This window comes from Leiobunum rupestre, chromosome 8, assembly GCF_980474605.1.
Source record: "Leiobunum rupestre chromosome 8, qqLeiRupe1.1.hap1, whole genome shotgun sequence".
NCBI lineage: Eukaryota > Metazoa > Arthropoda > Arachnida > Opiliones > Sclerosomatidae > Leiobunum > Leiobunum rupestre.
Genome location: NC_143391.1, coordinates 17,497,368 through 17,753,725, shown reverse-complemented (window position 1 = coordinate 17,753,725; position 256,358 = coordinate 17,497,368). Strand labels below are relative to the sequence as shown.

The 256,358-nt window shown below is 38.0% G+C and overlaps 1 protein-coding gene across 2 annotated transcripts; it reads right to left on the bottom strand.

Moving 5' to 3' along the window:
- Positions 1–56,100: 56,100 nt before the first annotated feature.
- LOC149932542 (neural cell adhesion molecule 2-like) lies at positions 56,101–229,895 on the bottom strand. 2 transcript variants are annotated; one of them, XM_090156138.1, is made up of 13 exons: positions 229,236–229,895; positions 126,516–126,854; positions 123,483–123,593; positions 122,791–122,994; positions 107,854–108,150; positions 94,354–94,644; positions 93,052–93,642; positions 92,850–92,987; positions 91,583–91,610; positions 86,895–86,980; positions 59,608–59,769; positions 59,238–59,539; positions 56,101–56,642 (listed from the first exon to the last, which is right to left on the bottom strand). In XM_090156138.1, exons 1-12 carry the CDS (start codon positions 229,393–229,395, stop codon positions 59,247–59,249), a joined length of 2,700 nt encoding a protein of 899 aa, XP_090012264.1. In that variant the 5' UTR covers positions 229,396–229,895; the 3' UTR covers positions 56,101–56,642; positions 59,238–59,246. The 2 variants fall into 2 exon arrangements, with proteins under 2 accessions (XP_090012264.1, XP_090012263.1); XM_090156137.1 differs by having other exon boundaries at positions 59,612–59,769.
- Between the last annotated feature and the right edge of the window lie 26,463 nt (positions 229,896–256,358).

Genomic DNA, 256,358 nt, shown 5'->3' with positions numbered 1-256,358 from the left:
AAGAGCATACGCTACTTTCGAAAGAAATTCGAAATATGAGACCTAGAGTGCTATTACATTAGACCGAATCAATGTTGAACAGTTTCTTATAATTTTTTAACCTTCTTTCTCTAATTTGGGTTTGACCTTTAACGGGAAAGTGGCGTATATCCGAGGGGTAAGACACTCTGCGAACTTGGTGTACACTGCCGTGCCTTTGACAGTGCTAAATGGAACTCGCGAACTCTTGAAAATATGTACCTTTAACAGTGCTAAATGCACGAACTCGGTGTACAGATTAGCTGATACTGTCTTACCCCTCGCGTATAACTAAGTAAATTCTCCATTATTACATATAAATAGGCCCACACTTTTCTCTAGTGCTTTAAATAGTGAATTTAGTTGAGTAGTTAATTGTGATGACTTGAGGATACAGCTTTTTAGGTTTAATAATTGACAACAAACCAACTTTTGAATTTATTGAAGTTATTAGTTAAATTTAATTAAACATGTTTCAAAATATATTAAACACCAGAGGAGAGTGCGCTCTATGTGAAAATTATTTGTTTGCAAAAAAAAAGAGTTCCACTCAAGCTAGAACTCAAGAAGACTTCTACTTGAAATGGAATACGCGTATAAAGGCATATTGAAACAAGCGATTTGGGTACATTTGTTCGAATTTCATTCGTCCGAACGGTGGTACAAATGTCCGGATGATCTTTTGTCCGAATGCCGGAAAATAGGATCGTATGTCCGAAAACGTATTTCATTTGCCCGAAAAATTTATCACCACTTTTGTTGGTGATTTAGTCGTTCATTTTATGTTAACTTTACTGGCGAATTTCATTTGTTCGAATAATCGTTTGTCCGTTTTTTCGAACATTAGGAATTGGTTGGTTTTTTTTAAATATTGTTAATATAAGAAAATAGCAATATTAACGTGAACCTAACCTAACCTAACCTAAAATATCCACAAAATTGATTGATATTAATACGAATATGAAGTAAAATATACAATATATAGATATAGCAGCAATTAAGAAAAAACAACTTGAACAAACAACGATATTTACAATGTAGTTTTTTATTTTTTATTCTTGCACTAAAAAAATCCGGACAAAAAAAAACAGCAATAAGAAATACTAATTTAGCGACAGAATTCGGACAAGTGATGCTACCGATTCGGACGAATGAAACAAACAAGTTGTCCAATTCGAACAATTGAAACATTTGTTATTTAGGCGGTTCGGACGAATGAAATTCGAACATTTGTTCCACCGTCCGGACGATTGAAATTCGAACAAATGTACCTACCCCAAACAAGCAAAGGATTTAAAAGTCGATACGAATGAGATTTAAGCTGCAAACTACGTTCTATAGTTCCCTGTTGGTTTTTAAATTTTTAAAGGGAGTGTAAAGTATTTGGAAAATTATGGACAATAATTGTGGTTGAAGTAACTTAATTTTACACTCCACTATTCGTGACCGAAAATTATCGCTACGCCCCTTTGGGTTCACCGTAAGAAGCTAGATAGGTAGCGCCTAAAGTAGACGCTATTAGTTTTTCTTCATCGTTATTCGTAAATTTGACTTAATAAATAATGAGTCTTACTTAATTCTTATATTTCGATAAGTTAATTTAAGTAAAAACGTTCTGATGACTTTTTAATTTGTATGCTAGATCATAGGCGCTACCTCGGAGAAGCTAGCGCCCTTACGCCACCTAGACTCGTTTCGGTCGCGAATAGGCTATACAATAAAGTAAATTTGGTTCGTCGATAATTCTATTGGTTGTTAAATTGAATGATGCGAGTCACGCGACCTTTGCACCACGTAACCCACGTTCATTTTTGGAAAAGGTCGTTTTTAACCGCCTATTTCGCGATTTTTCGAAGTTCAAAACGCTGCTGCCGTTTGGTAAGTTCATTTATTTTTCTAAACTACAAGTAGTTATAAAAATTTAACCTTATAATGTTAGCGTCAGTTGTTATTTTACGTTATAAAGTATAAAGTAAATGTAATTAGTCTCTTAATTTGAAGGAAGAGGGTTATGTATTGGTATTTAAGAGATAAACCAGGGTGCACGAAGAGGAAACAAAAAGTGAATGGACGATACTACAGCAATGGTTAAAATGCCGTAGGACACAAGTTAATGGTTTAAAGCTGCAATTTCATAAATTTATTATCGTGTATTCTACCTTTTCTAAAAATCGTGTGAACGGATTTAAATAAACCAGCAGTCATACCGTTTTCAATTGCTATTATTGAATCTAGGAGGATGGAAATACTGAAGGGGAAATATGGGATTCATAGGCCTGGCAATGTGGGGAATTCGGAAATAAGATACTAGAGACACCTAGCGGACACCGTAGTCAAAATTTCGTCCGCGTGTTCGTTGGGACTTGGTTAGAAATGCGTGCCGGTTTTAAAATCGTGTTAAAGATTTATTTATTTTGTCTTCAAATTAAATAAACATCTCCAAAATTAGTTTCGTAGAATCCAGGTAGAATATTCGTGTTTCAACTTGTACAAAAAAATCCTTGTGAATAGAATGAAAAGTAGGCCAAATTTATAGAGATAAAAAATTCCGCCTATTTTTACGATGGCGCTACGCTCGTATGTCCGAAATTGTATAGCTCTCGCGTTGCCGAAGCTAAAACAGCGAGTCTGTTATGGGGGAATACAAATTTCTGTTCCAGGGACGCAGTATTATATTCCTAGATTGAATGGGGTAATCGGGGTTCAGCAAATAATACTTACGAGGAGTGTACCCGAGGTGTAAATCACCGATTTTGATGAAACTCGGGGGGTATGTAGACCTTGGGATAACATGAATTTTCACCGAGGGAAAAGTTACGCTGGGCTTCCGTTTTGCTATAGCAACCGAAAACGTTTTTGACAACATAAAATGAAAAAATCTACATTTAAAAAAACATGGGATTTTCTCGGTTTCACAGGGGGGCTACTTGATGGATTTTACCCAAAATTGTTAAAATTTAGCATTTTAGTTGAAATTTTAATTTTAATTTTAATTTTGGGTTTTCAAAAATTTTCCCATGCTTTTTTAAATGTAGATTTTTTCATTTTAAGTTGTCAAAAACATTTTCGGTTGCCATAGCAAAACGGAAGCCCAGCGTAACTTTTCCCTTGGTAAAAGTTCCTGTTACCCCGAGGTCTACATACCCCCCGAGTTTCATCAAAATCGGTGATTTACACCTCGGGTACACTCCTCGTTAGTATTTAAATAAAAAATACATTTTCCGGCTTCTAAAATTGGAAGAGAATGATGGTAAGCTGTCCATTTTCTAGGAGGATGCTTGTTAAAAAGCATTGATGCTTATGTATAGGCACATAAAGTCCCCTTTACTCAAAAAACCACTACCAAAACAACATGCAGCCATTTATTTTGTAATGAGTCGTAATATTTTTTGTATTGTGGCATAAAATTGGTGTTGGGTCGATGACTCAAAAGGAGTGAACCCCCTAATATTTATTCCGAGCCCTAGTCCTAAACGAATTGTTTAGGTAAGAAGAGCCCGAGACGAGCCCAAATTTGTTAACTTAAGAAAATTGAGCTCGAGAAGAGACGAGGAAAAAAATTAAAAACAAATGAGACCGAGGTGAGTCCACATGAAATATAAAACTTAACACGAGTCCGGGACGAGCCATTTCAAACCCCGTCGTTTTAACTGAGTCTAGCTGAGCCTGTACAATATGTTTCCTTACATTGACCCAGAGACTAGCAATTAAACGTTTAGGTAAAAATTTGAGATGAGCCCGAGTCCAACTTGGGCCGTGCAGCTAGGAGTGGATCACAAATGAGTTTGACTCGCTAGCTTTCACTGTACTCTAGCAGCGGGCTCTTGTGAGGTATCTAAAATTTAAAAAAATCTTCGAGTTTGCACTAAATACTTAAGCCAATAAAATAGATGGAATCTGTAACTAGGGATGCTGGGATATCAATAGAATCCTCCCTGTAAAAAATGCAAACTTCGTCTGCTTATAAATGTCGAGGCTTATAGAAATTCAATGTAGTTTCTTTCATTTTAAATAAATATAGAATATTTTTAATTTATTTTGACAAAGAATTTCAAAAAGAAAGGCCAGGTGAATCGCGACTTATATGTATTGAAACTTTTCACCAATTATTACGGAATTTGTTCTTGATTTATATCGTAATTTGAAGCAAGTAGAAAATGATATTATTAAAAATGAGCTTCCTAAACAGAAAAGCACCCAAAATAAAGCGAGCTCTGATCTTGGAGTCAAGTTAATAAAGGTGACAGCTGACCATGTCTTTAACCAATTTGATGATCTTCTTGACTTATATGAAGAGGTGATATTTAAGGAAAGTATCAAGGTTGTTAGTGAGGATATTTATCATATTTTCTTTAAAATATGGCTAAGAAAATGGTGAGAGTTTGTTAGTAGTTTCTTCAAATGCGAAAGAATAAGAAAACTGATATAGGAATACGAGATAATTTGTTGGCCCTTATAACTCAGCAAAGTAAATCAAAGAAGAACGCTGCGAGCAAAAGACATCCAAAACAAACCAGGAAGAGTAAGGCACCAAAAAGAGACGAAATTTTCAAAATCTCTAGTTTAACTGATAAGCAGAGTATTTCTAGTTCAGATGAATATCATGATAACCCAAATCAATTTAGTCACAAAGTTGGGAAACGTGGAACAGGTCAGAGTAGAGGAAAGTTACCTAAGAGAGTCCTTTTAAAAGAATTTTAGTACAAATTTAAAAATATTGTCAGGGTTGTTAGTTTTTCAGAGATATTTTATCAAGTATCTGGGCCTTGTGATATTGCTAGTATTATGATTATCTACTAATTTTGTTTAACGTTTCATATTGTTCCTATTTTTTATATGATTGAAGAAAAATAGTAAAGCAGTTTATATCAAAATAAATTTCTCAATTTATTCCAAATATAATAAAACGCTTCTTGAAATTGTTTTTCCACTCAATTAGAGAAAATAAAATAAAAACCGTAATGAAAATTTTCAGTTCAAAGGAAGTTTTACAAATCCCGTGTTCTAATATACAAACGATTGGATTAACATAACTCTAGTAGGCACAGCCTCGTGAAAGTGTACTTGCAGTTGTGTATTTAAATTGGGAAAATAAGCTTTATACTGCACCTCCATTTATTCGGTAAGGAGACAAAAAATTACCAGGATTTCTAAACAGAAAATCTGACGCCAAACCTTCCAAGCCAAAGACCACAATTCTAGTTAGGTCCCACGTTCCCTTCCATAAACTGCAACCTTGTACCTCTTCGTGGTGGAAGGGAGTAACAGGTGGAGGGGAAACCCTTCATGCTGGCCAACTAAGGCTCTGCTTCTTCCTTAAGCTAAGGTGTGAGGTATCGTGCGGAGGGCTGGGTGGTACCGGGGAAGCGTAAATACGGTATCGTGAACGATCCCCTCGGGGCACCAGGCGACACCCCGTTGTATTTTAGCCTTCCGCCCGGACAGAGGATTCAGGCCGGCGACTTTTTACTTTCCTCTTTTCTCGTGGGACCAAAATGGAAACACAAAAAAAACAAACAAAAAAAACAAAAACCGGGCAAGGGTTCGAAAGAACCCGGCCTTAAGCAAGGGGAGGGTTCGGAAGGACCCAACCCAAAGCAAGGGGAGGGTTCGAAAGAACCCGACCCAAAGCAAGGGGCGGGTTCATCTTCGGATGTTACCCCCCTGTTTCTAACCTGGAGGGGTGACTTTCCCCTACAAGAACCCGGCCTAGCCTTCAAGGGTCTGCCTCTGGCAAGACCCAGTCGGTGAAGCAAGGGTTCAAGGGGGAGAAACCCCTCAGTAAAACTCAAAAGCGGAATCGATGCCGCAGGGAAAGATTGATGCAGGAGGAGGTCTCTGGTAAGGACGACCCCCCGCCATCACTTTCAAAACGTTCTAGGGAAAATGACTCCCCCGATTCCCAGTCTCAGGTTTCCAAAAAGGTGAAGTCTCACGACCAAACCTATAGCGAAACCTTAAGCTCCACAAAGATGGCCATCGTTAAAGAAGGCTATCCTGTGAAAACCATCTCCGCAGAGGAAATGGGCACCATCCAGCGTGAGGTCCTGAAGCGGATAGATGGGTCACCTTCGGGAGACCCTCTACCTCGTTTTGGGAACTTTCAGCTGGTTGGGGGCGCCATTCACTACCTCTGTAAGGATGCATTTACAGCGGATTGGTTGGTGGGAGGATTTAACCAGAAGGAATTGGTCTGCGGGGGGTCACGGCTTTCAGTAATGAAGGCCGTCGACCTACCGAAACCTTTCAAGGTAGCCTTCCGCACCAAGGACGTCTACACCAAGGATGGCAATGTCCTCCTTCGTAGACCTACAAAAACGCGCTAAATACGCAATGTTGGAAGGTCGTAAATAAAGCCGATGAGCCGACTGCCATCCGCTGGATCTTCCAGGTGGATGGAGAGTCGGTTAAGGCTATCAAGGAGGCAGGACACCGAGCCTTAACGGGTCTGGACAGTGGTATCTTTAAGATACTTCATGAACCTGACCCGACAGCTCCGGTGGATCCTGTAAAGGAGGGTGGTTCAGTCGAACCCTCTGCCTTGGAGATCTCAAGGATGGAAGATGAGGCTCTGGCTGGCGGGGACTCCGGAGAGGACATTCCAATGGAAGATAATCTCGTGGAGGAGCTAAAGGCCTTTGCTTTGTCGGACACCGTCGAGATCAAAGAGGTTGTACCACTGGAGGGTGCAACAGGGGGGCAGGCTAGGGATGTAAGTCAGACCGGTGGGTGTGTTGGGGTTTCCACAAACACAACCACCACTGTGTCTGAATAGACATCTAAGGCCTGCAACCGAGCTCACCTTAAACCAAGATGAGTGTAAAGGTGCTGCAAATTGATTTGCACCACTGCAAGGCAGCCACTGCAGTTCTCTGCAGGAGGTTCACAAAGGAGAGCTTCGACGTCGCTCTCATACAGGAGCCATGGACTGCCAATGGAAAGATACTTGGTCTCCAAAATGCAGGTAATATATTCTATGATTATAACTCTGCTACACCGAGGGCTTGTGCACTGACACGCAAGGGCATTCATGCCCTTCCGCTCTCAGTGCACACCTCCAGGGATATTGCCACGGTAAAGCTCATCACGGAAGGTGGGGAGGTTACTATGGCATCGGCATACCTACCATACGACGATGCTCTCCCCCTCCCTCGCAGGGGGTGACCAGATTGGTCAGCTACTGTGAGGGTTCGGGGAGGAGGCTAGTCATCGGTTGCGATGCTAATGCGCACCACGAAATCTGGGGCAGCTCAGACTGCAACCAGCGCGGTAACGACTTAATGGAATATCTGGTTAGTACCAGACTTCACATTTTGAATAAGAACAATGTACCAACTTTTGTTACTTCTAACAGAAGTGAGGTCATTGATCTCACACTGTGTACAGTAAATGTCGCAGATAAAATCAAGAACTGGCATGTGTCTAACGAACCGTCTTTGTCGGATCACAGACACATTTGCTTCAATATTCTGGTCAAACCTGTATGGGCTTGTACCACTATTCGTAACCCTAGGGGCACAGATTGGTCCGGTTACAGGGAAGACTTAAATTTCTTCCTAAAGGGTGATAAGCCACGGCTGTCATCGGTGTTGGATTTTGATTTGGCTGTTGAACGCGTTCAACAGTCCATTATCGACTCCTATCACCGCAACTGTCCGGCAAAGCCTGCCAACCGGCCAAGGCTAGTGCCTTGGTGGAACAACGAGATTGGGAGGCTGCGCAAGGAAACTCGTAGGCTCTTTAATAGGGCAAATAAGGGGGGTGATTGGGATGCCTATAAACGCACCCTCACCACCTACCACAAGTCTATCCGCGATGCAAAGAAGGCTTCATGGAGAGACTTCTGTGAGAACATAGCGGATGTTCCCAGTACGGCCAAATTAATGAAAATTTTGGCACACGATAATACTAAGCATCTTGACACCATTAAGTTGAAATATGGTAGTTTTTCCACGTCCTGTAAGGACACTCTGACACATATGTTAGATGTACACTTTCCGGACTCTAAGCTCACTAGCAATGGTAACACTGACAATCGCCCTTTGAGGATCAATCGAACCAAAAGGGAAGATTGGGCAGTGGCGAATAAGGTCGCCACGCATTCCAGACTTATATGGGCTGTAAAGTCATTTAAACCCTATAAGTCCCCGGGACCGGATGGGATTTTTCCTATCTTCTTACAGGAGGGCATTGATATTCTATGCCCTATGCTGCTGAGAATCTACAGGGCTTGTATTGCTCTAGGGCATTTACCTAGCACCTGGAAGCTTTCTCAAGCGATCTTCATACCTAAGCCTGGTAAATCTGATTACCTGGAAGCTAAGGCATTTAGGCCAATTAGTCTTACCTCTTTTCTCCTAAAGATTCTGGAGAAAATGGTGGACAACTTCATTAGGGAGGAGGTTCTTTGCAACTCTCCTCTGTCGACTGCGCAGCATGCTTACCAGAAGGGCAGGTCTATTGAGACCGCCCTGCATGGTATCAGCAGCTGCCTGGAAAAAGCAATTGAGCACAAGGAAATTGCGTTAGCAGTTTTTCTTGATATTGAGGGAGCCTTTGATAAGGTCTCCAGCGCAGTTATACTTAAGGCTGCGAAAAGGTTTGGTATCAATGACACATTGTGCCTTTGGATCAAATCTATGTTAACTGACCGAAAAGTGGTATCCTCCTTGCTGGGTGACTCCCTAATGGTCTCCACCAGTCGTGGTTGCCCACAGGGGGGCGTTCTTTCTCCCCTTCTGTGGTGCCTGGTGGTGGATGAACTCGTTCGGAGGTTGAACAGGGGAGGATGCCGCTGTTTCGGTTACGCCGATGATATTGCTATCATAATTACTGGGAAATTCCCGGCAACAGTGAAGGACGTAATGAGGAGGGCCCTAGCATCAGTTGAGAGCTGGTGCAGGGAGGTCAACCTCATGGTTAATCCTAATAAAACTGTCTTGGTTCCTTTTACTCGTAGAAGGATAAAAGGTATTTTTGAGGGTATTTCCTTATTTGGAAAGGACCTAGTGGAGAGCACCGAGGTGAAGTACCTCGGGGTCATCCTGGATAGCAAACTAACATGGAAACCACACCTTGACTACATAGTCAAGAGGGGCAAAATGTTATTTTGGAGAACTAGAAGTGCAGTTAGCAAGACCTGGGGCTTAAGCCCCAGGACTGTGTACTGGCTGTACACCATGATCATCAGACCTATCCTGTCTTATGCAGCTCTATTCTGGTGGCCAAGGGTTACTTTAAGGACTGTGCAGTTTGATCTGCGCGCTCTGCAAAGGCTGGCTTGTGTCGGCATTACAGGAGCCATGAGAACAGCCCCAAGCGCTTCTCTGGAAATACTCCTGAATATGCTTCCTCTCCACCTTTTTATTGAGGAAGCTGCCCTTTTAGGTGCCTATAGGCTTAACCAAAATGGCTGGTGGAAGGATAATAATTGGGAGCATAGCCACACCAAGCTCTTCCGAGATATGTCCAATCAGATGCCGATTTTAACAATGGGCTCTGATCTGATGGTTACTAAACTCCACTTTAGTAAACCTTTTGAGGTCAACTTCCCTAGCCCTGCGGAGTGGAGTCACTTGACCCTCGGTACCAGAGGAGAGATCGTCTGGTTCACTGATGGGTCTAAGACACACTATGGCACTGGTGCGGGGATGTATTGCCTTACTAATAATTTTGGCTTTTATGAAAGTCTAGGGATACACACTAGTGTATTCCAGGCTGAAATTTTTGCCATTTGTTCCTGTGTTGCTCACTGTTTACATCAGGGGTATCATGGGAAGGTTATCCAGATTTATTCAGATAGCCAGGCTGCTCTTAGAGCTCTCAGCCAGTATAGTATTCTTTCTAAACTGGTTTTTAGCTGCTTAGATCTCCTCGGCACTCTTGGGTTGCACAATAAAGTTCAACTTTGTTGGGTACCTGGGCATAAGGGGCATCTTGGGAACAAAAGGGCCGACGCCTTGGCCAAGGAAGGTGCGAGGGCTGGGTTCATTGGTCCAGAACCTGCTCTCCCCATCTCCCGAGGACTGGTACGCGGCTTAATCTCCAAGTTTATGTCGGATCGTCAACTCAGACAATGGTCTGAAATTGAGGGTCAAAGGCAGGCCAAAGAGTTCACTCTTGGCCCTTCTAGGGAGAGAGCTAGAGAATTACTCTCGCTCTCTAGGTCCAGTATTAGGATTGTTACTGGCCTACTAACAGGTCACTGCCATCTTAACAGACATTTAACGTTTATTGGGGTCAGTGATGACCCGATTTGCAGATCTTGTCTAGCTGAGGAGGAAACTGCCTCACATGTACTCTGTAGCTGCGATTACTATGCAGCCCAGAGGTTTGAGCATTTGGGTATGCATCGGTTGGAGACGTATGACGTCTCTAATATCACGGCCGGGCAGATTTTAAGCTTTATGTCGGCAATAGGACTTATTTAAGTCAACCAGTTTGGGGATGCACAATGGACCTTAGGTCGAAGTGTTTGGCTTGCCACCCCACTCAATAATAATAATAGGTCCCACGTTTGCCACGAAATAAATTCAGTTTGGGTCGATTTGTTCGGTTGATATTTAGGGTTTCCAATCAACAGTTCAAATAGCCAGACTTTGAAAAACTATAACTTTCCCTTATTAATTTATTTATCAATTTTACTCTTGTTAAGAAATCCATTTTCATATAATTGATTGCAAGCATTTAAATAAAGGTAGCATTCTAAAGAGCTTCAGACTGCCGGTCAGTGGCGTAGACAATGGGGGGGTTTCCAGGTCAGAACCCTCCCCCTGGGGCCTAACTTTGACTGTACTAAATTTACACCCCCTTCTCGATCCCCTCTTAACATTCACGTACTTCAACGAATTTCTGGCTACGCCACTGCTTCCGGTTGTTGCATGATCTTCGATGGTCTCATGTTTTATTTCGTCAAATTGTCCCAGTTTATGTAGCTTTTAAAGAGACGAGGTACAAACCTCATTTTTACAGCTTTAACTTTCTCTTAAGTTGTTTCTATCCAAATTCTACTCCTTTTCGGATAAAACTCTTCGGCTCATCAACTCTAGAGGCGAATAGTTGTCCAATGTGGATCTTACAGTCATACGTTGGACATGTAATCCATCCCGGATAAATTTAATTTTGAATTTGGGTATGATAGTAAAGTCATAAATATCTCCCAATTTGTTATAACGAAATGCCCCTTTACAGCCCATGGCTAACTTGATAAGATAAAGGTTGGAAGCCGCTCCCAGTTACTCTGAAATGAAACTTTTCAAATACCCGAAGACATACTGAAAACAATATTAATAGAATGGCTTGAAGTGTAGTATGGGCCAATTAGGTCAAAGTCTGAAGTCATATCTAGAAGTCGGTGATGGTTAACTTTTATTCAATAGATAATGCTCTCAAAATTATTCGTAAAATGTTTTGACAAGAATGTATTTATTTATACTCAGGGAGAATGAATATGTCGAGACTATCGACGGACACGTTGAGCCCCTAACCCCGTCACGCTAAGGGGGGGGGGGAAAGGAGGCGGTCTTATTTTTTGCGTCCTCGCTGCAGCGTTAATCACGTCGAAAAATGTAATTTTTAAGAACCAATGAGATTGCAGTATTATTTGATTTTATTAAAGCGGAGGAGCATACCGGGGGGCCCAACGGGTGGAATTGGAGAAACGCTAAAAATAATCTAGACATATTCATTCTCCCTGAGTATAAATAAATACATTCTTGGTTTTGATCAAGTAATTTATATTTCTGTATTATCCGATTAATTTTGTAAAATTAATCAGAAAAACTACGTTTTTTTCGATAAAAAGCTAAAATTTTACGAATAATACATGTTTTTTAAACATTTTCCGAAATGTTAACCGGTGAATTTCTTTGTTTACATTTTTTTTCCCGAAAAAAATCAATTTAAACATGGATAATGATTAACCGTTCCCGACCTCTACTCATATCACGCCATAAAAATTGCGTAACATATTGGGCCGGTGTTGGAGTTTCCTTATTTGCATTGGAAAAAACATCACGTAAACTATATATGATATTTTTCCTCGATCATAGATAATCCCATGAATTTTGACTTTGAATTCCACATTACCTGATCGATAACCTTTACTTCATCAAACACAAGAATTCCCTCCTCGATTGGGTGTTTATCTCCCTTAGATTTATTTTCCTCTTTAAAAGCTTGACATTTTTTAGCTTGGTCTTTCATATATTCGTAGTCAATACCTGGATCACAATCATATTCCTTGGCTTTTTGTCTTAAAGTTGGCTTCCAGGCTGGGAAGATGTAGAATATTAAAATTGCGAATAGCCTCAAATAAATGACCAAAGCTATTCCATATCTAATAATATTCCATCGGTTTTGTATGGATCCAGTTCTGCAGTTGATTTGATCTTCAAAACATTTCTTTGAATATTGACGCCGCTGTCTTTCAGAATCTCGCTCCCAAATCTTCTTCAAAACATCCCCACCAGATGGTAATCCATTACATGTTTCGTTTATTATTTCATCCAATTTTTCTGTATTTATAGAATCTACTAGGGGTTTCAATTTAGACGAGTGTTCTTCGCTCAGAGTAACATATTTTTCTTTAATAGCGGCCTCCAATTTTCTAACTTTATCTTGCAAAAACCTTCGGATACTTTGAATCTTTTTCAATCTTTCACTTCTACTTCTCGGTGTTAATTTTGAAATTGGAAAGTGGCTACTAATTCGCATACGCTTCCAGGTCGTTGTTGGTCATTCTTCTTATTTTCCCGCTTTAGAACGCGATAAATATTTATTTGTAAATATTGACAGTTTTCACACTTGGCCAAATAATCACCTTTAATTGCAGTTGGTTCTTTAAAAACAACTGGATATACAACAGATTGATATCTTAACGTAGGGGTGGTTATTTTGAGAATTTTGGGACTATTCAAATTAGTTAAATGGGGTTAATTAATTGCAGCTTTTAAGCCGGAAAAAATACTATATTATTGACTCCATATTTAAAAAGTAAAAGGTCTAAAAACTCAATCTTTTTCTTCATCAATAACTCCACAATTTACAATGATATATGATGCTCCTTATACAACACGGAGACGCAAACCCTTCCACTCCCGCTAATTGTGAAGCTCACTGGATCCCTCTCATCATCATATATCAATGTCGAATTCACCTCTTAAAGGTTTTTTTACCTGAAACCAAAACTTTAATTACCAAAATGTGTTTTTTTAAAGTAAATGTGCATTTACCTTTAATTTTAACTTTGATTATTATGAAGTCGTAAGGATTTCAAAAACTTTGGAGAAAGTTTGAACGGTACGATCACAATATTTGGATCTGGGGTGTACAGTCCTGATCAAAAGCTTCTGGCCGTTTTTGTTTGGCAGTCAATTTGTTTCTATTTTAGGTAGAGAGCCGAGTGAGGGCTTCACGGAAAGAATACCCTCACGAACATATTATGCCGGTTACGATAATGCGCTACCACTAGTAGGGCACAACCCATACCGGAAATAGTAAAACCCCTCCGAAATGGCGTCACGAAAAAATTAGTATAATTTGTCCTATTTAAAAACCAAATCTGGGTTCACTTTTCTAATCGGAATTGTGGTTGAAAAGTTATTGAAGAAATAGTGACGACGTAAAACACGAAAATTAACCCTAATTTGGTTTTCAAGTGAAACAAAAGCAAACGTGAAAGTAGTAATATTTGAAATAATATCGCGCGAGACCATTTATTAAAATTTATAATTATAATTTATTCTTTATTTATTCTTTCCGTGAAGCCCTCACTCGGCTCTCTACCTAAAATAGAAACAAATTGACTGCCAAACAAAAACGGCCAGAAACTTTTGATCAGGACTGTACAAGTTTGGATGAAGTCAGAACATTTTTTTTTCTATATTTGGTTTAGTTATTGCTAGTAGTGTTAAGTTACACGGAGAGTTTATAGAATGTGTTTCGACTCGAAGAGTTTATTTTAATGGCAAAATATAGCATTGAGTTTTTTGCATCTTTAACTTTGTTAATATGGTCAGATGACATCACTCGGGGTTAATAAAGAGTTACTGTTAACTTAAGAAATAGTTGTAAATAATGGTGGTTTAAAATTATACGTGGTTAACTTATCTTTCTTTTGTACTGTAATTTTACGAGGGGTCGGACATTCAAAGAAATCCGCTATGAAACCCGAAATCCCGCCAGGATTTCTTCAAAATCCGGAGCTTTTTTGAAATGTCAAAATCCGGCAAGAAATCCAGAAATTTGACCCGAAATCTCAAAATCCGCCAAGAAAACCAGAAATTTGACCCGAAATCCCAAACTCCGCCAAGAAAACCAGAAATTTGACCCGAAATCTCAAAATCCGAAAAGAAATCCAGAAATTTGACCCGAAATCTCAAAAACCGGCAAGAAATCCAGAAATTTGACCCGAAATCTCAAAATCCGCCAAGAAATCCAGAAATTTGACCCGAAATCTCAAAAACCGCCAAGAAATCCAGAAATTTGACCCGAAATCTCGAAATCCGGCAAGAAATCCAGAAATTTGACCCGAAATCTCGAAATCCGGCAAGAAATCCAGAAATTTGACCCGAAATCTCAAAATCCGGCAAGAAATCCAGAAATTTGACCCGAAATCTCAAAATCCGCCAAGAAAACCAGAAATTTGACCCGAAATCTCAAAATCCGGCAAGAAATCCAGAAATTTGACGCGAAATCTCGAAATCCGACGATAAATCCCAAAATCCGACGATAAATCGTGAAATCCAACGAGAAATCTCGAAACCCGAGGAGAAATACCGGATTTCAAAACCCCTTACACATTTTTGGTGAATGTCTGACCCCTCGAATTTGAAGGTACAAATTGCATTGAGTTATCTTATGACGAAGGAAACCCATCGCACCATTTTAGCAATTTCCCAGCATGCCTTAGGAATCATTGGGGGAAAAATACCCCCTCTAATTCACACTCACTCTTCTTTTCGTCGATAGATGGCGCTAGTTAGTTCTCGAAAGCCGTGACGTCACAAGAGCCCGCTACCCGCAGTACAGCGAAAGCTAGCGAGAGAGACTCTTTTGCTGGGCGGCTTCGATCCCAGCTTCTGACACTGGGTGAAAACTCGGAACAAGTCCTTCTGCTTATAATTTCCAAGGTACTCCCTTCCGGTTTTAGATATTTAAAGGCAAAACCGGCAAATAGATTAAAGGTATTTTTCTAGATGACGTCACCGTTTTAACCTAAATTATCTGACAATAGATGGATACATTTCGGTTGTTCTGGGATTTCTTGTAACCCATAAGGGCGGTGGCGCACTGGGAGATGTTAGCTCTGATCAAACTGTATAGAATATCTATAGTATAAATTCGAATTTTATTAGAGTTCTTATAGCTTTATTTATAGAATTAAATTGGATAATTGGAGTGTGTTAGAGAATTCTTTGAATATTATAATATACTTTTACTATTAACAGCTTGCAGAGGAGCTCAGATTGACTTGGGGTAGATGCCACAACAAATAACATCCAAATGAACCTAATTAAGAGTATTTAGAACACTGATACTACACTTTGGTCTTAACCAAAAGGCCGAGAAGCTAACGTTGAGTTCGAGATATAAATATTCATAACAAATGATTCAATTTATGCAAACGGTAAAATGCAAAAGAAATCAAAAATTACAACAGATGTGGCGAACCGTGGCATCCACATTTCATACGAAATGCTAGGCCTGAACAATCTCCTTCGCCGGCTTGATTTTTAAGAAGATCCAAAGTCTATTAGTAATCGTAACGGTTTCAAATATTAAATTAAATTTCACTTAGAAAAACAATTATTGAAAAACCGGTCTTTCAGTTAAGACGAAAGACCGGAGACGTGTTACCAAAACAAAATGGAAATTATATATCAGAAACCGTCAGAAGATGATCTTCCTGGCGACCAGATTTTCCGGCAGAGACCTGCAGAACAGAAATTCCATCGGAGACTTGGAGACGAGACCTACCGACGTAGACCTAGTGGCCAGACCTTCCGACGGAGATCTGAATACCCGGAGATAAGATCTTTCGGCAAAGACCTGGAGAGTAGTTCTTCCGGCGGCGATTTGGAGACCCAAGTGACCCAATCTTCCGACGGAGACCTTGAGACCATATATTCCGAATGAGACCTTGAGACTTGGATATCATATCTTTCGGTAGAGACCGAAAACTTGTATTCAAAGACTATTTATACGCTATAACCGGTAACACTGTGCATAGTCAATTAAATGCACCTTATTTCTGATACACGACAAGCTGCTTAATTACGTAAAGTTGAGGGTATTTTCTTGAAAAGCATCACACTGTCTGCAACATAATAAGTCCCAGGTCTTTGCTATTAATTATCGTTTCTTCCGTTTGTTGTGATACATGTAAATAGGCGAATAATGTGTTTAAAGGATGATGCTCATACAGTTTATGCGATGTATATTTCAACAAGCCAAATCTGGAACCCGCTACCCGGTTACTTATGCTGTTTTCTAAAAAAAAAACAATTGGTAAATCGTGTAGAAATTCCACTAAATTTAAAATGAATAATTGTTGTTTAAAAAAACGGTTAATTCCAGTATATACCAGTGAAAAACTGGTGTTTTAACAACAAAAAACACAATAAATTCTATAGAAATTGACTAAAATTACCAGTGAAGTTTTTTCAAAACATTTGGTAAATCTATATAAATAACTTTAATAAAAGGTTCAGAAATTAACTCAAGTATCGAAATAAAATCTACTAAAAAGTCAAAGATAAACCATTAAAATAACCTAGGAAAAGTATTAAAAACCAAGGAAAACTATAGAGATAAAACTCGGGTTTTCAATAGATATATTTTTGTAAGGGCTTGATGGGATAGCTCGAAAACCTATAGAGTACTTTGGGAATATCTATAGACATTTGAAGTTTTTAAAACCATAAACATTTCCCAAAAAAAAGTTAGTGGTATTTTCTTCGAAAATTGTATAGAAAAAGATATTCCTATGGTGTCCCATAGCCTTTCTATAAACCTCTATATATTTCTATAGATATTCTATACACGATTTTTGAACGGGTGTGCCGGGTTACTTGGGCTGCTGTGTGCTCGTCGTTCTCCTTTAGGAGCTCTCTCCAAAGGGTTTGACTTTTTACCTCCGTAGGTAGGGTGTCGGCTGGAGTTGCTATAGCATCCAGTCTTAATCCCACTGCTGTGTGCGAAGTGGGGATTGGTCCACCCATTGCTACACCTTCTGCTGGGTTGAGTGGCTTGCGTTGACGGTGCGACCATCAGTAGTAGGGTACTACTACCCATGCTGGATTTGTCACCTGTCCGGGCTAGGTGGACGCTGGCGTAGGGCACTATGATGATAGGCCTCCGGTGGTATGGTCTCTGTTACTAGGTACACCGGGCTATAAATTCTGACACACTGGTTGTTCTGGGATGACGTTATTTTACTCCGATTCTAGTGGTGCTGAATGGGATTATGGATAAGCAGACGATTTGATCAGTTTTCTATCTTTTCTCCTGCTTTTGAGGAGGAGTAAAAAGTGTAGCCTAATACTCTGGCCTTATATTATTTCACGGTGTAGAGTAATTCTCTCCCCCAGAGCAAGCTAATAGTTTAATTTAGCGCAAAGGTGTACACCTCAGTTGGCTAGGCTAGGGTTATACCCAAGGCACCACCTTAGGCCTAAGTCATCAAGCGTCTTTAAAGCCATTAATTCAGGTGGCTGGGTTACAGAGAAGCGAAAAGTATCCAAGTAAAAGTGTAATTTCGTTGCATTAGCCAACCCAATTGGAAGCAGCGGACGAATTTAAATAGCACACTACTATTCTGACCAATCACTTTTTACACACAATCCAAGGGATTTGTGTGTATTGGTTTTACGTATAGCGTAATGTTCATTTAAAAGGAACCTCCTACACAGAAAAAACAATGTTTAAATTCTAGACGTTTTTCTAAACGGGAAAATGCAACGCTCTCACAGACATATACTATACGAACACGCGTTGAGTAGAAGAAACGTTAATGATTGTTTTATGCGTGTTGAGGTCTTGAAGTGCTTAAAATGTAAACTCGTCTATTTGACGAAACGTTTAATTTTCAAACGCGTCGAGTTCTTGAAACGTGTAAGATTCAAACGCGTCGAGTTCTCCAATCATTTAAGTTTCAAACGCGTCGAAATCTGGAAGCGTTTAAGTTTCAAACGCGTCGAAATCTGGAAGCGTTTAAGTTTCAAACGCGTCGAGTAGTCGCAACGTTTAAGTTTCAAACGCGTCGAGTTGTCGAATCGTTTAAGATTCAAACGCGTTGAGTTCTTGAAACGTGTAAGATTCAAACGCGTCGAGTTGTCGAATCGTTTAAGATTCAAACGCGTCGAGTTCTTGAAACGTTTAAGATTCAAACGCGTCGAGTTCTTGAAACGTTTAAGATTCAAACGCGTCGAGTTCTTGAAACGTTTAAGATTCAAACGCGTCGAGTTCTTGAAACGTTTAAGATTCAAACGGGTCGAGTTCTTGAAACGTTTAAGATTCAAACGGGTCGAGTTCTTGAAACGTTTAAGATTCAAACGCGTCGAGTTCTTGAAACGTTTAAGATTCAAACGCGGCAAGTTCCCGCAACATTAGAATTCCAAACGTATCGAGTTCTTGAGACGTTTCGGATTATTCAAAGAGAAAATTGATTCTAAATAAAATTTTTATTTGCAAAAAAATATTTTATTGATTATCAAACATTTTATGTCAATATGATGTTCTTCCACAAATTTTAAATATTTGGTGGTTTTAACAAATGACGATTTTGGGGACCGATTATCTCATCTCGAGCTCACAAATATACGCTGTATTAAAATAGCTTCAGTTCGAGCACACAAAAATACGCTAAAATATAAAGGTCTCATCTCGGGCTCAAATTAAATGACCACAACGTTTTGGTCTCTACTCGGGCTCGTATCATTCTCATAAAAAGGCTGAGCTTAGCTTCAAATCGAGCTCGGGCTCTTGTTGTGAGACGAGCCCGTTCCGCTATGTTCTTTCCTAAAACTGAATTTTTTGCCTTTACTCAAATTTGCAATTATTACAATATTTCTTCCTCTCTAAGGGAAGTCAACGAAATAAAAATACATGTTCGAAAAAATTGAGATACCCTGTATATTATTTTTGTAAATAGAAATAGCAACAAGTTGTAATGTGTTTGACTATTGGCCAAGCTCATGAATAAACTAAGGCAAAGGAAAAAGTGGAACATAGCAAGCTATCGGTTTTTGCATCATTTAAATTTTTCGCTTTCACGGTGATAGAAATATCAAATGGTAGATTTTCTGGTCCCTCAGTTACCGTCACTAGTATTTGTACCGCGAAGGATTGATATTTTCTATCGATTGACGTTTCACTTACTTCTCGTGCGGGAAAGCCCCCTAATGTTGTGTAACGCCACTCGAAATATATTTCTATGTGAAACTAATAAGTCAGCCTAGCCGTATATAAGTTTCACATCGAATATCTTTCGCTCATTCGGCTGTCAATATAAAAATATTCAGTTATTAAAAAATATTTTTTGGAACATCGCGCTACGGAGTATCAAAGAATTTCATTAATAAAAGACTTATTATTTTCACTCATCAAAAATATTCTAAAAAATTAAAAAATCAATAAAATTCGTTCGTATTAAAATTACTTAAATCGAAACCTTTAATTGTAAAATATAACTTAGCCCGGTGTTAATTTTAAACTTTTTATTAAAACAAAAATTAAAAGTAAAAAATACTGCTAAAGAATTCGTATTAAAGGTAACAGGGGGTGTGTTACCTTTAACCTGTTACATCACATGTTCAATAATTTCAGGTGTTCTTGTTTTTCTCATCAGTTTCTAAATATGATAAAACAAGAAATGTAATTCAGCAATTTTAGGGTTTATAGTGCAATTGCATTTGTTACGTAATTTATGTGGTGGAGTATTACTAATAGTTCTTTTTATGATATAACCTTGGCCATCTTGTTGAAATGCTGCCTCCCCGCTTCAGCTGTGGATCCGTTTTCTCTCCCACTAAAGAGTTTATGAACTCATTATTAGGCATTGGCTGAACTATTCCAGCGCAACATCTCAACAAGTTGAGCAAGCGTAAAGAATCACTAAAGACATTTTATAAAATCAACTATTCTAGATCTTTGTTATGGTGGGGAGGGGGAAATTTAAAGCGACTTTTTTTGCGCTAATTAATTTTTGAAATCAAGATTACACCATTTTGAAAACATTAAAGGTTTAATCTTTCTTGAATTTATTTCCACTTATTTCAATTAAAAGGACATTTATTTATTTATTACTTTCATTCATTTTGAACGTTACTACTCATTAAATATTCATCTATAATCTCAATCTAGTCTAAAAATTGATTTCTATTTTCAAAAGACCAATTTGGAAATACTAATTAAAAACATTAATCAATAATTTACGATATTTGAAATAAACTCATTTTCATTTTCATCTCTAACTGTGCGACGGACTGCCCATTATTAATTTCTAGCCCCCCCCCCCCCCGATTGCTCAAATCGATATAACGAAAGCGAGTGTTCGATATCCCCAATCGATTTATGTATCATTTTCCTTTCTATCACAAATTAAATGCAATGCTGCCAGACAACATCGCCGTTGATTGGAGTTTTAACACTTAATTGGTACTAAATTCAATCTATGGCAATCCTATACGGTGCGGCAAATTAAACAAAAACTTTAAAATTTCATATTTTTGGTGCAACTATAAACGTAGTTAAAATATAATTTTAAATCAATTCGAAATTAGTTTCGGAAATTCGGTTAGAATTTTAGGCCAATATGGCCAAAAACCCAAATATGGGCCAGTGACTCACTTTCGGGTCGCCAAAATTAATATTAGCATAATGAGGACATGTTATAGTCGATAGCTACGCCGCAAAATTTTCGTTTTGATAACGAACACATTTGAGAGAGTTGGCCGTTTTCTGTCTATCGAAATCTGGCAGCCTTGCCTGCCTTCCGGCCTGTATCTCCATACCGAAAATGGCCGACGATTACGCCGCCGAAAATATTTTACTAAACTGATCGGCAGCGTTTTTGGCCGTTATTTTGAATTATCGACTAAGACTATTACCTATAGAGTAGTAGCACTCCTAGAGATCGGCGTTTGAATAAGAAATTATCCAATTATTTATTTTTATTCATAACTGACAATTATCCAAAAATATCAGAAAAAAACCGATTATTTTTGCATGTTAAATCGTTGTTTATTCGTATAAAATGTTCGCAAATAAACTGTTAATCAAAGTTTTTATGATTAATCGAAATTTTCCCGGTTAATTTATTTGTTCCGTCGATCCCTAAGCACTCCGTAGCTTTGGCCATGGCAGCCATTTTCGTCTCAAATGATTTATCTATAGAAAAGAGCATGGGTGACGTACTAGCACGTCACAGTGCCATTACTTTGTCAATTAATGTTTCATTTCTCCTTTTAAATCTAAATGTTGAAGAGTTATGTACAATACGGTGGAATGAAAATAGTACATACATTATATCTAGACATTTGTTATAAAAACGGTTAGTCGTTTATCCCAAAGGAGTATATCACAAATGAATGGTGGGAAATTATGCCCGCGCCCGCCGGTTGAAGGGCTAAACCAGTAAGCCCAAACGGTATTGGAAATATTTGGAAGTTGGGAACAGAAGACACGGCGTTACCTAGTCACCTAGCTTGATAGTAGTTATTAAGAACCACCTATATACTGCATTGCAAAGATAAATAAAATACGCGTATAGGTAGAATAGTTTATAATAAAAAGGGACAAGTAAGCTAAGCCCTATAAGCAAATAGAAGAAATTAAAATACTTACAAATAACTCGTACAAATAGATCTTCGCGAGTTTTTCGGGTTACCTGGTTTTGGAAATAAGGTAGCGAAACGCTAAAACGTTAATTTAAATTAATTTTAAGACTAACAGAATTTTTCTGGTTACCTGGTTTTGGAAATAAGGTAGCGAAACGCGAAAACGTTCATTTAAATTAATTTTAAGACTAACCGAATTTTTCTGGTTACCTGGTTTTGGAAATAAGGTAGCGAAACGCGAAAACGTACCTTTAAATTAATTTTAAGACTAACCGAATTTTTCTGGTTACCTGGTTTTGTAAATAACGTAACCAGGTTTTGGTAGTTAGATGCCTGTATCAATTGGTACAAATATCACAATAGTGTGTACGTGGGCTATGAGGTCCCGCGAATTGGCCATAAATCTCACTTCAAATTAAAATTTCTTAATGAAAACGTTCAGAAATGATCTGTACTAACTAAAAATATAATTTTCAACCAAGTCAGTCTTAATTTAAGAAAAGTATGTAGATTTATTGTCAAAAAACCACTTAAATGTGAAAATGATTAACTTCTTGGGCTCAGATTTAAAAAAATTGTTTTGGGATACCGAGGCGTCGAACTAGATATCGTTTAAATTTATAACCCTAACTGGCAAAGAGTTATGTACCACACGGCGGCATCGGCGGCATCGGCTACGCTATACGTAAATGATGAGAAAATTAGCGAATAAGTAGATTATTATCCCTTTTCATAATGGGCTAATCTACACAGAAAAAACAACGTTTAGCTTTTCAACATTTGAATTGCAATTTAACGCGTTATAAATGTAAATGGCTACTTTTGCCGTTGATTCACTAAACACCAAAATGTTTAAATCAAAAATGGCAAAACAACTAAACACGAGGAGCAAGCGAAAATCTATAAAAACGCGTAAAAAACCTAGGCGTTTAACAAAATCTACATAAATCTAAACATCTGTGTTTTAAAGTGTTCAAAACGGATCCACTCAGAAAAAACCACGTTTAGCTTTTGAACACTTGAATTGCAATGTAACGCGTTATAGATGTAAACGGACCAAATGGCTAAACAACTAAACACGAGAAGGAATCGAAAATCTATAGAAACACGTTTGAAACCTAGACGATTAACAAAATAAGCATAAACCTAAACACCTGTGTTTTAAAGTGTTCAAAATGGTTCCTCTGGGATATAGATTTGAAACGGCTTCTGTTATAAAAGCCAAAGTTTCCGCTAATAACGCGTTAGATCCGACTGCGCCGATGTAACCGTTTATTTTGCTTCTTTCAAATTCTAATGTTCCTCACAGATTTAGTTATAATTCGTAAACGAGTTATCCTACGGATTTGCGGTCGGTGAAATTCGGCACTAAACAATACGTAACATCCGAAAGTATGGTTGCTCTTGTCTAATATTTAGTGAAATTTACAGCAAACACGTTTTTGAGTGTACTTTTGGTCATAACTCGGAAACTATTAGTACTAGCAACCCGCGTTAACACATACTACAGAACGATACCCAACTCGACCAGTTCTAAATTTAAAAGGTTTTTTCATATCAGAGAAAAACGACCACGTAATTCAGTACAAATTACTCGGAAACAGTTCATCATACAGACCTGTGGTTGGTCTCATTCGACTCAGCGTGAAAATTATCATCGGGCACAACACCAAACGCGGTCCAATTCGTTGAACGCAAATTTCGGGGCCAACTGCCCCCTATTGCCTCCTTTGCCCCCCCCCCCCAAACTAAGTTCTCCACCCCGCATCGCTGCGGACTCATCATCCCTAAAGTAGGCCAAATTGCAAGTTGGGGCGAATTTAGCCGTTGAGCTTGTGATGCCAATCCGCTAGGACGGAGGGGATGAAAATTTGGTTTTACTGAATTTCTAAAGGTCCTATCGAGTGGGATCGTATATCGTAGTAACGCGTATTGAAATCGAAACGGATTTATTTTAAAACAATAACTTTAATAAACAGGAGGGCAATACTTACAAAATTACAATAATCTTACTAAATTTCGCCGCGACTGGTAACATAAATGTACTATTTATTCTCCAAAATCGCGGGAAGGAAAATTGGGCGCGTGTGACCCGTTGGAAGTGAGAAAAAGATCTATTTTTACTTTACTAAACAAAAAAGAAGGTAGTGGCCGAGAACGACCGTTACAAAGGATGTAAAAAATGGGGGGGGGGGGCTGGTTAGGTTTTCCAAGAACGGATTGACCAGCGAAAGCGGGCTAAAGTGCATAAGACGGTGGGAAAAAATGGGGTTACATTCCACCATCTAGGGAGTGAGAAAATTCCTACAATGACAAAGTAAAACGACCTTGGAGAATATTGGCGATAAAAAGAACGGAAAATATACAAGGTGTTTGAAATATTGCCGTACAAGAAAACGAATTGAATTAAATGTTTAAACAAAAAAAAACCCAAATTAATTACACATTAATATTAAATTAATATGTAAGGGGAACTGTTGTGATTTAACAGAGCTATAGGGACGGTTTGCAGCCGTATATTTTATTATACCTCTCTTGAAAAACGTTCGTTTACAAGCCACCACCGCGTCTCCCGGCTTGTAATTTGGTGATTTAATTCGGAAACTACTTTCCTGTATATCATTCCAATGACTTAAATTAGTAAATATCACTAGATTATCATCGCTGTCATGTATTTTAAATAGTTTAATTAACTTCAATATTCCAATGGCCAAGGTCTTAGGCCAAGGAATAAAAATCAACCTATCTGAAAAACTAATTCCTTCATCATCACAAGGTGCTCTTTTTTAATATTCCCTACATTTACAAAATTGAATTAATGGGTGCGGCTCTGATGTCTGCATGGCTCCTGATTATTATAGTTGCTAGCAGACTTGGAAACAGCGGTAGTCCTGGGGCCAATGGCCCTTAAATAAATCAGGAGCCCCTTAAAATAAATCAATTGAACGGGGGTAGCGGGCCACCAGGGCCCTCATATTAAATTAAAAAATATTTTATAAGCTGTTTCTGAAACGCTGTCTTCCTACCCTAGATGAGAGCGAAATCTAGCGTTACTGATAGTCTGATGTGTTACAAATTTTACTACTTAAGCCCAGTTCACACTATACAATTAATTGGGCCACTTAATTGTATCCAACTAATTGTAAGCAAGAACATTGTACAGTGTGAACTGAAAAAGTGGTGACATATAGTGTAAACAGAAAAAGTGGGGACAATTCTTACAATTATTCGGTTCACACTATACAATTTTCTTGCTTACAATTAGTTGGATACAATTAAGTGGCCAATTAAATGTATAGTGTGAACTGGGCTTTAGTTACGTTTAATATGTTTTGAACATCTGGCAACGCTGTTCCTTGGAAATATTCGCATAGTTGCGTTATTTGTGATTGACTTCCATTTCAAGACGATTCCGCGCGGCTCACGTTTTTCTTTGAAAGTAAGTCTACGTGAGAGATGATTTTATTTCTTATTAACAATTACTTGCAAAATAGAAGAGTTGCTTCTTCTTGTATATTAATGTAATTTCAAATATCTGCGTAACGAAAATTTAGGCCTAAGTTAAGCTTGGATGTAGTATTGTACTATTATCATGAATACCAGTGCTAGTCTGCCTAATGAAATCTATAGCCAAACGATTATTAAATATAAACTTAAACATTTTAGTTCTAAGCTAACTATTAATTCGATCAAAAAGTTAATATTAAATTCAACAATGTTATTACAATTTAGGGAAGACATTAATTATAAATGCTGGAGGTAAAGTTAAACTAGCGAAGAGGTTAAAAGTAGGAAGGGGTTAGCCTAGACATTAAGCTTAGAATATAATTATTGGCAAATTGATATTATTGAAGTGAAGTAGAACTCATGAATGCCATGCAATGTGGTTTAGACAAAATTCTTATTAACTTGACCCCCTGACTCCTATTGTCGAAAAACACATGGTGGTAATAAATAAAGTCAGTACCATTGCGGAGGGGGCGGTTCGATCTGGGCTTCATTTTTAACGTGAGGCAATTTCATTTTCAACGTATTTTGCGTTGGTACAGGACCGTTCTTAGAGCGCTCGTGGCCCCGGGTGAAATGCATGGGCGAAACTGAGTGTAGAGGCCCTCCGGTATATACATCCCTATGGTAAAATTTTAGAGGCCCTGGGCGACCGTCCTGCTCGCCCCCCCCCCTTAAGAACGGCCCTGTATGTTACACCTTGATGGTGGGGGGCTTAAGGGAATTGTTTGACGTGCGGGCTATGCTGGGTTAAGGTCTCCTATACCAGATTGGTCGTGCTTAGATTCCTAACCGATAGTAACCACCCTCTGTCGAGGTTTCAGGTCCTGACTATGGCCTGTTTAAAACTAGTCCCATCTGTTTGCCGTGGACGGCGACCTGTAAGCCATGCGATGGGAGTCCTGGAGGTTGAGTTTGTTGACATACTGCGGTTAGTTTTCAGACAACACGCCTCTTCGGTCCTTGAGTGTAGTTAGACAGGAGGTCTACGCTAGTCCGACGTAGATCAATCGGCTCCTATACGGGGATTGTAGTCCCCGGTAGGGAGGACTAACTGGGCATCGTGATACTGCTAGTTATCCGTGCCTGGGTATATCTCTCTCATATCACTTATCTTGCTTGCAAGATACCCATGTTGGGCTCCGTGGTGGGCGGTGAGTGGGGTAGATGAAATGTTTTGTTTTTCTTTATGGCTACCGAAAACAACTACCTTGAAACTGGATTCCTCGAGTTTCAAGAAATTTCCGATTCGGAAGACACTGTCTTCCAGAGGTCCAAGCGACCTCGAAATGACTTTCCAGAGGTAGAAGAGGCGGTTAAAGAGAGTGTCGAAACTACACTCGCTAGGGAATTCCTCGCCCTAGATAGAGTCCTTTGCAACAAGGACAATAAAGTGCAAATGGCAGTTGCACAGAAGATCAGGACGGTCTTCAAAGCGGTGGAGACCATGGTATACACCAGTCACCTGGAACTTGCTAGGGTGCAGGGTGCTTTTGAACAACTTAATGAGACTGTGAAAGATCTCAGAAAGCAGAAAATGAGCTTCGCTACTGTTGCAGCCAGTAATGTAAGTTCAAAGGTTCCTGAAATTACCAAGGGCAGGAAAAAGTCCACCGTTAAGAAAGGGGGACCGAAGGTTCCGCCAAGGGGAAAAAATGTGGTACTGCTCTATCCCACAGAGCAAGGTGAGACTTCTAATTCTCTCAAGAAGAGATTAGAGAAGGAGGTTGATCCCTCCAAACTGCAAATAAGTGTTCAGAGTGTCCGGTCCTGTAGGAATGAGGTTCTGGTGGTACAGGTCAAAACCGCTGAGGATATGGAGAAGCTGAAGAGGGGAATCAGCGATTGTGCTGCCTTGGCAGACAAAGTTAGTGTTAGAGCTCCAAAGCTCAATAACCCTAGGGTTATCCTTTACGGTGTTGATGAGGACATCGTAAAGGAAGAAATTGTTGCTAAGCTTATAAGCAACAATAAGCTCTCCTGCAAGGAGACGGATATTGTCCCTAAGTTCTCGCTGAGGAACAGGAAGGGTGGTGTTAACTGGGTGCTGGAGGGGCCTCCAGCCCTGCTTAATTCGTGGAAGGCGAAAAAGAAGCTCAATTTGGGCTACTCTGTGGTTGGAGTCAAAAGTTATGTGTATCTTCCAAGATGCTTTAAGTGCATGAAGATTGGACACATAGAAGGTGGGTGCATTGAGAATAGAAGGTATTGTTCCCTATGCTCAGAGGATCACAGCTACAAGGATTGTAAGAGTGATCTTAAAACTTGCAGAAACTGTGCCCTGAGTAATAGGGACAAGAATACCAAACACAACACTGCGCATTCAGCCCTGGATGGCCAGTGTCCTGTGTATAAGAAGGAGTTGGAGTTTCTAAAGAGTAGAACCAACTATGGAGGTGAGTAGGAAGCTAAGCTGTCTGCAGGTCAACTTAGGCAAGGGCAAAACTGCAACCTCTGCGCTTAGGCAGTCTTGCCAGGAAGGCTCTATAGACATTGCCTTACTACAGGAACCATATGCAATTAACGGTCGGGTAATAGGTTTACCCATGGGAACAAGGATCGTATGTTCCCAGGACAATCCAAAGGCAGCTGTAGCTGTCTTCAACCCTCAGGCACAAGTGATCGTGCTCTACGAAGACTCTCACATGGTTGTGGTGGACGTGCTTTTGGGGAATCTAAGCTTATGCCTGTTCTCCATTTACATACCACCAAATGATGACATTGAATTCCATATCGATAAGATTGCGAATCAATTGGAAGTACAGAGTGGAAAAAAGGTTATCTTGTGTGGTGACTTTAACGCGCCCATCACGCGCTTTGGGGATAAAAGCATCACGATGAGAGGGGTAGGTTGTTAATCGACTTGTTCAACTCGTTTGATTTGAATGTCGAGAACGATCCGGGTAGTGGCCCGACGTTCTGGACCGTTAATGGTAAGAGTTGGGTGGATCTTACGGTATCCAGTATGGCAATTGCGAGTAGAGTAATTGAATGGCGTGTCAGCAACGAGGAAACATGCAGTGATCACAAATACATTTTCTTTGAAATTGGTGATCTTGTCCTGGAGAATGATTCGAATGCAATTCGTGTCAAGGATATCGATCTTGAAAGGTTACAAGATATTATCGTGCCTGACTTGGAGAGGTTGATGGAGTCTCCACTCAACAATGAGGTTGAGGTCGAGGCATGCGCGGTGGAGATTAATAATCTCATTATTGAGCGTTCAAAAGAATGTTCAAGGTTGCGTAAGAATAAGGGGCACAAGTCCACTCCCTGGTGGACGAGCGAACTCAGTGAGAAGAGGAAGGAGTTACGAACGCTCAGGAGGAGGTTCCAAAGAACCAGGGACCATGCAGCCCGGGAGGCGCTAAAGGTTGAGTACCGTCGTGAGTCAAAAAGCTATAAAGCACTTATAGCGGACTCAAAGCTTAAGTCCTGGCAGGATTTCTGCACTAGGGTTTCAAGGGAGGATCCTTTCTCCCTACCCTACAAGTTGGCCACAAAGAAGGTCAAATGTAAGAATTCATTAAATTGCATCAAGAAACCGAATGGTTCTTTGACCTCAGGTATTGAGGAGACGTGGTCTACTCTGATGGATACTCTTTTTAAAGAGGACTCCTTAAATGATGATGAGGAGGTTCATACGACAATAAGGGAGTCATTGCACGAAGACTTCATGAGTCAGAATGATGAGCCATTTACGAGTGATGAGGTCTTGGAGACTATCAACTCTTTTAAGAAGGGCAAGGCTCCTGGTGAGGATGGTATCACCATCGAGCTCTTCAAGATCTTTTTCTTAGCTTGCCCAGCGTTGTTTGTCAGGCTTTTCAACACTTGCCTCAGTATGGGATACTTCCCAAAACTTTGGAAGGTTGCTAAGTTAGTTTTTCTTTATAAAGAAGGCAGAGACAGGCAGGACGCTAAGGCCTACAGGCCAATCTCGCTTCTTCCGGTGGTAGGGAAGGTGCTTGATAAGCTGTTGTCAAGAAGGTTGTATTACTTTCTCCACAGCAACAAATTGCTTAGCGATAAGCAATTTGGGTTTAGACATAGTCGATCCACGACTCACTGTCTAACCAATATGGTGAACCAAATCAGGGATAACAAAGAAAATAATTGTCACACCAGTCTGATATCTCTAGATATCGAGGGTGCTTTTGACAATGTGTGGATTCCAGGAATCCTACACGGTTTAAGGAACTTTAAGTGTCCGAAGAACATATATGAGACATATGTTAACTATCTGAAGGATAGAGTTGCAGTGGTGAGGGCAGGTAGTACCTGTGTACGGAGAGTACTGACCCGCGGCTGCCCTCAGGGTTCATGCAGTGGACCTCTGCTATTCAATGTGGTTATGGATAGCGCACTGAGGATTGAGTATCCAGAGGATTCTCTAATCCAAGCCTTCGCGGATGACTTGCAGTCATTATTTTGGGGCACGTCCAGGCGTGCTCTCGAAACCACGGGTAAGGTGATCGTGGATAAATTGACTAAGTGGAGCCAAGTCTATAAGCTGAGTTTTTCCATTAAAAAGTCGGCGGCTATCACCTTCGCCGCAAAATCCATAATGAAAAGGCTCCCAATCTATAAGATGGGAGCCGTCAACATTGCAAATGTTGACAAGTTGAAAGTTGTCGGTGTCACCATCGACAGCAAGCTTTCCTTTCTTCCTCATCTCGAGGAAGTAAGTGTCCGGGTGACGAAGCTGGTGCAAAGCATTGCTTGTTTTGCAAAGGTTGAGTGGGGCCTCGACCATAAAGCGTTAAGGACTATCTACAATGGGTGTATTGTGAGAGTAGTGGCTTACGCTTGCGGTGCTTGGTGGAAGAGCACGCAAAATAGTGTGATGGTGAGGAAGTTGAGCTCAATTCAGAGAATTGCGGCCCTTCGTATTACTTGTGCTTACCGGACTGTCTCGAGCGATGCGCTGCGGATCCTTGCTGGTATTCAACCGTTAGACCTGGTGGTGAGTCAGGAAGCTGCTGTGTTCAGGTCCTTTTCTTTTAGGGAAGACAGTAAGCATTGTGGGGTGGAGTTACGTGGTGGTAACTACCTCTACCCAGGCGACCCATGGGAGGACCACCCAGCGGTCAGTAGCAGTATAAACATCACAGAGCAACTACCCAATGGCAATGGGATAGAGGTGTTTACTGACGGTTCGTTATCCGGTCGGGGTGCCGGAGTGGCATTTGCTGTGTACAGAGATGGTGTGGAAGTGTACAATGAGGTCACTCGCATTAATGGTAAGGTGGATGCGTTTTCTCTTGAGCTGTTAGCAATACACGAGGGTATTTGCTGGTTAAGGACGCATGGTCAACGTCCTGGTGATGGTGCAACGGTTTTTACAGATTGTCTTTTTGCTATTAACGCATTAAGCAATCATAAAAACAATCATGGTTTATGCCATGATATCCGTAAGGTGTTAAAACGGATGGAGACTCAAGTCAACTTTACTTGGATAAAGTCGCACACTGGGTGTGTAGGGAATGAAAGGGCTGACTTTCTTGCAAAATCAGCAACCGATCTTCCCGAGGAGAAGGAGATGAAGCCAACTAAGTTGGTGATTAAAAGGTGGCTCAATGAGGTGACGACTCAAAGGTGGCAGGAGTCATGGGATGAGAGTGAGAAGGGAAAGGTAACTAAGAGGTACTTTCCTAAGGTCAATGGTAGCTTCAACACGAATTACTATTTGACGCAAATCCTAAGTGGACATGGTAAGTTCCCACTCTACCTGTTCAACTTGGGTCATATTGCATCGCCCAAATGCATATGCGGTGCTCTGGAAGCAGACTCAGAGCACTATGTTCGTAATTGTCCTAGAACGAACCATTTGTTAAGGAGACCAATCCGCGAGAATGGTCTCCACAATCTGGATAACGAAACGATCAACGATCTTGAACGCGTAATGCGTTATATCGTTGTGAATTTTGACGAACTCACGAGTGAGTCGTGAGTAGGAGATGCAGGTATACGGGTGTATACCGTTGTGTGTATGTGATTTAGGAAGCATTTCCTATCTTTGTATACAGGTCGACGGCTCGGCCGGGACAGATGATGAGTAACCCCTGTAATGCTTTGGCGGTGCACGGGGTATATAAATACAACAATCTGATGTATGTTGGTATTATAACTGCCGGCCAAATTAAATGTTAGACCAGGGCGCCAAAACCTCTATTTACGTCACAGAACTAAATCTTATACTTGGCGCTACGAATCTATAGTGTTATATGTAAACACGCAAATTTATCGTATAAATGATTCTTGGGCATCTTTCGTTGTCGACACTCAACTTACTAAATATTGTCCACGCAGCTCAAAATCTTCTTTATCAGCTCTACTTCACTTCACTTCAGTTTGGTTGGGTCTCGCATACTGCTTTTGTGACCTCACAAGCCCGTAACCAGCCACCAAAACTCGAGGGCCCTCAAATTGTTTTGGGGGTGGCCAATGCGTTGATCACAAAAAATTTTAATTTTAACTCCCATTCCTAAAATTAGTAAATATACCGAAACTGGTTTTATTTTGTTATTTTTTAAATTATGATTTTAAAAATATACAGGATAACCGATGTTATATGTTATTAGTTGGTAGATTAGCAATCCATTTCTTTTGGGTCGGTTGGGTTGGGGATGCTCAAGTATTCATTTGGGGGCGCTGAGCATCCCCTGGCGGCCCCTCCCTCCATATAAGGGCCTGTAACGTTTTAGGTTTTGCCAGGCTTAGAATGGATTTACTTAGATTTTTGTTTTAATTTACGTAAATATTACTTATCGGTAATTTCCTTTAAGATGTTTCATTTAACTGCCTATTACGTTATCTGAGCGGGTATTCACGCGTAACCTGGTCATCTTTTACGCTCTGGCGTTGGTTGAATTCCGGCGTTTCGTTTAATGTACCAGAAATTGTTTCAGCGAGAGATTTCGATATAGAACTTCCCGGATGAATTTCAAAGGCCATATAATAATAATAATAAAGAACTAATTTGAGTGTTAAAAAAATCTTGCTTTCATCATTTTACATTGAGACTAGAACTAAGAAGTGGAATCCTCGGCGCGATATCTCGGTTACCAGTATGTGGGGTGACGAAGTGGTTAGCTCGAGTGGTGATCGAGCCCAGCTTGTGGTAATGGATAAAAACTCCGAACATCTCCTTCCGCGTTGAGTTTGCAATTTATCTTCCCGCTGGTTTAAAGGTTCTTCGGTTTCTCCTTTCCATAAAAACTTGCTTTGGTTAAAGGTAATAGTAAGTGTAGGGAGCTGTTGGCTCGCGTGGCATGAAGGGCTTGCCACCACCCTCATACACATTCTAACCCTGCCACTAGTAATTGACTTTACAAGTCGCTATAGTTGACTTCGGCCTATGGTGATGACTTGGCTATTAACTTACCTGAATATTACTATTATTATTATTATCATATAATATGACAACTTCCGACGAGGCGATTGAAACGAACACCAATGACGATTTCCTGGGCCCCCTCCTGCGCAGGGGGGAATCTAGACCACGGTATCCACGCATTCTCTCGACATAGTCATTATAACTAAGTATAATTAAATATCTTTTTGATGTGACCAAAATTACATTGCGCTGAAAACCTTCCCCAGGTGGGGTCAAGATTCAGACAGCGAAAGGCATAAAAGCGTCAGTGCCGGTGGGAGTTAAAAAATGGTTTTCCTGAATTGTTTGAGAGGGTTTTTTTAATTTATGATCGATCGAAGTTGAAATGTTTTCTTGAAATTTTTCAAGAAGGATGTTTCAGAATTACACCGAAACTTCTACTAGATTTGGCTTTGGCGATTCTACTTGTAAATATCGCTCGCTTGCCCAGATTCCGATATGTAGTCATAATAATAATAATCAGCTAGGCTAATACCCTAGGCACCACCAAGGTCATCTAACGACTTTTAATGCCATTTATTCAGGTTACATAAATGTAAGACTTAATAAAATTTCGTATTTTAATTTTAAGTATATTCAAGGACATATCCGATAAATAAGTCAGAAAATCATTCTGATAATTATAGTTAAAATGGAAACTCAATGAAGTCTCTCTATTGCAAGTTATTTGAGATATTTTTGTTGATAAATCCCCAACGTTTTTCATCTGCTATTAGGTGGCACATGTTTAAAACTTGTTGATATTTACATACTACAATTGTACGTTGGTATTAGTCTTAAATATGAGTAATATTTTGATGTTTCAAAAATGTATGTTTATTTCCACCTAATCTAATCCTTAATTGTCCTCGTTCCATTCTTAAATAGGATTCCTTTTTCGGTAAAGACTAAGCTCAATTTTTAAACTGAATTCCAGACTCATTTCAATATGCATTTTAAGGATATATATATTTTTAAATATTTTACTGTCTTAAATTAATATTTTTTACACTTGATCCAAACGGAATTGTAGCTGAAAATTTCATCCATATTTTGGAGCTAATTAAGTCTTATTTGAGCGTCAAATTTACTCCAAAAAGCTGTATTGTCAATATTATTTTTAGACTATATGGAAATTAAAATGAGATTATTTAACACTGCGTTTTTTAATTTCATCTAGGTTAGATTGGTGTTGGTCCATTTGATCTAAAAATATGTGATCGACAGTCGATCATTATACGTTGCAATTGATCGAAATTCCATTTGATCGAATCCCATTTGTCATTTGTTTCATAAGATCGAAGTCAACTGACAATTGTAAAGGTAAGGGCGGCAAAATGTGAACAGCCTACTTTTGGGAAATGTGTAAATCCGCCACTGGATCGAACCTTCAAATGATCGAATACTATTTGATCGAATTCAAAAGAATTTATAGTACCAGTTGGTATGTTTTTATTTTACCGAATGTCAATATGAAGTGCAGAAGGAATAATGATGGAATAATTCATTGCTTAAGTGCAGAAAAAATAATGATGGAATAATTCATTGCTTTAACTGTATTAAGCCACAAAGATGAAGAGATTTTTACTTTATACACTATATGGTGGAATTTTTTATGACATCGACGATAACGGCCCGTTGTTTTTGATATATATAAATAGGGTCAGGTTAGGTTAGGTTAGGTTAGGTTAGGTTAGGTTGATGTACGCTTGCCGTAGGCGCGTATGCACCGTTGCCTTTTCGATTTACTCCCAAAAACTAGTAGTTTTACCCTACAGTAGCTTTCGATCAAATTTCGTTCGATCAAATGCCATTCGATCAAATGCAATTCGATCAAATGGAAATTCGATCAAATGGGACCCGTTCTATCATTTGGGAATTGATCAAATAGACTCAAACCGTTACATTTGCTGCATTTTACTATCGATTTAAAGTCGTTTTTGGATCTTATCTTTAAAGGTATATTTTATCCTAAAGTATTCCTATTATGCTTATGCAAATCTTATTTTGAACTTGATCTAGACGTAAATGTAGCTGCCACGAGTAAGAGATAATTAAGTACTATCCGAGTGTTAAGTTTAGTCCTTACACTTACTATTACTGGTAACGTCTACAAGTTTTTATGGAAAGGGGAACAGAAGAAGGAGTGGTTCTCAGTATTTACTAGGGCTGTGCGAGTCCTCTTTTTTGGATTTCGAGTCGAGTCCGAGTCCCAAAAAATTGGACTCACCAATTTGCGAGTCCCACTTTCGAGTACTCATTCGAGTCTTCGAGTCCCTAAGAATTAGCCACGAGCAATATTCGAGTCTTAAATTTCCGAACGAGTCCAGTATGAGCATTAAATTTATTCCGAATCCAATTCGAGTCTTAAATTTATTCGCGAGTCCAATTCGAGTCATAAATTAATTCAGAGTCCCCAATTTGCAGTTGAGCCCTATCTAAGCCTTATATTGCTAAAAAGTCAGAATCATCCTAAAAATTAAATCAGTAATTAATATTTAAAATACTTAATTTACTTATCTACAATTTTTATAATAAGAAGTAATTTTACTAATTTACTAATTTAAGTAATTAAAATTTTCTTCAAAAATGTTTTAATATCTGGAATCTGGATTTTTTTGGTTACTAAAACTTACTACAAGAACTATTCACCATGTGAGTCATGTGACCTCTGACTAAACAAACTGCGTTAACGCTACCGCAGCGCCAATACGGGACTTTTAGCGGTTGCGTATGGGGAAACCAAAAATCCACCAAACAGCTTCGATTGAACTAATGTAACGACCCATTTGGTACCGTTCGACTTCATCCAAGATCCCAAATTTTGGACCAAATTAAAAAAAGGTCTGTTGCAAATAATATTTACATTTTTGTTATAAGGAAATAATGGAGAGTGACGCAGCCGAGGGGTCGGACATTTACCAAAATCCCGTACACTTTGTCTAAAATCGCAAAATCTTTTAACTCTCTCTATTGTAAATTAACATTGAAATCCCAAAATCACTTCAAAAAGTAATGATAAAATCATCAAAATCTCAACGAAATCCCGAAATACCGTACAAAATAATGGCAAGTGTCCGACCCCTCGGACGCAGCACCAAAAGATTTTAGCTGCGACCCCTAGCGGCGAAGTTACTTTCTCTGAAGGAACATAGGGGTTTCGTTGGTGTCATTCGATAGATCGTATCGAAATTAGATCGTGGAAAAAAATTCACAGTCAAAACTTATTTCAAACAATATTTGCAACTAGTTTAAGGCTTGGAAAAGGCCACGCTATTTTTTCCGAAAGACACGCGTGGATAACTAAAATTTTTCAAACGTTTATTAGTAAACGTTACAATTAGTCCATTTCATAATTTTTATAAGTATTCCTTCGCTAGCTTTGGAGAAAGTTGGGTTCTAAAATTTGGATAATATTATCGAAAAACTAGGCTGAAACCGCCAAATTTGGCTATTAAGAATGGCCGGTAGGCCATTCTTATTTAAGGGGTCAGCGCGATTTCCTATGGCTCAAATTAATTCAGCCAAGCGCAGGAGAATAAATAGTCGGGTCGCTAAAAATTTTAAGACTTTATTTTAAGCGATTTTCAGGCCCAAAATTCACTATTGTGGATGTCTAGCGGCATTATTCTTACTGTCACCAATTATTGTCTGGCAGTACTACAATTAATATAAATGTATCAGCGTTGGTGTACAGTGCAGAGATACCCTTACGGATTTGTTGCTACTGGAAACTTCAGCGAGACACGTATTAGAATCCCGTCATTTAACGAAAGTTAGTCGACTGTAGATAAGAAGCTTCGTATGGTTATGAGTTAGTGTACCATTTTTGACATGGAAGGCCAACTGATCAGCTCGTAGCCAGTTTCCCGGAAAAATGCAAAAATCAAATTTTGTCCGTCTTTGAGTTAACGTTGATTTTCCCACTTTACTCAAGAAATAATAATCATTTTCTTATGGGAACTTTATTTAAATCTCAATATTTATACGTAATTAAGTATTTTTTAAGTAAAAATTATCATTATCGTAATTAATTTAATTGCAGTTTAATAGTACTTAACATTTAACCGTTAAGCCTTTGCTTCGTAGAGAAAATTAGCCTGTAGGAGTAGAACCCGATCATATATTCTAGGTTAAAAATAACGTATTTAGTAGTACCAGAAAGAATTTTGTGGAAAGTGAAATTTAGTTTGAAGTTAATTTTGTTTTATCTCTTCCATAATTTTCTTTACCCAGCTGATTTTTTACAGAGTTAAAAAAATGAATAATTTAATTTTGATTTAGGTGTATCCATTTAGCATTGTGAAAATAATTTTGAGAATTTAAATACAGTAATGAAGTATGGTAAATATTTGAATAATTTTTCATAACAATAAACGTTTTGGGCATTCAAACTTAATCATCGATGTAAAGGCGTCTTAATTATTCAAAAGCTTAAAGAGTGAGTAGACTGAAATTATTGTTATTTGAGGATCAGTAGTGTACGAGCCATACCGTTGTGAGGTAGTACAGCCAGAATAGGGCTGGAGACCCACCATTCAAGTACTGTTGATAAATGTGCTTACTTACACTAAGAGCGTTAGAATTGTTTTTAGTTTTTTAATATAACATTTTTTCATATTAATTGCCTTTGTGACTATATTCATTTACAATGTCTGTGTTCTGTACCCCATTCTATTTATATTGCCTTGTGGCTATAAATTACATGATGCCTTCGTGAATATAAATTACACATGGTTGGTTTTTTATTTGAAAGCTCGGCAGAGTTAGGAAACTCTTGATACATAATTGAGATAAAAGTAAATGATTAAAAGCTCTTCACAAATCATGCTATGCTACCCATAAACACTATCTCATCCTAGGTCTGTTTTTGATTGAAAGTTTTACCAAAATTAGCATATTTTACATGCTTACTAGAACCAGTTATACACCTATTATCTTGTTATCTAAGTCTTAATGGCAAATTAAAACTCAAATTGACATAAACAATTATCATCTTTATTTCCCAATGTTAAGTATAATATGTAAAATAATATTCAATATTTTAAATTACATTCAATAATATTAAAATGACTGTACAAAATATTTTTAAAAATAAAACCTTTTTAATTTCTAACTTATGGATTTTATTTTAAATCATAAATTTTAGCCAAAATATGCCCTGTGAGGCAGAGCAAAGGGACAGTTATTAAATAAAAAATGCCTTTATCAAAGCAGTTGGAAGGTTGATTTAAGTGGTAGTTGGGATCTATATTGGAAATGTTTTAGAATTAAAGAGTTATTTTTTGGAATTATTTTAAAAAGCAAAATATATTTCTAAAATAATTTCAATCAATTTTTCCTCACCTTTTATATATTTTAAAACCCTTTCCTTAAATTTGAGAATTGAAACAGTAACAGTAAACTGATAAAATTTTAAATTGTAAAGGATTACATGTAAAATTACATCATTTAAATTGCTGAAACTCGTTTTAGAAAATAAACTAGTAAAAAAGTCATCAATAAAAGAGATTTGCAATCAATTTAATCAAGAAAGTTATTAAAGTTAAAAGAATAGGTGCAGTTATAGTCTATTTTCACAATAATAGCCGCCTAGAGTTAAATCTAGGCGGCTATGTCACAATCAACAGATGATATTCTCTACCTATAGAGAGAGCCTGCAAGTGCAAGGAGAACAATGCGTCATGTCCTTTAGCTTAGAAAAGATAAGGCATGAATTTTCTTTTATTAAAGAGACTTTCAAGAGACCTAGCTCTAATTAATTTAAAATACGTAATTCAGTTGCCGTAAATTGTGAACCCAAAGTTACGACTGAATGACTTATTTCAATTCGACTAGGTCTTTCTTGAAATTCCCTTTAACAATTCAAACATGCTACTGCAGTGTAACTGCACACATTTCATCAGGCCTTTCTAGAAAGAAATGTGGTCATTTTAATGTAACTCTAATGTCACTCTTTTTTACTACCAGCGGGTACTTGACTTGTGAGGATCTTCAGTTTTTCATGATGCATGCCAAATTTAAATACTGATGTATAATTCTACTTTAAACCAGAAGTTTAAAATAATAAGTGCAGACTTGAATAGATAGAATTTAGTACATGTCTGTTTTATAAATTCATTAAATTCATTAAGAGAATTAGCTTACATGGAAAGTTGCAAACTCCTTTGACCGTTTAATTTCATATGTATTTATACAAAATTTTAATTTAACATATAAAACAGCATATTAATTAAGGTTATAATATTTTGCGAGTAGTAGTTTGAAACAAAACTGCAGAATCCAGTTACGACAGCAAAGCAGACGTCTATACAGGGCTTCCACATTTGATACCTAAAATTTTGCTCTTACGATAATTTCATTAAATGAAAAATCCCGTTTTTCGCGTTTTTGACTTAGAAATTTCCATTTTGTATCCCTCACTCTTAATACTAATTTATATAGATATTCAGATTAATTCTGAAAATGGATCCAAATTTAAGGTTTTATTTATTACAAAATTACTTACATTTGAATAATTTTACATAAACATATCCTCAAAAGTTGCTTTAGATATTTAGATCGTGACTTTCATTAATTTTATTATGACCTTTTATTAAAGTTCCATTGTTTTCCCCGTTTTCCCTCTTAAATTACATTATTCCCTTTTAGCGTTTTTAAAGGTTGAAAGTTCCGGAAAAAGGAAAAATTCCCCGCATATGGAAGCACTGCGTCTATAGCATTGAAAATCAATGCCAGAAATAAGCGTTTCAAAAATATGGTGCCTTATCAAGCAACATAATTCAGCTCGTAGTATAAGTCTTTTTCTTTCGAATTTTTTATCCCACAGCCCTATTTTATATCCATGGCGGCCGATTTTAAAATTCATTTTAAATATTTCCATTAGAATATACATAATTCTGAACTAAACACGCGTACTCCTTTACAATTAAAAATTTTCTCAGGTTACTGTTACAGTTTCAAGGCTCAAATTTAAGGAAAGGGTTTTAATATATATAAAATGTGAGGAAAAATTGATTGAAATTATGTTAGAAATATATTTTGCTTTTTAAAATAATTCCAAAAAATAACTCTTTAATTCTAAAACATTTCCAATATCTGTGCCTTTATAGATCCGAACTACCCCTTAAATCAACCTTCCAACTGCTTTGATAAAAGCATTTTTTATTTATAAATTTTAGTAGCCGGCAATGAAAGGTATGTTTAATAAATGAGGCGAAACTAATTTACGTATGTGAATTGAAAGTTAATAAAGTCGTTTGAAAGTAAAAAAGATAATTTTTTGGGAAAAAGGTTTAAATATTTTTAAACGTACTTAATCTTCTTAACGGATGACTTCTTAGAGAAGAGGGATGAGATAAAAGAATTTAACTTAATCTTAAATGTCATAAATTTATTTTTGCTTAGAGATATTGATTTTTGTTCGAATGGTTGTAAGCGTTTGAATTTTACTGGTTTGCTGAGCGAGCTCCCGAAAAATACTAGAATATGATTAGCCGGTCCTGCTATTACGTGGTACAGAAGGTGGTGGAGCTGCTTTACCTAGATTTTTCAAACGCCGCGCCGGTGGGGCCCTTTAATAAAAGGACGAAATTTTCGTTAATATCTGAGCCTAAGGAATGTTTTAATATAGTATCAGTATTTATCTGATAATTAAAATTATTAATAATAAATAGTTATGGCGATAAATAATAAGCAAATATATTATTTTAACTAGTAAATCATTTTTTACTATAAAGTGCTTTTTTCGAAGAAAAGTTAAGAAAGCGAGATTTAATGGGTTTACAACATTGAAGTACCGAAATTTAATTTTTTTAAATAAAAATAATAAGAAAAATCTATGAAAAAAAGGGGGGGGGGGAAGCTAAACCCTTTTTTGGCACTTTCTATAATTAACTTTTCACCATTTCGTTTTTAGTGTTCTTTGAACTTCAATCCATTAAAAAAACAATAAAAACAATAGAACGTTTAAAATTTAATGCGAATTCTTTATTCACAGCTTGCAATCTCAAACATTGAGAGATCATTCAAGAAAAACGTTGTTCAAGTTGTTCTCATTCATTGATAACCCTTGGTCTACTACCAGTACATCTCAGACAACCAACGAAAATGTAGAAAGATGACCAACTTTGGAGCTCCTGTGTCTAAAAGGGAAGTATTCCCAATTTTCCAGTTAAACAAAAACCTCGTTGACTGCATTTCAGCTGTCAGAAGCTTACTTGGCAATCGAATAAAGAGAAATATTTCCCCATTTCAAATGCAAATTTAAGAAGAGCTATAGAGATCGAAAGGAAAACGTTTAACCGTTGGTGGAAACAAGCTTGTAGACACATGGCAAACTTTGAGAGGAAGCACCGTGTCTTGCTCCAGCCAGTTTGTACCATTCCTGAATCTCTGATAAACCATTCTGAACCAAATATATTAGTAGAAGGTCCTGATGCAGGATGGCCAATGATAGATTTTTCAATGGCAACGAGTCGAACACAACGATCCCACGTGAATAATTTAGCGTCATTGGAAGGTGATCCAGCTAAGAAAATTATAAAACCAACGGCAGTAGCGGTTAATCGAAAAGGATCAAGTGAATTATCCGTGGTACTACAAGAACTGATGAACAGTCCGAATAGTGCATCAGCTATACGCGAAAGAATTTCTAAGGATGTACCAATATGTTGTACAGAAACTGAAGCTTTTACTTTGAGTTTAGATGGCAATTTATCAGTTAGCGCTTACAATACGTTAAGGCAAACTGCTCCGAGGGGCTAACCACTCCCTTAAATTCTGTACACCGATTACAGCGAGTACAGCCTTTGGTAGTGCTAAATCTGTAATCGATTACGTAATCACTTTAGTACAGTTAAAGCTACGGGCTTGTACACCTATTACGGATAGTCGTCAGCCCCTCTGTCTCATGGCTCTTCCATCTTCCCATCGTACCATAAATAAGTACTTCAGGCTAAGCTACTCTGCAGGCCGGCGGTTGCGAATGTATCTGAAACCGTAGCATTTGTTTATCTTCAAAGTCATTTAGAGTCAAGGAGAGTATTTTCTTAGATATTTCAATACCGTTAATCAAGAAAACGTACGATTTACTCTTTCAGTTTCTTGGGGTTTATCGCAGTATAAACCAAGTTTCGGCTGCTCTATCGATTCCGGTGACTCAGCCCTTTTGGTAAACACAATAATTCCTTTAATCTTAAATCAGAAAATGGCCATTTTAACTGGACTAAACTGACCCCGTAATCAGTCCACTGCACGGTTGGATGCGGTTTTGAGAGTTTTGTTTACATTTAGGGTACCGCAACGTGAATGGATTAAAGACCTGTAAAATTAAGTTGGTAGCTAAGAATCCAACGTTTATTAGAAACAAGACCGATATTCAACGTTTGATGTGGAAAAAACTATATTTAAGAGACGTTTTTCCAAATTCTGGTGGGTCTGGAACGAGCAACGATGGAAACACGGCCATTAACCAATAAGGGTCTTCATTTCGTATAATTTCGTCTGCTCTAATTTCTTCAGCTTCATTCCTAGGGTAATAGTCACAATGGCCGTGACTCAGTATTATTATAACACATAATGCGTTTCTGACAAAACGCATTATGTCAAATTATTCTGAGATTTACTTAATTTTGGCGATAGTCGTTGTCATATTTAGATTGCGGACTAAAAGAAACCCCGAACAACTAGTTTTCAGTTACCTAAATACTGTAGTATTGTTATTTTTCATAAGAATTACAAAAGTCCATTTATCTCGAAATGCCATTTTTGGAGATAATGTGTTTCTGAAACGTAGGGCAGTATAATTTCGACACTTTCTCTGAGTAAGAGGATGAAAAATCCAAATAAATTTCCGCTTCCGAGAGCCATAATTGGCTTACTGAAGGAGTCAAATTAGCAGTATTATTCCATTGCTAGCAATAGTCTGGAAGATAGGGAGGAATTGTATCGCGAAAATAACAATTATGTTCTAGACGATTTGAATTTAATGTTCAACAATTTTAAATTTCAATTGAGTTAAAATAATATATGAAAATATATTTGAATATTATATGTATGTACAAATTAGAGTACCTTAATATTGTTTCTAACATAATTAAAGGGTTATCAATGAATGTTACTGATGGAAGATAATTAGATCCGGAAGGGCTGTCCTTGAGAACAACTTGATTAAGGTTTATCTTGAGTGATCTCTCTTTATTTGAGAATAAAATTTATTTCTTAGGAAAACTAAAGCTGTTAATAAAGAATTCGAAACAACGAAATGGTGAAAAGTTCATTATAGAAAGTGCCAAAAAAAAGGGTTTAGAGTATCGTTTGTTATTATTATTATTTAAATTTCAATGTTTTAAACATAGTAAATTTCGCTTTTTTAAGGGTTTAGCTTCCCCCCCCCCCTTATTTCATAGATTTCTCTAGAGTATCGTTTCTTATTATTATTATTTAAAAAATAAAATTTCGGTACCTCAAAATTGTAAACCCATTAAATCTCGATCGCTTTCTTAACGTTTTTTCGAAAAAAAGCACTTTATAGTAAAAAATAATTTACTAGTTAAAATGATTTATTTGTTTATTATTTATCAGTATAATTATTTATTATTAATAATTTTAATTATCAGATAAATACTGATACTGTATTAAAATATATTTCCTTAGGCACAGATATTAATGAAAATACCGTCCTTTTATTAAAGGGGCCCCACCGGCAGAGTTGGGCAGCTCTCGTGAGCGGCTTAGTTATTTTGGGCGGAGATGAGCGGTTAAATGTCTTTTTTACATTAGCGATCAAATACCGCTAAAAAATGCCCATGTATGCCCACCGGTGTTTGAAAAATCTGGGTGAAACTCGAGCAGCTCCACCTCTACTGTACCACGTGAAAGCAGGAACGGCTAATCATAATCTAGTATTTTCGGGAGCTCGTTCAGCAAACCAGTAAAATTCAAACGCCAGCTTATAACCTTGCGAACAAAAACCAATATCTCTAAGGAAAGATGACATTTAAGATTCCTCATCTCTCTTTTCTAAGAAGTCATTCGTTGAGAAGATTAAATACGTTTAAAAATATTTAAACCTTTTTCCCAAAAAAATTATCTTTTTTACTTTCAAACGACTTTATTAACTTTCAATTCATATACGTAAATTAGTTTCACCCCATTTATTAAACATACCTTTCATTGCCGGCTACTAAAATGTATAGCCAAATATGGCGGTTTCAGCCTAGTTTTTCGATAATATTCTCCAAATTTTAGAACCCAACTTTCTCCAAAGGTTGCGAAGGAAAACTTATAAAGATTATGAAATGAACTAATTTTTACGTTTACTAATAAACGTTTGAATAATTAAAGTTATCCACGCGCGTCTTTTGGAATAAATCCCCCGAGCTCTTCGGTTTCCCCTTCCATAAAAAAACTTGTCGAGGTTAACGGTAATAGTTAGTGTAGGGAGCTGTTGGCTCGATCTCGTGGCATGCAGGGCTTGCCACCACCCTCCTACGCATTGTAACCCGGCCACCTGTATTAATGGCTTCAAAAGTCGCTTGATGACTTAGGCCTAAGGTGGTGCCTTGGGTATTAGCCTAGCTGATTATTATTATTATTTATTATTATTATGCTCCAAAATGGCCTTTATCCAACCCTTAAACTAGACAAGTTGTAACTATTGTTTGAAATAACTTATGACTGTGTTCCTTCAGGGAAAGTAACTTCGCCGCTAGGGGTCACAGCTAAAAACGTTTGGTACTGCGTCACTCTCCATTATTTCCTTATTTCAAAAATTTAAATATAATTTGTAACGAACCATTTCTTTTAATTTTGGCCAAAATGTTGGCTCTTTGAAATCCTGTGCAAATGAGTCCCCTTCAAAGAAACCCCCAAGACAAGCAGTCAGAAGAAAACCAACACCCACAAAGTTATATGAAAAGATGCAAAGTTCACAAATAAATATCCCTTAAAGATCGTGTCGCTGTGTGATCCCCAACATATTCAGATAAAGTACGTGTCTATTTTGTGAAGAACTTTGATCAAGCTCTACTCACCAAAAGTGCCTCAATCCTAGTTCCATCCTTTGTTTGCAGAGTCAAAGTCGTCTAAGGTCACTTCTAGCATCATGGTATCCAGAAAGAATCCCAAGAACACCAGAGATAATCCGAAGTCAAACCGTAACGTACAAAACCTTTCCTAAACCTCGCCAAGATTAAAACTAGCCGTAGCCGAAATAAATCAAATGCATATTGATTTTCTCCCCTAGTGACATTGTTAAAAAAATTGCGTCCCTCTATTGATTGTTCAAAGGTCTCCCTTATTTTAAGAAACCGTACATGAAAAAACCTATAGATCACCCATAATATTACAAACCCCTAAAAGAAAACTACCAATAAAACGAAACGTTACGTATCCAATTTTATATTTTGCGCCCATCATTCCCCATCATTTTAAACCCCGTAAAGATTCTAATCTTATACACTCTCGATATTCGAGCTACTGTGGCCAGTTTAGTGTGTTTTATATTTAATGCTTTTGTGTCAATAAAGAGTTGTTTATATCATGTTTCCATTCAGAATTATATTCATCGTCAATCAACCCTTTTCTCAAAATCCTGACATCCCCTTGCTTTGACTAAGGTTATGCGTGATCGTTTTAGTTTTTGACTAAAGGTAAATATTTTCAGGGTTTGTTTTATCCAACGCAAAATCTAAACAAAAACACAAAACACACCAATAAACCTTCAAAATATCTTATAATTATTAACGTATTTAGATGACTGAGAATCTAGGAGTCTACATTCCAACTATCTATTCCTTTAAGGATAGATCTTGAACGGGAAATATCGTGCAAATTTTAGACTTATGATTCTATTGCTGTGTTTAAATGGTACAAGGGCAACGAAATATTATCATCACCTTTTTGGCGAACTTGCTCTTTAAAAGTATTACGACATTTTCAGGGAATTTTTTCAGTAGGAAACTATCTAATTGGAAAATTTCAAAGAAATTGAAAACAATTTCACCGTTTTGAACTTTTTTCACTGGAAGGTGATACTCAAAACATTTCAATAAGAATCTTGTAAGGCAAACTGATAAAAGAAAAACAAATTCGAACTGGGTGGCCAAACCATTTTATGAGAATTGCCGAGAAAATGTTTTTGCTTATTTTTCAACATTAACTAACACATTATACTAGTTCGATGGTTCATAGATTTTTAAACCTAATTTTTATTCGATAATGCAAATCTGTTAGCGATAAATAACTACGAAAAGAACATTCTACCATGTCGGGAGTTACAAGACTGTAAGCTTCAGTTATTATCTAGTATAAATCGTCTAGGATCATTACAAGCGACAGGTTAACGGCTTCTGTGATGAAGCCCTAAATGAAAAGGTCAAGCGGTGTCAAGTCTGGGGATCTCGGAGGCTACTGAACTAGATCGTTCCTTCCAATCCATGGTTGAGGGAACTCTTGATTTGTTGGCGCGCCGTCATGTTGAAACTAAGGACGTCTTTAACAGACCAAAAGAATGTCGTCTAGCTCATTCGTTGTTACTTCGATTTGAAGAATCTTATGTAATTCTGCCAATCAACCAACCGAATTTGGAAAAAAAATGGACCAATAAGACGCTTAGACCAAGTGGCACTTGGTGTTGATGAGGGTATCCAAAGTGCGGAATGGCGTCGTTCATCTGAAACTTAGAGAACACGTTGGAAATCCGGATTTTTGGTCAGCTATGTTAATTAGCCAGTTACAAAAGTCATAACGCCGTGATTCTTCTCAATCATGAAGTGCAAGGTGTAGTGTTGCACGGTTATGAATGTTTAGGGCTATCCAGACAAACCTAGGACTTCTAATATTGTTAAAGTCGCGAAGAACAGTGGTGTGACGTGGTCTTGTACAGATCGGAGAACGCTTTGTAAACATCTGACTAACACGAGTTGTATTTTGATTAAATTCACCTATATACAGGCTCTATAGCATAATTAATCACAATGGTTGCTAATGAGGTAAGTGTTGCGACGTAAAATTTTATGATAACTGCATAACTAAAATATTGGGCTTAAATAAAATCACAAAGCCATTGAATTTTTTGCAAATAACATAAAACATAAGCACATAAACACATTTTAAACATTTTCTCGACAAGTGTCTTAAAATAAAGGTATTGCCACCTAGTACGAACTTCTTATTTTAATAACCTCATAGCTTTACAAAATAGACTATTTTCTACCAAACAATTTCATTGGACATTTTTCAGCATGCCCTACAACTTTCTCATTGAAAGATTTTGTCTACCAGTGTTGGGCATTTTCGTCAAAGAGCCGCTCACGCTCACGTCTTTTTGAGCGGTAAACTTTTCGCTCCTCTCTTTCCGCTCTTTTTTGAGCGGTATAATTTTTCGCTCCTCTCTTTCCGCTCTTTTTTCAACGGTATAATTTTCGCTCCTCTCTTTCCGCTCTTTTTTGAGCGGTATAATTTTCGCTCCTCTCTTTCCGCTCTTTTTTTGAGCGGTATAATTTTTCGCTCCTCTCTTTCCGCTCTTTTTTCAGCGGTATAATTTTCGCTCCTCTCTTTCCGCTCTTTTTTTGAGCGGTAAAGTTTTCGCTCCTCTCTTTCCGCTCTTTTTGAGCGGTATAATTTTCGCTCCTCTCTTTCCGCTCTTTTTTGAGCGGTATAATTTTCGCTCCTCTCTTTCCGCTCTTTTTTTTGAGCGATATAATTTTGGCTCCTCTCTTTCCGCTCTTTTTTGAGCGGTATAGTTTTCGCTCCTCTCCTTCCGCTCTTTTTTGAGCGGTATAATTTTCGCTCCTCTCTTTCCGCTCTTTTTTGAGCGGTATAGTTTTCGCTCCTCTCTTTCCGCTCTTTTTTGAGCGGTATAATTTTCGCTCCTCTCTTTCCGCTCTTTTTTGAGCGGTATAATTTTTGCTCCTCTCTTTCAGGTATTTTTTGAGCGGTAAAGTTTTCGCTCCTCTCTTTCCGCTCTTTTTTGAGCGGTAAAACTTTCGCTCCTCTCCTTTCGCTCTTTTTTTGAGCGGTAAAATTGGCGCTCCTCTCCTTTCGCTCTTTTTTTTGAGCGGTAAAATTGGCGCTCCTCTCCTTTCGCTCTTTTTTTGAGCGGTAAAATTGGCGCTCCTCTCTTTCCGCTCTTTTTTCAACGGTATAATTTTCGCTCCTCTCTTTCCGCTCTTTTTTGAGCGGTATAATTTTCGCTCCTCTCTTTCCGCTCTTTTTTTGAGCGGTATAATTTTTCGCTCCTCTCTTTCCGCTCTTTTTTCAGCGGTATAATTTTCGCTCCTCTCTTTCCGCTCTTTTTTTGAGCGGTAAAGTTTTCGCTCCTCTCTTTCCGCTCTTTTTGAGCGGTATAATTTTCGCTCCTCTCTTTCCGCTCTTTTTTGAGCGGTATAATTTTCGCTCCTCTCTTTCCGCTCTTTTTTTTGAGCGATATAATTTTGGCTCCTCTCTTTCCGCTCTTTTTTGAGCGGTATAGTTTTCGCTCCTCTCCTTCCGCTCTTTTTTGAGCGGTATAATTTTCGCTCCTCTCTTTCCGCTCTTTTTTGAGCGGTATAGTTTTCGCTCCTCTCTTTCCGCTCTTTTTTGAGCGGTATAATTTTCGCTCCTCTCTTTCCGCTCTTTTTTGAGCGGTATAATTTTTGCTCCTCTCTTTCAGGTATTTTTTGAGCGGTAAAGTTTTCGCTCCTCTCTTTCCGCTCTTTTTTGAGCGGTAAAACTTTCGCTCCTCTCCTTTCGCTCTTTTTTTGAGCGGTAAAATTTGCGCTCCTCTCCTTTCGCTCTTTTTTTTGAGCGGTAAAATTGGCGCTCCTCTCATTTTTGTTTTGCACTCTTTTAAAAAGATATTTTACCGCTTGTTTTCGCTCATAATAACAAATTGGCTCAAAATGAGATGAGCGGTGGCCAACACTGTTGTCTACCACCTACCTGAAAAGTAATATATTTTCCAAAACTATTGAAAATATGTAAATTTCTTAATTATAGATAAGATACTTGTTGATAAAAATAGCCCTCTTCGAATTAGTAAAAAATATTATTTTGGATATTTTTTACGAGGGGCTATATCCACTTCCTTAAATTCTGTTCACCGATTACAGCGAGTACAGCCTTTGGTAATGCTAAATCTGTAATCGATTACGTAATCACTTTAGTACAGTCAAAGCTAGAGGTTTGTACACTGATTATTACGTTTAACGGGGGCGCTAAATTCAATATTCAAACTGTACCCCCCTTAATCGAAAACGTTCCTACGCGGCTGTCTCTATAACTAATTATTGTCCGGTATTGTTCAGTGTCAAGCTCAGCACACCTACAATCACGAATGCATTTATTTCAACAATGAATATCGAACTGTATTATTTTCTTGGATTGGATTAAAAGCTTTAGTGTGAAATTTGTAAAATTTGAATATACTTTTCATGTGAACGAAAAGATGTAAAAATATGAACGACAATTCCTTTATTTATGATTATCAACTAATTTTTTACAGATATTTTTTTAAGAATAACAAGTAATTTTCTTGTCAGGTTAAAACTCGCTTTCCCATCAAACGTCTTTCTCCTGATGGATTAAGTGATTACGTAAAAAGGCACCACCTATCATAGCCCCAGATAGTAGAAAGAGAGATATAGTTCAATGTCGAAGGTTGTCGTTACAATAAAAGTTTGATTAAGGGGCTGTTAATAAATTACGTAATACCGCTAAGGTGAGGGGTTTGTTTCCAAATGTTACAGGGGTAGAGGGGGTTCAGTAAAATGTAACGTAACAAATTTTATTTTAAATATGAAACAACTTTCGGAAACCGACAAACAGTCGCGATTATAAGAATAATACGTAATTACGTTGGCTTTCCCACGTTTTCGAGAATTTCATGTTACAATTCATTCATTCATTTACAATTTCGCCTATTTTCTCACGCTCAGGATCGATGAAGGTTAGAAAACGATCAATCTGAGAGTCTCACGGCTAAAGTTATTTTTAAAGTCGCGAATTTTTACTCCAACTCGCAATGATTGACAATTTAAATTGTATAAGTTAAAAACCAGAAAATTTAATACCTGATTCTTATTTGGTATTTTTTCATTATATTTAATATCATTTAATACGCTTTTTTATAAAAAGTCATAATATTAATAAGTCTTACGGCACTAATATATTTAAAGGAGGGTGGAGAATTCTTGACGTAATTTAGGGGGGTCTGTAAGTTTGTAACTTTTTGTTGAAAAACGCGATTTTTAACGTTACGTAATTTGTGAACAGCCCTTAAATTGTATTATTGTGACTACGTTGACTTAACCTGTTTGGTGACGGAATGCTAAAGGGAGACGGCCGTATTCACATTTGTTTCGTATTAAAGACTCAAGCTCTTTTGTCGTTAGGGTTTGGAGTTTCAGAAATTGATGTTACTCTTGGATAAATGAACTATATCGAATTTTAATAGTATATTTCTCTTGGGGAAATAAATTACTGTATCTATAATAGGTGAAAAAATTATTAACTAAAATCTATAATAGTCAATATTTATCGAAATGCTTACGAAAATAACTGTACAAGGCAATTTAATAAAGAGTTTGGTTTCACTCATCTCTTTATCTTATGATAAAATAATAATAATTCATAAGAATAATAGTTAGCTAGGCTAATACCAGAAGTAAATGTACCGAAGTTATCGAAATAGCGCTCAGAATGGGAGGACGTTTTACTTATGAAAATGATGAGAAAATCGAGTCAAATAAAAGCTAATTTCCATCCCCGTCTTTTAACGCGATAAATTAAACTTGGGAATTGTGGGGATAGCTATTTATATGTATAAAAAATGGTTTTATAAAAACAAAAACTTTTCTTTTGGCGTAGGAGCGCGCAAAATTTCAAATTCGAGGTCAAAATGTAACTTCATAAGGAAAACGCCTCCAACATGGGGAGTATAGCAGTCTTATAACTTTGGTTCATTTACTTTTGGTAATATACAAGGCACCACTTTTAATGCCAATAATTTAGGTGGCAAGGTTATAAGGCAAGCCCTTCAGGTCACGCGGGCCATCAGCTCCCTACACTTACTATAACCGTTATAAATAAAAATAAAAATTAAAATTAAATTTTTATGGAAGGGGAAACCGAAGAACTCGGGGAAAAACACCTTAAAGAAAGGGGCGGCTCTATAAAAAAAAGTTTACAAAAATGCTTCTAAAAGCGCTTCTAGGTGGCAGCACCTTCCGGGTACTTAAAGCCAAGGCGAGTTGTCGGCGATCTATTGGCTTCCCGAAACGACGTTTTTAATATGATAATAATCACGTGATTCCGAAAAGCCAATCAACGCTAGAAGCTCCCAATTTGCCACACCCTTTAGACACGATTTTTATGCTTAATAAACTTGTTTTGATTCATACGCTAACGACATCTAGTGCGAGAGAATTCAACTGCACAGGAGCCGCCACTTGCTTTAAGCCAGTAGGGTGAGATCTTGCAAACTCAACGAAGGAGTATATTCGAGTTTTCACCCACATCTTCCATAATTCCGCAAGTCTGTTATTCTATCTCACTACAGTTTTCTACAACCTTTGCCTTAGAACGAAAAAAAACTTTGCAAGATTGTTATCAACGTGGGAAGTAAGCAGTGTTGGGCATTTTCGTCAAAGAGCCGCTCAGATCACTCACCGCTCGCATTTTTGAGCGGTAAAATAAGCGCTCCTCTATTTTTGCTCTTTTATGAGCGCTGAAATAAGCGCTCCTCTCTTTTCGCTCTTTTATGAGCGCTGAAATTGGTGCTCCTCTCATTTTCGTTTCGGGTTGTTTTAAAAATAAACATTTTGCCGATCAATTTCGCTCAGAATAACAAAAGCGCTCACAACGAAAGGAGCGGTGCCCATCACTGGAAGTGAGATAATCATTTTATTAACGTGTACTCTCCCAACCTGTGATCCACGCAGAAGTTGTCACATATTTTCACGTATTGTTTTTCTTAGGGGAAGAGTGTGTTACCTTACCTATAGCTAGGCGCTTTTCAATTTGTATAAAAGGGTTTAATATAATATTTCCATTGAAAAAAATTCAATGAGACCTTGTTTCACGCGGAACATACATTGAGCGGACCCAAAAATGCAAAAATGCTTATAATCCTTGCGCTATTGAAAAGGTTACCATGGAAATGAAATCACGTGATCGCGAGTGACGAGCTAAACTTGACATGGGCAAAGCCAGAAACGCGGGAGGAATTCTCACTAACTTCCGTTTCCCATCAGTAAAGTTGATGACGCGTATTTCGTCACGGAGTTGTAAGTGATGCAATTTATGTCATATCCCGTGAACAAGGTTTCATTAGCGAAAATGCTGTTATGGCATACTTATGAGTGATTATGTTACATATGACTGTACACATAGCTAGAGGGGGCTTATGAGAAATTATGACACAAGCGTTGAAAGAATATAATTATTTTCCGTTGGACCTGTCCCAGCCTGGAATTTTAGATACCCACACACCCATGACGGTGTATGTTATAACAGTGCTGTGAGGTTATATTAAACTATTGTATATATGCATTTATCTTATCTAGGATGTATATGGAAATGGAGTTTGTAAATCAAAGTATGATATTTAATTTATAAAAAATAAGTTTCATTAAATGTTTTTTATTTCTTCATTTTTTCAATTAATTAGATTTGATGTTCGCATCAAATTACTGAAACAGCGAAGTGTTTAATCCAAACGACAACCTTAAATGAGCTACAATAAAATTAAAATGATGTTATTGATTAGTATGATCAAAACGAAGCCGAGTTCCCTCGCCGTTGTCCTAAGACGAAAATCAGAGTACTGATCGTGTCGGTCACTGAACTTTCATTTTTGTTTGCACTTTCGTGAAAATCCTTGGTGCTCCAATAAATTCCTTTCCAAAGGAAGTGCTTCTCCTCCGAGAATTCACATCTAAAACGAAAAAATTCAAACGAATAAATTAATTATTTATTTCAAATTGAAAATGTATGGCAACTCTTTTTAAATAGAGTCTGCTTCACCATCTTCCACACGAAAGGTTCCGGAAAACGCCGCTTGAGGGAAATATGAATAACGCCCATTAGTATGATCCCACAACCATCGTACACATTATTGTGATATTTGAATTTAGTACCAATTGAGTATTAAGCAATTGTACAAATACCTCAAAATACAGATTAGTACAGGCCCTCGATATCCCAATATAAATTTCGGCGATCGGTGTTGGTCATTTGCCGATTTTAGTGGTTTTTCGGGATTTTCGATCCATCACTCGATAATTGATATCGTGTCTTCGCTGTCATTGTATACATTGGGCATGGGGTGTCCCTGGCTAGGTATAGAAACAAAAATGATACATCAATTGAGAAGTGATATTGTGCCCTCGCTGGCGCTATATCAAGGACCCGTATGTTGGGCACTATCCTGGTTAATTATGTTACACACATACCTAACCCATTGGGGGTATGAGTACCCAAATGTCCCTGATAGACAAAGAATAATACAGAACTCTGTATCCGATGGACAGTTTTGTAGCAAATAGATTATCTACTTCCGGCAACTGTCCTCTAAAAAATTGGTCTCCATAAGTTTATGTAGGGTGCTATCTATAGTTGGTAACTATGGAGCCAATTTTTCGGAGTTCCAACAGGAAGTAGGTAAACGCCATTGATTACGTGCGAGGCAGTGAATTATAATCTAGTGTAGGAGGTCTATATTATCTTTGGTATAATTACCCAGAATTTGAAGACCGGATACACTTTTGTCATTCGAAATTAACACCAAAATGCTAAAAGGACGAACGATTTAAGTTGCTCGATCAGATCTTGTAACGAAATTGTAAGGTGGCTACTACGACTGCGTTATTTTGTGTCTTACCTTTGCAGCTTCCCCCCTCAGAAATCGTTTCCATTATTCTACCACTACTCAACTATAACTGACGTCTTGTGGATATATAATTTAGTATTCAGTTAGGGAAATAAGAGCGAACTTGATTTGTCATCCCAGAGTCCATATTCAATTTGACCATTACGGTGTAATAATAAACACACTACAACAACAACAACCAATAACACGCACACTATCTTAACGTGCAAAACTATTAATAAAACACGCACACTAATAATAACGACAACATGCACACTACTGATTCCCCACCAAAACCCCTACCTACATATTTACAACTATTAAACCTATTCGTTAATTCGCCAGGTACTTATCACAGTCTACTATATGGGTCTAAAGCCAGGGTCACACTAGAGCTTAAAAACCAGTTTAGGTTGGTTTGAATGCCAGTTTTGACCACCGACGATAATTCTTGGTTCACACTTGCGAAATCGCTTTACCCCGGTTCACTTATAGCCAAGGCTTAAAGTCATTGCAAATTATGAACATAATTTTGAAAATAATAAAATGTATCCCAAAACAATTAGTTAATATTATTTGACATTATTTAGAATTTTATTCCCTTTTATTTTTGAAAATATGAGCAATTTTACTTCCCCGCCTGGTCGTTTTGAAAGCGATTCTAAGCGAACCGACTTGGACGAGTTGCTTCCCGAACCAACACGGAGCAATTTCTCACGCTGGTTTGAAAACTATTTATCTAAAACGAAGCGATTTTAGGGGTAAGTGTGAACCTGGCTTAAGTCCATCGAGTTGGGGCCCAAGTCCGCCAACCAACTATTGAGAACTGCTTGAACAACGAAGTGACGGCGCTCATGTTGACAAGAAGTCTTGTCATTAATATTGACGAGGCCGAACCGAACGACTATGTTTTTCTTCGCGTTTCCGCACTTTTCTTTCAGAACTCAGTCTTCCCTTGTTTTAAAAAATTCAAAAACTCTGGTTTTGGTGGGGACATCTATGTGACCCGTGATAATCAATTTTTTATCGCCCGTGATTGGCTATAGTATTTCGAAGGTTCCAAAGGTCGCCACTACACACTGGTAGCGCTGATCAGGCATATGGCTAATTGCCTAAATCACTCATCTTCTTACTGGGACAAGCAAAGAAACCCCTTAACCTTTAAGACCCTTCTCGTTAAGTTTTCAAAGAAAATATTAAGACTTGCTGACTCTGCTAACGGATATTCCATTGATCTTTATTGTCTGGAATTTGAATAAGCGTTGTGTAAATGGTGTGGCTTATATCATTTTCCGTGGTATTCCTTGGTGTGGAATTTATGTCAACGAAAAGTTTAAGGTTTTAATTGTGTGGGTGGACCTTGCGACCGATTTCCAGGGACGCGGAGTAGTTATAGAAGAGCGGTTGCTAGACGTTTTGGGGTCACCAGCAAAATATTTTCTTGCGCCCCTGTCAGTTGCGATTTTATTTCCCATCACAAGCGTCATAGGAGTCTGAAAAGCACTGAAACACAGGCAATTTATTTTATCGCCAGAGCCAGTATTAAAATTAAATCACTTCAATGTTAGAAAATAGTAAAATGTGAAATAATTTTGCCGGATTCGCTTGTGTCGAATGATCAAAACTGAAATACATTTTGGCCTAAGGTGGTGCCTTGGGTATTAGCCTAGCTGATTATAATTATTATTACTATTATTATTATTATTACTATTATTATTATTATTATTATTATTATTATTATTATTATTGAAGACGCTCTCGGTTTTAAAATCCATCGCCGAGGGAACTCTGTGGTTAGATGTACTACAAGATTACAATGTTGATGTGCTGGTGTACCGTCATGCTGAAACCGATCGTCTGTAATAGGCCTCGTCTGTAATAGGCCCAAGGAATGTCATTGACCTCGTTCGCTACTTTGATTTGAAGAAAGTGTAAGTAATTCGGGCCAATAAAAATGGGTCTTTAATATTATCCCCAATCCTATCTGTCCTACATTTGGTCTAATTTGTATTTGGTGATGATGATAGTTATCTCCAGTGTAAATTTACATCGCTCCACATCTGGTTGCTTAGCCCCTCTCTCGGTATAGAACGAGACACTAAGAGTAGACGCAGAAAATCCGGATATTATTGAACCAGTTACAAAATTTATTTTGAGGTTGCATATCTCCATCGTAATTCAAGGCTATAAACATTTTGGGAAAAAAACGAAATAATCGAGAAATTTGAAATACATTAAAATTTATCCCAGATTTTTTAAACCATTTTTTATAACTTTATATTAATTAAAATAGATCTTTTCTTGATTCTTTATTTTGGTGGTTGTATTTTGACTAGATATTCAGAGAACGATGGAGTAAATTCGATTTTTATATTAATTTTAATTGAAATAGAAGAAACGCGTAAAATAAAGACGTCTACAAAGGAATAAAGATCATGCGTAATTATAATAGTAAGCTTTTTCGTAATAGAAGGTTTTATTTCAAAATGTTTAATTTACAACCGATCAATGACACAATCTGATTTTTTTTAAATGACAATGCCTCGAGAAAAGCCGCGCGCCTTATTTACAATTTATTTTGTCGTCACGGAAAAAAATTAATTATTATCTTTTCAAATCTTCTCAGGCACCGTTTTGTTTTATTACTTCGAAGTCCGAAGTGTTCAATTCTTTGTAAACGCTCAATCACACGCAGGCCGTAACAGTTCAATTTCTTCTTCGTGGTACTTTACAGTTCACTTTTGGGACAGATCGCGCTTCAAACTGCCAAAAAAGTGTTTCTCGCTGCTCTCGCTTCTCCTCTGATAATTCGCGATTAAAATAACGAAATAGAGCTTCGGAGGCGGCGAAGGGAATTCCCCGACGCGTAGTCGTATTTTGGTCGAAGAAAATATTAACTTAATGACGTATATATAGTTCGCGGTTCAGTTCAAAGCCGCGGTCCATTCGGCAGTTACTTAATTCGCTGAACTATTTACGGATAAGGTCTTGGCACTATCGCCTTCGGTTCGCGACTGGAAATTACTCTCAGACCGGATTGATTGTTGAGCTGAAATAAAAATGGTGAAAAAGAGAGGAGTTGGATACGGTTATCCCGCGTACAGTCGCCCGTGAGCCATCTCGGAGGGGCGCTGGTCTTTGGGGAACGCTATAAAGTGATCCAGCCCTTAGCCGGCAGCCTGTTAAAATATTTGAAAGCGACATCGGAAAGGCAACCCTATCACGGACACAAAAAGATGGTTTTGGTAAACAGGGATTTCCTTTCTAACTGCGGACTGGATAAAACGACTACTTCGTAATCGGTTAAAAACCATTTCGGTGTTTACTCCCGCAGCGGCGGAGAGGGTCTATAGCGACAAGCCGACCCACTCTAACAATAAACAGTGAAAGTGTTTTAGCTAATCTATCGACTCAACTTTTACGGGGAACTCTCTTAAGCCATCTTTTCTTTCATCCCTTTAGCGCGCCGCTTTTTCGAGGGATGCGCCGTTCTTCCATCTAAGAACAGGTTGATTTCATCCCTTTAAAACCTTATTTGGACGCCGTAAAATCGACTGCGAGTGCCCCAGCTTTATGTCATTCCGTATATGGGTGCGAGTCTAAGAGAGCACGTAAGTTGACCACACGGATCAAACTTTATTCGAGTCTTTCTTTATAATTAAAGTATTTTGAAAAGTTTAAACCTAGGGATTCAAAATTTAGAATAACGGTTTATTAAAAATTAGAAAATTGGGGTTTTTTATATTATTTTAAGAAGACAATACTCAATCAAAGCTTCCACACAATCGGGAAAGGGTTAAGTTGTTTTTAGTATCTTTATTTATGTCACTCTTAATTAAATACAACTTTATTGCGTGCCTGGTCGCAGGAGTCCTCATAGTCAGGGGCGTAGGAACGTTCTAGAAGTTGGAGGGGGCAAAGATAAACGAAAAGGGGTCTGGAGAATGGTTTTTAATTTTTAATGGAGTGTAGCTTCTCCGAATGCGTGTGTACTTGTTACTACTATGTAAATTGGCGGGAAAAGACTGAAATTTAAACACAGTTGAGGTTCTATAAACTGTATATGCTTTTAAAATGATAATTTGAGCCTTTTGAAGATTTCAACTGACCAAAGGTTGGAGGGGCAATAACATTAGTTGCCCCTCCCAGCAAAATTCTAGGGAGGGGCATTGCCCCCCCTGCCCCTCCCGGTTCCTACGCCCCTGCTCATAGTCAGTGGCGGATAAACGACCCGCAGGTGGGCCCCTAAGCTTGAGTTCTATAAAGTTCCTACTGATTTTAATACTTCCTATCCTCGGCCTTTGAACTAGTTCGGGGACACTAGACTTACGCCTACTTAGCCTATTGGCTAACCTCCACTGATCTTAGTAATGAAAAGGCTGACACTCTAGCTATGAAGGGTGTGGAGGCTGGGTTCTATAATACTGAACCACTATTCCCGCCCCCAATGGAGTTATCTGCATGACTGATGGTCAAAGGCAAGTCAACAAATTTATCCTTGATCCTCCAAGAGGCTACCGAGTTATTATAGCTCTCTAAGAACACGCATTGTGAAGGTAACTAGCCTTATTTTGGGATTGAATAATTGGCTGAACTTCTGAACTGTTTGAACCTCTGAATTTACTATCTGGGTGAATTACTGAATTGCTGAATAAAACATTTTAAGTGACCTTCGGACATTCATTAACTTCGTAAGTGGGCTAAATTCTAAATTGTTAGACTTACAAGGAGAGTACCCGATGTGTTTATTGCCGATTTTGTTCAAAGTCGGGCGTAATGTATAGACCTATATGAGATATGAAATTTCCCAAATGGAGACGTTGCACTATCGATTCGATTTGCCATGCCAAACGAAAATGTTTTTGACCACTTAAAACAAAAAAATCTCCATTTAAAAAAGCATGGGATTTTCTCGGTTTTACAGGGTCCTATAGCTACGAAAATTTAAAAAATATTAAAATCACGAAATGGGTAATTTGCACCGTATTTAGGTAAATGTTCTCAAGTTTGGTTAAATGGAACATTTTTAGGTAAAATTGTAACAATTATTTGGATTAAATAAGGAAAAAATCTTATTTTTGTTTTAAGTGGTGAAAAACATTTTCGGTTACCATGGCAAATCGAATGGATAGTGCAACTTCTCCTTTTGGGAAATTTCATATCTCATATAGGTCTACTTTACGCCCGACTTTGAACAAAATCGGCAATAAACACTCTCCTTGTTAGTGACTTAAATGCCTTTCTGAACCTTTTCACGAGTAAAATTAAGGCATACTTGTTTATCGAAATAAAACCATTTTGAAAATTTAAAAGCTATTTTAACAACAAGCCTTTCTCAAATACAACAACGCAGTGTATTACAATTATGGTTCCATCTACTTTATACAATATGTCTTTTGGAATTTTCAAATAAGAAATTCAGTTAATTCAGCAAAATAATTAAACAATTCTCAGACGGTTCAGAAATTTAATAAAATAGTTTAAAAAGGTTCAGAAGAGCACTTTAAAAAGTCTTAACGTTAACTTTGAAATATTTGTTTAAAAGTAATCAAACAGTAAGATTTTAGGGAGGTTCATCCTAAATTCCGAAATTAGTTAAACCCTATTTTTAAAATATTTTTAATAAGAGGAAAAACAGTATTACCATCAAACTTCAGTTTGCAAATTTTCGACTTCTCTGTGCGGTGGGCTCGCTGGAAGCAAACTTAGAGGACTGTTTCTCGTGGTCAGACTGTCCGTTAACCTCGTGACGGGTTTCAGAGTCGACGTGGGAGTTTGAAAGGTGGAATGAAGCGTCAGTCCGCCGGCGGCGTCCGGACTGTATTGAGACTTGAGGTGGTGAGGCGGCGGAGGCGACGCCTGGATCGCCGCGTGCTGCGCGAAACTGGCGCCGCCATCCTTGTCCGCGCCACCCGGAGAATAAAAGTCGTTTATTTTCATTGAGCACTGCGTAGAATGTCAAATAGATTCTATCAGCGTCTAGAGCTACAAATCCCGCGGTCAAACATTAGCACCTACTATATTAGTTTTTTCGGGCGACTGCCGACTGTAGCAGACGCTGTTAAGAGCTACTCGAGGTTCGGTGGGTCCGTACTTGCCGGAGGTCTTCCATAGCGCCGGATCCGTTTCCGTCGATTTCAAATGATCAGAGCTGCCTGACATGTGAGTATTCGCCTCTGGTGTCAGTCGGAGAGAGAAAAACAAACGAACAAAAATTGAGAATCTTACATTCCGAGGCGACCTAGTAGAAATATTCCCTACAAAGTTTCCCAAAAGTTTCGCTATATAGGCTTGCAAATTTAATTCAACTATTAGCGTTTATAAAAGCTCGACTAAGCTACGTCAAAGGAGACACATCCTGATGAGGACTTCCGTTTTAAAGAAAAGGGTTTCGCTACAAACCTACTCCCCCGAGGTCTACAACGACAGACTGCATTTTGCGGAATAAAATATATCGAACAAGGCTTTACCTCGACTTTAATACAACATTTGTTTCAGTTTATAGTTTAAGATACTTTGAACGCAAATATTTTATTTCTTTAAAATATACCAACTTTCGAGAAGAAAACGTTTTTGACAACTAAAATATTATATTTCTCTATGTAAATTAACATAGGAAAATCGAAGATTCTAAGGGTCCCCCGTTATGAAATTATTAAAATTTTTTTTTAAACCAATTTGGTTAATTTTGGTTATATATCAAATTTGATATTTACCCACAATTAACCACCTTTGTTCAAAAACAATTGTATAATTTAGGAATCTTCAATTTTCCTATGTTAATTTACATGGAATATTTTAGTTGTCAAAAATGTTTTCGGTTGCCATGGTAAAACTAAAGCCCATCGCATTTTTTCCCTTTGGGATTTTTTAAGTTACGTGAAGGTCTACTTAATCCCTGAATTTAAAGAAAATCGGTGAGTTACACCTCGGGAAGTCTCCTTGTGAGTTAGCGTGCTTAAAGGCTAGCTGCGTTTGTTGCTCCTAGTTTTAAAGGACTAAAAAATGGCGAATCAAAACTAAACGCCATAAATCTTCACCATCAACAGCCTACCATTTAAATACGTTACCTTTTAGTTCTTCTCGCTAACCGAATAAAAATGAAGATTCGAGGAACATACTGGGGAAAGAGGCCAATGTTTACCATTATTTCGTACAGGGTTAGGCGCTGAGAAATGAGAAGACCCCGCTTGTTTACATTGGCGTCAGCGCGGATAGTGATTACGTACGATGCCTGGGTATATAAATATATTATACACACACTCAAATAAGAACTAAAGAGAAATAACGAGATTCGGGAGCGAGAAATTGGGTTAGAAAGAAAGATAGAATAACTCGGGGAATCACGGTTGTCCGAGACTTTTGTTTTTTAGCGCCGTTTCGTTTCCTTTTTCTTCCGCCGCTAAGATTATTTTCGGCGATGGCCCCGAGACAAAGAAAAAGAAGTTCTTAGAATAACAGTTGGGATTAATATACACAAATGTAAACGGCCGGGACTACCCGATGAAAACGTAGTTAACCCAACAATCAGTACCGACCGAAGATCAGATTTACTACATCCAGCCCGAATACGTTGAATAAATCCTACCATGAAAAACGGAATAAGGTCAATGGGTTGCGGAAAAGAATCAATGGTCTACTTATAACCAACAATTTATTCAATTCTACCATGAATATCAGCCACTTATCAGGGTGACCACTGAAAACCCCCAAAACATTTATAGGCATATAGGAATTTCAACAGTCGATTTATAGGAGAATATAGGAGTCTTATCTTTGATAATATAGGAACATATGGGAAAATTAGCATAAATAAAATTTAAATTTGATTTAATATAAAAGGAACTTCTTTTAAGCAGATGACGATATTATTAATTCCGTTCAGTGCAGTTCTTTGGAGAAGTAGTTTACATTTTAACAAAGGGATTTAGTACATTGAGCGCCATCTGTATTACGAAAAACGAATTAGGCACGCGGGAAATTCGAAAAAACCGCGCGAAATACAAAATAATATCTAATTATAGGAAAATATAGGAAAAATGGTTAAATTATAGGAAAATAAAGGAAAGCATCGAAATATAGGAAAAATTATAAAATAAAGGAAGAATGGTCACCCTGACTTATAAATAAGCGAGTTTCAATTGTATCTGGCAATCGCGCAGTTAGGCGAAATGGATGATATACTATGACGTCATACCTAAGCGTAACCTCGATTAACTATGACGTCAGTTTAGGGCTCCCTTTATTGTGGAAAGTACCATTTTAATAGTTTTTTTTAAAGACCCTAGATGGCGTGGCGGTTATTCAAACTCACTTATGATTTTTGATGGGCAACGTTTTGTGACTTGGCCATTTTTAATGCCAAGGCCTAATTTCGTAAAGTTTTAACGCGCATCTTTTCCGCCAATATCAGGGGGTTGGCGAAAAAACCGGGTGGAAAAAACTAGGTTAATATAGATAGAATATTAACAATAAATACCTTTATTTACGATAATCAACAGATTTTGTAGTAATACTTTTCAAAAGAATGTTAATTTAAACCATTGAATTGGGAATAATACTGCTAGAATTACAATTACGATTTCGGTTTCCATGGTTACGCGGGACCTGTTCTGAAAAGACTGTACGAAATTCATCTTTATAATTTATATAAAATTATATAAATTATAATATATTTTGTAGAGTTATATGGCTAAAAATAAATAATTATTAGCTAACTCACCGTAACTTGAGTTAAAAAGGATCATGTTGACAGAATAAAATTATTTTTAAACAACTTCAAAGGTTTTTTTGTTACGAGAAATCATACATTTCAATTTCGCATCAGATTCGCGAAAAAATTCAATTGCAATATAGTTGCCGCCTTTAGAGACAGATGCCGCCACGGTAGAACGATAAAGTTGATAAAGTCTCCTTATTGAACGAAATTGGTCCCGCGCCAGCCAGATTTAGTTGTACCTCTATTTATTCCCATTTCAATGATTTAAACTGTGAATATCGAACCTTTTCTACTATCAAGGGCTGGGATGGGTGGTGCCTTTCTGCGCTTTATGTCATCACTTGAGCCAATCAGGAAACTGGCGTATGTCGTTGACTCGATTCACGGAACGTTTTGGAATTGAGCGTTTTAACCGGCCAAGGAAATTAATTCTTAAAATCAGTTGATAATCATAAATAAAGGAATTTGCTCTTAATATTTTTAGATCTTTTCGTTCAATCGAAAAAACGTATATTTAAACTTTATAAATTAAATTTCGTTCTAAGCCTTGGCAATGGAAAGTAGCCAAGGTTAAAAACGTTGCCTATGTAAACAATATTTGAGCTGCGGTGAATCATATTCAATCAATATTAATAATTATATTAATATTATTATTATTAATATTATATTAATTAATACCAATATAAATATTAATATTAATATTATATTAATTAATATCAATATAAATATTAATATCAATATTCATGGTTTAAATGAACGCATTGATGGTAAAACGCAAAAGGCACCACCCATCTTAACCCCAGACGATAGAAAGGGTAATGATTTACCGGGCCCTGTTCACAGATTTTCAGGCCTTAGAAAAACCCTATTAATAGCCCCCTTAAAGCCGGTTTACCCTTGGGGAAAACTCTACGACAGAATAAAATCCTAGTTAGGCCTAATATACTTTTTTTTACGTCAACGCTCATCGTCGTGGCGTTTTTCTCCGATTGAAAAGCAGCTCTTATACTATTTTAAACAATGTACAGGGTGTCCACAGTTTTTTCAGATTCAAATTCCCTGCTTTTTCCAGGTTATCCGTGACCATCTCCGCAGAGTTTCCCTACCTCATTTTGGGCCAAAAATTTGCATTTTTTAGTCTGTAATTTAGTAACGGTTTCCTATTTGCAACTGAAATTAAATTCCCTGACATGTACCTGATTTTCAAAGTAATTTTTGAAATTCCCAAACTTTTCCCTGACTTTTAAACCCATATTCAAATTACTTGACATTTCGTAAAAAAATAGGTAATTATCTTCAAACAAGGTAATCGAGATCCAGATTACGCGATCTTGATGATCCAGTAGAAATTTATGCAAGACAACGTGTCTATATCTTAAAATAGTGTTGCAAGTCGGAAAATTTTCCGTATTTTACCGGAAAAAAAAAGTTTTCATTCCATGATTAGTCTAATATATTGTTTGAAAATTTAAATAAAGCGGCATTTTCGCCTAATTTTTTCGAATCTAAAAGTAAAACTAAACCTCTATACTAGTTTAAACTGATTAGACATTTTATATCAATAAAAAGTTAAACACATTAAAAAGTAATTTAAGTTTCAATTTTTTATTTTTCAGATTTGCGGAAAATTTTCCGCATTTTATTTTTCCGGAAACTTAACAACATTATCTTAAAATAGAGTTAAATAGAATTTGATAAAGAGCGTATACGTATTTTCAAGCATGATAATTTTATTCCGGGTCCAGATATATCCGTAGTTTGCATTAAAGGACAAAATAGGGGACCGAGACGAATGCATTTCCCATTAGAATCCGCGATGGTTTATTTAATTAAAAAGCCTAAAGGAGCGGAATTAAGAAGGAAGCGCGAGACTGAGAATACGTTATAGGAATTATATATACACTAGGTACCCTTTGAAGCGATCGATCCGACCCTCCTCTGGAAAGTCCGTAGGGCGAAAACCCGTGACTTCAGATCTTTTCCGAGTTCTGGATAATTAGTTTCTAGGGAAAGGGTTTCGTCAACTATATCTCCCCCACCCTCTGCCTTCAATTTCCGCATCTCCACGCCCACCTTCTAATTCATAAAATCGAATTAAACTCCCGATATAAGCAAAATTCCAACTGCCGAAACGAACGAAACGTACCAGCTAATGATGGCATTAAAAGACCGAAATATCTTACCTCTCACGCGGTTGTTTTTCTTTAGACAGAATTAAATTACAACGAATATTATTATTAAAACTAATTTATATCATTTTACTTTAATTGATTTAAAGTATAAGTAACGTAATAACAATAAGTATGCCAACAAGCCAAAATTATCATCGAATTGATTTTCAGAGTTATTGCTCCATCAATGTTTAGTTCGGCACTGAGGCCCTAATGTCTAAACATGTCCCAAGTAAAATATACTACTACCAATAAGGATAACGTACTACTACCAACGACGATATCTAAATACTTCCAACGTCGATATCTAACTACTACCAACGACGATATCTATCTACTACCAACGACGATATCTAAGTACTACCAAAGACGATATCTTACAACTACCAACGAAAATATCTTACTACTACCAACGAAAATATCTTACTACTACCAAGGACGATATCTTACAACTACCAACGTCGATATCTTACAACTACCAACGTCGATATCTAACTACTACCAACGAAAATATCTAACTACTTCCAACGTCGATATCTAACTACTTCCAACGTCGATATCTAACTACTACCAACGTCGATATCTTACTACTACCAAGGACGATATCTTACAACTACCAAGATCAATATCTTACTACTACCAAGGTCAATAATTTACTACTACCAAGGTCGATAATGTACTACTCAGTCGGAGCTGGGAAAGAGTATCAGAGTCGGAAAATGTTCGGTAAGTAAATTAGCGTTAAAACCATAAGAAATGTCATACTTATTACGTTACTTACGTTTAAAGTGGTAAAGATAAAAAATATATTTGTTATAAAGATAAGATTAGATATTTTATTGAGTTATAATAACTATTTTAGACTGACCCGTTAGATAACCTACAAGGTTGGCCAAGAAATTATTAACGGGGAATGATGGATGCGGTTGTTTCGGCGCAATTTTATATCTAATATCTGGGCCAATCACCGTATTCGATCGGGCGCGTTCGTTTTAGCGGGAAGGCTTCTCCTTCCATTCGAGACTGGCGCCTATATCAATGTCAGATATCTGGTAGGAAAAGGCGACTCACGTCCACATTCTCCAATGACAACTATATCTTCTTCCATCAAGAACGAAGTATATTACTAAACGCGTCAATATCATCCGCGTAATACATTGGTGACCCATATTCAACCGCGATAGACGTCGAAGTTGTCTGTCAGTGTAATTAAAAGGGATCAAATTGGCCCGTTATGGAAGAAGATCAAAGAATAAGGTTTAAAGACAGAATTCCTAGAGTTGAGATCGAGGGGCGGGTCACTTCCATTTTGGGTGCGTCTTAAACATAGTAAAATGATTAAATCAGGATAATCGTGATTAAATCAGGATAATCGTGATTAAATCAGGATAATCGTGATTAAATCAGGATAATCAAGATTAAAAAATATAATTAAGATTAGAAAATCTAATCACGATTTAAACGAGATTTAATTATTCTAATCATGATCTAATCTTTTTAATCAGGATTTAATCAGTTTATTCAGATTTAAACATTTTAATCAGATTTAAATATTTTAAATGTATTTAATCATTTTAAATGTATTTAATCATTTTAAATGTATTTAATTATTTTAAATGTATTTAATCATTTTAAATGTATTTAATCATTTTAAATGTATTTAATTATTTTAAATGTATTTAATTATTTTAAATGTATTTAATCATTTTAAATGTATTTAATTATTTTAAATGTATTTAATCATTTTAAATGTATTTAATCATTTTAAATGTATTTAATCATTTTAAATGTATTTAATCATTTTAATCACGATTTAATAAATAAAATAGGTCGAATCGAGATTTTATCGAGCGCGGTAAATACGAAATAATAATTCGAATATCGTTCTAATTTCTAATCGCGATTTAATAAATAAAATAGGTCGAATCGAAATTTTATCGAGCGCGGTAAATACGAAATAATAATTCGAATATCGTTCTAATTTCTAATCGCGATTTAATCATACTAATCACGATTTAAACGTTTCAATCAGGATTTAATCATACTAATCACGATTTAAACGTTTCAATCAGGATTTAATCATACTAATCACGATTTAAACGTTTCAATCAGGATTTAATCATACTAATCACGATTTAAACGTTTCAATCAGGATTTAATAATACTAATCACGATTTAAACGTTTCAATCAGGATTTAATCATACTAATCACGATTTAAACGTTTCAATCAGGATTTAATCATACTAATCACGATTTAAACGTTTCAATCAGGATTTAATCATACTAATCACGATTTAAACGTTTCAATCAGGATTTAATCATACTAATCACGATTTAATCATTGTAATCAGATTCAATCATTTAATCATGATTAAATCAGATTTTATCATTTATTCATGATTAAGTCAGATTAAGTCAGATTCAATCATTTAATCATGATTAAATCAGATTCAATAATTTAATCATGATTTAATCAGATTCAATAATTTAATCATGATTAAATCAGATTCAAACATTATAATTATTGATTAAATCAGATTCAAACATTATAATTATTGATTAAACGTGATTTAATCAACATAATGGTGATTAAATTGAATTAAATCAAAGTAATCACGATGAAATCGGATTTAATCTTTCGAGGGGTGCGTCGTTAATCAAGGAAGTGACCTGCCCCTCGATTGAGATTTAACTCGATGGCCATCAACGTGGGTAAACACCAAGACGGACGGGAACAAGTTTTTGAGAAGACGCGAGAGCGATAAACGGCGGAGGAAATCTAGATGTAGTTTTGGAATTATAGTCGTAGAATTCCGTCTTTTATTGGCTAATGCGAAGAATCTCGTAAGAGGACGTGGAAGGAAAGTAACGAGCCGTGGTCAGTATTACTAACATTCCCGGCCCGCGGGGATACGGCGCGCAGTCACGCGTTTATTACTATCCCGGTACTATAGGAAGGCATCTAAATCCTGGTTGGCCCACTCGTTCTCCATTCGAGGAATGGCCGTCATATAAACCTATAATAATAATATAAGGCGCGTTCTCGTTCTTCGTCTCTGGTGGTACGCGCGATATAACTCCCCTAACAGCGGCCCGGAGTAAGAAAACTATTTCTATTCTGGCGAACATTTCCGAAGAGGAATGAAGCGAAATTGAGCGGCCTATTACGAGCGGACAAGGTCTAACTTAGAATCCGCTGTCCGACGCAGCCGACTCCTCTATTTGACACTATTAAGCGCTCTATTATTAGCTTATAAACGGAATATACTTGTCAAGACGCGTTTACTTTCCGAACTTTCCTAAACTGGAACGAATAGAAAACGACCCCCGAATTCAGGACGGAAGAGATCGCGATTGTACCGTATTAAGGGGAAGCAAAAACGTCATCGACGCGCGCTCCTATCGCGTCATAAGACGTCATTTTTAGGAAACCAATGAGATATCGACTTGATTTCATTCTTTTAGGAAGAAGGACTTAGTGTTCGGAATTGTTTATTCATTATCCACAAATTTTCCGATTTATTTAGAAAACGTTGGTAAAAAGAATATCATTTTAACTTATTTAATTATGTTTTTTACGCAACCAAGCCTTTATTTGAAAAAAATGGTATTTATTTATATAATTGTTTGTTTTATTTAAATAATAGGCTTATTCACTTTCGATTATTTAAACATTTTACAAGTTTTATTCAACTATTGGTTATTTAAATAAATATTTTTTAAATATCACCGAGCTTATTTTATTCATGGATAAAAATTAATCGAATGCCGAACACTAGTTTCAAAAGGGGTTTGTAAAAACAAAAGGTAAATCATTTCAACAAAGTCATTATCTCTAGGTATCAATGACTATCTTGAAACAATCGAAGGGTCAGGGCCTTCCTTTTCTTTCAGGCGCCCTGTTTAATACGGCCGGATCTTTATTAAATACTTTACAATTAAATTATAAAATATATGAAGGACCAGGTGCCCTAGGGCTTAGCCCTACCTAGCCCAATGGTAGATATGGAGGGTATTTTAGTGGTCGAATTTTGCCCCGGAACGAGTGGTTTTAGGAACTAATGAGTGAGAAAGCTATTCTCGATTAATATAAATAAAAATATTTTTGCAAAAACAGAATACATGAATAGATTAAACAACTGGCGGTTAACGCTTATATATACATCCGGGTATTAAGGTTGGAAATAGGCCAAATTCGTAAAAGTATAACAAAAGCTTAAAAATACAAAAAGAAAAATAACTGGCGTCTAGCCACTAAACGCTACATAAAACTCGGCAAATTAAACGCAAATTTGTTGCTAATCCGGGCTCATAGTCCCAGCCTATTTAAATCGAAGGCGCTTTCGAGCGAGTTTCCCTCCCATAAAATTGTCGGATAAAGAGGGTCTTAAGAATCACCCGTTTCCTCCATTCTCCGCCATCCAAAATATATTTCCTTGTGGGAATGGCAATTTCCTACCAACCATGGAAGAAAGCCCGTTATACAAGTACAAACCGACGTGTGCCGTACGGGGAAAAAAATAACGCTTTTTGACGCGGTAGAAGAGATTAACCTAGATAGGGCTAAAGTGATTATAACGCGAGGCGGGAAGATTGTAAATCAGAGTTAATGGAGCTTAATATTCCTGAAATATTTACGCCTTCAACTCGCTTTCATTCGTTCAGCAAAAACCTTCCGCACGCGCTTATTGATAATAAAAGTAACAACCACTCGACTAGTGACCTTACATTTTTAGGAGGCCTTATTTCGACCACTTCCTAGCACATACCCCAGTATCAACTAACGTTTGTCCGAGGGGTACCGCAAAAAAGGCCACTTAAGTTCTTGTACTGTACGTTAAACCGCGTATAATATAAGGGAGAAAATTATTACTATTAGCCCTAATAGCTTTTCTCACCCGCTACTAATATTAACGAGAAAGAAAGTTGTTGAGTATATTTAATAAGCCTCGGTCCCTCCTTAATAAGAAAAACTACAAAAAAAATAGACGTTAGATATACTTTCTCGTGGAGAAAAATTTTCAACTATAATGGTTCGGAAGAGATAAGAATCAGGAAGTGGCTACTTTTGGACGCCTCTTCGCTTCTACTTAACAAAAGTAGTTTCACCGGACAATTCTGCTTTTCACTTTCTTTTCTTTCGCGAGATGGTTTGCCAAAATATAACTTTAGGAAAAAAGAAGCGTCCAGGGTAGGCTGTAATACTTTCCTATTTTACGTTTAGACTAACTCGTTTACCGGGTTTAAATTATACTAGTATTTGTATTGTTAGAAAAATGGTGAAGATGAAAATATTATTTTTTCACTACGCGTGTTGCTTTTTTGGTCGTTGGAATTTACAAAAAAAAAGTCAGTTTTAAACGTACGTAGCTTCTCATGGTTTGTTTTTTTTTCTTTTCTTTTTTTGTTTTTTTTTGTTTTTTTTTTCAAATGGGCCCCGTGGAGAGAAAAAACCGAATAAAATTGAGCTTGGGTAGGAAAAAATACCCATTAAATTTAATATAAATGGATCATTGCGTAGAATTTCAAATTCTTTAGTCGTGTAAAACAAAAATTAAAAATTAAGACATTCCGATACAATTACAGTTTCCATGTATGCGGAGACGATATTTAGGGAATCATGAGACGACTACTTATTATACAGGGTGTTCCAAAAGGTTATGCAAAAATTTGAGGGAGTTGTTGGGGGTGAGTTGAAAAGAATGCCTGTTTTTTCCCCATTTTCCTACGATGAGTGAAAAGAGCGCCAAGTGTGGCTTACAGCCCCTGGAAGTAGGCTGCAACAAGCGCAAAACCAAGCAGCAGGGAAATGCAAACATTAAGGTTTGGGTTCGTGTGATAGGGTAAACAAATCGAGGTAACCAGCGTAAAAAAGTAAACTTAAGCAGTTTTTAAAGTCTCTGCTGCTTGGTTTTGCGCTTGTTGCAGCCTACTTCCAGGGGCTAGTAGGTCACACTTCGAAGCTCTCTGGCGCTCTTTTCACTCATCGTAGGCAAATGGGAAAAAACAGGCATACTTCTCAACTCACCCCCTACAACTCCTTAAAATTTTTGCTAAACTATTTGAAACACCCTGTATATTAAACTGAATAAATTCTATAATGAGAAAAAATTGAACATTGTTAAATTTGAATATCTTAATTATCAACACTTAATTTTGTTAATGTTACTCACGCGGAACAAACTGCCCAGCTAAAACACGGGGAATTTAATAACAATAAATAGGTATGCTTTTCTCTGGCTCAAGTTTCAACACCCGAATTAAATACGGCGGTAAGGTGATAAAGACTAACAGTTGATGACAGCCAGAAAATGAAGATTTATAAAAGCGGGGGCCCGACTAACACTGAAACACGAACCTTAGCAGCCAAGACGAATTCTATTAAGCACGAAATGTGTCATAAACCCGACCCTCCCTAATTATTGAATTTCGACCCCCCATCCCCCAAAAAAGCCGCCTTAATCCCCCAAAGACTGTTCCCTACAACAACGCTACGAGGGTGTCACGTTAAACCGACGCGAACCACAAACAGAAAGGTGAAGTTTGCGGTGAATTTTAGCGCGAGGTACTTTTCAGGTGTAACCACGCATTACGATACGTCGTCGCCTAGGATAGTTTCGTCTCCGAGCGTGGTCATTTTTCAGAAGAGCCCGAGAGCCATAGCGAGAGAGAAGGCAAGATGAAGAGGCTGACTTTTTGGTTCTCTTTTTGGTTGGCTAAATGAGAAGGAATTATCCGCGCTGGAAAGCGACTCATCAGGGGAATTGGCCCAACAGCGCCGTCTTCGAAGAAAGGAACTCTCTTTCTTAAAGAAAAGGAATTGCCACCGGCCGAAGTTAACCGAGGGAAAAAAGAGGGAAGCTTACGGAGGTGAACGCTAATAAAAAGTGACGTCATTTAGGCCCCGAATAAGAAGAGCAAATCCTACACTCTTATTTATGGAAGCCATTAGAAACCGGCCATCCTTCTCTAAAGAGCCCAGAATTAAAGCTTTTCCAATATATAACAGTTTTCTAAATTCATCTCTGGCGTTGACCAAAAATCAATAGCTCGGGATATCACTCTGTTCTTAAAAGTCAATTACAACTAATTTTCTCAATAAACGGATCCCGCCAACAATAGATTTCGTAGGCCCACTACCGCCATCTTTACGCTGGTTGTTGAACCACTATTTAAAAAATTAAATAAAAAAGGGTGATAGATATCAATTGCAATATGGCTTTCAAGGGGTCCGACATTTGCAAATTATTCGTTCGGATTTTTAAATCTCCAAGTTATTTCAGAAATCAGAAACTGATTTTGAGATTTCAGAGCGCAATTTTCATGTTGATTTCTGGTTTTTAAGTTGATTTCAAGATTTATAAAATCATTTTTCTCTAGAGTGTATTGGATTTGTGCGAATGTTGGACCCATCGATGGCTATTGTATTTTGGAAATTTTTTAATTGGTTTTCACTATGTAAGAGATAATGTATTTATTTATATTTAGATATAATGACTATGTTGAAATGATTGTACACTCTTAAAATGGTTGGGTTAAAAAAATATAGTTAAAATATATTTAACCCATCATTAGTAAAAAATAACTTTGGGTTTTGCCGATTAGATATTTTAAAATGGGTAAACATTTTGGGTCAAGATATACGACCCAACTCTTAGTTAAAATTTAAAACACAATTTTAGTCACTTTTAAGTATATTTGGGTTATTTAAAACATTCAACCCAATCCCGGGTTTCTTAAAAGATTCACGTGATCTTCTACGTATAAGACGACCGGCTCGACAGCGCTGTCTCATTTCTAGAAAGTTCAAAGCAGCCATTTTAACGGTTGGATTTTTTCGGCCGTTTGTACTTTATTTAAAGTTGCAAAATTGACATTTGTCATCTTTGAAGGACTATAACCTAGAAAATTCCATAAAAAATTGTTGAGGTTAACGGTAATAGTGAGTGTAGGGAGCTGTTGGCTCAATCTCGTGGCATGCAGGGCTTGCCACCACCCTCCTACGCATTGTAACCCGGCCACCTGAATTAATGGCTTCAAAAGTCGCTTGATGACTTAGGCCTAAGGTGGTGCCTTGGGTATTAGCCTAGCTGATTATTATTATTATTTATTATTATTAAATGACATAGAAAAGGTACGAACTGTCTTTAATTTTTTTTAGATTATAAATTTCATGCATCACATTTTGTTCTTTTAAAATAGGTTAGACCTTGGATTGTTGCTTAGCAAATTCTACAGGGTATTTTAAAACTCGTTATTGTAAATTTATAGATACATTTGTTTTTGGTTTGTTATTTGTCAATGATTAGAGTAATGCAAGAAGTTTTAACCGCAGTTTATAATTTAGAAAGAAATGATAAAATTGTTACTTGCCACCAATTTTTACCACGGAAAAAAACGACATATTTCGAGTTTTTTGTACGTGTTGGATGAGGTAGGACTGATGACGAAATAGATTTAACGGCAAGACACTACTAAAATTAATATAAGAAAAATTAAGTAAAAGAGAACCAAAAGACCGCAAAACAACACAACCCTAATTAAATTTGGACAAGGTAAAGTAACGGAAAGCAAAAGTAAAACATCATCTATCTTTCTTAAACAAATATACAACCGATAAGCAAGATCCAAATACCAAATACCACTGTGAGCAATTCGGTTAGAGCTATGCGCCAAATTTTTCACAGAAATGTTTAATTTTTATTTGTAACGACTACCCAAACGGTATTAAAATGAGCTTGCCTTATTTCATTTGCTATTTCTTTAATTTTAAAATATTTAACAAAATAACATTATTTTAAGGTTGTAATCCCTTAATGTATTTCTAATGTTTATAAGAAAGGTTAAGTCTATAACCTGTAAATTGAGTAGATAATTAACCTATAATAAAGTGTTAAGATGCCTGGCTGATTGATCCAAAATTAGTTAGTTTCTCCAACCCAATATGGGCTAAAATAGAAGGTTAAGTAAAATATGGTTGAATTTTAACTTAAGTTATGGTTACATTTTAACTAAAGTTTGGTTTTAAATTCGACCCATATTTGATTAGAGCCAAATAATGGATTGTAATAAATGACACATATTGGGTTATAATTTAAACAACCCAATAACTATATTTTAGTTGAGACTGAACCCAATATTGGTATGTAATAAATGACTCAAATTGGGTTATAATATAAACAACCCAATAACTATATTTTAGTTGACACTGAACCCAATATTTGATTGTTATAAATGACACAAATTGGGTTATAATTTAAACAACCCAATAATGGTTTGAAATAAGTGACACAAATTGGGTTGAAATTCAAACAACCCAATTTTTAGTTGGTTGCATACGGACCCAAAAATGGGTTTCCAAAACAACCCAATGTAAGTTAAAAACAACCCAACCATTTTAAGAGTGTAGACCATTGGACCGAAATCCCATTCGTCCGAATGTACCATTCAACCAAATTCCAATCACCCGAAAACCGCGTTTTGCGCGATTTTCATTCAATATACCGTTAGTGATACATATTTATATATCGTAGGTTACGTGACGATAGTATATCTAATTTGGACTAAACTATGTCTTAAATATTTATTATTTCGTACCGACGTGTATTTTTAGACCTTTTGCCCTTGAAATTTTATATTTTCCGGGTTTAATTTTGGAAAATAACCTTGATAAGACCCAACGTGAAATAGGTGCCTACCATATCTAACCTAACCCAACCTAACCTAACCTAACCTAACCTAACCTAACCCAACCCGAACTAACCTAACCTAACCTAACCCAACCCAACCTAACCTAACCCAACCCGAACTAACCTAACCCAACCTGAACTAACCTACCCGAAGTTAAAACGAACCAGATTTAAATTTCCCATTCAACTGAATCCCGCCATGTTGGGCTATAAACGAAAATACTTTTCGGTTCAATGGGATTCGGTCAAACGGGATTCGGTCCAATAGTATACAACCTGTTGAAATGATCTCCGGCATCATTATCGAATTTCGCCCCTGGAGGAGAGGGCCTAGCAGAAGCGTACCGTACCGACCCGGGTTTTAAAGGGGGTTAATATTTAACCAAGCTGGCTATCATGTAGGGGGGCGCCAAAACACTCCTATCTTTAATGTCCAATTGTTCCTTCAAACAGTAATAATTCTGATTCTTAGTTCAATAGAATTTTAATAATACTATAAAGGAGGCGCCATTTTGAAACTTCTTAACCGGGCACCACAAACCCTCGGTACGCCACTTCAGAGGGGTCAAAAACGTCACAGGCGTGGGCTTCAATGGCGTAGGAAAACGTCAGGTTTAGGAAATAAATGATGTAACAGGCTTATTTGATTTTTTTAGGGAATGGAACTTTTAATTCGGTAATTTAATGTATATTTCCTCAACGACATCCAAACCGAATATATGAACCACGATTCTACTTCAATCGTCAGTGGGTTAACGAAATAAAATTTTCGTTAGCTGTATTTGTATTACACTAGCCAAATATTTACGACCAGTCGTTAACCATAAAAAGTAAAATTGGGTCGTCTGGAGGTTAGTTTTTCTAACATTAGGCTATAAATAAATTGACTAGTAACCGTCGTTAAGGGTGAGGTTTTCTACAAGAAATTTATTACCGCGTTACTAATTATATTTTGAAGTTTCTAAGACACTGCCTTAGGTTAGTTAAGAAAATACGCGTATACAGCCCCACCTACCGTACACGGATCAAATTCCGCCCGGGTTATAAACGATGCTAAGTCACGTCAAACGTAAACTTCACCGGCGGCCCATCTTACAGGCGTACCTGGCAAAAAGTATATATAACAGCGATATAAAAAGGGGTAAATACAAAAAATATATCGTATAGGTAGTGGTGGGGAAAGCGGTTTTTGACAAGCTCTTCCCAGGCGCCCCCCCCCCCTCGCCTGGCGAAGGTGTGTTCTTGAAAAATGACCAGAGGTCCGCCCCACCCTCGGACGGCTTGGCTCCTCGCAAAACGAGCGGAGGGGTCGGGGTATCGAAAGAGATTGTCTATGGCCGCTTTTAATGCCATCAGGGGAGTCGTTGAAAACCGAGAATTGATCTCGAAGGACGAAGACAACCTTCCTTATAGCGTAGCTTTCCACGAGGCTAGATACGGTGGAGGCCTCCTAGATACAGTGGAGGAGAGATATTCTCTACTGGCGCAAAAATAAGACACCACCGAAAACTTTCCCGCTTAAGTGTCTTTCCCCGGCGTGAAAGCAACACCGAAATAGAAAATAGAAAAGGAACAATTTCGCGGAAAGCCACTTTCGGGACCTCTAGCTCGCCTCACCGAAAATCCGGACAATAAAAATACCCGCACCAGTTGGAAGAGTTCAAATTGCTCCGTTAAAAAACTGCATCTCTCTTCGTTCAACGTCATTTGAAAAATTGCCGCGTTTTGAAATTTTATAAAAGCTACTTTGTTACCGGAAAATATTTCCACCTACGAATGACAAGATACTTTTTGCCACGTAAAATATCTTTCAAATACGTTCAACTTATTAAAACCAAGAATTTATTTATTTATAATTTTATATTTAGGGTTAATGACTATATTGAAATGATAAAGTCTACTCTGGTAAAAGGATTTTACTCTCATTATCATTGAACTAACAAGGAGAGTACCCGAGGTGTTTATTGCCGATTTGGTTCAAAGTAGGGCGTATTGTAGACCTATAGGAGATATGAAATTTCCCAAAAGGAGACGTTGCACTACGCATTCGATTTGCCATGGCAACCGAAAATGGTTTTGACCACTTAAAACAAAAATCAGATTTTTTCCTTATTTTACCCAAAAATTCTTACAATTTTACCCCAAAAATTTCCAATTTTCCCAAACTTGATGAAATGTACCTAAATGTCCAAATTAACCATTTCGTGATTTTCAAAGTTTTTAAAAAAATTCGTAGAAAATCACATGCTTTCTTAAATGGAGATTTTTTGTTATAAGTGGTCAAAAACATTTTCAGTTGTCATGGCAAATCGAATGGGTAGTGCAACGTCTCCTTTTGGGAAATTTAATATCTCATATAGGTCTACATTACGCCCGATTTTGAACAAAATCGGCAATAAACACCTCGGGTACTTTCCTCGTTAGTTTTATGTTAAAGTGCCACAGAATCATTTAAAAAAGTCTGTCCGAATTTCAGCTAGCTACTCCCCTTTCTTGATTTGACCTATCAAAATTTTGGCATTTTTCGAGACCTTTTCCCGAAATTCAATCGAGTGTATATGGCCCTTTAAATGATATTCGTAATCTGACAGCGTTGTTTTTACAATCAAAACTAAATATTAAAAATTAAAAATTATAAAGTATATAATAAAATAAAGGAATAATAGATTAGAGGATTTAGCGCCGTTTTTAACCTCGATATTGATTACTCGCATGTCTACCATCGCGTACCGAGCGAGAGGTTTCAAAATATCACAACTCTAAAAAAGAGGGTTAACGTTCGGCAAAGTTTATCTTCTCGGTTCCGGGCTTAACCGATCATAAAGGAAGATTCGCTCAGTGACTCTCAATAATTCGGTGGCTCCCGAGAACGAGTTCCATCAGGTGTCTTCTCCCGAAACAAATCTCGTAAAAGATGGAAGGGCCGGCAAAAAGCTCCGGCTCTTCGGCACCGAAGGGAAAAAGTTTTAAGAGATACGCTTTATTGAGGAATGGCTAGAAAACAAAGCGCGAGTAAGAAGCGCCAACGAGCCAACTTCGATTCGCCCAACAAAAAAAGCCAAAGAAACGCGAGCGGGCTTAAAGAGATAAAAGCTGGGAATCTGAAACCCCGAAAAATATTTCCCCCAAACTTTGTACCACGTTTTTACGGCCCGAAATACCGCCGGGATTTGACTAAAGGTGAAAGATTTATAAAAAGCGTGTTTTTTATATATTGACGAGTTAAAAGTATCCGAAATTTAAAAACAAATATCCCTCTACTAAAACTTTTAAATTGACTGGTATTACGGGAATATAATAAAAAAATGGTAAATTTTAGACTACTAAAAGACAATACCGTAAGAAAATCACGGATAAACGTCAAAGCCGATTGGCTAGGCCTCATTTCCATACAGCTTAGTCCCGCTAAAAGAATGGCTGATTTATTTATTTTTAATAAATAGACATAACTAAAGATTAACGATGGAAAAAGGGTGTCTAGGAGGGGTCTAAGCCCTTTTCATAAATTAAGCCGTAAAATCTTCTCCGTTCTTTCTTCTCGCCTCTCTTTAAATGAATTAATCAAAGTTCGCCCTGTGATTTTTTTGGGATCTTAGAGGACCCCCTCCTCGCTTACTAAGACGCCTAGTTTTATACTAATGAAGTTTTTTGGGTTCCATGATAAAAATTAAGCGCCTTATAAATATATAAAAGTAAAAAAAAAAGACTGTTGGGGAAGAATTGTGATGGGTGAGGCAAAGAAAAAAGTACGAGGAGTTAGGACACGGGTTTCGTATACGTGTACTAGAAGCGGACTAAGAAAAAACTTCTTAATCTATCCGCAGCGGGTCGACTCCCATGGTAATTATTTCCCTTCGCTTAAAACAGCGGGATACCCGGCTTTCTCATTAGTACGGAAGCGAAGAAGCCCCCCACCCCCTTCGGCGTGTCAAACTTGTGCCCCGAAAAATATCGCGAACCAGAAAGTTTGCGCGAGTTTCGGAGCGCGCGTTTCGCGAAGGGCTTCATGAATAATAATAATAAAAGTGGCGGCTAGATTTTGTCCGTCGCCTTGGAACAAAAGAGGTCGCTTTAAAGACGGGTTTTCAGCCAAATAAAGGAAAGAGGGCCTGAAACTAGGATTTAAAGAGTTGCGGAGAAGTTTCCAAACAGGCGACGTGTTGCCCGTAAGAGCTTTTTTTTTAATGTTCAGGAAGTATAGACCAGCGCGGTGTCGAGTTTGTTTAGTTGACGACAGGAGGCGAAAGAGTAGCCGAATTAGCGTGTTTTACCCCCCCCCCCTTCCCGGCTAAGCTTGTAATTTAATTTCAAATTCGATGAATTAAAAAAACGTAACTGACTTCTCGCGTGTACTCGGGTTTTTGGTAAAAGTTGAATGAATTATTTTGTAAATTGTAATCGTAAAAAGGAGGTTCACTTTTAGCAAATTTTAAACTCTCATTTTGAGTGCTAAAAGATCTTTTTAAAGACCGATGTGAGAGCGAAAATCGCGCTGCTTAAAAAGAGCGAAATGAAACGAGCTAAAATTTTACAGCTCAAAAAAATCGAAAAGAGATGAGCTAAAATTTAACAGCTCAAAAAAGTCGAAAAGAGATGAGCTAAAATTTAACAGCTCAAAAAAATCGAAAAGAGATGAGCTAAAATTTAACAGCTCAAAAAAATCGAAAAGAGATGAGCTAAAATTTAACAGCTCAAAAAACTCGAAAAGAGATGAGCTAAAATTTAACAGCTCAAAAAAATCGAAAAGAGATGAGCTAAAATTTTACAGCTCAAAAAACTCGAAAAGAGATGAGCTAAAATTTAACAGCTCAAAAAAATCGAAAAGAGATGAGCTAAAATTTTACAGCTCAAAAAAATCGAAAAGAGATGAGCTAAAATTTAACAGCTCAAAAAACTCGAAAAGAGATGAGCTAAAATTTAACAGCTCAAAAAATTCGTAAAAGGTGGAGCAAAAAATTAAAAAAAAAAACAAAAAAGAAAGTAGGAGCTCAAATTTAACCGCTCAAAAAAATCGAAAAGAGATGAGCTAAAATTTAACAGCTCAAAAAAATCGAAAAGAGATGAGCTAAAATTTAACAGCTCAAAAAAATCGAAAAGAGATGAGCTAAAATTTAACAGCTCAAAAAAAATCGAAAAGAGATGAGCTAAAATTTAACAGCTCAAAAAAATCGAAAAGAGATGAGCTAAAATTTAACAGCTCAAAAAAATCGAAAAGAGATGAGCTAAAATTTAACAGCTCAAAAAACTCGAAAAGAGATGAGCTAAAATTTAACAGCTCAAAAAATTCGTAAAAGGTGGAGCAAAAAATTAAAAAAAAAAAACAAAAAAGAAAGTAGGAGCTCAAATTTAACCGCTCAAAAAAATCGAAAAGAGATGAGCTAAAATTTAACAGCTCAAAAAAATCTAAAAGAGATGAGCTAAAATTTAACAGCTTAAAAAAATCGAAAATAGATGAGCTAAAATTTAACAGCTCAAAACAATCGAAAAGAGATGAACTAAAATTTAACAGCTCAAAAAAAAATCGTAAAGGGTGGAGCAAAAAATTGAAAAAACAAAAAAGAAAGAAAATAGGAGCTAAAATTTTACAGCTAAAAATAGTAAAGAGAGGAGCTAAAATTTTACAGCTAAAACAAATCGTAAAAATAGGAGCTAAAATTTTACAGCTCAAAAATCGAAAAGAGAGGAGCTAAAATTTTACAGCTCAAACAAAATCGTAAAGGGTGGAGCAAAAAATAAAAAAAAACGAAAATAGGAGCTAAAATTTAACAGCTAAAAATATCGTAAAGAGAGGAGCTAAAATTTAACAGCTAAAAATATGGTAAAGAGAGGAGCTAAAATTTTACAGTAAAAAAAATCGTAAAAAGACGAGCTAAAATTTTACACCAAACCAATTCGTAAAGGGTGGAGCTAAAATTTAACAGCTCAAATAATCGTAAAGAAAGAAGCTAAAATTTTACAGCTAAAAATAGTGCCCACCACTGATTTTAAGAGGCATTTGGGATGTACTTCGTCCACCGTGATGATCCTTTTCGCTCTCTTTCTCCCCCCCCCCCCGTGTGATGCGCAAAGAATATTTTCGTGATTTCGCTTACATTAAACTCGGTCGTAGCCTTATTTCTAGAAATTCTTGTTTCTAGAAAATAAATCGCTACGCTTTCTAGGAAAAAGCAAATTAATTGAAATTTGTCCCGGAAAGATATTCCAATAACGTTCTCTTTATCCAATATCATTTCGGAAAGTGTCATTTTTACACTATAGAATAAAGTCGTCTTAGAGGCGTCAATTTCCGGGGGGGGGGGAGAAATTGTCCCTTCGACGCGGCGGGAGACGAAGAAGGCAAAATCGGCAAAGATTATATAAGTCACGTTCTAAAATGTAATCCCCGACAAAGCCGAGGCAAGACTATCTTTAATATTATCAAATCCATTATCAACCAAGTTGACAAGAATTTCGCGAGAAGGGGGGGGGGGGGATCCAGCCAAATACATTTCTCGAGACGCGAAAGATAACGTAAAAAACCCGGAGACAAAACACTATTAATATACCACTCGCGTAATCCCCCGGAACGCGAAGAGAGTGAGAACCTCAAAAATCGATTGTTTCTTTTTTCATACACCCGAGGAAAAATATTTTGCCGGAAAGCGGACAATGGAGGTGCTGATGGGGAACTGAATCGGCCAATTCGAGCGAAGCGTTCCGAAGGGGTGCGGTTTGCCACGTTTGAGCCGTCGTCGAACTATCAGTTAATAAAGAAAGGGGGAGTTCGGAAGGGAAAGCGTATTCATGGGGCCCTTTGGTGACGCGCGCCGTTAACCTCTATTCTAGCTAGTCGTTGTCATTGAAGCGGTTTACACTCTTGTCGCTACATACGGCCGGCTCGCCTAAAGAAATCTTTCCACGGCCTCGCGCGCTCCCCACCAGCATTACCAAAGGGAATGGTGTTTAATATTTATGGAGAGCGCGCGACAAATTCGGAGGAAAACTGGTCGGAGGACGTGGATGGCTTTTCAAAACGGCGTCTTATACTTCCTCCAGCCGGAAGCTCCGCTCTACGCTAGACCAGGACTCGTACGACACTCTGGATCACCCTGGAATGAGGTGAAATCTGCGTTTTCTTCCGCGTTCTAAGCCTCGGCCTCGACTCGGGCGAGAGTGGAATGAGCGAAAGATGGAAAGCGAGGAGAGAGGAGTGATCCCGGAGAAGCATTTCACGCCCGAAAGTTTCCCGGGAATTTTGCGGTCAAAGATCGCGTCCATATATTACCGAGGTTTCGTCGCGCACCGGCGACTCCCCGGACGCCTACCTCGAGTCCTATTTCCATCGCATCATTTTTGCGTCACCCCGAAACGAGTCGTACGTCCGTCCGTCGCTTTGCCCGAAGACGATCGAAATTCGAGTCACAGAAATTCCTTTCGTCCCACTTTTCCGCTGAACAGCGCCGCCAATAAATAAAATCTAACACTGCTAGAGATTCTATACCATTCTCATTTCACATTTTACCGGATATACAACGACTTACGTACGTTTCCTTCCAAGATAAATCCAGCGTTTTGCAACAAGCGTACGGATTGTTTAGGCCTAACGAATTTTGAACCCGGTTTAAAGCAAATGGCGACTCTATCAAATAAAGTTAAAAAAAAGTGCTTCTAAAAGCGCTTCTAGGTGGCAGCTAGGAGCAACAAACACAGAAACCCACCCAATTATAACGCAACCCGCCAAAGGTCGTACAGTTTTCATTGGTTAGACCCATTAGTCTCTGCTGCTGTTGGAAGAGGAAAATTCAGAAATTGTCTTCCCCCTTTCCGTAAAACGTTCGGCGTAAAGGCTCGTCCAATTAAATTTGTACACAACACTGCGTTAGCATGTTTAAAGGCTAGCTGCGTTCTCCTTGTGTTTGTTGCTCCTAGGTGGCAGCACCTTCCGGGGACATAAAACAAAGGCGAGTTGTCGGCGATCTATCGGCTTCCCGAAACCACGTTTTTAATATGATAATAATCACGTAATTCTGAAAAGCCAATCAACGCGAGAAGCTCCCAATTGGCCACACCTTTTACATTAGATTTTGATGCTTATTCAACTTGTTTTTATTAATACACTAATGACCTCTAGTGCGAGCGAATGCAACTAGATAGGAGCCGCCACTTGCTTTAAATCATATAACATAATCACTCGTAAGTATGCCATAAAAGTATTTTCGATAATGAAACCTTGTTCACGGGGTATGACGTAAATTACGTCACTTCCAACTCCGTGACGAAAAACGCGTCACCAACTTTATAGATGGGAAACGGATGTTACTGAAGCTTATTTGTAAAATGCGCGGAATTGCTAGCTTTAACAATCAATAAGGATGATAAAATTAGCGAATAAGTAGATTAGTCCATTATGAAAAGGGATAAAAAAGCTAAACCCTATAACCAAATTTAACAATCAATCTACTTAGTGGCCCCAGATCACGAGATTTTGTTTCGTTGACCAGTAAGATATGAAATAACGCGAGGATTATTAGAATTTTCCACTTTTCGGTCCCCGTACGTTTCGTGTGAAACAAGGTAAATGTTATACAGAGGCATACTTACGTGTGATTGCGTTACATATGTATAAAGTATAGGAAAGTTTTATGTAAAACATAATTACTCTTAGAGTCAAGTTTTAAACACTATTCTAAATAAAGTTCTAACGTTGACGAAGAAATAATGGGAATAACCAGTGCGTGTTTAAAAACCGTTTACGTTACAAAATACAACGACAATTACTATTTGGCGACGTGAAAAATACGATAATTTCTTTTTAAGTATACAATAACGAAGTATATTTACTTCTATCCCCCCTACAAACACCATTCGTCATTACGGGCGACACGGAAGAAAGTTATTCAAGCAAATCGCTTTCTAGAGGAGTTTGGAGGGGGCTGAGAAAACGCAATCATTTCGAAAATAATTGCTAGCTAATCCGGCAACGAACAAGGAGGGGAAATACGTGAGTCACGTTCAATGGCGACAATTTGGAAAAGCAAAGGCGTTGGCCAGAAAGGACAATAACATTATCCGCCAAATATTCAAAAATTTATCAACGCGAATAGAGTTGGCGAGAGCAATCATCGTCATTACGGCAGTCAATAGAAGCCGCCATAGCGCTCCATAGTCTCGAGGCTTAGCGCCGAAAAGGTAGAGTCCTTGTCTCAGGGACTTAATCGACGGGGGAATCAGACCGGAAATGGCATTCGCGAAAGCTCGACTCGCGAGAAAGCCCGACTCTTTTCCACCCCGTAAAGATGAATCATTTTTCGGGGTCGCGTAATGAGAAGGCGTGATTGGAGCGGGGGATCCCCATGACCGTACCTGGCGGACAAACAGCTGGAGTCTACGCGCCAAATTTGGGTGCCAATGCGGGGCAACGCGAGAGGGTCACCGCGGGAAGTACCATTGTTTCGCCGTGGACTTCCCAAAATACGCTTGTTATCCGCCCCAGCACGTGGCGCTTTTGATGGATCTACCGGACATACCGGCGCGTTGAAGTCGCCGAATTAAGTTCTTGGACATTATATTTCGGTAATGGGTGAAACCCCTGTTACTAACTACTATAATAACTCGGGGGAAGAGGAGCGTTAGAATAACTATCGTTAGGTCTGATTAGTCGTACTCGTAACGTCATTCGGTTCGAGGAGGAGAGTGTTGGAAGAATGAGAGGCTCGTATTTTTGGCGTAGCGGGATGGCAAAGAGTCACACGGAGAAACAAAAACGAGTGTCGACGCTATCTGAAGACGTTAGAGTGCGGAGAAAGAGAGAAACTGGGGTGCGTATTACGTTTCCGACGCGCTCAGGAAGTCAAAAGCAATATCCGGAGTTGGGCGGCCCAAAAGAGCAAAAAGCAAAAAGAAAAGTAGACCCCAAAACGGCGGTTTTCCCTTCACTACACCGCTTCCCTCTCCCCCTCCGTATATTAGGGACGCTGCGATATATAAGAAATAAAAACTACCCCCCTTTAGGCAAGTTTTCCGGAAGAGCTTGCTTCTGCATAGAATATACATATTCGGCAAAAATGCCTTCGCTCCAACGCTCCCCCGCACCTTGCCCCCCCCCCACCACCCTCAGAAGGAACGTTTCTTACTATTTGTCCCACCCTCGGCCGGCTTTCCTTTAGCCTCGTAACCGCCTTTGCGGATCTGCTGGAAGTAAAAATCGCCACCGTAAGCGTCTGAAAAGCAAACAGCGACGCCTTTATGTTCAAATATTGAAAAATGGATATTGCGTACTAAAGAGAGACCGCCCGACCGACCGCCCGACCGAGATCAAATCTGCGGAAGCAAAAAAGGAGAACCCAGAAAGAGAGATATAGGCTTTCTCTCTCTCTCTGGCTGGAAGCGAAAATTCCTATTTGAAAGCGATTGAGGCACCTTTTCATAATGGGCAAATCCGCCATTCGCGCTATTTGCCAGCCACAATTACGGCGGAAATATTTCCCAACGATCGACGCTATTGGAAAATGCTTTCAGAGGGCTTCAAAGACTACATTATTTATTGGTAAGTTTTGCTTTATAAATTTACGACCTTAGATTCAACGCGGGAAATGTTTGTCGACTACAAAGCTGATAAAATTGAGGTTTGACGTAATGGTATAAATCTATAATTACGTTCAATAAGTGTGTCTGTTAATCGAAATAATTAACTTTTTCAATTTATATAGAGCCGCGTAGCGGTCAACGCGAGAACCTCGACTTATAAATAGGGGTATAGTTCCGGGGCTCTATTGCCGCGGCATTTCTAAATAGATCACCAGGACCCCAAATTTAAATGAGAACTATTTATATGATTATTATAAATATATTTTATATATAACATCTAATTTTTATATTCCGTTCTTTCAATTATTTCTCAATTTCTCACTATTTGCAAGTCTGGCTCAAACTGCTGGATGTTCGTTTGCCAAATCGTCTTTACCAAAATAAAGCAGATTAGAAACTTCACGCGTTGGCCACTACGTCACTTTACCTAAACTGAAATGGTTAATTACTGATGGTTAGGTGTGTATTTACGTGACATTGACGTCATACATAAAACTGGCGAGAAAAATACGCTTAGGCCTAATGATTTAGTTGGGAATTCAACAAAAATGTGTGATCATTTTCAAAATATTTCTCAGTAAATATTTATTACGCGAAAGATAGGTAACTGGCCCAAGTATGTGAAACATAAATAAAAACTTATTATTATTTAATCTAAATTAGTGACGTTCCCTAGATGGTGGTAGGACCGAGCGTCTACGGGTTCTACAGATTATTTTAAGACGGAAATGTTCTATGCCATATTTCCGATTTAGGCCACCATTTCGAAGTTACGAAACGATAGATCTTATTATAAAGTAACGTGGCCGTCTTGTTTAAATGTCTTACGTCACAGTCTCTTACTTTTACAAGGCTACGAGCGCGCGCTACACTCGCCAGATGAATATAGCTTTTTCTAGCGCGCGTGCAAATCGCTCGTGCGAAGAATACACTAATAAAGCTGTGACGTAAGAGCAGCATTTTAACAAGTTGGGCAAGACCACTTTTTATTTTAAGAAATCAACTATGGAAGACCCCTTACCTAGGAAAAACAAACACAACACCCCACACAAGGAGAACGCAACCCGTCAAAAGTCGTGGATTTTCTTGTGTACGTTTTTCATTGGCTAGACGCTTTAGCGCCTGCTGCCGTCGGAAGGGGAAAATTCGGAAATTGTCTTCCCCCCGCCCGTAAAACGTTCAGCGTAAAGGCTCGTGACGCTCGTCCAATGAAATTCGTACACAACCCTTCGTTAGCGTGTTTAAAGGCTAGCTGCGTTCTCCTTGTGTTTGTTGCTCCTAGCTTTAACATACAATTTTAATACTTTAACGTAAGTTAGCGGTTTCATTCATAGACATCGGCACGCGCCGAAATAAAAAAAATCTTTCTCGGCGAAAGTAAGTTTTTACGAATGAATAAAATATTCACGCGCTCATTACAAAATCGTTTTGTTGGGACGCGAACGCGCTATTTTTTCGTTACCATGGCGATTATTTCTTTCTTTTAGGAACTAAGTGAAAATAAACTTTACTAAACCTGTTAAAAAATTAAATCAGATAATCGCCTTGGTAACGAAAAAATAGCGCATTCGAGTCCCAACAAAATGATTTTGAAGTGATAATTTTTTTATTTCGGCCGCGTGCTGATGTCTATGAACAGCTAATCTGCACTAAGGTTTTAAAATGTTATGTTAAATTAAGGGGTCGTCCATATAGAGTGTTGTCGTCTGAAACCCTGCAACGTCACCATTGTAATTTGCCTATTGATAAAAAACGGTAACTGTCATGGCGACCACTATTAACACTACAACTGTGACGTTACAAGTTTTCAAAATCGTATCAGACGACAACACTCTATATTAATTGTTTCGTTTTTTTTCATTTTAGCCTAATATTCCGCCTATCTATCGGAAACAAGATATTTTGGCTTAGCGGAAGTCTCACATATTTTAGACACTAGAGGGCTCTGTGCTGAGAAAACATCTTGATTACGTAATAACTATGAAAATAAGTTTGGTTGTAAATCTCGTTATTTGTCATACTTATGGTTATTACGTTACTTATGGTTAAACGCCAATACTTTCTCGAACTTAAATTTCAGCGTAATAATAAAGCTATATAAAAATATATGATAATACGAAATAGGAAATATATGATAATCCAAATTGCAACATACCGGGAATGATATCCGGGCACTTCTCCTCCTGCATGGTATACGTGAATATCTTGTCCATGGCATCTTTCGGCATACTCGATTGCTTCCTGGACAGAATCAAAACAAATGGAAAGAAATTTAAATTTCAAATACGAGCATACGTTCGCTTTCGAGAGTGGTGGCGCATCGAAAAGAAACCGAAACGTTATGAAACTAGCGAACCATCTGCACCGTATACGCGGTGTGTCAATTTAGGTACCGTATTTCGAAATAAACCTCTCTTGGCTTTGATCTCTTTTTCTATCGTTGAACTTTACGATACGCTCTCCAAAATCTACAAAGTTACATTGATCGAAAAGATCGTGTATTTTAGAGGAAAAGAAACTAAAATCGACTCGGTCTCATCCACTAACTAAAAAATTCCACTATTTATATAGGTTTAAAGCGCTACGATAGGATTAGTTTTATTTTAAGGATATTCTTTTTTTTTACCCGGCACTCCGGCCAAAGAGCTAGCCGATATGGGAGGGTCCATCCATCATGTTACGCATAATAGCTCCAGCCAAATTCAATTGAGGCAAGAAGAGTCTCTCTCTCTTTACAGCCCCCTCCACCCCCCGTTCATTGCGAGGTCTATCGGGGCTATCGCACCCCCCGCCCATAAACGAGTATACTACGTGAAATTGATTTTTTTGGGGAAGAAGTTAAGAATTCGGAATCCAATCTGAGCATGGAAATCTAAATCCTCCGGAAAACGCAAATCAATATAAATGAGGCCTCCATTTCCGATACCGCTAGATTCTAAATTCATCCCAATCTCCCCTTCTAACTCTTTTCATTTTATGCCAAAATAAAAGCCCGTTTAGGAGGAAAAAATTGGACTTAAGAAGGGCTTCTATTTTTCGAGTACAAAATTGGTTTTGTTAAAACGGTATATTTCAGATTGCTACAACGTTGCGAACTGAATATATTAATCAAATTTAATACGTAATAGAAGACGTATCAAATGGCAGTCAGCACACCAGATGTCCCCGTATCAAAATATCTATAAAGTTAAGTAGTAACGCTATTCGAACCCGGGATAAATCTAAGATAATACTAGTCAAGGAACAGGACACGATATAACATTTCGTAAACAATTTTAAAAAAAGGCTTGGCTTCGACTGCCGAGTCTCTAAAGACGGATCCAATATACTTTAGAAACTTCTGACAGGAATGCGCGGTGAACCACCCCACGCTACCCTTCCAAACGCAGTTTAAGCCTATAAACTAAAGACAGGGACGCGGGCGGTTGGCTTAAAGTTCAATCCGATCTCGGAGGAGCCGCTTACATCCCCGAGATCCTTGTTTAATGGGCCGTATCCTTTAAAGAGACTTAGGTCAGTGAGTTCCTTCATATTTTAAACCCGTAATAAGTAACTACCACAGTAATGGAATTAACCTTATTTTTATACCGTACCCAAGGAAAATATAGGGATTATTTTTCGTCATATTCAGATTGAACAAAACAAAATCGCGCTAACGGAATTAAGATTCATCATATTTCATTTTTGTCTCCGGTTAGGTGGTTTTAGGGCTAAGCTTTTAAAGTTAGACCGGATAATGTTTATTGCGAGGAAACAACTAGAATAAGATATAGATAAATTTGGCCAAGCTTACATTAATCCTAGTCTAACGAATTGCTTAGTGGACTACATTTTGGTCCCCCAAATATAAAAACCGAATCGGGATTTCGGAGAAAGAAGAGAAACAAAAAAAGAACGGAGGGTTGAGACTAATAAATTAACTCCGCTTTTCCGCGTCAGAGTAGTAGGCGCGATTTTCATGGCAGAGAAATATCGCGAAGAGCGCCCAGGGTTTAGAAATATAATAAAAGTAGCGGCGATGAAAAATGAGATTTTGAAAGATATATATTTTTAGGCCTATCGCGAAAAGCTTTTTCTCTTAATACGTCCCTCGGCTCGATACCGCGAAGGCGCGTATACAAGCGTTGCGAAACTTAAAAAGAGAGCGCACTCAACGTTTTCTCCGGAATAGAGCTTTCGGTCTCGCAGGAAAGTGACGCTGCTGGAAAGGTACAACTCAAACGAAAACATGTTTTAAAAACGAAGAGTCCTTTGTTCGGGAGCGGGGCTTTTAATACTAAGAACGTTTTTAGACCACTTTCGAGGAAGCGAAACACACAGAATAACGTAGCCACTGCGCAAAGATGGAAAATACAGCTTCGCAATTGAGAACTGCCGTTGAATTCCTAAAAATAGCTTTTGAGATAATTTATATTCTAAAGATTATACGATCTCCTGCAAATTAACAATTTCAACTGTAAGATTTACTATAGAGTATTCACAAACAGTTTTGGACATTAGAAAAAGAATTATTCTGAGCTCGCAAGTCGCTCGTGCTTATTTTGAAAAATTCAAGCTCACGCGCTCGCATATCTGCTCATTTCGCTTACAAAAGTATAGGGCTCTAGAGATCTTTAACTCATTTTTTAGTAGTGAGTGTTCAACACACTTTGCTAATTTTATCATTTTCATTTAGGTCTTTAAAAAATAAGTGAGAAAAGTAACAAAATAAAACTAAAATTTTGTACCAATAAACAAATGAAAGGATAATAATAAATAATAATAAATAGCTAGGCTAATACCCAAGGCACCACCTTAGGCCTAAGTCATCGAGCGACTTTTAAAGCCTTTAATTCAGGTGGCCGGGTTACATTGCGTAGGAGGGTGGTGGCAAGCCCTTCATGCCACGCGAGCCAACAGCTCCCTACACTTACTATTACCGTTAACCTCTACAAGTTTTTACGGAAGGGGAAACCGAAGAGCTCGGGGGGAACCCCTTAAACCAGCGGGGAGAGAACTTGCGAACTCAACGCGGAAGGAGTATTTCCGAGTTTTCACCCAGTGCCACAAGCTGGGATCGAACCCAGCTCCTCTTGCTGCGAGGCGAAAGTGCTAACCACTCCACCACCCCAAAATCCTGAACAACACGCACAAAGAGACATTCCGAGGTGCTTCTCCCCGAATTTTTTCAAACTCGGGGGTTAAGTAGACCTTTATGTACCTTGAAAGCTCCTAAAGGCACAAGTTTCAATGGCCATTAGTTTTGCCATGGAAACCAAAAATGTTCTTCACAACTCAAATTTAAACATTATCTACGTAAAATAGCATGGGAAAATCACAGATTGTATTGAAAAATTTAATTTTGGCAAAACAATTGGGTAAAATCGATACTATCGATAATATTGGGTTACATCAATTAAATACAATCCATGCTTATTTTACGTAGATAAAGTTTAAATTTGAGTTGGGAAAAACATTTTTGGAAAAATAAATGGCCATTGAAACTTTTCCATTTGAGCTTTCAAGGTACATGAAGGTCTACTCAGCCCCTGAGTTTGCTAAAAACTCGGGATGTCTCCTTGTCAGTGGCGGAGCCAGGAGTTTTGGGTTAGGCAGGCTATTAAAGGAGGGGGACCAAATTTAAATTTATGTACCCTTAGAACAAAAAGTTACATTTGATGCTAACTGTAATGATTCTCGGTAAAACTTAAAAATAAATCATAAGTTAAGCCCCAATAGGTTTCGATTATTTTTATTTATTTTTGTCCCGTTGGTTTTTGAATATTACCATAATTAGCTTATTTGTATAATTTAAATACAGTAGGTCAAAAATAGATCATCCGCCTGTAGAAGTGTTCAACACGTCGAACACCACTGCTCAGAGTGAAGCCACCCACCAGGCAACGGTATTTTATTTTTTCCCGGCCAAACTAGCACGCGGACAAGCCGGTTAAAGAAGCTTAAAATAACGTTCGAGAAAAGGAAAGAAAGGTTTTTTCGGTTTTCGAGAAAGAATTAAGCGGAGGCGGTATCGATTTATGCCAATTATAAAAATACGTGACTTTCGAAGGCGGGTCAGAACGAGTGGGCGGAATAGCGAAGTTAGAAATAGGGTGGCTGGAAACAAGATACCGCTGCTCTTTCGGCTCGCAGGAATTTAAGTACGGCGCGAGGTGGAATTAGACTTCAAACGTTAAGTTTTCGAACTACTTTTAAGAACTATATAACCAAATGTATCTAGAGTTTTCGCTCCGTACCAACTCGAGAGCGTCTCTGGGGAGCTTTATCCTTAGGAACTCGGTAAGCCTCGGCCACGATGTATACGCTAGCTATCTCCGCGAAATTCGAAAGCCGAGAACTAGATCCTTCTCTAGACTCTATAATAGGGATAGAGTGCTATTATATTTCAGCCGATCTTCGACGGTATAGCTCGCCGCTCTCTTCAGTAATGACGATAATGAAACCAAAGTTTTAAAACGCCCCCAAGTTCCATATTTCCCAAACTTATGAAATAATATTCGCACTATTTACCCAATTTCGTAAAATTCAACGCTGATTGACGATTATATATATTTATATATATCTCGAATTAAAATTCGTAACCATAACAATCTCTACATATATAATTAGGAAGACAGATTTGGTAAAGAGTAAACTTCCAACGAGGTACTAAATGTCTAAATTATCTAGATAGATTTGAATAGGAGTACTGGGTTTTATTATAGTAATATTCTAATATATGACAAGATGAAAATTGAGGCTAGAGTGTGTTAAATATATACGGCCCTTTTGAATCACTTAAATTAATTAGTCGTTTTATGGAATATTTTGGGCGAGTTACAACGAAATTAAAATGGCACTTACTTTAGATTGTCGTACGTTAAGGGTTCCGCTGTAAAAATGTGAAGTTTGAATAAGTATCTTGGTAATTTAATAACTATAAATTTTGCGATTTCAACCAAAAAAAATCAAGTCAGTCTGACTTCTGAGCGGAACAAAATTTTAGATATTATCAAGAATCTATTTATTTTAAGGGAAAATGCCAACATTGTCGAAATAGCTTCATTCTCCCTAAATATAAATAAATATATCCTCGATACTATACTTTGAACTTACACTTGTTAGTCGAGGCACAGACCACCTACCCCAAGAAGGACTCGCATCAACCTCGAAAAAAAAGGTGTCTCAAAAGTGATGCGGCTTTTAATAATTAAAAAAATAATAAAAATCAGCTAGGCTAATACCTATGGCACCACCTTTGGCCAACGCCATTCAGCGACTTTTACAGCAAATACAAAAAAGGCAAGTGAAAATTCTTTATTTTACGAAAATAAAATAGAAATGTCATGCGCGAGCCAACTTCTACAATACATTTTTTATTATCGCACGTGCTGGTTTTTATACCTTAAAAACTACCTCTACTTGCCGTGAGATGGGGCGCTCTTAAAAAATCCGCAACACATTCGAGACATAAAAAAAATTAAATTTCCACGAGCGATACATGTCTGTCTTGGGGTAGGTGGTCGAGGGGCATGGAAGCTACAACACCGTTATATTAAGTAAGATTTCGACTGTTCTTCATACCCCACATAACCCTCGGTATGTATTTACTTACGTAACGGGGGTATATATCTTTAGAGTGTATGTTCTTCATACGATGACAAGAAATAAAATAAAAAGGTAAAACATAAATGATATTCTACTTTCTTTCTTAATTCATACAAAAATCTTGCTACTTCAACGACAAAGACTCGAAACTTATTCCTTAACCATCCATGTATATTATTACGATTACTTTTCGACAAAAGCTTACGAAAAATAAATCTTTCAATATTAAAAATAACATTCCTTTATCAAAATAATGATGGAAAACAAATAAGATTTTTTTAATAAATATATATTGAGATTCAAGCGGCTTTTAAGAACTTTAAAAAGCATAAATTATACGTGTAATTATTTCTGAATCAAACTATAAAATAAAGCATTATTGCAACGCTTATTGTCATGAGACAATAATATACCTAGCGCTTTCAGCAGGTAAGAGGGAAGTCTGAACACAAAATAGCGGAGGGCGGGCGGAAATATATCGGCGAATTTAAACGTCGTTCTATTTACTTTTGGTTGAACTTACGCGTTTCTCCGTTAGTTTTCCCCCTCCTGTGTTTCTCCTTCATGACAGCGACAATCAGAATGGCCAGAAGGACCAAGAGTAGCACCACGCCAATCAACACCAGTAATATGGGACTCATATTGAACTGCCATATCGCTTCTAAATGTGTGGTACGTAAGGAGATTTAGGGCAATGAACGTATTCGAGGGTTAATTGGAATTACCTCCTTGCGTTCTTCTGACAGGCGCCGGCATGGTGGAAGCCCGGAGGATGACGGACTGGCTGCGTCCTTTGACGTTGACCGAGTAGACGACCAGGACGAAACTAGTGCCGGCGGGAAGACCGATGGCGGACAGGATGGGGACGTCGGTGGAGACATTGGCCCGGATGCGATGCTGCCCGGAATCGTGGACTTCCATGACGAAGAATTGAGGAAGGCCGCCATCGTAGCCTTCGACGCACTCCAACACCAGCGACGTTTCCGTCTTGTTGCTGAAGGTGCAGTTCTCGGGCGGATCCGGAGGACCCGCCGGGATGATGGAGTACACGCACGGCTCCTGTTGAAGTCCCACCGCGTTCTTGGCCCAACACAACAGGGTCCCGTAATCGTTCTCCGAACGAGGTACGTAAGTCGCGGTACTCTGTCGACCATCCGTCTCGGTGGTCACTACGTCCATGGACTCCATCGAATTGTTAAATTCCCACCTAAAACTGGACAGTTCCGGATCGGCGTCTACTTCGCAATACACCTTGACCGATTCGTGCCTCGCGACACCGTACACAAATTTCTGGTTGCTTTTACAAACTGGCGTGTCTGAATTTCAAAATAGAAAACCTTTGATTTAGATAATGTCATTTTAATTTAAAGGCTTAGCTATAATTTGATGGGATTAAAATCCGGAACGACAATCTGTCGTTCCATTAACGAGGACTAGAAATTAGTGGACTTCGAGGAAAAGAAAAAGGCTAGCCACGAGGGAGTTATATTTGGCAAAATAGACTCGCTTATTGGCGAGGACTTGTCATTTCAACTAATTAGGTGGCACCGAATCCCGAGAGACGAGTATAAAATACGAAACAATTCAATTAAAGTTAAAATCCGCTTTTAGAAATGTCACCGAGTAGAAGGATTATTTGTACAATAGATTCCATTTGAAAAAAACATTCGAGGCTAAGCTTCCGCGTCATAAAAAACCACAACATGGCGTAGATAGAAAGAATCCGGATTATAGCAAATGGAAAAGACAGAGATAGCGATTTCTGACTGAGAGTTTTAATTTTTTACTTCTCGTCCCCGAGGAGTTGCCTGAGCTCTGTTTTTTATTTCCGATATGATTAATTACAACTTCCCGAGTCAAAGTTTGCTATATCTTCCTTTGAGAAAAGGAAATTGTTGGTTCCCGAAAAAAGGCGCTTCTATAAGACGCGGATTTGACTCTTACCGCCGTTTCTTCACCAATCGCGACGTTCGTTAACGGAAAAAATCTTCTAACGGTATCGTAGGCTTATGATAAATGACACCTACATTGTACTCTGAGGAAGACTCGGTTGCTCTCGCCTTGACCTTCGGAGTTGGTCCCGGTACAGGTATAATAGCCTCTGTGACCTCGATTAACCTTCTGGAGAACTAGCGACTGATTGCTGACGATGACCCCGTAAGAGACGTTGGTCAAGATCTCCTTGTGGCCGAACTTCCAGCCGATCTCGCTGACCCAGGGATTGGCCCGAATATTACACTCGAAATACACGTCGTTATTCTCTTGAATCGAATCCAAGTTCAACTTGCTACCCAATCGTAAAGTCAGCTGAGGAACGTCTACGCCAAAGAACAAAGAAGTCATTAGTACCGGAAAATTTTCCCAAGTATTCTCGAAGTATTAGTATTATTAATTTTTTTATTTTTTTGGAAAACCAAGCGTGCTCAAAAGAGAATTAGCAAATTTCTCGTGGTTGAATAAATGGACAAAATGAATGAAATAAATAAAAATGGAAGCCACTTCAATTACAACCGAAGCAAAAGACGAAAAAAAAAACTGATTGTGACAAATATTTCGAGTTAAAAAGAAGGGTGGAAAACGGGGAAAGGACGATTCCCCATCTACCGAAACTTTACAACTCATCGAGTTGTCCTTTTTAAGCTCCAATAATACGTTGTCGGTTCGAAGTTGCGTACGCGGATGGGGCTGAAAAACCGCAAATTCAACTTTGCTCGTAATTAGTTCGCGGGTTTTAGAAACAAAAATTCCAAAAATTCGTCCGGATTCTTTGTCGGCCAGAGCTGGCGCGAGGTCTTAGTAGCAATTCTATCTTCGTAGCGCCAATTCGTCGATAAGGACGTCTCTCCGGGGCATCGTAGAGGGTCGAGGCCACCGGGTTAAATTAAAAGATCGGGATGACGATGAGGCGAGCGGGGGATTCGGAGGAGAGGCGAAGGTGGGGACGGCTCGCGTCCATTAATCACGTCAAGCTAGTGTCACGAAAAGCTTTAATTAACGCCGCGAGTGACTATTTATCTTTAGGCGAAAAACAAAAGAGAACGAGAAAAACAAGCGAGACATTCGTTTCCCCAATAGGCCTCGCAAAACCGACCAAACACGCTCCGAGAATCCACACGGACGCTCGCTTCTGACCAACAACCGACGTTTCTCTCGCCTAATGAGCGATCTCCGATGAGACCGCGCGCCCTGATGTATTCATCCGCGACTTTCATTTGCTTTTTTCGACTGTTCATTTGCATGCTGGTGGGAGTCGGTGATTTGAGGTGTGAAAAAGACTATTTTATCCCAAACCTAGATTGTTATTGCGCGCGAATCTACCTTCATTTAACGCGTCTGTCGTCTATAACTATTTTCTAACTAATAAGGAATGAAATAGCGTAATTTTGCTAATATTAATGAGTATTATCATAAGTAATGTAATATCGATAAGTATGGCATTGAACGGGGTCCGTTAACCATATAGTCTGTCGCGAAGTGATTGCGTGATAGGAAAATTCGGAAGTGGAAACTCTTTACACCCGATTCTCTTCGTTGTCAAAATTACGGTCTGGTTAGTGTCATAGCGATAAAGTAGCGCAAATATGCAGTTAAATATAAAATTCGAAAATAAAGAGTTTTAATTTAATATTAATATTATAATTATAATTTTTATATTAATATTATAATTATAATTTTTATATTAATATTATAATTATAATTTTTATATTAATATTATAATTTTAATATTATAATTTTAGTTTTAATATTATAATTTTAATTTTAGTATTATAATTTTAATTTTAGTATTATAATTTTAATTTTAATATTATAATTTTAATTTTAATATTATAATTTTAATTTTAATATTATAATTTTAATTTTAATATTATAATTTTAATTTTAATATTATAATTTTAATTTTAATATAATAATTTTAATTTTAATATTATAATTTTAATTTTAATATTATAATTTTAATTAAAAAATCGTTATTTTAGAATTTGACAGTAGCCAAACAGACGAATGAAACGAACAAACGATCATACACAACTTTGATAATTAAAAAAGTTCAAAATATATTAATTATCTCTCAAATGAAATTTGATTAATTTATATATAATGTATTAATATAACAATATAATATTAAAAAGTAGGGTCAGTTACTTCAAGCCGATATTTGAAATGAAGTTATCAATAATAAATATGGAGCATCTCGAACGTGATCTTAGAATGCGCGTATTTATCCTGGTGGAGCGGTTTCATTTGCACGAAACCGATTACAGTTGAAACGGCCTACGATCCTTTCGACAACGACGATACACTCGTTTACGTCTAAAAAAATATATCTCAAATATCTAAAAAAAAAAAGACTGAGAAGTGAAACCGCTTTCGCCATAATTTCCTCATTGATCGAAAAGGAGGACATTCCCGTTTTTTTAATTACTTTTTTTCAGTCGAAACGTAAATCATCTCCGCCACCCCTTCCTGGGAGTAAGAAAAGGGGAATACCAAAAATGTCGATTCAACCCACTCAACCCAATAAAGCCCCCCATCGAATAATCCTGCACATTTTTAACCTTGTTATAACCGATTTTTTTTTTCTCGGTGACTCTTTTTTTATATGGAACTTCATCATATCGATATCTCGCCGCCATGTTCAGTATGGAAAGAAGGAGAGGAAAAAACGAGGTCCGGGGGTTCTGGGGCTAAAAGTGCCTGTAGCGAAACGATAACTTCCAAAGAGCAATCAATTTTTGCGTTCTCTCTTCTCTATACGGCCTCCTCAAAATTCAGGTCGAAAGCTATCGGCGCCCAGTTACGTAACGGCCCAGCCAGCGTTGGAAAATTTATTGCAATTTCCCAGAATTCTGTTTTCTCAGAATTTGGGGAATTATCTACGCTTACGCGACCCGTAATTTGTAAGGCTTTAGTCGGATATTTAAAATAATATTCTAGTCGGATTTTATAGCTCCGAACCATTTCTTCAAATATAGGGTAAAGAGTATAGGTAATTTTAGTCAGGGGTGACTGTATAATAATAAATGTATATAAAAAAGGTCAGAAGAGTTTGGGAGTTACGCACGCAACAGGGTCAAGTAGACGCGCAGCGTTTTGTATCCACTATATCGTCTCGTCCAGGAAAAATGGAAAATCGAAATGTAATTATTTTCTAGATAGTTCCGTTTTTAATTACTTCTGAAGCACGAGAATAACACTCGCGTTTGTAATCGAAACGGGAGAAAGAGAACGGAATAAATTGCAATTAGCACTTGTACCGGAATAAATTAAACGAAACGAATGAGAAAAAGTTATTCGAAGCGATCTGATGTACGGAGGAAAGTCACTTTTCAAAGAGATACTCCAGCAAAAGATCTCGACGGACCTACTTCCAAAATAATCATAAATTTAATTATCCGCAGGGAATAAATTTTATCGGAACTTATAAGCGAGGGCCGCGGTACATCATATATCTCTTAGAAGAAGCTATCACAATATTCGCTTGAATCATCAATATTATAATTATTATAGCTAGTTTCTAAAAGTATTTACTTGGAGAAAATTGGCTTTACAAATAAGGGAATGTAAACTAGTAATGGACTTTGAAAATTTTTAGTGGTATAATACGGTTTATGTTTCCTAGAAATTAGATCACATTGGTACTGTTTCATTATTATAGATTAGCTAGCTGCATCTCTCAAAACGGTATATTAAATTATATTCTGTTAAAATTAATTACGATGAATTATGGGAGATGCATACCTTTGAAGCGAAAGACTTTAGAATTCATTTTATTTGATCATTTTGTATTCAATTTGAATCAGCTAACACGTCCCTGAACTTTTTTAAGGACAGATTTATTTTATAATTTATTGTGGAACTGGAGCCTTACTATACCATAAATATTTTTATAAATACACAAATTCGAATATAACTTATGTTTTTAAATAGACAAGTTACAGAAAATGTGTGACTTGAGCAAGACTAAACAAGATCACAAAATCTCCCCGAATTTATTAAATATATTTTAAATATTAAATTTAAACTTGAACAAATTTTCATTTATATTGTACAATAGCTTAATAAACCCAAGAAGAATTTTATCGAAAATGAATTTTTCAAGTTACCTGGTTTTGGAAATAAGGAAGCAAAACACGAACACCTTTTTCAAATTAATTTTTAAAACCGAAATTTTTGAGTTACCTGGTTTTCGGAATAAGGTAGCGAAAGGCGAACGCGCGAATTTAAATTAATGTTTAGATAAAACTGAATATTTCGAGTTACGTGGGTTTGGAAAAAAGGTAGCGAAACGCTAACACTTAAATTTAAATTAATTTTTATACAAACTGAATTTTTCGAGTTACCTAACTTTGGAAATAATATAGCTTAAGTTTTTGGGAGTTAGATGGCGCTTGTATCAATTGGTACGAAATTCAAATATCACAATAATGCGTAATTAAAATGTCTTAATGCAACAGAAAACGTAGTTCAGAAATGATCAGTACAAACTACTAATATAATTTTCAACCAAGTCGGTCTTAATTTAAAAAAGTATGTTGATTTAAAGTCAAATATCGCCAAAACTGACTAAAATGGGCAAATTACCAACTTGAAGAATTACGTGGGTTTCCACTGTACGAAATTTCCCAGCAATTTAATCGCATGAAAAACAATGACTTAAATTTTATGAATTAGATTTTATAATATAAAAAATGTATTTGATATAATTTTACTAAACTGACTTTCCCCTTGCTTGGTTGAATGGTTGGTTATATAATATTTTATTTTATTCAATTTCAATTACCGATCTAATTACAGATAAAGCTTTCTTATAATTACCGATCTATATAAAGCTATTATTCTAAATTTATTTTGAATGATTAATAATGCTTTACAGAATTATCCAACTTCTATGCAAAAGAAAGTTCCAATATCTCATTTAACAACAAACTCTTTACAATTATATAATATAATCATAAATTTTAAATTTATTATCAGCCATGGAAATTAATATATAGAAATTAATTTCAATTGAAAGACAAGTCATTTCATGGCTAAAATCTTTTATTAAGTAAATAAATATATAATAAGTTATTCAACTTCACATAACGAAAATTTACAAATAAAATGTTTATTTTGTATTTTATGAAGCCATAAGTTAACTTAATATGACCTTGCTTTCTAGGAAATAATCCGTATTACTCAACAAGGGAGTGTAAATATGCAAATTAATTTAACTTAATAAAAATAACAATTTTACATAAGCAATCGAATATATAATTTTGAAAATATTAATATTATTAAAGTTGGTTTAAAGTTAAAGCTTAAAATTATAAAATGACCCAGTTATAGGTTAAGACGAACTGTGATTGATTAATTCAATTTGAGGAAAAAAATATCACGAAAATGTAGAATAAGGTCCGAATTAAGCAAAAAAAAAAGCTGAAAATATTTTCGAAATAGGCGAAACCATAAAGTTGATGGAGGGGATACATGTTAGCTCGTTAAAAAGTTGTTCACTAAAATACGGTGATTATCTTATAATTTTTTATTTCTGGGAGCGCGTTTTTTTCTGTCTCAATTTTAATAGGTAGAGCGAGACCAAAAGATCATTATATAAGGTGTGTCTATAAAATAAAACAATAAAAAAATTAAAAGTATAAAATGTTTTTCTCCGAGTCACGAGCTTAGCTTTTTAGTACTTTATTGGCACGCAAGTTTCGCACCTGGACTTCAAATTTCAAAGAGTTTATCGACTCCAGTGCGTGCTCTCAATCTCCAATAACTACTGACGTAGAAAAAACATTTACAAGTGACCTATCGTATTTTATAGAAACAAAATTTTTATAAATTCATGTGTTTTTCGTTCAGTGGAAAACAAGTGCTTGAAATACGAAAAATTCAAGCTTGCACGGATGCTCTACAAAATCCCCATAGACCAAATTCATTGAACCACCCATAGATATATGAAATAGTATAGATCAGCGTGGGAAATAAGGCGGTGGCAGTGGGCAAATGACCAGTTTAAAAATTGCCCGGACCAGTTTATTAATTAAATCGGAGGGGGGTTAGTGGTCCACTAGACCACTTAATTAATTCAAGGTGTTTTATTTTTATTTAGTGGCTCTGCTTGAATATTTTGCAATTGGTAGTTCCAAATGTTATACTATTAGTCTTTGGATTTAGAGGTCTAGGTAACGGCGGCTGCGGCCTTGAAAAATGCCCGCTTGTAAGTGAACCGCGATTCCGCATTAAAAGTCGAGAGAGGGTGTCTGGCAGCTCTAGCTTCTGGAAGCTTCGCCCGGTCCGCCAGTCCCTTTGGCCAGTCTATCACTCAAGTCCTTAAATATAACGTTTTCATACCATATTTCCTAAACGTAATAAATTTTCATATACATTTTTTGTAAGCTCATAAATAGGCAATAAAATACTAATTAGTTATAAACGATATTTTACGTGCAGTTTAGTTAGTTTGTACACTCCAATTTGAATTTACCCTACTAAAAACGGATAAAAGTTAACATAGTACAAGCAAAGATAATTTAAACTCGTACCCTAGATTTGAAATCACTCTCTCGCGCCTTGCCGATAGCGTTTACCCCCTTCCCGGTGAAACTCAGAAAAAAATTCGCTCCATGGTTTGCGCCTTACCGCAACCGATGGAGCCCGATTTTTCTGAGGTCACATGCCGGAAAAGGGTAAACGCTTCGTAACAAAACCGTCAATGGGAAAGCTCTAAGTATTCGAATCTAGGGTACGAGTTTAAGTTATCTTTGGTACAAGTACATACGCTATTCCAATGTAGCAGACGATCTGCACTGGTCATGGACCAGTTTATTTATTTTAGGCTAGGGGGGGGTCACTGGTCAAATGTCCACTTTAAAAAAAATCCTTATTTCCCAGCCCACTGATACGGAAGCGACAACTAGCAGACGACGATAATTTTCTGGATAGCGCCATTATTCCACCAAAAGCAAAACAATTAACACGTGACTCTAGGACTATCAACTAGTGCTCGGAATTGTTTATTCATTATCCACAAATTTGCCGATTTATATAAAAAACGTTGGTAAAAAGAATATCATTTTAACTTATTAAATTATGTTTTTTACGCAACCAAGCCTTTATTTGAATAAAAGTGGTATTTATTTAAATAATTGTTTGTTTTATTTAAATAATAGGCTTATTCACTTTCGATTATTTAAACATTTTACAATTTTTATTCAACTATTGGTTATTTAAATATCGCCGAGCTTATTTTATTCATGGATAAAAATTAATCGAATGCCGAGCACTACTATCAACATTATTAGGCCTAATCTACTGCGTTCTTTTTTTCCAAATATTAATTTGGTTCACTATTACGTAGCACATCCAGAAAATATAGCCGCGTTCACACTAGACACTTTGGAATCGTTTTTAAAAAGTTTCGAAAGATAAAATTGAACATTTTCGGTGTGAACTGTATTATTAGCCATACGATAAATACATTCGACAGCAAAGTTTTACAATTAGATCTTTCGAAACCGTTTTAAAACGGTGTTCTTCCCACGGACCCGTGTACAGCGTAAGGTATCTACGCTATTTCATATATCTATGGAACCACCCAAGCTCCTTTGGAAACCCAGCTTCAATTATCTAACTTAAAGGGGAACGGCCAAGCTTTTCCAAATATGGTTTTATTTCCTTATCAAAAGATTAACAAGACGTTCAATATACTAACACGTACCTTTTTTTGTCTTGAAAAAATAGCTTTTGGCCCAAAACGTTGAAACGAAAAATAACGCCAGGTGTTTGGGTTTGAATTTTCGCCGCCATCTTTGGGGCTGCCGCCAGCGCCCCTAACCCCGTATGAGCGATTTGCGAACTATCCTAACATTTAAAATCGCTCAATTTAGGCTTAGGTCTCTTATAACTGGAACGCGCCACGCGTGCGAAACAAATTTTTCGCGTCTTCAGCAGCGCGCGCTTTTACGTTGTTTTTCTGTCTCACCGACTTCTCGCCAGGTGTCGCGGCGTACGCGCGCTTTTCGATTTCCCGAAATTTCTTTATTTTATTAAAAATTAACCACTCAATATTTTTTGATGCGGTTTTCGCCATAAATTTTAGTTTTTAATCGGCTATAGGGCTATCTAACTGGTTAAAGCTTGACCGTTCCCCTTTAAAAAATTCCGTTAAAGGCCAAATTTGGACCAATCGCCATAATTATTTTAATTAGCCAAATAAAGAAGGTCCTTTGGTTATTTTCCTTCATTAAACTCGAATAGCGGATCGGCAAGTGGGCAATGAAAAGAGCGGCAATATATTAATAGGCGCGGGGCACGCGCCAAAAAGGAGAACGAGAGTAGGTAGTCATTTGGACATCCGAAAAATCCCCAGTTCTCACTATTCGCATACAAATAAGCTCGAGTAATTAATTACTCGGCGTGGGCTTCCGGTGGCGCGCGAAATAGGTCTCCCGATGAAACTACAGTCCGGGTTTTATATCTGCCACGCGCGCGTAAAAAAAAAGAAGTTGGTAAAAGCAATTTAAGGGTCCCCGCTCGCGCGACATAAACGCAAAGAGCCCCGCTGCAATTTCCTTTTCAGAAAAGCGTCCGCGAATAGTTGGCTGGATTATTTCCTCGCTTCGTGAGCCGGACAAAGGGACAACTTCGAACAAGTGACAGGATCGCAATAATGAACTCGCGGAGGCCACCCCAGTTTGGCTCTTTTGGGCCAAGAAGGCCTCCCGCTTCTTCGTAGGAGGCGCCACGTACCGACAGAGAAAGAGAGCGAGTGACGGAATGATCCATTGAAATTCAGCGAACCGAAACTGTTTGGACTTCCGACAAAGAAGGAAGTCCAGCATCATTTGACGCGCTTTGACGTCATTATGACCATTTAACACTCGTTACCCCCGAAACTTCAATGGCCTTCGTCTAAATCACCGCCAGGAAAGCCTACGCCCCTCCCCGAGAAGTTTCTTCAAAACCATATTCATCTCGAGATTAAAGCGCGCTTCCTGGTTGTTTCCAATTGGACCGAATCCCGTTCGACCGAATCTCGTTGAACCGAAAAGTATTTTCGTTTTTAGCCCAATATGGTGGGATTCGGTTGAATAGGAAATTTAAATTTGGTTCGTTTTTTGATTTGTAGATTTTGATGTATAGTAGGGTACGTTTAAAGGCCTAGGTTTTTTTCTGCCTGTCCCCCTTTAAATTAACTTACGAGGAGACTACCCGAGGTGTTACACACCGATTTTGTTCAAACTCGAGGGATTGGTAGACCTTCATGTAACTTGAAAAATCTTAAAGGAATTTTATTCAATGGGCAACGGTTTTGCCATGGCAACGAATAATAATAATAATCAGCTAGGCTAATACCCAAGGCACCAAATTAGGCCTAAGTCGTCAAGCGACTTTTGAAGCCATTAATTCAGGTGGCCGGGTTACAATGCGTAGGAGGGTGGTGGCAAGCCCTGCATGTTTTTGACAACTTAAAATGAAAATTTTCCTATTGAAAATAACATGGGATTTTGACCGATTCCAAGTGGGTCCCCCTTGTGAAACATTTTACAAACTTGAAAAAAAATTAAAATACCAAAATTATAAAAAAATTGATAAAATTTGACGAAAAAAACCAAAATTGGTCACATTTTTATCAATTTTTTAAAATTTTTTCACAGGGAAATCGGTCAAAATCCCATGTTATTTTATGATGTCAAAAACATTTTTCGTTACCATGGCAAACCCGTTGCCCATTGAATAAAACCCTTTAGGATTTTTCAAAGTTAAGGCCTTTTCACACGAACCAACTTTTTGATCCAACTAGATGAGTCAACTTGAGTTGAGTCAAATAGTTGGTTCGTGTGAATAAAAGTTCGAAGAGTTGATCCACCAAAAATGTACGTGAGAAAAAAATGGATCACTGATCCATTTTTGCTGACTCAGCATTTTGATTTAAAAAGTTGGCTCGTGTGAAAATTTCTTAACATGAAGGTCTACCAATTCCCCGAGTTTGAACAAAATCGGTGTGTAACACCTCGGGTAGTCTCCTTGTTAGTGGAGCACAAATACCCTGGTGGTAGGCCAACCCCTGAACATGTTGGCCTAATTTAAAGGGGGACAGGCAGAAGAAAACCTAGGCCTTTAAGGAGGCTATTTGAAATTCAATATTAGACCATTTCCATTTGCTTCGGACGCCATTATGTTTAAACAAAGTTTCTCGACATATTTTTAAGCTTAATTATATAAATGCAGGATTTATGTCTGCCCAATTTAGGTTAGGTTATGTTAGGTAAGGTAAGGTGAGGTGAGGTAAGGTGGGGTGGGGTTTCTGTGGTTAAATAAAACTAACAAACACCATTGAGTTGGGAATATAGTGCTTCTAGAGCCACAATTTGTAACTGCTGTGGCTGGGGCTCGAGGAACACTTTCTTGAAATAATGTATCGACGCTCGCATTTATCAATAGTCGGTGGCGTCACCTATCTTTCAAAGAAGATATATGTTTTAAATATCGTCTGTTCACGCTAGTTGTAGATAGCGCCACTAGCTTAATTTATGACGTCACCGCTGGTAACTGTTTCGATTCGTACGTCATTTCAAGAAAGTGCCCCCAAGCCATAAAATACAAATTGTGGCTCTAGAAGTACTATATTCCCAACTCAATGATAAACACGTCACTATTTTACTCAGTGTTTAGCGCATGCGCGTAGGGGAGGAAAGAAAAATAGAGTGGCATTTATTGCAGCGCCATTTTAATAAGAAAACTTTTCTCTTATAATTTTAATAGGTGTTTCTATAAAATACGGGAGGTCATGTGACAATGTTTTATCTACGTCACTTAGCTGTAGTGTTTAGACGCTTTAGTCCTATTCGACCGAAATCCCATTCGACCGAAGGCAGGTTTTAAGGTGTCCCATTCAACCGAATTCCGCCGAAACGTGCGGTTTTTATGTGTCCCATTCGACCGAACGCTTTTATGTGTCCCATTCGACCGAACGCTGCTATATAAATTGGCTTTTGGAATGAGCATGAATTATATTTTTATCTTCACCTAGTCAAGAAAAGTAACTGAACCAAAACTGAAATAGTAAACTTAACCAACTCTAACCTAACCTAAACTTGGATCTTCGATAGTACATACCTTATAAATAAAATACCAAATCACCCCGCCAATTGGGCTACATTTTAAAATTCTTTCGGTCGAATGGGATTTCGGTCGAATGGGAATAAACGGTTTAGACACCATCTAACCATCACTTTTAGTATGTTTTTTAAGCAGGAGACAATGGCTCTCCCGACGATAGCACGAGCTTTCTTACCGATAGATAGCGCCTTATAAGGATAGCCTGCAGATATTACGCGTTTCTGCTAGCTGTCACCTCCGTATTCAGTAGTAGTATCTAGACCTTTATATACGTTTCCTATATCTATGGCTGAAGGTAGAGAGCACGCGCTGAAGTCGGAATTTAAAACCCGCGTGCAAAACGCGCGTGCCAATAAAGCACTAAAAAGCTTAAGCTCGTAACGCAGATAAAAACATTTTATACTTTTAATTTTTTATTGTTTTATTTTTTGTAAACACCTATTTAGAGATATATTAAATTTACGGTAGTTGTTTCGGAGAATAGCGATATTTAATGCAAATAAATAATTTACAATTAATATTAATATGTCTGTTTATTTATGAAACCATGTAATAATTCTAATGTACGCAATAAAGAATAATAATAATAATAATAATAATTAATATTACTAGCTTCAGTACAAGATGGTGGTGTATGAAGCCGATTGCGGGCTTTCGCACCGGTCAATATTGTTCGTCGTTAAAACAAAATATTTACGTTCGATAGATAAGAAACATTGAATTTTAAAGAAATATATATTTTTGAATAACTTTGATTAAATTTAACGATAATAACATGTACGCAAGGTCAAACGTAGCCTCCTTTATCGAAACTTTACAAAATTGAAGCCTTTTTGGGATTAATTTCATTTGGGCGAAATATAACGGCAAAATGTTCTTTTTCGAACGAGAATACCCGCAAAATATCAAACTATACGACTTTTTGAATGTTAACCCGAAAGTCTTTCGGTGTTTTAGTTGTCGGGGCAGATCGTAAAGTCTAATTACGCCGCGCCCAATAGCGGAGGGTGTAAGTGACCCCTTTAACGCCGTCTTTCGGTCGTTGCTGTAAGAGCGGCTCACCGCGCTCGTTGGCGGCCATTAACGGGACGATTAATTAGTATTAGGTTTCGTTTTATATACTCGACTAGTTGATGGAGCCAAGATCGACTTCCGAGTTCCGAATGTATATATACGAGCTCTTAAAAAGAAAGAAATTGGTTTGGACTATTAAAGAAGCGAATCGGATTTTTTTTAATGCCCCCTACCCCCAAAAATTGCGGGGAAAGAAGAGGTTAAAGAAGTAGGTCATCCCGAAGGATGGAGAAGAAACTTTTGGTCAAAAACTTCGTTCCGCGGTACCTTACCTTACATCGAAAGAGCGTCACCTGACAATTCGTGAAGACTTTGATAGCTTAGGAAAAGTCAATTCGGACTAAAACTACCGATACCTTCGGGCGATATATTAGATCACCCATGAAAGAAAAAAACCCTCCATCTTTTAGATTTTTCCATGGCGCGAGGATAGCGGTGGCTTCGACCATTGGCTCATCTTCTCGGACCAAATTACAATATCGGTTCAAAGTAAAAGAGCGATTTTTCTCGATTTCTTCGAGGATAAAAAATCAATAGTTGCTTATAACCGTCCAACGGCGCTTTTTTAAAAGCCCTTCTTCATCCGGAAATCGATTTGGCGTTCGCGAAAGAGCCACCCACAAAAGACACCGATATTAATACCTAAAGGCCGAGCGCTCCTTTCAGCTCGCGTTTGCCGCTCGTGTTAGGCTAGGCGCCCACTGGCTCTCCGTTTCGTATTCGTCCTGCCTTCCACAAGGCATTGTCTCCGTTACGAAGCAAAGGCTTGTGGAAGGTAGGACGGAGACGTTACGAAGAGCAGTGAGCGTCTAAATTAGCATTTTTACTTGTTTTTAATATTAAGTTAGAAATTTGCTAAATCGGTTTTAATTTGAACAATTAATCAAATAATTGGAATGGAGGTAATGGGAGAATGCATTAGTTTCCACCGGTACAAAGTGGCAACTTGATTAGATCGCGACAGGTACAGCCGTATATTCAATTAACCGCGAATTTCCATCAATTAAATGCAAATAAGCCAATTGATACTAATAATATTTGAGAGGTTTACGTCAAATAGCGCTAAATAAATAATACGATCGTGAATCCCATTTAGATCGATGCCACGATCTATAGACGGTATTTACCCAACTTGATGTTTGATCTTTCGGACACCTCGTCTTTTAAGGGAATATGACTGGTTTGTAATGTTTACCTCAAAGACATGAAGCGAGCCGTAAATATTTACAACGACTCCTCTCTCTCTATCTCGGACGAGCTACATTTTCCAAAACAGTTTCAATTTATATTACCTCGAACTCGCGACGAGTTGAATAATAAATATAAAAATATTCCGAACTTACAGTGAACCTCCAACTTCCATCCGTCCTCCTTGGCGCTTTTAGGGATGAGGGGGTTTTCCGCTCGACAGACCAAGTATTTGCCGCTGTCCTCGCTACTGGGCGTGAAAGTCAAGATACTGGTCGTGACGTATCCGTCGATCGAAATGCGATCTTTGGTCCTGGTCATCTTGGTGCTGCCCTTCCACCACGAGAGCAAAGCCGGAGGACGAGACCCGGTGGCCCGACAAATCAGGTCGACGGGTTTTCGGGCCGACATCGGTTTACGGTCGTTAACAATTTGAACGTCCTTGGGTCGAACTTGAGAAAGAAAAATGTCGTATTTAATTAAATTTTAAGAAAAAAAATAATGAAAATCCGCGTGAATTCCATTCTATACTCGGCTCTATCGCAAATATTTCAAATATAATATTGAAACCTCGTTGTAAATATTTTTACGAAATAAAACAAAAACATTCCATACCAAATATATTTTATTGCATTTTTTATTTGCTTATTTTGTAAAAAAAAAAAAAACTGCCCTGTTAATACTTTCGGGCAAGTCAAATTGAGGGAAAGGTACTCCCATGTTACTCTAGGCTTATGCTAGATAACCTTTCTCCGAGGTTTGGTTTATTAATTTATCGGTAAAAGTTTTAAACACATCTTTGTACATGGTGAAATAACGATATCTTATTGAATGTAACAATATTCCTGGCTAGAGATTTAGAAAATACTAAATTACAGGTGGTAGGTGCAAAGAAAATACAATGTCTACTAAAAAAAACCATTATAGGATAGTGTTCTCGGTCCTGGTTTGTTCAAAATGGAGTTAAAATCAATTTGAAGTAAAGAAGACAACAGGGCAGCCTGGAGTATCCTAGATTCCATTTCAGGTACGGTTTAAATTATTCACCCCAGCCTTTTTAGATCCGAAGGCCCCTCAATCGATGGGCGGTTGAAGCCGTAAAATACTTCCGTTAATTTAAGAAATAAAAAACTTAATTCAAGTGTTCATTCCCTTAAGCGTTAACAAAATTACTTTACGTACTTTAGAAATAAATGTTTTTATCTCGTAATTCGTTTTCAATAAAGAATCCGCTTTGTTTAGAAAAACGCTTTGAAGACCTAGCCACTAACTTACCATACTATGAAAAAATAACTATTGTAATAGTAAAGAATATAAATAAAAAATATTGATGCACCGATATATCGGCCTATTTTTTTAATATCGGTATCGGCTAATATCGGCTTAAGTTAAACCGATATTGGCCCATACCGGTATAACTAAAATATTTTCAGGAAAAACTTTAAAATAAGAAAATTATCGATGAACTAACTAATGATAATATTTTATTTGATTGACTAGATCATACCTTTTTTTTCAGACAGTGGGTTACGAGTGTAAACAAATAAAAAAACAATGATATACAATTTGTGATAGAAAATATGTATCGCCATAAGCCTATCATGAGGTCCCCCTAAGTAAAGGTCTAGCATAGGTCTCCGTGTTAACAGCATTGTCCTTGCGAGAAGAAAATGAACGTACGACGATAGGGTAGTAGCGCCATCTTCGTTTTCCAAATTTCAGCATCTAACATATTATCTTACTTGGTAGAGCAGCCACGCTCGCATTGATAAATGCTACACAAAACCGAGGGGCAGGTCACTTCCTTGATTAACGACGCACCCCTCAAAAGATTAAATCCGATTTAATCGTGATTATTTTGATTAAATTCAATTTAATCACGATTAAGTTGATTAAATCACGTTTAATCATGATTAGAATGTTTAAATCTGATTTAATCATGATTAAATGATTTAATAATGATTAAATGATTTAATAATGATTAAATGATTTAATAATGATTAAATGATTAAATCTGATTAAAATGATTAAATCGAACTTTAGTTTTGATTTTAATAATAAATTTTCGATCCGACCGATTATATTGATTAAATCGTGATTAGAATGATTAAATCTAATTAAAATGATTAAATATGATTAAAATGATTAAATATGATTAAAATTATTAAATCTAATTAAAATGGTTAAATCTAATTAAAATGATTAAATCTAATTAAAAAGATTAGATTATGATTAGAATTATTAAATATCGTTTAAATGATTAAATCCTGATTAAAAAGATTAGATCATGATTAAAATGATTAAATCTCGTTTAAATCATGATTAGATTTTCTAATCTTGATTAGATTTTTAATCTTGATTACCCTGATTTAATAACGATTACTCTGATTTAATCACGATTACCCTGATTTAATCATTTTACTATGATTAAGACGCACCCAAAATGGAAGTGACCTGCCCCTCGCACAAAACGCGTCTAAATCTCGCATTTTAAAAACAAATTCCATCAGAAACACAACTCATATTTCTAATAGCTATGTTTACGTTCCGATGAATAAGTTTTAATTTTAACTTTGAAAGCAGTAAAATGTTCATCGTGCAACGCGCAAAATTAATTTGGGGAAATGACTAGTTGAGAACATAACCACTAGGAGATGCAGATTTTGAATACCTTAATAACGGGTGATCGTAAAAAATTTGGCCTAGACCTTTGCTTATGGGAACCTTATTAAAGCCTTAGGTATCACGTCAAATGAAAAGAAACATATTCGGATATGTTCTTGCAAACATTTTTAATGAAAAATTAGAATAAAATGGTATGACAGTGCACTGAACCGTCTTTTACATCATGTACAAAACTGTTATTACAGATAACTTTATTAATATCGGTCGATATATCGGCTGATTATCGACCACGAATAGCCGATATATCGGTGCATCCCTAATAAAAACTAAAAGCGTAAACAGACATCGTAATCGTGTCCATAAAAACACTATCTTAAAGGGGAACAGCCAAGATTTTCCAAATATGGCCTTATTTCCGTATCAAAAGATTAACAAGACGTTCAATATACTAACACGTACTTTTTTTTGTCTTGAAAAAATAGGTTTTGTCCCAAAAAGTTGAAACGAAAAATAAAGCCAGTTGTTTGGGTTTGAATTTTCGCCACTATCTTAGGGACTGCCGCCAGCGCCCCTAACCCCGTATGAGCGATTTGCGAACTATCCTAACTTTTAAAATCGCGCAATTTAGGCTTAGGTCTCTTATAATTACTGGAACGCGCCGCGCGTGCAAAACATATTTTTCGCGTCTTCAGCAGCGCGCGCTTTTACGTTGTTTTTCTGTCTCACCGACTTCTCACCAATTGTCGCGGCGGACGCGCGCTTTTCGATTTCCCGAAATGTCTTTATTTTATTAAAAATTAACCACTCGATATTTTTTGATGCGGTTTTCACCATAAATTTTAGTTTTTAATGGGCTATAGGGCTATCTAACTGGTTAAAGCTTGACCGTTCCCCTTTAACAACTTCTTACAACTATTTCTAAAATACACGGATTCCCCAACTTCATCAGCACAATGAACGAAACGAAGGTCTAACAAGTATATGAAGGAAACATCGTTTTTAGTCAAACGTACCGGAACAAAAAAAATCAGAAACCTTTTTAGTTTACTCTTATACTGGCGCACTACGGTCGGTCGTTAATCTAGAAGTTCTGACAGTAATAGCCACTATCCTATTCATAAATTCTACGAGAAGCTAATCATTTTCTGCCCACATATACATATACCATCATACGTATACTTCAAAGCTATTTCATATAGAAACGAGTTAAAAAAAGGTCCGAAGGAGAAAAAACCTTGAAGGGGCTATTTTTCAAAAATTCACAATGTTTGCTAATGGATTGCCAAAACGAGTCCGACAGATTCCCGTATAGTTCATAGCGCGGGGATAAATATTTTACGGTTCAAGTTCCCACAGTCACCCCAAAAAAGCTAGCAAAAAGCAGCAAATGGCAAAGGGTTATAAGGGCGCCTTTTATTTTTATCCCGATTTTCGGTAAACCCCGCAAATACATTATTGAAATATTATAGCCAGGATTTTCAGTTCGCTTTCGACTCGGTTCAAAGCGAAGAAAGTCCGAATCGAACTCGAACCAAAGTCACTGAACTCGAGAAAACTAGCTAAGCCTGGGATTTCAGTCTTGGTGGGGAAAAAAACGCGTCTTTTGGACGTGGAAAAATGTCGCGTCCAACGTCAAAAAATCGCCGTAATGAGTTTGTGCTGAATGTTTTATTTCCTTTCGGTCTTTTACTGGGCTTGACACGCTGGCGAAGGGGACTTATACGAGCGGCTCGCGTCGGGTAATACCAAACGAGGATTTGCTATAAATAACAAGGACAAGTGACGTCCCTGGTCAAAGCTAAAGGCTAGTTTTCTTGACCGAGCGACTGGCGCACACGCGACCGCTACCCAGAGAGAGAGGGGGCGATATCGCGTCTCTGCCTTCTCGCCGCCGGAGGAACATTAATCAGTTGGCTCCGGACTAGAAACTTTCAGTCCAGATTTACTAAATCATAGCTGACATTCGCGTAGAGGAATCTTAGTTATAGCAACCCTTTTCAATTCTTCCGCCCTCGCGACCACGAATACCACAAGCTGGACTTCTTACGGATACTACCAGTACACCCGACGAAAGAAAAACGCTGTAGCGAAAAATAATGGTCCGACTAAGGTACGGAGCGAACGAGGTAAGGGACAACGAACCGCAACAGGACTTGGGAGAGAACGGTGCTCAAAAAAGTTTGATAAATTCAAAAAACCGTACTAGTGAAAAGGAGATTTTTTTGCCGTAACGTTTTTCCCTCTGCAGAGAAAAAAAATCTTCTTTCTTTAGTACGGCAATTTTCACGAAAAAGAGTACATTTTTCTCCCTTATTCCTAAACCCGTACGTATAGGGAGTTTCGAAAAGAAATTGCTGGATGATTTAAAAATGCGCCCCAAAGGAGTGCGAAAGTTTAATTTTCTCGAGGCCCTACATAGCGCCACCACTGACTAAAAACAGGAGCTAGGAGATGAACCATCGCGTTCGGAGCTAAAACGAGAGGTAAAATCTGCGTCTTGTACGATAATTCCCAACTACTGACCAGGCTTAGCACTCAAATAAAAGAGAATGAGGAACGGCGGGAGACGTCGGTAAGAAATCGTAAAGAAAAAAATAAAATCGAAAACGTAATTTAAGGCTGATGGAATTTGGTCATAAAGAACCAATAATAACGAAGCTTCGGATAGCCGCAAAAAAGTTATTAAAAGCGGAAAACGTTTTCCACGAAAATTATTTTCTGTCGATAACCGCCGCGGGATTTCATTTTCTTATAACCTTCGGTGAAAATAGTTTCTCTAGAATCTAATTTGAGATCTACGATATCGGATGATATTTTTTATTATTATTTAAAATTAAAGAGGTTCTCTTCCTATTACTTAAAAACGTGACAAAAAACGACATCAATTTTAGACGAAGACTACGAGTCAAAAAAAAGTGGGATACCCAATGAAAAACGATATCTGGAAGTCTCCGGCGACTGGCCGGATAGAACACTATGATTAACGTCAAAGAGAGGAAAAACGACTGGGAATTGCAGTTGTAAATGAAATTCGAAAATGATAGGTCTGCAGACGACTTTTTTATCCGTTTTCCGGAAAAAGGCACCCTAGGGGGGGGGGGGCGTGGGTAGCGGGAATTGAGGGGTTGTGTTAAAGGGGTTGGGTGGGCCTATCCGGGAGACACTTTCTTATTACAAAAAGATTTCCTTTTTTCCGAATGTTTGCATACGCATTAAAGAATCATTTCGAAAAACAATTTAATCCGGAGAGTTCCGAGACAAGCATTGATTTTCTCCGAAAATAAAAATCTTAAAAGAGTCTTATCGAACCGAGGCTTAGATGACTGTTTTGTTTTTAAGGGTGAAGAAAGTTACGGCTCTGGATAATTTAATATTTAACAAGGCTGACTATTCATAGAAGAGAGACTAAACAGTTTTGACGGGTTTTTAATATAAGTCTTATAGTCTTAAGATAGCGGCTACGTATTTCCGGAAATTACACTTTTACGTTGTTTTTCGTGTATTCTTCTCATTTTTGTTTATAATATTACCCGAGACAATGCAGTACGTGATGAAAATATAAATTAAGCTTTTTATTTACTTCCGCGGTTACGTATTTATGAGTGGATCACTGACTTTCACGTTTCTGCCAAGTTAATGAGAACCATGGCTATGGGCCAGTGCCGGATTTAGACTACTGGGGGCCTGTGCTTAAAATGATTATGGAGTCACCCCCATAAGGGTTTAAGTTATAAATCATCAACGGCGTTAAAGCAAGTCGCGGCTTATAGAAGGTGTTTCAATAATATATGTTAGAAACTTGTAATTTTGAGGTAAATTTAAACAATACACAGAAACAACTACGTTTAGATTTTCAACATCAAAAAATAAATAAACATGTTTAAAACTTAAACACTAAAATTTTGCGTTTAAATTGTAAACGCCAAAGTGTTGAATTTCTAAACGGATGGATGCTAAACGTAGAATCGCTTGTCACCGTTGCTAAAAACACGTGTAAAGCTTGTTTTCCACTTGCGCGCGCAACGACGCGTTTCTCAGCTTTGAAACGTTCAAACATTTTTACGCGCGTAAAGAAAATAACATTATGACGCGCGCTAGTGGAAAACAAGCTTTAAAACTACACACTACCTAAGATAAACGCCAGCTAAACGCCTCTTAAACATTAATAAAACCTACGTGTTTAGAAATGACAAAAAAACAATAAACTTCCTCCAGGGGTTTAGATATTAAACGTGTTACACCAGTCACTAAAGCCGAAAGCAAGTTGAGGTCATTTTTCAACAATAGCCGACGCAGACAGAACAGCCGCGATTAATCGACGTGTTAACGTTGAGAATTGAAATCTGGTTAGTTTACAGTTTTCTTATTATTTCATTATTGTAAGTCGACTTATTCAAATCTTATTAACAAAAGCGATAAAACTTTAGTATAATAAAAATTCCAATCTCAAGTTCAGTGTTTAAACCTTGTTTCCCTTTAATTGTTCAGCTAATGCAACAATTATTCTTATTCATTATAGATTTTTTTTAATGACGTTTGAGTATTTTTTAAATCCTAAAGCGATTTTACAATTTAACTACTTTACATTGACCACGTATTGACATATGTGGAAACTAAAATTTCAGACTTAAATTTAAAAAAAGTTAATGCAATGAAAAATTTAACTTGCTACCACACTCAGAGGGTGCACACAGACTAATGAAGATAATTTTCAACTATATATAGTTAGACCAGCTCGATAATGTTACTAACTATTGTTTTTTTTTTCGTCTTGGTCACCAATTGTGAAATTTCTGCACCCGCCAGCTAGTCCAGTAAGGAGAGTGGTACGCTTTTCCACTTCGGAACCCACGGACCAAGCAGTAACAAGGTGTAGAGCCCGTAGCCGTCGTCACCATCATCGAGATTTCCAAGGACGATGTTTCAAATGCGGACATGATAAGCTCAAACAGGGATTACTTTAGTTAACGAAAAAATAAGTGTTTATTATTATAAAAATATGTTCTTTTACTAGTTTCGAAAATAAAACGCTCGCTGCAAATAAACTTGTCTGGTTTGTCCACTGGCTTGTGTACAGTAGAAAGACAGATACACATGAAATTACACACGATATACAAGCGCGTAAATGCGTTTATCACATAAACGCATTTATAACATACACGCATGGCGACTAAACGAATTTACAACATAAACGCTTGGCAGCTAAACGCGTTATCATACAAACGCTTCGCGGTTCAACGCGTTTATCATACAAACGTTTGGCGGCAAAACGCGTTTATCATATAAACGCTTGGCGGCTAAACGCGTTTGTCGTTTAAACGCTTGGCGGCTAAACACGTTTATTGTATAAACGCTTGCGGCTAAACGCGTATGTCACATAAACGCTTAGTGACTAAACGCATTTACCTTATAAACACTTGATGTCTAAACGCGTTTAGGTTTATTACGTGCTTAAAAAAGCGTTACAAGATGGCGTTTAGGAAAATGTTTAGATTCTAAACGTTGTTTTTTCTGTGTACTAAAACAGGCATTATTTACTCGTATTTAAATTCTAATAACTGTGCATGTAAATTAGGAGCAAGTTAACAAACACAGCACCCCACACAAGGAGAACGCAGCCAGCCTTTAAACACGCTAAAGCCGTGTTGTGTACAACTTTCATTGGACGAACCTTTAAGCTGAGCGTTTCATGGAAAGGGGGAAGACAATTTCCGAATTTTCCCCTTCCGACGGAAGCAGGCGCTAAAGCGTCTAACCTAGGAGCAACAAACACAAGAAGAACGCAGCTAGCCTTTAAACACGCTAAAGCCGTGTTGTGTACAACTTTCATTGGACGAGCCTTTAAGCTGAGCGTTTCACGGAAAGGGGGAAGACATTTTCCGAATTTTCCCCTTCCGACGGCAGCAGGTGCATGCTAAAGCGTTTATTCCCATTCGACCGAAATCCCATTCGACCGAAAGAATTTTAAAATGTAGCCCAATTGGCGGGGTGATTTGGTATTTTATTTATAAGGTATGTACTATCGAAGATCCATGTTTAGGTTAGGTTAGGTTAGGTTAGGTTAGAGTTGGTTAAGTTTACTATTTCAGTTTTGGTTCAGTTACTTTTCTTGACTAGGTGAAGATAAAAATATAATTAATGCTCATTCCATTTTATTTTCAAATAAATGCATAGTACAAAGATATTAAAATGGCTTATTATTGATGTATAAATACCCTCCTTTATTAGCTATCCGCTCCATTGCAAACGACTTCAGTAACTAAATTGAAAACATAGCAAAAGCCAATTTATATAGCAGCGTTCGGTCGAATGGGACACAAAAACCGCACGTTTCGGCGGAATTCGGTCGAATGGGACACCTCAAAAACCGCCTTCGGTCGAATGGGACTAAAGCTGCTAAAGCGTCTAACCTAGGAGCAACAAACACAAGGAGAACGCAGTGTTGTGTACAAATTTCAATGGACGAGCCTTTACGCTGAACGTCTCTAAAGCTTCTAACCAATGAAAAATGTACACAAGAAAATGCACGATTTTGACGGGTTGTGTTCTCCTTGTGTAGGGTGCTGTGTTTGTTGCTCCTAGGTGTAACGATGTTTTTAGGATCTAAATACTAACATACGTTTATGGTAATAATATTTAAAAAAACATCATTTATATAAAAGGTAGAGACATACGTTATAAAACGTGTGTACTGTACTTCGGTGGCTACTTTCGCTACGCCAATTTATGGGAGAAGACGTCGTTGCTTAAAATTAAGTACCGATTATTTAAATAATAATTATTTGTTTAAAAAAATAATTATAATTATTTAAAAAATAAACTTTATAGCTTTGGTATCAAATAAGCAGTTTCGGGGGAATCAGTTATTTATTATTTGAACACAGCTACATTGCGCTAAGCCTAAAACGCCTAAAACGTAGGATACCGCACGAACACATGAACCCAAATTAGGAAAACCGATTTTAGGGGTGGTATGAAAATTTTACTCTACAAAGTATGAAACAGAAAATCGTGTGCGAAACTAATAAAACTAATGTTTCCTGAAACACCCTGTACATTATAACAATTTAGTATCGTCCACCTTAACAACGCGAGGTAGAATTAATTGGAACAACTAACTATGTTATTTATAAAAATGATTGATACAGAGAGACCAATGACCACAAAAATGTTTAAATAGACATTAAAATTTTGATTTTATCATTTTTTAAAATTGTTATTTTGATGATTTAAATAATTAAATTTATTTGAATCGTGGCCGTGCGGCGAGCATAGTTTTGAACAGCACCGTCACTCGCTTTAAATTGTAAGTGGGGTCATTGAATTATGAATAAAGTAAAACAAAGGTATTCGAATCGTTAATTTTAATAAGCAAAACTTCAGAAGAGTATGGCTTCGAGGCTGTTACAAAATTAAGAATAATTAATTGAAGGATTTTAAAAGGTTTTAATAACCGCACTAAAATGGTTAATACATTAAAACACAAAATAAATGGACAAAAGGGGAATAGGTGTTTACATAAAACAAAAAAATTAAAAGCATAAAATGTTTTTATCCGCGTCATGAGCTTGCGCTTTTAAGAACTTTATTGGCTCGCGCGGTTCCAATTCCAAAATCTTTATCGACTGCAGTGCGTACTCTCTCTATCCATGAACCAAGAATCTACGGGGACTCACTGTTCCCGATATTTTGACAAGGTAGGCGTGGCCTAAATCGGAAGGCTTACTGAGGTACGCCAGCGCCGCTTTGAAGCGCCTCAAAAATTGTGTTCAACTATCACTACGAGAGGCTTAGTCGGGGCTTAGGCGGCAGTACGTGCGAGAAAGTTAGGCTTAGTTCATTATATTTTGAAAGTTTAGAAATGAAATGGTTTCCGGTGAATTTGATTAAAAAAAAACCTCAGCCATATGCGGCTTACTGGTTATTTTTACTTAATTACCATTACTTAAACTTTCAAAAAACCAATTTAAAACTTACTAAGCCTAATCATTTAACCGATAATAAGGGCACCATTTTGTCAAAATAGTTCTTTTTATAAACTAACGTGGCCTTCTTGTTGAAATGTTGCTCTTACGTCACAGTCTCTTACTTTGACAAGCCTACGAGCGCGCGCTACAGTCGCGAGGAATATAGCTTTTTCTAGAGCGCGTGCAAATCGCTCGTGCGAAGAATACACAAATAAAGCTGGGTCTTGTGACGTAAGAGCAACATTTTAACAAGTTGGCCAAGACCACTTTTTATTTTATAAAATCAACTATTGAACGTGAACGCTCCAGCTTCTCTACGCCGGAAATCGACTACAGTGACGCCAAGTTTGTCCACATCGAACTAAAATTACCCGTGATTTTCCTAATCCCAGTATTAACGCGTTCTTTTTAAGGCCTGAAAAGTCAGTCGCCTTAGATTCTTGGTCCATGCTCTATCTTAAATAGCTATACCTTGTGAAGTGGAAAAAACCTCCCGCATTTTATAGAAACACTTGTCATAAACAAAACCGGCGAAAACAAAATTTATAAAATGAAAATACAGAACTATTACATAATATAGCGTATATAGTGTGAACACGATTAAAATGGCGAGTAACGTGATACTTGTCTAGGCGACGGCCAGTTTCCACCATAGATATATGAAATAGCATAGATACATTACGCTGTACACGGGCCCGTGGGAAGAACACGGAAGAGAGAGCTAGCAGAAGAACCATATTTTCTGGATGCGCTACGTAATAGTGCCATCTATCGGTGACCAAAATTAGTATTTGGAAAAAAGAATGCGATAAATTAGGCTTAATAATGTTGATAGCCCTAGAGTAACGTGGAGTTGAAGTCACGTGTCATTTCTTTTGCTTTTGGTGGGAAGATGGCGCTATAACGTAGCGCATCCAGAAAATACGCGTTGTCTGCTAGCTGTCATTTCCGTATCAGTCCCTCGGAGAATTGTGGATCTATACTATTTCCAAAAACGTATATATGTATAAGAACGTTGAACAAAAGGCATCGCTTGGGCGCGCGCGCTTAAACTAGAAACGGTTTTAACCTTTAGCGCGCACTGCACGCGGTTTTTTGGGCGGAGTTATTTTGTAACCGATTGCATCATGGCACCAGGAGCCAATTTGATCGTTCAACGTTCTTATACATATATACGTTCTTGCTATTTTATATATCTATGGTTTCCACAATATAGTCTATTCCGAAAAAAAAGCGTAATTATGCAAAAATTTGAAGGAGTTGTAGGGGGTGAATTGAGAAGTATGCCTGTTTTTTTCCCATTTTCCTACGATGAGCGAAAAGAGAGCCAGAGAGCTTCAAAGTGTGGCCTACTAGCCCCTGGAAGTAGGTTGCAACAAGCGCAAAACCAAGCAGCAGGGAAATGCGAACATTAAGGTTTGGGTTCGTGTGATAGGGTAAACAAATCGAGGTAACCAGCGTAAAAAAGAAAACTTAAACAGTTTTTAAAGTCCCTGCTGCTTGGTTTTGCGCTTGTTGCAGCCTACTTCCAAGGGCTAGTAGGCCACACTTCGAAGCTCTCTGGCATACTTCTCAACTCACCACCTACAACTAATTCAACCTAGCCCCTGGAACCTGCAGCCTACTTCCAGGGGCTAGAAAAACCACCGATAAATAAATGAAGCCGCGTTTCAACCAATTTAAAACCCCATTCTCAGCACCGATTGCGGCGTGTATACAACCGTTTAGAACGCGGTGAGATAACGCGAATTCAATACAAATCTAACGAAGCAAATAACGTTAACCATGATACAAAAGAACGTTTTACTTCATTCTCGGGGGAAGGAGGCTCTAAAAAAGTGCGGGGTTTCTCAAATGACCGATTCGAGTGAAATTAAGGAAAACGCGACCCAAAACCCTGCAGAATAAAATGGAAGTCAAGCAGATCTAGAGGCATCTGCAATCTCAAAAGAAAGAATCGCCAGGAAGAAGAGCGGCTGGAAAAGAAGACGCCAAAGCTCCGGAAACGGATCTTCCTCGTCTTTAATCCTTTAGAGACTCGGGATCTCCGATTTTTCCAACATATAAGTAGCGGGGGATGAGAAGCCTTTCAACGGAGCCCCGAAAGGGGAGAACTTAAAAAGATTCGCGACGAGGCTACGTGGATATACTGGGAGCTACCGTCCGCTTAAAAGCGTTCCGGAAGGCGAGGGGACCTTCTCCTTTGATTCGACTAACATTCGTAACCCCTCGGTTAAGCGATAGGAACCTCCGGGGTGAGTCGTCGGAGTCGCTTCCCATTCTCGCGTCCAATCGACGATCGAGCGATAGGAGCCGTAAGGAGAAGTCCATCGGACGACAGCTTAAGTATACGAAAGAGCGAACGGGCTTAAAGTATCGCTTTCGGGGTTGGATCTAGTGGAAATCAATGTCCTTTAGCGGCCGAAGCGCGCGCGCGATCTCCGAAGAAACTTATCTCGCGGACAAGACGGTCCGCGCCGTTCTCTTCCGAGAGGTCCGAAGTTGGTCCCCTCAGACTCGCGGACGCGGAAAGAGAAAAGGTCATCCTTGCCGCGCGGAAGCGGGATCTTATCAGCTCGATTCCAACCCCCCCCTTATTTTGTAAGACGCGTTTGGATGATCGAAGCCTCCATCCCCCCGCGTCTCTCTTTCTCTCTTAGGATATTTCGGATTCTCCTCTTCCGCGTCCGACATTCATCGCGTTTAGTATTCTTCCACTCTCGAGACGACGTTACTGGAAAGTTATATCTAGCCATCACAGCGATGTATCGAAAGCGTTTTTGATACGATACGAGCATAAACGCGTCTTATCAAAACGACAGGCCCAAAACATATTTCCGACCGTCGCGTGGATAAGACGCAAAATTTATCCTCGGTTCGAGAAATTACTCACATTTAGCGCGGCATCTTTTTGAAAGTTTAATCTTTGGTAAAATTTTGGTGGGCGTTTATTTTTGGGGGTAAAGAGAGACCGATTAAAAAGTAAACCTTATCTTTCCAAATATTACACACGATTTATTACTAATGAAAATATCCGAATCCCCATCGCGAATTATACCTTAGTTCGTAGGAGTCTATTATATTTGGAACCTAAGATATTTATAACTCATTTAAAATTAAATTGATAAAATATATTAAGGCCAGTGAAATTAACATTTAAGTTATATCTAATATGTGTTTATATTAACCTTATCATAAGTGTATAATATTGTTACATAAGTGTGACACTTCCTATTTTTCACGTACAAAGGTTTTACTGAGAGCTATTCACAAGACATACTGCATTACGGACTTTTTCGCCGTTTTGCGTCCGCTTGCTAACGCGTCACACGTAGCCTTTGTCAGCGCCTCGCTAGGGGGAGATTTTTTCTGGTGATGACGTCACTCCGTTACTAGCTCTCAGTAAAATATTCACTGAAGTGACAAACTTATGGAAAATATTCTAGACTTATGATCTTATTAATTATTTTTGTATCTTCAGGGTGTTTCAAAAGGTTACGCAAAAATTTGAAGCAGTTGTAGGGGGTGGTTTGTAAAGTATGCACCTTTTGGGTGTTCCCATTTTCCTACGATGAGGGAAAAGAGCGCCAGAGAGCTTCAAAGTGTGGCCTACTAGCCCTTAGAAGTAGGCTGCAACAAGCGCAAAACCAAAGTAGCAGGGACTTTAAATACTATTTCAGTTTACTTTTTAACCTCAATTGGTTTACAAAGTTCTTTTTTACCTATCACACGAACCCCAACCTTAATGTTCGCATTTCCCTGCTGCTTAGTTTTGTTGCAGCCTACTTCCAGGGGCTAGTAGGCCACAATTTGAAGCTCTCTGGCGCTCTTTTAACTCATCGTAGGGAAATGGGGGAAAAAGGCGTACATACTTCTCATCTCACCCCCGACAACTCCTTCAAATTTGCATAACGTTTGAAACACCCTGTATTGCTACTAAAAAATGCATATTGTGTATTAAAAATTTTAAAATATTTAAATGTATGTTGATTTGCACAAAATAAATAAACAAACAAACAAATAATTAAAAATAAAACTACGTTGGAGGAAGACAAACTGTTTCTCGACATCTCTGAACAAAAAAAATGCAAATTATCATCGTAACACCTAGCGGGGTGGTGAAGAACATAGGTAATCGATGGTGGAGTGCTCATTTTGGAGCTTAGCTAATTCCCATTCTTGTCAAGCGGGGAGAAAACTCCGACTGGATATACGAATATATGATAATTACGAATCCATTATTCGCGTAAGTGGGGGAAATTTGCTCAGTTGAAAACTAAGTAGCTTACGAAGGGAGCTTTTTTCCGGTGGCCTTTTTTGGGTGGAGTCGCCCGCAAATTGGGCTTTCCCTCACCCGATTCCGTTTCCGCCACAACGGAATCAAATACAACCCGAAAAATCACAATTACGACCCCGACATTTTTGTACGCTAGGCACGATGGTAAATCAAAATAGAGGTATAAAACTAGATGGAGAAAATAAACGGGAATGTCAACTTACAGTTCATGTCGACGGTGACCGCTGAAGAAGAAGGCACGGAAATATTGTTATTGGCAGCCTGGCAAGTCAAAACGGCCATCAGGTCGTGTCGATTCAGCTCGTGAATGACCAGGACGTTCTTGACCACTGCGAGCGACGTCGTCTCGAACGTATCGTCCAAAAGTACCGATTCTCTCCACCAGGTAACGCTAGGAGCCGGTTTACCTGTCACGGCGATACGGATAATAGATACCTTATTATTAAAGTCATCCCCCCCTCCCCCATTGACGTGATGATTGTAGAAGATATTTGCGAAATGAGAGCCACTATCAAGATAGCTATATATATAGCATAGCGTATTAACGGACGTTAAATTTCAAGGCTTTGTTTAATGCGGGGGTCATCGCTCCCAATTCCTTAGAGTTACGATTCTCCCACCCCCCACGACTCCTACTTGGAACAATATACAACGGTGTGGAACTATGCAAGAGCGAAATTCGGAACATAAGGGATAAGTTTTCGAGTGGCCAAGATATTTCGAAAGATACGAAATTCAAGTCTCGGAGGGGAGGGGAGTGCTTTAAAAGTTGGAAAAGGCGAAACGGATCCGGACTATCGAAAGGAGGGAGGTCGAAACTCGCGCTTAACGAGCGAATAAATTCTTTGATTAAATAGGGAAAGAGGCCGCCCCAAAATTAATAAAGACAACGCACCTCCTTCCGCTTCGCAGTTCAAAAACAATCGCTCCCCCTCGTTAAATGGTCCAATTAAACTCTGAAGTATCTCGCCATTTTGATCCATGATAATCGGCTTCTTCGGAGGAACTGGAAAGAAGAAAAACAAATTCAATGCTTGTAATTAAAATTTCTCTCATCCATTAAAAAAAATCTCGCAATTCGCTTTAAGCTTGTCCTTACGATCGAAATGCGCAAAAATAAGTTCTTGGAAACTTTTCGAATTGTTTTTTCGGGATAAATTGGGAATCCAGTTTAAAATCTGGCATTTTAAATTCTACACAAAGCTCAATTATGAAGTGGATGAATGGTACAAACTGACCGATTTTAGGAATAAACAAAGATAAGTTAATTATGAAATTGCTACAACAAGATCAGATGCTAGTAAAACAGAACTGGTCAAATTCGTCACCCTAATCTAACGAGTTACGCCAAACCTAAGCATAGTCGAGGTGAAACCAAAATCCTAGTCAAGGGAAACCAAAAAACAAGTCAAGGGAAACTAAAAACCTAGTCAAGACAGACTAAAAACCTAGTCGTGGGAAACTAAAAACCTAGTCAAGGGAAACTAAAAACCTAGTCAAGGGAACCCAAAACCAAATCAAGACAAACCAAAAACCTAGTCAAGGGAAACCAAAAACCTAGTCCAGGGAACCCAAAACCAAATCAAGACAAACCAAAAACCTAGTCCAGGGAACCCAAAACCAAATCAAGACAAACCAAAAACTAAATCAAGACAAACCAAAAACCTAGTCAAGGGAAACCAAAAACCTAGTCTAGGGAAACTAAAAACCTAGTCAAGGGAACAAAAAACCAAATCAAGACAAACTAAAAACCTAGTCAAGGGAAACCAAAAACCTAGTCCAGGGAAACTAAAAACCTAGTCAAGGAAACCCAAAACCAAATCAAGAAAAACCAAAAATCTAGTCAAGGGAAACCAAAAACCTAGTCCTGGGAAACCAAAAACCTAGTCCAGGGAACCCGAAACCAAATCAAGACAAACCAAAAACCTAGTCAAGGGAAACCCAAAACATTTTCAATGGAAACCAAAAAACCTAGTCAAGACAAACCAACGAAGTTACTAAACTCAAACCAAAAATCTAGTCAATACAAACCAAAAATCTTAATCAACGCAAACGAAAAAACCTAGTCAAGACAATTAAATCGAAGAAGTTTTTAAACTCAAACCAAAATCCTAGTCAAGACAAACCAAAAACTTAGTCCAGGCAAACCTAAATCCTAAGCTAAAAACCAGCCCCTTTAAATTACTTAAATCTAGGAGCAACAAACACAAGGAGCCTTTAAACACGCTTACGCAGTTTTGTAGCAGGCGCTAAAGCGTCTAACCAATGAAAACAGTATGCAAGCAAATGCACGACTTTGGACGGGTGCTGTGTTTGTTGCTCCTAGTTTAAAGCAATTGCTGGATCTTAAAATTCATTTTGCGGGTGAAAGTACGCCACCATGTTAGAGTATAAAAGCGGGTAAATAAGCCCGTTATACGTCATAATATAAAGGTACTGTCACGCGCAAAATTGTAATTTTTAAATCGGTCAATACAATTTGCATTTGATAGCGCGAATGACATCATTGAGGATTTAGGTCGAGTGAGCACGCGCATTTGCCGAAAACCATTTTAAATACCAAATTGAATTGAAAGCTTTATCGGTGCTTCGAAAGTAACGATTATAGGATAAAAATAAACCGTATAGAGAAGCCGAGTCCTTGATTCTTCAGTCTTGAGCCCTCGAAAAGCGAATCAATGAAATTTATCAAGGGCAAATTTGGGATTAATAGAGCTTTAATGTCTTAAGATATAGTAGCGGGGGTCTATCAAGAAGCAAAGGCTCGAGTGATCTCGATAGTTTGTCCGGCGAGATGTCACTGCAGTAAGGCGATACAAATAGCTCAGATTAGTTTCGGAGGAAGAAACGGAAGGCTGCCTTAAGATCTAGCGATTACAATGGCCTTTAAACTTGATCGGAATGGTCGGGAAATAAGCTCGTAATTTATACGTGCACTCGAAACGGAAACAGAAGGAGAGAGTCACCAACGGAGCACAAAGAGAGACAGAGGCTGCTGTAGCTCCGGCAAGCAGTTGGCCGAGTAAGTAAGGCACATCTCGAAATTTAAGGAACAAAGCAGTTTCTAATTACACACGGCTCATTAACCGGTAAGTCGAGCTCCGCCAAAATGCCCGAGCTTGTTTGTCAGTCCAAGCTGCTATGGCCAACGTTGACTTCTCCCCGGTACAAGAATTAAAGGGTCCTTGATTCTCTTCGCTTCTCCGCCGTCGAGGTTCGTCTTACTATTACGTCCAAGGCGGAGAGACGGAGTACGGTCTACGTTGAAATCCGTTTCCGAGTTACAGCCTCCGGTATCGACTGACGCCTGAGCCAGATTATACGCGGACGCCATCGATCGATGTCGGGAGTTCGTACTGGGGAGAACGAACTGGCGCAGACCCGTACACGCGGGGCTAAACTTGTTGTAGACTACGTGGGAAACCATCGCGAATACGCTACGCTAGACACGCGGAAATTAAGAAACCGTAATTTCTCGCCTACTGTTCTTGGCTGTACTCCTTCGGCCTTACATTTTATACTAAAATCCAGAAGGCGGAAAACGGGGAAGGAGGCGAGAAAAACGACGAAAATAGGAAGAGTGCGCGCGAAAGGGGATCTAGGCCGTAGCATATTTACGAGATTTCTCCGACAAATAACTTCGAAGGTCTTTTCCAACCACCCTCTTTCTAGCAAATAAACTTAAAAGTAAGTATACCGTCTTGAATTAAAACCAGACACGCAACCCGGCCTGCCACTTCCCAATTTAGAATAATTGTTCTTTAGAAGCTAAACCGTGTCCTTTATAATTCTCTTACATCTAGATTTCATAAGTTTTCATTCGAGAGAGGAGAAAATTCCATCGTACGTGGTCGTCATTAAGTTGAGAAAATTTGGGGATCATTATAATTTTCTTTATAACTAGTTTAGATTGGACTCAAATACTCACCAATTATACTAAGAATGATGTCGGAGTTTCTCGTGCGAGCCTTCTTGAAGTCGACCCGGCAGCGGTAGATGCCCTCGTCCTTCTCGAGCAGGTCTTCAATCTGCAGGATGGCCGGATGGACGGCGGTGTCCAGGAAGGCCCTCTCCCTCAGGCTCTCAGCCACGAATCGGTGGGCGCGGTGGATGCTGCTCCGTCGACCGTCGATGCTGTACAGCGGAGACTTGGACTCGTCTTTGTACCACAGAATCAACGCCACGTCGTCGTCCTGGTTGGGCGGAGTGATGTTGCACGGCAACAGAACCTTGCCTCCAGCCACAGCCGTCATCGTGATTGCCATCTCTGCTCGTCAAAACACAAAACAAAACGGAACTTTTTCAGCGTTTCTTTCCGGATCGAAGGTCGCGAGGTTAAAAGAAAAACATTTAAGGGGATCTCATCTGAGAAAGAGCGTGAAAATGGATAAATTTACCCCGCGTCTTTCGGAGGCTGTTCGGGTTGACAAGCGACGTTCGAATGTCATCGCGTAAAAATGTTCCCAGGCGGTGTCAACTGTCAGCCGAATAAAAGGGACGAAAGATAAAACTCAAAATATATTTATATCCCGCGTTTTCCTCGATTTATTTTCAAACCATTGAAAAACCCGGTCGTCCTTTCTTCGTATAAAGATACCGGAATATTGCTCTTTGGAATTCCAAGAATTTGACATTTTCAACGAATTTATTCGCGGGGTTTCTGGCGGTTGAGCTCATTAATAGGAGGCTAGGCGTGAAGCGTCGCTTTCATTTCACGTTCGAAATAGGCCCGTAACGAATAGGGCTTCTAAAAAGGGCGACGGACTAAAATAGCCGAAGTTAAGTCATTATATTGGAAACTCGTGTTTTGGCGTAGAAATTATTTCAAACTTTAAGCCGGAGGTATCGGGAGAGAAGGCTGGAATTAAATGAAAGGCGTAATTCAAGATTTGTTTCGAGGAGGAGGAGGAGGAGGAGGAGGAGGAGGAGTGGCTTGAAAAGAGTGAGACGAGAGAGAAATCGCTAGAGAGGTTCTGATTTATAGCGGCTGTAAGCGGAAAGCAGCCAAGCCGCGGTAATTCGAAAGTGATGAATTCTGGGCCTGATTACCAGCCAGTTATTAACGAGCGCGGAGACGCTAAGAGCGAGCGTTTTCTCTCTTAGAAACGAGCCGTTTACTACCCTTTAGTTCAAACAAGCTTTTAACCTTCGAACCCTTTTAATAAGTTTTCAAAATTTAGATTATACGGCGCATTTTGGACGTTTCGAAACTACGAATGAAAACGCTCGAACCGACCAAATACGCGATTCCTCAAATTTACGATTAAAAAAAAATCAAGAGTAATATTAGATTGAAGGTGATAAATACCCGGTTACGCGTTATATAAATCCCAAAAGCCATTCCCATTGAACGTTGTCGAAACAGTTATCCGACTCAAACGGCGTTTTCTTGGTCGGCGAAAATATGATCAAATCGCGACCCATTTCCCAGATGAGTAGCGCGCCAAATCTTAAATTGGCCAAATACATTCGAAAACTCTAGAGACACGAGAGTAAATGAGAAAATTAATATCAAACTCTTCGAATTAGGAGAAGCCAGTCTACGGGGCGTAAGATGAAAGGGAATTATTCAAAATTGGTCTTAGAAAAGCGGCCCCTTCTCGAGTTCCTTCCCCCGTTTCTAACTATATTAGGAAAATTTTCGCTAACAATGTCCGCGCGTATTTAATTCGAGTGGCTTCGTCGGAATTATAATTCAAAATCGGAATTTGAATAAAGGCGAGAACGCGGTTTCTCCCGGGCCCGATTTGCGAAATGAAAGCGAAACTCTTGTTGTATCGGAAAATCGAACTTTGCTACGGCCTCGCTTCTTGAGCCTCTCAAATTCGAGCCGAAAGTATAATTTTGCTTTGAAGCCAATTGGAGAGGCGTTTAATTGTTCGGACTCGAATTCGCGCTTTCAAATTTAGCGAAACGACCGAAGAGGATTAACACTTATTAGCGACTGGCCACCTTTTCCCTTTTGCGGAAATGATTAAATCGCGAACGCAAACCTATAAGCTTAAGTGTTTTGTTACTCTAGTCGTAGAGTTACGCTATATAATAAAATTGATTTATCCTACCAAGAATGTATTTATTTATACCTAGGGAGAATGTCTATGTCGAGACGGTTTTTAGCCTTTCTCTCAATCCACCCGTTGGTCCCCCCAGTACGCTCCTCCGCTTAAAATAAAACGACTAGTCCCGGTATTTCATTGGCTGCTTAAAATTTACGTCACCTAACGCGATGGTAATCAAACGCCGGTGACGTTTTGTCTTCCCCCCCGCGCGAGACGGGGGAAAGGCGTTCAACGTGCCCGGCGATTGTCGCAACATAATCATTCTTCCTAAATGTAAATAAATACATTCTGGATCCTACGTATTACAATGAGGGACTATAGGTATTAAGTACGCTACTAGGTGGTTTCTTTTAGCTTGTTCCGGGATTTCGGAGTAGGGTAAGAAGGGTAAGGCTATGACGTCATTTTACTCCGATTTTGTGGTGGCGAATAGTTCGATTCGGAGTAAAAACGTTTTTCTAAAATGGCTGCTTGTGATAAATTCTGGCTATAAAAAAAAATAGCAGAAGATAAAATCTGATTTACCGTATTTTTCCGCAAAAAATAAAAAAGGTTTTAATTCCATGATTAGTCTAATATATTGTTTCGCAAATTGAAATGAAGCGGCATTTTCGCCTCATTTTTTCGAATCTAAAAGTAAAACTAAACCTCTAGACTAGTTTAAACTGAATAACAACGTAACACTATTAATGTTTTGTAGTATGTTTACTGTTATTAGACATTTTATATCGATAAAATTTAAAACATTTAAAACCCTTAAAAAGTAATTTATGTTTCAATTTTTTATTTTTCCGATTTGCGGAAATTTTCTGCATTTTATTTTTTCAGAAAATTAACAACACTAATAATAATAATAAAAATAATAAACACTTAGGCTAATATCCAAGGTACCACCTTAGGCCCAAGTTATCTAGTGACTTTTAATGCCATTAATTCAAGTGGCCAGGTTACAATGCGTAGGAGGGTGGTGGAAAGCCCTTCGTGCTAGAGATCGGCGGAACAAATAAATTAACCGGCAAAATTTCAATTAATCATAAAAATTTTGGTTAACTGTTTATTTATGAACATTTTATACGAATAAACAACGATTTAACATGCAAAAATAATCGGGTTTTTTTCTGATATTTTTTTTGGATAATTGTCGGTTATGAATAAAAATAAATAATTGAATAATTTCTTATTCAAACGCTGATCTCTACTTCGGGCCAACAGCGCCCTACATTTACTATTACCGTTAACTGCACCAAATGTTTAACCAGTAGGGAGATACCTTGCGAACTAAACGCGGAACGATTTGCTCAGTTTCACAAGCTGAGATCTAGCCCGGCTCCTCTTGCTGCGAAGCAGAAGTGCTAACCACTCCGAAATTCAAACGATTCTGTGGTGTTTGAACTGGGATCTCCAACTCATTTATGAGGTCATGAAGGTGACCTCGTAAAAGAAACGCCAAGACTTTTCCTTACCTGACTTAAAATAAATAGTTTTATACTCCGCGATTTCCATCTGTTGTTTCCGAGCATCTAGAAACTCTTCTCGGAAAGTCTATTTTTAGCGAGTGGAAATACATTGCTCAATGACATTTCTATTCCCTTAATCCACCAGCGAACTATAGGCTCTTCTCCCATTTATTTATTTATTTATTTATTTATTTATTACAACGATATATCCAAGTCAGCGAAAACAAACAAAAACTCGGCAAAATAATATCTTTGGAATGTCGGATAACTAAACCTCCTATTTACGAAAGAATAAAATTGTACGGAGTCGCTGTATAAAGATAATAAAGAAAATAATTTTAATTTAGGGCTGCAGACGGATAGGAAAGAATAAAAAAAATTAAATTACAGCAACGACAAAACACAAACCACCTACCCCAAGAAGGACTCGCATCAACCTCGGAAAAAAAAGATGTTTGTTTACAGCAAACAGAAAATAGCACGTAAAAATTCTTTATTTTACGAAATTAAAAAAATAAATAATCATAATAACTAGTATTTTTAATTATACAACTCGCGACCAAAAACTATCGTTCGTTGAAACCTAAATAGGTAGCGGCTACAGCAGACGCTATTAGTTTCAACTAATCGCTATTCGTAAACTTGACTTTGTAAATAATGATACTTTAATTTTAATATAATTTTTGCATATTTTGCTTGCTTATATTTTGACACGTTTATTTTAGAAAAGACGTTCTTATGACTTTTTAATTTGTCAATAGCAGACGCTAGATCATAGGCGCTACTTCGGAGAAGCTAGCGCCGTTTTAGGAGAACTGTCACCAAAACCAAAATTTACGAGGTTTGTTTACAGAAAGATAGAAAATATATTAATAATTATGTCCCTGAAATTTTATAGTGATTGGAAAAGTATTTTAAAAGTTACGCTACTTTTTCCGCAACCTACATCAAACAGCTTCAAATATTTCATAAATCGCGGTTAAACCTACGTGCAGCGCCAAAAGAATGAAGCGGCAAAAATTTGAGAAAGGGCGCGTGTAATGCGTATTAAAAACACGATTAACTACAATCTACCAATATAACTAGGTTAAAAAGCCAAGGAGAATGTCGTAGCAGACGGCAGTTCCGACCGAAAAACGATAAAACCGGGGAAAAAATATTTCGTTCACGAGATGGCGCTGCAGGTAGGTTCAACCAATCGGTTCTGAGATTCTCGAGTCGGGGGGGATAAAACACGAAATTTGGTTGCTTATAATAAATCAAATACTGGAAATATTAACATGAATTTTTTTGTATAACCATTTTCGGACGTCCTCTATCCATTTTAATAGTTTTTAACCAATTTTAGGGTGGTGACAGTTCTCCTTTAAGCCACCTAGACTCGGTTTGGTCGCCAATAGTGAGAAGCTAAGTCAGAGCAAAGACCACTTACTCCAAAAAGGACTCGCATCTGCCTCGAAAAAAGGTGTCTCAATAGTAACGCGGCTTTTTTTCCCTTTATTTAACTAGAGATAAAAAATTAAGCGTGCTAATAATTAATTTACCGACAATTTAAAGTGAATATTGAGCGCTCTTAGTCTGTTGCTTAGTGGTTTGTTGCGGGGGTAATCCATAACGGAAGCCTATTTAAGTCGACGCTGGTTATTGAAACCTAGGAGCAACAAACACAGCACCCCACACAAGGAGAACGCAACCCGTCCAAAGTCGTGCATTTTCTTGCGTACAATTTTCATTGGCTAGACGCTTTAGCGTCTGCTGCCGTCGGAAGGGGAAAATTCGGAAATTGTCTTCCCCCTTTCCGTGAAACGTTCAGCGTAAAGGTTCCCAAGTGAAATTTGTACACAACACTGCGTTAGCGTGTTTAAAGGCTAGCTGCGTTCTCCTTGCGTTTGTTGCTCCTAGTTGAAACCATGAACGTATTCATGGGCGGTACTTTTCCGCGATTTACGTAATCATTTAAGCCAATCAGAAACAGGCGCTTGTCGTCGACTCGATCCATAGAACGTTTCACTGAGAAAGAAAATTACTTTGCAATTCTTAGAAAAACGCCTGTACTACTAGCAAATCAATTGATAATAATAAAGGTATTTGCTTTTAATATTTCTAACTATTTTTGTTTTATCGAAAGATGAGTGTTAAAATATTATGAAATAAATTTATAGCAATAAAAATTACCGATTTTCGAAACGTGGTTCAATGTTTGAGCGGCGGCACGTGATCAACGTCATAATAACGAAGCCACTCCCATCCCCGCGACTGACGACAGACAACCTGATGCAGTTCGATATTGATGATAGAAATGAATACGTTCACGTTAAAACCCCTTCCTGGCAGACTGGTTTCACTTTTGCTTCAATAAGACCAGCTTTGAGCGGTTTTTGTCATTTTGGAAAGAGCGCAAAACGGAAATGAGAGGAGTGAAAATTTCACCGCTCAAAAAAGAGCGAAAACAGGAGCGAAAATGTTACCCTACAAAAAAGAGCGAAAAGAGAGGAGCGAAAATTTTACCTCTCAAAAAAGAGCGAAAAAGGGAAATGAGAGTAGTGAAAATTTCGCCGCTCAAAAAAACAGCGAAAAGAGAGGAGCGAAAATTTTAGCTCTCAAAAGAGAGCAAAAAGAGAGGAGCGAAAATTTTACGTCTCAAAAAAGAGCGAAAAGAGAGTAGCGAAACTTTTAACTCTCAAAAAAGAGCGTAAATTGGAAATGAAAGGAGCGAAAATTTTAACCACTTAAGAAAGAGCAAAAGTTTTACCGCTCAGAAAGGGGTGGAACGGAAATTTTACCGCTTAAAAAAATCAAAAAGAGAGGAGCAAAATTTTAACAACTTAAAAAGGGGGCAAACATTTCACCGCTCAGAAATGAGTGGAGCGAAACGTTTACCACTCAATAAAGAGCAAAAAGAGGCGTGGGAAAAGTTCACCTCTCAAAATTTTGTGGGGTGAGCGGTTCTTTAAGAAAGTGCCCATCACCGAATAAAACTCCTTAAAATACCAAAAAATAAAAATTAAATTTAATGAAAAAACGACCCAAGACTTAAAAAAATCTACGTAATTTCAACAGAAAGTAAGATTAAAAGCTTAGCTTAAAACGACCGAGCTGCGGTTCCTCCATACCCCAGAGATTCGAGAAGCCCGAACTTTCATTTAAAATTTTTGGAAAACAAGGCAAATACCAAGGGGCCAAAATCGGGGGTGTTTCTGTTTGATCAGAATAATAATCCGGCAGAAAAATCCTTTCTATTAGGGCCTTTTGTTCCTTCCCTTTCGCTCGCAGGCGCTCTGGCTGGCTGGCTATATCGCCGTCCTCGTTATAAGAGTGGCCCATTAACGGGAGCGGATCCTAGAGGCGTTGTTACATCATTTCCATTTCCATCCTGATGCGAAAACCAGAGAGAACAATACGACTAAGAAAGCTAGAAGAGCATTAATAAAAGAAAGTAAAGCTTGGCGAATCCGTTCGTCCGTGAATCCGTAACGTATTCTTCATATTCTCTAAAGACGCTTTGTCGCCGTACTTTCGTAACGCGTAACGATTACGTTAGGGAATTGCAACTTACGAAAGCGGAAGAGACAATTTCACACTCAAAAAATCCTTCATGCCGGAAAAAAAAGTAGATCCCTCTTAATACAAAAGGTATAATTTGAAACCAAGGATACTTGGCTAGACCCAGAGCGGACTTTACCCATTCGTACTTAAGATTTATCAAAGATTAGGCTTAACACGCACCAAAGTGGATAGGGAGGGTAGAAAGTCTTGTATCGGCTAATGCGTCGAGCTAGATGAGGGGCAAACATTATCTTGTTTACAGGAATTTTTATCAAAACGTGTACTTTACCGCGGAAAAAAGTAGTTCTGTTTTTTTTTTAGGCTTTAATAAGAAAACACCAAACCAAATAATATTTTACCTTTTTTAACTCGGATATTTCTTTCTGTACAATTTTCTCTTTATAAATGGATACAATGAGGAATATTTTTACACCGACTATTCTGAAAGATGGCGCTACACGACACTAGGGGCTTTCCCGCTTCTATTTAATGTACCTCTGGGGGTAGGTGTTCTGTGGTCCGGGAACACAGATTTTTACACCGTCTACGCGAAGATGGCGCTATACACAATATTATGGGCCTTTCCCGTTTCTATTCAAAAACGGCGCGCGTCACGTGACACCGAGCGTGTCTCGCGCGCCGTTATTAAATTAAAGTGGGAAAGTCTCTTAGCGCCATCTTCGGCGAAGTCGGAGCGAAAAATCTCCCATAATTCTATTTACTTTTGAAAACAACTGGATAAAATATGGCAATAAAATGGGTAAAAAAATAAAGTTAAAAAAGAATAACGAAACAGAATAACAAAAAATGGGAGAGGGGAGGGGGGAGAAATCAGTGGGCAGAACGGTTTTAATGGTGGAGGTAATAAACATGACGTTTTCACGCAATTAGTCCCGTATTTACGAGGAAAGGGGAGGGAGGGGAACGGTGCCGAGTCCTAATTAATACCTTTCTTCAATCCTTTTGAAGGACCCCCTTCGGCAGACTTTTCCATCATTTCAGTCGCAAAAATAACATTCCAGTCGAGGTACGCTGAACTTTCATCCAATTTTTCAGATTCTTTCGCGGCTAAATCGTACGCGCATTTACATCACACGAGATAAAATGATAAATGCGCGAGAAAAGAAGGTCTGAAAAGCGGCCGTAGCGGAGAGCCAGGCCTCCCAGATATCTATCTCCAAAGCGATCAATCAGAGCGTTTCGTTTTGTTTCGACCTAATTAGCATTTCCGGCCAGTTCTTCTCCGTTCTCCTCATCGTGTCAAGATTAATCGCCCTTAATTAGCTTCTAAAGGGAAAACATTTTTATTTAATTTACCTATATGTTTGGTTTGTTTTGATAAATTTAATTAGAGAGATAGTATTAAATGCACCGGAAGTACAAATTTAGACGGAAACAATACTAGCTCAAAAGTAAATATTGAGAAAACTTCGATTATGAACAATATTATTTTAAAATTTTATATATTCATTTATATCATTCCTCGATCTATCTTGCTAAGTTGGCTCCGGCTGATTTTTCGAAGAAAACCGAGTGGGGAGAATGTAAATTTTACATTTTACAACATTGGGCACAGTAATATATGTGCGGGAAATGTTGTGCCAAATTTATTTAACGATTAAAATCTTGAATTAAAAATTGTTGTTAAAAAGTTGTTAATTTTCCGGAAAAATTAAATGCGGAAAATGTTCTGCAAATCGGAATAACAAAAAATTGAAACATATATTACTTTTTAAGGGTTTTTATTCTAGACTAAATGTTTAGTTTTACTTTTGGATTTTTAAAAACGAGGCGAAAATGCGAACAATATTTTATTCTAATCATGGAATGAATACTTTTCTTTTCTCTTTTGCGGAAAAATAATGAATTTTTTCCGGAAAAAGTGCCTTGGTAATTTTAATTTTAATAAAACTTAAAATAACTTATTAAATTAATATTTATGTTGTATTGAATTTGAACCAATTACTTGTATTTAACGCGACCGAAAAATAGTCCACAATTAATATTCCCTCTAAACACAAGCTCTGCTTAGCTAGCGGATATATGCTGCCTGCAAAATCCATATTTATGAAAATGGTACGTGTTTTAGCACAAATAAAATAAACTAAAAATTATTTGAGTCATGATGCATAATGAATGTCATTTCATTGTGGTTTCTTTTAGAAATAAACTAAAAAGGTATATTAATAATTAAATCTGGCTTTTAATTAAGTAATTTAATTCAATTAATTAATCTTATGGACTCTATTTAAAACCGGTCTTAACTGATTAGTTTAATTTAATTAATTAATCTTATGGACTCTATTGAAAACCAGTCTTAACTTTTTAATTTCATTAATTAATTTAATTTCATTAATTAGCCTTATGGGCTCTATTGAAAACCAATCTTAACTTTTTAATTTAATTAATTAATTTAATTTAATTAATTAATCTTATGGACTCTATTGAAAACCAGTCTTAACTGATTAATTCAATTAATTAATATTATGGACTCTATTGAAAACCAGTTTTAACTGAATGGATGTCCCAATAAAAAGCTATAATTATTGTTATTAATGTTTTTTAAACAAAAAAGTTTCAAAACATTGTAAGCACTTTAAAGAATGTCAATATTCCAAGTATATAAAAGTTATAATACATTGGGAAAACAAATTTTCATCAACGTAAAAAAGTTTTCCGTTTTAATTTTAATTAGCACAATTAAAAGTCTTTTAGAAGTGAGTCCCGCGGGACTGTCTCGCTCGTAATTATTTACCGACGCTCGGACTAGACGAGCTAAGAAAATGAAAATATTATCTTCGGGCCGTCTCTTTGGGAAAAATGAAGTACTCCGAACGCATCATTCGTGAACACTACTCCGAACGCGTGTTGTTTGGGGCTTCCCCGCGCGAGCTACGTTTTCATCAGGCTTGAGTAAACTTTAGCCAGACTCATTAATAAAAGAGCACATACATACGAGCCCACCATCATTCAGCCAAAGGGTCCGAGGCTTCTATTTATACAAGAGAGTCAAAACCTACAAAGCTTTCTTTCGTTCAAACTTCACCCTTCCGCGGAGCTGGGTGTAGAAGACTAGGCCGTATGACTAGCCCTTATCTTTCTTCGGTAATTATAGCATCACCTCTGGGAGGTCCGAAAAGCATTAGCAGTATTCCGCGGCGGCCTAACTCGGGGGATTGGTAGACCTTCATGTGCCTTGAAAAATCCTAAACGGATTTTATTCAATGGGCAATGGTTTTGCCATGACAACGAAAAATGTTTTAGACAACATCAAATGGAAATTTTCCCATTGAAAATAACATGGGATTTTGACCGATTCCAAGGCCCCCCCCCCCCCCTGTGAAACATTTTACAAAATTGACGAAAAAAATCAAAATTGGTCACATTTTGATCAATTTTTTAATTTTTTTCCACAGGGAAATCGGTCAAAATCCCATGTTATTTTATGTTGTCAAAAACATTTTTCGTTGCCATGGGAAAACGGCTGCCCATTGAACAAAATCCCTTTAGGAATTTTCAAGTTACACGAAGATCTACCAATCCCTCGAGTTTGAACAAAATCGGTGTGTAACACCTCGGGTAGTCTCCTTGTGAGTTAGAACGTGGTTTTTCTAGACGCGTTCCTTTCAAAAAGCTTTTGCCAAAGATTCGTGGCGCCATCCAGGGTAGGCGTACGCTTTATATCGCTTGTCAAGATTCGGGATCTCTAAAGCGGACTCGCTCAACAGATTTTTTTGTACTTTTTTTAATGGAAATTTCTCGGCGAAAAATGACTAAAAGGAATATTGAAAGGAGCGCGGCGTATAACGAATTTAGCGGGGCTGAGAGGAAATATTCCGAAAACGACTTCGGGTTTCGACTAATAGATAGCGCTAGATGCTCGCGTACTTATTAAAGATGAGCCATAATTCAAAAGGAGAAGTTTTCTTCCGATTGTCAAGATCCTCGCGGAGGAGTGATTAATGATAATAGGCGCGGGATGGGAAACGCCAGGCCTAAGCGGCTAAGTAACGCCGCTACCACTATCTCCTAAAGTACCTCTCACGCTTCGACAACACGCGGAATTCACCGTCTCCTTAACTCCGGCTTAACCATCGGGTGACTTACCGGGATTTCTCCTCTCGGGACTTAAAAGTGGCGTAGCAACGCCAGAAGAATCGTAGGCTATTAGTCGCGCGGGAAGCCAAAACCCCGACCAACGGAACGAAGATTCCTACTTTGTGAAAAATCGCCCCCGAGAAAAATGACATACGCTCAACAAAGCGCAACATATTTTTTAATATATTTCTTTATAACTTCTCAAATATATGGCCTAAAATCATATCGCTATAACCGAAATTAAATTCCCAATAATAGCGTAATTACGTTCAAGTTTCAACGTACAACTTGAATAATATTATAAGAATTTAATATAATTTTTAGAATGTAGCCTCAGGCTGAAAAAAAATCACGATGCAACAAATCGGGCCATTTTTAAACCATGAAATCCCAAAGAAACAAAAAACAGCGGTTTATGATTGACATTAAAAAGTTAAAAAAAAATCGTACTAACGATAAAAAAGAGCAGTTTGATATAAAAGCGATATATATACACACGGCCGTCTCAGGCGGCTAAAATTCTTATCCGTGGTGCGCACCCAAAGTGTCCGGAGCGGGAAATCCAATATTACGACTTTTTTTTTACGTCACCAGATTTGCCACAGACGCCGTAGAAAACTGGCCCATAAAAGGACAATGAAAGAAACGCGCAGCGAGAGATACGGGGCCTCTATACCCCCTCCCTTTATCTTCAATATGGCATACGTCCTAGGAACTCTTCGTACCTTAGATGGAGCTGAGAGAGAGAGAGCGACAGCCTCGCCTACCAAACGCGTAGTTCTCGAGGTAAATTGCCAGCAAACCGCACCCTATCCGAGCGACGTTACGCCGGTGCTCGGTGACGCGGGTGTCTCGGAAGACGCCATCGTAGCTTCTTGCCTCAATAAAAGAAGGGCAATAAAGTATAAAGGGTCGATATCGATAAAGATTCGCCTTTCGTTTTCCGCATTTCCCTCTTTTAAGTGCCGACTATACTTTTCCATAAGCGTTTATTGGCGACGAGGTACAACGTCTTATAAAGGCCAGCCCCCACGCGCGTTACGTTACGCGAAATAGTGTTTTGTAAAATAACGCCAAATAGCGTCATTTATAAAAAGAGATAAAACTAGCGAGAGAGAGTGAAGGAAAAAGTTTGAAATCTATCCGTGAAATGGCTGTTACGCACCCGAAGTGTATTCCCGCCTTCTCGGCGTGTGTGTACGCCACGCAAACAAAAATCCGTAATGGTGTTTGCCACTTTTATCCCTAAAGATTCGTTGTTTGAATTGCAATTAATATCGTTGACTCCGTCGTGCTCCTTCTCGCTATCTCACGAACCAACCAAATAAATGGAAACCTAGTTTTAAAACAAATAGGTATTTTCACTTTCTATTTAGCACCGCTTAAATACGCTTCCGTATTCCGAATGTATTTACTAGTTAAAATGAGTGTTTAAGTTATTCTAAAACGGACGTTACGTTATTTTTAGCGACCAACCAGATTGCCTCAACTATACAACTGTTTAAAATCCTTTGGTTGCCTTCGACGTCCCGTTTGAGTATGTTTACGCTACCTTGATTTTGAACGTTTTCAATTTTTCCACCTGTTTTATTGAAATTCCTCTTTACGCGCGCGGTATAATTGCAATTTTTACCGCTCCGAGGGGACATAGGGGTTTTACAATCACCGTGTCTGTCTGTCTGTCTGTGGGTCTGTCTGTCTGTGGGTCTGTCTGTCTGGGCTGCGAACGCGTACCCATTTTCAGGGCAAAGTTTAATCACGGCGTTCGCAGTTTCTTGGAATTAGGGAAAAGATTTTTCCAAAAGAGCCCTCTTTTTGTCATTGGGTGTAGTATCGGACTGGATTCGAACCCGAACCCTCCTGCACGACAGAACTACGGATACATGTTACTCTTCACTGAAAATTTAGAAACTCTTCCGAGGAGAGGTATATTTTGACTTGCCAACTTGTTTTAATTGAAAAAGGATTCAAACTTTTTGGTCTTTTTTCGCGTAAATTGTTTCGTTTTGAAAGTCATTTCAATCGCGACCACGTTTGAAAAGTGTCGATCGAAAGCTTGTTTTCAAAGCGGGGTTTTTCTCGAGGAATTTTTCTGGGTCGAGAAATAATAGCGCAATTTCACAGTGAATAACTCTTCTTACCGGAAGCGAAGAATTCGTGGAGAGAAATCTTTTGTTTCGGCCTTCAAAACCGAGAAAAGAGAGATTGCGAGAGGCTGGGATGGAGAAGGAGGTATCTTTTTTCATAATATTTCAGCAGTGGCGCGTGAAATGCACGGGCCGACGAGTAGCGGTAAATCAAATTAAACGCGCCCCTCCCCCAGAAAAAAATTGAATAGCTTTGGGTTTCTCTAAAAAGGTTAAGCTAGTAGGGCGCGCCAAACATGAAAGAAACATTCACCTAAGGCAAGATTTTTTTATTTCGATTTTATCACAATCTTTTATAAGAAAAAAATAAAATACATGCCAGTTTACGGAACTTTAAACATCGTCTACACAGATCATATCTATAATAAAATAATTTATAATTATTTCTATATTTATCTCCGTTTAAATACCGTATAAATTAGGCTTTGAACTCAATTGAAAATACGGGAACTTCATAATTCGATATTTTTTCCATATATCAACCCTCTAAATAATAAAGTATCGCAATGAGAAATAAAACAAGTATAAATCCAGACGTGTAAATTGACGAGCAATTTCAAAAGAAAATTTTATTGTATGAGAAAATAAAAATTTTAATAGACAACATTTTAGAAGTTTGAATAGTTCAACAACGTCGGGAGTCACGATATCACTTTTGAAAGGTTTACTTATCCTGTTTTTACTTCGGAATGGAATATTTAACAACTTCAAGACGAATTCACATTTCTGCCGAGTTTACGTGACACGTCGTAATATTTTTTGTGTTAAAATAAAAATACGAATAATTATAATTTTCCAACTCAACAAATCTAAACTTAATATTTATCTAGCAGCGTAAATACTTGTTTGAATTGAAATACGTCTAGGCCTTGTACAATTAAGACGAATTTGGCGAAATAAGTACCAGTATACAAACAAATAATCGTATTTCAACAACATTCATACCGATACATAACGCTTTTTTTAGTATTGTTCTTCGTGTACCCTGGGTTAGAGAAAGATTTTAGAATGTTTCACCTCAAACGTCGAGGTACAAAACTTCTAGAGCGCTTTGCTTAATCTCAATATCACGATCTTTACTTGCCAAATTTTAAATATATTTCTGAAAAAAGGCATCCTTTGGTTTAGCATATTTTAGCTCGAATCTCGAAGAGAAAAAATTTGGAGAAAAGGAAAAAAACGGCAGGCAAACCAACGCAGAATCTTAAGAAATAAAAATATGTTGATACAAAAAAAGAGCATAAAGCTTTAGAGAAATGATTGAACCAACTGATGCTTACAACGCGTAATACCGGTATTCAAAACGTTATTTGAGAAAACAGAGCTCAACAAACAGAGAGTCTTATTTATATATATATATTGAAATACGTAAGTAAGAAAAATCTGGAGAATATAGAGAGAAATTTGACGGAGTATCTCGGAACTTGGGGCTTTATCATTGCGCCCAAAAAGAAAGAACGGAGAAACTAAGAAAAAGGAGAAATGCGCTCCGAGTGGATGTCTAATTTGTTTTGGGGAGAGAGGGCTCTGCTTCGCGTTACTCGTCGTAACAATATGTTACGAATCTGGAGAACGAGAGATACGAATTGATAAGCGCGTCGGCTTGCGGATAGAAAAAAAGGAATGTTTTGGCTTTCCTCTTCTATCCTATTTAAAGAGCTCCTCTTTCTTCGCCCTTCGTTTCTGGAATCCGTCCACTTCGGCGCTTCCTAGTAGACTACTAACGTATATCCGCTTTACTTCGGTAAGGTTATCATCGCGTACGAACGTATTGGCTTACCAAAGGCGAAGGGCGTTCGAGTTAGGAAGTTGCCAGTAAACGACTGATAGTTTAGCGGTGTGAGGATTCTCCAACGGCGGAGAATTTCGCGACTTATCTCGAAAACTGAGCTTTATCGCCCGAGGAAAATATCTCTCTTTTGGCTCACTCGCGCCAACTAATAAAATTTGTCTTCGGGTATCAGGCGACGTTGCTCTTCGTACGCAACCGCGAAGGCAACCCGAGAAACAACGCGAAGATAGACCCCGCGAAACAATCTAGAACAGACGGTTATTTCGGATAAAGTTTTCGTCTTATTTGATTAAAATGGGATCGCGTCGAAAGGAAGAGCACTCACCGCGAACCACGGAAAAACGCGTATCTCTCTCAATCGAGAGGATAAATGGAGGCCCGGCTGAGAGAAATGAAATATCAAGGCAACGTTATATCTAGCGAGGGAAAACAATCGTACAGAAAGGCGGCTAGCTTTGTACGAGAAGATTGGTCGCTCTTAGCCATTAGAATAATAGCTCTAGCGACTTGTAAAATTAGCCTTTTCCGCCTTATCTAATCGTTAATGGGTTGGCTTCCCGTTTAATTAATTCGCTGTCGGATAATGAACTCTGGCGCTCCTACAAAGCCGCCAAATTAATTATTAGCCACGCGCAAAAACAACGCGAACAAAGATGGGGGCAGCCATTGTGTTCGGGTCGCCATCGCGCGGTGCCCTTCGCTTCCACCAGTTTCGCGTACAATACAGACGACCATTTATCATCGCTACGTTCGGAACTAGTTGCTTCTCGCGGTACGAGTAAACGCGTCTCCTTTTTTAATTTTGTATTTAGCGATCATCGTAGTTCCGAGTCCGAATGTTCTAAGCGAGCGAATTTTCGGACTGCTATCGACTCCGGAACAGTCTTCTCCGAAAATAAACGAGAAGCGCGTTTGACCTACTTAAAAGAAAATCGTCTCGAAAAAGAAAGGAAACCTTCGAACTATTTCTCGGCCAATTAAGCGATACTCTTACTCGTTGGTTCCGTATACTCTCTCGTATATACAATTATATATCGAAGAGGGAAGCCCGCGGCGCAAAAGTAGAGAGCGTGGTAAACAACTAACAGAAGAGGACTCTCCTAAACGATTCCACGATTCGGAAAGAGAGAGAGAGAGAGAGAGAGAGAGAGAGAGAGAGAGAGAGAGAGAGAGAGAGAGAGAGAGAGAGAGAGAGAGAGAGAGAGAGAGAGAGAGAGAGAGAGAGAGAGAGAGAGAGAGAGAGAGAGAGAGAGAGAGAGAGAGAGAGAGAGAGAGAGAGAGAGAGAGAGAGAGAGAGGGAGATAGGGATTCTATAGGTGACTAACTTCTCCCTCTCGAGATAGCTCTATATATACTCGGAGCGTGGAAATGCTAGAATAGTTTCGGTTGTCAGTTTCATTAGGTCCGCGGCGGCAGCGCCTTTACGGGGAAGGCCTGACTCGTTATTTGAGCATGCGTGAAACGAAATCCCAGCGGAGGAAAGCGGGCAAAGGGTTAAGCGGTCTTCCCCCCGAAATGCCCCGACGGTTCCGGTTCACTTTTCTCCATTTCCCGTCGCCCGTTAACGAAGACTATCGGCGTGTGCGCCCTCTCAAATACACGCGATACCAGAACTAAACTCCGGCTGGACGCTAGGCCGCACTCGCGCTACGTATCCCGCGCCGTTCCGAGAACTGGCGGATGAGAGTGCAACAAACCGGGTAGGTAAAAGAAACCGATTTCTTTCGCCAGAAGAAGATCCTGACAATTTACCGAAACATTGGAGAAGAGAAGATTCGGAAAAGGAAGAGAGCGGTGCACGCGCGCTAATAGTTCTTTCGCACTCGATAACAGAGATTTATTAAGAGGGAATGAAGGAGAAAAAGGCTGGCTAAAACATTTTCACCCGCAGACTGCGGACTTACAAGCTCGTTGGCAGCCTTTCCCCTTTAATCGCGGGACTTGGCACCGCCGCTTCTTATTTTTATAGCCACCGCGTAAAGTTTAAGTCTCTCTTTCTCTCGCTTATAATGGGGCCGACTGGGGCCCCGTCCGCGTGATGGCGAACGACGCTTAGGGATAGGTGGTGGGATCTTTCAACTAACAACGCCCTGACCCCGCTGCGCTTTTCACCCCGTTCTTAACCCTCCGAGCGAGGGAAAAACTATTTGTCTCTCAACTTCCGAGTGGTATAAAACAGCTGGATATCGCGAGCCTATCGGAGAGTGAAACTAAGTTTAAAAAAGTAAATATTCTCCAGTCATTTATCAACGTTCTCATCGGATTTTCACTATAAATAGAAACATTTCTTAAGAGTCGCGTGACAGTTTCGATGGAAATAGTTTAGCGAATTTTGATTTGTTTATAACGCGAATGGAAGATGGAACGCGTTCTATTCCGTAAACAACTGCTTTTTTTATTTTGGAAATAAAACGGCTGAACCGAAAAAATATATTTGACCTATTTTACGTCTACTAGCCCCTGTAGAAGTGTTCAACACGCGCAACATTAGTGTTCAGGGTGAAGTTAATTTACAGGTGTTTTGTCATTAAAAGAGAGAATTAAAATCCGCGCAAATATATTATTGTGAAATAAAATCAAATGAAGGAAAATTATACCCTAAAAATATAATTCCTTTTTCTGTATTTTTCCGCTCATTAAGTAATTAAAATAAACGAGTTACTTTTCAAATAGTGCGCGGGGAGTAACAGCGCGTAAAAGAACGAGACAGAACAGTCTTCTTCAATGTAATTTTTGTGGACATCTCGAATTGGAACGCAACAAGCTTTTGGTTTCAAACATGTAATTAAGTCTTATTACCTACCGAAAGAGGGCGGATGGTTCCTCTTTTGGTCGACGGACGACCGTGGGGGGGGAGTAAGGTGGGGGGTAGAGCTGAAGAGAGAAATTAGAAAGGTGGAGCGAAAAAAGCGTCCCAGGCGCTCACAGTCTTTCGGTAACTTTCTAATGGCGAACGCTGGCTTAAGGCCAAAATTCTTTAGTCGTTGCAGGCCCGGTTAAGACTCCAACACGCTTACATCCCCTGAGATATTCGTCTTCTATCTCTCTCTGCATGCATGCCGGCGGCTTCTAAAATTCATTTTCTTTTTGTTTTTCGAGAAAACCCCCGCTTTTAAATTGCTATTTTTCGGGGGTTCTTAGAAAAGGCCAAAACCCCAGACCAAACGGCCCCCACTCGTACGAATTAAGAAGGAGAAAACTCCGCTAATTGCTATCGCCGTGTTTAAGCAAATATTTTATGCGCGAATTGCACTAAAATTCCAAAAGAAGAGACACGAAGAAAGAGCACTTATTAGTTTTAAGGTCCAATAACCCGTACAAATGAAGTTTTCTACCGACTTCCCATTTTAATTAAAATAATCCTAAGCGTACTAACCGACCTAAGATTACGAAATGATTGGGGATGTAACGGACACTGGTTTATACATCCATTGACCTTTAACGCTAGAAAACTATTAAAATGGACCGATTTACGTATAATCTGTAATGCCCACATTTGAATTCGTAGGCTTTGTCCACAACAGTCTTTCCCTTTACTTAACGGGAGTATAACCCCTCTTATTTCGTAGGGTGCGCTTAGACTACACCGAGTAGCTTCCACAAACCTTCCTAGCGGGGGGCAAGGAAGTAATAGGAAAGCTTGTAGAAGCTAGTCGGTGTAGTCTAAGCGCACCCTACCAAACAAGAGGGGTTATACTCCCTTTAAGAGAGTTATCTCGTTGTTTTGGGGCCATTACTGCTGGGGAAGGTCAAGATGACCCATACTCGCTCACGTCGTCCACCTTTGAAATTCTCCGAAAGTGACGACCTCTGACCCGAAAGGTTAAGAGCGGGCTAAAGTTAAAGCTTACTATTGCACCTCAGTGAGTTCGCAAAGATTTCTTGGCGGGCTTTCTTCTCCAGCCAATTAGGATGGAGATCAGTAGCGTCATCCGAGGGACCCGCTATATATAAGGGACGTCAGGACATTGGACTAGCACTCTTTCGTTCCGGAGTACGTCCTAGCGGGTCGAATTTTTTACTATTATCTCTTCTAGAGATATCTTTTGTTGCCATGCCTTGTAACTTAAGGTAAATATATATATATATTTATTTTTATTATTATTCATTTCATTATTACAATAAAGAGTATTTTACAGTTTGACTGTCGTGCATGGTTTAAATATAAGCCGACAATTTCCAGGCTTCACAAATCCAATCGTATAAATGCGGTATATTGAACCTTACATTTCCTAGATGAACAGTAATGGTCGGCTTTAAATTAAACGCACTTTAGGAAAATTAAATTAAAATTTAATCACGAGCTCCGTTTAATATCAAAAAAGATGAGCGCTGGTGGCCCCATCCTCAAAACTATTTATTTCTAAGACACACGAGCTGCTTGGAAATTTTCAAAAATATTTTCGGCCGTTCTCCGTCTTCGGGTTCATCGCGAGAGTCAACTAATAAATCCCCAAGCAATATAGCTTGATTAAATTTTGATCAATCCCAAAGAACGAGCGTACGGAAAAGCTTTCAAATTTAATTGAAAATCAAGTAGCTTTCTACCTCATTCTAAGAAGAAGAATATTAAAGAATATTGCGAGATACAGCGCCACTGGATCGATGGCGTGCCAATCTAAGTGAAAGCCCAAATACCTCGACAGATTTATCCGTAGACCGGAAGATTCGTTACTTATTTTATTCCGTGTTTGATCTTCCGCTAAAACTAATAAATATTTTATCAATTGAACTATATTCATTACATTTTATTTCGAAGTAAGAGAGTCGCGAATCCTAAATTCGCTTCTCTTTAAACTACTTTCAAAATATTCCCTAAAGGAAAAAGTCTCAGCCTTACAAAAATAAAACATTTTCACAAAGATGCGACATTCACTGAACGAATATTTATACGGGTTTTCAATTTAAATTAGATTTCTCAAGAAAGTTAAATTCGCTATCTGTAGGGACAGTAAACCAATTATATTAAAAGTATATTATATTTGTTTTATCCTCATATTTAAAACGTTGCCATAGGAATATTTTTTGTTATGAATATACCCCTCGTTTTTAATGTTTTAAACGAGGGGTACGACACTTGAAAATTTTGCGTAGGGGATTTTGAATCTTAAAGTTATTTCAGAAATCAGAAGCAGATTTCAGAGTACGATTTTTATATGATTTCAGGTTTTTTTTTGGGAGATATAAATATTTTGAATCTGATTTTGGCTAGATTTCTAAAATCATTTTTCTCTAGAGTGTACGTGATTTTTAAGATTGAACCCCTCGGTTTTTAATATCTTTAAGATACCTAATTGCGACATGAAGAAATTATCAGCGACAAAATATCAAGAAAAGTATTAATCTTTAAGTGTTATTATTATTATCTTTAATTACTTTAAGTACGGTTTAATGGATCGACGAAGAAGTGGTAAAAACTTAACATCCCAAGATATTTACAATCCTAAATAAGGTAATAATCAGCTAGGCTAATACCCAAGGCACCACCTTAGGCCAAAGTCATCTAGCGACTTATAATGCCTTTAAACAGGTGGCCGGGTTACAATGCGTAGGACGGTGGTAGCAAGCCCTTCATGCCACGTGAGCCAACAAACTCCCTACACTCACTATTACCCTTAACCTCTACAAGTTTGCATAGATAGTTTTTAGGTACCGTAAATAAGCTTAAATGTTTAACAAAACTTTCTTCCCTTTAGAGAAAAAAAAAGGTTTGAAAGCTTCTCCAATATAGATAAGATTTAAATAATTGTAGACGGGTATTTTAAATAATTTTGTCACCCCACTGTAATTTATTATGCAAAGCGAGAAGGGGCGCGGGAATGGCGTACAAGCTCAGAATTACAAGGCTTGAAAAAAAGGGTACTGAGGGGTTCAACCTGTAGCGGGGGAAAATGGACGACAATTTAATATTCGCAGCTGTCAGGAATTAGGCCCCCGACTTATCCCCGGACTCAACTCATTAATGGCGCTCTAAGATCCGTCGGAGAAAGGGAAGAAGAGCCGAGCCAACAGAAAGCGTACAGAGACCAAAACGGAAACGAGAGAGAGGAAGCGTCAGTCAGGAAATTGGAAATGTAATAAAACGGAAATATCCGAATTAAAATGGAAAAAAGAAGGAAGCTAAAATCTTGGCTTTCACCGATTTACTCGAATATTCTCTCTTTAGCGAAGGCATTACGTAACACCCTAAGAAAAAAATATTGTTACATAAGTGTGACACTTCTTATTCTTCACATGGGATAAGACGCAAAATTTATCCTCGGTTCGAGAAATTACTCACATTTAGCGCGGCATCACTTTGAAAGTTAAAACTTTGGTAAAATTTTAGTGGGCGTTTATTTTTGGGGGTAAAGAGAAACTGATTTAAAAGTTAGCCTTATCTTTCTAAATATTACACACGATTTATTATTAATGAAAATATCCGAATCCCCATCGCGAATTATACCTTAGTTCGTAGAAGTCTATTATATTTGGGACCTAAGTTATTTAATAACTTAAACCTAGAATTAAAAGCAGATATGTCGTATAACTCATTTAAAATTAAATTGATAAAATATATTAAGGCCAGTGAAATTAACATTTAAATTATACCTAATATGTGTTTATATTAACCTTATCATAAGTGTGACACTTCCTATTCTTTCACACGCAAAAGTTTTACTGAGAGCTATTCACAAGACAGACTGCATTACGGGCTTCGTCGCCGTTTTGCGTCTGCTTGCAAACGCGTCACACGTAGCCTTTGACAGCGCCTCGCTATGGGGAGATGACGTCACGCCGTTACTAGCTCTCAGTAAAATATTCCTCAAAGTGACAAACTTATGGAGCAATATTATAGTCTTAAGGTAATACCTCTTGGAATGTTACAGTGGAATAGAAGATCAGTGGCGGCTTCAGAAGGCAGGGTCCCCGGGGCGGGAAAGTTTTGTACCTCGAGCTTCTCCGATGGCACCCCTGGCTACCCTGGTACCCGGTGTGGACCGCCCCCTCCCCCCCCTTACGCCGCCACTGTAGAAGATGTTAAATGATCGAGTGAGCTTGAGCTAGGAGAAGGATGAGGAGCAGGGGTTATCAAATTTACAACGACAAATCTGTTTATCGCGAAATCGTGATATTTCACACTTGGAAAGATTCAATCTTTTGGTCCCTCTCCAGATTGCCCTTTTTACCACGTTCTGTTTTACTAGTTCACTGTGTTGAAGTTCTCTGATGTCATTGATTTTTCCGCGAGCCCCACTTAGAGGACAAACACGCCTTCGGCCAACCAGAAAATGTCACGAAACTCTGGAGTAACAATGTATCCCTTTAATTTTCTCTTTCATTTGTTTTTCCGACGACAGGTACTCAACATTGAGGTACGGCCAGCCTGAGATCCAATTCCGAAGTAGCGAAACGTGTAACGCTTTTTATCTGATTTTCTGCTGTAGGTTTCATATTACAAGGAATTAATTTAAAATGTACTATTGGCTGTAAATATCGGTATAGACTATGTACAAAATGGATACCCGAGATCAAAAGTCAAGTAAGTCTAAAAAAAAATACTATTTGAGAAAAAGAGGTTTTTGTTTTAAATCTTTAACAACAATAACCCTAATTCAATAATTTAATAACAATAACCCTAATTCAATAATTTAATAACAATAACCCTAATTCAATAATTTAATAACAATAACCCTAATTTAATAACAATAACCCTAATTTAATAACAATAACCCTAATTTAATAACAATAACCCTAATTTAATAACAATACCCTAATTTAATAACAATAACCCTAATTTAATAACAATAACCCTAATTTAATAACAATAACCCTAATTTAATAACAATAACCCTAATTTAATAACAATAACCCTAATTTAATAACAATAACCCTAATTTAATAACAATAACCCTAATTTAATAACAATAACCCTAATTTAATAACAATAACCCTAATTTAATAACAATAACCCTAATTTAATAACAATAACCCTAATTTAATAATTTAATAACAATAACCCTAATTTAATAACAATAACCCTAATTTAATAACAATAACCCTAATTTAATAAATTAATAACAATAACCCTAATTTAATAATTTAATAACAATAACCCTAATTTAATAATTTAATAACAATAACCCTAATTCAATAATTTAATAACAATAACCCTAATTCAATAATTTAATAACAATAACCCTAATTTAATAACAATAACCCTAATTTAATAACAATAACCCTAATTTAATAACAATAACCCTAATTTAATAACAATAACCCTAATTTAATAACAATAACCCTAATTTAATAACAATAACCCTAATTTAATAACAATAACCCTAATTTAATAACAATAACCCTAATTTAATAACAATAACCCTAATTTAATAACAATAACCCTAATTTAATAACAATAACCCTAATTTAATAACAATAACCCTAATTTAATAACAATAACCCTAATTTAATAACAATAACCCTAATTTAATAACAATAACCATAATTTAATAACAATAACCCTAATTTAATAACAATAACCCTAATTTAATAACAATAACCCTAATTTAATAACAATAAAACTAATTTAATAACAATAACCCTAATTTAATAACAATAACCATAATTTAATAATTTAATAACAATAACCCTAATTTAATAATTTAATAACAATAACCCTAATTTAATAACAATAACCCTAATTTAATAACAATAACCCTAATTTAATAAATTAATAACAATAACCCTAATTTAATAATTTAATAACAATAACCCTAATTCAATAATTTAATAACAATAACCCTAATTCAATAATTTAATAACAATAACCCTAATTCAATAATTTAATAACAATAACCCTAATTTAATAACAATAACCCTAATTTAATAACAATAACCCTAATTTAATAACAATAACCCTAATTTAATAACAATAACCCTAATTTAATAACAATAACCCTAATTTAATAACAATAACCCTAATTTAATACCAATAACCCTAATTTAATAACAATAACCCTAATTTAATAACAATAACCCTAATTTAATAACAATAACCCTAATTTAATAACAATAACCCTAATTTAATAACAATAACCCTAATTTAATAACAATAACCCTAATTTAATAACAATAACCCTAATTTAATAACAATAACCCTAATTTAATAACAATAACCCTAATTTAATAACAATAACCCTAATTTAATAACAATAACCCTAATTTAATAACAATAACCCTAATTTAATAACAATAACCCTAATTTAATAACAATAACCCTAATTTAATAACAATAACCCTAATTTAATAACAATAACCCTAATTTAATAACAATAACCCTAATTTAATAACAATAACCCTAATTTAATAACAATAACCCTAATTTAATAACAATAACCCTAATTTAATAACAATAACCCTAATTTAATAACAATAACCATAATTTAATAATTTAATAACAATAACCCTAATTTAATAATTTAATAACAATAACCCTAATTTAATAACAATAACCCTAATTTAATAACAATAACCCTAATTTAATAAATTAATAACAATAACCCTAATTTAATAATTTAATAACAATAACCCTAATTCAATAATTTAATAACAATAACCCTAATTCAATAATTTAATAACAATAACCCTAATTCAATAATTTAATAACAATAACCCTAATTTAATAACAATAACCCTAATTTAATAACAATAACCCTAATTTAATAACAATAACCCTAATTTAATAACAATAACCCTAATTTAATAACAATAACCCTAATTTAATAACAATAACCCTAATTTAATAACAATAACCCTAATTTAATAACAATAACCCTAATTTAATAACAATAACCCTAATTTAATAACAATAACCCTAATTTAATAACAATAACCCTAATTTAATAATTTAATAACAATAACCCTAATTTAATAATAATAGTAATCTAAAAATTCATGTAAAAACACTCAATAATTATTATTTCAAATTTCTTTCAAAAGTCACGTATCGCGACGTACCTCACTTTTGCTCTCAAGTAGCGAAATACTGTATACGAGAATACCACTTGCCCTGTCACCGGAACCAAAGGCAGAGGACCCTCGTATTTCATTAATTCATTTCTAGTAGTATCAGTGAACGTTGGTTCCGGCGTTTGGGAGCTTAGCTCGTTGTCAGGGAGGGGAAAGTTTCCTCGTTGCAACAAATTTATATCATGAATTCTAAATAATATGTAAAGAGTTTTTTTTTAATAACGCGGGGGATAAAAGCGAAATTATCAGCTCGAATCTATAATTCATATACTTTTGTACGTCGCTCTCAAATACGAATAAAATTCGAAGCAATTTAATTCCCCAATGGCAGACGAACAAAATGTTATTAATATTAAGACATTTCAAATTCAAAAGAGTGAAACACTTAGGCACAAAGAGAAACATTAACTATTTTCGTTATACCATAAGTAACATAATCGAAATAAGTATAATAACAAAAATTATCAGAGTTATTGCGCAATCAATGTTTAGTTCTACTACTACCAAGGACGATAATATAAATTAGTGTTAAAACCATAGCAAGTGTCATACTTATTTTGATTACGTTACTTATGGCCATACGCGGCACTAGGTTTTTACCTCTCCGAGGGGACTATGTGCCCTAGGAGGGGTTTTACAATCACCGTGTCTGTCTGTGGTTCTGGGCTGCGAACGCGTACGCATTTTCGCGCCAAAGTGTAATCACTGCTTTCGCAGTTTCTTGGAATTAGGGAAAAGCAGTAGTATACATTTTTTTCAATTTCAGCTAGCTAGGCTAATACCTAAAACACCTCCTTAGGCCTAAGTCATCAAGCGACTTTTAAAGCCATTAATTCAGGTGGCCGGGTTACAATGCGTAGGAGGGTGGTGGCAAGCCCTTCATGCCACGTGAGCCAACATCTCCCTACACTCATTATTACCGTTAACTCCAACAAGTTTTTACGGAAGTGGAAACCGAAGAGCTCGGTAGAAAACGCCTTAAAGTGGAGAGATAACTTGCAAACTCCACGCAGAAGGAGTTGTTCCGAGTTTCCACATAGTGCCACAAGCTTGGATCGAACCCGGCTCCTCTTGCTGCGAGGAGAAAGTGCTAACCACTCCGCCACCCCACTTCGCGTTAGTAACGGGCGGGATTAGAAAGGTTACGTTGTAGATTTAAAGGGGAATTTCAAAAGGCTTTGAGCGAATATTGGAACTCAACACCTTCGTGTTTGTAACGTGAAGAGCTTAACTTCTGTAATATGAGTAAAAAACAACAATATTTGTATGATTTTTCGCGTGACCGCTTTTGGGTTTTCTCTGTAGAACCGTTTCTAGAACGAAAAAAAAACTAGCAGAGCGTTTTCAAATTGAATTTTAGCTCGGTATCGCGAAAAATTTCTGAAAGTGGCGAATGCGCGCGCAGCAGTGTAATATAAAATCCAATTGAAACTCTGAAACTCGTAAAATAAAAGCTTTCCATATAGAAGCGGAACGTTACGTAAAACTTAACGTCCCAGCCGCGGTCTCCAATATAGACATTTTCGGAAACGGGTCTAGAAGCAAAGCCACCGGCGGCGATTTTGGATGAAAATCCCGAACCGTAGAATATGGTGCTCCAGCGTTATTAATTTTGCAAGTTTCGCGAATTTCCAGGATTCCTTTGAAGCTGCCGCGGCTCTAGCTTTAGCAAAAATTCGCCGGAGAATTTTGGATTTTCCGAAGGGCGACCCATGGAGGGTTGGGGGGCGGGCAGCAAAGATTGGCGCCCCCCTCACTAGCTATTCCTTGAGTAATGGCTGCTTTCACTATTTGTCCGCGTTACTTTCTTTGCTTTCCGTCTTTTTTCTGCCTTTTGCCTCTCTCCTATTTGCTTTCTGCAGGGCTTTATATATTTTTCTTATCGGCCGAGCCTCCGCGCTTTTGCTCAGAGGAAAAGCTTTCTCTTCAGGGGCTACGGGAAAAGAAAACATTTACATAGAAAATATGAGAGACTCTGCTTGCCAACTTCGCCCTCTTATATTTAAAAAAAAACGTTTTATAGCGAAATATCGTTCTTTATCAAAACTATTCGAGTCAACACGTTTCAACGGAGTTTATTTTTTTAACAAATATATCTCCTCCCTCCCCGTCATGTCCCAATAAAAGATAAAAAAAAACAGCCAAAGTAGCTGAAAAGCTAAATTAAACGTAAAACGTATGTGGTATTTTGAAAAGAAAAAACGGAAATTTTGGGATGGAAAAAATATGGGGTTTAAATACCGCTTTGAATTTGTTAGTTTCTTTATAAAAATATACTACTTAAGTTATGTTAAAATTTATATAAATATGTATATAATTTTTTATTGGGCTTTTAGTGCATTCTTTTTGGTATATTTGGAAAAGCTAATATTTCTTAAAAATCTAAAATTCACATTTTCCAAAGAAGAGATTAGAGACGTACTAATGTTATTCTCTTGAATTATGTACCTTCACGTTTGTGGGGGGAAATTTCTTTACTATAGTGACTTTTCAAAATTATGAAATCGTGTAAATTACAACAATGCGTAATTTATAATTTCATCAGACACTTTTATTTTACCCATACCAGGATCAGAAGGTTTTGTTGCGCGAATGATAAGTGAGATTTTCTCCTTGTCCCGGGCAGAAGAGGCTGAAGTAGCTATATACTTTTTTATTTAAATAATTAAATACACATTTGGGATGTATGTTAGGATTAGATTATGTAATATATATTAGAATATAAATTAAAGGCCATATTACGATTTATATTAAAGGAAATATTATTACTTAAATTAAAGGATATTTAATTATTTAAATTAAAGGAGATATTATTATTTAAATTAAAGGATATATTATTATTTAAATTAAAGGAGATATTAACATTTAAATTAAAGGATATATTATTATTTAAATTAAAGGAGATATTAACATTTAAATTAAAGGTCATATTACGATTTATATTAAAGGCCATATTATTATTTATATACAGGGTGTTACGGAGAAGAGTACCGAAACTTTCTATATGCATTCTATGGATCTCTATGAGTAAAAAATGTCGAATAAACATGGGTCCTAAAGTGCTTCGTTTCAGAGATATGGGCTCCCAAAAAACTACCCCAAAAACCGGACACAGCCTTAAATCTGGCAAACAATATTCTTCCTTGAACCAAATTGTTTTCATTAAACTATCAATTGTGTTTTATCCGTGAGGCGAGAAACTTTAATAACAAGTGGCAAAAGTTCATTAATGTCCTTTTAGAAGTAAAAAGAGTTTGAAGACAAAGCTGCTGGTTGAATCTTTGAGCTTCGAACCCATTTTTCTTGAGCCCGTCCGGGCAATAAGCGTTCCTAGACCAATGATCCATATTAGCTACAAAACGAATTAGACAATTTTAAAACCATTCCTTTAGAATTTTTACGACATTTGTATCTTTAAATTTAATAATTAAACTGGTATCACTAAATTAAAATGGCTTTGTCTTCAAACTCATTTTACTTCTAAAAGGACATTAATGAACTTTTGCCACTTGTTATTAAAGTTTCTCGCCTCACGGATAAAAAGCAATTGATAGTTTAATGAAAACAATTTGGTTCAAGGAATAATATTGTTTGCCAGATTTAAGGCTGTGTCCGGTTTTTTTGGGTAGTTTTTTGGGAGCCCATATCTCTGAAACGAAGCACTTTAGGACCCATGTTTATTAGACATTTTTTACTCATAGAGATCCATAGAATGCATATAGAAAGTTTCGGTACTCTTATCCGTAACACCCTGTATAAGGTCACATTAGGATATATTAAAGGTAATATTAGGATATATTAAAAATCACATTAGGATATATTAAAGGTCATATTAGGATATATTAAAGGTCATATTAGGATATATTAAAGGTCATATTAGGATATATTAAAGGTCACATTAGGATATATTAAAGGTCATATGATATATATTAAAGGCCGTATGACATATATAAAAGGTCTTATGACATATATTAAAGGTCATATTATGCTATATTAATGGTCATATTATGCTATATTAATGGTCGTATTAAGATATGATAAGGGTCATATTATTTTATATATTGGAGCCTTGGAGGTCATATTATTTTATACATTGGAGGTCATATTTTGATATATTAATGGTCGTATTAAGATATGATAAGGGTAATATTATTTTATATATTGGAGCCTTGGAGGTCATATTATTTTATACATTGGAGGTCATATTTTGATATATTAATGGTCATATTTTTATATATTAAAGGTTATATTAAGGAATATTAAAGCCATATATTAGGGTGTATCTTATAGGTCATATATCAGAATATATCTTCAAGGTCATATATCAGATTATATCTTTAAGGTCATATATCAGATTATATCTTTAAGGTCATATATCAGATTATATCTTTAAAGTCATTTATTAGTATATATATTAAAGCTAAGTTATTTACATTAAGGTATATATATATATTAAAGATAAGTTATTTATATTAAGGCATATATATATTAAAGCTAAGTTATTTACATTAAGGTATATATATATATTAAAGATAAGTTATTTATATTAAGGCATATATATATTAAAGCTAAGTTTTTTATATTAAGGTATATAAATTAAAGCTAAGTTATTTATATTAAGGTATATATATATTAAAGCTAAGTTATTTATATTAAGATAAATTTATTGTACTCGAAACGCGCTTAAAATCCAAAATTATTTCCAAAATCGCAAAAAATTGACTGTCCAAACACGAATTAAAATTAGATATTAAAAGTTATTCAAAGAAAATGAAAACGAGACATTTTAGGGTAAAAATTAACAAAGTACCATCTGGATAATTCAGATTTAATCAAACGTATTGAGAAGACGAAAACCATTAAAATTGAAAATGGAAAATTTGCTCGAAAGAAAATAGACTTGAACGTGAAAAGCGGCGTTCCTTTGGTCTAAAAATTAATCATCATTAACCATAGATAAAATGCACCATTTGAGGAATGAAAGAGTAAGAGAAGAAAAAATAAGGATGCAGGCAAATAATTTAGTAGCATTAGCATCGACGAGATGGCGCTGTATAGGGCTGTATGTGGGAATTACTCGCCTCTCTCGCTCCATCTCTCGGTAAATTGATTTTTTCATTAGCTCAGACTTTTCCATTTCTGGGAACGGCCGCTGTTACGAAAGAGAGTGACTGCGAAGTAAAAAACTTTTCTCTCGGTCAACTAATAAAAGCTGCTTCTTGCATTGTCACTGGGGATTTCGTCTCTAAGTATCGCGCCGGAGATAGAAGGTAAAAGAAAAGGCTCGTCCGTCACCCAATGGACGCGCGCGAAAAAACGAATCAAAACCTCCGAAACGAAAAAAAAAGAGAGAACAGTAACCAAACCGAGGTTCTTCGCGGCATCACTCCAACCTTTTTTATGGCCTGATATTGACAGAGTCCCGGACGAAATGACATTGCAGGGATCCTTAATATATTATATGGCATTGCCGGCCACCCTTTATTCATTCTCTCTCTCTCACTCTCACTCTCTCTCTCTCTCTCTCTCTCGCTCTCTGCACTCTTAACTCTTTACAAACTAATGGCGAGGCTTAAGTTTACAGAGGGATTAATGCGGGGATGACGGCGCAGTCTGCGTTGAAGGAAATTAAGCCGCTATAAACAAGACGTCGATTCATCCCGAGGCAATATCTCGGAGATACGACTAACTATAAGGAGTGTGTAAAAATGGATAGCCTCCGAGCGCGATGGAACGATAATTTTCGATCCAATGGTGTACTTAAATGATCATTGACCTAGCTGGAGCGGCTTGAAAGATACCGAGCTGGTACGGAAACGTAATCCAGATCTAGACCAGATCCGGGGTTGATTCAGTAACGCGCGTGTACGACGACAGATGACGCTGAGTATATCGCTCACGATGAAATTGCGTCCGTAGTATTTTTTCACTTTAGCGGCCGATAAAAGGTTTTGTCATCTCGAAGAGATCGGCCGCTTTTTCGTGATTTATAAATATACGATAAATAACAAAACAGCGTCCACTGGCGGGAAGGAGGAGAGAGTATATAATAGGAACGAGTAGTAATTACGTTATACGAAGCGTTGAAAACGCGCTTGTTAGATTTAAAGTGACGTTCGGTTGATAGATGGCGCTCTTAAAAGGTGTAGCGTACAAAATCGCTCACTCTCCAACCAAAAAATTGAAACACGCCCCTTTCAGCCTCTATACGCGAGCACCACCTATATTTTCGATAGAATTCTTACGGGTGTACGCCTGGTAGTGTTAGCGAATGGGTTGGGCTTAAAATTTTCGCGTTACGACAGACGGGTAGATGAGGTTTTGATCGTGGCGGAGAAACTAAGCAGATTTAGGGAGGGGCGAGATAGCCTTATGAAAAAAGGTTAAAGCAATAACCGAAGATAAAATTAACGAAAATAAAAATAAAAAAATGTCCCAATTTAACTTTAAAATTGACAAGATGGCAACACTGATATATATAAGTACACTCAATCCCCCCGATGTTATAACTATGTTTTAAATATTAAATTTAAATTTAAATTTGAACAAATTTTCAATCGAAAATGAATTTTTTGAGTTACCTGGTTTTGTAAATAAGGTAGCGAAACACGAAAACGTACATTTAAATTAAATTTTAGACCAAGCTAATATATTGAGTTACCTGGTTCTGGAAATAAGGTAGCGAAAGGCGAACGAGTTAGATGGCGCCTGTATCAATTGGCCGCGAATTGGCCAGAAATCTCACTTAAAATTAAAAGTTCTTAATGCAACCGAAAATGATCAGTACTAACTAAAAATAATATTCAATCAAGTCGCTCTTAATTTTTAAAAAATGTAACGTTTAACGCAAAAATTGCCAAAAAGCACTAAAATGGGCAAATGATTAACTTCTTGTTCTCCGATTCCAAAAATGTATAACGAACTACCGAGGGCATGCCATGTGTTTTCCATTGACATATCACCGACCCTTCTAGACCTAATTGTTGAAGAGTTATGTTAAATACGGCAGCGGCGGCATCGGCTACACTGTACGTGAAAGCAATACACACAAATCCCTTGGATTGTGTGTAAAAACCAGTTCAACCTTAAAATTATGAATTCAATCGATTCAGAGTGACGGGAGAGCCTTTTTCCTTCGTTTCTTTTGTGGGCCGAGAATTTATTCCCCCCCCCCTCTCTCTCTCTCTCTCTCTCTCTCTTTTCGCTCGCGACCCTATTGTTTGAAAGCGAACACAAAAAAATCGAAATGAGAATGTAGATTTCCCAATTTGAGGAGTAAATGGAGCCCCAAAAACCTTTCCTCTTTCTCTCTCTCTTTCTCTCTCTTTCCATCCATCCCGACTTCAGGGGTTCTACTACACCCCTCTTTCGGGTTTGATTCCACCAAAAGAAAGGATTTTTAGTCTGATTTACATTTATCGAATGACGTTAAAGCCGCGGGGGGGGGGGATTAGAGGGAGGGAAATAGTGGACGAGATCAAGTTACCCGACAAAGAATTCGCGAATTATCTTAGAAATTCCCCGCGATGAAAAATTTCTATACCAAATTGAAAGCGTGGTTCTGTCGAAGGTGGAGTTTGAGTAAAGTTTGCCGTATCGCTTACTTTTCATTAATGGCAGGTGACTACGTGTAAACACAAAATAAAAAGCTAGTGAATTTTCATTCCCACGATTTAAAGTAACCCGGACCAATGAGTAAGTACAATTTTACTTTTCAAAGATTCAAAATTATTTTTCAAGTCAAGAAACTATTGAGGGGATAGGGTCATACGAAGGTGGTTGAAAAGCTTTATAGAGATGTTCTACAATCATAAATGCAACCACGGAATGGTCTTTGACATTGGGACAAAGACTCGAGAGGTTAGGAAACCAGAAACTCTAGATATAATTCAAAAAAATTATAATAACAAAGAAGAATGTGGGATTAAAAAATACCGAGGTTCTCGTTTCAAGTTTTTCATTTGATAAAATGACAATATTAAAATGTCCCAGACAATCTGTTTCGTACTATTTTTTACGGTCGGGCTGTGATTCGGTCCGACGGAGCAAAAATCAGGAATGTTCTGGGTTATCTAGCAGGGGGGGTCAAAAGAAAGAATAGGAGAGACAATTGTAGCTGCTTTTTAAAGAAGGCAATCCGCGAAAGGAGAGAAAAGACAATTGTCGTTTAAAAAGGATAAGAGGACAGCGCGTCTCCGAACGCCACGGCAGCTTCTTACTTTTCGAAAGTCCTTTACTTCTAAATGGAAGACGCTTTTTCAACCATTCTCTCTCTCGCGAGAAAATTCCCCAAAGGTTAAAAGGTGATCGTGGAAGACGCGTCTAACCCCTGTCACTTAACCCTGTAAAGGCGCCAACGCTAAGATTGGATAGAGACTACCCCGACTCAAAAAAGAAATATCACAAATTTGAGGATTCAAAAGATACTACACATTTTCGAGAAAGAGGGAAAGTCTCCTTCTTTATAGTTTGTACGAGAAAAAAGGAACGATTTTAGAACGTATCGTAAAATCCTCCCAATAGTGTTTGAATAAAGTGGGATTAAAAATGAGCGTATATTGGTTTAGCCTTTAGCTCGATGGTTTAACTATGGCGATTCTTTTGGCTTCGTGGTTTTGCTAGGCCGAAAACACTGACAAGGAGACATCCCGAAGTGTAACCCACTGATTTTGTTCAAACTCGAGGGATTGGTAGACCTTCGTGTATCATGAAAAATCCTAAAGGGAATTTATTCAATGGGCAACCGTTTTGCCATGGCAACGAAAAATGTTCTTGACAACACAAAATATTAAATTTTCCCATTGAAAATAACATGAGATTTTGACCTCAAATTGATCAAAAGTTGATTAGTTTTGATGTTTTTTTTGTCAATTTTTATCTATTTTTTCTATTTTTGTCATTTTAGAATTTTTGAAATTTGTTAAAATTTTTCACAGGGGGGCCCTAGGAATCGATCAGAATCCCATGTTATTTTCAATGGGAAAATATAAATTTTTGTTGTCAAAAACATATTTCGTTGCCATGGCAAAACGGTTGCCCATTGAATAAATTCCCTTTAGGATTTTTCATGATACACGAAGGTCTACCAATCCCCCGAGTTTGAACAAAATCGGTGGGTTACACCTCGGGATGTCTCCTTGTGAGTAAAAAATTCTCCACTTTCAACGTAACTTATTTTCGGGCGTACAATTTAATTACGGCTCTAACGAAGTCGTACATTAGGGATATTTCGCTTTCGAGTAAGCAAGCTGCGATGCTCAAAAAATGAAGAGACGAAGTTAAAGGAACGCGAAAGTAGAAAGGAGGCGAATTACTAATTACAATAAGTAATTCTTTTTCCAGCTGGCCTCGAAGCGATTCTAGCGTACCCTAAAACTCCAAACGCTCTCTCTTCCAAAAGTAACTACCAAGCCGGCGACCTCACCTAACCAGCTAGGACTATACTCTCCTCGAAATAGCCCCTACGTCCAAAGGGTACGCTTACAAATTTACGCAAGCCAGGCACGAATTCCGCAAAACTCATTTCACTTGACACGAATTCCAACACCGGTAGCCCCCTTCGTAACACGGGCCCCCCTTCGTAGCGCGGGGCCCCCGAAAAAGAAATCGTCGTCGTCCCGGCGCGAGGTACGGGTTCCGCAGCGCCGGGACAAGCTCCCCAATTGCCACTTCAATATAGCGAGAAATTCCGACTAAATTCTGGAGGTAAATCTAGACTCAGCCACTTTACTTTATTAGCTTCCTAGCGAGGCTCTCGGCCCTTTATTATAAGCCCTGATTTACCCGCTTAGGAATATTTAGAACGCGCATGACGCTGTTTAGTCGCAGATTTGCGCTCTACCATGCCGTACTCTCTGATAAATAGAGCGCGTATGATTGTATGTGGGCTCAATCTACGAGAACTCCGTGAATCTTTGTTACGTACTATTATCCGCTTCGATATAACAAAACCCTTTAAATTTTGAGAAAGTTTGATATTAAAACGTGTACAGTACAATTTTACTTATAATATACGAATGTATGTAACGGTTATTTTTCTAAGGACTTAGTGTGGACCAACTAAATCTAATTCCACTAATCTGTAAGGAGAACTTATATCGGGGGGTTCGAACAAAACCCGTAAACTCTATAGGGAAAAATGATTTTATAAATCTTGAAATCTGCCGTCGGAAGGGGGAAATTTGGAAATTGTCTCCCCCCCCCCGCCCGTAAAACGTTCAGCGTAAAGCCTAGTTCCCACTTAGCGAAAAAAACAATTTTCGCGCTGAAAATTGACGCTCGCGAATAAAATTAGCGATTTTTTTCGAATTCGCCGCTAAAGTCCATCACTTGTTAAGCCTAGGTCTTTAGAAGTAAAGGTAATTATCTCACGAATAGAATCGTTTATTTATGGAAATTATCAACAGGAACATCCATTTGGTTCATTTTGAACTGATGTTTTAGGTTAGGCCTAAAACATTACTAAAAACCCGCACGAGTTGATTTCAACGTTTTTAAATTTTCGCGCTAAAGTGAGAACCGCTTCCCCAGCGACCGAAAAACCGCATCTTTTTTCATTGCGCGAAAATTTTATTCGTCTCGAAAATTCGCCAAGTGTGAACTAGCCTTTAAGATTCATCCAATGAAATTTGTACACAACACCGCGTTAGTGTGTTTAAAGGCTAGCCGCGTTCTCTTTGTGTTTGTTACTCCTAGATGGAACAGCGGCAAAACTCTTAATCCCAACAAACAATTTCTTTAAAACGTAACGTAAAATCGTTCTTAAAGTGAAAATAGCGTCGGTCTGGGATGCATTAGCGGCGAGGGTTTTAAATTTTGTCGGCGGGCGGTTGGGCGGGTGACAGTTGAGTAAGTAGGGAGATGGTACGCGACAAACAAGGGTCGCGGGGAGGCGACACAGTGTTAGGTTGAGAAGAGACAGGTCAACTCATCTTCTCGACGAAGTCACGAAGCCGAGACACTAAGCGGGATTAGAATCTGTAAAGCCGCGAACCGAGTACGATGAAAAGTCCTTGGATGGTCCTGGAAATGATGATCGTAGTCTCCCTTTATCCGTATCACGCTTGTTTGCTCTCGAGTCTAGCGATCCAAGCGCTAACGGACGCGATCCGACGCTCGGAGGAGAGATGGAGCCACCATTACCCTGGGTTTAACCACGGAGAAAAATGGTTTGCCCGATAGCAAACGAGTGGATATTCCCTTCTCAAACCTACGTGATTTTTCGTTCAACGTGGAAATTGCAACGCTCACAAGCCAACGTTTTTTGTTTTTAACTTCGCCCTCATCCCTCCAACCACGCTAAATATAATTAATGGCGGAAGATCTTTGGGAAATTAATATTGGATGCTTAACGTTTTTAAAAAAAAATTTAATTGACGAGGTTTCTTTACTTACGTCGTTATTAATAGCGTTTTTATTGCTGTTGCACGAAGTAGTTAAGTAATTGGGCCCCACGGTCTTATTTAAAAATCACGCATGTTTTAATTTCCTGGACTCGGAACTGGTGGCTCCATCTACATTAGCCAATAATATACCACCTTCGGGCAATAGCGAGATATATACTTACCCGACATTTGAAAACTTCGGACATTAGTTATTGCTAACAAACAAGAAGTCACGTGGAACTTGGAAAATTATTCGCTAATTAAGATAGGCTAATTAGAGACGCCAATTAGTTTAAAATTTCAATTATCTCCTACGGTCGCGAGGATTAAGAAAATGAAATAAAATTTTATAGAACAGAGTGTACTTAAAGTAGGTAAGAGCAAAAATTCTACTTCCTTCTCTAATACGACCATCAAACCGAATTCGGGGGATTTAGCTCAGACCAGCCAGGTAAGGTGTGCTTTTTTTTGGGAATTTTAACTATATATAAAAAAGTTGGAAATAGTTGGATAAAAAAATCTCCATATAGAATGAGAAGTTTAATGAAGTTCCGGAAAAAAAGGGAGTGTACAAGTCGGGCTTCTTATTGGACCAGAGCGAAGGAAGTGAGTTAAAACGAGGTTTTTTAAGAGAAGGGTACAACTACGGATTTCCAAGCAGAAGCAAATCCTGGTTATTTTTTCCGTCGCTTTTTCTTCACATTTTTTTTTCGGTAGCCAAGAATGTCCGTGACAAGTAAATTTTGGCAAGGTCGGGAATGTTATTCTTCGCTCCGTACAGAGAGGAGAAAAGTGACTTCCTGTCAACGCCAATAGACTCCGCAGACCCGCGTCTCTCCGCGACTTAGGAACGGCTACTTCATTTGGATTGTACGTTGGCGCTATTGGAATTCGGGAGTTGTAATGTACGCCGCGAACGCGAAGCGGCCCATTTAACCCTTCCAAAACAAATTTCAGCCAAGTAACGCAAATTTTCGGTACCACCCGGCGACAAACTTAATTTAAACGCCACAGAAGGCAAATGGAAACGGAACTCTGTTTTAGGGATGCACCGATATCGGTACAGCCGATATATCGGCTATTCGTGGTCTATAAAATCAGCCGATATATCGGCGTTAATATCGGACGACATATGAAAAAGATTTGGAAGAGCCTATCCAAATATGTTTCTTTTCATTTTACGTGATACATATTTTCTATCACAAATCGAATATCGTTATTTTGTTTTTGCTTACACTCGTAACCCCCTGTCTAAAAACAGGTATGATCTATAGCTTCTGAAGTCTGGCGAACGTGGCACGGCCAATTAAATAAAATATTATCATTAGATAATTAATCGATAATATTCTTATTTTTAAATTTTTTCCTGAAAATATTTTTCTAATACCGGTATCGGCCGATATTGGCCGATACCGATATTATAAAAATAGGCCGATATATCGGTTACCGGTACATCGGTGCATCCCTACTCTATTTTATTTTTATATTATTCATCCATTTTCGTATTTCCCATAACCATCAAACGATACACTAACAAGGATAAAATACAAACTAAATTTCTAATAAAGATTTATAAAAACATTTAACAGGATAAAGTCTGTATAACCACGGCCAAGTTAGATCTGTTCTCGCTGCAATCAGAAGGTTGGTCAGCTCCTTTGTTAACGAGCTTATAAGAAATTCGCCAAATTACGGGAGTCGGGAGTAACTTCCTAATGCATTTCTATGAGAAAACATTAATTTTGTAAAGTGGATCGCGGTTCGGAACCTTTTTCGTAATTTTACAGATTGTTGTCATTGCTTAGTTTCTTATATGATTTCAAGTAAGTTTCAATAATAATTTTAAGCGCTCGTCTAATGTCTGCTAGATTGGAAAATGTAAACACTGGATTCCAGGAAGTTTGGAATTAATTCGACCGAATAATTTAAACTTTAAAATTTTAATTTAATCACTTAATTATGATATACAGTAAATAGCCTTGTTATGTTATATATTAAATATCCTTGTTATGTTATATATTAAATATCCTTGTTATGTTATATATTAAATATCCTTATGTTATATATTAAATATCCTTGTTATGTTATATATTAAATATCCTTATGTTATATATTAAATATCCTTATGTTATATATTAAATATCCTTATGTTATATATTAAATATCCTTATGTTATATATTAAATATCCTTATGTTATATATTAAATATCCTTATGTTATATATTAAATATCCTTATGTTATATATTAAATATCCTTATGTTATATATTAAATATCCTTGTTATGTTATATATAGAATATCCTCGTTATGATATTGAATATCCTCGTTATGTTATATATTGAATATCCTCGTTATGTTATATATTGAATATCCTCGTTATGTTATATATAGAATATCCTCGTTATGATATTGAATATCCTCGTTATGTTATATATTGAATATCCTCGTTATGTTATATATTGAATATCCTCGTTATGTTATATATTGAATATCCTCGTTATGGTATATATTGAATTTCACTTAATTATATTTAAAGTTTCAAGACCTTTCGACTAATTGGTTTGTATTCTACGTGTTAACCTTTTAAAAAAAATTAGAGATGTTGCGCATCAAATTATTAGCCAGTATTTCGGTGTGTTGTTGATGGAATAACAGATTCATCATAAATCTCGAGTTCTGTTTTGGTCAAAACATTATGGAAAATACCTTGTTTAAAGTCCGATTCTTTCAAATGAATGCCATAAACGAAGGTTGGTGAATTAGACCGCATATTCGGTTCAAAATCTTTCCTCGCGATGACTTTAAGCCATTCATGACGTAAGATGGGATCCTTGGGAAACTCGTCTAAAGACCACCCAGCACATTTACTTTTATCCGCAGATTTACAAAACGGTACACAGCAAACTTTCACCATTTTAAATGATGTTTATAACGGTTTATTATTGGAGTTAAAAATAGAGACAAAAATGTGTTTTATCGCTATTTTATTTACAGTTCTCACCCTTACAAAAATGTATGGCTGTATATTTGCTGCAGTTGGGCTATTATATGACTGCTGGTCTGAAATTTAGCTGCAGTTGGTTTGCAATTAACTGCAATGGAGTACAGTCTAATTACAGTCCAAAACGTAAACTGCAAAGTAGATGGAATTGTTTGGAATTACAGTTGAGATTTTAAAAAAAAATGAGACTGTAATCGAGCTGCAATTACAGATTTTTGACTGCAATAACACAAAGTCTGTAATATTACTGTAATTTGGCTTAAAAAAAAGTTAGAAATTGCTATGATGAATTCTGCAACTTGACTGTAAATAGCCTAGAAATGTAGTCTTAGTATGAGCTGTAATATGACTGAAAGTTGGCTGCAAAATCAGTTCTTATATTATTAAAAGATTTTGATGGCTCACAAACTGTCTCTGACGTGATAGATCTCACCCCAGTCGACTAGAGTAAAACCGCAAATCGAACATTCCATTAGCATATTCCCACGCTTTGTTGTTTTTCGTCTGCTAGTAATTTGAATTTTCACTTCTTCGTCTGCCATTTTGCCAAAAAATCTAAAAGGAACACGCAAAAATTTGCTCCGATCTCGATCCGTTGATCTGTCAATCTCTGAGCACCCGAGAGCGGGAAATGGAACAGATGTAACTTTATCGGAGTAGATCCGAGCACGCAAATGGAACATACAATGTTGATCAGAGCGATCTAGAGCGCCCGAGAGCAGTCAATTGGAAAGCGCTATAAAATCCGATCTCCATGCCCACCTTCAAAATATCGTCGATTTTAAAAATAGATTGTGAGCGAACAAATTGATGGAAAATTACGATATTAGGCTTAAAATTATTATTGAAACTTACTTAAAATCATATAAAAAAACTAAACAACGACAAAAATCGGTAAAATTACGAAAAAAGTTCCGAACCGCGATCCACTTTACAAAATATTTTCCCGTAGGAAAGCATTAGGAAGTTACTCCCGTAATTGGCGCCCCAAGCGGAATAATTTCGCGTAAGTCGCGAATTTCTCATACGCTCGTTAACATAGGAGTCGTTTAAAGCTGACCGGCCTTCTGAGTGCTGTCAGAACAGATCTAACTTGGCCGTGGTATAACTCTATCGGTTAACTTTACTATCGATCACGAGAGATCGATCCTTCAAGCCATGTAAATGTAAGACGAGTTTGGATTCCTTCGTACGAAACCCGCAATCATCTTCGAAGCGAGAAAGGACTTCGGAATCAGTCACGGAGTCGCGATACGCGTCAACCGTTACTAGGCCAAGTTCCCGACGCATCCTCCCGGAGTAGCGTTTTAACGGAGGTGGAAATCAAGAAGACGGGCGTAGACGTTCCACTCTCATTCATCAAAGGTGCGAAGACGCGACTGGCAGAGGAGCGTCGCTCGCTTTCAAGTCACCAAATTTCCCCGCAGTCGAAGCCATTACGGTTTTCCAGCTCAATATAGATCATATCCACTTATTAGCCAAACGATTAGGCTTTTATACGCGACAATTTGCCTAAGTTATATAGGTGGCGCGGTCGGCGTCGGCTATAACCGCGAGAACCGCCACTCGACTCCCCGTAATTAACATTTATTTCAATAGTAAACCAGAAGCTCCCGAGTTTGGCGACGAACCATCTCGCGTCGGCCCACCGCTATTTAGCCCAATAACGTGGCCCCGAAACGACGGATTTCGTCGGACACTATCATCAATCCAGCCCCGCAACTTATACGCGGATAACCAATTAGCTAAAGATGTACCTAGAAATTGTCGGGCTAGTTATTTATCAGACCAACTACACCAACCTCTCCTCTCCCTCCTCCTCCTTCCGCTCGAGTAAAATCGATAAAATGTAATCACGATAAAAGGGGGCGCAACCGTAGGGAAACTGGTAAGCTATCTCGATTATACGGATCATCTTATATAGTTTGAATTACCAACGTGCCATAGCCATTAAGAGAGACCCATCCATAGACAAATATTTCGGCTTTTTAAGTGCCTAATTCAATTTGAAAAAGAGATAGCGTTGCCAAGCCAAGTTCATCTTTTCAAACGCGGGGAGGGTGTCCTCGGGGAAGAGGGAGAAGAAAAAGCAGTCTGTCTCGCGTCACGTACTGCCAAAATTGCGAGCTCCGGTTGGCGAAACTGAGGTATTAAAGGGAGCTCCGATTCCTTAAAGGTTATACGAACGGGGCCTCCGCTCGATCCGACGGAGAAAACTAAAAATAGAAGCCATTCCGTCTACTGGTTATTATGAGAAAGTTTCTCGCGGAGGGGTCACCCTAAAGGATGAGGAGATGCCCGCGAGAAAAACTTTCGCGTCATTTTTCGCGAAGGTTTGGTCTGCCGTGCAAAGCAAAAAAGCATTAACGACCAAAACCAAAATATGGAGAAAACCCGCGAAATTCAAACTTTCTTTGCCTTAAGGTACCCCAACTTACTTCTTTCAAGTTTATATAGTAGACTTGGATTTTTCAACTCAAATTATATTTTGGTACTAAACAATTTACAGGCCAAACGATATTTCAGAAATATCATTAAAACCATGTCTTAAAACGCGAAAAAAATGCGTTTTGATTTGACTTTTAAAGAAAATAAACACATAATGCGTTTTTGGTTTGAAAATAATGCAAAAACCTAAAATAATGCGTTTTGAAACAAGTCATTTCTCTAAGAACAATAATTTTAAATTCGAAAATTAGTTCAAAATTGAATTTAACGTATAAAATAAGGAGAAATAAAACCAAAATCTGTAAATCGAAAATTTGGTCGTTAATGCTTTTGTGCTTTGCACGGCAGTGGGGGGGCCAGAAGAGGGGGTACGCTCCATTTTGGAAGATCAGAGGCCCTTTGTGCGAAAGAAATTGCGTCTGCCGTTTCTAATTAAATGAAATTAAAAACTACCGAGAAGAGGAAAGTAAAAATGAAATAAACACTCCACCCAAGTTACGCCAAATACCGCAGATTGTATTTCGTTATCTCGCCCTTGATTACACTGTCAACCTATCAGGGTTGCCAAGAACCATCCAGACTTGTTTAAACCACCGGAAAAATTCATGGTTAAATCCACTTTTTTTTAGTAAAAAAATATTGAGAAATGAATTATAATATTGAAAATTTTAAATACTATTTATTTCAAATAAAAAATGCAGAATATAATATTCTACATTTTTTTATTCCAAAACAAACTAAAACTTAACCTTCACCTTTTGTCGTAAGTAATTAGCAATTGGGGGATCTTAAATTTCATTTAGCGCGTGAAAATACGCCGCCAAGTTAGAGTATAAAAGCGGGTAAATAAGCTTGCTATACATCACAATGTAAAGGTACTGTCACGCGCTAAAACGTAATTTTGAAATCTGTCAATTTGAGCGTTTTCGAAGTAATGAGGGCTAGATATAAGCAATTTGAGCATTTTTTTATTAGTGGATTTAACCGACATAAACCACCGGTTACACGCGGTTTTAATCATACTAGATTTTTTAATTTAAAAAAGCCGTTGGATGAAGGCGAAGTTGATACCTCGGGTTCTTACGTCTACGGGGAGTTATTCCCTCCCTTACAACCCAACATTTTATTCGCTTTTAATTCTACTTTTTTTATCTCATTTTCGACAAACAATTCGGTAGCTACTCGGCTACTTTCCAGAAATTCTTGCCGAATTATTTCATATTCTTTTACAAATAAAGAAAAAAGTAATTTCAATTCCATCTGGCTCGTACCTATCGTTCTCGGAAAAGATACGGGGCGAAACTTAAGGCGAAGCGCGTTGCACTTTCCAAAAACAATGTTTACTTTGAAATTGCGAAGCGCGCTGAAGAAACAAGAAGGTAAATTAGATTAAAACTATTTTCTTCTGGATCCGCCAGAGAGTTACAAGAGAACGAGAGAGAGATAATAATTTTTGACAAATTGGTTTTAGTCCTATTTAGGTCATTAAGTAAAGTTAATTCCGTAAGCTCTTCCATTTTGGCCATAGTGTTACTCCCATCTCTACTCTAGCGTTGCTTTTTCTCCTGCCCCCTTCTCCCGTTTCTTAATTCCGGCTCACCGGGAACCGAATGAGTTATGAGCAATAATTAGCACTCCGAGCCCTTAATGGCTTAAAAGCGAGTCGAGGGAGGCCCGAAATATACGTTAAAGAAACGTCACTTATTAATTTTTCGAGCGCGGGCCACTCTATACTCCGATAGGTGGCGCTAATTGAAATAGAAGCTTTGTAAAGAGTAATTAATCACGGCGATTTCTTCGGCCCAGGTAGATGATAATAGCGACTCACTCCAGACGGAAAAAACACCGGCCAATAGCGCGTCGTTTTCTTCGCCAGAGGGCGTGACGAACTCGAGACGATCCCGACTAAACGAGTACTAACGAGCGAATCCTCCCAGAATTACATCCAGGATAAATGGCTGGTGTACTGTTTCGTTTCATTACGAAGTCGCCACAGTCTTCCGCTTAACGGTGGGGGAAAATATGAAGAGGCCAAAAAAAATTCCTCAAGTAAATATAGATTTGGAATTACGGAATTATTGAGAATGAATCAAATATATCAGATGGTGAAATTTTAAAAAAATAATCAGCTAGGCTAATACCCAAGGCACTACCTTAGGCCTACAATGCGTAGGAGGGTGGTGCCTAAGTCATCAAGCGACTTCTAAAGCCATTAATACAGGAGGACGGGTTACAACGCGTAGGAGGGTGGTGGAAAGCCCTTCATGCCACGCGAGCCAAAATCTCCCTACACTAACTATACCGTTAACTTCAAAAAGTTTTTATGGAAAGGGAAACCGAAGAGCTCGGGGAAAAACCCCTTAATCCAGTGGGGAGAGAACTTGCAAACTCAACGCGGAAAGAGTAAATAAACTAAACTTATTAGATAGCCTTATAGCCCGTTAAAAACTAAAATTTATGGCGAAACCCGCATAAAAAATTTTAAGTGGTTAATTTTTAATAAAATAAAGAAATTTCTGAAAATTGAAAAGCGCGCGTCCGCTGCGACACCTGGTGAGAAATACGTGAGACAGAAAAACAACATAAAAGAGCGCGCTGCTGAAGACGCGAAAGATTTGTTTTGTTATACGACACCTAAGTCTAAATTTCGCGATTTTAAAGTTAGGATAGTTCGCAAATCACTCACTAGGGTGCTGCTGGCGCTGGTGATACACCTTAAGATGACGGCGAAAATTCAAATCCAAATACCTGGCGTTATTTTGCGTTTCAACTTTTTAGGCCAAAAACTATTCAAGACAAAATAAGGTACGTGTAAGTATATTGAACGTCTTTTTGATCTTTTGATTCGCAAATAAGGCGATATTTGGAAAAGCTTGGCCGTTCCCCTTTAAGATAATATTTTTAAACATTTACAATTTAGACGCGAACGCGAATCAAAGTATTTCCGAAAGCGATACAGTGTGGACTTTAAGGACTTAATAAACGCAAACGTTACCGTCGAGAATGACATATTAAAATGTTTGATTATTTCGATAGGTATTGCTAAGCGTCTTTTTTCACGGAGCTCAGCGAATCGCGTGTGGCGTCGGTAATGGCGTTGGAACTCGGCGGGTTGCGGGCTCAACCTCGTCTCTAACCTTCGACATCATTTCACGCGAACTTTTTCGGCGCTCTCTGAAAAATCTATAATTTGCTCAATAAGACAAGAGGGAAGGAAGGGGCTGGAACCGAAGCAATTTCGTGTGTCGTTTTTCGTGGGAGCGTAAGGACCCCTTTTTCAAAGGGGGGAAAAGTCGCGATTTAGCTTTTCTTTTTAAAGGGGACGCATTCATCATTTCGAGGGAGGATCAAAGTCCCGCCCGCCCTAAAATTAAATACAAAGAGAAGAAAATAGCAAAAAATATACCGCGCTGGTCGACGACGCTAATAAAAAAATAGATGTCAGTTGTCAGATTAACAAAGATCGAAACAGTTTGTCCCCTTTCGCCGGAATAGAAAGTTTCGGGCCCTATTGTAACTCGTATAACTTCTATTATAAACGTAGAAAAATCGTTTCAACTTTGTATCGAAAGGGGGCGCGACAGTCCGAACGATGAATCACAAACCAAACTCCGCGGTCACCTATTTTTAGACTCGAGTGGATAAGAATTTATAAGCCCGTGACAGGCTTTATACTGGGAGTGCCTATGGGCTTCGAAATTTCGAAAGCCAAACTACGGGGCCCCTTTACGAGTGCTTAACACGCGGAGCACCGGTGTCCAAGGTGAAGCTAATATACGGGCGCTCCATCGTAAACCTCCAACCGTATTGTAAATAAAAAACTACAGCGCTAACGGAGTTAATGTTAATTAGAAGACGATGTTATTGCCAGTCTAGAGCACACACGATAATATTTAAGTAAATAAGAGAATGTAAGTTTTTATATTAGTTTGGTTTTAGCGAACGAGCTTAAAATATTCAGGAGTAAAGCTTCGAATATTATTTACATAGCGAGTTCCGTCGTATTTGTATAATGACATTGCGTTGTAAAGAGCGAATAGTGTTACGAAAAACAGCTCCGTCAAATAAAGCGACCGAGAAAAAGTGAATTTAAGAGGTTTTTAGGATCAAAGTTAAAATATTGGGGCAAGCCCTTTCCTACGAGTTTGGAATACGTGACGAGGCGCCTAATCGGGACAAAGCGGGGAGCGCATTCTAATCGGATAAAATTAACAAAAATCCTAAAACAAAGACGACTACTCGTACCAGGAAGAGAGAGAACTAAGAACTTTAGAATATTTACCAATTCCTATGGTAATCTAGAATAGTCGACCCCATTATTCGACTGCCGAGAAAAAAAAGATCTGGTACCAGATTTATAGAATTTTCTAGTGGAATGCCGATAACGAACGAACGACAAACAAGAAGCGAATTTTATCCGCGGCTTACGAGGAACTAGAAATTGAATAATTTACTAGAGCAAGGATCCTCTCCTTCTCCGTTCGTTCTAGTTCAGTTTGTGGTAGAAGAATTTGACTATTTGGGCCGCTCGAGAATCGACTTTAAAGAGTAAACGATCAATAAAAACGCGGACGCGTGCTTCGGTTAACTTTGATCCAAATTTTACGAGGAAAATAATACGGTATCGGTTTCCTACGTACGCGTAAATGTCAAAAATTGTCATTCTCAATAATTTGCATACGAGAGAATACTTTAAATCCGAAGTACGTCCAGCGTAACTCGTTCCGAGGCAAACCTTTTTCGAATTTCGTAAAAGTCCCAAATTATACGAATGTTGAAATAGTATGTCATTAATATCGAAGTCGTATGACGATTTATAGATTAAGTATAAAAATCTACCATAAAAGATATATAACGGATAAATGTTTCAATATTTTTAGTCTTTAATAAATTCGAATCACGAGAAGCGGCCATTTTCGCTTGGTTGGTGTTTCATTCTATTCATCTAGCGACGGACAACTTTATTCCACGGTGCACGAACGAGCCTTTAATGTTTCGAAAGCGGACGATTTAAATAAGACCAATTCCTTCGTACATAATCCATCTTGGGATATATAGTGGCGGGTAAAAACTATTAGGTAAAGACCAAAAGTCAAAAAGAAATATAGCCAACGTGACGATTAAAGGAGCCCGGCTCTGGGATAAAAACTAACCTCCTCCATTATTAGAGAATGGCCAGCAATGGCATACAAATTGAAGACAAAACAGCGCTATTAAGAGAAGCGGTACAGGGCTGGCGGACCGTCCTCACCAGTAACATACCGAACGGCGAAGAGAGCTAGAGACCATCGATCAGAGGGAAGACTATAGCATCGCAACCATCACGGGCGGCGGGCTTGACTATATCGTGGAAAACCATCAGATGTTAAATTGTTAAGCACGAGCCCGCCGAAGAAAAGCTCAAGTTGAACCCCGCGAGACAGCCGATAGATCTTACGAGGGAACGCGCACTCCATACCCGATATGCAAAAGTTATCGGAAAGTGTTTCCAAACCGGGTTGCCAAGTCTTACGAGAAATTGCGAAAATATTAACGAAAAATAGCCCGAATTATTAAAAAAACCGCCCAAATGAAACGTTATATTTCAAAGTGGTAGCGTTGCTATTTAATAAGAGCTACCAGTAAATGAGACTAAACCATTGAAACCTTAAATACAAACATCAATAATAGAAACGAAACGGAAATTTTTAGTAAATCCCGCCCAACGTGGCTATTTTCTCACGCGACCGACAACGGCGTTGATTCCCAAAGGTTGAAAAGCAAGGAGTGAACGGCTCCACGTAGAAACGAGATAATAATAAGCGGGGGGGGTAGAGAATGCGGGGAGGGGCTGCAGCCGCTATTAGCATTATCGAACGAGCTTAATTATTTAGCCCAAAAAAGGGGGATATTATAAGGGAAAACTCCATGCATATTAAAGACCTATAAATAAGCCGCCTACCGAGAGAGAAAATGAAGCCCCCTCCGGCCGTTTCGCGTGCTCGATCAACGGGAGAAGGAAACCAAGGGTCAAGATTTCCAAAAGTATAAGCTATATTCCCCGATACAAGTAAGAGATATACGGGAATCAGCTAGTCTCTGGTAAATACGCGGATATTCGCGTGCGAAAGATGAAATTCCAAACGTCTTGCGGTGAAGGGGCGATACGGGAGGCGTTTTCCGCCGATATACGTACGAGAGAAGGAGGGAGGGGAGTGAAGAAAAGTGTGTTCGAAACGTAATAACGCCTTTTACGCAAACCTGGTCAAAAGAAAAATTATTGTTTTATCTGGCACGGAAGCAAAAAAAAGAACGTCTACGAAATTGAGTTTCGTCTTTTTTCCCGTTCTCCCTAATCCCAAATTTCGTAATCTGGACTTACGTTACCTGATAGTTCAAATCGGGTGTTAGAAACGGGTAAAGTCTACGTACAAAACCATTCAAATAGCCCGTCATTCCGTTTCGGTAGCCGCCATTTTAATTCGCCCTTACGTAAAAGTGCGTAAATTCACAAAATGGTGATCTATAATTCTATATACGTACTAAAATATATAAAAATAATAATAATAGGAACTTAAATACCCTTTCCATCGAAATTTTTTGCTCGTAACACTTTCGTTATATAATCCCTTAAGGGGGAAGAATACAGTAAAAGCCTCTTTTTCGTTCAAGCTGAACGTTTCGGTTTTAACAATTACATAATTGAATTATATTTTTCTTATTAGGCTGAACCTTCCTCTAGTGCTTAAAATAATTTTGATAATTATAATATTAATAGTTAACGAGATATAAGGTCCTAACTAAAGGATAGTTTGGGCGCTTGCCCAACTTGTTTAGCTCCGGGGGTTCGAATTAAAACGTAATAACTTAATTACTTTTAAATTTAAAATTGTAAAAATTATTTTAGTCACTAAACAAGAGGCTGTTCTACACTTAAATATTAATTTTATAAGTTAAAACACCAAAATAAAACAGTTCAGCTTGAAATAGCGCGAAAGTAGACAATGGCCACTGTAGTCTTCCCCCTTAAATTTAGAAGATTCTATCAGTATAACACCAATTGCCATTTAAAAAATTTAATTTTTATTTCATAAAATAAAGAAATATCTTTTAAACCAATTTCCAAACCGAGGGTAATATGGATCTGGAAAAGAAGAAAATTAAATAAAAAGCCAGTGAGACTATTTTATTTGATACTATGTATATAGAAATTAATCGAATACCCCTGCAACACGCGATACGTTATTTTTAGTGCCACGAGACTGATTAAAATACTAATCTAGGTTTTTGGCTGCGTGCGCTCTTTCTATTTGGCTTTAGTAGAGGACCTACGTAAGACTAAACCTACACTAATAATGTATACTCGGATACCTTAGAATACTGGAAGAGATTTAAACACAAAGTTTGTCTCCTTTACAGATTGCTTTGACACTGACACTAGCAATTCTTATTCTCGGTTGTGAGAACTGCTCTGGGGTGGCGGAGTGGTTAGCACTTTCGCCTCGCAGCAAGAGGAGCCGGGTTCGATCCCAGATTGTGGCACTGGGTGAAAACTCGGAACAACTCCTTCCGCGTTGAGTTTGCAAGTTCTCTCCCCACTGGTTTAAGGAGTTTTCCCCCGAGCTCTTCGGTTTCCCCTCCCATAAAAACTTGTTGAGGTTAACGGTAATAGTTAGTGTAGGGAGCTGTTGGCTCGATCGCGTGGCATGCGGGGCTTGCCACCACCCTCCTACGCATTGTAACCCGGCCACCTGAATTAATGACTTCAAAAGTCGCTTGATGACTTAGGCCTAAGGTGGTGCCTTGGGTATTAGCCTAGCTGATTATTATTATATTAGTCTGTATCAATACGTTAGAACTACACTTTCGGAAAAGCGGAATAAAAGAGAGTAATCTAATTTGGTAGTCTGCAAAATCATGGTTGTTCGCTTAAAGGTTCTATTGGTGTGGTAAGCGAAAAATTTAATTACGTGTAAAAGGTGTACACTTTTAGTGTCAGAACAAGTGAAAAGTGTTTAGTAACCATTTTGAGCAAAAAACTAAAATGAGAAGAACTCAATTTTCACCGCTAAAAATGAATGAAGATGGAGGACCGAAAATTTCACCGCTCAAAAAAGGCCGAAAATAAAGGAGCAAAAATTTAACCGTTCAAAAAAGACCGAAAATAAAGGAGCAAAAATTTAACCGTTCAAAAAAGACCCAAAATAAAGAAGCAAAAATTTAACTGTTCAAAACGGCCAAAAATTGCGAAAATTTCACCGCTCAAAAAAGAGCGAAAATAAAGGAGCAAAAAATTTAACCGTTCAAAAAAGACCGAAAATAAAGGAGCAAAAATTTAACCGTTTAAAAAAGACCCAAAATAAAGAAGCAAAAATTTAACTGTTCAAAACGGCCAAAAATTGCGAAAATTTCACCGCTCAAAAAAGAGCGAAAATAAAGGAGCAAAAAATTTAACCGTTCAAAAAAGACCGAAAATAAAGGAGCAAAAATTTAACCGTTTAAAAAAGACCGAAAATAAAGGAGCAAAAATTTAACCGTTTAAAAAAGACCGAAAATAAAGGAGCAAAATTTTAGCCGTTCAAAAAGACAAAAAATTGCAAAAATTTCACCCATCAAAATAGAACCAAAAGAGAGGAGTGTAAATTTTGCTGCTCAAAAACGCTAAAGCGTGAGTGGATAACTAACAAAAATGCACATCACTGCTCTATATTTCATTTTCGTTCTTGTTATTATTATAATAGATTTTTTTGTAATGGATTTTTCTTGGTGGTAAAGTTATACACTTTAGTTGTTAATGCTTAACGCGCTAATCATTCTAAGGAACAGGGTGATTATGATATTGTACGTTAGTTGATAAAACTACTATTATGGTTATAGTGCGATAATTAAGGTAATCATTTCCCTGTAATTTTTCTGACTTTGTTTATTGGGGTGGTTTTGCTTCGAAACTATTGCGATGGAATCATTTCGCAATGAATCTTACGATGGTATGTTTTGAGATATTTGATATAATTTTACTTTGACACGCAAAATGTTCTTAAAATATTAGGGAGATCATATATATTGTGATGTCTGGACAACGTATTTGAAAACATTATACTCCGGTTTAGGTACTCCAACCGAATTATTCGCATTGACAGAATTTGAGTAATATCTTTAATTCCAGAAAAGCGAAAATAAATTCACTTACTGTGATGAAAAGTAGACAAACCTTCGCTACGAAACATCCGATAAAGGTAATAAAGCCTAATGATATGATCCCACGACCTTTGCTAACTAAATGCATTCGTGGTAAAATAGGAGCGATAAACTTATCTAACAAGGAGACATCTCGAAGTGTAACAAACCGATTTTGTTCAAACTCGGGGGATTGGTAGACGTTCATGTATGATGAAAAATCCTAAAGGGAATTTATTCAAAGGGCAACCGTTTTGCCATGGCAACGAAAAATGTTTTTGACAACAAAAAATGAAAGGAAAACAGGGTCTATGTCCGAAAACGTATTTCATTTGCCCGAAAAATTTATCACAACTTTTGTTGGTGATTTAGTCGTTCAATTAATGTTAACTTTACTGGCGAATTTCATTTTTTCGAATAATCGTTTGTCCGTTTTTCGAACATTAGGAATTGGTTGTTTTTTTAATATTGTTAATATAAGAAAATAGTAACATTAACGTGAACCTAACCTAAAATATCCACAACATTCAACGCAATTCCCACTTACTATATCGGCCAAAGGAAAAAAATTTAATTCTTGCACTAAAAAAAATCCGGACCAAAAAAAACAGCAATAAGAAATACTAATTTAGCGACAGAATTCGGACAAGTGATGCTACCGATTCGGACGAATGAAACAAACAAGTTGTCCAATTGAAACATTTGTTATTTCGGCGGTTCGGACGAATGAAATTCGAACATTTGTTCCACCGTTCGGACGATTGAAATTCGAACAAATGAATACCTACCCCAAATTTGCAACGTCGGACTCCTCGACATTTATCAATAGATATTAAGAAATAAAGTATAAATGAAAGGTCACTCTAAGAAACGCGCAAAAGACGTTTTTTATAGCGCCGCGGTTCGCTTTAGACTGGCGGAGCAAACTGGGGTTATAGGGTTATTAATGAGTGACCTCTTTTAAGCGCGAAATAAACTTGGCCCAGCGCGCAGTCCCCTCACGCTTTCACACCGATGCTTTCGAAAGCCCCCGGGGGAAATTCCGACCGAGTCCTCCCATATAAAACGGCAGTTTGGAAATGATTTGCATGTTAATAAGGAGTTGAAGCAAACCACCCTGGTTGTAGACGAGACACTCGTTACCGCCTTCTAAGCCGGCGCAAACCCCCAATACAGGAGCCTTGTATCATTAGAGACATAGATTGTTTGGTCATTTATCATTCGGATAAGCTACACGCACGATACCTTAAAAAACCCCGACTTATTTCGTATATTTTAGAAAATTATAATTTCACGTAAGTCAGATGTGGTTGACTTGTCGCTAGGGCGGCCATTTAGAACGCTAATGATTATCTAACTGAATATAATCATTATTTCGATTAACGACGCCGATACTGCCTATATGTCGAGACGCTTAGTCTTATATGAAATCGAAATGTGGTGATATCTTCGCGCAAATAGGATCTAACCATATATCAAACGTTAAGTAGAGTTTCTAATTTTACGGAAAAATTAAATTTATGCGGAAAATTGAAACATATATTACTTTTTACGGGTTTTTATTCAAGACTAGTCCAGACGTTTATTGTTACTTTTGGAGTAGACAAAATGAGACGAAAATGTCGCGAAATTTAAATCATGGAATGAAAATCTTTTTTTATATTTTTCGGAAAAGTACGGAAATTTTCCGGATAAAAGGCCTCTGCCATTTTCTGGATAATTTTCCGACATACAACTCTATAAAAAAGTGTTTTCGAGAGAGAGATGGAACTCTTTTGATTAGATTTTGTTTGGCGGGTATTATTGAGAGAGGTCGCTCTAAGCCGAACAATGTCTTATTAATCCCGGGTATTATTTGTTTCTTTGATGGCGTAATGAGACCAGCTCCGCCCATAGACGGTTACAAAAAATGAACAAGCTCGCCAGCCCTCTTCCCGAAGGAAGGTTTTGTTGGAAAATGGGAGGTATGTGACGTAGACCTGACGCTAGTGCCACCTATGGCAAAAAAATATTTATTTTCAAGGTTTTTTCCGTTAAAATTTGGAAGTTCGTGAGAGCAGCGTCTGCTATAACTAATCCAAAGGCTTAGAGCTCTTTTAAACGTTAATTTTGGCTTAATTTAGAAATTAGACCTTCAACGTTAAGGGGGAAGACTACAGTGGCCATTGTTTACTTTCGCGCTATTTCAAGCTGAACTCTTTTATTCTTGTATTTTAACTTATAAAATTAATATTTAAGTGTAGAACAGCTTCTTGTTTAGTGCTTAAAATAATTTTGACAATTTTTAATTTAAAAATAATTAAGTTATTACGTTTTAATTCGGACCCCCGGAGCTAAACAAGTTGGGCAAGCGCCCAAACTACCCTTTAGTTAGGACCTTATATCTCGTTAACTATTAATATTATAATTATCAAAATTATTTTAAGCACTAGAGGAAGGTTCAGCCTAATAAGAAAAATATAATTCAATTATGTAATTGTTAAAACAGAAACGTTCAGCTTGAACGAAAAAGAGGCTTTTACTGTATTCTTCCCCCTTAACCACCTTCAACGTTAATCAAAATAAAGATATTACCTTTAAACCGATTTATTTTGATTCATGATGGTTTTAAGTCTAATTCAGTTTATTTAAAATATTGATCGATAATCCATTGAAGTTTACAAACAAATGTAAGACTACGACCAAGATACGATCGTGAATATGTTTGAAGAGCAGCGTGTGCGAGGATCTAAAGCCAACCAATCACGGTGTCCATTCCCTTTAAGATTTCCTCTACACTCAGTTTTCGACAGTTACAATATTTGAATGGTTTTTTTTATTCGTCTATTAAAAATTTTAAAACCAACAACATTTCCAAACTTCTGAAGAATTTTAAAATGTCTATTATTAAATCTGAATATTACTTTTGATACTTGCGACGAGTTAGCAGACAAAATTTCGGTCCATAAATTCTATAAATTTATAAGGTATCACATTAGGCCCGGCTTTTAATGCCTTAACCAGGTGGCCGGGTTACAATGTGTAGGAGGGTGGTGGCAAGCCCTTCATGCCACTTGAGCCAACAGCTCCCTGCACTCACTATTACCATGTGTAACATAATTACTCATAAGTGTGCCTCTGTTTAAAATCTCTGTATTCAAAATTTAAATGAGACATTGTTTCACAGCCACCAAAGAAAATACGGACTAACATAGCGCAAAACTGGTTTTAACTTCTTTCCCTCCCCGCCATAACTAGTTTTGATGACGATAAAACCGTCATCGACTGGGAAGTGACGTCAATTACGTCATATCCTTGCAACAAGGTCTCATTGAGAAAACGTTCTTTCTGACACACTTATGAGTAATTATGTAACATATGCTATTACCGAATGTATCGCCAGTCGAAGGCTTCTACAGGAGTTTGTAGACCTAAAATATATCGAGACCACCAACAATTTCGGGAAAGTTCCCTACGTAAAAAAACCATTTTTCACGCGGTAATAAAACAATACGCGTCAAAGCAAAGTCATCTATCACGCAATTCCCAGTAACTGTATGGCGTGAGTGTCGAAACTCAAATAGCCTAAATTCTTCGGATGTTTCAGCCATCCCTTCGACTTCCCCCGGAGTAAGTTAGTAGTTGCCGGGGAGGAGACCATATAGTTATCCTATACCGATGAAGATGGAACTAAGAGAATGGGAGAGAGAGAGAGAGAGAGAGAGAGAGAGAGAGAGAGAGAGAGAGAGAGAGAGAGCCCAAGAATTTTAATCTATCCTCTCCCAAAGTATTTCCATCTTGCCCTTCATAGCTTCCATCGACGCGGTCCGCTTAATAACGGTAACCGCCAGCTAAACTGTAGACCTCAGATTTCCAGACTTCCCTTAATCCCCGGCTCCCTACTTTTCCCTTCAACTTTCTTTCGTCAAGCGTTAATAATGTCAATAACCGGGGTCCGGAGAGGAGGGCGTACCCGGACACAGAGAGACCCAAAGAACGGAGCGGGAGATTCGGGAAAGGCTTTTTCAAATCAAGCGTGAAGATATTCGAATAAAAACGAAATTGAAACGTTATACTTAAATCAAAAACATCTGCCGTTTCTCGTCACGATCGTAAAAAGGAGATATACAAAAGTAAACGGGGGACGCTTGCAAAGCTGCAATTTCCACGAAAGTAAAAGAATAAAAATAACGAAAAAAGTGGGTTAAGCCTACTTCAAAGTCAAAGTCAAACAAGGGACAATGCCGTACGTTATTGATTCGTAAAAGAAACCCGACCTGCCCCGAAAATAACGACGGGGTAAAGGCTTAAGTCGCCATCTTCGCCCGAAACCCCGAGGAAAAACAAGCGGCCCAAAACCTCGCATCGCCGAACAAAGAGTCTTTCGATCGTTAAACTCATTCAAATTCTAGATTTTATTCAATAAAATAATTGTCGCGACGGACATCAATGGTTTTAAATTATATTAATACAAGATTTATAAAGTCAGAGTAAAAAGCGTAAAATCCTTAGTGACCGTTTCATTAAATTACTAACTTTCTTTTTAAGGGAACCAAACTTGTACGTTTCAGAAATTATAATAATAACAATCAGCTAGGCTAATATCCAAGGAGTTATACCACGGCCAAGTTAGATCTGTTCTGAAAGCACCCGGAAGACCAGCCAGCTTTTAACGAGCGTATGAAAAATTCGAGATTTACGCGTAATTATTCCGCTTGGGGCGCCAAATTACGGGAGTAACTTCCTAATGCTTTCCTACGGGAAAATATTTTGTACCTAAGTTTCAATAATAATTTGTCGAAGAATTAATAATCAGCTAGGCTAATTGCCCGATTTCCAAATTACGTTTTTGCACGCGACAATACCTTTACATTATGAGGTATAGCAGGCTTATTTACCCGCTTTTAGACCCTAATATGGTGGTGTATTTTCACGCGCAAAATGAATTTTAAAATCCACCAATACCCAAAGCACCACCTAAGGCCTAAATCATCAAGCGACTTTTAAAGCCATTAATTCAAGTAGCCGGGTTACAACGCGTAGGAGGGTGGTGGCAAGCCCTTCATGCCACGCTAACTATTACCGTAAGGTATAAAACGACCGAATATCACTACTACGGAGAGGCCGAAACAATACGTTTCGACAACGTCGCGTACCGGAGTGACCCTATAACGACAAAATGGTTGCTGGCGTCGAAATCTTGGTACAATTTCTCTTTTCGGAGAACGAGGTATTTCGGAGAAGGCGGAACAAGACGGATTGATTTCGAGGAGAACTGAATTTGGCTTAATCCAGGGAGCCCCAACCTCTCTCATCGTATTCCACGCAAAGACCTCCAAAGTATAAAGTAAAGAAGAAAGAAAGAGAGACGGAGAGAAGGGGTATAATGGAACGGCAGGAAACCCCTATAGTCTCTCTTATAGACCCTCTTCCTTCTCCAAAATACTATATAAGATTTCGACTGGAAAATCTCTCGTTTACTCTCTCGATAGCGGGCAAGAATAGCAAAAATCCTAATAGGGGGCGCGGGCCACCGTTTTTCTCACAACGGGGAATAAGAACTGCACGGAACGCACGCGCGTCCCATTCGCTTTTACGGAAATATGCGGATGGAGGCACCTAGGGCCCTCCCAGAAGGAAAAAGCTTTCCTGCCATATTCGATCGATCGTGATGCACCCTCGTACCCCGCTGAAACGCTTACGTTTATAACGGAATAAATTTATATTTCTATAATAGTAAAGATGGAATTTTAATTGATTTGGTGGCCAAGGGGATTCGTCCACCTAACAAAATTATTCGAAAGTTTATTTATTTATATATATTCCGGAAAAACAAAATGCGGAAAAATGTCCAGAAAATTTTTAGCAAATCGGAAAAATAAAAAATTGAAACATAAATTACTTTTTAAGGGTTTTTATTATTTTTTGTTTTTATCGATATAAAATGTCTAATAACAGTAAACATACTACAAAACATTAATAGTTTTACATTGTAAATCAGTTTAAACTAGTCTACAGATATAGTTTTACTTTTAGATTCGAAAAAAAAGGCGAAAACGGCGCTTTAATTAAATTTGCAAACAATATTAGACTAATCATACAATGAAAACGTTTTTATTTTTTTCGGAAAAATACGGAAAGATTTCCAGAAAAAAGGACCTTGGTCATTTTCCGCAAAATTTTCCGGCTCTCCACTCTAAAAGGTTTAAATATAAAGTGTTCGGTTATCCCCGTTATAATATAGAAATTCTAGGGTTATATCGATTCTATTCAAACGCCAAAATCTCTAGGAAAATCTTCCGCTAGAATAAACAAAATTGAAAGAAAACAGGCCTATTTTCGTGTTGTAAGGTCCGAGCAACATCTTTTCGAGAGCTTTTTGAAAAACACAGAATACAAAGAACTTCGGTGGTACTTTATATACTTTGTACACCCGCTTACCTTTTTCCTACTGCATTATAGATTTCTTTAAGCCCAACCCTTAAAATATAGTCCTCGTACCTTCGATTCTATTATTACGCTATAGCTACCATCGTAACTTTACCACACCGGCACTTTAAGTAACACGACGGATTTAGCATTTTCCCCAGCGACCATCGAATGGGGATACGAGCTAACGGAATAATAAAATCTTCTCGACCTTTCCCCGAACATCATAATATGACTACCCCCTGTACCCGGAGGGGACCACGTTGAACTAGAAAAGATCGAATGGTGATATATTTTTAAAAGAACTCTTCGGGTACTTAGAAATTCTTTGAATAAACACGCGGATTTGACAGTTCTAAGACTTCTCACGAAGAAAATACACGTTAATATCCAAATATCCTCTCTTAGTTTGGCTAATCACTCTTTTGCTGTACGTTTGAGCTCCACCTAGCGGATTTCCATATAACATATGTGATTATAATACGGTAGACACACGTACGAAGGGTCTAATAAAAACTTCTACGAAGACAGGCAGGCGTTGACGCTAATATTCGGCGGGTGAAGCACGCGTGGGAGGCTCCTCTTCCATCAGAATGAATGTTTTAAAAGCAGACGCGTAGTCGATTTTCTTCGGTTGTAGCTATACGACAGCTATCGATTCGCGCGCCTCCTACCGTTACGGATTGAAATATCGCGGGAGGGTGAAGGTTGGCGGACGGAAGGCGGTAGAATCACTCATTTCGAGAGTCGTAATTACCTGAAAGTTAGAAAGTAATTAGGTAGGGAGGTAAAGTCTATTCGGTACGCTCGCTAATAGGTTTAGGTTATAAACTCGTCTGGTTGTTCGCTCCCCCTGGCGAGCGAATTAAACGTTAAAAAATTAATAACGCGATGATACGGCAGCGTGTAAGGCCGGCCTAGACTGGCGAACCCATTATTGGGCTAACTTCCCCACTTCCGATTTACAGCGTACGGGCGTGTTTCCGGCTCCATCAAAGAGGGCCGCCCCTGGAAAGTTTGTTTCTTCGTAGCGCGCCAACTACAAGACCTCCTCGCGGACAATTTACCATTTCCTCGTGTACGGCCTAATTCGGCGTATTGTGTACAGTCGAATCGCCGCTGGTCAAGACAGTTTTAAGCATTCCGACTCGCTAATGGCTTTTACCAAGCCGGTTTGTTTGTCCACCACTGCCAATGTCAAACTAACGATAAGGAACCAACGCTAAGGACGTCGGCGCGATAAGAGACTTCCCACCATAGGAAAGCACCGTTCACGTCTAAAGCGACTTTCATATTTTCCAAATGACGTAATTCGTAACTCTTTTACGATATTTATCAGATACATTCAGAAGTAAATTAACCGAAGTTACCGAAATAGCGGAGGGCGTTTTCCCGATGAAAATAATGTGAAAATCGAATAAAAAAAAGGCTAATTTCCAGCCCCGTCTTTTGACGAGATAAATTGCACTTGGGAATTGGGGGTATAGCTATTTCTAGGTATAAAAAGTGGTTTCATAAAAACCACAATTTTTTTTCGGCCTAGAAGTGCGCAAAATTTCAAAATCGAGGTAAAAATGTCACTTCATAAGCAAAACACCTAGAACATGGGGAGTATAGCAGTCTGATAACTTCGGTTCATTTACTTTTGATAAATTTGAAACCATCGCAGTCAGTATAAACATAATTGTATAATATTATTACATAAGTGTGACACTTCCTATTGTTCACGTACAAAAGTTTTACTGAGAGCTATTCAACGAGACAAACTGCATTACGGGCTTCGTCCGCTTGCTAACGTGTCACACGTCGCCTTTGACGTCACTTACGCTTGCTAACGCGTCACACGTCGCCTTTGACGTCACTTCCGCTTGCTAACGCGTCACACGTAGCCTTTGACTTCACTTCGTTATTAAAATATTCCCCAAAGTGACAAACTTATGGAACAATACTATAGACTTATGGAATAAATAATATAAATTTTCATTATCTTGAGTGAACAAAAGATAACGAGAGGGAAGCTGTCAATTCGTAATTAATTAGAAGCTAAGGATGCAAAGCGCCGAATGGGGCACCCCCAATCTGTCAAAACGGGGCTCCGATGAAATAGGTCATCAAACTTTCCACAATAGACAACTGGCGCACCCGCCCCGAACTTCAAAATCAACGGAAAGTCGTTCTCCGACATTGTCTTCCACCTTCTCCGTACAAGGTGTGAAAGAGCAAAAAAAAAGACGCGTACATACACACGGTCCTTTTGGCCAAGTCCTTACAAAGGCGCAAATTGCTCCGAGAGTGCGTGATTAGCCGTCTTTTAAGAGATAGAGTGGAACGAACAGATGTAAAAGAGGCCAGAGGAAAAGTGCAAGAGAAGAGAAAGGATGTTAGGTTTCTTTGCCGCGAATGTAAATAGTCTGGAGAATGCATTTAGGAAACGAAATGCCCCTTAAAAGGCTCCGATACAAGATGTTGATTCAACACTTAACTGACGAAGAAAAGTCCCCCCCCCCCCACACACTTTCCTCCTCTTCGTCGTGTATATTATTGTAGCGATACCATTATCAGCAGCGTACATTATCGGCAGCGTTCGTACCAGCTAGAAGCAACAAACACAAGTAGAACGCAGCTAGCCTTTAAACACGCTAAGGCAGTGTTGTGTACAAATTTCATTGGACGAGCCTTTACGCTGCACGTTTTACTGGCGGGGGGGAAGACAATTTCCGGATTTTCCCCTTCAGACGGCAGCAGGCGCTAAAGCGTCTAGCCAATGAAAATTGTACGCGAGAAAATCCATGACTTTAGACGGGTTGCGTTCTCCTTGTGTGGGGTGCAGGGTTTGTTGCTCCTAGGTACCTGACATCTCCAAAACCGTCGTATAGTTTCAAAATTATACTTATAATTATACTTATAATTCCAACAATAACCCGCTAAAAGGAATATGGCAGTCTAAAACTTCGATGTTAATATAAAAGTTAGCGTATCTGGATTTGGGAGAAAAGTTTGAAAACCGCCGAAACCCCAAAATTACAATAACAACACAGTCTTTCCTTTTTGTTCTAACCCGGGGGGTGCGAGGGGGGGGGGCAAACCGAGGGAATGAAACTAAAGACCTTTCTCGTAAGGGTATATTTACACCAACAAGGAGGTCGCCATTGTTGAGAAAGGTAGCTCGGATGAAGGTTGGGAGATTTTCATTACGGCCTCCCACGCGCGAGTCGGAGATAACGGAATGTTCCAATATTCCCGTATATTTCTGGATCCGAAAATTGGGTCATTCATAGCGAGCGCTCCAATATTGACTATTTCGGTTCACGCCGAGTTTGCGAGTTAATAAACAGGTATTATCAAACCGACGCGAAGAGAGAGAGAACGTTACCCTTTTTGGGGACACGAGAATATTTGAAAATATTTTGATTAGGAGAAAGAGAGAGTATCCCGGGGAAAGAAGGGGAGAACTTGGCGACAGATGGCGCGCAATGAACCAGAGGAAAATCGGGTAAAAGACAATATTTAGAAGAAAGCGCGCGCAGATGCAAATAACTACCGCGACGTCGGGAGCGAATGAGGTCGAGCCTAGAAAATTCGAAGTGGGATAACGCGGCTCTCGCGATGAAAGATATTATAATTAAACACCGTTAAGGTTTATTATTACCATAAGTAATATAATAACAATAAGTAAGTCAATTAGGAAAAATTATCACCGAACTGATTTTCAAAGCTATTTCGCAATCATGGCTTAGGTCTCAGCACAGAGCGCCCCCTAGTGTCTAAATATGAACAAGGACGATAAAACGTTACACAGTTTGAGTACGAGTCCAAATCGGAGCTAGTCGAGTGAGTCAGTGTCGATAAAAGGTTCGCTCAGGTAATTAGCTTTAAAATAAGAAGCGTCATACTTATATATATTACGTTACTTATGGTATTACGATTATAATTATATTTCATGTAAGTGCGAAAATCAATACTGCGAAGTAAAAGGCTCAGGTTGGATATATTTCACGAACTTTGCGCGGATAAACTATTTGTAATACGTAATGTCGTTGGCTATCAAGCGGAAAAAAGTCCATTTCTAGCGTTCTAAGGCGACAAAAAGTTTGTAAGAAACATTTGTCAGCGAGGGTGCAGTCGCCAACTGCGGGAGAAAGTCGTCGAAGAAGATAAACAAGTAAACGTCAAGAATGACAAGAAAAACATTCGTTACTTTCTCGATTTCTTTTATTTTTTGTTTTCGTGAGGTCGCTCTATTAGAAAACCATTTTTCATCCGTAATGATTACACTCGACTCCTTTCGTACGACGACGCCTAAGCGAGAAAAACTAGCTATTTCTGAAAAATCTCGCCCGAATACACCTTTCCCGAACGTATCCAGCCCCCCTCTCGTTCCAATCGACTCCTAACATTTCGACTTTCGCGTTTTCCAGGTTAGATCTGGTACGTGCCATCGACCGTATATAGAATAGAAGTCTTCTGCCGTATATCTAGATATTTTTTTGTCTTATCCTCATCATCTCGGCTTCTTCGGCGATTCCATCTTCCGGGCGTCATCTCACGGATCGCCCACCATCACTTGGGATATTTATACCATTCTTCTCGTCCATTCCGAAATGGCACTAACAAGGAGACTACCCGAGGTGTTACACACCGATTTTGTTCAAACTCGGGGAATTGGTAGACCTTCATGTACCTTGAAAAATCCTAAAGGGATTTTATTCAATGGGCAACGGTTTTGCGAAAATATTTTTGGACAACATAAAATGGAAATTTTCCCATTGAAAATAACATGGGATTTTGACCGATTCCAAGGGTCCCCCCCCCTGTGAAACATTTTACAAAATTGAAAAAAATTAAAATACCAAAATTATAAAAAAATTGATAAAAATTGACGAAAAAAATCAAAATTGGTCACATTTTTATCAATTTTTTAAATTTCTTTCACAAGGAAATCGGTCAAAATCCCATGTTATTTTATGTTGTCAAAAACATTTTTCATTGCCATGGCAAACCCGTTGCCCATTGAATAAAATCCCTTTAGGATTTTTGGAGTTACATGAAGGTCTACCAATCCCCCGAGTTGGAACAAAATCGGTGTGCAACACCTCGGGTAGTCTCCTTGTAATCAATATATACGTTTATAAGAAAGGTTATATATTTACATACCCGTATTTAGATATAGAAACGAGATTATTTTGTAGCCTAGGTCTTCTTTTCTAGAGAAAAACCTCGCCGGTCTCCTATTTAAAGAGAAACTTGGAGAGCTTGAGACTTTGATAAATGCCACGCGAGGGGCTTCTAGGAAAGGGTAAAACCTTATTTCTATATAGTTGATTTTTTATTTATTTATTTTTTCGACGCGGAAAATGGAGAGTGGAAAAAATGTTTTTATTTTCCACAAAAAAAACGAGAAAAATTGAGAAGTTCACGCGTTTAAAAAAGAATACGATAAAAAGTGGGCCGAAGATTTGATCCGTATCGATCGGTTTACGGAAGAAAGATTTGTCCGTTAAAACGAGATTTCGAAATTTTGAAGAAGAATGATGGCATCAGATCACTCGAATCCCGTTCTAGCGTCTATTCCGATATTGCATACGTCCATGCTTACTATATTGTCAATTTGAGTACTAAATTGAATAACTATGATACCTATTGTTACATTTTATCATATCAAATTATTTTCTTCTAACAAAAATGTCGTTTTTAATCATCGAAAGGACCCAATACGTGGTCAAGAGTTTAATTTTCCGGAAATAGGAAAAATAAAAAAATAAACATAAATTACTTGGTCTAATATCAGTAAACATACTAGAAACATTAATAGTGTTACATTGTTAATCAGTTTAAACTAGTCTAAAGGTTTAGTTTTTTTTATTAATAATCAGCTAGGCTAATACCCAAAGCACCACCTTAGGCCTAAGTCATCGAGCGACTTTTAAGGAGGGTGGTGGGAAGCCCTGCGAGCCACGCGAGCCAACAGCTCCCTACACTTACTATTACCGTTAACCTCAACAAGTTTTTATGGAAGGGGAAACCGAAGAGCTCGGGGGAAAACCCCTTAAACCAGTGGGTAGAGAACTTGCAAACTCAACGCGGAAGGAGTTGTTCCGAGTTTTCACCCAGTGCTAGAAGCTGGGATTGAACCCGGCTCCTCTTGCTGCGAGGCGAAATTGCTAACCACTCCGCCACCCCATTAGATTCGAATAAATTAGGCGAAAATGCCGCTTTATTTATATTTGCAAACAATATATTAGACTTATCATGGAATGAAAACTTTTTTTATTTTTTTCGAAAAAATTCGGAATATTTTCCGGAAAAAAGGCCTCGGTTATTTTCCACAGAAAATTTTCCGAGTGGGAAATTTTCCGACTTACAACACTAGTTTAAGATGAAAAAAAAATTGATCAGAAGTTAACCAATTTTCTTCCGCCTAATAACGTAAAACGTTCCTTTAAAAAGGAACAGAAATAAAATCCATTCGAGATTTAGTACGATGAGGATGCGGATGCGGAGAAGGATGAAGATGGAATGATAAAAAAAATGTGGGCTAAAGACGGCGACGCATAGAAATCGGAGGAGAGTGAAGCGCGTCGAGGGAGAAAAAGTCGACAAGCAAAGGCAGAGAGGACGAGGATTATTCGGGCGAGAGGACTCGACACGACAGAGAGAGGAGTGCGACGGAGCGCGCGGGAACAAGGGACCCTCAAAGTCACGCTGACCGAGCACGGTCTGGCCCAATCGTCAAAATAAACACGGGCCAACGGCGACTTCTTCCTTATTATTATTCCGTCGGGAGCCCATTGTTTTTTAAGCCGGGCTCCCTCGTCGTCATCACTTAATTGATCCCATAGCGTGCGACCTTCCCGCCAAGTTACACGAGCCAGATAAGCTATTGCGTCTAATTAAATTCTATAAAATAAAATGAATAAAAAGTAAAAATATAATATGTTGCTCTTACGTCACAAGACTTCATTAGAAGGTGGTTTATTTTCACCTTTTCTCCGACTGAAAGTGTACTCTTTTTACCCTAAAATATTTTATTCGCCTGTTCTCGGACTGAAAGGGTATTCTTTTTACCCTAAAACATTTTATTCGCCTGTTCTCGGACTGAAAGGGTATTCTTTTTACCCTAAAACATTTTATTCGCCTGTTCTCGGACTGAAAGCGTACTCTTTTTACCCTAAAACATTTTATTCGCCTGTTCTCGGACTAAAAGTGTACTCTTTTTACCCTAAAATATTTTATTCACCTGTTCTCGGACTAAAAGTGTACTCTTTTTACCCTAAAACATTTTATTCGCCTGTTCTCGGACTAAAAGTGTACTCTTTTTACCCTAAAACATTTTATTCGCCTGTTCTCGGACTAAAAGTGTACTCTTTTTACCCTAAAATATTTTATTCACCTGTTCTCGGACTAAAAGTGTACTCTTTTTACCCTAAAACATTTTATTCGCCTGTTCTCGGACTAAAAGTGTACTCTTTTTACCATAAAACATTTTATTCGCCTGTTCTCGGACTAAAAGTGTACTCTTTTTACCCTAAAACATTTTATTCGCCTGTTCTCGGACTGAAAGCGTACTCTTTTTACCCTAAAATATTTTATTCGCCTGTTCTCGGACTGAAAGGGTATTCTTTTTACCCTAAAATATTTTATTCGCCTGTTCTCGGACTGGAAGCGTACTCTTTTTACCCTAAAACATTTTATTCGCCTGTTCTCGGACTGAAAGGGTATTCTTTTTACCCTAAAATATTTTATTCGCCTGTTCTCGGACTGAAAGCGTACTCTTTTTACCCTAAAACATTTTATTCGCCTGTTCTCGGACTGAAAGGGTATTCTTTTTACCCTAAAATATTTTATTCGCCTGTTCTCGGACTGAAAGCGTACTCTTTTTACCCTAAAATATTTTATTCGCCTGTTCTCGGACTGAAAGCGTACTCTTTTTACCCTAAAACATTTTATTCGCCTGTTCTCGGACTAAAAGTGTACTCTTTTTACCATAAAACATTTTATTCGCCTGTTCTCGGACTAAAAGTGTACTCTTTTTACCCTAAAACATTTTATTCGCCTGTTCTCGGACTAAAAGTGTACTCTTTTTACCCTAAAACATTTTATTCGCCTGTTCTCGGACTAAAAGTGTACTCTTTTTACCATAAAACATTTTATTCGCCTGTTCTCGGACTAAAAGTGTACTCTTTTTACCCTAAAACATTTTATTCGCCTGTTCTCGGACTAAAAGTGTACTCTTTTTACCATAAAACATTTTATTCGCCTGTTCTCGGACTAAAAGTGTACTCTTTTTACCCTAAAACATTTTATTCGCCTGTTCTCGGACTAAAAGTGTACTCTTTTTACCATAAAACATTTTATTCGCCTGTTCTCGGACTAAAAGTGTACTCTTTTTACCCTAAAACATTTTATTCGCCTGTTCTCGGACTAAAAGTGTACTCTTTTTACCATAAAACATTTTATTCGCCTGTTCTCGGACTAAAAGTGTACTCTTTTTACCCTAAAACATTTTATTCGCCTGTTCTCGGACTGAAAGTGTACTCTTTTTACCCTAAAACATTTTATTCGCCTGTTCTCGGACTAAAAGTGTACTCTTTTTACCATAAAACATTTTATTCGCCTGTTCTCGGACTAAAAGTGTACTCTTTTTACCCTAAAACATTTTATTCGCCTGTTCTCGGACTAAAAGTGTACTCTTTTTACCATAAAACATTTTATTCGCCTGTTCTCGGACTAAAAGTGTACTCTTTTTACCCTAAAACATTTTATTCGCCTGTTCTCGGACTAAAAGTGTACTCTTTTTACCATAAAACATTTTATTCGCCTGTTCTCGGACTAAAAGTGTACTCTTTTTACCCTAAAACATTTTATTCGCCTGTTCTCGGACTAAAAGTGTACTCTTTTTACCATAAAACATTTTATTCGCCTGTTCTCGGACTAAAAGTGTACTCTTTTTACCCTAAAACATTTTATTCGCCTGTTCTCGGACTAAAAGTGTACTCTTTTTACCATAAAACATTTTATTCGCCTGTTCTCGGACTGAAAGTGTACTCTTTTTACCCTAAAACATTTTATTCGCCTGTTCTCGGACTAAAAGTGTACTCTTTTTACCATAAAACATTTTATTCGCCTGTTCTCGGACTAAAAGTGTACTCTTTTTACCCTAAAACATTTTATTCGCCTGTTCTCGGACTAAAAGTGTACTCTTTTTACCATAAAACATTTTATTCGCCTGTTCTCGGACTAAAAGTGTACTCTTTTTACCCTAAAACATTTTATTCGCCTGTTCTCGGACTAAAAGTGTACTCTTTTTACCCTAAAACATTTTATTCGCCTGTTCTCGGACTAAAAGTGTACTCTTTTTACCCTAAAACATTTTATTCACCTGTTCTCGGACTAAAAGTGTACTCTTTTTACCCTAAAACATTTTATTCGCCTGTTCTCGGACTAAAAGTGTACTCTTTTTACCCTAAAATATTTTATTCGCCTGTTCTCGGACTGAAAGGGTATTCTTTTTACCCTAAAACATTTTATTCGCCTGTTCTCGGACTAAAAGTGTACTCTTTTTACCCTAAAACATTTTATTCGCCTGTTCTCGGACTGAAAGCGTACTCTTTTTACCCTAAAACATTTTATTCGCCTGTTCTCGGACTAAAAGTGTACTCTTTTTACCCTAAAACATTTTATTCGCCTGTTCTCGGACTAAAAGTGTACTCTTTTTACCAATAAACTATTCGCTTGAGCATTAGGGCTACTCATTTTACTCCTTCTGAATAGGAGGTGTAAAAAGAGTAAATAGAATATATCTGCTAAAAAGGCAGCCATTTTGGAAAAACGTTTTTATTTCGACTCAAACTATTCACTACCACAGAATCGGAGTAAAATGACGTCATAGCCTTATTCTTCTTACCCTACTCCGAAATCCCGGAACAACAGGGTTGGCATAGAACCAGCCATACCGGTTATAGCCACCTGGTTAAATCCGGATATAGCCACTTGAAAAAAATCCAGATTTTTTTGGCTTTTTTTAAAAAAAAATTACATTATGAATATTTTAGTAAATTAATAGTTTTTATTTAGAAATTTAGTTTATTTTTTGTTTCATATTTAGAAACCGGTTTACTTTTACCAGTTTTTCGGTAGGTTTAAAGTTCCAAAGTTCGCTGTCTCCCTTCTGTCGGTGCGTCATACACAAAAACTAGGGGGAATTTCCCAAGGAAATAATTCAGTTATTTTATATAGTTATTTCGCTTTATTTGTTTAGTTTCTTATTTACGACAATAACTGCAGACAATTTCTACTTACATAAGTAAAAGGTACTGTTTATATTTTAGCCAGTTATAACCGAAAAAAACCGGTTATAGCCAATTAAAACCACTGGTCTGGATTTTTTCAACAAAAGCCGGCTTTTTTCCAACCCTGCCTACTCAGCGCCGGCTCTAGGGCGGTGCGAACGGTGCACCGGGCACCGAAAATGCAAGAATAAGACCAATAAGCGATTGCACATTGGGGGGTGGGGCACCACAATGAGATCTCGAACCATCTGAAAAACTTGCTAGGGCCGCTACTGCATCTACTATATTCTTCGCAGGGGCGATTTGCACGTGAGCTAGAAAAAACTACATTCTTCTGGCGTAGGGTTGGCCGATATCGTAATTTAACCGATTCCGATACCGATACCGATTTCACGTTTCAACCGATACCGATACCGATTTTTTTACCGATATGGCAAATCGGTACCGATACCGATTTTCCCGATTTTTTACCGATTTTCACCGATACCGATTTTTTACCGATTGTACAATTCATTAGTCATTACTAATGACTCATTAGTAATGACTAATGAATTGTAAAACCCATTGCCAATGGTCTAAATAAAATGAAGGGTGGGTTGTATTTTGAGAATATCTGATCGAATTTAGAAAAAAATCAAAATAATTTAAATTTTAAAATTTTTAATTTTTAATATTTAGTTATTTACCTCACTTAGGTACATTTAAAATTGAAATTATACTTTCAATTTTAAAAATTCGTTTTAAATAATCGGGAAAAAATCGGGTAAAATCGGTATCGGAAGTTTTTTTTTATAATCGGGTAAAATCGGTATTTTAGACGCGAACCGATTAATCGGGAAAATCGCGATATCGGTGACCGATACCGATTTCATATCGGTTTGGGCCCAAATCTGGCGACTGTAAAGGTTGGTTTTCACTAGGACCAAAATGGCACGACGGCGAGCTTCGACGCGTAAAATTTGTATTAGGCCTAACGGGGATTTTTTGCGTCGACGTTCACCGCTGTGGCGTTTTTGCCCAAGTTAAAACCAGCCTTAACACGTGTTCGTAGACGTAAAAGTAAGAGACGGTGACGTAAGAGCAACATTAAAGCCAGAAGGCCACGTCACTTTATAGAAAGAACTATTTTAAAACCGGCAAGTTGAAACCGCCGACTTGAAGGAATTACGATTAATTTTATAAGCGCCCCCCCCCCCGTTTCCAAATGATTATTTATCCAAGTTTAGCGGTCGGAGAGAGAGCGGCCAACCACGCTCGATAAAGCGGGGAGTAACGACCTCTGGCGGGTCCGAAGGATGCCCGGGACGAGATTCGAGGACAATCTCGGCAGGCTGCTACGACTAAGGACGCCGACGGGGTGAAGTCGGCGATGAGAATGTACGACGCTCTAATGGCAACGGTGGACAACGATACGAAGTCGCATCTAGGGCGACGATTAGCGGAGGCCATGCCAAGTTTCTTCTTTTTTCGCGATGATTATTTTGATGGCGCACTCGGACTACTGGCACTGGCCCATTTCGAAAAAGCGCCATCTTCCCGCGGAGTACCGCCAAAAATTATATCGAAAGAAAAAGTAACAAAAAAAACAAAGGAACGATAAATCGTGGGAGGAGAAGAGGAGGCAGTAAACGCGCCGAGCTTTGCCGAAAAGCTGAATATTTTTTGTTGCTTTTAATGGGCCCCGAGAAACCATTAGACAAGGAAGTCTTTATATAGAGTAAATAAACGGTTAAGAAAAGTTATACCTTCGGCGCTGGATGAAACCCGAAGGGATCATTAAAAATGCCGCCTCCGACGAACGGCCGATGGCTCCTATTACCTTACATGGCCCAATATATATTCGGACGATAGCAAACGCCAGCCAACGACTTAAAAAGACGCAAAAACGCAAATTCTTAATACTAGCGAAAACTGCGCTATCAAAGTCATCCTTTTTGATTAAAAAAACGAGAGATCCGGCTAAGTCACTTCGAGACAAACTATTGACGTAAATGTTTAAAGGGAATACGTTATCTCAGCTGCGATGGATTTGTGAGCCAACAAACGTAACTTTAAAGAAACCCCATCAAACGAGAAGCGTAAAATATAGCGACCATCGCGCCATGTTTGCGGTCGCCACCTTTAAAGCACTCGAAATTTGGGAAAAAAGGAGGATAATTATACGCGTTCCGGTACCGAGAATTTTCGAGTGTCAGCGGAGAGAATTTTGCGCTTGAAAATCGCGTAGGCGACGAGTCGAACGAAATTGGGGATGATGGGAGTTGACGGACGGAAATAGGAAGACCCTAGTCGCGATTCCCTACCGCGAATGTCAACGCTGGCGCCAACATACGACCCAGTACGAAGGTAAGACGCGTTTGAGAGACGTTCCAGAGTGTCCATGAGCGTCAATGCGGGGGGGGGGCTGTGTCGCGCTGCCAAAGCATTGAAACCAATTGCTCTCTTATCGATCTCTTGGAAATTAGGTTTCGTCAACGGTCCTCCGCGAAAGGAGAGAGAGCGATGGCATCTGGACCGCGACGCCCAAGGTCCAACGAGTGCCTACCATTTTATAAAGACGAGGAACAGCTCCCGCCTGTCCGCCACGTACGCGATATAGCGGTATCTATAGGAATATGAAAAGAGCCAAGAAAGATATCTGACGATGAAACCGCCCTTACAACCCGACGAATGCGCGGATCACTTCGGGGCCTCGACTACGCTCGCCTCCAAACGCGACTCCCAAACGCCGACGAAGCGAGGTCGAAGGCGCGTCCGCGTACGTAAAAGAAGCGGCGCGAGACGCGAGAACGATAAAAGCTCATCTGCCTTTGCCATATTCGGGGACAGCCTCCCTACTAAACTTTGTTAACCGGCTTTATTATCGGGGATGTTATCCATCAAGCGTCGGTCGTCGTAGCTGTCGTGGCCGCCGCTAGGGGATACCCATTGGAGGGGGTCGTCGCTAGCCGAGATATTGTTTACACTGGCTATCAAGGCAAATTGCTTGTTGGCCGATCCTACTCGACAAACATTTATGACACGAAAGAGAAGCGGAGACAATGTTTCCCGGTACAAATATGTTAATAATGATTATTATAATGGCATTGTACGCGTTGACGCTGCGAAATATAGACCTACTTTAAATTCAAAAGCACCTGTGGTACTTTCCGCGAATACTGGTGGCGTAGAAGAGTTACAGCGCGATAACGCGAAAAGGAAACGGGGCTTGTGGCGCCAGCAACGAGGAGCGAGTGTCAATGGTCGACGTTTTCGAATCGAATCAAGCCGAAAGAGTGTCTCTTCCGTTCGACGTACTTGGCACGAACGTTCAATTATGTTAAAAGCCCCGGACCGTTTATAGAAAAGCGACACACTCTTCCGCGTCTGTTATAAGGAGAGCTTGGCCAACAAATTTAGCCTTTTGCGCAATCTACTAAATTTATCGAGTGTTATTAAGAGGGCCCAGATTTCGGAACCACTTGGAATAATTTCGTGACAAGCGACACGGAAAATAGACAATTACTTTTACTTTGTTCGAGGTTCGACTATACGGACGAAAACGCGTCTAGACATCGCGGAATTTATAAATAAAATTAACTACTCGGAATTATTAATTAAACGCTATATAACTGGACTATGTTATAAATATTCGAGTTGTAAAAGAATTAACAAAGAGAACGAAACTTTTCGACGTTAATTAAGCTACCGCATTTATTTCAAATTCTACGAATCGTATATTTAACGCTCTGAGATATCAATCCCAAAAAGGGTGGAGGCAAGAAAGAGGACTTTGGCAAAATATGTTTTAAGCGTCCACCCCAATTCTTTCGAACTAAAAAATTACAAAACATACCGCAACGATATACCATTTGCGAAAACATTTATCAAGCCTTTAATGTTTCCTTCAGTTTTTTAAAGGTCTGAAAGTCGAAAGAAAAGAATAGAAGAAAGCGTGTGGGTATAACGTCGAACGTTATACGCGTTCTGTCCAGGAAAAGGAAGAGTTCGCGTTAGTAACGGGATTAGAAATGTTCATCAGTCTTCGCTATTGTCAAAATGGCCCGCTATAACCCCCAAAGTTTCAACGATCTCTTCGAGTTATATAGAAACAACGGAAAAACTCCGGAACACCAGTACGATATATTTTTCCACTTTTCTTATACAAGTTTTTCTTTAAAAGGGGTAAAAATAAAAAAAACTTGACTGCCAAAACCAGTGTAAAAACCTCAAAACTTTTTAGTGGCCTCTATAAAATGGAAAAATATGTAAAAAGTCCCCCCACACAGCTCCACCCGGGAGGTGACCAAGGCGAAGTCCGCGGCCGTATTCCAGATGTTGCGAAAACGCGGTTTAAAACGTAAACTTTTTAAAGTATTTTCCGTCAGATATTATACGGAAAAGTCTTCCATTTGTATCCATCACGCAACCTTTAACACATTCTTTACGTTTAAGTTCAAGTCCCGATATTCAAATACGTGAAATAATAGTCAATTGGCCAGTCAGGTAAACGGCTCGAAGGAATGCGAACGGGAGCGGCGGATATTCGAGACTGGTCTGGCTCGAAGAGTTCCCTCTATAGCCTCCGAGCAATTTCAACTATAGTCTCAAAATTGGCCGCATCACTCAAAACATTTCTCGCTTTCTCTATATTTTATACGAACCAACCAACAAAAAGAAGCGGGTATTTCGGTATAGACGCTCTAGCGTCAGAAAAAGCTTTTTCTTATATTTCATTTCGATTTTTTCCCTCCAAAAAAGTTTCCGCCTTCACTTTTTAAAAGGAAGAAAAATAAAATATCCTCCTTTTCTATATTACTTTTCCTTCTTATTTTTTCCCTTCATCTTCTTCAGTCCGTTGGCCCCCTCCAACCCAAAATAGAGTGGAAGCGCTGACTATACTGACCGACAGCTCCACACAGAGAGACTCTCGTAAAAGCGAGTGAGACACTACTTTTTCCGCCAGTAGAGAGTTGCTCAAAACAAAACTGCGGCCTAAAGTACGCGAGCCGCTTTTTAGAGAGCTCGTTTACCATAAAAGCGGCAAATCTTGTCGGGATTAGATTTAAAAACCCACGCTATACGAGGATGCGACGGCGGGAAGGGGCCATTTTAAATTTAAAAGACAACCGGAATAGGAGACATAAGCCCCGAAAAAAATGAAAAGAATGGAAATAAGGGATGAAATGGAGAATCTCTCGTTTTATTCTAAAACTAACGCTCGGGTACGTTCACGAGGAAACTTTACCTATTTTTTTTAACTTCCGTGAAATTACCAGGTGATGACGGAGCCCCTCATTTTAATCTGCAAATCGAAAGCCCGGTCGCTATTGCCATCGCGCCACTTCTACGTTTCGCTCGTTTAGAGGCTGTAGTTTGCCGAATCCATATAAGAGATTACGCAATATCTCGCCGTTACGCGTTGCTTACGAGTACACACGCCGTTCGTAGAGCGGGAAAGAGAAATTTAGGGTAACTCGCAACGTTGAAACGCGAATTGGTCAAGAATCCATAAACAAGCGGAGGATTCGTCGAGAAATTTTCATTAAAACTAGGATGAAATTTCTGGAGCGAAAGCAATAAGGGCTATACTCCGCCTTTAGCGAACGAGTCTAAGGAAAGCCATTTGGATTAGTAGAATCTACGTCGATTTGAACAACCGCCTTTCGCCATACTACGAAGTGAGGCTGCAGCCCTCGTCGATATGTCGGAGGAAAGAGAAGCTCTTTGGAGTGCCTCTCGCGCCCCAGAATCGACCGACGTACGGAAAATAGATTCCCGCCGTGAAAATCCCCCTTCATTAGCGAACGATTCAAACTCGATTAACGAACCTTAAAATAAGACCTACTACAACAAGACGTAGCGTTAATACGGCGTAGAACGCCACCCTAATTTAAGCCCATCCTTCAGTGCCGTCGCGTGGTTCGTGGCCGTACCAAAAAGCAGCGTGTCTGGCTCATCCCGAAACTAGTTTCCTCCAAGACGCCTTCGGGCGGTTACGAAGTCCAAAGAAGATCTTAACAAGTACCAGCATTTGTATTCCACCAGCGTACGTACACACATCGCGAATCAAGCCCGCAAACTGGGCCGTACGTAGATGTAGGATTTCAGCTACTACCTGTTTACCGAAAAAATAGTGGCGTGTGGAAGAAACGCGAAGAGCATCCTAAAGAGAGACGCGAAAAAGGGAGTCATTTTAATGGTATCGAGCGAAAAAGGGTGGACAAAGCGGACCGGCATCGTCATGAATATAAAAATAATTATTCACAATGTTTTTTTAAAAGCTTATTTTACGTCGAAGATAAAACGTAAGAGTCTCTCTTTAAACTGGGCTAAGAGATCTCCACTATACTCCGCCCATACGTATCACCATCGCCCGAAGATTTACATATCATATTTTTAAAATTCAGTTTCGAAGACGTTAACAGTAAATAAATTTCTTTCCGGATTAGCATAATCCTTTTTAAGAAGGTTTTCTTCGCTTCCTAAATAGCCGCCTCCCACTTCTTACGAGTTTTTAAAGAATGTTTAAAAAAAAAGACTTTAAACTAGCATCGGCGAGTCGGAAACCCGCGAGGGGAGGTGATGCTAGAAAGGTTCGGAAAAGGTTATAGTAATAATGTGAAGAATCTCCCACGGGCCGCACGGTTTCTTTCAACACGCTGAGACGCGCGCCAACTAAAAATAAAGAGACGGTGTATCGAAAGGGTATACGGTATTTATATGCAAATCGAACGTGGGGGGAAAACGACTTTAAAGCGATCTAAACGGATTAGGAAAAACAAGTCATCAATCTTCTCCTGGGAGAGGGAAGAGGCGAGCTTAATTGAAGATCCGAAATCATCCCCCCCCTCTCTCTCTCTCTCTCTCTCCAACCAGACCCGGAGAAGTTTACCCGCTTCATCGCCCCGGGCGTCAGAGAACATCGCTCTTACTATCTATCTTACCATCCGCCGTTCAATTTTCGTCGGATCTAATACCATATAGGAGCTACGGAGAATCAAAATTATATTATTTCCGAAAATTTTGTTACAACCTAAGCGGAGATTTGGCCGTCAGCTAAAGCGGACGAAATTGGATGAGTTTAAATAAAAATAAAAAGTTTCGAAACTGTATATACAGGGTGGAAGCCTCAGCCGTGGTCCAGCCTCGTTACTTCTCCTAGTACACCAGAGTGCTGCGGGTGGAACACTTCTACAGGTGCTCGAAGGCCAAAAATAGACCAATGGAAGAATTGGTAGCCTCAGTCGTGATCCGGCCTCGGTACTTTTCCTAGTCTAAAAATAGACCAATGGGAGAATTAGAAGCGCATCTTCCAAATGCTTTCGGGTGATTGGATAAAGATGCGCTTCTAATTATCTCATTGTTCTACTTTTGGAATACCAGCGCCTGTAGAAGTGTTCGACCCGCAGCACTCCGGTGTATTAGGAGAAGTACCGAGGCTGGACCACGGCTGAGGCTTCCACCCTGTGTATAATCCCAGTCTATTTTTGATCTATTGGCGCCTGTACAAGTGTTGATGTAGCGATACACTCGCGTACAAGGAGAAGAAAGCGTACACTTTAAATCGGGGATTCCATTTACTCGTTTCCGTAGACAGCGAAAAGGTCCAATTTATTAATTATCTTGGCCATAAAAGCTCAGAAAGAATTATCGTCATTAAATTCAAGAAAATATATCCAGTCGCAATTCGTGCCATTTCGTCGCGAAGGCGGCTAATTTTAAATACTCGGTTTAACAATTTAAGCATTAAATTGTTAATGGGCTATTCACCTTTATCGGCCATCCGGGGATTCGAAGCCCAAAGTCCCGATAAGATATATCGTAGTAAACCCGGTTCGTTTAAATTTTCAGAACAAACACCTTCGGAAACAATGATGATTTAAACACGTATATCCTCGGATTAAGACGACGGAAGCGGCACTTACCGGGTACGGACTGTACCCGTCTCTACGGCCTCGCCAAAACAATCGACAAAGTCTGGGAAACGGGCTCGCTTTAATTCGACAATTGTCGCGGTTGAATAAATGAATTCTCAATGAGGCCATAAACGGCGACGCCACTTGATAGGTTTTAAACTCGTCCGTCGAATAAATACTATTATGGCCTCTCGTTTTATGTCCGGGCCTAGGTGTCGGGTGAAAGCCCGGGGCGGAACCAGATATACCCCCGAATGGAGAGGATATCAGCCATAAAAAAGACTAATGCGGGTCATTTGGGCAACCCCTTAGACGGTGGTGGTCCCTTATACCAAGTTACCAACCAAGTAGGTATCGACCACGCGATAGGTCCAGGCGTCATATACATCTAGCCTTCGCCCTCGAAGACAACGCTAATTTCTCAACAAGCTAAACAACAGTTATTCCGGGTGGAGGACGGTGACGTCTTTATAGGATTTTGTAGCGACCACTCTTGGCGAAAAGGGGTTGAGGTAATGGTCTATCAACGACTTTGGAGAGCTCGCCTATAGAGAGCAAATCGATAGAAACTGTGAGAGGGCCGCCCCTCTCTCTCTCTCTCCTTTCGTTCGGCCATAATCAGCTCGCGATGGGCGAAACCTTCAAAGAGTGTACGCGTATACGCGGGGCTCGGTCCAAAACAAACTGTACGCGCTTAATTAAGAAACATACGTAAACAACTGTATATATAATACGCTCACAATTAGCTTTTTTTCATTTAACGGCGAACAACGCGAGAGGCTACGTGGCTCTATGCAAACTAAAAAGGCTAATTGATTCTACCATAGATATCTGAAATAGTATTTATTTTATTTTTTTTCATTTATGATTAATTTATTGATACAATGATGAAAAAAATAAGTAGTACATCCCCCTCAATCCACAAGAGTATATATACTCGTGCGTGGGAGGGGCCAAACAATTATTTTAAATCAGATCAAATTCGCCTTCGGCACAGTAGCCATACAACAAAAACATAATGGTAATAACAAAAAATAAAAAATAAAATACCACAATTTAAGTTTAATTAAAGTGTAAGAGATTGTATAGTTCTTTGTATCCCAAATCTACAAGCCATTTACAAATTTTTATAGATAGATTCCCAATTCTACGAGGGACTGATACGGAAGTGACAGCTAACAGACAACGCGTATTTTTTGGATGCGCTACGTTATAGCCCCATCTTCCCACCAAAATCAAAAATATGACACGTGACTTCAACTCCACGTTTCTCTTGATGAGGTAGAATATGAACTAGAGGTACAAACAAATCTGGGATTCGCGGGACACGTTTTATTTGAGTCGGAGAATTAGGCTTAAGTTTCAACTCTATCCAATCGTGTGGGCGCCATCTGTTTCTATAAGCAGACACTTTTGCAAAATATATTAAGGTTTAGTTTTACAATAACACGATTTGATTAAGTACATTTACTAGGCCTAACTCTCCAACTCAACAAATACTGTCCCGCGAAACGGTAGGTCCTGGAAGACGGATTTAGATCTCTATTTATTCTACCTCATTGGTTTCTCTAGGGCTATCAACATTATTACTAGCCTAATCTACCGAGTTCATTTTTCCAAATTTTAATTTTCGTCACCGATAGATGGCACTATTACGTAGCACATCCTAAAAATATGTTCTAGATACTAATTTTGGTCACCGATAGATGGCACTATTACGTAACGCATCCTAAAAATATTTTACAAATACTAATTTTGGTCACCGATAGATGGCACTATTACGTAGCGCATCCTAAAAATATGTTCTAGATACTAATTTTGGTCACCGATAGATGGCACTGTTACGTAGCGCATCCTAAAAATATGTTCTAGATACTAATTTTGGTCACCGATAGATGGCACTATTACGTAACGCATCCTAAAAATATGTTCTAGATACTAATTTTGGTCACCGATAGATGGCACTATTACGTAACGCATCCTAAAAATATGTTCTAGATACTAATTTTGGTCACCGATAGATGGCACTATTACGTAACGCATCCTAAAAATATTTTACAAATACTAATTTTGGTCACCGATAGATGGCACTATTCACTTAGCGCATCCAGAAAATATTTTACAAATACTAATTTTGGTCACCGATAGATGGCACTATTACGTAGCGCATCCAGAAAATATTTTCAAAATACTTATTTTTGTCACCGATAGATGGCACTATTACGTAACGCATCTAGAAAATATGGGTCTTCTGCTAGCTGTCTATTCCGTGTTCTTCCCACGGGCCAGTATTTGGAAAATTGGATATTATTATCTTTACTCTATAATCTAATTGAAAATTCGCTATATTGCGTAAAGCGTAACGAAATATTGATCTGGAATATCCATATCATTATCGGTAAAGAAATATTTGACAGATATTCGTAAAAGAATATTCGAACTAGCAATATTCTTAAGGCACCATGGCGATAGTTGGCTGAAGAATGCGACGAAAAGAGAGTAAATACAATTTTAACTCAACCAAATAAGCAAACATTGGTGAATAAACGGACCACGAGCGAACTATATAGGGATGATTACTAGGGAAGCGGCTTATACCGTTAGAAGGGGAAAAAATCATATCCAAAGGAGCACGCGAAACGGATCAAACTAGAGACGGAACTGGGATCTGTTCGATATTTTGGCGACATGGCTGCGCGGATTACAGAAATTGCGAAGGACATTACACGACGTAGAAATAAGCCGGCATGGACGTAAAAATGTCGCGACGCCCCGTCGTTTGTGACCTCCGCCCCCTCGTGGTCGAAACCTCCCCTCGCCACACTTACGCGAAAGGATACCGAAATCCCGCCGAATAAGTACCGACTACGCTAAAAAGAGAACGGCATTAAGCCTATTAAAACGTAATGGAGTTGTCAACTGCGAGTTGATAGCGAGCGATAACGCTAACGCTACATATTTAGAAGCGTTCATCTTCCTCCGCGTTGCTATGGAGACGTGCCCGGAATCGTTACGTCCCGTATCCGCTTATACGCTAGCCTATACTACGAGCGTGGAGTAACCGGTTACGCGTTCGAAGGCGGGGATAGCCTCGACTCTAGGTTACGGTTTGCCTCTAAAAATGGCAAAAAAACCAGAAGTACTATAGCCGAGTTTTGATGATAAAGTTGGGAGTTGTTAACGGGGGTAAAATTCGAGGGGAGGAAGGAAATAGCTAGGCTGAAGGTATTTTAGGTTTCCACGTTATTACTATTAAGCTTATAGTAATCGTGGCAGGGCGCCTTGTCCGGAGTTTATAGGGCAAAGAAGGAGGGGGCTAAAACTTGATTGTTTTTATATATATAAAAAAAACTTAATTCTTTTTTCCCCTTGTCTTCCGGTGGTATCTAAGCCAAAAGCAATTTACGAGAGTGAAAAAGAAAAGGAGATTGTAGTTTAGCGAAGGTTAAAGGGCTACAAGCCTTTTTCTAGAAGTTGTTACCGAACGAAATATAGAAAATAATAAAGATCATATCCATTGCCTTCATGCGAGATATTAAAAATAAATTTACGAAAAAAAAGTATTTCAAAAGCCAGGAAAAAATTACCCAAAAAACGTGGAAATTATTGGATTTTATATTGGTCTCTATTTGATCGCAAAACCGCCTGTAGAAATGTTCTATTAGCAATGAATGAATGAATGAATGAATTTTTATTAACTCTTACAAGAATCTCTTTTAAATGAGGGAGGGAAATTTTAATTTTTGAAAGTTTGTGAGTTACAAATTTAATTTATAATTAACTACATATTTATGTAAAACATATTTACAAAACCAATCTCAGAGGGAAAACATGAGTCAGTCACATGTCCTTCTTAGGACGTTTTACTTCCCACTTTATTAAAAGTACTTGGGTGCTTTCCACAATTTTTGTATTTTTACAGCCATTACTACCGAACGAATCGAACAACTCACGTTCTTCGCGATATTCAGGGCTAAGGCTTTCGTGTTTATTCAAATCTCTGAGCTATCTTTCTTGAGATTTTATTGCCACTGACTGGTCTACGAGGTTATACCACGTTCTCAAGTCGTCAGCACCAGACCTGGATGTCGCGTAGCCAAATTCCCTATCCAAGTACTAGAGCTCTTGACCCACTTGGTATTATTACCCATAGCTCGAATGTAACTATAAACGTTTTTCGCAATTTACACGGGTGTTGTGGGTTAAGTACACATTTAGGGGCATTATAAAATTACAACATTACTGTATCAAATTTGAATCTATATAATTATATTAGTGTTGTTAATTTTCCGGAAAAATAAAATGCGGAAAATTTTCCGCAAATTGGAAAAATAAAAAATTTAAACATAAATTATTTTTTAGAGGTTTTTAATGTTATTAACTTTTTACCGATATAAAATGTCTATAATTCAGTAAACATACTACAAAACATTAATAGTGTTACATTGCTAATCAGTTTAAACTAGTCTAGAGGTTTAGTTTTACTTTAAGATTCGAAAAAATTAGGCGAATATGACGCTTTATTTGAATTTGTAAACAATAAATTAGACTAATCAAGGAATTACATTTTTTTTATTTTTTTCGGAAAAATACGGAAACTTTTCCAGAAAAAAGGTCTCGGTCATTTTCCGGAATATTTTTCGACTTAAAATCTATAGAATGTGAAAATGTCTAGTGCAATTTGGCACCAAATATCAGAACTAATTTCAAATTTGACTATTTGCAGTTTATTATCTCAAAATAATTTAAATGTGATTTATATATTAGAATTTTCCCCTTTCTACGGTTGTAACAGAGCTTAGAAAAACGATAGTTGCTTTGTTCATTTGATTGGATGCATCGAAATAGACATTAAATAACGTAAAATGGGTAGAGCATAAGGAAAAATCATCAAAGCTTTTTGGCGAATCGAATTTTGAGCTCGAGCCCGGATCAGAGAAGAAAGTGCCCACCTCGGTCTTTGAAAAATTCCGCTAGTTTTTATAATAGCCACACGCGTAAAAGGGGGTTCGGGAAACATTACTGACCAACGAATATGGCCATTATATAAACTACGGGGCGGAACAATGCAATGAAATCACTAGGAAAGCAGAAAAGTACCGCGAGCAAACATTACCATTAGCCAGAGAGTAATACCAAAGGTGGAACATTCGTTTAAACTTTCAGTTGGCCTCGAAGCCTATTATAAACCTCAATATCCATCCCGAACACGGCGAGACCGGCCTCGCAACACACTCACGACCGAGCTAGAGTATATATATATATATATATATATATATATATATATATTAAAAAAACCGGCAAAGCCCCATTTAGAAGCTAAGCAGGCCGGAGAGAGGTTAAGGTACCCTAGAACGGATACATCAAAGTAATGGCTGACGATTATACCTTACGGAGAAGTACTTGGTAACGGTGGCCGAGAGTCCCGGGAGACGGGTTGGACGAGCCAAAGTGGCCTACGAGGGCCCTCCTCGTTGCGATGCCCTAAAATACCCACGCACCTTACGTATTAAAACGGTACTTAGGGTTATCTCTGGTTAAGCGACGTTAACCGTAAATACGCAGCATTTACCATCGACTCAGCCTCACCCTTATTAGGATCCCACCCGAGCGGTAATCCATGGCATATTAAATCAAGCCGACAAAGAGAGAAAAAGGTATCGCTCTCTGGAGGATTCGTTAGGGAGGAAAAAATATTTAAAAATAAAAGTAGACAATACGAAAGTAATAGGGGTGCGTGGGGACCCGAGTGACTTTTGCCAGCTCCGATACCTCCGAGACCCGTCCTTTCCTCGGCGGGACTAAAAGATTCCATCGTGAGTCACGTTCATAATAGCGCCAAAAACCCGAAGCTACGGAATTGCATCAATCATTCGTGTCCCGAGGTGCAGCCATAGGAACAGCCTTTATATTTTATCCTCCTTCCTGAAGAAGCCACCAAATGGCGTAACATGCCTGGCGACGCGCCCTATACCTATATAAATAGTATAGAAAAAACCATTGCGGATGAAAAAGAGAGACTAAGGGGACCAAGAAGTGAATTTCCGTGAAAGGAGAGGATGGCTATTGCTCCCTCCGCCCAGCGCACCCCATTAAAGGCCACCCAATTCCGATTATCGAACTAAAACACACGTTCGCTTTGAGGAAATATTTAGAGACGGCGTGCACTCGTAAAAAGGATACTTTTATCCCTAGCACCCGTAACGGGGGAGGGTTCCCCCTGACTCCTACGACGTCAGCGCCTTCCGTACCTTTCCTCCTCAGCTCCCTCTCCGTTCCAACAACGGAGCTACCTTGATTTTCTTTTCATTTTAAAGTTAACCTCCCACCGCGCGTAACTAATAAAATTATAAAATTTCGTAAGGTTTACGTTGGCGACCCAGATCCATTTCGGCTTTTACGTGCCCCTCGAATTTCCACTTCCTGGCCGGGCGCCTCATTCCTCCACGCCTCGTAATTTGGAAATAATTGAATTAAGGCCAATTTTGAAACAAACGTGTTCTTTCTCCAACTTTTTCTCGCTTTCTTTTCGAAAATGATATAGTAGGTGGCGCGGCCCGGCGTTCTCTCCGTAATACGTTTACAGGCGGAGTTCCCCTAATTTATTATCGCTTAATTTCATTATTACGAAGCCAAATAGCACTACGCTATATATTATTTAGTTTGACACGTTTAAAACTAAAGTTTTCCTTCGTATGATAAATTAGGTTACGGATATTAAACGTAATACATAAATTGTGTAAAATGATATAATAAACGACTTTAAAAGCATTTTCTATAGACGATTTAAGAAATATACAACTCTATATAAATATTTGTATATAAAAACGAACATTTAACGTGTTTTCAAAACAGGGTAAAATGATATAATGAATGACCATTAAAACATTTTCTATAGACTTTCTATGTAATTTCATAAATCTCAATAAAATACCTAGAGTGCTATATGTCTACGGTTTCCTATATCCTATAGAGTGATATATAAATATTTCCATGGAAAAAAGACGAATGTAACTTTGTCGTATTTGAAAGAATGACAACGTAGTTAACTATAATCAACAACTTATTTATTTACAGTAATTACAATTTTAATGCAAGTCAGAATACTAAACAAACGGTCTGGACGCAAGATAACAATTGATCTAGGATTTTTAATATTTTAACCTCTTCGAGTTTTCCATATATTTTTTAAGGGTTTTAACCTTTGTGATAAGACGAGAGTAGACATGTTTTATTAATTTATTTTATTAAATAACGCGGCGTAATTTTATATTTTAATCTAAGAAAGAACGAATTATTGTATAATGTTTAGATAACGAATTTTAACTTTATACAATTTTTTACAAGTTCGTAAAAATCTACGTATTATAAAATTGATACAATAAACCAATAAACAATCCTATATTTTCAGAGTTTTAATGACTATAGAAAAATAACCCAATTTCTACAAAAATAAGAAAATACATAACGACTATCGAAAATTTTTTCCGCGATGTTTTCGAATTGGGTCTCCAAAATAAAATCCAATATCAAGGCAAGTCAAAAACGGAAATATACATCCTTCTGAAACGCAAGTATCTTACACCAGAACTCACTTAGGCATCATATACAAAGACTAGAGTTTAATACAAAGTTACTACGGCTAAAAGAAGAAAAAAAAATGTGAGGGGGGGGGTCCGTAAGATTTTGTTTTATTGATCTACCTCCACCCCCCCCTCTTTTTTCGTTTCCTTGAGGATAATATATGCCCTTTCTTTTCGAATATAAATTTGGGGTATATACATGCGCTCAGATATCTCCGCATTTGGGTTTAAGGGAAAAAATGGCTTCTCCTTGAAGGCAATAAAAGAAAAGTTGTCTTGGCTTTTTACGCCGGTTTTTGTTTCTTCCTTTTTGGGGAGAAAAATCGCGGCGGCGGCGGCGGCGGCGGCGTGGGGGGGGCTGAAATAAAACAAAAACGGTGGGGGGGGGGGAGAATTGAGAGAAATACGAAAGTAAAGCTTCCGAGTCAATCGAGTTCTTTCAATCGGAAATAAAGGCACGTTTTTATTATCTTTTATTTTTACTTCTCTCTCACATACGCCCGTATTCGACGTATACATTTTGGGGCCGTTTTCAGACAGTGGCCCATTGCGCTAGGTATATACAAATAAAGTATGAGCTCCGCACACCGAGACTGTTATTAAATTTCCAGCATTAAATTTACCGTGGAATATTAAAACATTTCTTTCAAATTGCTTTCATAAAGTTATTGCCTTTGAAATAAATAAAATTTATTAAAAATTTAATTTTAATGAATGCAGAATCTAGAGAGGTGTATTTGTACCAAATATTTTACACTCCCATCTCATTTCCTTTCAAATATTTGTTTATCAACCATCCCCATTCTAACTGAACAAAATTAGGTTGAAAAGATTACCATTTCCTTTCAAATGTTTATTTATCAACCATTCCCATTTCAACAGAAAAATTCCATTGAAATGATTTCCATTTCTAATCCCTTTCAAATATTTTTTCAACTATTACCATTTAACTGAAAAAATTATGTTGAAAAGTTATAAATTCCCATATCATTTTTCCGATCAAATATTTCATTTCCCATCATTCCAATTTCAACTGAAAAATTTATGTTGAAAATATATAAATTCCCATACCAGTAGAGGGAAAGTAAGGGCGAGACATCGATCCCGGGTTCGGGTTTGGGTTCGGGATCGAAATCCGGGATTTAAGGGATGAAATGGGGGTAAAATCGTCAAAAAGTCAATGTATTTCTGATATTTCTCGCGACGATTTGTTTTTTCGTATATCAACATATTGTGTCCAGGCCAACTTGTTCATTTATCTACGCTTATCTCGAAAGATACTTGAACGTATATCTTATCAAGTTTTATCGTACGGAATAAGTTGAAATGATGTAAAAATTGATAACCTAGGCGACGCGTGCGCAGATTACCCCGGGGGACGCGGTTAATTTGAATTTAAGAGTGTTTTGACGTCATGGAATATTCGTTGTTAAAGTAGAATGGAAATATTTTTTCACTTCATTTTAATATCATTGTAGTACTTAAATATGCTTGACACTTGAACCAATCTCACGAGTATTTCTTGAAACGAATATCTCGATCGCGTTTTATCGTACGAAATAAGTGGAAATTATGATTAATAACCTAGGCAGGAAGATAGCGCGCGCGTGCGCGGATTACCTGGGAGGCGCGGATTGCCCGGGCGCGCCGTTAATTTGAATTTAAAACATGGATTCCCTCTCCGAAATAATTCATGTACCCAAAATTGGACCGCAAGTTTTTTTCTTTTAGGGAATCTCTATGGGAGTTTAACATTACAATAAAGCTAATAGGTCCAGTTTGGGGTACTTTTGGTCCGAAATGGGGTACATAGGGCCGAAAATGGTGACTTTGGTCGTTTTAAGGGTACTTTTGGTCTATTTCGGTCCATTTTTGGGTACATCAGAAAAGCAGTTGGAAAAACGAAGAGCCTTATTTTTTTTTTTCCACCCATCTCCAAACTCCAAAAATTTATTGCTATAATTTATTTATCCCTTCCGTAGGTATAAAATAAGATAAAAACCACTTACCTATATTTTAATTACGGTAAATTAAAAATACTTAATTAGTGTACTAAGTTACGTTTAAAAGAACCTTTTGTAACAATTCCAATATGTAAATATAGGTATAAGGATTGAAAAAATACTTAAAATGGTTTTACTGATAAACTCTAAAGGAATTTAACTTTAAAGGGTATCTTAGATTATTGTTTTTAATTTTATTCAAGTTGAAAACGTATTAAGAGTCCTTCAAAGTACTATAAAAGGATTTTATTTACGAACTTAATTCATATTTTCTTCAAACTTTCAATTCGCTTTTATTACTATTTAAATACGGTAAAATATAATTCTTATACACAAATATAGTCAGAAAGATACTATAAAACACTAAAATTAAAATTAAATTAAATTTGTGTGGATAAGATTTGTAAATATCATTTTGAAACTAATAACTTTCACGCTTTATTTAAGTCAAGCCAATAAAAACAATTACCTATATTTTAAATACGGTAAAATATAAATACATTTCCGATATGTAAATAGGTAGAATAACACTATGAAAAGTTCCTTTTTCTTCTTTTAATACGACAACACACAACTCTGATACGCAAATATATAAAGAAAATATAAAAACAAATTTACTCTACGTTCGATACGTTAAAATACATTTCCGATACACAAATATAGATAAAGAAATACTATAAAATGTAAAAAGGTAGAAAAATACTACACATTAACCATTATGAATTTAAGCTTACAACATCCTCTATACTCTACATTCAACACGTTAAAATATACTTCCGAAATGCCAATATAGGTAGTAAAATACTACAAAATCTCTATACTTTACCTTCAATACGTTAAATTACATTCCAATATGTAAATATAGGAGGAAAAATACTACAAAAGCCTCTTTTCTTGGCGTTCAATATGTTAAAAAAGATTTCTGAAATGCAAATGTAGGTAGTAAATACTACAAAAGCCTCTTTTCTTGGCGTTCAATATGTTAAAATAGATTTCTGAAATGCAAATATAGGTAGTAATTACTACAAAAGCCTCTTACTCTACGTTCAATACGTTAAATTAATGATATGCCTCCGATGGAATCGTTCATTTTTTCCTATTTAAATATACGCATTTAAATTAGAATTGCTTCTAGTGTTCGGCAGTCGATTAATTTTTATCCACAAATTTTCCGATTTATTTAAAAAACGTTGGTAAAAAAAATATCATTTTAACTTATTTAATTGTGTTTTTTACCCAACCAAGCATTTATTTGAATAAAAGTGGTATTTATTTAAATAACCAATAGTTAAATAAAAATTGTTAAATGTTTAAATAATCGAAAGTGAACAAGCCTATTTTTTAAATAAAACAAACAGACTTTAGAGTTGATAAGATTTGTAAATATCATTTGAAACTAATAATTTTCACGCTTTATTTAAGTCAAGCAATTACATTTTTAAAAATGAAAGAAGTTAAACAATATAAAAATTTGTAAATATTGTAAATATTTTTAGGTAATAAAGAAATTAAGAAATGTTTTAATTAAAATATCTTTCATTTTCTACTACATTTTTAAAAATGAAAGAAGTTTAACAATATAATTATTCTAATATAATTTCAAAATCCGGTATTATTTAAAGTACAAATGCATAATTTAGTGAAGCAATTCTTATTTAAATACTTTTATTTAATTAATTTGTGTATCTGAAATGTATTTATTGAAAAATAAGTGGGTTTTACTATTTATCACGGTTTTATATATATATATATATATATATATATATATATATATATATATTGGAATTGTTACAAAAGGTTCTTTTAAACGTAACTTAGTACATTAATTTATTTTGGAAGTTCAAAACGTATTAAGAGCCCTTCAGAGTACTATAAAAGGATTTCATTTACAAACTAAATTAATATTTTCTTCAAACTTTCAATTCGTTATAATTTGAATTTAAATGAAAACATCATGGATTATAGGTGCGTAATCTACTATTAGACCGAACGGATTAAAAAATACTTAAAGTAAGTGGTTTTACTGATAAACTAAAGGAATTTAACTTTAAAGGGTATCTTAGATTATTGTTTTTAATATTATTCAAGTTCAAAACGTATAAAGAGTCCTTCAAAGTAATTTAAAAGAATTTTATTTACGAACTAAATCCATATTTTAGAAGTTAGTTTGTATGAAATACTTACTAATACCTGAAAAATGGACTTTAGAGTTGATAAGATTTGTAAATATCATTTGAAACTAATAATTTTCACGCTTTATTTAAGTCAAGCAATTACATTTTTAAAAATGAAAGAAGTTAAACAATATAAAAATTTGTAAATATTGTAAATATTTTTAGGTAATAAAGAAATTAAGAAATGTTTTAATTAAAATATCTTTCATTTTCTACTACATTTTTAAAAATGAAAGAAGTTTAACAATATATTTATTCTAATATAATTTCAAAATCCGGTATTATTTAAAGTACAAATGCATAATTTAGTGAAGCAATTCTTATTTAAATACTTTTATTTAATTAATTTGTGTATCTGAAATGTATTTATTGAAAAATAAGTGGGTTTTACTATTTATCACGGTTTTATATATATATATATATATATATATATATATATTGGAATTGTTACAAAAGGTTCTTTTAAACGTAACTTAGTACATTAATTTATTTTGGAAGTTCAAAACGTATTAAGAGCCCTTCAGAGTACTATAAAAGGATTTCATTTACAAACTAAATTAATATTTTCTTCAAACTTTCAATTCGTTATAATTTGAATTTAAATGAAAACATCATGGATTATAGGTGCGTAATCTACTATTAGACCGAACTAATTAAAAAAAATACTTAAAGTAAGTGGTTTTACTGATAAACTCTAAAGGAATTTTGGAATTTTCTAGAATAGCAAAGTAAAACTAAAACGTAAACCAAGTTTAAAACGAAACTAATAACTGGGAGAAAGGTTGAAGTAAGTAATTTTTTTTGATTTTTCGTTTTTTAATTTTTGAGTTCCCTATATTATTATAAACTAAATTAAATATAATTTTTGAAAATTTGTGATAAAAGATCTGCTCCTTCGTGTTTTAAATATATTTAAAAACTCGAGATTTTAATGACTAATAAAATATAAATTATACATTTGGTTTAGTATTTTACTATTGCAAGTAACATTAATAGTAATTTCAATTACTTTTTTAGTTTTTTTTTTACAAATATGCAAACTATTTAGTTATTTCAAAAACAAATACGTCGAATTATTTGGTATTCGAAATACTATTAGTTAGTTTTTATATCTTTAATTTTATTTTTCAGAACAATTTCTCTTTGTCTAGCTTCTTCTAACTTTAATTTAGATGGCCTTAAAGCCAAGTATTTAACAAATTTTGTAACCAAATAGATGGAGCTTTAAACAATTTTTCAGTCATGTAGTCAAGGAAATGTTCAAATATACGTGTATTTGGTCATTTTGATGGTCAAATAGCCCAGTATGGAACTGCGAGATGATAGTCAGACATTGAGACGCGGGTGGCGCCCGTGCCCCAGCGTCCACGCCAGCCAGAGACCGTAGTTGCTTTTGGCGTCGGGGGAATGTCGCATTCTAGCGAAAGGTACTTTTTTTCCGATGGTGAATTATCCCTAGCCGGACAGTTTGGAAAGAATCTAGCATGTTCAAGTTCTGGTACGTCTCCTGATTTCCATCCTTCTAATACGCCATGGCATTTGTAACATCGTACTTCATCGCCCCGCTGAATATAGTAGAATCCAGCCTTCGCTAGTTGCTCCTTAGTGACGTGCGGATTTTTCCAGTGACGAAACGTTTCAAGTCGATACACTTAAATGTCCATAGCTGATCTAGACCAAATACGTTCTATAGTTTCAAATGATACATTCTCTAAGTCTACATTTACCCCTAAGTCTACTAAACCTAATTTTATCAATATGGTTAAATTTCTACGCTAAAATTCTCAATATAAACGCTTTTTTCAATATGCAAATTGTTTAAATATGTCTAAAAATATAGTCTATTACCAAGAAAAAATAGTTACTTACTTTACGGGTAGAAATTTAACCATATTGATAAAATTAGGTTTAGTAGACTTAGGGGTAAATGTAGACTTAGAGAATGTATCATTTGAAACTATAGAACGTATTTGGTCTAGATCAGCTATGGACATTTAAGTGTATCGACTTGAAACGTTTCGTCACTGGAAAAATCCGCACGTCACTAAGGAGCAACTAGCGAAGGCTGGATTCTACTATAATCAGCGGGGCGATGAAGTACGATGTTACAAATGCCATGGCGTATTAGAAGGATGGAAATCAGGAGACGTACCAGAACTTGAACATGCTAGATTCTTTCCAAACTGTCCGGCTAGGGATAATTCACCATCGGAAAAAAAGTACCTTTCGCTAGAATGCGACATTCCCCCGACGCCAAAAGCAACTACGGTCTCTGGCTGGCGTGGACGCTGGGGCACGGGCGCCACCCGCGTCTCAATGTCTGACTATCATCTCGCAGTTCCATACTGGGCTATTTGACCATCAAAATGACCAAATACACGTATATTTGAACATTTCCTTGACTACATGACTGAAAAATTGTTTAAAGCTCCATCTACTTGGTTACAAAATTTGTTAAATACTTGGCTTTAAGGCCATATAAATTAAAGTTAGAAGAAGCTAGACAAAGAGAAATTGTTCTGAAAAATAAAATTAAAGATATAAAAACTAACCAATAGTATTTCGAATACCAAATAATTCGACGTATTTGTTTTTGAAATAACTAAATAGTTTGCATATTTGTCAAAAAAAAACTAAAAAAGTAATTGAAATTACTATTAATTTTACTTGCAATAGTAAAATACTAAACCAAATGTATAATTTATATTTTATTAGTCATTAAAATCTCGAGTTTTTAAATATATTTAAAACACGAAGGAGCAGATCTTTTATCACAAATTTTCAAAAATTATATTTAATTTAGTTTATAATAATATAGGGAACTCAAAAATTAAAAAACGAAAAATCAAAAAAAAATACTTACTTCAACCTTTCTCCCAGTTATTAGTTTCGTTTTAAACTTGGTTTACGTTTTAGTTTTACTTTGCTATTCTAGAAAATTCCAAAATTCCTTTAGAGTTTATCAGTAAAACCACTTACTTTAAGTATTTTTTTTAATTAGTTCGGTCTAATAGTAGATTACGCTCCTATAATCCATGATGTTTTCATTTAAATTCAAATTATAACGAATTGAAAGTTTGAAGAAAATATTAATTTAGTTTGTAAATGAAATCCTTTTATAGTACTCTGAAGGGCTCTTAATACGTTTTGAACTTCCAAAATAAATTAATGTACTAAGTTACGTTTAAAAGAACCTTTTGTAACCATTCAAATATATATATATATGTATATATAAAAAACCGTGATAAATAGTAAAACCCACTTATTTTTCAATTAATACATTTCAGATACACAAATTAATTAAATAAAAGTATTTAAATAAGAATTGCTTCACTAAATTATGCATTTGTACTTTAAATAATACCTGATTTTGAAATTATATTAGAATAATTATATTGTTAAACTTCTTTAATTTTTAAAAATGTAGTGGAAAATGAAAGATATTTTAATTAAAACATTTCTTAATTTCTTTATTACCTAAAAATATTTACAATATTTACAATTTTTATATTGTTTAACTTCTTTCATTTTTAAAAATGTAATTGCTTGACTTAAATAAAGCGTGAAAATTATTAGTTTCAAATGATATTTACAAATCTTATCAACTCTAAAGTCTGTTTGTTTTATTTAAAAAATAGGCTTGTTCACTTTCGATTATTTAAACATTTAACAATTTTTATTTAACTATTGGTTATTTAAATAAATACCACTTTTATTCAAATAAATGCTTGGTTGGGTAAAAAACACAATTAAATAAGTTAAAATGATATTTTTTTTACCAACGTTTTTTAAATAAATCGGAAAATTTGTGGATAAAAATTAATCGACTGCCGAACACTAGAAGCAATTCTAATTTAAATGCGTATATTTAAATAGGAAAAAATGAACGATTCGATCGGAGGCATATCATTAATTTAACGTATTGAACGTAGAGTAAGAGGCTTTTGTAGTAATTACTACCCATATTTGCATTTCAGAAATCTATTTTAACATATTGAACGCCAAGAAAAGAGGCTTTTGTAGTATTTACTACCTATATTTGCATTTCAGAAATCTATTTTAACATATTGAACGCCAAGAAAAGAGGCTTTTGTAGTATTTACTACCTATATTTACAAATTGGAATGTAATTTAACGTATTGAAGGTAGAGTATAGAGATTTTGTAGTATTTACTACCTACATTTGCATTTCAGAAATCTTTTTTAACATATTGAACGCCAAGAAAAGAGGCTTTTGTAGTATTTTTCCTCCTATATTTACATATTGGAATGTAATTTAACGTATTGAAGGTAAAGTATAGAGATTTTGTAGTATTTTACTACCTATATTGGCATTTCGGAAGTATATTTTAACGTGTTGAATGTAGAGTATAGAGGATGTTGTAAGCTTAAATTCATAATGGTTAATGTGTAGTATTTTTCTACCTTTTTACATTTTATAGTATTTCTTTATCTATATTTGTGTATCGGAAATGTATTTTAACGTATCGAACGTAGAGTAAATTTGTTTTTATATTTTCTTTATATATTTGCGTATCAGAGTTGTGTGTTGTCGTATTAAAAGAAGAAAAAGGAACTTTTCATAGTGTTATTCTACCTATTTACATATCGGAAATGTATTTATATTTTACCGTATTTAAAATATAGGTAATTGTTTTTATTGGCTTGACTTAAATAAAGCGTGAAAGTTATTAGTTTCAAAATGATATTTACAAATCTTATCCACACAAATTTAATTTAATTTTAATTTTAGTGTTTTATAGTATCTTTCTGACTATATTTGTGTATAAGAATTATATTTTACCGTATTTAAATAGTAATAAAAGCGAATTGAAAGTTTGAAGAAAATATGAATTAAGTTCGTAAATAAAATCCTTTTATAGTACTTTGAAGGACTCTTAATACGTTTTCAACTTGAATAAAATTAAAAACAATAATCTAAGATACCCTTTAAAGTTAAATTCCTTTAGAGTTTATCAGTAAAACCATTTTAAGTATTTTTTCAATCCTTATACCTATATTTACATATTGGAATTGTTACAAAAGGTTCTTTTAAACGTAACTTAGTACACTAATTAAGTATTTTTAATTTACCGTAATTAAAATATAGGTAAGTGGTTTTTATCTTATTTTATACCTACGGAAGGGATAAATAAATTATAGCAATAAATTTTTGGAGTTTGGAGATGGGTGGAAAAAAAAAATAAGGCTCTTCGTTTTTCCAACTGCTTTTCTGATGTACCCAAAAATGGACCGAAATAGACCAAAAGTACCCTTAAAACGACCAAAGTCACCATTTTCGGCCCTATGTACCCCATTTCGGACCAAAAGTACCCCAAACTGGACCTATTAGCTTTATTGTAATGTTAAACTCCCATAGAGATTCCCTAAAAGAAAAAAACTTGCGGTCCAATTTTGGGTACATGAATTATTTCGGAGAGGGAATCCATGTTTTAAATTCAAATTAACCGCGCGCCCGGGCAATCCGCGCCTCCCAGGTAATCCGCGCACGCGCGCGCTATCTTCCTGCCTAGGTTATTAATCATAATTTCCACTTATTTCGTACGATAAAACGCGATCGAGATATTCGTTTTAAAAAATACTCGTGAGATTGGTTCAAGTGTCAAGCATATTTAAGTACTACAATGATATTAAAATGAAGTGAAAAAATATTTCCATTCTACTTTAACAACGAACATTCCATGACGTCAAAACACTCTTAAATTCAAATTAACCGCGTCCCCCGGGGTAATCTGCGCACGCGTCGCCTAGGTTATCAATTTTTACATCATTTCAACTTATTCCGTACGATAAAACTTGATAAGATATACGTTCAAGTATCTTTCGAGATAAGCGTAGATAAATGAACAAGTTGGCCTGGACGCAATATGTTGATATACGAAAAAACAAATCGTCGCGAGAAATATCAGAAATACATTGACTTTTTGACGATTTTACCCCCATTTCATCCCTTAAATCCCGGATTTCGATCCCGAACCCAAACCCGAACCCGGGATCGATGTCTCGCCCTTACTTTCCCTCTACTCATACCATTTCCGTTGAAATATTTAATTTCCCATAATTCCCATTTCAACTGAAAAAATTATGTTGGAAATTAAGATATAAATTCCAATATCATTGCCGATCAAATATTTAATTTCCCATCATTCCCATTTCAATTGAAAAAATTATGTTGAAAAGATATAAAATTGGTACCGGCTTCCTGCCTAAATATTGCTAAAATTTCTTTCAAATCTGTGATAGAAAAAAAATTAACCTAAGCCTAATTAACTAACTCAATAAAACAAACCCACGTATAAACGTTCACTTGTCAGACAGAAAATAAAATAGCTTCGTTTTACCTAATCGTTTATCCCTCTCTAATACCCATTTCTACAATAATAAAAACCGAAACGATTCGGAGCAAATCCCTAAATTATTCAAATGAAACATAGTAATAAGCGCGCTAAGGATGAAACGGCTAAAAACGAACGTTAAGAGTATAACGTATCCTTTACTCGATCGCGCCAGGTTGTATAGGCTCGAAGGAAAATAGAGAACAAACTTACAAATCCGGGGCGGGCTAGAGCTTTTAGGCTTAAAAATAGGTCCCAAGACGACGTCAGCCTTCTATTCGGAAGAGAGCGGATAATTCTTTCCGCATTTTCAACAGGCCTACTTAGTATTTCGGGGCCGGTAGGCTAGCCCTGGAATGAAAGCGTAGTCGAAAAATACGAAAGGACCTCGGCGGAGTGAAACTGAATAAAATATCAGATGGAAAAACCAGTAGCTCTAGCTTAAATAATCCTTTTCCCCCGCACGAGAAAGTTAAGCTCGACTTTGCTGGATAAGGGATTGAGAAAAGAAATAATACCGGCGTTTGAATTCGTGCGTAGAACGGCTCCGCGAAAGTAAATCTTTTATAAGCTACGCCGGGGAGACCACCTTCATATATAAGTCATGTTGGAAAAATTCATATTTCTTCGCGTCAAACTTTTTCTCTTTTTCAAACTTTAAACAGCTGATGGTCGTAGTCGCGTTTCGCAAATGATTAACGCGACGGATACGCCAAAATATCGTCTTAATTTCGACCCAGAGGCCACATAGGATAATCCTCTTAAAAATTCTTATTTAAAGTGTTGGTTGCACGAAATTTTAGCTATGGCTAATTAATGATTCTAAATGTTAAAATTCCGATCCATGGTAAATTTAAATTTTAAAAATAAATAGATATCAAAGGAGCTGATACTTCATGGATATAAAAATGTTTTTAATGATGTAACGGCTGACGAAGGACCACGGTTTGAAAGCTCCCGAAACATTTTAATAAAAACATTTTTATATCCATGAAGTATCAGCTCCTTTGATATCTATTTATTTTTTTAAAATTAATGATTCATTAGAAAGAGCAAACATTTTATAGCAAGTACAGAAAATTTCATCAAAATCGGTTTAGCGGTCTTTGAATTACTATAAAAAGAAGTCAAAATGGTGGAAATGGAGTTTTTCAGCGAAATTCCAGATTTCTAAAATACTTATCGGCACCCATGACGTCAGAAAATGCGAAGCGTATCATTGGCTAATTGTCTGTAATACATTTCTTTACATCTGGGATTAAAATCGGGTTGATTTCACACCCAGGAAAAAGTACTACACAGTAGTAATTGAAATAGGCATACACAAGGCTACGAAGTAGAAAATTGAGATGAAACCTAAGGTTCCTCGCGCATAAAAACGTCGTGGTGGTCCATAGGTGGTTTCTTCTAACTTAAAAACGTCGTGTCGCGCGCGCTGCGTAGCGCGCCCGTAAAAAAAAATCTTTTTTATTTCCATAATAAGCCTAATATTGACGGATTTTGAAATGACGTTTTAGCGCGCGACACTACAGGTACATGTCTTGGGCACACAGCCTTCTTTGCGTGCTTTTTTGACCATAACATGTAGAGGTATTTTCACGCGCAAAATTAATTTTAAAAGCCGTCAATTATGATTAAAAATCTCTGGTTTGAAAACTTCTACAAGTAAACAGAATCGATCCACTTCAGTTCCTTCTATTTTAGGAATAAAACTACAGCTTCGATTTGCCCCAAATTGCTCGTGCTACGGAGGAGAAAAATTCGCGGAAAATTTCAGGATTTTGGGGAGCGATAAAGGTCAGTTCCGGACTCAAAATTAGTACACTTAGACTTGGAAATTTGTTTCGACAATGACATTTTTGGAAAGAGAACGTTCAGAGCTTCAAAACAAGCCCGCATTACTTTCGATTTTTCGTGCGACCAACACTTTAAATATGGACCTAATAAAAGTATAAAAATATAAAGTAAAGAAGTCGATCTATTACGATATTTATTATAAGAAAAAATGGGGATGAAATTAAGATATTCCAAAGTTATGCATATTTATACAATCTCGTAAAAATATAAGAAGGGATATTTTTTAGTAAAATTGCAGGATATTACAAATTTGGTTGTTTTATACAATGAAAATTTCTTTTTAAGAAAAAAAAAAGTAAAATTTTTGAATATTTAGAAAAAAATAAACACCAATTTCCCATCGTGATATTGACGCGAGGCGACTAAAATATAAAGACGTTCGGCTTTCTACGAGGCGGGGTTTTGGGTAGAGTTTCGAATGTCGATATTAAAAAATAAAAACGCGTTGGAACATCCAACTCGAAAAAGTGAGAGTACAAGTGAGCCATGTATTAACGGTTGACTCCTCCGAAAAGAAAGATAGAGAGAGAGCTAACTCCGTAATTGAGACGGAACCGCTAAGCCCTAAGCCCACCCCATTTCGCCTTTTTTCCTCCGCCGCTATATTCAAGATGGCCTAATTAATTCCTCAGAGTTTCGGGGGCCCAACTCCTCCTCCCGGCCCTATTCAAAGTTTAATTACGGGGCCTAATGAGGGCCACCTTTCACCTTCTCATTATCGATAAAATTTGAGACCCTAGGAAGCCAACACGCCATTCCGAAACGGGTCATCCAGCCACGTAAGACGACGGATTTTAAGACTAAATTTAAAATCTTGTTACCCGAGTAGAAAACTCTCCTTCAATCACCCCCAATAAGACGGCGCTACCACGGATTCAACCGTGTTTTAAAATGAACTGAACTAATGGGTGAAGTCGCTACTGGAATGTTTGTCGAATAATGTGGATTTTTAACTGGAAAGGGGTATCTCGGATCGTACTACTTCTTCGGCTATATTTATATATATATATATAAGAGTGGGTCGCGCTGGAGAAATGGCCATGAATAATGCATGCTACGATATTATATAGTAAATATCCCTTCCGATTTTTTCTATAGCTGAGCGGGAGGGGAAGAGCTATCCGTCTATTGTGAAACGCGAGAGAGAGAGAGAGGTGGAGCAGCCTAGGAGACTCATTTTTGGAGAGTAGAGAGAAGCTCGGCCGTTGGAGCGGCGAGAGAATGTTAAGAGCTCGGCTCGGCGAGGAATGCGCTAAGCTACAAAGAAAGAAGAGGAGGGACAGGGGAAATACTCCGATTGTCAGTGGAGCGATAAGGTACACTCCAAAGGACATTCTATTCCGACTATGGCCGCTGGGAGGACCAAAGAACGCGTTCGGAGCCTAAAAAAATCTCTTTCCAATCTAGTCAAGTATATTGACTATAGAATATTATCGTTCTCCTCCGTCCGTTCCCTCGAGGACTTCCACCTACCCGCCTTCAATCTAAATAAGCTATTGCTTTTTCGTTTCCCCAACATTAGAAGGAATTATACTGCGTGTAGAAGGAAATCTACCGGGATGCTAAAAGTCCCCGAAATGTAAATATAAGCTTCTTTTTGTAAATCCTTTTCCGGCTCCCTTTCGAGCGGCACACAACACCCTTATGTCAGCGAAGAGTATCGGTGTTTACTTACGAAAGCGAGGATCTGGAAACGTATTAGAAAATAACGGGCTTGACCTATTTCTAACGGATACACTATCCCTCGAGTGACCAACAACTTTAGCTTTTAAAAACCAAAAATGTTTGAACTAGTTTGAAAGCGCGAAACTATGTCGCAAATGGGCGAATAAACAAACGGGGAGTTGAACCCAAAAATAATGACGCGTTTATTTAAGCGTCCAGGCTCGTAATTACGCCTATCTAAATGAGGACAGAACGCGGTTAAAGCGCCACCACCTGCTCAGTCATAATGAATTTAACGGTCTACTTTTGGTGGTGGACGCGTGACCATGTCGGGAGAGAGAGAGAGAGAGAGAGAGAGAGAGAGAGAGAGAGAGAGAGTTTTTGTTTTTAGAAAAGCTTTAATTATCAACGATTTCAAACAATACTACAAAACAAATATTTCAAAATAATGATGGTTACCATACAGTTTAATTTAGAAATTACTTAGGGTAAGTTCTTTGTGATGCCAAGTTCTTTTAGAAAGGCGAGAGAGAGAGAGAGAGAGAGAGAGAGAGAGAGAGAGAGAGAGAGAGAGAGAGAGAGAGAGAGAGAGAGAGAGAGAGAGAGAGAGAGAGAGAGGTCAGGGATTCAACGTAGATTAGAAACCGAGTACGCGAACCGATCTCGGACGACTCGACATTAGAGGTTGGACAGCGCCACGTCCTTCTCTTAAGTCACTTAGTGTCCTCTTAAACGAGGTTACATTAGGAAGCAGTCAATTCCTCGGTGGTTGCGGAGAAGCGATGGAGAAAACATATCTAGCGAAAGCCATTAACGAAAGGCGTTCTCTCTCTCTGTACAGCTTTTTGCGGAACACAGCTAGAGAGATCAACATTCTATATATATATATATATATATATATATATATATATATATATATACCACAACGTAGCCCCGCGAAACTCGAGTAATAACCGCGCTCGGCTCTGTTTCTGAACCTCCTCTAAGTATTCGCCAGAGGAGAAGCTCTCCCAGTCAAGAGACAGAGAGGCAAGCTGCGACTGCGTCCAAATGGTTATGACTCTCTAATTTCGGCTTACGCGACGCAAAAATAAAGCGAGCCTCTAATATTTGGCCGTAATTAAGCTTCCCAGATCGCATTCCCAAAAGAGGATTGCGTTTCGCTACGCCTTTACTTACGGTATCCAGTCAGCGAAAACAACGAAAAAGGTACCGCGTGTAATCAAGTTTCGGATCAACAATCTGATATTTTTCTAGTGTTGTTAATTTTTCGGAAAAATAAAATGCGAAAAAATTTCCAGAAAATTTTCCGCAAATCGGAAAAATAAAAAATTGAAACATAAATTACTTTTAAGGGTTTTTAATGTTTTTAACGTTTTATCGATATAAAATGTCTAATATCAGTAAACATACTAAAAAACATTAATAGTGTTACGTTGTTAATCAGTTTAAACTAGTCTAGAGGTTTAGTTTTACTTTTAGATTCGAAAAAATTAGTCGAAAATGCCGCTATATATTAGACTAATCATGGAATGAAAAGATTTTAAATTTTTTTCGAAAAAATACGGAACATTTTCCGGAAAAAAGGCCACGGTCATTTCCGGAAAATTTTCCGACTTACAACACTATATTTTTCTTTCAAAGTTACCGTTGTATGAATGGTCCCTTTATTCAAATTTAGAGTTAGACCTTCACGAGGGGTACCAATTTTTTTCAACTTCTCCCCGAGCAACAAAATGTAATTCGAAATTAGCCCAAATTTAAATAATTATTTTTTAGTAATTCCTAACGGCCCTGAAAGGTTGTTAATCCCACGTTACTCGGCATTTATAACCGGCGCCAATAGACCAAATTTAGGTCAATTTAAAAGCAATTTCGTAGACGATACTACCAAATGATTTTCCCCTATAAGACGCTCATAACCGCCTTACGTGCTTTATAAAAGGGATCGAATTTATTAAATTAACCGAAAGGTCATTAGAAGGAAAAATGGCGATCATTTTACAAGAATAGCCCTCAACTCCATCAAGTCATGAATAGAACGGATTGGACCAGTAAATCCACAAAAGCGGCTTTCGAAAATCGAGCTTCTAAAACAGCGGGTTATCTGGTTTAATAGTTCGCTCCTTTTTTGGGTGGCCCTTCGTCTTTAAAAAGACTATTAGCCGCACTCCGTCCTTTGCCTCGCTGCTAGATCATCCGTTCCACCCGCACCCTCCTTCTGAGAATCTCGCTGCACGGTTCGCCGTAAAAGGCGGAGGATGAGGGGGGATGCGTTCGACCGTGGCCAAGTATTCGAGTTTTGGTCTCCGAAACCGCAAATGTCTTTACGACTCCCGCACGACCCCTGAACTGGCTGTACAACAAGCGTCCGCGGAGACTAGGAGAGAGAAGGCCAACGGTCACTGTATAGATCGAACAATTCGACAAGGTCAGCCCGTAGTCCTAGAGAGAGAGAGAGAACGGATCCGTATTGATGCGGCGAAATTCCGATCGACATCCGAGGCGTAGCTACCGAGTTCAGTCCGTACAATAACCGGAATTATAAGAGTATAAAAGATGGAATATTCCGAGAGTACAATTATTCAATCGGGAACGGCTCCAGTAGCGCCATCTACAAAGTGACCGTGAAAATAGTGATCTCCGTATTATACGGTGGCAGGGATTAGTGGCGATGCGAACTGAATGGAAAAGGGTAAATCTATACTAAACACGTTGCTCTCTTTTAGTCGAATGCGCTAATTTCAATTCCCCGCGGGGGGGAGCGGAATGGTTCTCAAAAGCCGCCGCCGGGTTTTAATTGGCTGCTCCTCGGCACCCCCCCGAAAGCTAAAATAAAGAGAGTCCCCCGGAATACAGCAATAGAGAGTGAGAGAGAGGGAAATGATGACTACCAGAGTCGAGGAATTTGCCGGATCGCGGGCCAGGAGCTGCCAAATATTATTAGTCTCCGTCTTCACGCTTTCTACAACTTTTTATCCCTGCTGCAACTGACCTTTTTGACGGCTGAGATAGAATACGAAAGTATATATCATTTATTACCAATTAAAATCAATCAGCTAGGCTAATACCCAAGGCACCACCTTAGGCCTAAGTCATCAAGCGACTTTTGAAGCCATTAATTCAGGTGGCCGGGTTACAATGCGTAGGAGGGTGGTGGCAAGCCCTGCATGCCACGAGATCGAGCCAACAGTTCCCTACACTAACTATTACCGTTAACCTCGACAAGTTTTTATGGAAGGGGAAACCGAAGAACTCGGGGGAAAACCCCTTAAACCATTAAGAAAGGAAGATCTTTTATCTTGTCGAACCAATTCCGTTCTGACTATCCGCGAGTGCGTTACCTTATCTTCCGACGCGCGTAATTATATTTTTACTTATGTCAGAAGTCAATAATACCTCCACCCATCAGGGGGACAGGGGGAGAAGGAATTTGTTTAGGGAGCACCGAGGGGCTGATCACTCCACGTAATCGGTGTACAGAGCCGTACCTTTGACTGTACTAATGGGACTACGCGTAATCTTTGAAGTCCCTGCCTTTGGCAGTGCTAATCTAAGCGTAATCCGGTGTACAGACTTTCTAAGAGTGGTTAGCCCCTCGGGGTGATTTTATGATAGACAGATTTCATGTCTTTACGTTTTAGAAATTTACGTGACTTTTTTGGTGACACTTTTCGTGAAAATTATGTACGTTTTTGAAAATTTTATTTCAATGACGCGAAAAAAATATATATTGATCTATCAATTTCCGCAGTCTAATTTGCTTAAAATCCACAGAAGTATTTAATTATGAGATAAAATGAAGCAATTTATTTCCGTGGAGAAATTATTAGCCTTTTCAATTTACGAAGTGATAAAATTTTAAGTGGACCTCGCTAGCCTGCTGAACTCCGTTAATTTCGTTAAAAATACATCTAGCCGATAATTATGACCCGTTAGAAACTATGGTACACTGTTGACCAAGGTCAAATGATATTCCTATTATCAACTATCTAATCCGTTCCAATACAACTCATTATTTGTGAATCATAAACTTTAATTAGGTTTACTTATTTTATTAAGTACGTCATTAATATGATTAAAAAATATTAAAATTTAGTTTTTTCAAACTCGTAAAAAATTAATTAATTAATTAATTTACCATCACAAAAATGGTCCATTAGAAGTTTACAAAATATCTCAGATATCTTGAATATTATATTAATTTTCTTTAAATAAAAATTATTCCCTAAAGTAACAGGAATAATTAATTCATCAATAATTAATTATTTTTTTACGAATTTTAAAAAATTAGAATAAATTTTAATTTTTTAATGAAATTAATGACGTACTTAATACATAAAGCAAACCTAATTAAAGTTGTAACCACCATATATCGTCAAAGGCTAAATAGGCAATCACAAACTAAAGTACTATTTGAGAAAAACAACGCCCCTCTCACTACACCGGGTAAAGGTAATCCCGTCATCGAAAGAAAAGTTGTTTAACTTTTGCGAAAATGGCGGTCAACATTATTACACATTTCAACAACAATAAAAAAACCGTTCCTTGATAATATTAAGGCTCCAAACGAAATAACAAAATAAGTCGGTATACGGTAACAAAACGCATCGTAAACATAAATATTCAAATTTAGAAAATATGAGGCCGCGTAATGATATTACGTATTTTAAGTTTATGGCGGGAAAGCCGTAAAAGAAAACGATGGAATACAGAATTTATCGGCGGGGGCGGAAGAGCTTAACCCCCGAAAGGACCGTAACCGAAAAAAAAGGAGCTTATAAGAGAAAAAGAACGGATTGCGGGTAGCGGTGGCGCGGGTTACAAAAAGAAATGAAATTGTTTTACCGCGAAATCGCGTGGTTATTTCGCATTAGAATGGAGAACAAAGTGGGGCGGGCCAGATTGAATACTCATTTCACAGATGGTGGACGAAAAATAACCAAATTCCATTCCGAGATATTTTGTTCTTCGCTTCCACAATTGGCCTATTACTATTATAATAAAGGCCGCTAACAGAAGCGAAGTTTACAGTACCTCGAAGAGTGAACTCAATTTTAAAAAGGGGCGTCAATAACGAGTTTTATCGCTTTAGGCAAACGACCGTCAAAACACTACTTTACTTCGTTAATTCTCACCACTGGATACAAAGTGTTCCGCTACTTTTAAGGTTAAGTAATCGAATTATCCTTCCGCAACCGCGGGGCTTGGCTGTAGTCGATGGTATAAGGGAAACTCGGGAAAGGATTTCGGTTTATTTACAATCGAAAACAGGGGCTAGTTACGATTTGGAACGAAAATAAAAGGTGTAAAACTCACCCAGTACATCCGCCTCGTCATCCCCGTTAAGCGCCGAATTATTGTCTTCGGTGTAAGAAAAGCTAATTGGCAATAGAAGCAGTATTCCTTGGACCAAGAAGTAGTTCCTCATCTTGAGCGCGCATAAATTGCCGGTGATTACAGACAGTGACACCAACATTCGTCGAAGTCTTCAAAACACTCCGTGAAATTTACGATTCAAAATTTCGAAGAAAAAAGCGCGCTTCCGTCTCCTTTCTTGAGCGTCCTCCCGAAACATTCTTCCGTGAGCGGGCTCCAAACGTCGAATTCGAGAGCTCAATTCGAAGGAGTTATCGAGTCCGTGAAGTAGAAGTAGCGGCGTTGGCCATCAGGGCCAGTTCCGGAATGGTTGCTCGTTGAATTGGCCAGGCAAAGTCGAGCCCAGTCCGACGATTTAACTCGGAAAGGGGTGTCGAAAAGATACCGCCAGCGAAAGTCAGTGTCGCCGACTATATGGACAGAATTTGAAGCGATTCAGCAGTTCGCTCCTGTCCTCCGCGAGTTAGCGAAGCTCGACTGTTAGCTGCGGCTCTCTCTCTCTCTCTTCGCTGCTCCCCCGAAAGAAGAAACATCCGCAACGTAGAGTATCGACTGGAAAATGCGCGCTCTCCTTCGCCGGATCTTTGCCGCCCACGTTGCCATCTAGTTGTCAGGGAATTAAATACAACTTCAGCATTCAAATTTCGAGCCGCTTCTCAGAGAATAGCCGGCATTTTCTCTAAAACGTATTATAGCGTACCATTTAAACGCGTTATTCACGGAAATTAAATTTACCGACACTGAAATTAAATTTACAGACACGAAAATTATAATTTTTTAATTCAGTGTAAGTTTATTAAATTACTGAGCTTGAGCCGAGGGGTCCGAGGGGTCGGACATTTGTACAAAATCCCGTACACTTCGCAAGAAATCTCCGACGAAATCGCGAAATCCCTGACGAAATCGCAAAATCTCTGACCAAATTTCAAAATCTCTGACGAAATCGCAAAATCTTATGAAATCCCGAAATCTTTGACGAAATCGCGAAATCTCTGACGAAATCGCGAAATCTTTGACGAAATCGCGAAATCTTGGACGAAATCGCGAAATCTGACGAAATCACGAAATCTTTGACGAATCGCGAAATCTTTGACGAAATCGCGAAATCACAGAGATTTCGAAATCCCGTACGCTCGGAGGGGTCGGACATTTACCAAAATCCCGTACACTATGTCTAAAATCGCAAAATCTTTTAACTCTCTCTATGGTAAATTAACATTGAAATCCCAAAATCACTTCAAAAATAATGATAAAATCGCCAAAATCTCTACGAAATCCCGTACAAAATAATGGCAAGTGTCCGACCCCTCGGCTTGAGCCCTGTTTTCTTCTAGGTGTAATTTTCGTTTTCTGATATGCTGAAATAGCGTTACAATTACTCAGTTAAAAGGATTGCAAAGGATGATAAAATTAGCGAATAAGTAGATTAGTCTATTATGAAAAAAGCTAAACCCTAAACAAATATGAAGTAATTTAAAAACTTACAAACATAAAGATGCGAAACTCGGACCTAATAGATCTTCGATTACTCAGTTTAAAATAAAACTCAAAACGGCTCTATTTTGGAATATGTTATTTATTTTAAAAAAAAAGTAGCCCATATTTTTTTAAATATTAAAATATTTTTATAACGTGCAAAAAAAACTAGATAGAGTTGGATATATTTAACTTAATTCACGTTATATGTACTGGGAATTAATATTTATCTGAGATTAAAGGAGCAAACGTAAGAGGTAAGTTTAGTATTTGACAGTAGTAGTAGGTAAGGTGGATTTATTTTACGTTCCTTCCTAAATTTCTTTGGAAGAATGAAGATATATCGAGCAAAAGATGGCTCGTATAAATAGCACGCGTAATTTATTTACGGTCTTTTCAAGTTCCCCCGCTTACTTTTTCTAGCTTTTTCAAATGGGAGTCTAGTTCTAAGGATGACAAAAACCTTAGTAATGATAATTTAGTATAATACCCGTATTCTAAATGATCTCTCGACCAAATACCACGAAATTTGTATTAGCAGATTTATAGCTATGTATTTGTATTATCAGAAGTATATAAAATATTTTTTTCTTGATAAGTAACCATTTAGACCATTGAAATGAAACATGAACATTCGTATGATAAATAGCATATATTATCACCGAACTAATTTTCACAAATATTACGCAATTCAGGTTTCATTCAGCACAGAGCCCCCTAGTGTCTAAAATATGCCCAAATATATATATTCTAATTGGCATTGAAACAATAGGAAGTGTCATACCTATCGTTATTATGTTACTTATGACTGTATAAATCAACGGGAACTTGATTGAAAAACGTTAGATGTGGATACTTTAACGACATTTTACTCCAATTATGTCCTGGTGAATGGTTCGGCTTGTGGTAACATAGCCAGTGTAAAACAATTTCTAAAAAAATAATACGAAGAAACTAATTACTTTTCGCCTGTTCTGGGACTGAAAGTGTACACCTTTTACTCCGTATTAAACTATCCGCTTGCCCCACAAACAGAGCAGCTCGAAAAAACTAACTTTTAAGCAGTCGACTACGACGTTGCAGACGACCAAATTCGATTACTATCTTTGCTCCGGTTGTTGTGGAGGTGTAGAAAGTGTAGCTCTGAAATCCTGGAACAGACGAATAGGCGACAAGTATACGTTCTAGAGGAAAACCATTACTCGTTTAGTTCGAGAACAGCCGAATGGTTCGTTGTAGGGTAAAAAAGAGAACACTTGTAGTCCCAGAACAGACGAATAGATCACCCTTGGTTTAAAAAGAGTAAACTTTTAGTCCTAGAACAGGCGAATAGATCGTCCTAGGGTTAAAAAGAGTACACTTTTGGTCCTAGACTTTTGGTCCTAGAACAGGTGAATAGATCGTCCTAGGGTTAAAAAGAGTACACTTTCAGTCCTAGAACAGCCGAATAGATCATCCTAGGGTTAAAAAGAGTACACTTTTAGTCCTAGAATAGCCGAATAGATCGTCCTTGGGTTAAAAAGAGTACACTTTCAGTCCTAGAACAGCCGAATAGATCATCCTAGGGTAAAAAAAGAGTACACTTTCAGTCCTAGAACAGACTAATAGATCGCTCTAGGGTAAAAAAGAGTACACTTTCAGTCCTAGAACAGACGTAAAGAATCCACCTAATGTAATGCGGGGAAAGCGGTTAGCCCATCGGTCGTCAAACTATTGTAGCGGATATAAACTTTGAATGTGATTATGTCGAGGGAGATGTACGTCCTAGTTTTTCGTTTCCCCCCTAACTGGCAGGCTTCTCTCGCGTTGGCATCGGAGAGGAGCGCGGAAATCGAGGATGCTCCGAATAGCATCCGCGGAGGAAGAAAGAGAGTGACTAACGACTGCGAGCTTCGTCTCGGAGATATGATGATGCGACCAATTTAAAAGATAAAATCGAAAGCGTTCCCGAAAATAAATCTACAATTCACGTCTCCAGTCCCTTTGTGTTTTGCCTCACCAATAAACGGTGGAACTTATTACCCATCCACGCCGCTGCTATTATTTACGTAACACCGTAAAAATAAAATAATACCACTCTTTCCCACTGCCAAAACGTCTTTCAGGAATAATTATCTTTCATAGGAATTAAATTTATTAAATGTTATGCCATTTACAAGTGCGCATGATGTTGATTTAATCCGGAAAGGCTTAATTTTTACCTCTCCGAGGGGACAAAGTCCCCTAGGAGGGGTTATACAACGACCGTGTCTGTCAGTGGGTCTGTGGGTGTGTCTGTCTGTCAGGACTGCGAACGCGTTCGCATTTTCGGTGCAAAGTGTAATCACTGCGTACGCAGTTTCTCAAAGGGTTGGCAAAACCACCGTGTGACGGTGAGCGTTAACGGATGCATTTGCGGTTTGGTTTGGATGGTGTTTTTTCGCTCACCGTCGTGACGGTTTGGTGTATTACGGTTTTTGTAATGTTTATGCGTAGGTTGTGAGTGTTGAATTTGTTGTGTTTGTGTTCTGATGGATGTGCATGTTGAGTCTGTTGTGTTTATATGGGCGTTTTCTCTCCAACTTCTTCTTAATGACTTTGGGACGGACCGAGTGCTGAGTGTAATGCTACCTCTCAACATCCAATGGCAGGGTTTCCACCAGTTGTACACGGTATTCGTCTTAGTATCAATTTGCGATCGCATCGGGCGGGATTTGAACCCGAGACCTCCTGATTGACAGGCGGACGTTCTACCACAGAACCACCGACACTTGTTACGCCTTATTGAAAATTAGACCTTCAGCTTTATCGGAAGCGTATTTAATAGAGTACGAAATTTTGGTTTAATTGAAATAGAATTGAAATTGAAATTATTGCATCGAAGAAATTCTAATTTAGCGTTTCTCTATTGATTAAAAACAAATGCGCCACCCAAGTTTCGAACCCAGACCATTCGGCTTGGCAGTCGAGCGCTCTACCACAGAACCACCGATAGCTGCTTAGATTCACTGAAATTAAGACAGGCATCGTAAGCATAATAGGTAATAAAGTCTTTTTTTATTAATGAATTTATGAAGGCCTAATCTGGTATTTTTTAAAGGTTAAATCTTGTTTTAGCGCAGTCAGCCGAGATTAGAGGGTTAAAGGGTAGACCCTGTGGGTGGTCCACTTTCTTAACGACCTATATATAGTTCTGTTAATTCAAAGGAGATAATTTAACGTTAATTGCTTTAAGAGGTGGCGGTTAGTCAAGTGGCTCTCTGTGCTTTGTTGATGGTAAGGTTTTTGCTTCTTGTAAATACATTTGGTGTGGATATTTGGATATCTACGATTTCTAACGCAGTCAATGATTTCTTGGGTGTGCGAGTCATTATATGATATTGGAAATTGGACGGCATTGGTCTTTTTCATGTGGTATGCGTCACAACGTCAACAGGAAGTGAACGAGTCGTCCACTACCAGATATCTACGGTATCTTCATCAAGGGCGAGTGTTGAAATAAAATGAGCGTTAAAGATGCGGCAAGTATTTCGTAAGCGAGTAATTCCAAAAAGCCTCTGTAGATATTTCTTTCATTAAAATTTGCGTCGTATTATATTTAACTGATAAACTTGTTCTGTAAAAGGGTTTAATTCAATTGTGCATTGTTATAGTACGTCTAACTTACTGTTGTAACTACTTAACTTATGATATTCTGAATAAATTAAAATTGGTCGTTTCGTCTCAATTATTTTAATTATAATTAAAATTTTATACCGGGCGGGATAGAAATGGGTTAATATTTTTAACAAATAACTCTAAATTGCGGAGATATATCTTTAAGGGTTATCTCGAGAAATTAATACCACTAGGGACAATTCTACCGAGGAGAGGTATATTTTGGCTTGCCAACTTGTTAGTTTATGTAAATGATTTTTATTAATAAACAAAATGTACATGTAAGTTTGCCGTAAAAGCGTTTTCTGTAATGTAACCTTGTTCACGGGATATGACGCAACGTACGTCCAACTCAGTGACGAAAAAAGCGCCATCAACTTTATATTAAATAATTTAAATAAACTATTAACATTATAGCTAGGAGCTATAATTTAGCTCGTGCTTCGCGATCACGAGATTGGGTTACCATGGTAAGCTTGTCAAAAGCGCAAAGATTATAAGAATTATTACATTTTTGGCTACCCTTATTGTACGTTCTGTGTGAACGAAGATAATAATGTTGACCATAGTTACCAATGGAGGCAGATTTTTCGAAGGTCACGTGTTGGAAGCGGGTAAACCGTCCATCGGAAAGCTCTTTGAATTCGAAATTATATTATCTTCGAAAATGTTATACAGGGCAGTGGCGGCCTAAGGGGGGGGGCGGGGGGTCGGTCCGCCCCGGGTACCAGGGCAGCAGGGGGTGCCATCGGAGAAGCTCGAGGGGGGGGTGCAAATCAGAACGATTAAACTTGAAGAAGACGGACCCGTGAAAACTTCTGCACGGTCGTGGGGGGTGTCACATAACACTGCCGCCGCCCCGGGGACCCAGCCTTCTTAAAATGCCACTGATACAGGGGCATACTTACGAGTGATTATGTTACATAAAACTAAATCCTTATCAATTTTTGGGAAGTTAGAATAACGTATAAAATAATCATCCTGAATATTCAAATTGACTTTTATTAAAAAAACAAAACCATTATTGATATTCTCCACTGTCAACAGTCGAGATGGATGTAGAGATATTGTTAAAAAAAACAAGGTTAAAAAAATTGAAATGTGGAACTAAAATCGAGCAATAGCTTTATTTTACGTAATATTAACGAGAATCTCTATAAAGCCTATAACATGTTGAGAGAGAGAGAGAGTCCTACCGGGTTTGGGGTGTCAAAATGACCCCTGCCAAGCTGCCTAAAGTCGCTCCTTTCTAGATTTTCTTTTTATATTTTCGGTAGTTTTGATTGAGATGGATGCGGCTGCGGAGAGTCGAGGAACAAATGGCCGAGAAGAACGGGAGGAGGATCCAGCCGGGTTCCATCTTTCGCGCCCAGCATATCCCCCTATACTCCTCTTCTACTATCCTCTAGAAGCTGGTGAAAAATGGGTGGACGCCATACGGAGGGGTGGGGGTGGGAACCGACCCCACCGCCGTCCTTATGATGAATTGCGGCCCATTTATCCTAGCTTAAAATTGCGACCTTTTAATATTTGACCTTAAAAAACTATTCATGCCAGTTTGTCCCTTGTTCTTTCGCAGCCACTATGCCCGCATTGATCCGCAGATTGCGCGCCAATGGAGATCTAATCGGCACGACATTTTTGGTTCTATAAGGGATGAATCTCGACGACAAATTTCTTATTTCTTTTGGCAATATCCCTGACCTTTTATAGATATTATTCCTGGTAATTTTTCATAGGTAAAATACAAACATAAATATACAGGGTGTTTCAGAAGGTTATGCAAAAAGTTTAAGGAGTTGTAGGGGGTGAGTTGCGAAGTATGCCTGCTTTTCCCCCAATTTCCTACGATGAGTGAAAAGAGCGCCAGAGAGCTTCAATGTGTGGCCTACTAGCCCCTGGAAGTAGGCTGCAACAAGCGCTAAACAAACCAGCACTGACTTTAAATACTGTTTATGTTTACTTTTTTACGCTGGTTACCTCGATTTGTTTACAAAGTCCTTTTTTACATATCACAGGAACCCAAACCTTAATGTTCGCGTTTCCCTGCTGCTTGTTGCAGCCTACTTCCAGGGGCTAGTAGGCCACAGTTTGAAGCTCTCTGGCACACTTTTAACTCAATGGTGGAAAAAACAGGCATACTTCTCAACTCACCAAATACAACTCCTTCAAATTTTTGCATAAACTTTTGAAACACCCTGTATTTTATAACAGCATACTGAGAGCGTCTCTCTCCTCTCTCGGGAAAAGGTGCCAGACATGAGCGCCCAAGAGAAGATACTTAATTTTTCTCTACGATGCAAAGTTTGTTGACTAATAAAATCCCTGACTTCTCCTTGACTTTTTTCCCCAATTTGAGAATCCCTGACTTATCCAGGTTATCAAGGATATCCAGGTTCCGTATGAACCCTGTTGAACTCTTTTTACCTCCAATTCCTAAAATAAAGTTTATACCTTTGTCATCTATTTATAAATTTGTTTAATCTATCGTGGATTTCATTCAAAATATTTCTTAAATAATTTCGTAATGTGATATTTTGGATAACCGATTTTGTGTAAAACAATTACTTTTGCCTACAAAAAAGGGGTAAACACGTCCACAGATACCTCAATATTTTAAAGGAAAGTTCACGCTACAGATAGTTCAAATAGTTCCAATTCCTGACTAAATAGCAAAAATAACGATAAAAGAAACGCTTAAATTCCCGCCCTTCAACCACGTAAACATCCTTTCAGACCTCGGTGCGAAAAACACAAATATTTCTAAAAATAGGTTAAAATCTATCACGGCTAAGAGAACGGGGAGACAACGAGCGCCAAGGAGAGAGATTAAAAAAAACGTGATTTCTGACTATGGCTAAACTGCGATGAGATATTCTCCGAGACATCTTGTTTACAGGCTCCGTGCCACGATACGATGGCCATAATTTCTTCACGAGAGAGTACGAGCAACAGCCGCGATCCGTCGGGGGCCGAGGCCCGCGTACATTCTATCCAGAGCGAGCGGACGATATTTCCGGGCCAGATGAGATTCTCATCCAAACGCCATCCTCATCCTCATCCTCATCATCGGAGAGACGAGCTCCCCCCCCCCCTTTCCTTTCTCCCGTTACCCCGCTATTATCCTCCGCTCTTCCCTGGTCGGGATAACTATCCCCGAGTTCGGCTATAAATAAAAACCGCATTCTCTCACTCTCCGGGCCTGAATTTCCCTTCCCTGTTTTGACTCTCGAGATGGCGTTGCTGACGTATTCGAATCGCCTCCTCCCAGGCCAATTCCTTATTCGCCTCCCCCCGCGCCCATCGTTTCCTCTTTCTCTTCCGTCTATAAAAAATAGATAGGCGTGGATTCAAAGTGGCCCTCCATTTGTCTATTCTTCATTTCTTATTCTACTTTTCATCAAAACTAGACCACCCTTGACTCTAGCCGCGAAACTACGAAAACACGAATCGTAGGAGATCCAACTAGACCGTCCTTATTGTGTGTCGGGATTTCACTCCTCTCAAAGATAAACGTCGTGCCTCTACAGCGTCCATTAATAAATATTAACCCTTACCGCATAGGCGAACCACGCGTGAACAACCTCATTCTATTATCCATCTATTTCCATTATATAAAGACAGAGCTATCCGCCTTTTCAACGCGCTACCTTCCGAGTCTGCCCCCGACTATAGTTCTGGTATAATGTTAATATTTCATAAATAACGTAATAACAATAACTGCGACAATTAGCAAAAATTACCAATGACGGATTTCCAGGGCTATAACGCAATCAAGGTTTAGTTCAACACAGAGCTCCCTAGTGTCTAAATATGCCAAAGTTTCACTATACCACTACTAATGTATGTATTTATAATATATATATTATATATAATAATTATATTGTAACGATCCTCGGAGGAAGGGGGGGGAGGAAAAAACGTTACCAGCGTTTGCTTCAATCACTTCGGAAGACGGCATTTTAAGGAACCAATGAGATATTGGACTGAATTGGGATTTTTTTAAGGCGAAGTAGCTTAATCATCGAGCGTGAGGGGAATTAGGAACAAGTAACATACTTATAGCTACTGCGTTACTTATGATATAATAATATATGTAATTTCGTAAACTAGAGGAATATCTTACATCTAATATTTATATCGAATCAATGTAAATAACTCTTAATATACTAATTCTTATTTCGATTGAAATAGACGGTTATTTTGACACTGTAAAATTTAATATCTTTCATTATCATTTTATCCCAACGTTATCCACCACGGGACTTTTCGGCGAGTCCACCTTAATAATAAATATAGATATAAGGAAACAAATTATGGACTGTTCAAATGTGTATTTGTTAAAATTGGGTCAATATTGGACACGCTATTCGAAATATCGCATTATAATATAGATAGGATTGCGCCAGGATATTTTTATTTTTTGGGGGTAGCCTGGAGTAAACCGAACGCGCTCTCTTGTTGATAGGCCACAGAAATATTTCACGGTTGGAAGTCAACCAGGTAACGCCCATTGGGAAGAATGATATAAGCATCGGCGAAGCTTAGAGGGGGTCGCCCTAGCGGAGAATAATACGGAATATATCGTATACAAACACAACGCCGACTGTTTCCAAATATATTTCCCCCAGTAAATACAAAAACGAAAAACGCTCTCGCCCCTCTATTATTTACCCCAAAACAGAAAGAAACTTATAGAGATATACATAAACTTCCAAATCCCAAAAACTTCCCCTCAAAATATAAATTTGAAGGTCTAAAGATATTTGTTCTCCACCTAAAAATTTAAAGCCTGAAACAAGAGCTTTGGTATAAAGTTGCCCGTTTTTTGTCTCCGTTCCGTACCTGTATGTCTCTTGTTTCGAATTTAATTAGCATATCTCACATCAATTTTTAACAAGACTAACAAACGTAACAGGCTTTGCGTATATGTTATACTAAAAACGCGAAAGGAATAACGCCAAAACAACGCGTATAAGCTAAAAAAACCTCTTTTGGAAAAGTTCTCGTATATTCTCGTACCCCGGGGCCCTAGTCGAGAGGAGTTATAGAATTAATAATTTCGTCGTCTTCATATACACTACAATCGCCCCTTTCAAACCTGCCGCGAATAAAATAGCCAAATATTCCGGGAAAAAACGGAATATTTAAAGGAAACCAGACTAGTCAAAAATCCCCATATACTCTATAATTCATTCCGTTTTTCACGTTCAAACTTCCACCAATCGAAAGTCAAAGATTCGGGCTGAGCTTGTCTTAAGACGGTAGTGTAAGGATAAATATAATACGCCCCCCAGTCAATTTACATACAGTGTTTTTACTCTCCCGGTAATTTAAAAATCAAAGTCTGGCTAGCGTTGTTCCGTCATAAAAAAAACAATATCGATGCGGAATAGTAAAGAGGAAATTTTGTCCTCTTTCTTTCTGAAAGAGAGTAGCGCGGGGTCATCGAGGCAGAGACAGGACCTGATGGCGGCCCTTGCCCGTCTGTACTCCTCCGAGAATGATCTATCTAGCGACCCCGAGAGCCTAAAAACTAGAAGAGGCCGAACAAGAACCCGTTTAAAAGTCAAAGCGATTCTCCGGGCTGGGAACCCGCGCAAAAATATTCCGTAAGCTTCGATGAATACGAGAAAGGAACTCGTAGGCCGGGTTTGTATTACAGCGACCGTTTTCGCGGCTTCATTCCTGGACGCCGCCACGCGCCACCGAATTAGGCTCGGCAAAGAAACGCTTTTTCCGCCGGGGTTTAAAGTGTCGCGGTGAAAAGGGTCGGTACGGCTATGGTTAAAAGGTTTAGTAGCTTTCCACGAGGTCAAAGGCGCGTCAATACGCGGAAATTCGGGACATAAACAAGCCCCGAGTTTCAACCTGGGTAAAGCGGCCAACAGATTCGCCATCCGCGGGTTCGAGTCGCTTCTAAAGAGACGAAATCGGGCAATGTTTGTCGTATAGGCCTTCCTCGATGGACGCGTTGGCCCCGTCGCTCGCTTCGAGCTATAGACGAGTTTAAAAATAGCGCGTTTAAGCGCGGCTGCGTTGCTGTTCGACGCCGCAGCCGACTATAGAGTATCGAGGGGCCGGGATCGAGGAGAGCGTTGATGGAATAGCGTAGAAAAGGAAGCGACGGAACAATGGAAGGGCAATCTCCTTTCTCTTTCCATACGATTTCGTTTTTTATATCTTTCTATATAGGCTGGCTCGTGTTGACGATGGATTCGAGGGGGATCGAAGAAACCGGGGCTTTCGAAGACCATTTTTCAACGGAGCCAAAGCTACCGAAAGTCGCCGCTCGAGTCATCCCCAGACAAAAAGAAACGAGTGGGACCAACGGAAAGATATTTGTTTGAGCCGCCATTGAGAAACGCTTCCAAGAGGGAGGGAAATATAGAGAATGATAAATATGATAGTCCCATTGTTGGATAAAGAGTCTATAATATCTCCAGAAGGGACACTTACCCTTCCCCTCTCTCCGCCATCGTGGCCGGCTACTGGCGCTAAGCCCCGAAGCCCCCGATATTAACAACGCTGTAGAAGCCGAATGATTTTTCCCCTTTACACCGGGGTACAAAATAAACCGTCAATAAGGGAAATGGAAAGGGATAAAAAAAAGAAAATTACTTATTGGAGAAGAGAAATTCAATTTTAACCCGAAGAATTTTTCATTAACAATCGCGAAATATCTTCCGAAGGAATAAAGAATCTAAAAAATGCGGGGAAACTCGTAATCAAGGAAGGAAAGATGTCGGAGCGAGAAATAAAAGTTTGCTATTTTTTTGGAGAGCTGTAGAAAGGGCGTCCATTCCCTTTGCCGAGGTCATTGAAGGAGGGGGGCCAAAATCCGATATGGCACCTTCACTCAATTTGATTAATAAAATGAGCGAGCGGAAACATTGTTCTAGTCGGTTTAAAGAGAAGGGACCGGCCGAAAGTCTCGAAGCCAGGGGATAAAAAATGAAACCCCGAAGTTGGAAAAATCTATTTCGCTCTCTTTTCTTTTTCACTTTTCGGAATTCGAAATTAGCCGTGAAATCCCCTCTAAAAATGTTCTCAAATGAAGAAGACGGGGGGGGGTCTACAAACACGAGCTTCGATCGTATATGGCGTTGTTAAACACGGCCTCTTTTTCGACCAGGTACAGGCGGGACTGATGTCATCACGCCCGATGAGCTTGCCTTAAATTAGCACCTGAATTCCCTTCTTAACTTGATAGTTTTAAGGAAGGCGTCGGACGGTAAAGTAAAACTCCTTTTCCAAATAGCTGGTAAAGTATTCAACTTTGAACTACGAGTACTGGGTACGAGTATGCCCACGCTATATACTTCATCATTAAATTTATAAAATACGTAAGTGAGGAGACACCGACTTTGGTTTCGGCTCCGTTGGTTCGTGGGTAAAATTTAAAGGTCACTTATAAAGCCTAACGGTCATTCTGAGTTATTTATTTTTTATCGTCTTCTTAATATTTATTGGCTGCTATTGGTTTTCCCATGTCCATTTAGTTTCACTCCCACACGATAGGTAGCGCCATGGTAAAATGCGTATTTTTAATTAAATTTAACATCCACTGTGATGAGTAACTCCTGCCCTGCTTAACGGTAGCGTGTTTCCCCCGCCATATCTATTGTAACACGTGACCTGTCAATCACGAACCTATATCCCTTCGCCGGGGAAAACCCTTTCTCGGCGTTGGGACAAAATACCTATTGTAAGACCTCTGCTTGAAAAGGGACTGCCCTTCAAGGGGAGGTCAGATTTTGATGTACGACTTCGAAGAGAGAGGTTCTCCTCTCTAATGCTAAATAAAATTATTCCTTTTTCATTAAACTTTAGAACGTAGTTCTGTTATTTGTAGTTAACACGCTAAGTCGCGTATCCCCCGCTACAAATATGGTGGAGGCGCCGGTTTGGTTTTAAGTTTACCGTCGTGTAACACAGCCAACTGAAGATACCCCGTTACCGAAGTCACCGTGAATCGATTTTTGAATTCACGCCCCAAACTCCGATGTCCCCGACTCATGGTCCGCTAGCCGCCCCGTAGTAGTATCTGCCGATGTCAGCCGCTATCGTACCATATGTTACTCCGGGAACACCGTTCACAATCCAGGCCACGACGCTCATCCGTTCCTGACGTATCAACCATCCAGGCAAACGACGTTTCACCGTTCCTGACGCTTTTTCACCGAGGCGACGACGTTTTATCCGTTCCCGGCAACGACGCATCTCCGTTCCAACCACTTCAGTCCAGGCAACGACGTTTCACCGTTCCTGGCAAGCTTCACCTCACTCGGGTCCCCCTCGTTTTACCCGCTCCTGTGCTGTGCCATCAACCGAGAACTCTCGACGAACATTTGCTTTGCGAACACTTTCCGATCGCTTTGCTCATCCTTCACCGTGTCACCGAACCCGTAAGACTTTTCTGGTATATCGTGTTTATATTTTAAGTCTGGAAAAATGTCCGAGGGCAGTAGTGATAGCGAAGAGGTAGCCGCCGTTACCAAAGGTGATATTAAATCCATTTCGAAGACCATTCAGGCCTTATTGGATCAGCAAACTAAACAAGCAGCCCTTCTTAATACGCTTTTGTCCGCACACCCCAGTAGCAGTCATCATAATTATGCTACTTTCAACCCTCCTACTCAAAATTTGGCAGGGAATATCCCTCCTCCAAATTTGCCGGGGAATATGCCTACTCAAGCTAATTTAACGCAGGCTGATAATCCGCCTAGTCAAATTAAACCGCTAAATTTTGCTCCACCCGTTACGGGTCAGGCAGCCGCGTTTCGCGAAATACAGGTAGCTATACCTCGATTCGGGGAATCTTCGCGAGACCCCATGCGCTTCTTGGAAGAAGTAGAGCGTTATATGCGCATTAAAAAAATTTCCGAAATCGAGATCTTAGATTATATCCCCGTAATGCTCGAAGCTAATACCGTTTTCTGGTGGGACCGCGAACGGACGACCGTTTGTCATTGGGGCCAATTCCGCGCGCACTTTTGCAAGGCGTTTGTCGGTCGCGATTATAAGCGCAGATTAGATGCTAAAATTAACGAACGAAAACACGGCCCACGTGAAAACGTTTTAATTTTTATTCTTGAGATCGAACGGCTTTGCAAACAAATGGATCCGACAATGGATACCTATGAAATCGCGCGGAGGGTCCTTAACGGCCTCAATCCCCATTTACTACGGGATATGCGTTTACCTGACGACCCCACCCTTAGCGAAGTGCAAGAAGCGGCTCAGGAAGCTCAGCATGTTTTAACTCAATGTGACACTTATGACGCAAAATTTAGAAATAATTCCAGTTCTGATTATTCTACTCAGCGCAATAGGAACAGGAATTACAATTTTTATTCGAAAGGTAATCCTTCTGAGGGGGCCGCAAAACGCGATAATTCTGCCCCAAATCAAATAAATCCCTCTAACACTAACCACCACAAAGATCGCAATTCACCGTATTGCGATTTTTGTAAAAAGGCTGGCCATTGGACATCCGTTTGTCGGAAGAAAAATGCTACTCAAAAAAATAAGTCGACACATTCCACGGAAAAATCAGGTGGCCCGCAAAAAGATCCCAAAGCTTCTTACATTAGGCATTCCTTTATTGTCCCCATACCAAACTCTACGGACAAAATTTCCACTGACGTGCGTGGGACAGGTGCACCTCCCCCCGACAACGGTTTGTGGGAAGAACTCACTCCTTTGGAGCCACTATGTAAAACCACCAGGGGTCCGAAATTTCCCTTCGACCGCGCAACGGTCAGCTGCTGCGAATCGCGTAGCCACGCGCGTCCTAGGGTCCCTCTCTCAATTGGTGTTTGGGAGGGTACGGCCATTATAGATGGGGGCGCCGATGTGTCTATCATGACAAGGGAAGTATACGAAGCTGCTAAGCTTTTAAAAGGAAGCGAAATCAGTCAGGTTTCTGGTTTAGAAATTGGGGCGGCGAATAATTCCCAACTTCTAGTTTTGGGTCAGGTCGCTTTCATTGTTCGCATATACGATAAGTCATGGAAATGGCTCCTGCCCTGCTTAACGGTAGCGTGTTTCCCCCGCCATATCTATTGTAACACGTGACCTGTCAATCACGAACCTATATCCCTTCGCCGGGGAAAACCCTTTCTCGGCGTTGGGACAAAATACCTATTGTAAGACCTCTGCTTGAAAAGGGACTGCCCTTCAAGGGGAGGTCAGATTTTGATGTACGACTTCGAAGAGAGAGGTTCTCCTCTCTAATGCTAAATAAAATTATTCCTTTTTCATTAAACTTTAGAACGTAGTTCTGTTATTTGTAGTTAACACGCTAAGTCGCGTATCCCCCGCTACACCACGTGAATAGCTACTATACGACGAAAAGCCAGTTGAAAACTGTCATCTCGATGAGCTTCTGGTATATTTAAAATCGATTTATTTATTAGAATTTGTCTTTTTCTAAAGGTATAGTTGGGTATGGGACTCCTGGTATTATTTAAAATCGATTTATCTATTAGAATTTTTCATTTTCTAAAGGTACATTTGGGTATGGAACTCCTGGTATTATTTAAAATCGATTTCTTTATTTTTTTTTCTTTTTCTAAAAGTACAATTGGATGTGAAACTCCTGGTATTATTTATAACCAATTTTTCTATTAGAATTTGTCTTTTTCTAAAGGTATAGTTGTGTGTGGAACTCCTGGTATTATTTAAAACCAATTTTTCTATTAGAATTTGTCTTTTTCTAAAGGTATAGTTGGGTATGGGACTCCTGGTATTATTTAAAATCGATTTATCTATTAGAATTTTTCATTTTCTAAAGGTACATTTGGGTATGGAACTCCTGGTATTATTTAAAACCAATTTCTTTATATCTATTTTTCTTTTTCTAAAAGTACAATTGGATGTGAAACTCCTGGTATTATTTAAAACCAATTTTTCTATTAGAATTTGTCTTTTTCTAAAGGTACAGTTGTGTGTGGAACTCCTGGTACTATTTAAAATCGATTTCTCTATTAGAATTTTTCATTTTCTAAAGGTACAATTGGGTGTGGAACTCCTGGTATTATTTGAAATAGATTTCTTTTTTAGAATTTTTTATTTTTCTAAGGTTACAATTGGCTATGGTTACAGGCTACAAGCATCGAACCAGTAGTCACTCGTCTTAAACCGGTCAGATTTAGTCAAAGGAATTTGATAGGAACGCACGATAAAGTGGACCAATTCCTTACTTCAAGGATCACAACAGGTCAACGAGTGAAACCTTTTCGAAGGTAAATAAACCGATTCTTTACTAGTGTTTTTCCGTTATTTCGTTCTCATCCGTAATTAGAAATATTAGAAATAAATGTAATTTCATTGAATCCTTTAATCCAGTTCGAAGTAAACATAGTAACGCGTTGTACCCGGGCTACGATACGTATAATAACGAGAGCGCGTTTCGACGGACGTTGAATTAGACGAATCCCACCACGGTTTCCCCGTTTAAGGGTTAAATTTAGTAAGAGGATGACCTTCGCTCGGAATTAGACGTGATCTCATATAAAATTCCCGAACTCAACGGCGCGCGATGCTCTTATTAGTTTATAGGTCAACGCTCCGAAGAGAGTCCGTGGAAAACGAAGTAAGCGACCTTTGCATCGCGCGCGCGAGTGACCGAACTGTTTCCAGCACGATTCGATATTAGCGAGAGTAAACAGAATAGAACGAGGCCCGAGATTAAGACGCTACGACTCGCGGGGAGCTAAACGAGATTTACGTCTGTCTGGCCTGATCTTCGAGCGTCAGACCACGATTCCCGCAATCTATTCCCGCCTCTCTCGCTCTTAGTACGCGACGAAGCTGCATTCTCCGTTTTAGCATCCCCCTTCTCTTACCAGGAGCATCTTGCCCGAGCGAATCTCAACCCTTGCTCTCTCTCTCTCTCAGACCCGAGTCCGTCCGTCCGTCCGTCCGTCGGTCCGTCCGTCCGTGGAGCCTGGCGCTGTTTCTGCAGATCTGCCTCATTTCTAGTCGCGCTTGTCCATGACGCTCCTGAAACGGAACCCATCGAGCGGAATGGGAGACGCTTCCCATAAGAAGGGTCATTTTTCTATCGTTTTCTTTCCTCCGCTACGCTATAGTCCAGAACTAACCCAGACAATTGTGTCAAAGACGAAGCCAGAGCCTGGGAATAAAGCCAAAGTGCCCGCGATGTCTCGCCAAATACGTCTATACCGCGAAGCCACTTAAAATTATTACTCGACGTTATAGATGAGAACTAAACTCGAAAACGCGATCTATACCCGTACCATCGCGCTAAAGTCGCTTCGAATTATAACTACGGTTTGTTTAAAGTAAAGGTTCGTTCCTTAAAGGCCTAGGATTTCTTCTGCCTGTTTTCCTTTAAGTTTACTTCCCGCCGCGCAAATATCCTGGTGGTAGGTCAACGTGTTCCGCGGTTGGCCTACCACCAGGATATTTGCGCGGCGGGAAGAAAACTTAAGGGAAAACAGGCAAAAGAATTCCTAGGCCTTTCAGGTAGAAAATTTACGTACTTTGTTATACAGGGTGTTTCAAAAGGTGATGCAAAAATTTTAAGGAGTTGTAGGAGGTGAGCAGGGCCGGCGGAAGGTGTGGGTATAGTGGGTAGCACAACCCACACGGTAAATTCCAAGTGGGTAAAATACCCACTTGGAATTCGGTGATGGGGGAGATTCCCCCCTCTAAAATTCGAAGAGATTGGCAAAGCAATGCCCACTTGGCGAAATGAAAATTTTTATATTCTATTCCAGCATTTGGAAAAATAGTGCTCAAATTGAAAATGGTTTCAAATTTTTCTACACTTGAAGTCTTGAACACTTCGTCTAGTACTCTAGATGTCAAATTTTGTTTAGAAACCGACTTCTCGAGTATCGCACTACGCATACTCTTCATAGTTTCTAAGGAACTGTTTCGCCAACCTCCTAGATTTATTGTATTATTTTTACGAGTAATGTTTTTTTAAAAACATAGCTACGTCTCGCGTCGTGCTATCGTTTGTATCTCAAATTCTATTAACTGAGGGAATAACTGAGGACCGTGTTTACAATTTAACGGTTAGTTTGTTTAACAAATTTTAAAACTTCAGAGATTCAGGTAAGGATTTGTGTTATAATTTTTCACACTATTATAATTTTAATGTGTTTAAGAACGGTGAACGGTTTCGGAACTTTCGGTTAATGGACTGATCCGACTTAAAATTGTTGTTAAGCCGATTAAAAACTATTATATTTTCTGGAGAGGCTCCCCCCCTACCGGCCAACTACCCACACGAGCCGAACACCACCTGCCGGCCCTGGAGGTGAGTTGAGAAATATGCCTGTTTTTTCCCCATTTCCCTACGATGAGTTAAAAGAGCGCCAGAGAGCTTCAAAGTGTGGCCTACTAGCCCCTGGAAGTAGGCTGAAACGAGGGCAAAACCAAGCAGCGGGGACTTTAAATACTGTTTAAGTTTACTTTTGTACGCTAGTTACATCGATTTGTTTACAAATTCCTTTTTTACCTATCTCACACGAACCCAAACCCTCATGTTCGCATTTCCCTGCTTCTTGGTTTTGCGCTTGTTGCAGCCTACTTCCAGGGGCTAGTAGGTCACACTTTGAAGCTCTCTGGAGCTCTTTTAACTCATCGTAGTAAAATGGGGAAAAAACAGGCATACTTCTCAACTCACCAACTACAACTCCTTAAAATTTTTGCATCACCTTTTAAAACACCCTGTATAACTACGTATGAAATAAACAAACTTATTTACGAAGAGATAAAAGATATTTAGAAACAAAAACACACAAAGGATTTCTCGTTTACGACGGGAATATTTGAAAGGAAAAATACTTTAATAGCGAACTCTCTCTCGAAAATAATCGGACGACGAGAAAAAAAAACAAACAATAATGATAAAATTGTGACACGCAAATTCGAAAACAATCGCTCCAACACCTTTTTCGTAACGACGACTTAGACAAGGGTAGTTGACGTTAAGCTCCAAACATTAGAATTCGTTAGACCTTGCCTCTTCGACCGCGCCGACTGACCAGCAACGTAGATCAAAGAAATAGCCCCTGAAAATGGGAAAAACAATAGCGACGTCGCCATCATAAATCGATTATCAAGAAAAGATTTTCACCAAACATTTATCCGTGGAATGTGTGGCTCTATGGCGAACCGGGTTTCTATTTTTTATCGGCGCGTTTTTTCTAAAGAATAAAATAAAATAAAAAACGTTTAATGGAAAGCGATCGTCTTCGTAGGAGCGTTCGGAAACCCTCCCTTCAAACGTCCGAAAAAGGTACGAGACCGCGCGAATTATATTGATTGGATTCTATCGAGAATCGGTGATGTTTTTTAGCCGCCAGACAACAATGCTCTTCGTAGTAATCCACTATCACTCGCGTTTTTCATTTGTTTGTTTGAGCTTTGTAAATTGAATAGAAATTTTAATTCGCGTTGCAATTGGCTTTATTGTATCAACATAAGTAACATAAAAACAATAAGTATGAAAATCAAGGTTGCCACGTGTCAGGGAAAACAGGGAAATCAGGGAAAAGTCAGGGAATTTAAAAATGGGCCTAAAATGTAGTGCTCGGCATTCGATTAATTTTTATCCATGAATAAAATAAGCTCGGCGATATTTAAATAATATTTATTTAAATAACCAACAGTTGAATAAAAATTGTAAAATGTTTAAAAAATCGAAAGTGAATAAGCCTATTATTTAAATAAAACAAACAATTATTTAAATAAATACCACTTTAATTCAAATAAATGCTTGGTTGCATAAAAACATAATTAAATAAGTTAAAATGATATTCTTTTTACCAACGTTTTTTTAAATAAATCGGAAAATTTGTGGATAATGAATAAACAATTCCGAGCACTACTAAAATGTCAGGAAAATGTCAAGGAATTTTAAGAATTTGTAAAAATTCAGGGAAAAGTCAGGGAATTCAATTTTATCTTGGCACTTTTTTAAGGTAATTTTACTCTAGATCTATGACAAATTCTATGATTATCATTTATTTCCTTGAAAGTTAGGCTAATTTTTCCAACCTTCCAATAACCTTTTTACTGAAAGTCCATTTAAATGTATTAGCTTCTGATAAAAGTAAAATATAAAATAAAAATTTGGCCTTAAAAAGTCAGGGAAAATCTCTTAAAATGGTCAGGGAAAACGGGGAATAGTCAGGGAATTTGAATCTCAAAATTTTGTGGCAACCCTGAAAATTCTTATAATTTCTTTTTTTTTATTTTCAAGCCGACCTATTTTTGACACTAACACTCCAGCGCAGCTCCGACTTGGACTCGCAAACAAACTGAGTACTATATTATGGTCCTTGGGTATATTTAGTCGCCAGGGGACTCTGTGCTGAATTAAACCTTGATTGAATAACTAATTATCATATAATTGTCGGTATTGCGTTACGTATGGTAATCACTAGTAAAGATATTTTCGTCTGTAGTCGAATACGAAAATAAACCTTGAATTAATTGTAATTTAATATTTTAATAATAGCATCACCAGCGTTATTCGGAAGAGTGACGTCACTGTTTAATTATGGCGGTAAATAGACCCGCCGTAGTGACTGTGAGATATGCAAATGAGGAAAGTTGATGTATATAAATGGGATTGAAACAAATCGTTCGAGAAGGAGGCGTCGAAATAAATGTTAGGACGCGTGCTTTTTGACGATAATTTGTTCCCGCTAAAACGCGTCAAGCGAGTCTAATGGTTTCGGGTGAATGGGGACCAACTTTTAACTAATCTTAATTGGCAGCGACAGTGACTCTAGGACTGCCTCGTATCCACTCTTCGCCCCTTGTTTGATGTTTCTGTTATAAGCAGCTTCTTAAAGGGGAACGGCCAAGCTTTTCCAAATATGGCCTTATTTCCGTATCAAAAGATTAACAAGACGTTCAATATACTAACACGTACCTTTTTTTGTCTTGAAAAAATAGCTTTTGGCTCAAAAAGTTGAAACGAAAAATAACGCCAGGTGTTTGGGTTTTAATTTTCGCCGCCATCTTAGGGGCTGCCGCCAGCGCCCCTAGCCCCGTATGAGCGATTCGCGAACTATCCTAACTTTAAAAATCGCGCAATTTAGGCTTAGGTCTCTTATAACTGGAACGCGCCGCGCGTGCGAAACCAATTTTTCGCGTCTTCAGCAGCGCGCGCTTTTACGTTGTTTTTCCGTCTCACCGACTTCTCACCAGGTGTCGCGGCGGACGCGCGCTTCTCGATTTCCCGAAATTTCTTTATTTTATTAAAATTTAACCACTCAATATTTTTTGATGCGGTTTTCGCCATAAATTTTAGTTTTTAATGGGCTATAGGGCTATCTAACTGGTTAAAGCTTGACCGTTCCCTTTTAAGATCCCAATTTTTTCTCGCCCTATTACGAGCCAGGGAATACCAGCTAAATAAATGCTTATTAAAGTTTGTCCACCGTGGCCCTGGAAACATTTCTCCGAATAGATTTCGCTACGGGGCGTTGCCACCAAACATTTCAGCTACAATTAGCATGAATATTGAAAAGGACGTGTTGTATAATGCACGAGCAGCCCTAGCGCTTGCTTTCTCTCTCTGTCTCTCCTAATATAGTTCGTGGAGAAGATAGTATAGGAAGGTTGAACGAAGAGGAATTTCGCTATTGGCTTTGTTGCCATCTAATTCTCTTTGAGCAGACTAAGATATCTATAATCCAGTGAGGGGACAAAACCTACGCTGGTTGACAAGGCCCGACGACACCTTCTCTACTTACACCGTTATAGGGTTCGGGTATTTATCATTTATCATTTAAGCTGTCGGTGGAAATACGCCACAAAAGGAATATAAATCTATATAGAATGACAATGAGATAGAGCCGCGACGTATAGGCGATAGAAAGAGCGGGGAAATGTCCATTACCATAATGAAGGCCTAATTAGTTCCGAACGTACAGGTTACGAGGGGGGGGGGGGGGCTCGTGGTCATATGGAAATTGCGGTATAGAACTCGTAACGCGATGAAAACTAACTTATGAGATTGAAATGTCCATCCCGAGTGCTGATCACATTGATCGCGTCCAATTCGAGGACGCGTTTCTTCTGCCCTTGATAGGGAATGACCTTCGACCTACGCGGCCCGATAGTTCTCGGATAAAGAATGCCGTCTCTCTCGTTATAAATTTGGATGTGGAAGGGTACCGAATGCTGGGACAAATAGACTCCCCTGAAAATGGGTGGGTTGGTTTTCATTGAGAGAGTATGTAAAGCCCTTTTCGGGGAAATACACTTTTCGTTTTGGACGGTGTCTGACGGGGCGCGTCATTCGCTAACCCCCCCCCCCCCTTCTTCGTGTTAATTTAATTAAACGGGAAACGCTTATATAGTTGGCTGGGAATGGTTTTGAATTACTCGTTAAGCAATTATTCATTATTCGCGCTTGTTTTAGTTTTCGTCGAATGCGACCCTGGTGGCGTTCGTAGACTAAATTGAAGTGGTTAAATATTGGTGATATTTTTTATATAATTAATTAATTACGGTATTTGTATTTAATTTTCTCATCTTTAAAATTATTGTATTAATTGGTTAAGTTTTTGTTTAATATTTTTGTATTGATTTGTTTTGTAATTCTATTTAGAGTATTTTCCCATTTTTATTTGATTAGAAAATGTATTTGTGGAGAAGCGCCTGTGTTCACGCTTTTTCCGCAAAGGCCCGGACTCGTTCCTTTTGGGGCCCTCGTCTAGAGACTGAATAGGGGCCCCCATATCGGGCGGTGGGGGTATGGAATAAAAAATCTATTTATTATTAAAATTTATTATAAGCAATTTGGGGACCCCATGAGCCGGGGGCCCTAGGCGATCGTCGACCAGCTGACCTGGCCTGTCCGGGCCTGCAAATAAATAATAATAATAATAATAATAATAATCAGCTAGGCTAATACCCAAGGCACCACCTTAGGCCTAAGTCATCGAGCTACTTTTAAAGCCATTAATTCAGGTGGCCGGGTTAAAATGCGTAGGAGGGTGGTGGCAAGCCCTTCATGCCACGCGAGCCAACAGCTCCCTACACTTACTATTACCGTTAACCTCAACAAGTTTTTATGGCAGGGGAATCCGAAGAAATCGGGAGAAAACCCCTTAATCCAGCGGGGAGAGAACTTGCAAACTCAACTCAGAAGGAGTTGTTCCGAGTTTTCACCCAGTGCCACAAGTTGGGATCGAACCCGGCTTCCCTTGCTGCGAGGCGAAAGTGCTAACCACTCCAGAGTTATTGTTTTAAATTTATCGTCATGTTTTTTTAGTTTCGAATTTAATAGCCGCGTACAGCCCAGTTTAATTTTAATTACATTTAGAATTCTTCTCCCCCCCCCCCCCCCCCCACCAAACCCCAGGGGTGGGTTCGTAAGCTCTCTCTCAATCTCGTTAACGAAGAGGTATTCGTAACCTTAAGAAACTCGATATATTTCCTCAATTTGTTAATTGTTCTTAATTTTACTAACTTGTAAGTGAAGTTTACGGAGACAGATGAAATTTTTCTTCTAAATCTTTCGTTTCATTTAGCTAAAAGTGCGCGTTATCATAAGTAACTCGCGCGTCAGAAGTATCCATAAAGCTTCGTAGGCTAATTTCTTGCTAAACCGCGGAAGCGTACACCGTATCACAATTTACTGCGTGTATTACTCCGCTAGACGATATATTATTTAAAAAAATGCGCTGCTTAAGTTAATTTACTAATTTATAAATCTATTTTCTAGTGTTGTAAGTCGGAAAATTTTCCGGAAAATGACCGAGGCCTTTTTTCCGGAACATTTTCCGTATTTTTCCGAAAAAAAATTAAAACGTTTTCATTCCATGATTAGTCTAATATATTGTTTGCAAATTTAAATAAAGCGGCATTTTTGACTAATTTTTTCGAATCTAAAAGTAAAACTAAACCTCTAGACTAGTTTAAACTGATTAACAACGTAACACTATTAATGTTTTGTAGTATGTTTACTGATATTAGACATTTTATATCGATAAAACGTTAAAAACATTTAAAACCCTTAAAAAGTAATTTATGTTTCAATTTTTTATTTTTCTACAAATCGGAAAATTTTCGTGAAATTTTTCCGCATTTTATTTTTCCGGAAAATTAACAACACTAGAAAAATATCAGATTGTTGACCCAAAACTTGATTACACGCGATTCCTGTTTCCTTGTTTTGTAGTATGTTTACTGATATTAGACATTTTATATCGATAAAAAGGTAAAAACATTAAAAACCCTCAAAAAGTAATTTAGGTTTCAATTTTGATTTTTTCCGATTTGCGGAAAATTTTCCGGAACATTTTCCGCATTTTTTTTTTTCGGAAAATTAACAACACTACTATTTTCACTTTGTAATTGCGTTAGAAAAATCAGTAAGAGCTTGTAAATGATTCAAGCTGTTAAGATTAGCATCAAATCGAGTTGGATAAATCTGAGGGGTTCGACATTCGTACAAATCCCATAAACTCTAGAAAAAAATGATTTGAAAAATCTTGAAATCGATTTCAAAATCCAGAAATCAACACTAAAATTGTGCTTTACTAATATGTGTCACTCTCCTTACGAAATGCACAGCGTGTCGTTTACGCTAAGATAAAAGCAGGGCGGCAGTCAGGTCGCGTTTAGTTTAAATAATCGTACCAGGGAGTAGTAGGGGAGTAGAAATGTGGGGGAACTCGACGTTCTGGCCCATGGTCAGAGAAAGGTGCGCTCCAGGCTTGGAAAAATACGGGCCAGTATGACTATTTTATCGCCATCTATTGGGGAAAAAAAAGGTTTTGAAACAGAGCGGTTCCATACAACGCTCAATATACCATCGTTTACCACGTGGTCTGTTCACGTGCAAAGGCCTAATGCCAAGATGATACAAAATATAATAACTAACCTAACATTTTACCTACAGTAATATAAGGAATTATTAGTATTTACCATTATTTGCTTCTACCTACAACGCTTTAACTTCATTACAATTTTTATAATGAAAAAATATAATTTTGGCCGAAGGACTTTGTTATTTCAACGCGCACTTGAGTTGACCCGGGGTCAATTTAACAAAATACTCCTGATTTGCGATAGATGGCGCTGAAAACGGTATTCTGTCCCATATTATTCCAAGAGGGGGTAGAAATTCCACTCTACTTTCGGGGTCTCTCTGTCCACGCTGGGGAACAAAAAAATTCGTTCTAAACCACTCCCCTACTACTCCCTGATCGTACATGCCGAAAGTTGAAGAGTACCAACTAGAATACGTCGCGAAGCGGGTAAAATGTCGCTCTCCGTTTAAATAACCGTAAGTGTACAAAGTCGGCCGCACCCCGTAGTCCCGTATCCTTTACGTCGCTAATTATGGAATTCAGTTCGTCCGATTTCGTACAATGGAAGCTAATCGCGTGTACCGAGTGAATTGGCCCGAGAGAACCCAACACTTTAATCCCCCGCCATATATAGACGTATGAGGTTTCTGGCGACACTGCCGCCCGCGAGTCACGGAACCAGCTAGAGAAGGTAAAGGCTACGCACCACCTACGCTCCGTCGTTCGCGGTTAAAATCTCCGGCCTTGGACAATTTGCATGCGTAATTGATGACGATATTTTCCGTTCGCGGAAGTGACCCGAATACTGATTAATTGGTCGCGCGAGGCGCCAACCGGAAGGCGAACGCCACCCGCCCATCGAGACCATTCGCTCGGGTTTCGGGGGTGCTCTCTCTGTCGGTGTCCCGCGAGAGTGTACCCCGCGATGAATACCCTATTAATACCCACGCCGTAACTGGCGAAATATCGCGCGTTCGAGTCAAACGTAACCCGGAGAAAGGAACCCTGAGAAAGGTTTTACAAGGGGCACTTTGTCATCCGTCGCCTGTTGAGAGAGATAATCGAAAACCATTATTGAACGACGGATAATATATTTATCTTTATATTTATATCCGCGAACCAATATCCCTACAGTTGTTGATATTTTTAACGCGTCTCCCCAAATCGGATTCGCGTTAACACCGAAGATTTTCGGAAGGACGCGCTATTTTCCCAACCGCGGAGACGCGAAATTTTACCATTCTTCATTCGAAAATGTCCAAAGAGTCCGATCGGGTTATTCGAATTCAGGGAATTGGCATTAAAAATAGAAGAAGATTGAAAGAGAGTAAAGAAGAGCTGGAGTGCGGCAGAGGGAATATTCCGCCTCCCAACGCGAGAATTATTCGCCTGATAAGAGAAAATCGATATCCGCGGAAAAGCCGTCGCTTCCGCCCCAGCCGCTCCTTTTAAAGCGGGCGATTCCACCGAAAGTGGGACGATATATCACGACCTCTTTAACCCAGCCAGCCTCCAAAAATCGTACAGGTAAAGACTACCGTAGTCGGCCCGCACTCCCGCGATGACGGTAGATGGAAACTTTGAAAGCTTCTATCATTAATATTAGCGGGACCAACCTCCCCGGGTTCAAACTCCCCGCGCGGTAGACGTTGATTTTAGCCGCGACATTCAAGAACGTCGAGTTTAGGAGCGAGACTCGGGGATATTGTAATATAACTCGGGAACGGCGAAAACAAGATGCTTAGATATACAGGCCTATACGAATCTTCAAAATTCCTAAAATTGTCTAGAGTCTCGGGTAAATATATATTCCCGGAGGAGTTGAGACCGCGGCGACGAGGGCCCGACTGAACATTCTCTTATTGGGATGCTCGGCACGTTCATTTCCCGGATGACACGAGAGAGAGAGAGAGAGAGAGAGAGAGAGAGAGAGAGGCGATGAAACGCGTCGTGGCCGCCTAAACGTCCGAAAGAGGAGAAGGGCTCGCGACAAAAACTCAAATGTCATAAACTATTCCGCGGAACTTATGCAAATGAAATGGGGTCCTTAGAGGCGAAAATCCTGAATCCCGAGACTCCTTCTGTTTCGCGTGCCTGGGATAATTCGCCGCGGCCATTTCTTTTCTACTTT

Coding starts and splice junctions, on each gene's coding strand:
- LOC149932542 (XM_090156137.1), bottom strand. CDS start 229,395: ATGTTGGTGTCACTGTCTGTAATCACCGGCAATTTATGCGCGCTCAAG. Junction 123,594..126,515: donor CATCATTCTTAGTATAATTG/GTGAGTATTTGA, acceptor TCTTCTTTCCAG/TTCCTCCGAAGAAGCCGATT. Junction 94,645..107,853: donor ATGGAAGTTGGAGGTTCACT/GTAAGTTCGGAA, acceptor TCTTTGGCGTAG/ACGTTCCTCAGCTGACTTTA.